The sequence below is a fragment of the Hyperoodon ampullatus genome, assembly GCF_949752795.1.
Source record: "Hyperoodon ampullatus genome assembly, chromosome: 8".
NCBI classification, from domain to species: domain Eukaryota; kingdom Metazoa; phylum Chordata; class Mammalia; order Artiodactyla; family Ziphiidae; genus Hyperoodon; species Hyperoodon ampullatus.
In genome coordinates this window covers 809,621-1,090,993 of record NC_136921.1, presented here as the reverse complement: position 1 = coordinate 1,090,993, position 281,373 = coordinate 809,621, and the positions used below count along the sequence as shown (strand labels likewise).

Sequence of the window (281,373 nt, the reverse complement as noted above, 5' to 3'; positions counted from 1 at the left end):
GCTTGTGGCTGTGTCCCTCCGATCTCATGGCCTCTGTTGTGTGTCTGTATCTGTGTCCAAATCTCCCTCTCCTTGTAAGGACACCTGTCATCGGATGGGGGCCTGCTGTGACCAGGATGACCTTGTCTTACCTGGATCACATCTGCAGAGACCTATCATAAGGTCACATTCATGGGTACCAGGGGTCAGGACCAGTACATACAGTTTGGGGGGCACAGTGCAACCCACAACACCTGAGAGCACTGAGATCTACGTGGAAGGGGCCAGTTCCCCTGGCACCAGTGTTGGGAACGCGGGCTGCAGCGAAGGCACGTGGAGGTGGGACTGACCCCGCAGAGCCGCACGGAGTCCTGCCCTGAGCATCAAGTCCTCGCAGACAACCCGCCTTCTGGCTTGGATTCCACAGTCGCCTCAGAGAAGAGAGTGAGGCCGTCCCGGCATGGGGGGAGCTCTCAGCTTGGTGGGGGCCTTAAAAAAATCCCTGAGATTCTGACTCCTGAGGCCCAGAGGAATGTGATCCGGCCCCATGGCCCTGCAGTACCTGGCACCTGTGTGCCAGGCAGCCCCGGTCTCCCTGCTCACCGTGGCCCGTGATGCCAGCGCCTCCCCGATTTGTGGTCCAGGCGGGGTGAGCAGCTGCTCAGGCCGCACAGTGGAAACCATTCTAGACGCCCTGCCCGCCGCCACCGCCTCCAGGAAGGAGGCCAGGCCCTCGTCTCTGGGCCCAACGCAGAGTCTGCTCATAGCCCCTGCTTGGGGCTCCCAGAGTCCCGAGGACGGGGTCAGGGGAATTCTCTCTTCTGGGAACCCAGGGTGGACTCCAGGAGGGCAGTGCTGGACGCCGCCCCAGCCCCCCGCCACCCCCAACACTGAGGAAAACACGCCAGCCAGGCATGGGCCTGCCGACAGGTGGGGGCAACGAAGTACTAGAGGTGGCTCCCCCAGAATCACAGAAATTCTGACTTCTGAGGCCTTCCAGAGTTCAGGGGTCCTGCCCAGACTCCCGGGAGGCCACCCTCGGAGGTACCCCTATGCGCCTGTCCTCAGCTTGGAGGGGTCGGCAGGGGAGTGGGCAGCGCTTTGGGGAGGTCAGAGCCTGGATGGGAGAGTCTGGGGTGCTAGACACCCCTTTGCTTCCCAGACCTCGGCGGGCAGAGTGCCCTCAGCCCATGTGCAGCCCTGGAGGCACAGAGAGATGCGGGTGTGGGCAACGGGGGCAGCAGCGAGGGGCGGGGCTCAGAGGAGCACAGGGCCCAGGTCAGGGGCACCACCAGCAAAGGTGCTGGGCCAGCCCATCCAGCTGCGGGCCCTGGGCCAGCTCCCTCCCTCCCGGGGACCTGCATTCAGGGCCTCCGGAGGACCAGCCAGACAGGCCGTGCAGTCCCTGACAACAGAACGGAACGGGTCCCTGGGATCCCAAACACGAAGGGCGGGGCGACCTTTCACCTTACCTTGCAGCTAAACTGCAGTTTCCTGTTAATAGGAAAACAGTCAGAGAGGGTTCAGTGCCTGCACCGCGGTGATCCCCGGGAGGAAACGCCAGGCATGCGCATCCAGTCCGGCCTGAGTCTCGCCAAACTTTTCCGCAAAATCTTGTGTCCTGGGTTTTGACAATCCTCATCTCATGTTGGATTTTAAACTGACATTAAAGTTGATGCTAAATGTATCCTCCGACTGACAGCAAAGCCTGGATTGACTTCTGTGACGTTTGTGAGGCCAGTGTGTGTCATCTCCTTAGCTCTGTAGGTGGGACATACAAATAGCCACTTCCTGGGTTTTGGGGTGTGAGAGGGTGAGGCGTCCTGGGCGATCCTAGACCCAGGTTCTGCTGTGTTAAAAGCAATGTTTTAAGTCCAAATGTCAGTGGGAAATACTCAAAAGTATCTCTTTACCTCTTGGTAAACTCAGCAGGCTGGTACCCGGCTGTCCCTCTGCGGCACTGGCCATGGGAGCCGGAGGGCACTTGGGACGCAGCCTGGCCAAAGCTCCCACCTCACGGGGCAGGCGCGAGGCTCCGGGGTCCTCTCTGGTTTGTCACGACTGTCACATTATGAATGACACAGCGCCCCAGGGACCCATATGGGAAAGGGGCCGAAACCCCCATGAGGCCCTGAGAATCACAACACACAGAGCGGGCGCCTCAAGAGCCCCAGGAAAGCTTGGTTCTTCTGCGAGGGTGCTTGCTATTGTGGTCGATGTGTCATTCGTCACCACGTGGCCAGGGGCTTGTCTGCCTGCTCAGCGCCTGGAGAACAGGGGTGACTGGCTGCCGCAAGTTGCCCGTCCACCCTCATCGTAGTGCAGCTGAAGCACGTGAGCCGTACCTGTGGCAGTGCCCTGAGACTGCTCAGTCCTGATTCTCCGAGGCAGAGCTGGGTGATGCCCTCCGCTGGGCTCCTGGCCCCTCGCCACAGGTGCGGGCTTCCACACCAGGACCTGGTGTCCTCACCCAGGGCGCCCTGACCACAAGGAAGCAGCATCACGCTGGACCGGGGGTGGGTGGGGGGACGGCAATTAATCGATGGTGTCCAGAGCCTGGCCCTTATAGCACCTGCCAGGGCACAACTAAACAAATACCCAGGCACGTGGTGTCTCAGCAGGGGCTGCTCACTGGGACAGGCTCCCAGTGACCTTCTCCCAGCAGAGGCCCACCCCTACCACTCAGGTGGTGACCTGGCCATGGCGCCTTGGGCCCGGACACCCTGAGGCAAAGCTGCATTTCACACCAGGCAGCCCTGGGGGTCCTGCCGCTCTGGCTGAGGCTGCGGGTTTCAGGCCGTCTGGGATCTGGCGGGCTGTCTGTGAAAATGTGGGTGGTGGGCCTCTGACGGCCTCCTCTGGCCCAGGATGTCAGGACAGGCTGGCTTTAGCCGTAGGTTTGAAACAGAGCATCCGTGGAGACTCCCAGCTGGTAGATAGGACGAGAAGCCCATCGGTACCAGCACACAAGGTCACTGTCTGCCCAGAGGGCCAAGAGGACAGATGGCACCCGCCTGCCTTCACAACACGCCTCTGGGGTGCGGCAGGTTGCAGACCCTCAGGCAAAAGCAGTCATTTGTGCATTTCACATCAACTGTGGGAAACCAGAAGTGAAATTTAAAAACCAGACTCAGTGTGGCATGGTGTAGCAGGCATCAGCCCGTGGGCTCCACCATTGACTGGGAGACTAAGACACTCCTGGGTCTATGGGGAGCTGGGCCTAGGAGGCCCGCCGTGGGCAGGCACCAGGAACTGGTCTGGACATCATTCCCCCAGGTCCCCACGGCTGCTGGTTCAAGACCCCACAGGGTGGCCTGGGGTGAGCCGGCTGGTCCTTCCGGAGCTACAAGACGCAGTTTCCGGGCGATGCTGTGCTGACCTTGGCCTCAAGACCAGGAACTGCTTAGCCCACCTGGCCAGGTGGCCCTTGTCTCCAGGGCTCCGGGAGACAGAGGTCGGTTACCTGCCGCGCTGCTCGCTGGCGTCAATGGCTCGCGGCTCCCAATCTGCTCTCGGACTGAGGAGACGCCTCTCTGGATTGCAACACTCCCCTCCTGGTTACGTTGACCCAGGACGTCTTTCTGTTTTGGAACACAGAACACACACCTCCCTCATTTCCCTGGGCTGCCCCCACCCGTCCACCGGCCAGGCCGGGTCGGCCAACCCCGGGCCCAGGCTTCTCCTGCCACGACGTGCCGCGCTGGGCACCCCGCAGGGCTGCACGAGGTGGGGTCCTGCCCGAGGCCTACACAGACAGGGCGGCCCGTGCAGCCTGTGGCGTGGCGGAAGGACGTCTGAGGAACTCCAGGCAGGCTGGCTCCCCGGACGGGAGGCTTGGCCACAGCTCTGAGAGGGGGCCAGAGGGGCTGAGCCAAGACAGGGACGAGCCTTCCAGGCAGAGGGAACAGCACGTGCAAAGGCACAGAGACATTTGTTAGGCTGGAGCGAAGGTGGCCGTGTACCTGGCGGGAGGCCCCGGTGATGCACTGGTCCAGGTGGTGCAGCGCCCAGGTGGGCCGAGGGCGGGCCGAGCAGGACTGGGCTCCGTGACTGAGGGAAGGAGCCCAGGGACCGTGGGGCTGCAGACAAGGTGGCCAGGGCAGGAGCAGAGTTGAGGGGTCTGTCCTGCGGGCCGGGCGGTCCTCCCAGCAGGCAGGGGACCCCCAGGGTGGACACAGCTGTGGGGCTGGCATCCCCTCCAGCAGGAGAAGGTTCCTCAGCTGTGGCAGGTCAGCACCAGGGCTGGGCAGGGCTGACACACCTGTGACCCCAGAGGCCCACTGCCGCACGGGCGTTACCAGGCCAGTACGGGGCCCCAGCCACCATGGCCGGGCCAGACCTGAGGCCGCTGGCCCCAGCAGGGGTCTGCACAGGCCCTCCTCACACAGGCCTCCTCCTCTGTGCCCAGGTCCCTACAGCTCCTTCTGCCTAGCAGGCCCTCACCACCCCTCCCACCCTGGGGTGGGCCCGCCTCTCCCTTCTCCAAGGCCCAGCTCCAAAGCCCCCCACGAACTTTGCCCAGCAGCCCCCTGGGGTTGTCCCCTCCTCCAGGCTCTCAGGCCCTTCAGGCCTCTCCTCTCAGCTCCCAGGAGGCTGTCACAGACCCCAGGTCCTCTGCCCCACCCACCGGCCGCCGGTAGGGGCTTCTGCTTCTCTTCTTGCTGACTCTGCATCAGTTGGAGCTGCCAGACTGGGTCCTGGCCCAGAGGGACCGCTTGGTAAGGAAGACGTCGGGGCAGTGGGGAAAGGAGGGAAGGAAGGAGTGAGGGAGGGGGCGCCCACTGGGCCTCCCTGTGCAGGACAGGGCCAGGCTAGCGGTAGCATGGCAGGCCTGCCCTGGGCCAACAGGGACACGTCTGGGCCCCCTTCCCTGAGTTTCTTTCTGCCCACCACTCGGGGCCTGTCCCCTTTGCCTGTTCCTCCCAGATGGACAGAGCGCCCTGACCCAGCAGGGCTGTGAGGGTCCCCAGGTGCTCAGGCCATGCCTGTCCATCCTGGCTAAAGCTTGTGGAGTCCCTGCCGCCCCAGGACGCCAGACGAACCCAGCCCAAGCAACGAGTGCTGAATGCAGGAGCTCTGCTGAGCTGAGGGGCAAGTCCCCATGGGAGAGGTCGTGTGCAGGCGCTTGTCGACCACGGAGGCTCCGTGCAAGCCCGGACGCCTCCCTGGTTACTGAGGCCCAGGCATCAGATCCCTAAACACAAGACGGGAAGTCCTGGCAAGCTCCAACCCGGCCCCTTGAGAGCTGTCAGAAGCAAGAGCTACTCAGAGAGCATCCAGTCCAGTGCCTCCCTGGCCTGGTCACCTACAACGCAGGGCCCCTTCGATGTCCCAGGACGCCAGCGGCTCTGCTGGGCTGCCGCCCTGGGCTGGGCCTGGCTCCTCCTGCAGGGAGTCTTGGTTGCATTTATTCGACCCACGTGCTGACTCAGAAGCTGCGGAGGCTCCCCGTTGAGCACCCCTTGGTTACGTGTGTGGAGACCAATCATCGGGGCCCTCAGGTGTAGACGGGCAGAGGAAATACTTATTACAAAAGGATCAAGAATGGACATGTCCTCAGTGTGTGCATATGTGTGTTTATACACGTGGAGCATATATTTTCTAAAGTGAGTCTTTCCAGGCGCTAAGCCAGAGTCAGCAAACTGTGGCCCTGGGCCAAATCTGGCCCACCGCTTCTTTTGTAAAAAAAGTTTTATTAGCACACAGCCACACCCTTGTAACCACCTTCTCACCACCACAGCAGGGCTGAGTAGTTTTAACACAGCCTGTAGGTCTGCCAAGCCTGAAATGTTGGCGCTCTGGTCCCATAAGAAAAACGCTGGGACCCCCTGAGCCCAGCCAGGTGTACCAGGCTGGGCATCCTTCGGGGACAGAGCGGGAGAGGCGGCTGGAGAGCAGAGGGCAGCTTGCCAAGACCTGTTTTTCACTGACTGGACTTTGCTGGCTCCTCCTCTCCCACCGAGGGTTCAACACCCCTGCTGCCAAGCCTTCACGTGCAGGACGAACATTGATAACGGCCTGGGAACAACGACACAGCAAAAGGCAGCAGGTGCAGCAGAAGCCCATCGACCAGGCTCGCCTCCTGGACACCCCCGCGTCCTCCGGTGCCCGTCGTCCAGTGCAGGGCCTGCTGGGAAATGTTCCGGGCACTGACCGCGGCCAGTGCGGCCCTGGGGCACAAAGCGGCAGGTTGGGTGAGGACCATGGCCTCCCACCCACTGCTGGTGGCCCCCCCAGAAGCCCTGAGTAAGCCCCTATCCCTCCCCAGCCGGCTTCTGCTGGGGCCCGGCCCCTCTAACCTGACCCCCCGTGTCATGGCGGCTGGGGGGCGGCAGACAATAGGACACATGCACGAGGAGATGTTCCAGGTAGGCCACTGAGACACAGCGGTCAGCGCCCTGAGTGGCCTCCTCCCTGGGGTGGGAGAAGGGGAGGCGGTGACCTGCACGTCCACTGCCCCCAGATCATGGACGAGATAAAGCAAGGCATCCAGTACGTGTTCCAGACCCGGAACCCCCTCACGCTGGCCATCAGCGGCTCGGGGCACTGCGCGCTGGAGGCCGCCCTGTTCAACCTCCTGGAGCCGGGGGACTCCTTCCTGGTCGGGGTCAACGGCGTCTGGGGGCAGCGGGCCCAGGACATCGGGGGGCGCATCGGTAAGAGACGGTGTGGGCGTGGGGTCCCGCCCTTCACTCCTTCCTTCCCCAAAGGCCTCCCTCCTCTGGCACGAAGCCTGGAAGCCCCCCTCTCCAGGTACCAACCTCGGGCCCTGAGCACTTATCCCCCTTGGAGGCCCTTCACCTGCCTGCCAGCCCGCTGTCTCCTCGAAGTGGGCGTCGGGATGCTCGAGGGGCCCCTATCCCCCTGATCTCCTGGAGTTTGGGGAACAGCTATTTCCGGAGCCCGTGGTGGGGACGGCACTGCAGGGACTCCTCTGGTCTCAGCACGAACCCAGAGCATCCCCGCAGCTGTCTGAGGTCCCCAGGGGCCACCTCCACTCTGTCACAGGACAAGGTTTCAGAAGCTGACATCCCCCCCTCAAAATCTCAGAAACAGCTCTGTTTCTAGAGCTTCAAAATACGGAGGTATGGACAGGGTTTCCACTTTCAGAGTAAAATTTACTAAAGGGAGAAACAGAAGTCGAAAGCCCGAGGGTGCATTGGGTTTAATGATTGACCGTGGGTTTGGAAACATCACAGAGCCCCTGCCTGGTCAGCTCCGCACATGGCCACACTCGGTCCAGGTTAATGGACAACCCTGACAGCTCGAGGGCATCCTGACCCCTCACCGGGGCCCCTCCAGTGCACATGCTGGTTTTCAAGGGGAGCCCGGGTCGGCAGGGTCCAGGACCCTGAGCGGACCTCGGCCACCCTCCTGGCCTGGGCAAGCCCCTCCCCTGCCTCCACCACACACCTCAGGCCCCTGAGGCTCGGAGGGTCCTAGGGCCTCCCTGCCTCCTGCATATGGCACTGGGCGCCTGCTGTGCACAGGGGTGCAGGGCTTCAAGTGACAGAGCAGGACAAGGGCCTGCCTCCCTGGAACCCCGAGGCCCCGGAGGGGGCAAAGCCTGCTGCTGCTTCCCGCACCCACTCAATCCTTCACCCAGACATCCACCAAATGCACAGCCCCTCTGAAGCCACCCTCTGCTGGGAAGCACCCATCTGCTCAGCCCTGCACAGATGCTTCTCTACTTCCTGTGTGGAGAGGGCTGCAAAGGACCGGGATGCCCCGGCCTGGCTGGGCTCAGGGAAGGTGGGCTGGGGAGGGGACAGTGGAGCTGAGGGACTCGCTCTCATTCACGGCACCCCGGAACCTGGATTCACCGAGCACACTCCACCTTCCCCCTCCAGCAGCGGCTGGGGGCAGGCGTGGGCGGCCCTCACAGCTCCCACCTGCTCAGCCCGGCCTCTGTCCCCAGCACTGGCTCCCCCCAGTGTGCGGGGGCTGCTCACCTCTCACTCTGCCCCCAGGAGCCCGCGTACACCCCATGATCAAGGACCCTGGAGGCCACTTCACGCTGCAGGAGGTGGAGGAGGTACGGGGGGTGCGCCGGCCCGGGGAGGGGGCCGGTCAGCTGGTGGGGCAGGAGTGGTTGAGGGGCGTCCAGCTCCCGCTGCCCAGGTCTGCACTGTCCCTGGGGAGGGAATGTGGGCGGGGGCCCACCGGGCGGAGGCCCCTTCCCCGCACTGGCTCTGCCCACGGCTGCAACCTCTGTGCTCTCAGGCCCTGGCCCAGCACAAGCCCGTGCTGCTGTTCCTGACCCAGGGGGAGTCATCCAGTGGCGTGCTGCAGCCCCTCGATGGCTATGGGGAGCTCTGCCACAGGTGAGCCTGTCCCCTCCGGTGGGCCTGTTCCAGGGTGGCAGTGCTGCGGGCAGAGCCAAGCACAGCTCAGACCCAGTCTGAGGACGGGGTGGGAGTGTGGTGGGCTGCCGGCCGGTCCTCCCAGCCTCTGCCGTGTGATGGGGGTGCAGGTCCTCGGGGGTCCTCCTGGCCCTGGGCCGAGGCTGGATGGACCCTCCCATCTGAGAGCAGGGTCAGGTGTCCCCCCAGCAGCACTGCCTTCCTGGCCCCATGACTAGGGAGGGCTCAAGCTGACCCTGCAGCCTTGGTGCCAGGGCCTGCACCCCTTGCCCCGAGGTCCCAGAGCCTCAAAGCAGTGCCGTCCTCCACTGCCTTCCGCCAGGTTGCCCCGCCCCTGCACGGGCTGCCCAGGGCCTTGGGTGGGGTCAGGTGGGATTCCCTCCCAGGACCAGCAGTCGTGCTCTGGACAGCTGACCACAGGATGGAAGGAGAGAAGCTCCAACGACAGGCAGGGTCACCCCGGCAGGGCTGCCATCCTCCACGGGGGCCTCGGGCCCACTGGGCACAGCCCAGCCAGGACCGCCTGTCGCCTGGAGTCTTGTCCAGTGAATCGAGCTCACAGATGTCACCTGGGCTATGACTCCCATAGGTCCGCGTGGGATACTCTCTGTGCCTTTTTTAAAGAAAATGTGGAGGTGGAGGAAAGTCAGAGGTTTCAGCTCAGGCTGTTTCTGGACTCTGTCCTCCCCATGCTCTAGACTTCTGCCCTGTGGGCTGTCAGCAGAAGAGATGCAGCCTTGTGCTAGGCTGGTCCCTGGACCCCACATGGCCCTTGAGCCTGAGCAGTCAGAGCACCCAGCCAGCCCTCAGGACACAGACTGCCTGGCTGGCCTCACGAGTACCTGCGTCCGGCCACCTGGGGCCCCCAGGGTGATGCTCGCCGTGCTGGGGGCTCACCCTGGTGCAGACACAGAGCTGGTCCTGGGGGGCTGAGAGCCCCGGACGAGGCACCCTGTGGGAGGTGGGAGACTCCCCCTGCTTCCCCGGTGGCCCTTCTAAAGGCTCTTAAGGCCCCTCCAGAAACCCCACCTCGGGACAGAGTCTGAAGCCCCTCCTGCTCTCTGCCGCCCCTCCCCCCAGGTACCAGTGCCTGCTGCTGGTGGACTCGGTGGCATCCCTGGGCGGGGTCCCCATCTACATGGACCAGCAGGGTAAGGGAGTGCCCCCTGCCCAGCCACCGGTGGCCCGAAGCATCAGAAGCCCTGGCTGGGAGGTGTCCCGTGCCAGGGCCTGTGTGTGCGTCAGCCGCACACCGGATTAGGCGCTGGTCTCCACAAGGCGTGGGAGAAGCTCCAGCTCCTCACGGGGCAGGACACGCTCCATAAACTGACCACACCCCGTGTTTCTGCTGGGCCATTGGGCCGGGACCGGGGGGCAGGCGGGAGGAAGGGACCCTCCAGGGGAGGCATTTGGAGAGGCACTCAGAGCCTTGGGTGGGGGTGGGTGGGGGCAGTGCCAGGGCCCCTGCTGATCAGGGCGGAGACCCCCCCCCAACGCGTGCCACACGCCGGGAGCACTGCTGACATTGCCACCTGCAGGCCAGGCCGGGGAAGCCTTCCGGGCCCAGCATCTCCTCAGGGAGGAAAGCTTGGATCCACTCTGGGTGGTGCTGCGTCCACGCTGCCCGCCCCACTTGGCCTGGCCCGCTTCTCGCTCTGCAGATCGCTCTCCTCCACGGGATCCAGTGCTGAAGGGGGAGCCTTCTGGGCTGACCCCAAACCACTGCTCTGAAAGTGGGCCCTGGGGATGGGCGCAGGGGGGCAGTGCTGTCCCTGGGATGCCCACCCTGGGCCTCCAGGCTGGCCGCCCCCGCCGTGGAGGGAGAAGCCGGGCAAGGAGGCTCCAGCCTGAGGCCCAGGCCGTGGAGCAGCAGGGCCGGGCTCAGGACCTCTGGCCTTCACTGCCCCATCCTGGCCTCCACGGGACCTTGTGGGTCAGCAGACGTCAACCCTAAAGGGTCCCTCGTGTTGCTGCTCTTGAGTATTCATCGCTTGTGTGAAAACACCCACTTCACCCCTTTCCTCTCGGGAGAACTTTGGGTCCGCCCAGTTTTAGGCTTTAGGAATGAACTGTAAAGAACATTCCGGGTCCACCCGTCCGTGCACCTGGGCACGCAGTTCCCTCGGGTCCCCAGCCTCAGGGAGTCAGAGACGGGTGCAGGGCTTGGATTTGAACCCTGGTCCTTTGTCCTTCCAGCTTTGGGCTTGACCACCGCCCTCTGCTGCTGCCCCATAATTTGAAACTCCCCTCGGGCTGTGTGGGAGCCCGGGGGACGGGCCCTGCGGGACGTGAAGGAAAAGCCCGTGTGCTGCTCCACCCTCCGCCGCCCCCCACTCCCTCCCAGCGCTTGACCCCAGATGTGTGGGTTTTCCACACCAAGCAGATGCTAACGGGGTGCCCTCCAGTTAGCTCAGCCCACCTGCAATAGCGTCAGACACCACAGGGTGAGGGTCTAGTCCTCCAACACCGTCCCTCCCATTTCCGACACCAGTTGCATGGTGGGTCCCAGGTTCCCGCAACTTCTGCTGGACTCTCAGGACCTCGGCTGGGCAGCACCCCCATGACCCCTTCCCCACGTGGGGCTCGGCCCCTGAGCACGCGCCCCTCCCCTCCACAGGCATCGATGTCTTATACTCGGGCTCCCAGAAAGTCCTGAACGCCCCTGCAGGCACCTCGCTCATCTCCTTCAGTGACAAGGCCAAGTGAGTGAGCCCCGCCCCCAGCCAGGGCTGGACGGGCAGCAAGGCCAGACGGCCCCGAGGAGGGAGGGACCGAGCAAGGGAGGGGACGGCTCCTCGGGCCATGGTCTCCCCCTAGCCTGGACAGGTGCCCGCCCTGGACAGGTGAGCCCAATCTCTGGGCTCCCTGAGGGCCATGCGTGTGGCCGAGTGGCCTGGCCAGGCTGGCCTCCAGAAGGTGCTCCTCGTGGACCCGGGGCTTGTGTATGGGCTGCAGGGCCCAGCGTTCCAGCAGGTCCCTGGCCTCAAGTCAAGGATGGGGGGCAGTGCCAGCCCGCTGCTGCCCCCACCCTGGCTCAGCATCCAGGAGCCGATGCAAGAGCTGCTCCCCGGGCTAGGCACAGACGCCCTTCGCCCGCTGCAGCCTCAACAGCCCCCATGTCCCCGGTGTCCAGACCCTGAACCAGGCCTGGGTGGGCTGGGGGAGGGGACTGAGGACCGGCCCCAGCAGGCCGTTACCGTGAGCTGCACCCAGGTGACGGAAGAGAGAGGATGTGAGGTGAGATCTGGAGTTCTTTGTGGGTGTGTGCAGTCTGAGAGGCCTGGAGGCAGGTCAATGAGGCATCTGGGTCTGGGTCCGGAGGTCAGACCGCGGCCCCGGTCTGTTCACGTCCACCTGGAGCTGTTGGAGAACACCTGTATTTAACGTTTCAAGATCAGCCAGCATCGCCTGGGACCTGAGGGCAGAGGAGCCCACGAGGGTGCAGGGGTTGGAGAGAGCAGGGGGAAGGAAAGGAGAGAACAGGACGGGCCGGGTGGGGAGGAGAGGCCTGCCAGGGCAGCCTGGGGTTACCTGGCCCGGGGACGCGGCTCTTCCCAGGCTGCCCCAGAGGCCCCTCTGGCAGACCCCAGCTTCACAGTTTCTTCCCCAAGGCTGAACTTGCTTCTAGGAGAGGTGAGGCCTCATCTTTAGACCCCCAGCCTCAGTCTCCCCTCTGTCATTTTCTTATGGGTGTACAATTTTTATTTTAATTACGTTTAAATTTCACCATTAAACACTGAACATAAGTATATGCTGACCCTATGTTCAGATTTTTGAAACAAAGATAAATGGACAGATAAGGGAAGTGTGCAATAAATGTTGTACCATATATCAAACAATTAGAGAAAATCTCAGGGGTGATATAACTATGTGCCTTTATCCATTAGGTATACATTTAGCACAGGGACCAGCCAGGTAACTGGAGGACTGAACAGAGAGGCCCTTGACTTCAGACTTGAGACAAACCAAGGGTTCTGCCCGTGTATAAAAACCATTGAATTCGGGCGGAGCAGTGGCAAACAAGGATAGGTATTAAGGAAAGGGCTCCTGCCAGCTGGGATCGTGGGGCCAGTCTGCAGTGAATGGGGCTGCCTGGAGCCTGGGAATGTTGCAGCTCAAGTCCGGGCCTGTAGGTTAGAACAGCAGTCTGGAGACTCCACGCTTAGTGCATTCTTCAAATTTTCCAGGTTTTCCAACAAGTTCCCAGGACGCTTTCCTCATATAGGGTCCCCCCTGTCATTCTTATGTGTTTGAACTCACCACGCAGCAGACCCTCTGGTCCCCCTTTCTCTAACCTGAGCAATGAGTTGGGGTGACTCCATGGGAATCAGCCCGGCCCGAGTGACAGGCACACACCCTCGAGGCAGAGGCACAGCTGGGCCCCAGGGGCCTGAATACAGACACAGGGGTCCTGGGGGCCCCACCCATCTGGCTCACTTCTGAGTAACGGGAGGCAGGGGGCATTCAGGCTGATTCTCCTCCCCAGAAATAAGATCTACACTCGGAAGACCAAGCCCTTCTCCTTCTACCTGGACATCAAGTGGCTGGCCAACTTCTGGGGCTGTGACGACAAGCCCAGGATGTGAGAGAGGGGGCGGGGCTGGGCGGGGAGGGAAGGGTGGGGGAGGGGGAGGGAAGTGCTGAGGGATGGGGGGCCTCCACCCTCATGCCCTCACACCCCAGCTGGAGCCCCAGGATTCACCAGTGCCAGGCCTTCAATGCCCCCAACAGGGTCCCCCCATTCCTCCCAGGCCCCCCAGGCATGGTCCCCACCCCCCTTTCCATGGGGCCCTCCCCTCCCAGAAGTCCCAGCGCATCTGCAGGCACTTTGGACCTGGCCTGACACATCTTCCCAACCCTGGGCCTTGCTTTACCCATCTCTCAGAGGGACGGTGGGGGGCCAGGGGCCTCTCTGTGAGGTGGCTTTGACCTTAACCCGAGGCCCCTTACGTGACACACGTAGACAGGGACACCAGGAACTGTGCCCTATGCAGCGGGCACAGTGGGGCACCGGGGCCACAGGTGGGAGCCAGCGCCTGGTCTCCAGCCCAGTCAGCCTCTCCCCGCAGCCTGGCCAGTGCCCTGCTCTGAGCCAGGCTCTCCCCAGATCTGACTGCAGGTCTGTAGCCCCCAAGCTGGACCGTGCTCCCCTGGGTGGGGGCCGACCCGTCGTCAGAGAGCCTGGGCCAGCTGGGGCTGGGAGAGACACAGTCACTGCCCTGGCCCCGCCCAGTGACCTGGCCACCCCCTCCTGTCTTCCAGATACCATCACACCACCCCCGTCATCAGCTTGTACAGCCTGAGAGAGAGCCTGGCCCATCTAGCAGAGCAGGTGAGCGGAGGGGCAGCTGAGTGGCTTGGAGCTGGGTCCCGGCAGGTGCTGAGGCTGGCGAGCCGCTGGGCGCCCCCGCCCCAAGATTCCCTCAAGCCTATTGGGGGCAGGGGGTGAGAAGCATGCTAAGACTCGGAGAACTGCTGGTGGGTTTGCTGAGGGGCCTGCAGAAGGAAGAGGTGCTGGGGGCCTTGCTGGAGAGTAGCCCTGAGTGGGGAGGGGGATAGGCTCTGGGCAGGCGGCGGGGGGGCGGCGGGGGAGAGCCGGCTGCCAGCTGAGGGTAGAGGCCCCAGAGGACAGAGTCCTGAGGGTAGATGCGGCGAAAGGGCAGGTGTGGACCCCCTTCCAAGCCCTCAGTTCTTAGTGAAGCGCTCAGCGCGGGCCTGGCTGAGCAGATGACCCAGGTGGGAGGAAGAGAATGCGGGCGGCCAAGAAGTGGAGCCAGAGGGCAGGGGGCGTGGAGTGAGACCACCGTCAGAAGGCTGTGCCCTCAGCCACTACCCACTCCAGGGTGTGGGCAGGAGCCACGTGGGGACAGCTGGGTGTGACCACGACCAGGGTGGTGCCTTGGCCCAGTGCAAGGTCCACACTCTCGGGACCCAAGAGGCCAAGTGTGGCCCAGGCCAGGAAACACAACCCCAGGACGGCCCCCAGGGGCCCTGCCAGCTGCCGGTCCAGAGGCCGGGAGAGACCTGGGCCAAGGCCTGCCTCCAGCGAGGCTGCAGTGCTGCGCTGGCCACGTTTGCCCTCTGCGTCCACTCACGTCACCACCGCCCCAGGGCTCGAGGTGTCCCATGGGCTGGGTTGTCGCCAGCACTGGGCTGGCGTGCGCAGCCGAGAGAGAGGCCGGGAGCTGACGCTTGCAGGGGAGGGGGATTGGGCCACGGCTGGGGCTGGCTGTGAGCTGTGCAGGCAGGAGAGGCTGGACCCCCGTGGAGTAGGGACTGTGGGCTCAGCGGCTGGGAGGGCAGGAGACAGCGTGCAGCCCAGAAGCCTTTCTGCCCCCTGCCAGCCCCCCACCTCTGGCCAGGTCATCCCCACCCCTCCCAGGGGCCTGGAGGATCCAACAACCGGCTGGGCCGCCACATTCCCCTCCCAGACCCAGACCATTTCCACCTCCCTGAGGTAGCCCAGGCCCGGCCCCTGGGGCAGAGTCAGGACCCTGAACCTGGGGCTCCAGGGGGCTCCCGAGGCGCTCAGGGTCCAGGCCAGGAGAGGAGCCCCTCCCCCAGGCAAAGTTGCCCCCCCCCCCGGTTGATGCCAGCCGGTTTCTCCCTCTCTGCCCACCGAGGAGGGTTCCCAGCCCACCCTGCCCACCCCACTGCCCTCTCCCCACCCAGGGCCTGGAGAACAGCTGGCAGCAGCACCGCGAGGCCTCAGAGTACCTGCACAGGCGCCTGCAGGGGCTGGGCCTGCAGCTCTTCGTGAAGGATCCGGTGAGGAGGGCAGGGGGCAGAGGGCATCAGATGGCAGTGGGGGGAGGGTGAGCTCCTGTCCAGCCCCCTTTATGGATATGGCAGTTCTGGTGGGGGCAGGGACGGTCCTGGGGATGGGGGGGCAGTCCCCGTCATTGTCACGGTTTCCTGGCCTCCGGATCTTAGGACATTTAGTTGGATGCCTCCACCTCCCCCAGAGCCTCTCCACCTGGAATAGTTATGGGTGATCCCTGAGCTGGAGGACGCCCATCGGCCTCCAGAATGCCAGCCAGACACCATCCTGGAGGGGCTGGGGGTAGGGGGTCAGCTGAATAAGCCAGCGCATGGCCTGTCAGAGAACAGACACAGGGAGGGGTCCCTGGGGGCTGGAAGCCCTGCCCTGAGCACCAGCCGGTGGGCGTGGCTCCTGGGGCGGTGGTGACTTCACTCTCCTGGGGCCCTTTCTCCATCCCCCATATGCACCCCTGCCCACCCCTTTGGAGCCTGCGGCCAGGGCTGGCCAGGCCAGGGCAGGTGGAGCTGGCTGTGATGTCATGAGGTGACTGAGCCCGGCCTGTCCTGCAGGCAATCCGACTGCCCACCGTCACCACCGTGGCCGCACCTGCGGGCTACGCCTGGAGAGACCTTGTCAGCTACGTCATGGACCACTTCAACATCGAGATCACGGGCGGCCTTGGGCCCTCGGTGGGGAAGGTAAGGGGCGCCTGCTGTTCTGAGTGCCCCACATCCAGGCCGAGCTCAGCGGTCATCTGAGGACCCAGGACAGCAGGGCATCAGGAAGGGAACACCTTTCTCTGAACCCCAGGGACTGTACTGGGAGTGACCTAGGCCAAGTGTACCCTCCTGCCCCCTTCCTCCTGCACAGGGGGGCACCAGCTGGCTCTGCCCTGACCTCAGTCACAGCAGACAGGGCCCCAGACAGAGGCTGACATCTGCGCCCCGCCCCCGCCCTAGGTGCTGCGGATCGGCCTGCTGGGCTGTAACGCCTCCCGGGAGAACGTGGACCGCGTGATCGGGGCCCTGCAGGAGGCCCTGCAGCGCTGCCCCCGGAACAAGTTGTGACCCGGCTGCCTGTCCCACGCTCACGCAGTCGACTGGGGGTGGGAGCCCAGGGGCAAGCAGACTCTGCAAGGGGGACAGGCCCCGGGGACAGGACAGCTGCTGACCCAGCCCAGGTGAAGGGGGGAGGGGCCGGGCCGGGCAGCTGCCCCCGCCTCCAGGGGCCCGTCCCCTCCGAGTGGAGCTTCCTGGATGTGGGCCATTTGGACCCTCAGCGCCTCCCCAGTGAGCGGCCGTCCCCATAGGTCACTGGCCTGTGAATGTTCAATAAAGAAGCAGCTGGTCATCTGTCCTCACTGTGTGGGGCTGGGCTGCAGAGGAGTCTGGCAGGAAGGCCCCCCGCTCCCTGACTGCACCTTTGTTGCGGGGAACTCAGGGAGTGGATCCTCGCCTGGGCCTCCCCAGGGCTGGAGGACGGGGTGTGTGACCGTCAGCTGGGCCGGGGGCCCTGACACTGCACACTCTGGGCCCAGATCTTGAACCTGCAAAACACATCCTCACGTACAACCTCCACGGAAGGCCCGCAGGGTTGCGGGACTAGGGCACCAAGATGCCCAAGAGCAAACAGCCAGGACTTGAGCCTTGATGACTCAAGGGCACACCACGGGCACGCAGGCCACTGCAGGCGCTGAGTGTCTGGGAGTTTGCAGCCCTGGGGCCACTCTGCCCTCGAATGTGCAGCCGAGGGCGGACCCCAGCCCCCAGCCCCCTCCCCCTGACCCCCTGTCCCTTCGCCCCTGCCCCTCACTGGCCTCTGCCTGTGCCAGGCTCCCTCGCCTCTCCTTCCTGGGAAGGATCAGGCCAGGCCAGAGCAGCGTGTGCTGCAGGTATAGTCACAGCCACGTCCACACTCCCAGGTCCTCACCCGTCCTAAGAACCTCCAGGATGCAGGTCATTTCTCCCTCTGGTCGAGATGGGCACCCACACCCCATGCAGCCCTGTGTCTTTGTGGAGGGCTGGGGCTGGCCTGGCTCCACCCCGTCGCTCACCCAGCTGGGGGCTGGGCACAGCTTTGGGCACTGGGGTGGAGCTCTGAGCAAACCCGAGGCCCGCTGCCCCATGGTGCTCACAGCCGCTGGGAGAGATGGCACTCATAGGGTGACCCAGACACTGTCACAGGGTAGCTGTGATCAGCACAGGAGCTGAGAGGCCGGAGAGTCTGAAATCCCATTTTTAAAGGCCTATTTGTTCGTGTGTTTCTTTCATGGTCTGTGCTGTTTGGATCCTCCCTAGGAAACCTCTGCCTACCTTGAGGTCTTGAAGGTCTGTTCCCATGTTTTCTTCTAGAAACTTTGTGGTGTCAGGTTTTATGTTGAGGTTTATGACCCACCTCACATTGATTTTGTGCGTGGAGTCGAGAAGGGGGCAAGGTTCATTTTTATCCAGACTGATACCCAGTCTTTCCAATGTTTGTTAAATGGACTTTCCTTCCCATCTAGTTGACATGGCCCCTTTGCCAGCTGACCGTAGGTGCAGGTCTCCTGCTGCCTCTGTTCCCTTTCGTTGCTCAATTTATCCGCCCTTATGTCCACACCACACTGTCTTAAGTACACCAGCTTTATACAGAGTTTTGAAATCAAGTAGTGCGCGTCCTCCAGTTTCATTCTCCCTTTTAAAGATTGTATTTCCTATTGTAGATCTTTTGAATTTGCATATAAATTTTAGTCATCTTGTCTATTTCCTCAGAATCGTTTACTGGAATTTGGTGGGAATTGCACTAAATCTGTATATCAAGTTAAGGACAATGGAGACTATTAAAATATTGCAAATTCTTGTTCATGAACATTAATTTAGGTCTTTTAAAATTAAACTTAGCTGTGTTTCCAGTTTTCAGTGTAGAGGTCTTACACATCTTTTATTTGATGTATTCCTAGGTATTTGGGGTTTTGTTTGATATATAAATTTGTTTATTTTTGGCTGCATTGGGTCCTCGCTGCTGCGCGTGGGCTTTCCCCAGCTGCGGTGAGAGGGGGCCACTCCTCATCGTGGTGCGCAGGCTTCTCAGTGCGGTGGCCTCTCCTGTTGCGGAGCACAGGCTCTAGGTGAGCAGGCTTCATGTCTCGGGGCTCACGGGCTCAGTAGTTGGAGCTCGCGGGCTCAGTTGCTCCATGGCATGTGGGACCTTCCCGGACCAGGGCTCGAGCCCGTGTCCCCTGTGTTGGCAGGTGGACTCTTAAGCACTGCACCACCAGGGAAGCCCTGTGTTTGGTATTTTTGATGCTACTGTAAATGGTATTTTTAAAATTTCATTTCCAATAGTGATTCTTAATATATAGCTTTATAGCTAACTCTTCTCTATAAGCAAACCTAGTAGTTTCTTTGTAGATTCCTTGCGAATTTCTATGCAATCAAGCCGTCTGTGAATAACAACATTTTCACTCCTTCTTTTCCAGTATTCATATCTTTTCATCATTTTTTCCTGCCTCGTTGCACAGGTGAGGACCCTGTACCAGGTGGCTCCCGATGGGCAGCTCGGAGCACACGGTCCGCTGGGGTCTTGCAGGCAGGGCCTTGTTCTCTGCCAGGGCTGCACGTCATGGCAGACGCTGTGCTGAGCAGTGAGGCTGCAGATGACGTGGTCCCGCTCCACCACCTCCACGACCATGTTAGGGTTTCCGGAGATGCCACGCGCTGCCCACTCTCCCAGGGTCCCACCAGCACCTGCACCTGCACCTGCTGGAGAGCCCAGCTGGGCTCTGACCCCAGTCGGAACCCACAGCCTTCCGAGTCACTTACCCTCCGCGCTTTGGAATGAATATGTCTAACAAGGCATCCAGCGAATTGCTAGCTAATGCTCCCCAGGTCTTCTTCGCAGGATGTAATCAAAACGGTGAGCCAGAGTGACGTTCTACAGGATGTCCCAATGATAAAGGTCCATCAGTCTTATGCTGTGACACAGAGCACGGGGATGAACCTGGGGCAAGATCGTGAACTTACATTGTTGCCTCTTCCAAGTGAATGCAAATTGTTCCTGATCCTCCTCTCTAAAGGGGGTTGAAGAGAATGCATTTCCCAGATCAGTAGTCACATAGCACGTCCCAGAGGCTGTGCTGTCTGTTCTACTAAAGAAACCACAAAGTACAGCACCTGGGTTGCAGGGTACGACTTGGTTCAGTTTATGTAATCCACTGCCAGTCACCACAATCCCACTGAGTTTTTAATTTATTTTTTAAGACACATTTTTAGAGCAGGTTTAGGTTCTTAGCAAAATAGAGAGGAAGGGTCAGAAATTTCCCATACACCCCCTACCCCTACCGGTATGTAGTCTTCCCCACTGTCAACACCCCCGACCAGCATGGTATATTTGCTGTAATTAATGAGCCTACACTGACATGTCATAATCATCTAAGGTTTAGAGTTTACATTAGGATTCACTCTGGGTGGTGTACATTCTATGGGTCTGGACAAATGTATAATGACATGTGTCCACCATTATAGTATCATACAGAGTATTTTCACTGCCCTAAAAACCCCCTGTGCCCCATGCATTCATCCCTACCGCTACCGCAAACCCTGGCAATCACTGATCTTTTTGTTGTCTCCATAGTTCTGCCTTTTCCAGAATGTCATAGAGCTGGGAGCGTACAGTATGTAGCCTTTTTCAGGTTGGTTTCTTTCACTTAATAATATGCATTTAAGCTTCCTCCATGTATTTTCGTGGCTTGATAGCTCATTTCTTTTTGAGTCTGAATAATATTCCATTGCCTGGATGGACCACAGTTTATTTATCCACTCGCCTACTGAAGGACATCTCCATTGCTTCCAGGTTTGGGCAACTATGAGTAAAGTTGCTAGAAACATCTGCATGCAGGTTTTTGTGTAGATGTAAGTTTTCAGCTGCTTTGGTTAAATACTAAGGGGTGTGATTGCTAGATCATATGGTGAGAGTATGTTTAGTTTTACAAGAAACCACCACATTGTCTTCCAAAATGGCTGTACCATTTTGCATTCCCAGAAGCAACGAATGTGAATTCCTGTTGCTCCACATCCTCGCCAGCATTTGGTGTTGTCAGAGTTCTGGATTTTGGTCATGCTAATAGGTGTATAGTGGTATCTCGTTTTAACTTAACATTTAGCATTTTCCATCTGCATATTTTCTTTGCTGAGGAGTCTGTTAAGGCCATGGGCCCATTTTTTTGATCAGGTTGTTTCTTTTCTTATTGTTGAGTTTTAAGAGTTCTTTGCATATTTCAGATAACAGTCCTTTATCAGATGTGTGTTTTGCAAATTTTTTCTCCCATTATGTGGCTTGTCTTCTCATTCTCTTGATATTGTCTTTCACAGAGTGAAGGTTTTTAATTTCAGTGACATCCAACTTATCCACTGCTATTTTCATGCCTTTGGCGTTGTATCAAAAAGTCAATACCATACCCAAGGTTATTTGGGTTTTCTCCCATGTTACCTTCTAGGAGATTTATAGTTTTATGCTTTACATTTTGCTGTCTGATCTATTTTGAGCTCATTTTTGTTAAGGGTGTAAAGTCTGTGTCTAGACTCATTTTTTTCATGTGGATGTCCAGTGATTCCAGCACCATTTGTGGAAGAGACCACCTTGGCTCCATTGCATTGCCTTTGCTCCTCTGTCAAAGATCAGTTGACTACATATATGGGTCTCTTTCTGGGCTCTCTATTCTGTTCCATTGATGTATTTGTCTAGTCTCTTGCCGTCTTGATTACTGTAGCTTTATAGTAAATCTTGAAGTCTGATAGAGTCGGTCCTCCGACTTTGTTCTTCTACTTTAATATTGTGTTGCCTTCTGGGTCTTTTTTCTTTCCATATAAACATTACATCAATTTGTTGATATCCACAAAATAAATTGCTGGGATTGGGATTGCATTCAATCTATAGACCAAGTTGGGAAGAACTGACATCTTGACAATACTGAGTCTTCTATCCATGAAGATGAAACATCTCTCCATTTATTATTATCTTCTTTGATTTTGTTCATCAGAGTTATGTAGTTTTTCTCTAATAGATTTTGTATATATTTTGTTGGATTTATATCTAAGCGTTTCATTTTTGACCCATCTGTTGCTGAGGTCATCCTGGTGGGTCACAGTCTTTGAAGGTGGCTCTAAGCCCTGACACTGCACTGTCACACAGTATGTTTTGCTGGACAATTTTGGCCATGGGAGTAGGTGGTTTTAAAGACTTCCCCTTGGCCTTTCCTACCACTGTGGCTCTTACTCCTGTTAAGTACAGCCATCCATCCTGATATACCTCAAACAGCAAGGAAATGACCACAGGGTGGGCCTGGACACTTTGTACCCATTACAAATCAGATTGGACCAAGATAATGTCTTCTGCAACCTCCCCTGACTCATGGCAGGGGGTGGGGGGGTGGGGGGTATCATGGCATTTTTTTGTCTCCTTGTATGAGTGTCAACTCTGGTCCTGAGTCCCACAACCTTCAGAGAAACTCGCATGTCCTCTCCGTGGCCACAGGTCTTTCTGGAGGAGGTTCAGGGAAGTGGCTGCTACATGGACTTGCTCAGGGTTTGCAGGCCCCTTCTCAGGACCCCGGGGTGTGGGCTGTGGCTCAGAATCCGAGGAGTAACGTCACTGAGAGGCAAAGAGAGTGAAGAGTAGAAAATGCCTGCTGGCTGGGACACATGGAGGGTGAGCAGTTCTGCAGGGTGAGAGGCTGCAGGCTGTCTGCAGTGAGGTGATGAGAGAATGCAGGTGGGAAATAGGGCAGAGAGAAGAGATGGAGGGGCTGGCATCAGATGCCAGGAGAAGCCACCTGACTTCATGTGACAGCATCAGTAGCGGCTGGTGGTGCGGCTGCAGATGTTTCCTTCATGAACTAGAAGGTGAGGATTTGGGGGTGAGGCAGGGGGTCATTCACAGAGAGTGGAGGAGGGTTGAATTGCCTGTCTACATATAAGCTTTTTCTAATTTTATGTTTCCAGGAAAAATAATCTCCCTGCAGATACACAAAAAGCAGTAGGTACCATCTACACTGTGTACAAGCAACGCACTGATGTATTCAAGATCAGATACCGAGAGTTCATCACGCGGATCAGGGTACTACGCAGGTGGGGACCAGCTCCAGTCTCACGCAGGTTCTTGGTTTTCAGAGTCTTGATGACATCGTATGGACGGATCAACAACCGCCACGTGAAGTACGTGGCACCTCCATCCCAGGACCTCTGGAGACCCACTGTCCAGCACTCCCAGACTCCCACAGGGCCTTCCCTGGACAGGCTCAGGTGGTCCCAGGGGACAAAGGCCCTCCGCCCTCCCCCCACGCACTCTAGGTGAAGCCCATTCCCTTCTCCAAATGTTCCAGGAGCCTTCATGGGGCAGTGTAGCCAGAAGGAGGGCGTTGAGACAGGCACTCAGCTCAGCAGTTCTCGGCACCCTGGGTCTCGGTCTTCAGGAAGATGCTCTGCATGGCCGAGATCTGGTCCTCATCTTGGATGTTGAAGACCTGGAACTGTGGGTGGGGCAGGACAGAGGGGTCACAGTGACATCTGGGGGCCGTGACGGGGCCCCAGGCCCAGCGTGGGACTTCACGCACTCCCTGGCTTCTGGGCTTTCCGCCTCTGGGTCTTTGCCTGCGCAGCCCTCCCTGCAGGTGGACCTGCCCGGGGCCCTCTCCTCTGGCCCTTCCCTGGCTGGGCCTGACACAGAGGAAGCCCCATCAGGTGCTGGTTGAGAGCTCAGCGTGCATCACCCCTCCCGCTACCACCACCCCAGCCCCATGTGCCCTGGAAGGAGGGTGGGAGTTGGCCCTGGGGGTCAGGAGCTAGAGGGGGCTCTATGGGGTGGGAGAGAGGAGGCCTAGCCCAGTTGGTTGAATCTTGGCACTCAAGGAGGGACAGCTGGCAGACAGCACCTGAACACCCAGTGGGCATGGCCGCAGCGGGGCCCCAGGCTGGGCAGGTGGGGCTCTGAGCACTGGGCCAGTGTGGGTCTGCGGAGGGTTCGGGCGGAAAAAGGGGCAAGCGCAGGCGACCCTGGTTCCCAGAGACGGGCCCTGGCGCTCGGGGCCACCGGGGGTTGGGGCTTGGCTTATATCTGACCCCAGCAGGCACATCTTCCCCGACAGATGCTCTCGCTGCGCTGTCCCAAGGACTGACCTGACCCACCTTCCTCGGCTCCTGACCGGGGGTCGTGGAGCGGGCCTCCACCCGCACCCACGTGTGAGCCGGCCCGGCCCTGCCCTCCCCCCACCTTGTCCAGCAGGACGTTGAAGTAGGCAGTGACCCAGTAGGCGGGGTCACTGGCGGGCAGCTGCAGGAGCGCCTTGACCCCACTGCCAATTCGCGGCGGGGGGCTGCGGCCCAGGTGGGTGACGCGGACGTGCAGGGAGGCCTCAGGCTGGCTGGCGAAGCGCTCCACGCGCTGGGAGAGGGCACTGAGGTCCAGGCCGGAGTCCTGCAGCAGGTTCCACTCGGGGTAGAGGAAGTGGAGCAGGTTCCTGGTGGCCAGACAGCAGAGCAGCACCACGAGCTGGCGGTACACGGCGCCCTGCAGCTCCGCCCAGTCCTCGGGTGCCAGGAAGAGCATGCGGCCCATAGCATCACCATCTGCGGCGGGATGGTCGGCTCAGGCCCCGCCCACCCTCCCACCTGGCCACCTGCAGCCCACCACCCTCACCAAGGCCGTCCCCCTCCACCCTGCACCCCACCCTGGAAGCCCCCTGCCCACCCCCACCGGTCCCAGCTCGAGTCCCAGCCACTCCCTGCCTGCTGCCCCCGCCCTGGCGCCTCTCTTCTCCCCAGGGTCCCACACCAGCCTCCCAGGATGCCTCTCAGGAGATTCTGAGGCTCCTACCCACCCTCTGGGCTTTTCCCATGTGCCCCACCCTTCATCGAACTCCTACTGATGCCCTGCAGCCCTACACAAAGAGCGCTATCCTGTGGCATCGTCCCAGCCCTAGTCTGTGTGCCCAGGATGCCTGGGCCCAGAATACTTCTGAAGCCACCAGGATGGACTTACCTGCCCCACCCTGCACCAGTACCTTCTCTTCCCCCAACCCTGAGCCCCCAGCTGGGGTCCCTTCCTGTCACAAGGTGCCCTGCTGCACCCTCTCTTTCCACACCCCTGTCACCCCTCATTCACTGAGGGACTCAGGAGGCACAGTGTGTGCCACCCCACGGGACCCCCTCAGCAGCTGGCACCCCCTCGGGGTGGCAATGAAGGCCTGAGAGGGGTGGGGGGTAGGGCACACGGGGACTCACTGCAGAGCCGTCTTCCCTGCAGGCTCTCACCCACCGCTCACTCTCAGCAAAGACCCCAGACTCCCAGGCTCAGCTGCTTCCCCTTCACGGCCATGCAGGGTGGGGTGGATCAGGCCCGGATGGCAGGGGCATGGGGACAGAGGGGCTTCCAGGCCTGACACCAGCTGGCCGGAGTGCCCACTCTATGCAGCCCAACCCCATGGAGTCTGATTGGAGATCTGCACCCAGGCCCAGGATGGCCTCCGTGGATACTGGCCCCAGGATGGGGAGGCTGGCCTGAGGTGCCCCAGAGCCCTGAGCCCAATGGCCACACTCATGAGCTGCAGTCTCACTTCCTGGGAACCCGGAGGAGGCCTCGGAGACCTCTGACACAGAGCTCAGTCCAGGCTGTCCACCGGTTGAGCCGGCAGGAGGGTCCAACCCGGGTGCCCCTGGCCTTGGCCCCTGGTTACGGACACGGGTCTGGTGGAGGCCGAGCAGGTACAGGGCACCGCCAAGCCCCCCACACGTACCTTCAGGTGGCCGAGGGTCAGGCCCAGGCCCTTGCCGCCTTCTTGCCAGCTCTCGTGGTTGACCCGGTCCAGGATGGAGAGGCCATCCAGGTGATGGCCCTGGAGGGAGCCCAGCACAGCCAGCAGCCTAGTGAGCAGGTAGTCAGCGGAGAGCTGGAGCCCAGACAGACACATGTTCGGTCAGCACTGGGGCCTTGGCCAGGCAGCCAGGCGGCTGCATCCCCAGATCATCCCCAGAAAAGACAGCGCCCACCCTGACCCCTGTGGCCTTGCCAGGATCGAAACTTCTGAGCCCCGCGAGACGGCCCAGACCACGACAGGGGATGGCCTGCTGCACCCGGCCCACCCCCATGTGCTTTTTGGAAAGTACACTTGATGAGGCAGCAAGTGTGAGAAGCCCACTTCCCACGTCGTTGCTGAGGCCCCAGAGCACGGAGGGAGGCAGGGTGCCCCCAGGCATGCCCAGCCCTCTTGGTGTGGACTGGGAGGTGCCACTGGGACCGGCCCGGGGTGAAGCAGTAGCTCCTGGTCCGCGGGCAGAGGCCTGGGTGGAGCCACCCGGCCTGGCAGGGTGACATCACTCCAGGCCCCGTTTGAGAAGCCCAGCTGCCCCACCCCCGGCAGCTGCACACTCGGAATCTGGCCCTCCAGCAGGACTCGGAGCTCAGGCACTGCACACCAGCGGCACTTGCTGAGTGGACCAAAGGGACAGAACCTGAGGACAGTGCCCTGCGGGCTCCGCTCTCTGAGGGTCTCAATACTGGACGCTCATGGGTGGCGGAGACTGAGTCTGTGGCGGATGGGGCACAGGAAAGGCCATTCTCCATTTACTTGTGAAAGTGACGGCCCAGCTCACCCCTTCCCTTTCCTCTGTGGGCAGAGGTCCGCCTGGACAGGCCCCTACTCTGTGCAGAGGTGGCTCAGCTGGGGAGCCCTGGGGGCGGGGCTTGCAGGCTCTCTGCTGGGACTCCCCGAGGGCAGAAAACCACAGAAGGGCACAACCAGCTTGACCAACGTCATCTGCTTCCAAGAATCAACTCGACTGTAAGAGCAAAACCCCTGCGACCACAACCGTGTCACATTCCTAACCGTGTCACCCCAGGCATGAGAGCTGGCGGGTGAGTTACCCTGGACAAACCACAGTGACCCTGCATGCCAGCTGCTGGTATCAGGTCTGGAGGGGACTCCGTCCCCAGCCCTTGGTTCGAGGTGTCCAGGGGAGCTCAGCCTCTGCCCCAGGCCCCCCGCCACCTCCCCTCACCGACGCGGACGCGGGAGCTCCCCTTCCCTGCAGGCAGGCTACTGCGGAGGAGACCGGGGACCCGAGGAGGGGCTGCTGGGGCTCCAGGGCTGGGCAGGGGAGGGGCATCTGCAGCTAGACACCCCAGGTGGGGCCTCAGGGCCGGGACACACATCTGGGAAGAGCAGTCCGGATGGAGGACGCTAGCAAAGCCCCAGTGATAATTCCTCTCCTTAGACTCTGGCCACCCTCGCTGCGTGGGGACCCCTCCCAGCTGCCCCAGGAACCCCTGTGGCCCTGGACAAGTCCCCTGACCCCTCTGCCGCTTTCCCACCTGAACTGAAGGCACTGGGCTGGGTGGTGAAGGGTCCCGTCCCGGGCAGCCCTCTGTACTTCCAAGTCCCTCCTCGCTGCCTGACAGACAGCCCCCCTCCCGGGGCACAGAGGGCACATCTCCCCGCTCCCCGCAGCTCCGAGAGCGGTGAAGCTGGCAGCAGGGAGCGGGCATTCTGGTCGGATGCCAAATTCCCTGAGACCCCAGTGATAGCAGCGCTGTACAGTTGCCAAGGCAGAGGCGGGAGGGGGACCCCGCAGGTCCTCCTGCCGGGAGTGCGGGGAGCAGCGGGACGACGGCCCCTCCCTGCCGGCTCCCGAGGACCCCACAGCCCCAGGAGGTGCGTCCTGCCTCCCGTGCTCAACGCTGGCCAGAACCAGGGCCACCGCTTAGCGGATGATCCTTTCCAGGCCGCCTTCGGGGAAGCCGGGCACCAGCCGGGCCTGCTCCAGAGCGGGCACCCTGAGCTTCCTCTGCACCATGGGCACCACGTTGAAGCAGATCGTTCTCCAGCCGCTGGACACCAGCAGGGACGGGCTGAGCTGCTCTTCCCTCAGGCTGTCCGCATTCAGAGAGCCTGCAATGAGCCACCCGCCATGCCAGCCCCTCTGCCATGCCAGCCTCCACGTGCTCAGTCCACGGCCCTCCTGCCCGCTCAGCCATGCCGCCCTCCCCCCACCTGAAGCCTGCGGCTCCTCTGGCCCACCCCACCCCTCACCCCACCCGTCACCCCACGCCTCACCCGCACCCAGGCCTGCAACCTTCTGGAACCTGAGCCAGGCACAGGGCTGACGGAGCCCCCAAGTCCCTGCACGGCTGGGGGTTTTTTGTTTTTTTAAAAAAATTATTTATTTTGGCTGCGTTGGGTCTTTGTTGCTGCATGCGGGCTTTCTCTAGTTGCAGCGAGCAGGGGCTACTCTTCGTTGTGGTGCGTGGGCTTCTCACTGCAATGGCTTCTCTTGTTGCAGAGCACGGGCTCTAGGCGCGCGGGCTTCAGTAGTTGTGGCACGCGGGCTCAGTAGTTGTGGTGCACGGACTTACTTGCTCTGCGACACGTGGGATCTTCCCAGACCAGGGCTCAACCCCGTGTCCCCTGCATTGGCAGGCGGATTCCCAACCGCTGCACCCCCAGGGAAGCCCTGCACGGCTGTCACGCGGGCTGCATCGTGTCCCCCAGAATTCCTGTGCAGAAGCCCCAACCCCCAGCACCTCGGGCTGTGACTGTATTTGGACACAAGGCCCCTCGAGAGGGGGTTAAGGTGCGCTGAGGCCGCGAGAGTGGGCCTGACCCCGTGAGACTGTCCTTACAGAACAGACGGTGGGGATCTGCACGCACGGAAAAGCCCACCCGAGGACGCGGTCAGAGGGCAGATCTCTAAGCCCAGGAGGGCCCTTCGGGAAACCAGCCCCCTGACACCTTGACCTTGCACCTCTGGCCTCCAGAACTTTGAGGAAATACGTTTCTGTCGTTTAAGCCACCCAGGGTCTGGTATTTGCCCCGTGGCCCCCGTGCTAGCACGGTGGGGATGCTGTTTGGCTCTGCAGCCCAGGTGAGACAGCGGCACCTGCCCCGAGGTTTCCCTTGGCGGGTGCCCAGGTCAGCAGCATCCTCACCCTCCGTCGCCCCACCCCCTGAGGCTGCGCCTCCCCAGGCCTGCCCGTGCCCGCCCGCTGCTCCACGCCTGGGCCCAGGGGCCCTGGCCGCCCAGGCTGCCTCTCCTCGCGGCAGCCCTCTCTGCGGGAGGAGGGGCATGGCTCAGGAGGAGCAGCTCTGCGGGGGCAGGGTCGCGCTGACATTGGTCCCCAGGCACTGCCCCATGGCTGGGTGCGAGAGCCCTCGCCTGCCTGACCCCGGGGTGGGGCGGCCCCACAGGGAGGGGCTGGGTGCTTCCCGCAGGTCCTCCCTCCAGGGCCCCCAAGGCCCCAGGCAGCTCTGAGACCCGCAGCTCTGAGACCCGCGGCTCTCTGCTGGAGAAAGTTTTCTAGCCCTTCCCTCTAAGTGGCTGCTTTCTGAGGCCGCACCCACTGCCTCCACGCACCCCAGGGCCTCCTCAGGCCCCTGGAAGCGTCTCGGGGGGCGCCCTTGTTGCCCCAGCACCTCTTTCCTGGGCCCGTGCCCAGTGGGTCGTAGAAGGCCCTCTGCAGAGGACAACCCTGGCTGCTGGGCCACCTTGCCCAGCGGAGTTTGGAAGTCAGGTCCCACCCTCCCAGTGAGGGTCCTCTGGGCATAGGGGGCAGCCTCTGTGGGCACTTGAGCTCCAGAGGCCGGGAGGGTCGGGCTGAGGCTGGACTTCTCCTGATCAGAACTGCTTTCTCCTTCCCGCCCCTTCCTGTTTCTTGAGGTGCCCCCGAGAGCCCCGGTGTGGTCCATGCACGAGAGCCCCCATCTCAGGCCCGGCCCGTGGCACACCTCGTAAGAAGGGCCATCGAGGTGAGGGTCAGGGCCAGGCCCCAGGGCTGAACGCACAGTGTCCCTGCAGGCCTAGGTTGGGAGGAGCTGGCTGGGTTTGCCCTTATCCAGGAGGGGGCCCTGGATTCCACTGGACACCCCAGACCTTGCTCGAGAACTTTCTCCTTCTGCTACCATGGACAACATGTTCTAGCTGATGTCCTTCCCACTCCCTCCCCCCTCCCCGGACTCAGACCCCATGGGGCCCAGCCCAGCACCCACTCCCCTACGAAGAGGCCCCAGACCACCCAGGAGGGGCTCTTCCATGGGGTGGTGGGGCTGGGGAGATGAAGGCCCTCTGGCATGACCAGGGTCCTCTGGTCTCCTACGTCAGATATCCCTTCCCCCAAACAAATGAACACCACCGAGAGAGGAGGGTGCGCTGAGCGGGCGTCTCTCAGGGGGCCGGAGGGGCACCTACACGAGGCCCTGACTAACAGTGGCCCCCTGCCCTCCCCAGCACTGCCCAGAGAGGGTGGCTGGGACAGAGGTCAGGGGGCCAACCAGCTGGGGCTTGAATGGCATGTCATCACATCCCAAAGGGAGTCCCCAACATGTGCCTTAGAGATCAGTCTCCGCAACTAGTGAGCCTGGGCGCCGGTTCCCCACCATCCTACAGCCTGCGCTGCCTGCCCTGGGCCACCCACCGCCCTGGGGGTCCTGCAGGGAGGAGCCCGCCCCCGGTACTCAGGCCCCTTCTCAACAGTCTCCTGCAGGGCGGCTCCTGGGCCACCTCCTGGGACTTGGCCCCCAGCGGGTCCTGGCCCTGCCACACTTGGGCCACTCCGTTCCCCACAGAGGGCTCAGTCCCACCATCAGTTAAGGGAAGAAAGGGGCTCAGTGATCCCCGGCCCCTCCCACTTCAATGTCTGAGGCACTTGTCATGGAAAGCCACCATGGGCAGTTTCATTTACTTATCTACCTTTGGTCACACGTTTTATTCACAAAAAGGTGGCTCGGAAGGCAGCCGGCCACACCTGCCACTGTCCCAGCCACTCCCCACCTCAGCCCCCCTGGTCTCTCCAGTTCCCAGGGTGGCGGCAGCCTGTCACCTGGGGTGCTGCTTCCCTTTTAAGGCAAGTGTCAGGAAGCAGTGCCTGGAATTTCCCTGTGGGCCCAGAGAAGTTAGGCCTGGGTGTGGCTTCCAGCAGGAAGAGGATGACGGGACCTAGGGGATGGGAAGGAGGAGCCTGGCCTCTCAGACTGAGAGCTCACCCCAACCGGTGGGTCTGTCTCCAGGCCTGGAGGTGACAGGGCCAGGAGGGACGGGAGAAGAGAGAAAGACCCCTGCTGAGCTGCCTGCGGTCACTGTAAGACTCAGAGGATGACCAGATAGGCTGTCGGTGGGGCCGGGCTCAGGAGTTCCCAGTGACGGGCTGCGGCCGCCCCACAAGGGCACTTTCATCATCAGCCCCCAGAGGGTGGTCACTTGCCCCAGGTCACCAGGCAGGTCTGGGGAGGGGCCGGGGTTGGCAGCCACCCCTTCTGGGGTTGGGGTCCCTCACATTAGCCTGCAGACAGATGCCAGGCTTCCCCAGAACCCACGGGAAGCACCCTGGGGAAAGGTTAGTCCTCCGGGCCCAGGTAGCTGAGGTCCCTACACCAAGTGGGCCCAAGCCTGGATGTGCAGCCAGACGAGAGCTCCAGGGCAGGTCACTGTCCCTCAGGCGGGCTGACCATCCCCACTTGCTGACCTCACGGCAGATGTGAGGGCCAGACGTATACCAGGTGGCAGCCACCATTGCCACATGCCTGTCCCCTCCCAAGGGAAGCAGGACATTCTGTTTTGGTTCCCAGCCCTGCCACCTTTGCCCTGACCCTCAGGAGGATGGGCTTCATCACCCAGGGTCCCCGCCCTGCTGGACCCGGCACAGGCTGGCCCGTTCTTCCAACGCCCTCGAGGTCCAGGCAGCCCCTGCTGGAAGGAAGCCCATAACTTCTGGGCCTGCCAGGAGCACTGCCCACGCCGGCACTCGCCACCCACCAGATCACATGAACAAGGCAACCAGGGAAGAGACTGAGGCCAGAGCCCTGGCTCACTTGAAAGTTTCCGGCCGCGGAACCTGCTCAGGGCCAAGACGCCAATTGGCAACTGAGCCATACGTTGAAACAGACCTGTGCACATGTGCACATACGCTCACACACGAACACATATACTCACATGTGTGCACACGCACACGTGTACGCACACATGCGTTCACTATCCTGCAGTCACACGCACAAGCACACTGAGGAATCACACGCCTGTGCACACAAACATGCGTGCAGAGTGATCCGGCCTGTACCTGACGTGATGAGGCCGTGGTGCTTGCAGTGCACGATGGCCACCACCAGAAGGTCCTTGGGGACCTGCAGGACCTTGCTGGGCATGATGTGGCCACGGCACTTGGCGCTGCCCTGCGGGGGGTGTTGAAGACATCGTCTGTCATCCACCGCTCCAGGCCGGGCCCTTCCCCGGGGACGCCCGGGCGGCAGCACCCAGGCCGGCCCTGCTCAGCAGCCCTCCCCTCCTCAGTCACAAGGGCCTCTGTCCACCCACTGGGGCACCTCCATGAGGGGCGCAGGGCAAACTAGAAGGCCTCCAGGTCCCCGGAGTAGTCCACGAGGAGGCGGGGGTCCAGGGCATGCACCTGTTCTAGCACCGAGAGCAGCACGTCCTCGGCGCGCTGGAAGTCCTGCGCCCGGGGTGCCCCCCGCGAGCGGGTGGCCTGCAGGTAGTGGTGCCACAGGGGCACCTGCACAGCCATGGCTGCGGCCAGGGCTGAGGGCGCAGCCTGCACAGACCGCTCTGAGGCCAGCTTTGCAGACAGGCTGGGAAGAGGCGCCTGCCCAGGTGAGCAGCAGGTACGCAGGTGGGGCCATGGCTGCCCACGAGTGACTGGCAGGCGGGCGGGATGCAGCGGGTTAAATAGCTGAACTGGGCCCAGGCCTCTGAAGTGAGGGTGAGTCAGGCACCAACAACTAGGAATGTCACAGGAGCGTTGGGCAGGGGGCAGGGCCTGGCTCCTCCCTTGTCTCACGCAGACCCCACCTTAGGCCCAAGGCACATTCAGGCTCAGGACTTCGCCCCTCCTGGGCCTGGCCTCCCCCCTGCTGTGCTGTCCCTGGTGCCCCCCTTTCCACCCTCAGCCCGGTAGCTGCAGCCACGGGGTCTCTGTGACGTTGGGGCCTCCCCCCAAAACTGGGTGGGACGTGTGGCATCCCCACTGCTCAGATGAGAAACGTAAGGCAGGGCCAGGGCTGGGGCTGTTTCCATAGCAACCTGGATATCCCCTCAGGCACCTGTGCCCTCTTAAAGCAGCAGCCTCAGACGACTTGGTGCCTCCCAAGTGCCTGTGTGAATCCTGCCCCCCCACTCAGGGTGTGTGTCCAGCCCCTGGCCCCCAGCCCCAGGCCCTCGGACCCTGGAGGTGCCCACCTCCCACCCTGCCTGCCCTTCAGCCTGAGAGGAGCTGTCACCACCTGAGCCTGGAGCTGGAACGAGCCAGGCTCCGGGGAAAGTCTCCTTGGGACTGCCCGGCCCGGCTGGGAAGCCTCGCCCTGCTGTCCCCTCCAGCACCTGCCCAGCCGTCTGCCTCGGCCCCTCTGTCTCTATGGGACTCTGACCTGCAGGGAGGGGGCACTGCTGCAGAGGAACTGGGGCCCCTCCTTCCTGACCCTCGGGCACAGGTGAGGGACAATCCAGGTGGTGAGGGGTTTGCCCCCGGGAGGACACAGGTGGCGGTCCTGCCCTGGGTGCCCTCCAGAGCAGCCTCCCAGTTGGCCGGCGTCAGGCGGAGGAGAGGACCCTGGCCTCGGCATGGCCTCGCCCCGCCCTGTCCCCTCAGTTCCCGGCCCATTTGGGCCGCATCCCACGTCGCCCACTGTCCCCCATTACTGGACTTTAGACTCGTGCACAGTGATGCCCCTGGGGCTGGAGCCCCTGAATTCCCAGTGATTTCCTGGGAAAGCATTTCCCCCGGGTTACAGGACGTGAGCCCTGGCAGCCAGGATCTGCCCCTGCTCTTGGTCCCCGTGGCTCAGGGGCTGTCCTCCTGACCACCCATCACCACCCCGCGGGCCTGCTTCTCAGCACGGCAGCCTCCCTCTCTTCCCTGGTTCGGGGGAGGGGGAGGGTGTGGAGGTTGCTACCGGCTAGGAGGGGCCCGGGGGCGGAGGGGAGGCAGGCTGCCCCTGGGGAGGCGGCCACCCAGCCTGCTGCCTTTTCTCACAGGGACCCAGCTCTCAGTGTGCGCCCAGCTCTGACGTAAACACGCAGGGAAGCTGCAGGACTAGGTGTGGAAGGAGGTGATGGGACAATCGACCCCAAGGTTGATGGAGAAGCCTGGGGAGGCACTCCGGTCGGTTCCTGCACAACATGCAAGATGCACGTGTGGTGTCGGGGGGCAGGGGGCGCAGGCAGGGGTTGTGAGGATCAGTCTGTCCAATGGGGGCTGCAGGCAGGGGAGCCCTGAGGAGGTGAGCTGTCCAGGCGTTTGTGAACACCCAGGCCACCCAAAGAGAAGCAGACATGTGGCCGACCAGCACGGTCACCGGGAAGGTAACCCGCCCACCAAGTGGGGAGCAGACAGCTGAACCATGAAGCTTTCCAAGGCGGAAGGAAGCCAGGGGTGGCCACAGCCCAGGACGGGGCGGGCAGGAGTCTATGGGGAGAGGAGGGCCCCAAGGGCCTCGGCACAGGGGTGGGGAGGAGGGGGGGTGAGAAAGGGGCTCAGGGCCGACGTTGTCTCAGGCCCAGGGAGCAGCCACACGCACACACAGGGTGACCCAGCTCTGTCGCACCGGCCCAGTCAGTTAGCCCAGGGCCAGACTGGAGTCACCCCAACCCTCCCCTAGAATGTGGCATCTATTGCACAGCCCGGACCGAAGAAGCTACTAGGGCTCATTGAAGCTGCCAGGTGGGGGAGAAGAATTTGATCCCCAGGTGCTGCAGACAGATTTGAGTTGCTTTTCTTTTTGATATGTTTTTATTGTGACGAAAAACATAACATAAAATTTACCATCTTAACAATTTTTAAGTGTAAATTCAGTGACATTAAAAATATTCACAGGCTTCCCCGGTGGCACAGTGGTTGAGAGTCCGCCTGCCGATGCAGGGGACACGAGTTCGTGCCCCGGTCCGGGAAGATCCCACATGCTGCGGAGCAGCTGGGCCCACGAGCCATGGCTGCTGAGCCTGCGCGTCCGGAGCCTGTGCTCCGCAACGGGAGAGGCCACAACAGTGAGAGGCCCGCATACCGCAAAAAAAAAAAAAAAAAAAAATTCACATCGTGCCACCAAGATCACCATCCATCTCCAGAACTCTTCTTCTTCCCAAACTGACACTCGGTCCCCTTTAAACACTCCCTCCCCATCCTCCTCCCCCAGCCCCTGGTAAACCCCATTCTACTTTCTATCTCTATGAATTTGACTGCTTTAAGGACCGCATAAAAGTGCGATGATCATAGAGCGTTTGTCTTTTTGTGGCTGGCTTATTTCACTTAGCACAGTGTCTTCAAGGTTCATGCGTGCTGTAGCCAATGTCAGTACTTCACCCCTTCTGGCTAAATAATGTTCCATTGTGTGCACAGGCCACATTTTGCTTATCCACGCGTCTATCAATGAACACTTGGCTGTTGTGAAGAACACTGCTATGAACACGAGGGTACAAAATCTCTTTGAGACCCTGCTGTCAACTCTTTGGGGTTTATACTCAGAAGTGGAATTGCTGGATCACGTGGTAATTCTATGTTTAATTTTCTGAGGACGCATCATACTATTTTCTATAGTGGCTGCACCATTTTTTATTCCCACCAACAATGCACAAGGATTTTGATTTCTCCACATCCTTGCCAATACTTGTTATTTTCTGGGACTTTTTGTTTGTTTGTTTGGTTGGTTGGTTGTTTTCTTTTTGGCCATGCTGCACTGCCTGTGGGATCTTAGTTCCCCAACCAGGGATCGAACCTGGGCCCTCGGCAGTGAGAGCATGGAGTCCTAACCACTGGACCACCAGGGAAGTCCCTTCTGGGGTTTTTTGATAGTGGCCATTCTAAGGGGTGTGAGGTGATATCTCATTGTGGTTTTGATTTTCATTTCCATAACGATTAGTGATGTTGAGCATCTTTTGGACTTATTGGCATTTATATGTCTTCTTTAGAGAGATTTTGATTCAAGGCCTTTGCCCATTTTAAAATCGAGTTGTTTGGAGTTTGCTGTTGTTGAGTTGTAGGAGTTCTTTATATATTCTGGACATTAATTCTGATATCAGACATATGATTTGCAAATATTTTCTCCCATTCTGAGGGTTGTCTTTTCACTCTCTTGATGGCTTCTTTGATGCACAGAAGTTTTCAATTTATCCAGTTTATTATTTTTGGTTTTGTTGTTGCCTGTGCTTTTGGTATCATATCCAAGAAATCATTGCCAAATCCAAGGCCATGAAGACTTTCCCCTATGTCTCAGCTCTGACGATGAGGACTTTCGTGGCAGGGTTTTAATGCCCCGATAGCACCACACCTTCCAGGTGCCCCGGCAGAGGCACCCTCCCCCGGGCTCCTGTCTTCACCGTGATGCAGAGCCTGGTGCTCCGCTGTACCCACCCCACGAGAGCAGGTGCCGGGGGACAGTGTCCATGCGTCACCCCCGCACCCCTTCCCCAGGACAGTCCCCCAGAGCCCGCCCATGGCAGCAGTCTCGGGCAGCCCTTCCAGTGGATGAATACAGGCTGGGTTCTGCTCCTGGTGGCCTCCCAGGACTTATCCCCTGTCTGGGATGAGTCCTGAGACTTATCCCCCACCCCAAAACACCAGGACTGATGGGCCCCCTCATGGTCTCCGGGCAGTGGACTGGATGCCGAGAGAGGCCCCCAGAGCTGGACAGAGAGGGCAGGCGATGAGATATCGCTCCCACAGCACACATGCCCAGGGGCCCACTTGGGGTGACCCCAAGAGGCTGAGCGGCAGCGTCCCTAACCATGAGCCTCCCAGAGGCACCTCTGACCCCAGTACCACGTTACAGGGCCTCCGCCGCCGTCTCATGGCCAGACCTCAGGCGTGGACAGATGACCGGGAGGCACAGACACACAGATGGCAACCAGCAGCCTGGGGCCAGCGGGCAGGGGGACAGTCAGCCTTGTCACCAGTCAGCAGTTCTGGGCAGTGCCCGAGGCTGCGCCCCAGCCAGTGGGCAGAACAGGGCTGCATTTTGGTGCCACAGCAGAATTTTCAGGCTACTTCTGTCCAGCACCTGCAGAGGACACACCCCAAAGAGGCGGTGGACCCGGGTCAGCTGAGCCACATCAGCCAGTAGGAGACCCTCTTCTCAGGAGCTGTCGCCGGCCGTCCCACCAAACTGGCCGCCAGGAGAGACGTCTGCTGGGGGCACGGGAGGTGAGGGGGCCCGGGGCACAGAGTCACAGAGGAGCCTAGACAGGCACAAACGCCAGTCAGATCCCAGGGCCGATTACAGCGAGACCTGCGGCCCGGAGGCCGCGGGGCTGGGACAGAGGGGCCCGCTCCTTCCCGGCCTCCCACCCTCTTCCCAGGCTGCCCTGCATGTGACCCGTCTTCAGAGGACACGTCAGGGTCCCCCGTCGTGTCCGCAGCAGGCCCGGCAGCATCCACCCCGGCTCCATCTGTCAGGCCGTCCAAGGGCCGGAGTGGCCTGAGCATGGGGAAGTCCACGCTTTCCTGAGAGTTTCGAGGTCCCTTCCTCTTGGGGAGGGTCTGGCTCAGGGGTGGCAAATTCTGGTGCCCCCAGGGCCAGCTAGGGACAGAAAGAGGTGAGGCCAGCCTGGCCCTGCTTCAGCTTCCCCACTCCTCACTCAGCCCCCTGGGGCCCCCTGTCCACACGTGGGCCCGGCACGGCCAGGACTGTGGACTGTCCTGAGGGAGTTTGTGGGTGACCTGTCACTGTAAACTCAGTAGGGGCTGAGGAGAACCCAGTGAGGTTCCTGCTTCAAGGAGGGAATGGTGACAAAACGTAGCAATGGCCCGATGGTGAGGGACCTTCCTGTGCACAGACGAGGGGTGGCCACGTGCTGGGCAGGGGCCAGTGGGTGAGGCCACAGCACGGCCCTCGCTGCCTGCGGGCCCTGGGCACCTTCTCCAAGCCCCAGGGGGAGGCGCTGGGTCCAGGGCACCGGCCAGCAGAGCCCATGAGGAGGGGGGTCAGGGCAGCCACAGTCCTCCCTGAGCCCACCCTGCCCGCAGGCCCATCCCACTGGGGCCCCCCAAATGGGGAGCATCTCCATCACAACTTCTCTCATTCCAGAGCATTCCCCGGGGGCTGTGCCCGGGCCCAGGGCTGAGCCCTTCCTTGAGGGCTCTCTAGCCCTCTGATGGCCCAGGACGAGAAGCTGCAAGCACGGACGCCGGGCTGTGAAGCCCTGGGTGGTGTGTAAGGGGCCCATGTGAGCTTAGGGGGGCGGGGGCATGGGAGCCAGAGAAGGGGTCTTGGAGGAGACGGTGCTGGGGTGGGAGAGGGTAAGGCCAGAGGGCACAGGGCTCCTCTGCTCGGCCTCGAGTGTTCAAGGGGGCAGAACAGGCCGAGGCGGGTGTCCAGGTGGGGAGGGGTGGGGCACAGGCTGGACAACCCCACCCGCCAGAGGGGCACCACCTTCCCTCGTGTCCGGCCGATGCAGTCTTATTTGGATTCGTCTGAGTGACCTTCACAGGGGTTCACACCGACCTCTGCAGCCTTTCATCCCCCCACTGTCCAAGCACCCTCCTTTGAGCCCCCCAGGTAGGAACTCTCCCCAGAGGGCAGGGTCACACTCTCCAAGCCCCTGAGCCCAGCTCCCTGGGGGCAGATGAGGCCCAGCCTCCGGGCAGCAGGAAGTGCCGAGCCTGTCCTTTCCCCAGCCCCCTCCCCAGCTCCCCAGGTGCTCAGTCCTTGGGGCCCACAGGGGTCCAGGGCTCAAGGAGCTAGAGGCAGCCTTGGGTGCCAGGCAGGTGCCCCAGCCATGGCGGTCAGAATCTGGACCTCTGCTTGGCGCCTTTGGAAACCGGAAGTCACCACTAATCCAGAGGGGCCATGGTCAGAGGATGGCCTTGTCTCCCTTCCCCCAGAACTGTCCAGTGAGCCCCGCAGCAGCCCCGGATGCCCAGCAGGGCTGTGTCCGGCCAAGAGCCCATCCTGTCCCTGAGTAGGGCACGCTCGTGGCTATCGTGGGGAGGGGGTGGGGGCAGCCAGAGGACACCAGGAGGAGGAGACAGAGGGCACGCGTTGCTCGGGGGGAGCTTCCCTTAAGCAACGGCACCGCCGTCGTGAAGTTTGGTTCTGAGGAAGTGGCCTGGGCCCCGTCAGTCTCGGCCCTGGCAGCCCTAGGGACAGATATGCTGACCCACTAAGTGTCCACCCTCACTGCTGGTCCCTTCTGGCCTTGCCCAGCAGGCCACCTCTATCTCCTGAGCTGCCTCAGAAGAGCCCAGGTCTCTGGGAGTCTGGGGACCACCCCCGTCCCCGGGGCCCCGAACTGGCCTCCTTTCATTCGAGGGGCTGTCACTCCCAGCTGCCAGGCCCACCTCCAGAGGCTGCCCGTTTCCAAGAGGGACTCCTGTCGGCATTAGCCCGGCTGGGAAAGGTCCAGATTTGAAGGAGGATCCCCTGAGGGGAGCGACTGGGGAGGGAACACTAGGGTGCCAGACTCACTGCAGAGGCCCAGGCTGGGGAGGACAGAGCTCTGGGCCTGCGGGGACAGCCCCGATCCCCCGCTTCACCTCACCCATCACCACCCCCAACGGGTCAGCTGCTGCCAGTGCTCTGTGTGGCTCCGGGGAGGTTCAGGTGAGGGGGAGTGAACTTCCCGTGGCAAGTGTGAAGCGCACGACCCGTGGGGCAGGTCACCCCGACGGGGCTCCAGAGGGAAATCAGATTCCAGAAGGCGTATCCAAGGATGAGTTAGGAAGACGAGGGTCTCCTCTGGTCCTTGGGCAGGTGACCTCCACTCCGCAGGCTCAGTCTGCTCACCTGTTACATGGCATTGCACTACTGAACTCAAGTTCCTTTGCAAATGCTCGGAAAAGAGTCATAGTTTATGATTCTCAATCAGGAAGGACCCGTGGTCTGCACACCTCCTCTACCTGGTGTGTGGCCACCAAGCACACTACTCCTCCTGGGGCAACTGCCCAGTGGAGGGCTGAGGGCCCTTCCCTGCAGGGCTGGGGGCCTGGGGGAGAGGCCAGTCGCCCGGGTGTGGTCGCTCAGGTGGAGAGCTTCACCCAGGGCCTCTCCAGGTCTCCTGGGGAACAGCTTCTGGACAACAGCGTTCCCAGTAGTCCCCATGGCAATGGGGCCTGCCCTCCTGTTTCCAGGGAAAACGAGCCCTCAGCGTCGTGGTTGCCGCAGTAACGCCTATGGGCTCAGTCAGCCACGCTGTCCCGCCAACCCAGAGAGGGCAGCTGGGCACCCAGGACAGAGGAGCCAGGTGCTGCCCAGGTGCAGGGTCGGTGCACAGAAGGAGGTCCTGGCCCGGCCAGGGTCCCAGGAGGAAACTCACCGGCAGCAGAGTCCCTGCTTTCCCTTGGGTCCTGTGCCCCAGCCCACGATGAGTTCCACCTCCAGTGAGCCTGGCAACGGGGACTCTGCTGAGCAGTCCCGGCTGGGGCTGGAGGCTGTGATCCAGGTCAGTGGTGTGGCTGCCCTCCGGCACCCTCCTGGGAGCAGGCCCCAAGGGCACCTTGGGAGGGAAAGGACCCTGCACAGAGAGGCCCCACCTCCCCGGCTCCAAGGGTCACTTTCCACGTGTTCACGTGGTCAGCATGAGCACCACACGAGCACACGCACACACACACAGGCACCCTAACACACAGGTGCACACATACACACATAGATGCACACATGTGCAGACTCTGCTCGGGACAGGAGCCTGGGGAGAGACTGAACTGGGGGCCGGAGACCTGCGCCCCAGGGCCAGCCTCCCTGCTCCGTGCTGTGTGGGCTCGGGCTATCAGCCCCCCTCTCTGGGCCTCAGGCTTGCTGCCTGCACACTAGGGGTGGGGCATGGAGGACCCTCCCACCCCGACCTTCTGGGGTCTAGTTCACTACTGCCTTGGGGCCAAGTGTGGGAATCAGCGGGGGCTTCCCTGGAGAGGCGTGCGCCCATGAGGGTGGTCCATGCCCAGTGTCTGTTCTGTGAGCTCCAGAAGTGCTGGTTCCGTTTTCCTTCATAGCACCCACCTGCATAACAAAAACAACAGCAACAGCGATAACGACTGGGAATTACCCCACGCCCCCTCCTCTTCACTCCCTACTTCCAGCCTGGTTCCCCGGTGCCTGGTGCCCGGCCCTGCCACCCCACCCCCTTAAGTGCCGCCCGCCGGCCATCACAGCCAGACAATCCCTACCCTGATTCACCCCTCAGGGATCCCAGCGAACCCCTGGGAACCAGCTGACTCAGAGTTGTTTATTAACCCAGTTATTAGACCCTCAAAACTGTGCTGCGTGAGGGGGGGTGACATGGCCCTGTGCAGACAGGCAGGTCGCCGCAGAAGAGTAATTGCCCACAGTTGTCCCCGTAATTAAACAACACGGCGGAGCCGCCACACGTGCGCGCACACACACACACACACAGGTGCCCACACAGGACAGAACACGACAAGGGCAGGATATTTGAATCAGATGATGCAGCCAGCAAGGCTGACAAGATGGCTCTTGGTGGGGTGACTTTCTCTGTCCAGCTCCTGTGAGGCCCAGCTCTGCGAGGTCCTGGGTGCCGGTGACCATGAGGGCCGGTGGGGGGTCAGGGGAGGGAGGGCCACTTGCACACCAGTTTCCAAGCCAGGTACCCCATCAGCCTGTGAGGATTCTACCACCCCTTTGGGTTCCAGGAAAATAGAGACTCGAGAGTTGAAGCAAGTTGCTATGGTTACGGGCTGGTTTGAGGGAGAAACACAGGATGGTGCCGACATCTGGCAGTGGGTATCGGTGCTTGGCAAAAGTGGCTGCCCCCCAAATCCCGCTGCCCGTGGGAAACCGTCATCTGAAAGCCACGGGGAGCCCTGGCTGAGGTCCGCTCTGCCTGCCCAGCCAACACCTGTTGTCTTCACCACAGTGATGGAGATCGCGGTGCAACTACTCCAGGGCTGAGCAGGCAGGCAGGCGCCTCAAGATGCCCAGATAGGCCCGTCCGGAGGGGGAGGAGGGGGGATCCTCCAGCCCCTCCAGCTACAGATGGGGAAACCGAGGAGTCTGGGCAAGGCGTGGCTTGAGGATGGGGGCTCCTGAGGGACCAGACCTGAAGGCGCTGCCCTGCCCAGAGGAGCTCCTGACACCCTGCTTGCTGCAGCCGGAGCTGCTGCCCCTGTTGACCCTGGCCCTGGCCCACCCTCAGAGCTGGATTCTCTGAGGGTCTGGACGCAGAGGCGGTGGAGAAGGCCGATGGGCAGGAAGATTTGTAATTCTGGACCCAGTTCCTCTAGAAGCTTCAGGAATTTTCAGACTCTTTCTTTTGGGTTAGGTTTTGATTAATGGTGTTTTTCTAAGAACTTGTCTATAAGTTTTCAAATTTATTGCCAAAAGTCGTTCCCAGTATCCTCTTACTGTCTTCTTGAAGCCTGAGGATCTGAAGCAGGTAACCACCTGCCCCTGAGTGTTGAGGGGTCTGAGACCCAGGGGTCACCCAGGACCCAGTCTGAGGAAGTCCCTGGCAGGCTGGAATGAGTTGGTCACCCCGAATTGACGCGTCCTTCCTCATTGCTGATACTGGTCACTGTGGATCCTCTTTACGGTATTTTTGTCTTCTGTTTCATTGATTTATATATTTTTTATTCCTTTGCTTTTCAGTTCTTCGGGTTGTTGTTCTTCTAATTTTTTTGAGATGCATGCTTAGCTCATTGATTTGCAGCCTTCTTTGTTTAAAAAAATTTTTTTTACTTAAAAAATTGTGGTAAATTATATATACATAAAAGTTACCATTTTCACCATTTTTAAGTGTACAGCTCAATGGCATTAAGTACATTCGCATTGTGCAGCAATAGCCATCATCCAACTCCGGAACTTTCTCATCTTCCCAAACTGACACTCTGTCCCCGCTGAACACTCACTCCCCCTCCCCCTCCCCCAGCCCCGGCACCCGCCATCCTACTTTCTATCTCTATGAATCTAACTCCTCCAGGGACCTCATATGAGTGGAATCATACGATATTTGCCTTTTTGTGTCTGGCTTATTTCACTTAGTATGATGTCCTAAAGGGTCATCCATGTGGTAGCCTGTGTCAGAAGGTCCTTCCTTTCTAAGGCTGAATAATATTCCATAGTACGGATGGGCCACATTTTGTTAATCCATTCATATGTTCATGGATAGTTGGGTTGTTTCCACCTCTGGCTGTTGTTAATAGTGCTGCAAATATCTGTTCAAATCCCTGCTTTCACTTCTTTTGGGTGTATACTTGGAAGTGGGACTGCTGGATCCTACGGTAATCCCATGTTTAATTTGAGAAACCTCCATATACTGTTTTCCATAGTGGTGGCATCATTTTACATTCCCACTTTCTTCTTTAATGTATGCATTTCCTTCTAAACAGGGCTTTAGCTGCATCCCATAAATTCTGATATAATACGTTTCATTATTACCCAGTTCAAACTGTTTTCTAATTTCCACTGTGGTTTCTTATTTTATCCCTGGATTATCTAAAGGTATAAATACCTTAGTTTTCAAACATACAGAGATTTCCAAGTTTTTCTTTACATCTAGTTTAACTATCCTGTGCTCAGAGGTTTTGCTTTTGAGTGTCGTAAAGTGGAAAAGCTGATTAGCGTCCGCACGCACGGAGGCAGTCGGGAGGCAAACAGACGCCTGGATCTGGTTTCAGGGAAGAGCTCCATGCTGGAACTAGACGTCCGGGGCTGTTGGCATGTGGGTCACTGGGTGAGATCCCAAGGGGAGACTGTACCCAGGAAACGGAGCGGGCACACCCCCACACCTAAAGATGGGGGAGGCGAGAAGGAACCAGCCAAGGGGACCAAGATGGGGAGGCCGAGGAGGTGAGAGTGACTGGGAGAGGGCAATGTCTGGAAACCTCGTGAGGGGAGAGTTTCAGGGAGGAGGAAAGATCGTCAGCACCAAGCGCTGCTAGTAGGTCAAGCAAAGAGGAGACGGTGGACCACGGCATTCAACGACGCGGAGGCCGTGGGTGACATTGACCACGAGGGTACCCCATGGGACATGTAGGGGCAATACATTTTTTTAAGGCGAGGATAAATTATGACAGTTTGTGTCGACAAGAATGGTCTGAGAGAGAGAAAAATAACTGATACGTAAGCAATAAGGAAGGACTGCTGGAACAATATCCTTAGTACAAGAGAGAAGATGGTAGGGGATGAGGTGGGGTGGGTGGGATGGGATAGGACAGGATGGGGGGGATGGGGGGTGGGATGAGTAGATTTATGGATTAAAGCAGAGGCCAGCAAACTTTTCTGGAGGGGGCCAGATGACTGATACTTTAGGCTTTGCAAATCATAAAGCTTCTGTAGCAACTATTCAGCTCTGACATTGGAGCATGAAGAGGGTCACAGACAGTGTGTGAGCAAATGGATGTGGCTATTTTCCAAGAAAGCTTTACTTATGAACAAGCGGCAGGCCTGGATTTAGCCTACCGATAGAGTCTGCCGAGCTCAGGATGAGCGGACGAAGGAATAAAGGGACGTTCGGGTGCGTAGGGGAAGGGACTGTCGTACAGATGGTGGTAGATAGTTGAGTGGGTGGGTGGGAGTGGTGGACGGGTGGTAGGTTGGAGAATGGATGGAAAGTGTGGGGATGAGAGCAGATCCCCATATTCTAGAAACTGGCCTTTGAGATGAAAAATCACTGGAGTTTCTTTTTTACTTTTGGTTGAAGTATTGCATGCATACAAAAACGTGCAGACATCCTAAGTGTGCAGCTTAACTGAGCCCGTCGTGTGACTAGCACCCTCCCCAGTAGAGCATTATCAGAATGCCAGAAGCCCCCTCCCCCAACATAGATTAGTCTTGCCCATTTGGGAACTTTATAGAAATGGAGCCATATACGTGTGTGTGTATAAACACGCACTCTTTGTACTACACCACGTTTGTGAAATTCACCCGGAATGCAGCACGTCGTTATAGTTTGCTGTACACTCCAGTGTGTGAATATGGTGCGTTTTGTGTTCATTTTATAGCTAATGGCCATTTGAGTGGTTTCATGAACAGCCCCGTCACGAACATTCTGCTACGTATCTTTGGGGGCCATATGTATATGTTTCTGTTGGGTGCACACCAGCCATAGAAGTGCTGGGTCACAGGTTTGCATACATCCAGCTTCAGTGAATATTGCCAACAGATTTCCAAAGTGGCTGTATGGATTTACAGTGTGTGAGGGGCTGGCTGCTACACATCCTGGCCAACACTTGGCATTTCCTGTCATTTTGCTATTTAGCCATTATGGTGAATGTACAGTGGTATTGCTTTATGGTTTTAATTATCATTTACCCGACGACTAATGAAACTGAGCACATTTCCCTGTGTTTATTGGCCCTCCAGACATCTTCCTTTGTGAAGTGTCTGCTCTACAATGTGCCCGTTTTTCTCTTGGGGTGCCTTCTCTTCTTATTATTGATTTGGATTTGATTGCATAATCTGGAAACAAGTCCTTTATTAAATACATGTATTGCAAATATCTCCTGTGGGTGGCCTTTTCACTCCTGTAATGGTGCCTTTGAGGAATGGTTCATAACTGTAATATGGCACAATCTGTTCATTTTCCACCTTAGGTTAGTGCTGCTTGTGTGCTATTTAAGAAACACACTTTGCCTACTGCAAGGCCACAAAGAGGTTCTTCTATGTTTTCTCTTAAAAGTTTATTGTGTTACTTTCACAGTTAAATCTGCAATCCGTTCAGAATTGACCTCTGTGTATGGTGTGAGGTAGAGACCACCATGCATTTCCTTCTGTATGAATAACCAGTGGACCTAGCCCCAGACTGAAAATCCCATCATCTCCCCACTGCACTGTGTGTCACCTTTGTCACTCACCAGTGTGTGCATGTGTCTGTGCACGTGTGTCTGCATGTGCATGTGTGCATATGTACTTCCAGAGTTCGTGACCACTTCCGCTGGTCAGTTGGTCCTTATACCAATGTTACCCTGTCTTCGTCACTGTGGATCTGTGACGTGTCGTTACGTCTGGGAGCATAAGCTTTCTTCACTATTTCCTACATACTTTTGACTCTTCCATATGAATTTTAGAATCAGTTTGTTAATTTCTACAAACTAAAAACCCTGCTGGGATTTGGATTGGGATTTTATTGAATCTGCAGATTAATTTGAGGAGGACTGACGTCTTTACAATATTGTCTTCCATTTACGTTTTTGCTAATTTTACTCAATGTAGTTCTCAACGGAGCGGTCTTGCACATATTTTGTTATCACAGTGGCTCCTAGGTATTTGATGTGTTGGGAAGCTGTTACCATTTTTAAAATGATAATAGCTGAGAAACCGGCTCTGTTTTGAGGGTCGCTCCATTCCCAGGCAGCTACAGAATGCTCTGTCGCTGATCTTCCAAACTCAGAGCACCCACCCCCAGCCCAGGACGCCCTGCCACTCACCTCTCCCTGAGTGTCGGTCCATCTACCGCACTGCTTCCGTGGCTCTCTGACGTCTTCAGAAGTAGGAGCTTCACAGTCTAACTGGCTGTTCTAGTAACTGCAGAGGGAGTGCTGGCTCCCTGGGCCCTCTGTGTCCCACGTCCTCCCCTCCCCCCTCACCTTCTCCACCCACGGGTTTTGTAGAGGTGTTTATGGTTTAAGGTTCCAAAGTGGGGAGGTCTGAGGGGGAAAGGAGGGGCCCCGGGGAGAGGGAGGAGGTTCCGTCAGGAGGCCCGGGAGGGCTGGCACAGTCATGAAGTCGCAGCTGCCCCCTGCGCAGAAAGGAGAGCACTGTGGTGTTCAGGTTTGGAGCTGGCCCTGCCACTGACTATCTGCCTCAGGGTCCCCCTCTGTACGAGGGTGAGACAGGTGGTCTGGGGGGCTCCCCAGAGCCTGGGTGAGTGAGGGCCCACCCTTGGGACAGGAGCCGGGATGGTTTGAGAGTGCCAGGGTGTGGCCAAGCCCTGTGTGGACGGCAGCCAGGGTCACTGCTCATCAGATGGGACGTGTCTCCCTTCCTCGTTCAGAAGCGAAGATGGGGCGCCACCATCCTCACGGGGATGTTAAGTCACCTCTCCCGCCTCGTGGCTCCCGTGCACCCTCCTCCCCCAGCCCTGCACAGGCTGGACACCCATCCCGCTGCCTCTGCCTCCTCCGGTCCCTCCACCTGGACGTCTGAGCTCTGGCCCCTCTGGCTGCTGGACTCTTATTTATCCGTCAAGGCCCAGCTCAACTGCCACCTCCTCCCGGAAGCCTGTGTGGGCACAGAGGACACGGCAGCAAACAAGACCGACAGGATGCTGCCGTTCTGTCATCCCTTGACAGGAGTCATTTTTCAGGTGGTGACTCATACCTTGGACTTGGTTTCCAGGCCCTCTGGTAGTGACCTGTGTCTCAGCCTGCTTGTGTACCAAGCGCCGATGGTGCCGGGGTGGGGACGCAGAGATGAATGAGAAATTGTCCCCGCATCCCCAGTGCCTGCTTTCCTGTCTGGCCCAGATCGTCCCTTTATTGTTAGCTGAGGCCCAAACTACCACCCACAGAAGCCTGACCCGGCTCCTGGGGTGATGCCCAGGGCCCCAGAGGGCTCAACGGACACACAGAGATCTGAAACTGGGCGGTGCTGAGATACAGCATGGTGGGGGCCAGGGGTTACCCCAGGCACAGAGAAGCTCTTTTTCCTAAGGAAATGGAGCCTGGCAGGCGGCCACCCAGGCCCAGGGCCCTCTCTGCAGCCGGCCAAGCCACGGAAGGACGGCAAGCAGACGTCCGGTGGCTGGACTTGGCTGGAGGCCCTGTCCTCAGATGTGTTCTTCAAGCTGTGCCCGCGCCTGGCGAGGGCCAAAGCCTGGGGCCCTGCAGGAGTGCTGGGGAGGGTCTGAGGGGCAAAGGCAGAGGAGGAAGCGAGGGTTGGGCCGCCCCCCGTTCCTCTGCCTTCAGGGAGGGGACCCAAGGCCAGCGTGCCTGCGGAGTCCTGATCTCGGGCCACTGGGAAGGTGCTGGGGGCCCACGGGCGGGGGCCCAGTCCTAACACTGCCGCCGTGACTGCAAGACCCTGAGCCTCCCTTGCAGCCGAGATGACAGATATAAAACGGGTGCTGGGAAGCCCTGAGAGGTGACACCCTTCTCACATCTCCATGAGCAAGGGAGCCTCTGCCTTCCGGCCGCCCCCAGGAGCCCCAGCCTCCCTCCTCGAGCGCCGGGCAGGCACAGTTCCTGCAGCGCCCCTTGCGGCCACACGGTGGCACTGTTGGAGCTCCGCCACCCCAGACCCAGGCTGCTGGCCGGGGGTGCCCACCCCCGCCCGCCCCCGACTCTGCCGAGGGGCCCAGGATTCTGACTCGCTCACGCTGCTGGCTGAGTTGAGGTCCCCCGCTGGACACCCGCTCTCGCAGGGTGACTTTAAACGGGGCTTCTGGCGCCCCTCCCTGCCTTGCCACGGGGCTCATCTGGACCCACCCCAGGCCACCCAGGGGTCTCCCTCACTGGGCTCTGGATGTGGGGCAGCCTCATCTTCCTTCCAGAAGTCGCTGGGCTCCTCTCCCTGGGGACCTGTGCCTGAGCAGCCTGCGGATTCAGAGGGGCCACTCGGGGGTCCGATGCTGGTCACCAGTGAGGGAAAGAGTGAGATTGTTCCGTGTGGTTTCCGTTTCTGTCTTACGGCTCCACCCGCCCTTCCCAGCCACCTCATGTCCTCACCTGTGAGGGTTAGGCCGGGGTCCCCAGAGCCGCAGCCCTCGGGTCCCTGGGACGCCCCATTTTCAAAGATGAGAACACACGGCTCAGGACAGCAGGTGGCATGCCTGGGGTCAGGCAGTGCACCGGCAGTGGCAGAGCAGGGGCCCCAGCCCACCTCTCCCAGAGGGGAGCCCTGAGTCCTCGGAGCGGAGACCCTCCCCGTCCACACGGCCACACAGGGAAGGCGGCGGCGATGAAAGAGGGCGTGGCCACCCCCCTGGGCCGCACACACAGGCCCCCCTCTAGGGCTCACCGGGGGTGTCACTCAGGGGCTGTGACCTCCCTGCGGTCCTTAGCAGCCGGTTGAGCTGACGGGGAGGAGGACGCTGGGACAGAAAGGAGGAGGGGACATGGTCAGGCTCAACTGTGAGTCTGAGGTCTTTTGGGGAGCTGATGCCCAGCCCTGGTGTCCCCTCTGACCAGCTGAGACTGTGAGGGGGGAGGGGGCTTCTAGAAGTCTCCCAGTGCACTGCCCGGTCACAGGCAGACAGCACCCCCCCAAAGCTGGGCCGAAAACCGACCCAGAGCCGTCCCTGGCCCACAGGGCTGCAGGTGGCATCGCGGGGTCCCGGGAGGCCGTGGGGGGAACCAAGCCCCAAGGCTAGAGGTTGGTGCAGGCCCAGTGACCCGCCCTGGGTGAAGGTCCCTCCCGCTGCGGGCCCCTCCCCGCCCCCCGTTACTGGGGGGGGAGTGGGGGGGCAGGAGGTGGGGCGGGGTGGGAGGGGGCAGCCCCGGGGCCTCCGTGCAACCCCGCCGTGCCGCCCCCGCTGCCTCCCTCGGCTCCAGCTGGGCCACGGCCCGTCGCAGGCACCCGGCCACAGCTGGAACCCATTACGCCCCCAGCTCCTCTTGGGACGTCTCGGCTAATAAGTGACCCTCTGTAAATGTTAGGAATGAGTCAAGTTTGTGCCGCTGCTGCTTTCCCGTTAGCGGGTGGTGCCGCGGACGCCCGGGGGGGCGGGGAGGGCGGTGTGGAGGGCGGAGGGGCAGGGGCCTTCCTGGCCTAGCAGGAGGCTTCCTGGACTTGACAGTCCCGCGGGCCTCAGGTGGCTCTCACCTCCCCGTTGGACCTTGGTTTCCCTGAGTGCAAAGGGGGTTCAGGGCGGATGATGGCTGAGCCCCTACCAGCGGCATGTCCTCCCCGGAGGACAGGAGGGGCCTTGGTGGTCTTGGCGCCCCCTTCCCGGCTCTGCCCAGAAGGGGCAGCAGGCACCTCCTCCCCTCCCCTCGAGGGAGGCTGCTCACCGCCCAGCCCAAGTCATGCTGAAGGGGGGTCCGCTGGGAGTGCAGTCAAGGTGCCTCCCCAAGACCTCCCAGGGGACTCAAATTCCTACACGCAGGTGAAGGAGGACTGCGGTCCAGGTGAACCAGAGCCAGGGCTCTCAGTCCCTGTGGCGGGCAGTGGAATTCAGTCCCGAGAGTTTGCTCAGTGTCTGCCCAGCACCGAGCTCCTGTTGGGATGGGAACGTGGCTTCACCAGGCGTCATGCAAGAGGCCGGGTCTCGGGGTGGCCCTGGCCACGCTGGTGCTGAGGGAGGGGCAGGCCTCGTGTCCAGGCAGACGTGAGCAGAAGAGACCAGGCTGGGGTCTCAGGAGGAGGGGACGGGCTGAGATTGTACCAGGGCAGTGGGGTGGCGGGAGCAGGGGTGCACCCAGAAGCCCTCCATCCCTACCAGCCCAGGCCTGAGGGTCAGAGCCAGGTGGAGGGGTCTAGGCCTCGAGAGGGTCTTCAGGGAGAGCTGGGAGGATCAGAGGAGGACAGGCAGGTAGGAGGCTGTGCGGTGGTCACTCACCAGGGCCCTGGGCTGGGAGGGAGATCTGGGGAGTCTCGGGGTGGGGGGTCTTGGGAAGCCAGGGGTGGGGAGGGGCTGGGCACATGGTGATGAGTTTGAGAAGTCTGGGACCTTCGGGGGTGATGGGAGGACCCTGGTTTGTCGCCCTAGAGAGTCACTGGAGGGGACATCCATCTCCAGGACCCCCTGGGAAGCGTCTGGTTACCCTCTACTATTTCACTCACTGCCTGAAAACTCATAACGCAAATGCAGCAGGGCCGGTGGGCAGCTGTGGATTGTCCTGAGTCCTGGGCCATCTTGCCTCGTTGCCCGCTCATGTCCAGATGTTCATGCTGGTTTAGAATTGCCTGCCTCGGCCTGCAGCGTTCACAAGTTCCCCCCACGGTCAGCACCACAATAGACCTGGCAACAAAGGCCCCACCCTGGCCCTGGGCTCTGGAGGGCAGCCCAGGCCCTCCCCCAGCTGTGCCATCCTTGTGGAGCCACGAGTGCCCAGGGCCGAGGCAAAGTGCCAGCTGGAGCCCAAGACCCCAAGACCAGTCTCTGGGTACCCAAGACCCAGGGTCTCCTACCCACGTCCGGGACTATTCGGACCTCTGCCACAGCCGGTCAGCTGCTCTAGACGGCTAGGAAGGAGGGCCGTCCCCACGATCCTCCCACTGCCCCTCCCTCGGCTCCCACCCTGCCCCGTACCAGGGCCCACGCGTGCCCCACCCAGTGGACGAGGAAGCCCCACATGGATGGCCATGTCCTAAAGGGGGGTGTGTGGGTGGGCCTTGTACCAGCTGTCCCTCTGCTGTCGTCAGCCCCTCCTGCCGTGCGGTTCTGGGCCTGCTGGGTGGGGTTCAGACCCCTCCCTGCCAACCCCACTTTGAAAACTGGGAGGCTGCCTGCTCCAGGAGGGCCAGAGGCAAGAGCCTGCCTCCCAGCGTCCCCGGAGAGGTCCACCACGACGGTCAGTGCAGCCCCCGCAGAGGCGGAGCAGGGCTGGAGGGTGGGACGAGGTGGTGCCCTAGGCTCGGAGCTCTCCGGACCGGCTCTGCTTTCCTCACCTGTGCTCAGAGCAGCGCCAGGGTGGACAGGGCACCCTCCCACCTTAAAAGGTGGGGAAACCAAGTCATGGGCCTTGGGTGACCTCAGCCTCGCCCAGTCCTCTCCAGGGCACTTTGCCACCGTATGGGAGCCCCGTGGCAGCCCCCACTAACTCCAGTGGGTTCACGTGGGGCTCTGGCAGCTGTCCAGGGACCTGCCAGCCTCAGACATCTCTGAGCGGGTGTTTTTCAGAGGCTGGAGGACACCGTCCTGAGCCCCGTGGCCAGCAGAGAAGACCGGGCGCTGACCGTGCATGGGGGAGGCGGGCAGGCCTCACCCATCCCCGTGCCTGCCCGCATCCGAGAGATTGTGGCTGGCAGCCTGGGCGAGGAGCCGCCCCAAGGTGAGAGGGGCACCAGGGGCGCTGCAGAGCCGTCAGAGTCTAGCTGCAGGGAGCCAAGCCCCTCACTGTCCCCTGACCGGGCTGGCCCCTCCCGGCCCATCATCTTCCCCTGTGCTAGGGCGAGAACCACACCTTCCCACGGCACCGTCCACGGGGGTCAGAAGCCGATCCCCACGGCGCGCTCACCACTAGGCCACAGGGACCATGCCCACCTGGCCCTGCGTTGGTTCGTCACACATTTGTGCCCGCCAGTCTTGACTTACTCCATGTTCATTTTCATGAGATGAGTGAAACCCTAACGGTTGACACTCGGGAAGCGTGGATGCTGGGCAGCCCCGCCCCCAAGAGCTGTGCTCCCCCAGACCCCGGGCCCCCTCGCGGTGCCCTCTCGCTGTCTGCCATGGCTGCGTGCGCGGCTGGGTCCCTGCACGGAGACCACCCGGCCAGTAGGGCAGCCTGGCCCCAGAGTGTGCCCCGACCCCCTCGTGCGGGGCTCCCGAGACCCCTTTCTGAAATAAGGGGCTCTCCAGCCTCCTAGAGAAACTGGGGACCTCACTGCGTGTGTTAAGGAAAAAGAAAGCCCACTGTGTGGTTAGAACAGCAACTTACTGCTTGGGGGTGAGATCTGGTTACCCTGAGTCAGCAGTTCTCACTGCCCGATGGAGGTGTGGGATCCCCAGCGTCTAGGCCACCCCGCATACTCCGCTGTAACTGGTTTGGGGCTCGCCCTAGGCACGGGTCTGTACCGAGGTGAAACGTGATGTCCACGACAGGAGAGGAAGGGAGGCCCCAGATCGGGGTCCCCCGGATCAGTCCCAGCAGATCGGCAGACCGGTGGCGGGGACAGGGAGCCGGGCTGGGGGCTGGCCTGGCCACAGGCTGACCTGCTGCTGTGTCTGCAGCGGTGCGGGAGCCGCCAGCTGCCTCGGCCCACGTGCAGGAGGAGCTGTCCCGGCTGGAGGAGCTGCCAGCCCAGGCGGGGGCCGAGCGGGACGAGCTGGCCGGCCGGTACCACGCGGTCAGCGAGCGGGTGAGTGTGTGCAGGGACGCGTGGCAGCCAGGCCCGGGGTGACCGGTGGATCCGTCAGCGCGTCTCAGGACGTGGAATGACAGTGGTCAGCCACGGCACAGCCGGACCCCGGGTGGTGGCTAGAGAAGCTGAGGCTGGAGGGGACCCGTGAGAGCGGGACAGGTGCCCGGGGCTCCCCGGCCCCAGGGTCCTCCAGGACTCCCCCCGAGCTTAGGCACTGACTTGTGCCCCACCTGCCAGAAGCCCTGGAGGCAGCTGGGGCAGTCCTGACCCCTCGGCCCCAGCGTCCAGCCCAGCGTGAGCACGTGGCAGCAGCTGCCCAGGGGAGGAGGGGTGAGCCCAAAGGAACCGCCTGGGGGCCTGCCGAGGAACTGGCCCCGCCCCCAGCCCCCACCCCCGACAGCCGAGGGCGGACAGACCCCGGACATGCCCTCGGCCCCGGTCCTCTGTCCTCAGTGCCCTGGGCAGCCGCGGTGCCCTCCAGGGTGACTGGCTGCAGCAAGAGGCCGTTTGGTCATGACCTGTGGGGCTGGGAGGTCCTCCCGGTGGACAGATGGGGAAACCGAGGCAGAAAGGTGATGAAACTTGCTAGGCCAGAGCCTCTGTCCCATGTCTGCCACTCCAAGACATGATGGCCTCTGAGGCAGGACTGGGCTGGGGTGCCCGGCCCACAGGGTGGCGCACTGGGAGCCCCCATGTCTGCAGAGTCCCCCTGGTCTACGTGGCAGGGCAGATGACTCCACTTTCCAGATGAGGAAACTGAGGCTCAGAGCTAGTCCGAGTTGTCCAGGGTCACACTGCCATTGCTGGGGCTGAGACCTGACTCAGGTCTTTCTCCGGCATGACCAGTGACCAGTGGCGAATGCCCGAGGGCCCTGGGTCAGCCTCGTCTCCTCGAGGGTTCCGAGGGCTTCCTGGGATAGCCGGTGTCCCCAGCCCCACAGAGGGAGGGGCTCTCTGCCCCCACCCCGAACTGTCACACCTGTTCTCATCACCAGCCCCACCCCCGGGCAGGACTGGGAAGGCCCTCCTCATCCCCGGCAGGACCAGGAGCACTGCGGCGGCGATGTCTCCCGCCCACCCTGGGCCCTGCGCAGGGCGGGGACGGGGGCGGGGATCTTCCTAGCACAGGGTGGGGACATGTTGGGAACAAGAGGGCCTGTGGGAATAGAAGCCGCAGAAATCCTGCGGCTGATCAGGAAACCTCGTGAGTCAGTGAGCTCTGAACTCACAGGCCCGCGCCGGCTCCGGCAGGCGGCTCAGCACCCCTTGTGAGGGCCACAGAGGGGCCCAGCCTCCCCAGGTTCCCCCAAGCAGATGGGCGGGGCGGATGGTGGTAGTGGGGGGCCGCGTGACTGTTCCGTGGGCGCCTCCATCCCGGCTAGACTCCCAGCCCCCGCCCAGCCCCCTCGGCTCAGCTGGACCCCCGGCCCCTCCTCTCCAATCCCACTGGTAGCTGCGGGGGGCACTCACCTCCCTGTACTCAGGCCCCATGTCATGCCACAGGGGTGCCCTTCAGCTCTCCTGACCTTCCTGCCTCAGCCCCCCACCAGCCGGCCTCCTCGGGTCGGGGCCCCCAGCACTGCCTTTTCCCCTCAGAGCCCCGGGTCCCCGTCTGCTCAGGCTCCAGCAGGCTCGGGGGCCGGCCTGGCCCCATGTGGGGGGCTCCCCGCCCTGCCAGGCCCACTTACTGGGGGTGTGGTACCCACCCACCCGCTGGATGAGGGGCTGGGAGCAGATGGAGGGTTGAGCACAGGCCGGAGGGCAGCTGCAGGGGTGGGACCCCACGCTCACTCACTCCCATGGGAGTGACCCCAGGCCTGCTCTGCACCTCAGCCGTCCTGCCCCTTATGTGGCCGGACCAGAGCCTGGGCCCCCCACTCCGCCGGCCGTGGGCACATGGCACAGGGCCGTGGCACGGACGGCTGCCTGCCTGACCCGTCTTAGCAGGCCCAGCTCGACCCCAGCTCGACCCCAGCCCTTATCCCAGCCTGGCCCCGCCCCCACTAGGGACCCAAGGGGAACCCTCTCACCCATCCCTGGGAGGGTTTTGTGCCAAAGCTGCCCAGCCCGCTGGGCTTGGAAGTGTCCAGCCAGGTGGGTTAATGCCCCTCTCCAGCTGCAGGCCCGGCTGGAGGCCACCGAGGCTCAGCTGCGGAGGTCAGAGCAGGAACACAGCGTCGACCTGGAGGAAGCCCTCGGCCGGCTAGAGGCTGCTGAGCAGAGGTGAGGCTGGGCAGGCTGGGCAGGCGGGGCAGGCGGGGCGGTGGGGCAGAGGGAGCTCGGCCGTCACCGCAAGGCAGCGGACGCCACTGTGCTGAGGAGCTGTTGGCACCTCTTCCCAGGTGACTCCAGGGCGGGGCAGCACCGGGAGGAGCAGCACGGGGTGGGGGGGAGCACGGGGAGGAGGACCACCCCCAGGGCCTCAGGCGAGAGTGCAGGTCCCGCAGGTCATGGGGCCTCCCTGGCCCTGTGCTCCCTCGTGTGTCACCCCCAGGCCCCCAACACCTGCTGAGGCTGGGGCTCCGGCCTGTACTACAGGCAGGTCTCCTGAGCTGCTCATGGCCCTCGGCTGGCCTGGCCAATCCCGGGGGGCCCAGGGGTTCTCCCCCTCAGTCCCACTCTTCTTCACACTCCGGCCCTGACTCCCAGGCCCCTTTGGCTTCAAGCCAAATATCATGATCGGGCTCTCTTGCGCACCGTTGGTAAGTGTGTGTCATACCCCAGCCCTCCGGAGGTAGCCCCAAGCCCCAGGACACGGCCCCGGAAGGGAAGGGCATCTCTCCACGTTCCCTGCAGGGAGGCCAGCGGGAGGGCTGAGCCTCCACTCCACGGCCTGCTCCGTCTCCAGACCTGGGGGAGGTTAAGCCATTTGTGGAAGACTCCCCGGCCTTGGTTCATCCTCAGGGACTCTGGAAAAGGAACAAAAGTGCTGAGAAGCATTTTGAAAACCAGTTTTGGAGAAGGGGGGTGGAGGGTGTTGGTAAATAAGCCAAGAGGAGGCTGATGCCCACAGAGCAGAGAGGCGCAGAGGAAGTCCCTGTGGCCTCGCAGCTGGCCGGGAGGTACGGGCTCCAGAGGGTTCGGGGTCCCCGACTGCAGCCACATGCAGACCTGCCCTGGGTGGAGAGAGACCCCACGGTCACAGAGGGGCTGCCCCCTCCATGGGGCAGGCCTGATTCCCTCTCCTCCCGCCCTGCCCGGCAGGGTACCCTCCGAGCCCTGGTACCGTCGGCCAGGCTCCCAAGCCCTAACCCTCTTGCTGGTCTCGGGGTCCACCCCCACACCCTGGAGTTAGGAGCTAGCCACAGCTGTGTGGCAGAGCCAGGGGAGCTCAGAGGGGGAGGAGGTGGGGAGAACAAGCGAGTCAGGGCAGGAGGGGGCGTGCCGGGGTGGCCCCCAGGGGCTGGCCCCCGTTTGCGGGGCCACTGAGGACCAGTGCAGGTGGTCAGTGCCTCTTAGGGGCAGTCTGGGGGCTGCACAGTCGAGCTGGTGTCGTCTGGGCCCAGGAGGTTCGGGGCCCGGCTGTCTGAGCACGTCTGTACGGAGGGGCCACCTGCCCATGGCCATGCCGCTCCGTCCCTGCCCGTCCAGGAGCACCGGCCTCTCCCAGGTGAACACCCTCCTGTGGGAACAGCTAGGACACATGAAGAAAGCCAACGACAGACTGGCCGAGGAGCTGGCCGGGACGACGGGCAGCGTGCTCCGTCTGCGGGCTGAGCTGGAGCTGCGGGAGAGGCGGCGCTGGACCCAGAGAGAGGTGCTCCCCGGCTCTCGCCCGTGGGCAGGGGGGATGCCTTGTCTGATGCCCATGGCCGGGGTCGGGGTGGGTGGCAGGAACCGGGAAAGGGCGAGCTGGCTTCTGCCATGGCCCCTCCTGGGGGCAAGGCCCCTGGCCTCCTGCCACACCATGTCCCCCACTCGGCTTGGCCACATTAGTCTGCGGGGTGGGGGACACTGTGTGGGAAGACCCCCGCTTTGAGAGAAGGACCCCTGGCTGGGCTTGGAAAGTAGAGTGAGGGCCGAGCCCTGGCTCTGGCGTGGCCGTGCTGCTCTAGAGAGAAGAGTCTCCGCAGGCCCGACTCGTGGTCAGACTCAGGAGCCCGGGCCGCACCACAGCCCCCCACTCCCTGGCCAGCCCAGCAGGGCCCATGCAGCCTCCTCTGAAACCCACAGCCCTGGGGTGCAGGGTCAGGACACGGGGCTCCAGGCCTCAGCCTTGCTGGGGGGAGATGCTGTGTTGACCATCCCGGGCTGGTCACCGGGGGCAGGACGTCCAGCTTGAGGTAGGGGACATACTTGAGACGGGTCACCCCACGCCTCTGCCTGTCCACATCTTCCCCACTGAGCTTGCGACCTCTGCTCCGATCGTCCCTGGATGTCCCCACGGACCTCCCAGCGTCTGCCGCGGGCCGCATGGGCAGGATTTCTCCCCAGACGTGGCAGGAGCAGAGGCCGAGCTGGTCCTGGGTGCCTGGGCCTCAGGCTGACCCTGCCCAGGTGTCCCTCGGACAAGCCCATCTCAGAGGGGCCATCTCGGCACTTCCCACACGGATCGGGCGGAGTGGGAGGCCCAACCCCACTGTGCGGACAGAGCCCCTCCTGCTGGACAGCTGTTCCGGTCAGAAGCCGAGGGGCCCCTCCTGCTGCAGCCACCCCTGCACGGGGACGGGAGGGTATCAGGGGCGCCAAGAGGGAATGCGTTTGTCATCACAGGGTGGTTGTCAATGGCCGGGCTCCCGCGTGGGGTTGGGGAGACATGGGAGACACATCACGCCCCCGCCTTGGCCGCTAGGGAAATAAATGCCCTGGAGACGGGCCTCGGGTCCAGTTTGGCACTGGTTTATCGAGGGTCTTTATTCCTCCTTGGCCTTGAAAACGACTCTCGCTGGCTGGCGGCTCTTCCTCTCAGCGCCTTAAAGACACCCTTCTGCTGGCCCGCCACGGAGGGCATCGTCTTCTTGCTCTGGCCGCTATGAGCTCTTGCTCTTGCTGTGACTTTGCGTGCTGCCGGCTTCCTGTGCTGTGCCGAAGGCGTGCAGATTTCTGTTTGTTTATCTGGCTTAGGACTCCCCAGGATGCTGCTCTTCCTTGTCCTTGGGAAGCAGCTCCTCCTTCAGTGCCACCCAAGCCCCTCTCTCCTCTGTCCTCTCCCGCCCCGTGGACCTCACCCATCCCCGTGCTCCCTCCCACGCTCTTAACCTCCCAGACTTTCCCTCATGCCATCCCCCTGGTCTATGTGGTAGATAATTTTTTCGAATCTACCCTCCTGGTCATCAATTTTCTCTTCTGGTGTCCAACGTCTGTTAAACCTGCCTATTAGGCTTAAATTCTAAACGTTGTATTTTTCATCTTTAAAAATTCTGACTTTTATTCTGGATATTTTCCAGATATCTTACTCTTAACTGGTATTTTCAAGCCTCTCGTGTGTTTGTTGATGCATATTAGAAAACAGTTATTTTGTAGTCTGTGTCTGATGTTCTAATATCTGAACCTCTTCAAGGTGTGAGTCTATTGTTTCTGCTAGGTCTTGGTCATGGTGCTGTGTTTCCTTGTGTCTTTGGTGGTTTTTAAAAAAATTTTTTTAACTAAGAGCTGTGTGTTATCCTTGGGACTCTGAAAATTCTTTGAAACCTGGAATGAATGTGGTGTGTTCCAGAAAGGATTGTCATTTGCTTAGGACAGGTTCTTAGGGGCTCTGACGACCTTTGGGCCACATTGAAGTAAATTTTCAGCTTTATTTTTTTTTTTAAGCCACCCAGGTTTTGTGAATCCAGGCTGAAAACTGCACCAAGGCTAACTTGTGGTTCCAAAACCACAGGGATATTTTTTCCTTACGGTCTTGGTCCCTCCAGGCCACTGTAGCAGAAATACCCCAGCCTGGGGGCTTGTCCACAAACATGTACTTCTCACAGCTCTGGAGCCTGGAAGTCCAAGATCAAAGTGCCAGGCCCTTCAGCGGCTGGTGAAGACCACTTCCTGGGTCACAGAACGATACCTTCTGGCTATAAGCTCACATGGCAGAAGGGACTGGACCCTCGTGGGGCCTCTGTTATAAGGACACTAACACCAATCCTGAAGGTGTAACTGGAAAGCCCCGCCTCCAGACACCATCACATTGGGGATGAGGTTTCAACATGTGAATTGTGGGGGACACTGCACCTCTTTACAGTGCCCTGCAGGCAGGTGTGTGTGTGCTTGCGTGCATGTGTGTGTGCATGTGTGCTTGTGTGTGTGCGCTTGTTCACCGTCCACGGCACCTCCTTACAGCACCCTGCAAGCAGCTGTGTACGTGTGCGTTTGCGTGTGTGTGTGTGCGCGCGTGTGTGCTGATTCGCCCATCTCTAGCACACCTTACTTGGAGTGCAGCTTGGGGAATCACTTCCACATGTGAGCAGACTCCCCCTTGGGTGGACCTTAAGCTTTCCTCTCTGTCCCCAGAGCCCCTGTGGTCAAGGAAACATGTTCAAGTTACTGTTTGGCAAGTCCCTCTCGAGTCCCTGAGTTTACTGGTTCCAGGCTTGCGTGTCCCTTACCATACCGGCCGCCCAGCCTTGCATTCAAGAAGTTGTAAAGTCCGGCATCTCAAGTATTGCACTGTCTTGTGGGCAGGCGGGACAGGTGTCCGCTCGTCCGTGTTAGCAGGAGGGATGTCTAATCCCTGCTCTTTGATGATCACAGTCGGCGGGTGGGGTGCACGTATACACAAGGTGCTGGCACCAGGCGCAAATGGCGTTCCCTACACAAGGTGCACAGCAGGGTGTTACTGGGCTCGATGGGGGGCACCTCAGATGGGGGCTCAGGGGAGGGCGATCAGCAAAGGCTTCGTGAAGTAGCAGGTGAGTGTGTGGGTCCTGAGCTGGAGGACCCGCAGGACGTGAAAGTGCTTTGTCTGAAGCAACATTGAAAAGCTGCGGGCGGAGCTGTAACAGGCAGGAGGGGCCGTGGGAGCCCTGGAAAGCACTGGGCGTGGTGGTGAGCCCTCGGGGGGTCCCTGGAGGTCAGTGTTCAGGACACAGCCCAGTGCAGGGGCTGGGAAGGTGGTGGGGAGACTCAGGACTTTCTGGGCTCCGGCTTAGTTCCCTGCAAGCCTGGCGCCACTGACCGCCCGTGACTCCATCGCACTCCTGCCCCCAGCTCTCCACCCCATCCCCCCCACCACCACCCCACCCCGTTCACAGCCCAGCGGTGGGCTCTCCCTGCACCTTACAACCTTGTTCACTCCGCCTGTTCTCAGGGTGGCTCCCCCACCCCTACCACTGCATGGGCTCCTACTGGCAGAGGCTTCTGCCTCCCTGCCACCTTGAAGGGCCAGGCCCCACTCCCGACGTCCTAGGGGCCCTCCGAGAGTAAGCGCTGCCCTCTAGGTCCTGGAGGAGAAGGAAAGGCCTGTTTCCTTGTGTCGTTCTCCCCACCCCCCAGCTGGAGGGTGGGAGCGGAGTGCTGCCCACGGCCCCGTGGGGGGACCAGGCTGCGTGGGTCCTGGTTCTGGAGCTGGGAGTGGTCATCTCCCCAGGTCCTCTGGGGAGGGGAGCAAAGCACTGCCCCCCGGGGACGGGGCGAGTTGCATTGCTGAGGAAGGTAAGCCAGTGGGGTAGGTGCCGCATGCAGGAGGGTAGCGATGAGGGTCTGCTCTCCGCCCCCTGGAGCCGGAGGAGCGGATTGTGGGGCAGGTGAATGTGGCCACAGGGCTCTCCTCACCCCTCGGCGCCTGGCCTCCGCCTGCAGTGGATGCAAACCTCCTGCTTTCAGACCCAGCGTACTCGCGCGGTGGCGCACCAGGATGTCCTCCTCCTGCAGAGACAGGTCACGGCCCTCCGTGGACACCTGGCTGAGCTGCGTGCAGCCACCGAGAGGTGCGTGCCAGCCACCCTGCCCACCCAGAGCCAGGCGTGGGCTCCATCAGGGTCAGGGAGAAGGGCACCTGATGCTGGGCCCAGGCATCGGGCCCGCCACGCTCCTCCCACGGGTGGCCCGATGGGAGTGGTGGAGACGGCAGGAGAGGTGGGCAGTGGAGGAGATGGACGGATGGACAGAGAGAGGCAGGCCAGCTAGGGAGATGCGGCGTGAGGGGGCGGCTCCACGCGCATGGACTCTGGCTTCCCTCCGGCCCTTGCCGAGAGCCTCGAACGGTCTACCCTGGGCCCTTGAGGCTCAGAGGGTGGAAGTGCTGCTCAAGGTGGACAACCTGTCCTGTCCGGCCTGGCCCAGCTCCTGCTCACCCCTGCCCCGCTGAGATGCCACCCGGCAGGGCCTCTCCTGAGGATGGCATGGGAGGGGTCTTCGGCAGGCCTATCATCACCAGACCCCGCCTCTGCCACCCAGCGTGGAGCCTCCAGGCCGAGCCACAGACACAGCCCCGAGGCTCAGCGGAGCTGCCCTTGTCTCCCAGGGGCCTCGCTGACATGCGAGTGGACACGGCCAGGACGGCCCAGCGCCTGCACATGGCCTGCCTGAACCTCGGCTCCAACCTGCAGCTGACGGCCAGCCGCACAGCCAGCGCCCTGAAGCAGCAGCTGCAGGACAAGGTGCGGGAGATGCTGCAGCTGCAGGGTCGCTGGGACGCCGAGAAGGTGGCACTCCAGGCCAGGTGGGTGCAGGAGGTCAGGGGTGGGGGGCGGGGGCGGGTCGCCGTGCCCACCCATCTGCCCAGCGGCCGCGGGTCTGGGACCTTGCTCAGGTGCAGTTGTAACTCCTGATTTCACCCCACGCCCTGACACCGGGGCACTTCTCCTGGTGCCGCCCACGGCTCATAATCGCCATCTACTTCCAAAGGCAGGCGGGCCCAGACCTCCTTACCCACCACCCCCTGGAGGCAGAGCCAGCGCCCTGCGACTGGGTGCGTCTCTGTGAACACTGCCCTGGGTGCCCTCGGACCGCTTCCCCGTGGCTGCTTCCAGAAGTGGAATTTTCAGGCCTAAAAGGCCTATCCTTCCAGGGGTGGGCGCTTGTTTTGAGGGCCCCCAGAGGAGCCAGGGTCCACTCCCAGTTATTGTGGGAGGTTCTGGACACGGAACTCACGTGTGGCGCTCGAAGGTCTCGTGAGGGCAGCTTCTGCAGGAAACAGGAGGCAGCTCCTAACGCTGCCACGGGCTTCTGTTCCACGGGACCGGGGGCTCACGTGGTCACAAACGCCCTCGGGGCCAGCTGAGTCCAACACACCCCAGCCGCCCCGGAGGAGAGCCACGGAGGGCCCGGGGGTATGGGCAGTCCAGCACAGCCCGAGGGTTCAGTGCCCGGGGCCTGAGCAGGGTGCTCTGGGCCCACGGGAAGGGAGGCCCGGGTGCTGGGGGGCAGCCAGGGGTCTTTGAGAAGAAGGTGGTTCCCGGGAAGGAAAGACAATAACACCATTAGACTTATAGTGGCAGAGGGACCCGCCGGGACAAAAGCCCAGAGGTGAGCACGGCCCCTGCCACACCCCAAGGACAGAGCAGGGCCTTGGGAAGCCACGCTGTGGGGCTAGAGAGCTGAGTCAGGGTCAGAGCTGCACTCGGGCTCTGCGCTTTACCCTGAGACAGTGGGAGCCACTGCAGGCTCTAGAGCAGAAGAGAGGTGTCTGACTGGAGTGGGACTAAGGCTCACGCAGGCAGAGGTGGCCGAAGCCAGCAGGCAGGCCACCCCCCAGGAGGAGGAAGACGGGGCCGGGGGGTTCCAGGGCCCGCCGGTGCCCCGGCCTCTGTTCTCTGCGCTGACGACCCCACTCCGACTTCTCTCCAGACTCTGGGAGCAGACGTTGCTGGTGGGGAAGCTCACAGAGCAGAATGCGGACAAGGAGGAAACCATCTCCTCCCTCAGAACGGAGGTTCAGGAACTGGTGCGTGGGACTGGGAGAGGGGTGGCTCGCGGTGGGGGAATCCGGGCCCCGCTGAGCAGCCTCCCCCGCCAGCTGGAGTCCCATCGCAGGGGAGACCGGCCGGCCCCGGGACACTTGAGGGCTGAGGTCGAATCCCTGCAGCTCACCTTGGGCAGCGTCACAAAGGTGAGGGCCCGTCTCGGGTCCTTCCCACGTGGAGCAGCGGAGGGGCTGCAGGGCCCTGGTGGTTTGAGCAGGCCCGGGAGGTGGTCTGGAAGGACCCGTTCGACCTCAGCCCTGAGCTCTCTCCCCTCCACCCCTTCCTCCCTGCGCCCTGAAGGTGGCGCAGGCAGACGCGGGGTGCCCGGAGCCAGCCTGGAGTGGCAGCACCAAAGGCCAGGAGGCGCAGGGACAACCAAGGAGCCCCCCACGGGCCGCGTCCCCCCCACGGGCCTGCTCCCCGGCCGCCCTGGACCCTGCGCTGCGGGCTGTGCAGGTGGCCATTGAGAGGCAGCGGCAGCGGGAGCAGGTGGGCGGCCACAGAGGCAACGCTGTGCCCCATCCCCACCGGAGCAAAGCCACAAAGCCCGCCAGGCTGAGAAGGGCAGTTACAGGGCCGGCCTGGGTCCCAGCGGGCGCCTGCTCCTGAGCCCCACACCCCGGGGAGGGTCTCCGGTCTGAAGTGCATCCTTTCTCGGGCAGTCGGGAGCCCCGCTGGCTTCTGTGGTCGAAGGCCTGGCCAGGCCACGGGGCTCACGCCACGCTCCCCCTCGCGGGCAGGAGCTGTGCTGGCAGCTGGAGTCCTCCGAGGCAGCAGCCGCCGGGCTCCACGAGCAGCTGTCCGAGAGCCAGCAGGAGCTGCAGGCCTCGCGGAGGCTCCTGCAGCAGCAGGCCCGGGAGCGCCAGGACCTCCTGGGCGAGCTGGGGGCACAGCGCTGCCGGGAGTCCAGCGAGCTCCCGGGAAGGTGAGGCTGGCGGGCTGGGCTCACCTTCTCCACGATGCCCCCCACAGGAGAAGTGAGGGCCATCTCCCGGACAGGAGGTACTCCCAGCCCAAAGGCTGCCTCCTCGCCCCTTCACCCCCCAGCCCCTGCCTGCACTGAGCACAGCCCCTCTTCCCTCGTCTGGGCCCGTCTGGGCTGTGTCTCCCCAGGACTCACCTTCCCTAAGCCCAGGCTGAGCACATGCCTGCCCCTTGGCCTGCATCCCAGGCTCCCAGCTGCCCGGCCCATTTCCACATTCCCCTCCTGGGAGCAGGCTCTGCTCTCTCCCACCTCCCCGCTGGCTGCCAGGACTCCTCCGGCGGTCTTACCCAGCCTTCACAGGTGGTCCATAAAACCCCAACTCCCGCCCCATCCACTGGGGTGGCCCCCGCGTGCCCTCTTGGCCTGTCCTGCGGATCTGGTGTTCCGTGGTGCAGTCGGCCGTGAGGCTGTCTGGATTCTTCTGTGCACGTCTTACTGCACTGGGGCTGGTGGGGGTGAAGGACCTGGAAAGAGAATCCCCCAGGATTTCTAGTCCTGAGTGAGAGGCTCGGTGGGCCTTCCCAAATCCACACACTGCCCGAGTCAGGAGATGGGGCGGGGAGTGGGCTGGCGGCCCAGGAAGGCTTCCTGCGGGAGGCAGCGATGCAGGGGCAGACAGGACCACCGCCTGTGCTTCCCCTTGCTCACCCCCGGGGGTTGGGACTGCAGGTCCCTCAGGGCTGCCCCTTCTCCGGGTGTCCTGACAGTGCACTCGGGTCTGAGACAGGAGGTCCAAAGGAAAAACTAATCCCAGTCCCACTCTTGAGAAACGCACGAGAGACGGGCAAAGAGATGGGAGCAGGCGGGTTCAGCTTGGCACAGGGGCCCGGGAGCGGAGGAGCCAGGGGTGGCCCCCGGGGGGCGGAAGGGCCTTCCCGGGGGAGACAGGAGCAGGAGTGGGGCGCAGAGCAAGGCAGGCGGGGCCACCTCACCACGCCAAGGAGCAGAGGTCACGGGGGGCCGCGGGGGAGCCGTTGGCAGGGGCGCCGCCCTCACAGCCGTGGCTTTGGCAGGGCTGGTCTGGCCGCAGCGTCCTGGGGCCGGGGGAGGTGGGGGGAGGGGCAGGCTGGAGCGGCCCCTCAGCACGGGGGGGGGGGGGGGGGGGAGGGGCTGAATCCCAGGGACATTTGGGAAATGGGGCCTCAGGAGTCGGTGCTTCAGAGCACGGCCAGGGGAGAGCTGCTGAGACTGCAGCTCTGGCTGGTGGGTGACCGGCAGAGGGGACCCGGCCGGGGCCGGGGGGTGGGGGTCAGCGGCGAGCACAGCTTTGACAAGGCTCGGCCGTCAGGGGAGGTCAGCACTGCAAGCAGACCTGGAGCTGTGGGGTTCCCGGCGGGCAGGCGCCCCTCCTCCCCGCTGGGCTCTGCAGGTGCGGAGGCCGAGGGCAGGGACACCCCAGGTGCAGGGCCCTCCAGGGCTTTAGGGGCCCCCACAGGGCCACCAGGAGACAGGCAAGCCCGCAGGTGGCCGCCCCAGGGGACACGGCAGCCAGGGGCCGAGCCGTGGGGGTCTTCTCGTCCCTCCCCACTCCTCCCTGAGCCCCGGCCCCGAGTGGCCTCCACGGCCCCCGCCCCATCTACCCTTCCGGTACTCGGCCGAGGCGCGAATGCGCCCAGTGAGGGTCCCGCGGCTCCCCTCCCCGGCTGCACGCCCGGGACCCCCGGCTTCTCCTCCCCTGCTCCCAGAGAGGAGGCAGCTCTGGAGGAGGCGGTGGAGGAGCTGAGGGGGACCGGGGGTGTTTCCGACAAGGAGCTCGGGGCTGCAGAGAAGCCTCCGGCGGGGGGCGGGGCAGAAGGCGGAGCTGGTGAAGCAGGGCCTGCGGGGCTGGAGGGAGCTGGGGGGCAGGGGGGCCGCGCTGCCACCAGCGGGCTGTCCTGTCCCCCCTGGGCCCTGGCGTCCTCAGCTGCTGATGGGACCTCTTCTTCACCAGCCTCATCTCAGGGGTCGGGGTGCCTAGCAAGACAGCAGGCCCTGCCCATGGCGGCCGGCCCCCGCCGCCACCCAGACACCCACTCCAAGTCCGGCCCAGCGCCACCCTGGGGCAAATCCACCACCCTGGGCCCAGCCGAGATGGGTGCCCCAGCGTGTGTGTGCACGTGCTCCTCACCCAGGCGTGTCGGCCAGGCCTCCGCTGACAATGCCACCCCCAGCCAGAAACCGCTCAGCAGTTCCTGGCCTGCAGGGCGAGCCACGCTCCTCTGGGCCCCCTGGGCTTGGAGGGAGCTGCCCTGCCTGCTGGGCCCCCATCTTGCCCTGAGGCGACCTAGCGCCCTCTGCCCTCTGGTTTCTGGGTCTCAGTCAAGGGCGCCTGGAGCAGCTGGAGGAGAAGGTCCCGGGGCTCAAGAAGGAGCTGGTGTGGGCCCAGGAGGTGCTGAACACAGCGCGCCTGCAGAGGGACGTCCTGGAGAGCGAGGGGGAGGGTCTGCGCAGCGCCCTGGCCCGGGTACGGCTTCCGCTCCTCTCTCCCCACTGCCTGGGCCCTCAGGCCATGCCCAGAGCCCCCAAACTCAGCGGTGGCCTCCTGGGTCCCTGGCCAGTGGGCACCGACCGGCCCACCTTCCCTGAGCGCTGGGCACAGCTTCTCTCAGGGTGCCCCCTCCCTCAGTCGCCCTGTCACCTCTCCTGGCTGCAGCCTTGTACCCGGGGGCCACCGTCTGCCCCAGAGGCCTCACCACCGTGGGCCCCCTTCCACCAGACCCCACCCAGAGCGCCGGCTCGCACACCTCCGTGATGCGGGGCTCACTCCCTCCCCGGTGCTAACAGCTCTGCCCAGGGGAAGCTCTGCCCATGAACCTGAAAGTCCCTCCCTGGCTTCCCCGCTGGGGTGCCCTCTGCCCTCCCGCCACCCCCCCAGGCCGAGTCCAGCAAAACCAACCTGGAACTGCTCGTGCGCCAGCTCAAGGCGGAGGGGGCGGAGCAGAGGCATTCCCTGGCTGACATGGCTGCCCTGATGGCGGGGCTGGCTCAGGACAAAGGCTCCCGGAGCCACCTGGTCCTGCAGGTGAGACGAGGGCCCAGGGGGATGGGCCCTGCCTGAGCCTCGCTTCCCCAGCGCGGCTGTGAGTCCCCGCCCCCGCCCTGCTCCCCCGAGCTCAGGGCCCTCCCGTCACCCATCCTCTCCCCACCTTCTCCCCTCCTGGACCTGGGGGCTGAGGGCGTGGGGGCCGGGCCTGAACGTGGACCCCTCCCTGCCCCTCTGGCGGCAGCTGGAACAAGAGCGGGCGGGTGCCCGAGCGCAGCTGGCGCAGGCAGAGCAGCAGCTGGAGCTCGTGCGGGCCGAGCGGAGGGGCCTGCAGCAGGCCTGCCATCGCCTGGAGGAGCGGCTACAGAGGCTGGAGGCGCAGGCGGCCTGGCTCCGGCAAGAGCGGGCCCAGCTGCAGGAGCAGGTGGGCCAGGTGAGGGGTCCGCGGGGCCCCGGGCCCCCAGCCCTGCCCAGCAGGGCCACCGCTGCCTCCGGGGCGGCCGGGCACACGGCACCTTTGGAAGTCACGCTGGTTCAGGGTGTATGTCAGCACCAGCGCTTTCTAACTGCAATGCTGCCTGACGTCGTGGCTGATTCGAAGCCGTCTTCCCAGTGCTGGGAGGCGGGAAACGGGGGAGGGACACACAAAGAAGGACCTTTGCATCAGGCCTGTCCCCAACATCCGGGGGCTGGGTTCTCCCCTGGTCGGAGGCCTCGGGCCCACTGATGCTCACACACTCGGGGGGAAAGTCTTCACTGCTCCTCCGTTGTCTTGTTTCTCTCCTTCCTGGACCACACCCACACAAAAGGCTGCCCCATCACTCACTAGCTCATGCATTCCTGCGTTCATTCCCAAATCTGCTGACGTGGATCTTCCATGGAGGAGGTCAGACTCGCTGGGACGAGACACTGCAGCACCTTTGCTTTCTCCTGACATCAGCCTTGTCGGTCCACATGGAAACCCTGCCTCTGCAGCGTCTCCGGCCCCCAGTGGCATTCAGACTTCATGGTCTGTCACCTTTGGGGCTCAGTCCAGCCTCTTTCTGTTTCTCAGACTCTGTCTTATCCTTTTTGCGGTCATCTTTTCCTCCTTTTTTAGTCAAAGAGTGACTACACTCAGTAAGCCAGCGCACAGTTTTTGACAGTTGTAAGCACCTGTGTAGCCACCACCACAGTCAGTATGCAGAGTGTCTCCACCAGCCCAGCAGGCTCCCTCCTGTCACGGCCACCCAGGCGGCCTCTGCCCTGACCTGTTTTAGACCTTGTTGTAAATGGAGCCATGGGGCATAGACTCTTTTGAGCCTAGCTTCTCTCCCTCAGCACGACGTCTTTGAGAGTCATCCCTGTTCTTAGGTGTATCAAGAGCTCCTTCTTTTTGACTGCATAGTAATATTCCATCATACGGATAAACCACATCTGCTTACCCATTCACCCGCTGCTGGGCTTCTGGGTTCTTTCCATTTGGGGAGTGGACAAGACTGCTATGAGCATTCGTGGTCAAGTCACTATGGATATTCTCATTTCTCTTGAGTAAATACATAGGAGTGCAATTGTGGAGTCACTGGGTAGGTGTGTGTTGAACTTTATGAGAACCTGGCAAGCAGTCTTCCACAGTGGTGGTATCACTTTACTCACCAGCAGCGTGGGAGGCTTCCAGCCGCTCCTCTGCCTCATCAACATTTGGCATCATCCGTCTTTATTTTTTAGCTATTCTGTGTGTGTGAAGTTACACGCCACTGTGGTTTTAATTGGCATTTTCTGACAACAAATGGCATTAAGCACATCTTCATGTGCTTTTACTGAATATTCATATACCTTATTTTGTCAACTATCTATTCAAGTCTGTTGCCTATTTTTATTGGGTTTTCATATTTTGGTTATGGATATATAGGAGTTCATATATCTTGGATAAAAGTAGGTTGCCAGACAGATGTACTCACATTTCTGTGACTCGCCTATACATTTTCTTAATGGTATTTTTGATGGACAGAAAAGTTTAACTTTGGCAAAATTCAGTTCACCAAGTTTAAAAAAAATTTATGGTTAATGTTTTCTAGGTGCTGTCTGAGAAATTTTTGCCTAGCTCAAGGACGAGACAATATCCTACTCTGTTTTCATCTAGCTCTTAGGTCTATGATCCATTTCAAGTTGATTTTTCTGTACAGCAGTGGCTCTCAAAGTGTGTTCCTCAGACCAGCAGCATCAGTATCACTTGAAAACTTGTTTAAAATGCAAATTCTCAGCTGCCCTCCCCAAACCTACTGAATCTGAAACTCTGTGGGTGGGGCCCAGAAATCTGGATTTTAATGATCCCTCCCAGTGATTCTGATGCACATTAAGGTGTGAGAACCACAGGTGTGTGGTATGAAATAGGAACTGAAGTCCATTATTTTTCACACTAATATCCAGTTGTTCCAGCACCAATTTTTGAAAAGACTTTCCTTTCCTCCTTGAATTATCTTGGCAACTTGTTGAAAATAAATCGATCATACATGTGCATATATGTGCCTAGATCATATTGTTGATCTGTGCAAACTGATCTATTTGTTCATCCTTTCACGAAAACTGCACTGTCTTCATTCCTGTAGCTTTTTAATGTCTTGAAATTAAGTAATGTGAGTATTCCCGTCTTATCCTTCTTTTCAAGATTGTTTGGCTGTTCTCAAACCTTTGCATATTCATATACATTTTAGAATTAGATTGTCAATTTCTATACCCAAAAAAGCCTGGTAGAACCTTGATTGGGATTGTGTTGAATTTATAGGTCAATTTGAGAAGACTGGACATCTTAACGGCATCTAGTTGTCCACCCATGAACATGGTATATCTCTCCATTTTTTTCTTTACTTAATTCCTCTCAGCTGTGTTTTGTAGTTTTCAGTGTAGAGGTCTTGCACATCTTTGATTAAATTAATTCCTAGTTTTGATATTGTGCCTTGCTGTTTTAATTCCATTTTCCTATGTCCATTACTAGTATATAGAAATACAATCTCATAGATTAACTTTCAATCATGCAACCTTGACAAATTCACTGGTAAGCACCAGGGTTTTACATGTACGTAATCATGTTATCTGTGAATAACAACAGTTTTACTTCCTTTCTGATCTCAGTGACTTTTATCTCATCTTCTCTTAATTCAGTGGCTAAAGACCTACAGAACAAAATTGAAAAGAAGTAGTAAGAGTGGCCATCCTTCTACCAAACTCAACCACAGGGAAAGAATTCAATATTTCACCATGAAGTGTGATGTTATCCATAGGCTTTTCATAGATGCCTCTTATCAGATTGAGGAAGCTCTCTTTTATTCCTAGCATGCTGAGATTTTTTTTAAAATTATGAATGGGTTTTGAATTCTGTTAAATGTGTTTCCTGAATGAATTAAGATGATCATGCCATCATTCTTATTCTGTTAATACAGCTAATTATATTGGTTTATTTTTTTAATGTTAAAACAACCTTGCATACCTGAGATAAACAATTTCATAATGTTTTGTTAAGGATTTTTACATCCATATTCATGAGGAACATTAGTCTATAATTTTTTTTCTCATAATGTTTTTGTCAGATTTGGAATGTGGGTTATGCTGGCCTCACAAAATAAGTTGGGAAGTGTTCCCTCCTCTTCTATTTCCTGAAAGTGTTTTAAAATTTCTGTTTCTTCCTTAAATGTTGGTAGAATTCACTAGTGAAGTCATTTAAGTCTGGAGTTTTCTTTGTGAGAAAAGTTGTGATAAAATTTAAATTATTTATTAGATATAGGGTTATTCAGATTTCCTACTGGGTCTTGTGGCTGTTTCTTCTGCATCCTAATAATTTTGCCTGTTGTGTTTTTATTATCATTCAGTTCAAACTATTTTCTCATTCTCTGTGTGATTTCTTCTTTGACCCATGGATTATTTAGACATATATTACCTAATTTCCAAATTTGGGAATTTTCTAAGTATCTAATTGTTATCAACATCTAATATAATTCCAATAAGGTCAGAAAACATACTCCATATTATTTGAACAGATTTAAATGTATTGAAGCATGCTTTATGGCCCAGCATATTATCTATTTTGTTGAACATTCCATGTTCATGTAAAAAGAATGTGTATTATGCCATTGTTGAGTGTAGTGTCTATAAATATCAATTAAGTCAAGTTGCTTGATACTGTTGTTTAAGTCTTCTGTGTACTTATGGAGTTTATTTGTTTGTTTTATTTGTTTGATTTTTTTGTCTACTTGTTCTATTAATGACATTTAAATCTCTATGATTGTGGAATTGTCTATTTCTACCTTTAGTTCTGTCTACTTTTGCTTCATATATTTTGAATTCCTATTTTTAGGAGCATACAAATTAGTATTTTATGTCATCATGCTGAACTGACTTTTTATCTTTATAAAATGTCCCCTCTTATCCTTGGTAACATTTGTTTTCTTGATATCTAATTTTCCTGTTATTGATACAGTCACACCAACTTTCTTTACTTACTGTTTCCATGTTATATCCTTTCCATACATTAACCTTCATTTCGTCTATGTCTGTATATTTAAAGTGGGTCGGGTCTTGCTTCTGTATTTACTCTGACAATCTCTACCTTTCAACTGGAGTGTTTACATCGTTTACATGTAAGGTAACTGTTGATATGCTTGGTTCAAGTCCACCATCTAGGTGTTTGCTTTCTATTTATCTCTTTTTTTTGTAAATTTTTACATTTTGCCTTTCTGGATTTCTTTTGGGTTAGCTGTATATTTATTTAGTATTCCATTTTATGTTCTCTATTAATTTTTTTTAGCTATACTTCTTCTTGTTATTATTTTAGTGATTACTTTAAAATTATGATATGCACAGTCTATATTAAAATAACATTATACTATTTCACAAACAATGTAAGATCGTGACAACAATATATTCCATTTATCCCTACCATCCTTAGGGCTTATTGCCATATATTTTATTTATACATATGTTGTTATAAACTCTATAATACATTATTAATATTTCTGCTTCAAATGGTCAGTTCAACCACACACACACACACACACACACACACTCTTCAGCTATCTAGTGAAATTCTCCATCTTCTGGATATGTTCTTGAACACATTAATTATAATATTTTTCAGGTCTTTGTCTGATAACTCCAACATCTGGACCCTAAATTGGGTCTATTCCTATTGTCTTTTATCTCTTAGTTTTCAGTCCTTTGGCCTTATCTCCTGGTGCTTAATAACTTTTTATTGAGTGACAGATTTTGAGGTTTTTTAGAGCTAATTTGAGGCTCTGGGTGATATAAACTTCTTCCAAAGGGAATTTGCTTTTCATTTTAGGATATCAGAGTCAGAGCAGATCACCTTTATCCAGTCTTGGATTTAGCTGTTTTGTAACTGGTTTCAGTCTTTTTTGAAGAGTGAGCTACCTCGGGGTGTTGACCTCACGGTATAATACAGCTCTCCTGTGCTCCTAACTAGGGCCCCCACCCTGAACTCCAAGTTTTGTTGTCTCAGTTCTGAGATTGCCAAAAGTTCTTCCTGATATTCCAGATGCTCCGCTGCACTTTCTGTTCAGATTCAAACGAACTTTTTGGCCAACCCAATACATATTCTTTTTTAAAATCTTTTCACAGAAACTTTACTAAGATATATCTAGGTGACATTTTCTTTGTTTTTATCCTTTTGGAAGATTGTGGCTCATTTTAAATTGGTGGCTTGATGTATTTTATTAGATTTGGGAAATTCTTGTCCAATATCTCTTCAAATATTCTCTCTCCTCTCCCTCTGTAATTCTAATTACACATATGTTGGATCTTTTTGCCTTGTCCTATACATCTATTACACTCTTATCTATATTTTCCGTCCTTTTTTCTCCTCATGACTCAATCTAGTACATTCTTTTGTCTGTCTTCCAGATTATTAGTCTTCTATCCTATCTAACCTGCCATTGAACCCATCTATTAATTTTGGTTATTGTATTTTCAAATTATATTATTGATATTAAGTGTACAGTTCTATTGTGAAATTCTACATTTCACCATCCATCTTCTTGAAACATGTTAATCGCAACTATTTTAAAGTCTGTGTTTGATAACTCCAACATCTGATAGCCAGGGGGACAGGGAGGCAGTGTGTCTATTTTATGTTCTTGCATGTGATTTTATGCCGTCTGATTCTGTCTCTGATATGCCCAGTCTGATATGTTGATTAAATGCCAAGTATCATACATAAAAATTATAGAAATAATTTGAGGATCTTGATGATGCTATTCTTCTTCTAAGGAGGATTTACTTTTGATTCTGGCAGGTAGTGAAGGTAGACGATCACCATAATCTAGGATTGAGGTGATTCAAACCTGAGCTTCATTTTTTTGAGGGAGAGTCTATTCTGATTCACCACCATTACTAGGATGAAGCCCTCCTGCGAATACAACTAGAAACCTGGGATGTTTATCAGGACCCTTCCGCTTTGATATCTGTAAACTCGAGTTTTTGTAGTCCTAAGGTCACAGTACTGCCAGAAGCTCTCCCTGGCTTCTCAATTCCTCAGCCCAGACTTTTAATTCCCCAGCCCACATGCTCTGAGGAGAGAAGAGATGCTGAGTGGTGGGCTCACTCCTGTGCTTCCCTTTCCTCCAAGATCTTGGCTCCTTCAGTCCCAGCTGCCTTGACAGCTCTCTGAGGCCTTATACAGATTCCTGTGATAGGTTTTGTCTAGATTTTTATGACGTTCTTGGTGGAGGTGTTAGTCTGCAACAATCTGTTCCTCTGTCACCTTCTTTGCATTTCTGTGCCATGTCTCCTGCCCCCAGAAACTTGTGGCCCAACAGAGGTTACCATTTAGATTGGCAGCTGGGTCCCACCTGGGGGTGCTCAGTTCAATAACTTCTCCATCATGGTGACAGGAGTGGAGGTCCCTCTGCTGTGAAAACACACATGCACCAGGGGTCCAATATGTCTCATAGCCACCCTGCTCCTCCACTCTTTCCTCCATGCCGTTCTGCATGAAACCACTTTTTCTGAAGTCCTTTTTTTCCCTTGAGAGGCCCCTCCTCACACTTCCACTCTCTCTGCTGGACTTTCCCCTCCCCCTCCCCTAGGTCACATGCAAGAAACAGGCCCTGGAGGAGCAGCTGGCCCAGAGCCTGCAAGACCAGGAGGCCCACATGGACGCTCTCCAGAGGGCCCTGCAGGAGAAGGAGGCTTTGTCTGAAGAACAGGCCCAGCTGCTGGCCAAGCAGGGGGCCCTGGAGAGGCAGAGCCAGCTCACAGCTGAGGAGGCAGCTGACCTCAGGTACCTGGGCTCAGCAGGGAATGTTCATGTGGCCTTGACCTCAGGGAGCCTGTGGTGTGGCAGGGATGGGCAGTCACTCAGCAACTGCAAGGCAGGGCAGGTATGCCTACATGGGAGAGAGGCTGTAAGGGAGGGGCAAACAGTGCCCGTGGGGTCAGAGAGCACCTAGAAGAGGTGAATGCAGCGAGAGCCTTCCTAGGACAGTTTTCCTGAGATAGATGGCTGCACTGGCCCATCTCAGACCAGCAGAAGAAAAGGTGTGGAATGTCCTGCTCATGGATCTGAGCAGTTCAGGGTACACACTGCTTCAGGCAAGGCTGGATCCAGGCGCTCCTGTGGTGCCCTCAACAGCCTGCCTTTCCCCCATCAGCGTGGCTCAACTCTAAGGAGACTTCATTCCTGGGCAGGCTCGGGGTGAGAGCTGGCAAGATGGCCAGTGGCCACGCCCAGCTCCTCCTCCAGCAGACACAGAGCACCCTTCTCCCCACGAGGCCTGAGAGCCACTGCCCACAGCTGTCTTGAGCCGCTTGACATCCTTGAGGAGATCCTGGGCGTCGCAGGGCTCCGACATGCAGGCTGGGGCCCCATGACTACCCCTGGAGCCAAGGTGGTGGCAGCCCCAGGCTGGGGGTGGGGGTGAACCTTGAAGACCATCGGGGCCACTTCCAGGAGACCTGGAACAGACACTGTAGGCGAGAACAGGGTGCCCTGCCAGCTGTTGCCTGGTGAGCTGAGCTGGCCTGTGGCCCCTAAGGACATCCAAAAGCTGGTGGCTTTCTGCACCTTGTGCCCTTCTCAGGAACATCGAAGTCTTTTTGTAGAAAGAGTTCGTCCTGAAATTCCAGAACTGGGGGCCATGAGGAAACTTAGAGACCCAGGTCCTCGAGCTTCTTCACAGAAGACCTCTCCTCCCAAGGAAAGCGTGGGCACAAATTGGAGCAGGAAGCCCAATGAAGTCTCCTCCTGGTGGCTGGCAGCAGAGGGTCCCAAGACCCCATTCCTGGCCCTGTCCCAGGCCCCACCAGTGCTCAGAGGACAGGGGAGGGGGCCTCTTCCCTCCCGCCAGCATTTGCTGCCCAGATCATGGGCCCTGGTCAGGGGACCCTCCCCCAGCCTCAGCACTGGGCCCAGGGCCTCTGTGCATGGAGGCCCTGCAGCTCCCAGACGGAGTCCCACACCCATTAAACAGCACTTCGCAGGGACCAGTCTGAGCTTCTGGTGACAGGGCGGCACGGGACATGGCTTGCTTCTCCTGATGACCGAGGAGCCCAGGTTTCAAGGTCCTCCGGCCCCCAGTCCCAGGCCCTGACAAGGCTGCAGTGCCGCGGACCTCTTTTAGTTCTCAGGCTCCAGCGAGATGGACTGGGGTCCCGACCTGTACCCCACGCACCCTTGCTGGTGGTGCCGGGCCTCCTTCCAGGAAGTGAGATGCTCCCAGGCTCTGGTGGAGGGACAGACTGGACACATCCTTAGAGTGTCCGGGACTGGCACAGGTCACTCCCCTCAGAGGGGACCGGGTGGGCACAGAAAGCTGGGGAGAGCCGTCCAGACTTGGAGAGTGGGGAACATGTGGGGTGCTTAAGAGGGTAGGGACTGGAGGGGGGACGGGATATCAGAGGAGTGAGGTTCCTGGGCTCTGCAGACACCAGGGCGCCCCAGAAGGTGCTGACAACACCCCAGTCTGACACTGGCGGCAGCCGTGTGCAGGGGGCCCGAGGGAGACTGTGGCGGGGCCGGGACGGACTGAGCAAGGTCTCCCATGGCCCGTGGTCCTCCCTGATCCACCGAGCCGTTTGGGGCTGTGCATCGGCTGTCTGTGTCTTCATTTGGGTATCTGTGTTGAGTGTTTGTGGTGTGTCCTCGTTGGTTGGTTGGTTGTTTTTTTCACCGTACATCACCCAGCACTGGACAGAGCACACGCTCCTTGGCTGGCTGGTGACTGATGGATTCGCTGTCAGAGATGCAGCCCATGTCATCACCCTCCCTAGAAGCGGGCGCCGCTGTGAGTCACCTTGTTCACCCCAGGCACTTTCTGAAGGGCTGCGTCTGTGCCCAGACGCAGAGGCGGCTTCTTCATGCGGGGGAATCTGTGCTGCGCGAGTTCCACTCTGGAGGCTGCTTCTCAGAGTGACTCTTTAAGAGAATGTCTTCATTGTCTTAGCAGCTGACGAGGTGCCCCGTAGTTTCTGAAACATTCCAGCATTTCATGGCATTGAAGCTGAGTCTGATTGATGCCCTGTGTGAAGCTACAGGGAACATCCCTGCGCTGCTCCATTGGTTCATGTGTATTTCTGAAGAACTGACCCCTAGAAGTGGGATTGCTGGCCCAAAGATATACACGCTTTACGTTCTGAAATTTCCCAGTCCCCCCTCCACCAGAGAAAGTCATCCTCACACCCTTGCCAACACTAGATATGATGGTTATTTTAAGCTCTTGCTAATGTGACACGTAATCGATAACCATAATAGTTGTGATTTGAACCCCCTTGAGGACTAGTGAGTTTCTTATGTTTATTCACCATTTGTGTTTTCTTTGTGAATAACAGTCATTGTTCTCATTTTTCTGTAGGATCAGACGCTTTCTGTCACTGATTGGTAGGAGCTCTTTTATGTGATGGATATTCACCCTTTGCATGTTTAGTGCAAATATTTTCTCCAAGTCTGTCCCTTGTCTTTTGACTTGGTTTGTGGAATCTTTTCTGCACAAAAAATTCCGTCTCCCTCTCTTTCAGTGTATTCAGATCTGTTGGCCTCCTTATTTTTGTCTTCTGGCTTTTGTGTCTTGCTTAAGATTATAAAATACCCTTCTGGATTATTTTTCTACTATTTTTACAGTTCTGAGTTGCTTAGTTGTTATCTATTTGTTTTGTTTTTGCATTTTAGCTTTCTGGAACATTTTTTATGAAGGGTCCAATTTGTTCTTAGAGATTTAAGATGAATGAGCTGTCCTCTGTTTGCTTTCTGATTTATTATTCCAGCCTTGACGGACACCATCCTAGCAAATGGGCTCCACGCTGTCCCTCGTTGGCAGGATCCTCCGCCAGCGTGAGTGACTCGCCTGTTGTTTGATGACTCTCTGCAGGGCCGAGAGAGACTCCCTGAAGAACAGCCTCTTTGAGGCCCAACAGCTGGCGTCACAGCTGGCGTCACAGCAGGAGCAGCTGGAGGGAGAGGCCCAGAGTGCGCGGCTGGCCCGGCAGGCCCTGCAAGGTGCTCCGCAGATGGGCCCCCTCTGCTCCTGTCCCCAGATCAGCCCCAGAAGGACCCCTTAGATGAGCTCGTCCCCTGATGCGCAGCTCCCACTCCCTGGCCCCCAAAGGGGCCCAAACACAGCCTAGAGCTCATGTGTCTGAATGACTTGTGCCACTACTCTCTGTGATGGTTGGGCGCTGCTGCCAGCGCTGGCCCGAGGCTCAGAATAGGCTGTGGCCACAGGGTCAGCGTGGCAGCCCCCGGTCCCACCCCCTGTGTTCCTGTCCCTGCTCAGCCCACCCTGCAGCATGCGGGCTGCCCAGCGCGGGCTGGGATCAGGACACGTGCCTGCAGTGGTGCCTGGGGGGCTCTGTCCCGCTGGCTTGGGCTGTATCCTCAGAGCTGGGGGCTGCCACTCCACAGGGGCTTACAGGGCAGCAGGGTGTTCGGAGGATGAGGTGGGGGTGAGGGAGGGCCCCACGGCGGGTGTCGGATGCGCCTGTCCCTTCACAGTGCAAATGGAGCAGCTGAAGAGCACCTGGGAGGTCCAGGAGACGAAGCTGCAGGGGGACGTGGGGCGGCTCTTGCAGCAGGTGGTACAGCAGGAGCAGGACACGCAGTTGGCCCTGGAGAGCCAGGCGCTGGCCCACCTCGAGGATCTAGCCCGGCTCCAGAGGGAGAAGGTCTGCCTCCCTGGGACCAGCCCCCAGCTGCCCGGTCGCTTCTCGGGAGTCTACCGTGTCCCCAGGGACGGCAGGCACTTGGGGAGGGGCCCAGGAGACCAGCCAGGTGGCAGGGGTGCCCAGGCCACACTGAGGTTGGGCCGGAGGACCCTTGACAGTGCGCGTGGGCAGCCGGGGCCCTGTCCCTCACGGAAGAGGCGCCCACAGGCATCGGCTGACCTGGCCGCGCTCTGAGGGCCCGTACCTGGACGGAGCTCTGTCCCCCTCCGAGGTGTCCCACTGGTCACAGGCCCAGAGGCCTCAAGTAACACGTCCTTACACACTTTGCATGTCAGGGTGCCTGGTGCTCTGTGGAGGCTCAGGAAAGGTTTCTGAGCTGTGACTTGAGTGGGGGGGCTAGCCGCTGGAGCCCAGAGAGCCCTTTGCAGCGCATGTCACTGCGTGTGAGGTGTCGGCGTGAGGCTGGCTGGACTGGACAGTCCCTGGGCACCTGTCCTGCCCTGACGTCCCATGAACCCAGTCTCACTCAGGAACACAGGCGCCTGCTGGTCTTACGAGTCCTGACCTGTGAGTCTTCACAGCCTGTCCCTTTTCTTCGGCCCAGGAGACCCTGAGTCTGTCTCTGACAGAGGAGAAGGAAGTGGCAGCACGCAGGCTGGAACAGGAGAAGGAGCTGGTGGCAAAAAGTGCAGCCAAGAGGCAGGCTCTGAAGGAGGAAATTCAGAGCCTGAAGCATGAGCGGGATGAGAGTCTCCTTCAGCTGGAACATGAGATGCAGCAGGTGATGGGCGGACCACGAGGCAGTGGGGAGTTCTCATGTCTGCTCCCTGTGCCTTCTGCGACCCAGCAAGAGGGTGTGGGGGCAACCTTTCCACGTCACTGTTATTGCAGCTTTGATCTTCCACAGCAGCCCTGGTGGACAGACATTCACCCACCTACCATCCACCCATCCATCCATCCACCTATCCATCCATCCACCCAACCACCCATCCACCCATCCATCCATCCATCCATCCATCCATCCATCCACCAGTCCAACCATTTGTTCATCCATCCATATACCCATTCATCTATCCACCCGTCCATTCATCTGTCCATCCAACCATGCACCCATCCAACCATCTGTCCATCTATACATCCATCCATCTACCCATCCAACCATCTGTCCATCCATCCACATAACCACTCATCCATCCATCCATCCATCCATCCACCTGTCCATCCATCCATCCATCCATCCATCCATCCATCCATCCATCCATCCAACCATTCATCCATCTGCCCACTAAACTACCTGCCCATTTATACATCCATGCAATTCACTGTCCCTCCACTCCCTTGTCCATCATCCATCCGTTCACTTGAATATCCATCCTTTATTCACACACCCAGCTGTCTACCCACATACATAGCCATCTATTAACATACCCAATTGGCCATTCACACACCTGGCCATAAATCTAGCCATCAACTTGCTTAAACATCCATCCAACTATCCATCCACACAACTATCCATTGACTCACCTGACCATCCATCTATTCAACCACTCACTCAACCAGTCATCCATCCATTCACTTAAAGATCCTTCTCTCTGTCCACACACTCAGCTGCCCATCCATATCCACTGATTATCCATGTGTCTGATTATCCCTCCATCCGTCTGATCAGCCAGCCAGCCAGCTATCAGTGTGTCCATCCATCAGCCACCCACCCGACCAGCCTCCCATTCCATAGGCTGTTGGAATTCAGACACTGGGCAGGTAAAAGCTACCCTCTGAGTCCAGGCTGTTCCAGTATTCCGTGCCACCCTGAAGCATGCACTGTTGAGTGAATGGAACAGACAAGTAAACACATTCATGTGGGTTGTCACACTGTGACAGGACTCTCAGATGTTGGTACAAGCTACAGATTGCGGGAGAAGAGTTACAGTAGCAGGAATAACCAAGGTTTACTGTCAGACTCTGCATCTCTAGTTTGATTCTCACAATGCTGAGAGGTGCACGCTCTTATCGGCTCCCTTTGACTGGTGGGAAACAGAGATTCACAGACGTTGAATAACTTGCCCAGGGTGGCACGGTACACCTGCTGGGCAGTGGGGACCGTGTCCTTGGCCACTCCGCTCTCCTGCTTCCTGAAAGTGAGGATGGCATGTCGAGGGTGGGGCTTGAAGGAGGGTCAGGAGGCTGTGGTAGAGGAAGAGCATCATACGAATGTCCGGGGAGGGCAGAGCCCCGGTTTCAACTGTTCACTAGGGTGACTCACAGAACTCCAGGAAGCATTACACTTGCAATTAGTTTTATTGTAAAGGACACAGGCCAGGACGAGCCCAGTGGAGAGACACAGGGACGGGCTCTCTCTCCACAGAGCCAGGGCAGGTCACCCACTGAAACATTAGGGTGTTTACCAGCCGGTAAGCTCCAGGGTTTTATTGGGGTTTCCTTGTGTGGGTGTGATGGACTAAACTCAGGGTCCAGCCCCCTCCCAGAGGCTGGGTGGTCAGGCTGATCTCAGCGGCTCACTGCCCCAGGGCTCTGACCACCGTGTTAGCACAAGCTCAGGTGTGGCCCCAGGGTCCACAAATAACAGACAACCCTCACCTGTGAAATTCCGGGAGTTTAGAGGCTCCCCCAGCACCCAGGGCAAAAAGTAGACACACTCTTTGTTACAAACCTCCTCCCAGAGACTGCCGTGCACAGGCCAGCAAGTGGGAATACACACTCTTACGCCCGCCTCTGTAGCACAAGGAGGAAGAGGACACACAATGTTCTGGGCCTTTCTCTTCTCAGGATCAGCAGATCTGGGGTCTTTGCACACTGTGTTCAGAGCTCGATGGCTGCATGACGCCCCGACGTGTGCAGGGACCCCCCTTTGTTCTGTTGGCCTCCCTTCGGTGGGAGTCTTGTTGCCATTATAAATAACATTATAAATACTCATCGGAGACCCCGAGCGTAGGTCATGCACGTCTCCAGGCTGCCCTCCCCAGTGGGCCTGGCATGGAGAGGATGTGCATTTGTGACTGACGGGCATTGCCAAATCTCTGCCACCCCACAGCCTGATGACAGAGCAGGGGTCCCTCCCACCTCGGGGCTGGTGGGTGAAATGCAGCATCTCTGGGGGCTCACACGCACTCCTCACCCTCAGTGACGCGGAGCACTCGGGGAGGCTAGGGACCCCTAGCGGTTCCTGCTCTGTGCCCGGAGCGGGTGGAGGGCTCCAGGGAGGAGGTGGCCCGTGAAGCCCCCTGACCTGCGTTGGGAAAGAGCAGGTATTGGACAGATGCAGGTGGGAGGGGAAGGGCACCCTCGGTGGGGTAGGGTAGCTGCCTGAGTGCGGGCTGGGAAGCTGGACCCACCCCCTCAGGATGCAACTGCCTCTGAGGGGCTCCTCCTCCCAGAACCTACGTCCTGGCAGGGCCGTGGCACCCAGAATTCTGCTGAGCCTCTCCTCAGAGCCCCCCAGCCCTCTCACGAGCACCCCGCCCCTGTCGCCCAGGCCCTGTCTCTGAGAGAAGCGGAGGCCAGCCAGCTGAGGGAGGAGCTGTCCAGGGCCACGTGGGAGCTGGAGCTGGTGCAGCAGGAGGCCCAGGGCCGGCAGGAGCGAGCCGAGGTGAGCCCGCACCCCAGCCGGAACGAGACACCTGGCCTGGCCGCCTGCACAGCCCAGCGGGGGCGGCAGATCCCCAGAGGCGCCCCCTGCCTGCCTGGTCCCAGGGATGCATCCCCTCCACCCAACCCACCCGAGCCTCCGTTTCCCCCAGGGATCTCCAGATCCCCTGCTGGGAGGGAACAGTGTCTCTGCGGGAAGCAAAGGCGATGGGTTGGGACAGGGGTGGGGGGCAGCAGGCCAGTCACCCTCGTGCCACTGGGCAGAAGCCAGAGAGGGGAGGGCCTGGCACCAGCAACAGAGGGGGCAGACCCAGGCTTATGCCCGCCAGCCCCCCAGACCCTGGCCTTCCCTGTCTGACTTCAGCTGCCTGTGGCACAACATAGCTGTAGGAGACTCCGAGGGCCTCTTGGGGCTGACTTTCTGGAGAGGCCCCTCCCAAAGGAGAAACCCAGCGGGTAGGCCGGCATTGTAACTGAGGCTAACGCTCACCGGAAAGGATCCCATAGGGAATCCCCAGCAGAGCCGGAGGGAGGCATCCACCAAGGGGCCAGAAGAGACCCCAGCAGGTAGCCGCTCACCCTGGGCCAGTGGACAGAGGCCCACACGTGCATAGAGGCCACTGTGGGCAGCCAGCTGGAGTCACCTGGGGCTCCTCACTCCTCTTCAGGAGCCCACGTCTGGGAGAGACAGGGCAGGCCAGAGCAACTAAGACTCCGGGGAGTAGGGGTGGCAACGCTGGGGTCCTGTGCCCACCCCACGGGCGGGGCTGGGCACCGCTGCGGTCACTGGCAGGGTAGCCTCGGCCTGTTTACGGAGTGGTGCCAGGCCCTGGGTGGGTGACACAGAGGCCAGGGCCCTGCTGCTCACGGGGGAGGGGGCCGGGGGGATGGCTCACGGGGAGGTCGGGGGACGCAGTCCCCCGCGGGTCGTGGGGGTGGTCGAGGGCAGGGCCGGACCCTGCTGCTCAGGACTCCAGCCGCACCCAGTCGGCTCAGCTGGGCCAGCGCCATGTCTCCTCTGCCCCCTGCCTTTGTCCTTCCAGCCTGCCCACCTTCATTTTTCACCCCAGTCCCTGGTGTGTCCCCAGCCCCAAGGGTGCGGGGTTACATGCTCCCCTGGTGTTGCATTAATGATTCAGTGAGTCCATGAACGACTGAGTGGGTGGAGCGCAGGCTGCAGGGCTGGGTGGCGACCCTCTGACCCCACAAGCGGGGCCGTGCTCAGTGACCGCACGGGGACCTGGACGAGGGCAGGACGCCCAGATGGCAGGCCTGGGGAGGCCAGGCAGTTTGTTTCCGCCTAGCGGGCAGCGGGGGGAGGGGCGCTGGGCAAGGGAAGGAGTGTTGCAATTGGGAGTTGGCTGCCAGGGTGTTTCCTCACCCCCTCCTGATGCAGCGACCTGGACCCCGGGGCACCAGCAGAGCAGTCCGGGCAGCTCCTGGCACCCGGGAAGGTGTTGCCTAAGAGCCTCTCTCCCTGGAGCCCCCGCCCTGCTCTGTCCAACCCCGGAGGCCGGACGGCCCCTCCATGGGCACAGCCGCGAGGGGCGCGGGAGCCCCATGGGGCTGGGGCCTCCTTTCCCCGACCACCCCTAGCTGCTCCCTCGGCCCACCCTGTGGTCAGGGGGCCAGGAAAGACCCCAAGACCCGGGAGCGGAGGCCCCGGCTTGCAGAGGGGCCTCTCTGGGAGTCTTCCCTAGCGCCGGCTCTGAGTCTCCTGCTGGATGGGCTGGGGGGTGGGCTGGGGGGCCTGCCCGCCAGCTGGGCTCTTCCGGGAGCTCATTAAGGGTTCTTTTGCCACCTCGGCTTGGAAAACGGAAATTAAAACCCACTGAGAGGGGAGGGTCGGGAGAAAGGCCAGCCAAGAAACACCAGTTGTGGGGTGACCTACGAGCAAGCCCCCCGTAGGTGGAGGGGCTCCCGGCTTTGCCCTGCAGTTCATGACCCCGAAGAGGCAGTCCTTCCACTCGCACCCCACCTTGGCCACACCAAGCACTCACTGCAGCCTCGCTAGGGCTGTCCTGGGGGCACAGCCAGACCTGGCCGTCCAAGGTGACACTTCTCAGTGGAGATGGACAGCAGGGGCCAGGAACAGAGGTGGCACCAGCGAGGTTCCTTCCCCGAGAACAGGAGGCTTGGCCTGATAGAGCCCCAGCCTGCCAGATCCCTCAGGCAGTGGCCTGTGAATTGGGGAGGTGGGGGAAGGGTGTCTCCCGGAGACCCAGTGGGGGGCAGCAGGGCACCAGGCCTCCCTGGAGCACAAAGCCAGCTCTGTCCCTTGCCCTGCGGAGGAAACTGCCCCTGGGGGCCCAGACCACCCTGGGCCGGGTGGCGGGGGTGTGTCCTGGCCAGGAGGCTGGGCTGGGCCTCGGGCTCAGGGTAAGCAGGTGGTGTCCTCGTTCATGGACAGGGGGGGTTCGAGCACCGCCATGGCCAAGCCTGTGGCCCAGAGGTCCCCCTGCTCCAGGTGCCCCTCGGTTGGCACTAGAGGAGCGTCTTGGGTGCTGTGGCCACAGGAAAGCAGATTCAGGCCAAGCTGAGTCCCGCCCGAATGGACATCCAAGTTCGGAGCGTAGCCGCGTGTCCGAACAGGGACGACCCCTGCCCAGGGGGTGCAGGCAGAGCCCCCGACCCCTCCCGGGCGTGTCATGGGCACTCACACACTTAGAGCCTGGGGGCGTCCCCCAATCCACCCGCCTCCTTGAAAGTTCAGGGGGCAGAGTCAGCCCTTCCCATGGGAAGCTCCCCGCCCCGCACCGGGGCCTCTGCCCCGCCCCCCTCACCACTGAGACCCTCAGGAACCGGCACTGGTGGCATTGACCGTGGTCATCCAGAGCCCCAGGCCCACCTTATGTGGCCCGAGCGGGCTGCCCGCCTGGCCCAGGACCGCGTGTGGCTGCCCGTGGGGGCCTGAGCCTACCGCCAGGCGCGCTTGACACTGCGGCTGGTTTGCTGCTCCCCCCAGGCCACCATCAGCGCCACGACCGCAGACCTGAAGGCCCTGCAGGCCCACTTTGAGGATGCCGTCTCGGCCCATCAGAGGGAGGCCAGGGCTCTGGGCAAGAGGCTCCGGGAGATGGCCGCCCAGCGGAGCAGCGCCTGGAGAGAGGTGAGGCAGGGCGAGAAGGGGGGGCCCCTGCGAGGAGGGTGTGACCTGAGGGGTAGGAGGGCACCTGCATCCAGGACCCACCTTCCAGCAAGCCGTGGGGAGAGCCCAGGCGAGACGCTGCTGAGCGGGTGCGGCCCGCACACAGCGTGAGGCCTGGATGCCACCAGACCGGGCCCTGGGGGGGCGAGGCCTCCCTGGGCAGGGGGAGACACGCAGAGTGAGTGGGGTGTCCCGGGGCAGCCACGCGCGGGCGCCGCCAGGGCCCAGAGGCTGGTGCAGGGCCCCCAGAGCCCTGTGAGGTGTGCCGGGGTGGGGGTCAGGCTGCGCCTGGGCGAGCGGAGCTCGGCGGGCAGGCTGGGGAGGTGTTTCTGAAGGGGGTTTGATGGGACGTGGGGATGCCGGGAGGGGGCGGGCAGGCGGGCACAGGGATTGGGGCGGGGGTAGGGGCCCCGGGGCCCGGCGACCTCACGCACTCCCCGGGCCGGGCGCCAAGGCTGGCAGGCGGGCGGGGGAGCGGCCAGCAGAGTGAGGAGAGGGGCCGGGCCCTCCCCCAGCCCCCCGAGCCGGGCCAGGAGAGGACGAGAGCGTGATTGAACATGACAGCCTGTTTACTTTGGCCCCCAAAGAGAAAGGTCTCCTTTCAACAGATTTCGAAGTCAGGCCCGGTCAGCGACCACACGGGGAAGCAGAATGAGATTTTAACACTGGGGGCGGCAGGGGGAGGAGCCGGGGAGGGGGGGCACGTTTGTGCTGGTGGGTGAAGGGAGAGAGCAATGCCTCGTGGGAAGTTCAAGTTCCCCGATCGGCCGCCCCAGAAAGGAGAGGGGCCCCAGAATGGGGACGGGGTGACGGGGAGGCTGGGGCGGGTGGGGGGGCAAGGGGAACCATGGCAGAGAGACGGAGCCCAGGGGACCCTCCCAGGCGCCAGGCTGGCCCGGAGTCGCCATGGAGACCATAGCACTTTCACAGCCTGTAAACGGGAGGAACGTCCAGGCCTCTCCCAGCCGTGCCTGAGGTCCACACGCGCGTGCGTGCGTGCGTGTGTGTATCACGCGCAATACATACACCGCCTGTGCACATGGAGACCACACCCCCGTGCACACACGTGCACACACATGCACTCATGCGTGGACACAGCACTCACACACGCAAACACATATGGGCACCACATATGTGCAACAAGCAGCACATGTGACTCCGAGTGTACTCACACGTATGAGCATGACACATGCGTGTGAACGGACATGTGGGCACGCATGTCTGCACATAGGTGTGTGCAGACGCACACACCACACACGCATGCTGTGTGCATACACACGTGTGTGCTTGCACATGCACGCACACACGTGAACACGCACACACAAGCCAGGGCCCCTCAGCAGCCCCTCCCCTGCTTTCCCTCCTCCATGCAGAGCCCTCGGGTCACCTCCCTGCAGGAGATTTCAAAAGAGTCTGTTTATACAATTTCTAGTAAAGAAATAATTATTATAATCACATTAAGAGATTTGGCTGTAAAATTCCTGTAAAAGGGCCGGTTGTTCTCATGAGGCGGGGGGCGGGGCGGGGGGGCTCCCCCGCGTTTGTTTTGCTTGTTTTCATCTCCTCGGCCCTGGGAAATGAAAACAGCTTCTTTTATGACGGATAGGCCCTTTTGCTGGTCCTTGACCTTCGGGGTGGATTTCTGCTGAGCTCGGCGGAAAATGCTCTGCACAGTTGTGGCTCCCACATGTGGGGGGCGGGAGGGGAGCGGAGGGGGGCCCTTCCCAAAAACAGAACAACAATAACAGCCAGCGGACGCGGGAGCCAGGCCGGCCAGGGGCCTGGACAGTGTCCCGCTGAAACAGCCAGCAAAGTGGGGCTCGCTCTGGCAAACCAGCGCCTGGACATGTCTCTGTTTTTGTGGCTTCCCCCGCCGGCTTCCTCCACCTCCTCCTCTGGGGCACGCCTTCTCCAGAGTGCGCCGGTGGTGGTCGGTGGGGAGACCAGGGGTCCCAGCCGAGCCCCAGAGCCCGCACGTCGGGCTGAGCTGCCCCTTCCCGGGGGTCTGCACTCCCTCCAGCACCTCCCACCAGAGGGTGAGCCCCGGGTGCCCTGAGGCAGCTCGTGTCCCAGAGCGCTTAGGAACCCTGACCGCCACCGACGCTTCAGCTCGGCTCTCGGCCCCACAAAACCACGGAGCCCTCAGGCCCTGCCCGGAAGCCAGGGGGTGAGGAGGGCCCCGGAGCAGGGGATGACACAGGTTCTGGCTCCAGCGCGGTGGGAGTCCCCCTCTGGACCCGGAGCAGATCTGGCAGGGGACGAGGACACACCTGCAGCCTCTTCCCCCTCCTCGGGTCAGCTCACAGAGGTGCGGAGTGGCCTGAGGCAGGGTCTGGGCTGCTGGGCCCTGAGGTCCCCACTGGCTCCACAGCCTTCCCACCCTGGGGCCTCTGCTGCCCTCACCCCTGGGGTTTAGGAGGCCCTCGATTCTGTGGCGGGCACCTTGAACCGTGCTCCTGTGACAGTGACAGCCCGGTCCGAGCGGCCCTGCTGCGGCCAGAGGACGCTGAGGGCGCCGTCGCCCAGAGACCTGGCCTCCCGACTCCCTCCCTCACCGAGAGGGAGCCGAGGCCTGAGGCAGTAGACGTGCCCACGGCCTTGCAGGGCTCAGGAGCCTGGGCTGCTGAGGCTGCTCTCCACACCAGGGTGGGCGGTGGCCCGGGGGCCACACCCTTATTGAAGGGAGGAGCCGGCCCGAGGGACACAGGTGGGGACAGTGCCGATGTGTGGGTGAAGCTGTGTCCCACACAGGCCCTGCTGACCGGTGACCAACGTCCCCAGGGTCCAGGGAGGGAGCACAGGGCAGCACCAGGGTCAGGAAGGGCCAGGGTGTCTCCTGCCAGGGCTCTGGGATGGGCCCCCGTGAGCCGTCCTGCAGCCTCAGTGGCGTGGGCAAAGCCAGGCTGCCTGCTTCTCCTTCGAGCACTTGACGACCCGGGGCCGGGGTCGGGGGGGCACTGGCGCTGCCAGAGCAGAGCCGGAGGCCACAGCTGACCCTGGCCCGTGGCCCCCAGCTGGCCCCTAGAGACACACACTCCTCCCCAGGCCGAGAGGCTGCGGGCACAGCTGGACGAGGCCCAGGAGGGGCTGGCCGCCCTGCACCGGGAGCTGCAGGGCAGCGAGGAGAGCCGGGAGAGGCTGCACAGGGAGGCCCGGGACGCCTGCCAGGCACTGGAGGACGAGGCCCGAGAGAAGAACATGCTGCGGGTCACCCTCCACAGAGTCGAGCAGGAGAAGGCCAGGTAGGGCAGCCGCCCCACAGAGCAGCCCTGGTCCTATTGAGCTGGGCCAGATGATGGTGAAGTGGACACACCAAGCGGACCCAGGGTGCCAGCTGCCCGTCCAAAGGGTCTACGGTGCTGGCACAGGAGGTGGAGGCTGGGACGCCGCCAGGCCTGTCCTCACCCTCAGGAAGTTCCGTTCAGCAGGCAAGACAGGCCCCAGGTGGCCAGAAGGAGACGGCCCAGGGCTGGGGAGCAGAGGGAGGCCAAGGACCTGGTCAGTGGCTCCGGGATGCCTACCAGAGGCAGGACAGACTGGCCGGGGCTGCGGCCCTCCCCGGGGAGCAGCAGATGTGCCGGGGGTGCTGGACACTGGGTCTCTGGGAGCGTGGCTAGAGGGAGGGGAGTGGGGAGAGGGGCTGAGACACGGCAAGGGGCCCGGCCAGCTGGGCAGTCGGACCCGGACAGAGGTGTGCCCCAGGAGGCTGGGCTTCGGGACACTCGAATCGGATGTGGGCAGTGTCTGGCTGGAGTGAGGCGGGTGGCCTGCCGGGTGGCCAGGACCATCACCTCGGGGGATGCCGGAGCCCCCGGGGAGCTCCCCGGCCCAAGGTTGTGACCCTCTGCTCAGCTTTCAGCGTTCCAAGGAGGAGAAGGCACAGAAGGTGCTGGTCCTGGAGGAGGCCCGGGCAGCGGCTCAAAAGGAGGCCAGCGAGCTGCGGGCCCTTCTGCAGGGGGCAGAGCAGGCACGGGCAGATGCCCGCCGGCAGCTCCAGGAGCTACGCAGACAGGTGAGGGGCCGCCCTGGAGCCCATACCCCTCCAGGAGCGTCCCCCCCACTCCCCAGACTTGGAGCCACAGCAGAAGGGCCCTGCTTAGACTCACAGGGCCTGGGTTGGGTCTGCCTGTGGGGCACAAGGACAAGCCCCACACCTACTGGCTTAAAACAATCATTCGGACGCCCGTGGACTCTGAGGGCCAGGAGGGCAGCCAGGGCGCCACGCCGAGGAGACTCCACTCCACAGAGGGACCGATGGTGGGGCTCTCCCAGCACGTCTTCTCAGGTGTCCGGTGGCTGATGCTGGCTGTCGGGGGGACGGGGTGGGCAGCTCCCGTGGCCCCGAGTGGCCTGGGTTCTTCCCATCACAGCCGCCTCAGGGCTCAGGGTGAACAGATGGGTACTGCTTCACCCTTTAGCCTTGGCGTCCGAGGTCACGGCCACTTAACACTGACCACCTTGGTCTCAGCCCACCCAGGAGGGCCCTAGACCGCCCTTCAAAGTGTGCACACCCAGTTTTGCCAGACTTCTGCAGACAAATTTGTTGGTGAACTGTCTACTGTAGGGACGGGCACAGGCACCCTTCCTCGCTCGAATGGCCTCTGCACCGGCATTTTTCACGTCTCTGGGCTCCACAGAGTGTCCTGGCCCCAGAGACGAGACAACAGGAGGGGGTGTGGAGTGGCCGAGAGAGTCAGCTCCAAGGGCCTGGTCCTGGTCTTGCGGGGGGCATGGCACAGACCCTAGGCTGGAACTGGACTTGGCCTTAGCCTCCCTGAGTGCAGTCTGCTGCCCGGGAGGGAGGCTCCCTCCCGGGCCATGTGAGCAGAGGCAGAGGTCAGGGAGGCCCCCCCAGCACCCCCTGCCCTCCTGGCACGGAGGCCCAGGCGACCCCATCAGTGTAGACCCCACACACCCAGGTGATGTCACTGGAGGCCGAGAACCAGAGGAAGAGCCAGGAGCTGTGCCGGATGCAGGTCCGGGGCGCACAGGGTGCGCAGCAGCAGCAGCAGAGCCAGCAGGGGGCGCTGGAGCTGCAGAGGCTGGCGGCCAAGGCACAGGCAGCCAGAGAGGGCTTGCAGAGGGAGGTAGGAGCCCAGCAGCGCCCAGGGCTTCCCGTCTGGCAGGCGCGGGGCCTCAAGCTGGGGGACTGGCTGTCTCCACCCCAGCCTGGGCACTTCCTGAGGGGCTGTGGTGTCTCCGTTTATCCCCCATTCACTCATGAGTATTCAGAGGGCACCTTGCCTGAGTCCACGGAGGGACCATCCCAGGGGATGGGGGCACAAGTCAGGCCGCGAACAGGGTCTGCCTGGGGCTTGCCCCACGGAGGCCAAGGAGGGGACAGCCTGGGGCCATCGCCCCATCTGGCCAGGGTTGTGTGGCTGCCAGTGGGCTCTAATCCTGCCAGGACCTGCTCCATTGTTCTGGGGTGTCCCTCCCCACCTGGGCTCAGGTGTCCCCATAGTCCGACAGGGGGTGGGAAGCAGGTCCAGGGCCCCCTAGCTGTGACATGCTGAGGAGAGGGTAAGACCAAGAGGGCTGGGGAGTCTTCAGAGGGCAGGTGGGTCTGGAGCCCCCGAGTCCCTCCCCCAGGTCCTGAGGCTGCAGCAGACGCTGGCGGAGGCGGAAGCGGAAGCCAGGGCCGAGGCCCGGGTGAAGCAGCTGGAGGAGCACCTCTGCGAGAGCTGGGGCGCCGAGCGGGCCCTCCGGGCCGAGCTGCACGGTGTCACCAGGAAGCTGCAGCAGGCCAGCGGCACGGCCGATGGCCTCCAGGCTCGCCTGGATAGGGCCTGCCAGCGGGTCGGCAGCCTGCAGCAGGAGGTGGCCCAGGCTGAGGGCGCCCGGCAGGAGGTGGAGGCCCAGCTGGGCCGGCTGTGGTCCACGCTCCGCCTGGGCCTGGGGCTCCGGGGACAGAGCCCCGTGGCCTCCCCCGAGCGGCCCAGCTCCCCTGCCAAAGGTCAGTGTCCTTCGTGGCTTCAGGCAGGCTCCTGTCCCAGCTGGGTCACCCTCCTGGGGCATTCCCCGCCCCCTAGGGCTCCTGATCCTTGGGTCCGGGTTAGGGTTAGGAACGCAAAGGAGGAATGTCTGGGAGCAGAGCCAGCAGGAGAGAAGCGGGGGCCTGAGCCCTGAGCCTCTCCCCAGGCTCCCCGTGGCCGGGGACGGCAGAGAGAAAGGCGGACAGGGCACCTGCGTGTCTGTCACCGCATCCCTGCCACGCTCTCTCAGGCATCACTGTCTTGCAGGCTCAGAGGGCACCCAGGGTTCCCCTGGGCGGCGGAGTGCCAGCGCCCCCGGCCGGTCCCGCTCGCCGCTCCGATGGCCCTCGCCTGCCCCGGGAGATCGCAGCACAGAGGGGGCCGTGGCCTCGGTGAGGGACGACCTGGGGGACTTGGTGCAGAAGCAGCGGGATGCCCGGCGGGAGCGGGAAGGGGGGCGGGGAGGACCCGTCCTGGAGGCTCCAGGAGGCGGCGAGGAGACGCTCGCTCGGTCTGCTGTCCTTCTGTCTGTCCGTCCTGGATCCACTGAGACCCTGGCAGGACCCTGAGGGATAAACACCAATAAATACCGGCATCCCTCGAAACCCAGCTGCCCCATTGTCCAGGGCTGCCTTCCGTCCTCAGACCAGGCAGCAGTGCCTGTCCTCTGAAGAACCAACCCAGGGGCTGGCCCGGTCCCCCCTAGAGTGCCCCAGTGACCCCACCCTGCTGCCCCAGGGATCCCGCAGGGCAGTCCATGAGCTGCCCCCGCCAGATTCTCCAGACTCGAAGGGGTGAGGGTGGGAAAAGACAGACTGACAGTGACCGGGCCCTGGCCCGGGGTCCTCCACGGACACCTGTTGCCCTTCCACCGCCCACCCCCGCCCCGCCCGACCAGTGCCAGCCCCGGCGACGGGCTCCAGCCCCACACAGGCCCAGATCCCGGTGGGGGGCCGTCCCTGCAGGTCACCCTGACCCCACCTACCGGCCGGCTCCTGTGCCCCTGCAGGCCCTGTTGCCCCGCTCTGTGTCCATCCCGCACAGCTGGACACGGGAGCCTAGCCGCCGCTCCGGCCCTCGGTGCCCCCCTCCCCGCACCCGCAGGCCAGCCCAGCTATCCACCGCCCTGTCCCACCCGAGCAGCCATGAGCTGCCCCACCCGACCCTCTAGCCCAGTATTTGGCCCTTCACCAACCCACGCCCACCAGCTGCCCCTTGACCTTGGTTCTCCCGCCCAGGATGCCTGGCGCTGCCAGGCGGGGAGGCTGAGCAGCCGGCTGAGCAAGGCCGAGAGCGAGCGTGCCCGAGCCCAGAGCCACGCGGGGCAGCTGCAGAGGGCGCTGGCCGAGGCAGAGGGAGGTAGCCGTCCTTCCCCACCCTGCCCTGGGCACCACTGCAAGGGCGCCCAGAGCCCACCTCCTGGCACCATGAGGGTCCGTCCCAGGAGCTGCTCGGGCTCAGGCCACGGGGCCAGACCCTGGAACCAGTGCGCCCCCCACCCCGAGGTGCCCCAGCACCTGGCAGCTGGTGGGTCTTTCTCAGCCGTGGCTTCCCCGTCACAAGGCAGTAAAGTCCAGAGGCCTCCAAGGCCCGCCCCGACCTGGCCCCCAGCTCCTCCGCCACGCCGGCCTCCTGCAGTCCCACCTCTGGGCATCTGCACTGGCTGTGCCTGCCGCCCGGGCCCTCTTCCCCCACCGGGTCCTCGGCCCACGTCAGCTCCTCAGAGGGAGGCCCCCTGCCCTGCTGGTCACCCCACCTCCTTTCTGTCCCCCTTCCCCCACTCCTGGGTCTGCCCAGGAGGCAGGCCCGGGCCTGGCACGGAGTCCAAGGGAGGGATGTCCGGGAGCAAAGCCAGCAGGAGAGAAGGAAGGGGGGGAGGGGCCTGGAGTCCAGGCAGAGGGAGCTGGCACCCCAGACCTGCCCCCGGGGACCTTGACTTTGAGGCAGGACGGGAAGGGCAGGGAATTTTCAGAGGGGGACCTCTCCAGCCCCTACCATCTAGGTGCTGGTCACTTAAACTCACCAAGCCTCAGTTTTCCAGCCTGTGCAATGGGAGGGGCCATCCCCGGGAGGCAGCCCCACAGAACTTGGGAGCCAGGTGAGCTGCCCCGCTTGCCCCCCAGGCCGGCGCCAGGCGGAGGGTGAGCTGAGCGGCTCACAGGCTGCGCGGGCCCTGCAGGAGGAGGTGCCCCCGAGGCGCGGAAGAGCAGAGGCTCCAGGTGGGCGCACCTCACACCCCGGGGCAGGGGGCGGGGTGGGGAGGAAGGCTTCTGGGGGAGGGCGTGTTCCAGGTCCCCGTGGGCAGCGGCACTGGCTGCACAGGTGGCCCCCGGTCATCGGGCCCCCACAGAGCTCGTCAGGGCCACCCTGGCAGAGCCGTCTTTGCAGTGGTCCCAGCCTTTATTTTACAGATTTGCAGACACTGAGTCCTGAGCAGGGAGCGGCTTGGCCCTGGTGGCACAGTCGGCGAGGGGCCGAGTCGGGCGCAGACCCCCGGCCTCCCAGGTCTGTGCTTTTGGCGGCAGGCATAGGGTGGCACTGGCCTAGCTTTGGAACTCTCCAGATGTGTGGGGTCATATTTCTGCCGCCGCGGAACCGCATTTTCTTCTATGACACTCACACATGGAAGGAGGTTGCACAGGGTGGACTTGGGTAAATATGCCACGTGCTGGCCTTTGGGGTGTGAAGGCGGCCACCGGGGTGAAGTTTTCAGGTGAGGATCTGGGCCTGGGGTGGGGGCCAGGCCTGGGTGGACGGGGGCTGGCCCGGACCCCCCTCACTGCACCCCACCCAGGCCCACAAGTCCAAGGAGCCCTGGACTGTGCTAAGATCACTCGGCAGGACAGCGCCAGGGCTTAGCTGGGTCTGGGCCGCTGCGGCTGCTTGAGGGCCTCAGGGCATCAAGAACAGCGCACCTGGCTCAGGGGGTACAGGCCCCAGAAGTGGTCACCCCCAGGTGTCAGGGAATCCGGCCCCCCGGCCCCATGCTGAAAAGACGAGGGTGACAGAGACAGCAGAGTGGAGGGGCTGAGGAGGACAGGGGTTCGGGTCCAGGCCACCCCCTCCCAGTGCCTTGCGAGGAGGGACCTGGAGAGATGGCCTTGCAGGTCAGCACAGCAGTGAGCCGGGCGAGACCTGTAGGGCCCCAGGGGCAGCCGGCAGGCAGGCCTCCCCTCAGAGGGCAGGTGCGGACGCCAAGCCTGCGCTGACTTGCTCCATGCAGGGCTCAGCTTGGAGCCTGGTGGCAGGGGCCTGGGTCCCAGGTGCCCGCTAGGCCAGGAGCCTCTGAGGAGGGGCCTCCTGCAGGCGATGGGCAGAGAGCAGAGGAGGAGCTCAGCCTGGAAAACATTGGTGAGCTGAGAGGAGATTTCTGTTTCAAAGGCCCCAGTGGCTGCAGCTGCTGCAGAGAGGCTCGGAGGGCTCAGTCCCAGGGCCCAGGTGCCTTGCTGGGGGCTTGGGAGATGCCCAGGAAGTGTGGGGTCTGAGGAAGCAGGGGAGGCGGGGCCAGGCTGTGTTCCATTTTACACGTATGTCCACATGTATTTGTTCCATGCACATTTGAAAATAGTGTTTCCTGTTTGCAGGTTACACGTTTTGAAGTATACCTCTTAAACCAACCTTTACATCATTCAAATATTCCACCTTGATTCTGTCTCCTGGATTTATCGAAGCTAAGAATCACGTGTGGAATTTTCCCAAGACAGTTTTTTGGGGCAAGGTCTCCTTTTATCTCTAAGGGTCTGTAACTTCTAGATCTCTCTGACATGCTCTCTCTAACGTTTGCTTACTGGTCTGAAGGCCTCTGTGCCCTGCTCCGTGCTATTTGTCTTGAATTCTACTCTGCCCGACGCTGGCAGTGTCCCCACCATCTCCTGACCCTGGCCTCTGCACTTTGCTCTGTAGGTTTTCGGCCATCGTGTCATCAGCCTGGCTTTGGTTACAATCCGACTTTAGAGTCTTTCCCTTTCACAGGAGAATTTGCCCCACTGACAAGTTTTGTGAGAACTTATGCTCTGCTTTTCTTCCATCGCCGACGAGACACCTGCCCCTTTAATGACTCCTCACGACTTCCTTTTTGTCCTTTCACTGTGGGGTCATCTGCCCGCCCCTTCCCTCCAGTGTCTGCATCCTGGTGTCATCCCTTGTCCGGTCTCTTGGTCACCGCTGGGGGGGGGGGGATTGTTACAACAATTGAGGCATTGTCCCCTAATATTCGGTGTTAAGTGTGAAGAGGATGTGTGTGTCACCTGAGCTCAGGGACCTCCCAGGCCGCCCCCAGCAGCAGGGTTCTGCACCTGTGCCCCAGCTCCGCTCTGCTCTGAGGGCTCCCCTCCTCCAGACCTGCCCCACCCCCTTCCTTCTCCTCAGCGCCCAGGCGGGGTCCCTGAAGAGCTGGACCCTGAGTCTGAACCCCACCCCACCCCCTGGCCGTGTCTGCCGAGACGGGGGCTTTAGGCTCACAGCAGCCCCCGCCGGCATTCTCCTTTCTGACAGCCCAGCTGCGAGTCACCGTGGACGGTTGACTTCACTCCACGTGTGAGCCCCTGTCCTTGGCCAGAAGTCCCGCTGGGCTCCCTCCGGGCTCCCACACTTGGGAGGCTGGGTCCACCCTCCTGAGGCTCCAGGAGGCGTCCCCTTGCAGCCGCGGGACTAGGTCCCGTTTCCCAGCTGTCTTCTGGACGCCTTCTCATAGGCTGCCCTGCCGCTGGCCGCCGCCCCGGCCTATGGCCCTATAAGGGACTAGGCCCACCCACCTGGGTACCCTCCCCTTGGGTGAACTCGGAGCCAATGGGCAGAGCCTTAAATACAGCTGCAAATCCCTTCGCCAATAACCTCACGTACTCGTGGGACAACACCAGCGGAAGGTCACGGGCCATCTCAGGATGCAGCCCTTCACAGCTGGGTTCTGTTAAACATGGCAGCTGGGCTCTTCATGAGCACAGATGGCTCCCTGAGTCAGGCTCACGTCCCACCTCTTCTGAGCGGGCCCTGTTTTTCCTTAGATTTCAGGCGCGTTGTTTGCCCTCTGACCTCAGTGTCAGACGGTGTCAAGAAATGTGAGGGTGTTTTAGGTTACTGGAGCTGCTCCTTCCGGAGTGGGAGCCAGAGGGCCCGTTGATCTTCGAAATGTTTGGCCTGCGCGTGGGGAGCCCGCTCCGCGTGAGGATCAAATCTACCTTCAGTTTATACGACTTCTTTCCACTTCGAAACCGTCTCTTCCCCTCCCCCCACTCCCTGCAACTCTCAGCCGCCCACCCTGCACTCTGGGCCCTGCCCTCCTCGCTGACCTCGAACTTCACCTTCTCATCACGTCTCCCACCAAGTCTGGGAGGACTTAGGGTCTCCGTGGGCTTAGCCGCTCTGCCTGCTCTCCCTGCCGCCCCACGGCCCCGGGCTGGCGCTGGTGTTTTCACCGCAGATGCGTCGCCCTCTGGCTCCCCCCTGGGCTCACTTCTCAAGAACATCAGTTACCGTTTTCTGACACGATTCCCCTTTCTTGCAATAACTCTGTTCTCTTTTTGATTCGAGACCCTCAGATCGGATTCCGTGGACCGACTGCTCTCCTGAATCACAGTTGACCGCGTGCGACTCATGTAGTGATTCTTCTTCCTCCTTTTGAGAAGGGGGTCTGGTCTTATTCCCAGTTGGGGGTACAGAGGAACCTATCAGGGGCTTCACGCGTCTCTGGCCAGATGTTTCAAGCCCCAAGGGAAGGCAGAGAGGAAGAGTCCAAGGGGAGACGTGGGGAGCAACAGCAGAGACAGCACTGAGTCCCCACCAGAACTTTTCTGTTCCAGGAATAGGCAGGGTGAGGGCCCCGACCTCAGGGCAGAGCTGCGGGGTTGTCCTCAGGCTCCTCCCCCTGGCACTTGCCTGCCAGGGGGGTGGGGGCCTTCCTGGTGCCTCACCCACTGTGACCCTCATCCCTGGAGGCCTCCCCTCCACACGCCCACTGTCCCCTCCAGCCCCAGCCTCTGAGGTACCCATGTGGGGTCTCCACACGGGGCGCAGACGGCTCTGCTGGATGTTGTTCACATATTCTCTACCCCTGTTCATTCTTCTGCTCGATCAAGTGTTTAGCAAAGTGTGTGTGCTACAATCTATCCATCGTTTGTCCAAGTGTTCTAAGAATTCTGGCAATTCGCAATCATCCTATTTGTAGGCCCCTTCCCTCCACGTGCTGCTCTCCATCTTCCGGGAACCCGCAAAGTCCCTGGTCTCCAGCTGAGGAAAGTCTTCTCCTATTTTTGTAACCTGTTGGTCATTGCAGTGGGCGCCCGGGAGGGGGTTCAGACACACCTCAGTCACCGGAGGCCCCGGGCACTCTCCACTCACAGCCAACCCAGGCGGCAGCGTTTCCAGCCCGCTGTGGGCTCAGGATACGTGGCCACACTGCCTGCCGCCCACTGCCTGCACCACGTCCAGGCCAGGCTGCAGGCAGCCAGCGTGAGCTAGAGCGAGGCTTGCATCTGACAACATCTTTCACTCTCATGGACTGGATTTTTCCCTCGTTTCACATAAGCCAATGTGTTTGTCAAGAGAAAGTTAATTAAAAACATATTTTTCTAATTAAATGGTAGGCTGTGCTATGCAAACAGTAAGATTCTTGTTTGAGAGCAGATCCCTCCCTGTTTCCAGGGCTACCCTGGGAATTCAATAGATCAACAATGCAGAACCGAGCCCCAAGGTTAGGACACGCGCGAACACAGCCCCCGGGGGGCCTGCAGGCAGCTGGTGGGGCCTGAGCCAGCGCAAGGCGCGGCGGGGGGCCTGGCGCCCGCCCACTGGGAGAGACCGCCCGAGGCTGTCCTCGGACTGGCGCCAGGTCACAGCCTCGATGGCTCAGAGGGGCTCACAGCGTCCACCAGCACCTCACACTCCCTCGCACACCTCCCCTCCTCTCCAGAGAGCTCACCCCCCAGGGCCCAAATCCAGCTTCAGTCCAGGTTCTAGAAGCAAAGTGGGGAGCCGCTCGGCCTTCTGGGCGCGCTGTGGCTGGAGTGCATTCCTGATACTTGCTCAAGAATGTCTGTGTTCCTTTAGGGCACCATACTTGTCAGATGTTTTTGTGTGTTAAGAGTATTTTATCTTCATAAAAGGAATTGGTGAGCTTTCCATCTCTTTCTACTACCTGGGATCATCAAATAGCCTCAGAGTTAAGCCTTCTTGAAAGGTTACGTTGAACTTACCTGCACATGCCCTGCCCCTCCTGTCATCTTAAGTAATACATTTTCACTTCCTATCCCAGCTTTTCCCTCGCTGTCTCTTTGAGTTTTTCTATCTCTTCTGGGGTCAGTTTTTGACATTTGCAAGTCACCCATCTCATATGTTTAAATGCGTTGCCAGGAACACGCTCTTATATTTGGTAGCCATTTGTTATTTTTACACCTGTAGTTAGATCTTATTTATATCTATAGTTAGATCTGTTTCTGTCCCTGATGTTGGAGATTTTTATTTGTCTCTCTTTAACTTGCCAACAGTTCATCTGTTTTATTGGTCTTTTCAAAGAATCAACTTTTATCTCTTTTCTCCTTTTCATCTAGTTTATTCGTTTCAGCTTTTATCCCTATTAACATACTCTTTTTTGTTGTTGTAATATTTCTGATTTCTTCAATTGCATAAGTGATGTAGTTATGTTTGGGCTTACTCTTTCAATAGTAAAAGCATTCAGTGTTATTGTGTTTTCCCTCATTGTGGTTTGGTATGTGCCCCCATAGGTTTTTGTTGTTGTTGTTTTATTTATTTTTGGCTGCATTGGGTCTTCGTTGCTGCGCTCGGGCTTTTCTCTAGTTGCGGCAAGCGGGGGCTACTCTTTGTTGCGGTGTGCGGACTTCTCACTGTGGTGGCTCCTCTTGTGGCAAAGCACGGGCTCTTGGTGCATGGGCTTCAGTAGTTGTGGCAGGTGGGCTCAGTAGTTGTGGCTCGCGGGCTCTAGAATGCAGGCTCAGTAGTTGTGGCACACGGGCTTAGTTGCTCCACAGCATGTGGGATCTTCCCAGACCAGGGCTCAAACCCGTGTCCCCTGCATTGGCAGATGGATTCTTAACCACTGCACCATCAGGGAAGCCCCCCCAAAGGTTTTTAATATGAATTCTTTTCCTTTCTTACCAATTCTCTAGGAGTTCCCGTTTTTATTTCTTCTTTAATTCAAAGGTTATTTAGAAGAATAACTAAATGTTTGTGCCTCTTCTTGTTGCTGTGTCTCGTCTTACTGGAGAGAGGGCTGGCTTTGGGGCAGTTATAATCTTTTGATCAGCTTCTGGATGGATCTTTGCTTATGTTCCTGGTTTGTCGGTTGTTTCTTGGTTGTCGGTTGTTTGCTTTCTTGGTTCGGTTTTGTCTATTTGTTTGTGGTATGTTTGGAGGGAAACTGGACAAGCTGATTGCAGAGTTTACAGGGAAGAATAGATGTTTGAGATTTTCTAAGAAAATTTTGAAATAGTAATACTGACTGTAACAGCAGCGTGGTCAAAGCAGCAGGGGTTGGCACAAAGGTGGACAAAGAGGCAAGCAGGACAGGGCAGAGTCCAGAAGTTTCCAGCTATCCCTAACCGGCACCAGACCCCAGCCTCCTGTCTGGGCCACTGAGGCCCACTGTGTGAAGTAAGGGGCTTGGGCCCCCTTATATTTGAGCACTTCCCAGCGCTAGTTCTGTCCTGTGACCGGCCCGAGGGCTCGCGAGGCTCCCAGAGGGCAGGGCCAGGTGGCCGTGCACTGCTGCCCAGCGCTCACCCACACTGGACACTTGCCAGCCGATGAACAAATCGATCCATTGTCGCCAGTGGATGAAAAGGCTGAGGACCCGAACTCCGAAGGATGCGCTTGGGTTGGCGGCAGGTTCTGCTCTTGTGCAACAGGCAGGGTGCAGAACGTTACCTCTGCCTGCTGTGCTAGTGCCTGAGGCATTTCTAGCCTCTACAGACCCCCATTTTACAGCAGCTCCCATGGAGGGGGGAGGGGAGAGGCAGTCCTCACAGGTCCTCTCCCGCCCGTCCTTCTCTTGCTTCCGATGAAAACGCTGTGAGATCGCATCACACCTGTCCGCAGAGGGGGAAACCAAGGCTGGGGGCTGGTCCAAGGGCACGTGCCAAGCCCCGCCTCCTTCCCCAGGCCCGGGGTGGAACCGCAGCAGCCCGCGGTCAAGCCTTGTGCCCTGAGGCAGCTGAACCCCCGCGCTGAGCGCAGGCTTGTGACGTGTGCACGGCCAGCCGCCCCCCATTCAGGATCAAGGCTCAGAACCAAAGCAAGCCAGCAATGAGACTGACTCAGTGGGGCAAAAGGAGATGTTCATAAAGGGTGCCCCGTTCAATTATTATGGTTCATTTGAATTCCATAAACGTTGAGTCACTACAAGAGGAGCACAATGCTTCACATGAGTGGTTTGGAGCCTCTTTAAAATACCATGAAATATTTAAGCCATATTTGAAGGAAACTTCTGCTTTTCTACTGGAAAATGTGTACAAACAGAAAACTATAATTTCCAAAATTGTAAAGGGTGAAACCTCAATTTTAGGTACAAGCATTGCCCTCTTTCCTTTCCTTTAACTTTCTAAACTGACAGACCAAAAAAAGTTCCTACAGGGTCACAGCACCTGTCCTGGCCTCACCCAGCCTGGGACGGGGGATGCCCGGTTGCTTCCCCTCCTTGTCTGAGCCAGTCCTCCTCTTGTATTTAGTGAAAACGCAGTGGGAGATGGATGCAAAGCCCCCTTAGACACACGGCTCCCAGGACACAACTGCTGCGTCCTCGTGAATGACGCGTGTTTGCTGGCCGAGACCCGGAAACTTGAGGGCTGAGCCTGGGTGGGTCCTCGGGGGTCCCTGTGCTTTCAGGCGTTCCCGCTCTGGCTCTAGACCCAGTCTCCCTCTTCCTAAACAAGCACCTCTTGCCCGCCACAACCCACACCCCCTCCCCTCTCTGCTGGCCCCATCTCCCCTCCCCCAGCCAGGTTTCTGGAAGGGCTGCCCCTCCCAGACCATCAGCACCGCAACCTCCCGGGACACACACAGACACAGAGATCACCAGCAACTTTGGTCCCTTCCAAAGGGTGCTTTTGGGGTCCATGTCTACCCGAGCCTCTGGACCTTTCCGAACAGGGGCCCGACCTCTCCCTCTGATCTCCGCCAGCTCTCTGGTCCTCCCTGGGCCCCGCCTCCTCTTCTCTCTGCTCTGAAGTCCACTTGGCCTGGACCCCTTCTCTCCCCCTCCTCCCCTCCCCCTCCTCCCCTCCCCCTCCTCCCCTCCCCCTGGCCTTCGGTGCCAGGGCCTCCATAGCCACTTGGTCCTGTGACACTGCCCCCGGCGCAGTGACCCCCAGGAGACCCCTCAACGTGCTCCCACACCCGCCTTCCCATCCCAGCAAGTGGGCTCTGGACACCCCGCGCCCAGTCCAAGCCTGGGAGCCCTCGGGGCACTGTCTGCCCCTCACCCGCCACGCAGCCCTCAGGCTACCTCTCCATTCCGTGGCACGTTCTTCCACTTCTTGGCCTCTTGAGCCCAAGCCGCCGCAGGCTCCGTGTGGACAATCCCGGGGCCCCCAGCTTGCCTTCCTCCGCCCTCCCGCTCAGCCCCCGCAATGGGTGGACGCGGCTCCGGATTTCCCAGGCTGCTCTGTTCCAAAGGTCACCACCACCTCCCCCCACCAGACACTCGCGGGCAGGACGGCATCCGTGCGCTCCCGAGAGTCCCCAGGCCCCACTGCGCGCCAGCTCCAGCCCGGGGACACCACAGGCGCCGTCCTCGTGAAGGCTCAGAGAGGAGGGGTGACAGGGAGGCGGCCCCGCAGTGGGGGAGGCGGGTGGCCGGGCTGCGAGGCCAGGAAGGCGGCGGGCAGCACTCCGGGCTCAGGCAGCAGGGGTGGGGAGGCCTGAGTCACGGGGGTACGAGGTGGGCACAGAGGAAGAAGGCTGCAGGTGGAGGGTGTGGGGGCTGAGCCCCACCCGCCCCGGGAGGTTGGGAGGACTTGGGGGGACTGTCGCGGTCTTTCTTCCAAGGGCTGGAAGCAGGGCAGGGGAAATGGATGTGTCTTCTGAGCCACTCTGACCACAGCGGAGAACCCACCTTTGCCCACGCCGCCGGGCCAACAAGGCCTGCTTCTAGGACCCCTCCCACCCTGCCCGTGGTTACATCGGAAACTGCCCGATCCGTGCACACGGCACTCAACCTGTTCTTGCTTCTTTACTTCCCAGCCCCTGCACGTGGTCTGGGCAGACGCCAGGTACCACAGCCTCACCTACAGCACACCCCCGGCCGTGCTTCCAGACGGCCTGTGCCACCCTCCCCCAGAAGCACCTGGACACGCGGCACCAGGCCCTGGACGAGAGCAGGAGGCACAGGCAGGGCCTGGCCCAGAGGGGGCGCTGCTAGAGGAGAAGGTCGCCCCCCTGGAGCGCAGGCGCAGGAGGCCCTGCGCCAGGTGAGGGGCCCAGGGGGCAGGGCCCTGCCTTCCCTTTAGGAATCGCTCCCTCCGTGTAAAGGGAAGTCCAGGGAGACGCTGGAGGCAGGTGTCAGGCCTGGAGTCACCCAGACGCGTCCAACCCCCAGCTGACAGAGGGGAAACCGAGGCAGGAGGGGCACGCAGGGAGTCAGAGCCCCAAGGCCTCTCCCGGGTTTCCTGCTCCACTGCGGGCGCCCCTACGACAGAGGGTGGACTGTGGACACGCAGCTCCGGGAAAAATAATCAACCGAGCTGGGGGCTCAGCCTCAGGCCGGAGCGACAGGCCCACGCGCGGCCTCTGCCCGGCCCACGTGCGGCGGCGGCGGCGGCGGCGGCGGCGGCGGCGGCGGCGGCGGCGGCGGCGGCGGCGGCGGCGGCGGCGGCGGCGGCGGCGGCGGCGGCGGCGGCGGCGGCGCAGGGAGCGGGCCGCGGGCGCAGCGCGCGGAGAGGCGTGTCCTGCGGGAGGAGAGGCCGCGCTGCGCCCCGGGCGGCCCGCCTGCAGGGGGAGCTCGCGGTGCACCGGGCCCAGGTACCCGGATCCGGTGGATGGTCCCGGAAGAGGTGGGTGGGGTGGAAGGGTGGTCCCTGGAGAGGTGGGGGTGGGGAGGCGGGGAATGAGGAGGGCCTTGCGGGCGTCCAGGCAGGGGCTGGGGGGCCAGGGAGGCACGGGCTTGGATGGGCTTCTGTGTCTCAACCTGCCAGTGGGGAGTATGCCCGCCCTGGGCCTGTCCACCCGCCTCCAAGCTCAGGGTCAGCCTGGAGTTGGCAGGTCACCCTGTGGACCTCCACAGCCCTCTGGTGATGTTACGCCAACTCTGCCTCTGCTCTCCTCGGGGGAGGACCACAGGTCATGGCAAACACACACAGGCACACACACACACCCGCGGCGTTGTTCCCAGTGTTTGAGCACCAGTCCTGCCTGGAGCTGTGTGGCATTGGCACACTGCCCGCCTCTGGAGCCCAGATTCCCCTGTCCGTGGTGGAGATGGCCAAGGCTCAGGGGGTGCCCTGCAGATGGGGGCAATGGGAGGGTAGGTGTAGGCCCGCACAACAGAGACCAGGAAGAGCGCCGGAAGCCCTGTCTCGTCACCCTTTCAGACCCAACACGGGCTGGGGTGCAAGACAGGGAACCAACCAAAGAGGCTGAATGAATGCAGGACAGGACAGGGCATGGGCCGGCCCAGAGGCGGGCAGAAAGGATGAGAAAGGCTGGGAGGCCCAGGGCCCGCTGGCCAGTGACTCTGACAGCTGAACTGTCCCCAGGAGTGAACGGACCATCTCCACTTATGAAACGGGCCAAAGTGGAGGTATTTGGGTTGAAATCAAGGGTTGGGATCACCAGAGAATCTTCCTGGGGCCCAGGTTAACTGATGGGGAAACTGAGGCTAGTGAAAGGAAATGGCGTTCTTGGAACCAGGCAGAATGTCACCCAGGCCCCAACCCCAGCTATGGCTCTGTGGACCCACCCAGCAGGCCTGCTGTGTGCAGGGACCTCCCAGGTCACGTGGCCTGAGAGGCAGCCCCCTTGACCTGGATGTCCTGCCTCTGCCCTGTAGGAACAGGCACAGCCCATCCAGCTGACCCCGGCGGAGGGCGCGGCTGGGCTTTGGGCCTGGGATTCTGATGCCCTCTCAGCAGCCCCAGGGGTGGGCAGAACAGGGAGTCCAGAGGGAAGACAGACCATCGGGCAGTAGGTGGAAAGCCTGCGCTGGGCTGGTGACCAGGCACCCGAGGCACCTGTCCCTTCAGGCTCAGTGTCCCCACCTGAGCCGGGGGGAAGCAGGAGTCCTGGCAGTGGGGAGAGCTAGGGGCTCAGTCCTGGACCCCAGAGCAGGGCAGCCTTCCCAAGGCCTCTCTGGGGCGAGGGCATGGTTGGGTCCTGCTGCCCGGGCGGCCTGGCAGGTGGTGGCCGGAGGCTGTGTGAGTACACCCGGGCAGAGGTCTCGCTGCCTGTCCCCTGGTGCTGGGAGCTGGACTCATGTGCAGGCACAGGGACACGGCCCTGCCGGCAGGGCACGGATGACCCGATACAGCTGCTGTCCCTCACCCGCAACACTGGCCCTGGGCGGAGGTGTGGGCGGACCCCGCCAGCCTGGGCTCACCTGTGTAAAGGGAACTGGGCCAAGAAGGGAGGGTTCGTCCCTCACGGCAAGTCCAGGCGGCAGTGTCCAGCCAGGGCTTCTCAGAGGGAGGTGGAGGGTCCGTGTTACAGGGCTCAGCCCATGGACTTTGCAGGGGCCACCTCAGGCCCAGTGGATCCCTGAGCTTGTCACTGTGCCATCTGCCTGCCAGGTCCTGCGCAGAATGGCTCTGTGCGGGGGCAGGGTTTGTCTGGGCAGTGCAGCCCAGGGCAGGAGGGCCCGGGCACCACAGGGGCCAGGCTTGGCCTCGCCAGCACACAGTCGTGGCCGCTGGGACGAGTGGTGAGGTGACAGTGCCCAGGGCTCTCAGGCTTGGAAGGACAAAGATGCCGGCAGGGGGCTGCGTGTGGACACCAGCAAGGAGTGAAAAGGACAGGCTCAGGGCCGAGAAGAGGCAGAGGCCACCGGCCACCGCAGGGGCAGGAAAGAGTGTCTCACCGTGTCAGGAGCAACGTGCAGAACTAGGAACAGTGCGGTCCCCACAGGGGGTGACGGCGGCCCCCCCAACGCGGAGGGCAGGCTCCAGAGCAGACTGACCAACGCACCCCGAGGGAGGACAGCGAGGCCCCGCCCGGTGAGGAGCTGCCAGGCCTGGAGCCTCCACAGGAGAGCGGCCACCCGGGTCACGTGTCCCCAAGCACATGGGGACACCTGTCCAGCTAGGTGGACTCGGGGACAGGACGGCTTTCCAGAGGGAAGTGGCCGGGTCAGTGGGGTGGCCATGGAAGGCAGGGACCCCGGGGACAGAAATGGGGTCAGGACGGAGGCACAGAGGCCAGCAGATCAGGACAGTCACTGAGAGACAGCGGCCAGCTTGTCCACACAAGGCCACCTGCCCTCTCACAAAGAAGGGTTGTCCAGTCGGGCATGGTCACCAGGACCCTGCAGCTTCTCCCGAAGGGCAGGCCCAGTGCCAAGCTGGGGAAGCCGAGGGCTCCCGTGGCCGCTTGGGGTAGGGGGCCTGGGGGCTGGGAGGCCGAGATGGCACTGCCCCGGGCAGCAGAGCCAACCGTGGGTCCCTGGAGCCCAGATGGGGGAGGGGAGGAACAGCTAATGAGTTCCAGGAGGTCAGCTGTGAGGGGCCCGAAAACCCATAAACCCTTTATTGGTGTCTCAGGAGGGGAAACTCTGCGGCCGTTTATTTACTTTGGATTTCACTTTTCTCTTCTCTTTTTAACATGCACGTCCAGGAGTGTAACTGGATTTTTAAAGAAACAGGACTTCCTTCCTCAGTGGAGGGGCGCCCTTTGTTTTCCTCAGTCCTGAAGAAGAAAGGATCCCCTACTTCTGTAACACTCTGGCCACTGCCCCTGTCACTTTGTGCTCAAGACCGATCCTCCATGTCCCAGGGCCCCCCGAGAGACCAGGCCCTGTCCAACCTGAGGGCGAGTGGGCAGGTCGAGAGGGCTCCGAAGCGAGGACAGGCCTGGGCCTCCAGCGGCTGGGGCTGGCCCTCTGACCGATGCCCCACCCGGCCCAGAGCCGGGGAAGTGGAGAGGTCTGGTTTGGGGCCCAGATTCCCATCCTGCCCCAGTGGCTGACGGGCCAGGCCTGCCCTGAGTGTCAGTTCCTTCCTCCAAAGGGACCATCCACAAGGGGGCAAAAAGGAGCCCCCAAACCTTCCTGCGAAGAATGTTTGTTCCATTGGTCACCCAGCATTCATCTCCAGTTCTTCCCCCTAATCCTGTGCCTGCGTGGTGAGGATGGGGGCCAGGAAGGGGGCTGTGCTCAAGCAGCGGGCAGTTCCAAGGAAGACGGACTGTGGGGACAGGGACGCAGAGGACACAGGCTGGCTGGGACCTGGTCAGGGAGTGGTTGGGGCCTGTGAGCCGGCTGCAGGTGCTGAGGTGCAGCGGTGCCAGGATGCAGCGAGCAGAGGCTCCCTGAGGCTGGGAGCAGCGCTGCAGGGGCCTGGAGGTACCAGGAGATGCAGCTGGTCCAAAGCAGGACAGCAACGTGACTGGGGGTCCCCCCTCACTCTCACAGCAGCCCCACACGCTGGACGGCCCAGGCCACTGGGCATCCTGGCCAGGGAGCTCCCTCCCCGACCCAGCCAGCTCTCAGGGGCTCCAGAGCCCTTCCCGGGGGGCACCCCCACGTGCTCTCCAGGGACAAGGCTGGCCTGAGCTCACACCCCTGCCAGAGACCGTGGCAGGTTCTGCTCTTGCAGACAGCTGAGGAGGGAAGGGGACAACACGAGGGCAGGGGCCGAGAAGGAGCCGCTGGAACATACCTGCCTGCACCAGGAGGCAGACAGGGCCCTGAGGCAAAACCAGCTGGGCTCCATGCACCCCAGTCTTGGGAGTGGGCCGGGGCCCGGGGCTGGGGGTGTCCAGGTGAGCGTGGGTCCCAGTGCTTCTGTCTCATATGCGTGCGCTTGGACACGCATATATACACGCCCAGATGGGAAGGGCAGGCTGGACCACTCCTACACAGAACAGGTGCGGAGACGCAGCCCCAGACAACAAAGGGGTCCACCAGGGCGACACCTCAGGTCTCAGGGCTCCATGGGCCCCGTGGGAGTGGGGGGACCATCAGGGGACCGTGAGCCAGTGCATGGACCAGAAGAGGGAGGAGTGTGGGAAACACAGGGCCAGGCAGGCCTACAGGCAGGTCCAGGGGCTGCTCCTGTGTGTTCTGGGGTATCCCCCTTTCACAACTGGACAGACCCTCTATCGCAAGACAAGGAATTGGCAAGGGGGGTGGGGGCAAGAATCAGCCTGCGATGCCTCTGGGACCCCCGGTCCAGCCAAGAGGAAACTAGCATGCCATTAAAACAGATGTAAGGCTCACCTTGCCGGCCAGCGGGTGGGGCTCCGGAGCAGACAAGGCCCGGGGGCCGAATGTGTTTACGAAACCCTCTGCTCACCTTCCGGTCCTGGCCAGGCCCCGGGCCCCAGCAGAGGGCAGCCGGGCCAACTGGCGGTCCCCAGGGGAGGGCTGGACGTGCCTGCCCCGGGACTCTGCACAGCCCTGGGTGGGCAGGCCACAGTGAGGTGCCTGGGGTCTTCCCTAGGTCCAGAGGCGGAGCTGGAGCAGGCCTATGCCCAGCGGCTCCAGAAGCTGGCCACCCAGCACCAGCGAGACCTGGCGATGGAGGCCGAGCGGCTGCACGGGGCCCATGTACAGGCTGCACAGGCCCTGGCGTCCCGAGAGAGGACCCACCGGCAGCGGGTGAAGGTGCTGGAGAAGCAGGTGGGCGGGGACCCAGTGTCCGGCGGGGGTGCAGAGGGAGGGGAGGGTCCCTGCGCCCGCCTGGCCCCAGCCCGAGGTCCTCCAGCAGCGCTACTGCCCAGTGGGCTCCAGGCCATTCCCAGGGGACCCCACACTACCCTCCGTCACTCCCACACTACCCTCCGTCACTCCCACACCTCACTGAGGGGCGGAGGGGGATTCCGGGGCGGGTCACCACACTCTCCGTGCCGCCATCGCCCCCCCATAAAGAGGGGTGAGGACAGTCCCTCAGCCGGTGGTTGCTGAGTGTGAAATGTCCAGGTAGTGCCTGGCGCATGGCAGTCCTAGTGGCGGTGGCCCCTGCACTGCCCTCCAGAGTCAGGGATGGGGGCAGCAGCGCACGGGGGGACGGGGCAGTAACAAAGCAGGACAGAGCCTTGAGCGTGTGCCTGTGCTGACCACACCCCCGAACACACATGCATGTGCACACACAGACCCACACAGACACACACGTGCATGTGTGCGCACACAGATACGTGCATGCAGACACGCACGCAGACACACACACGTGCATGCGCGCACACCCACACCCACACAGACACACACGTGCACGCGCACATACACAGACATGCCAGCCGGGACTGCCCCGCGGGCTCCGAGCTCTCTGCCTCAGGGGAGCTGCTCAATGAGGGAACAGAGGAGGGAACTGAGACCCAGAGACATAAAGTGACGGCCCCCTGACACCCTGAGTTAGTGTCCCTGACCCTCCAAGCCACGTTTGCTCACTTTATAAGCCCAGGAGCATGATTTCCTCATCATTCTGAGTGAGTTCATGGCTGAGTGGAAGGAGGCCCACCCGCTGTGAGTGGTGGTCACCCCAGTCCCTAAGAGCCCACGGGTGGGTGACCCTGATCAGAGGTGGGACACTGCACGCCCCGTCTGGCCTCTGGTGAGTCTGTCTGCCGGGGTTTCTCTCCACGCACACCGCCCGCCTTGGGAGCCGTGGACCGCGGCCTCCAAGCCCTTCCGGTCACGGAGCTCAGCCACGGGGCACGCACGCCCGCCCGCCTGAGCTCCTGCCCTGTCCCCAGGTGGCCAGCCTGAAGGAGCCGCGGGACCAGGAAGTGCAGCAGCGGCGATGAGCCCGCCTCGGCCAGGCCTTCCGGGCCAAGAAGTGAGCCCGGCTCCCGACCCCTGGGTGGCCCGGCTGCCACTGCCCCGACCAGCGCGGCAGCAGAACCGCTGCTGGGGAAGCGACGCCTCGTGCTGCTCAGCCGGGGGGCCGAGCTCGAGGGGCACCGGGCCGGGGAAGCCACCACCCGCGCCAGGAGTCAGTGGGCACCCTCTGATCCCCTGACCACAGAGCTCCCCCAGCCCTTGGGACCCCCGCCTCCGGCTGGCGTGGCCCGAGCTCCAGGGCCGCTGCTCTCCGACGCGCCCCTCCCCGGCCGCACGGAGCCTCCCGCGGCCGGCATCGGCCCTGGCACCGCTGTGGATGTGCTGACCCGGCCAGACCCCGGCGGCCAGGCCCCAGCAGGCCAGCTTCCGCAGCCACGGGCTGCATTCCGTGCCCTCAGCTCTGTAAACATGGGGAAACACGTGGAAAACATTTCCACCAACTGGAGCCAAAAACATAATGTCCCGCAGGGCCCAGCTACCACATCCCTGCACACAGAGGCGGCCGGACCTCCGTATACAGGAACTGCAGGGCCGTCACAGTGGCAGGTGGCTGCAAGTGACTCAGAGTCCAGTCCCCACCCCACCCCCGTGCTCCCCGCCACCGCCCCCCCCTTCCCGGTGACTCACTGCCCCTGAGAGGCATCAGGGTGTAAACGTTAAAGTTGTTAGAGAACCACCCACTTTCCCAGCCTATAAACTCTGGGAAAATTCCTGCGGGAATCCAGCCCTGGTTGCCACGGAGACCGAGGCAGCCATCTTAGGCTGATGCCTGGTTCACCTGTTAGCATTTTCTCTCTTTTCCCCCATGAACACTGGTCAGAGTGATTTGTTTCCTCTCCAAATGGCCTCTTTTGTTTTGTAAGTGACGTGTTTACAACATCTGCGGGGCACCAGCCAGCCCAGGAAATTCCTGCGTCCACAGGTGCTAGCTGCCACCCCCCACAAGCACCTCCTCCTCCAGGACTCATGGGGGTGAGAAGGGCCAAAGCTCCTGGAGCCCACCCATTCCAGTCACGATCCCACACTTAAAACAGGCTGTCCTGTCAGGCCTTCCTTTCTGACTGAACCTAGTAACAGAGTTGCCATATGTTGTGAACTGCACAAAAAATCGGTTTCATTCTGCCTGTCAGCTCTGCCTGATTATTGGTGGCTGTGTTGAGAAGGATTCTGAAGTTCAGCCCAGACTCAGAGGGGAAGAACATGGTGACCCATTAACAACGCTGCTCTGGGCAAAGGAGGCGTTAGCGGTGGTGTTCCCACCCAGTTATTCACCAGCTTTCAGCGCCCCATTGGAGCACATAGCAACGCAGCGGCTGCCCCCACCATTGGAGAGCCTGGTACAGACAGGAAGGGTAGGGCCGTGAGACACACACAGCTCTGATGCTCAGGGCCTGGCATTTAGTAGGCAAGTCCCTTCCCTTCCTCCCTGACCCGGCGACCCCGCAACCCGGTGGGCAGCTCCCTCGTGGAAGAAGGACCTGAGGGTTGGCGGGTGGGGAGGAAGCACGCGGAAGCTGGAGATTGACACTTGGAAAGTGTCAACACTTGCCTCTCTGTGGTGGCCACTGGCGTCTCAGCGTCACACCTTTGGGACTGAATCTTCCAGCACAGAGGAGGTGCCTAGTAAATGTGCACAGATGAAAGAGGAATACACCCCAAATGCAAAAGGGGTCAGAAAGACTTCTCAACATTGACATGAGAGCCACGCACTATTTGACCAATGTTCTTGCTGGCGATTTCTGGACCCTCCTTGCCCAGACTGCTCCCAGGAGATGTAAGATTTTTTATATTTCAATGAAAGTTCAATCAATGTAGGAGACGCTGTTTTTACTTGTTCAACATAAAGTTGTATACTTAGGAAAAAGAATTTTTCTGATGGAGATAAACTGCTGTTTTCTTAAACATTTCCAATGGTGAGCATGTGGCTTCCGTGTGAGAGTCTTATGGTCGCCCACACCCACATGTGGACAGCTGTGTACCCTGAACCAGGGCCCCTCATCTCTGCCGCAGTGAACCAGCTGCACCAAGGCCCCATCCATCCTTATGGTGTAGTGACCACACCGGGTGGGCCTCCGCAGGAGCCAGATCCTACCTGCCCCTCCAGGCCCTGTTACCTCCTGACCTCATTCCCGGAGCAGGTAGGGGTCTCCCTGAGGTTTCACCTACGTGGAAGCCCCAGGTGCTCGGGGCGGGCGGGAAGGAGAGAGGGGGAGGGGGGTGCAGCCAGCCTCCACCACCAGCAGCCCTGCTGGAGCCCCCATCCCAGCCCTGCGGGGACCCGCCGGCCAGGCCAGGTTTGGTGGGGGAGACACTCCCTACCTTGGCCGGCACGGGGTCCTGGGGCTTCCCCATGTCGGCTCCGGGGCTCCCCATCTAAACTGCATACACACTCAGGCCCTAAATTAAAATGTCACAGGCCTGTTGGGGAGTCTCGGGTTTCCTGGCCGCGGAACACGAGCCTGCTTGATAAAACGATTTTGGTTTTGATAAATGTGGACTTTCTCTGGCCAAGACAAAGGCACCCTTGAGTCTGGAGGGGAACCTGAAACAGCACATTGCTGAAAAGTATTTCCTGATAATATTTTTAGCACCTGGAAAAAAAATTTTTTTTCGCCTGTGGAGTTGTGTGTGTGTGTGTTTGAATGTAATGCCCAGCATGGTGAGGCCTCCTGTTAACCCCCAGTCTCCCAAATGGGACTGCAAATGGCCCAGGGAGAGGGCCGTGGAGGGTCAGCAGGCCTGTGCCTGGAAACGCACAGCCTCGCTGGGGGTCGCGACCCAAGGTCTGCCTGCTGAGCACCCCTGTGTGCCCAGGGCGTGGGCCCCTGGGGCAGCCCTGCCCCCTACAGGCCCCCAGGTGGACCCAAAACTTAGCCCAGAAGAGAGCCTTTACTAGGGTCCCCTGAGGCATGTGCTCAGGAGGTCAGCAGTGCCCCGGAGGGACCTCCTCAGCCTAGGTGGCCTACCCAGAGGACGAAAGTGCAGCTGGGGGGAGGACGGGGCGTGTGCCCCCTCCCACCCCCTGCAGGAGGTGGGCCAGTCTAGGAGGGGGTCAGAGGTTAGCCTGGACAACCCACTGCCCCCCCACCCCCCCCCACCATGGCTTGGTGCAAGCTGGGAAGTCCTGCCCCTTCTTCCTGTCAGGGAGGGGCCACCTGCCCGCCCCCCTGAGGAAACAAACAGGAGAGGGATTTCCCCTGGGCCCCAAACCCACGGCACAGACGGCAGAGGGCTGCCAGGTTCCCACAGAAAACCCACAGATGGAAAAGCACGTCCTCCTGGGCTCCCACCAAGGTGACCAGCCTGCTGGCAGCTCTGCCCTCCAGGCTGCACTGTGGGAGGCCGTGTCCTGACCCCACTCGGACTTTGCCAGCGAGGCTCTCGGACCCTCCCTGTCCAAGGAGGGCGAGGCTGCCACACCCCTCCTCCGACCTTGGCCATGATTTGACCTCTGTGCTGCAGCCTGGCTCAGAGCTTCCCCCCACCTCCGCACTCAGCATCTGAGCCAGAGGGGTGCCAGGCTTGGCTTGTCCTCACGAATCAGCCCCCACCAGCACCCGAGAGCAGAGAGGGTGGAGAGCCCCGGGGGTCGGGCCCTGCTCTGGGCCTAGGGACCAGAGGTGGCCAGATGCTGGCCCCCTGTGGAGGACAAACAGAGTCTGAGGGCAAGTTCCTGCGGCAAGAGAAGGGCTGCGATGGCCACAGGCTGGAGACACAGAATCTGAGTTGTGGGCACTCGAGGGCCTGCTCCCACCCACGGGGCATCTGTCCACTTGCCCCCAGACCAGTGTGGACCAGCCTCCCCGACGGAAGGCTGCTTTACCCGGGAGTTAGCCCCAGACTTCTCTTGCTGTGAGGTTTCCTTAGGCCCCCAAATCATCTCCCCCAGCATTTCTCCTGATGTGGCCATGCAGGGCAGAAACTTTGCTTAATGCCCTGAAGTAGCCCAGGCCAGAGTCCTCCTCACAACCAGACGGCAAGCCTCAGAGCTGGGTGGGCAGCATGAGGCTGGCCTCTGGCCACTTCCAGGAGGGTTCATCCGAGCACCGCTCCATCAGGGTGGCCCCCGACCGACGACACGCTGGCAGGAGGGTGACCTGGTCCCCTGGGGGACAGGGGCCTGAAAGGACACCCAGGAGGCCTGCTCCCAGGCCCAACAACTCACGCAGGCCTGAGGGTCTGTCCTGAAACTGCTTTGTGGACAAGGCACCTCCTCTGGGCCGGCCCCACACGGGCGGCTGGGGACCCACGGAGGAGGAGGAGGATGGCCCCGGCCGCAGGGCATGCCCGCAAAGCCCTCTCCTCGCCGGCCAGGCCACCTCCGGGGGGCGCGGGCCGTGGGCTGAGCCTCCCGCCCCGCTTGGCGCTTTAAGAGCCGCCTAATTTGCATGGCCCGGCCCGGCCCCGCCCAGGCCCGAGTGACCGCCCGGTTGGATATTTAAATCGCGGCCGCAGGGGCGGGTCCGGCTCCGAACGCGGTCCCGCCCGGCGCCTTCCTCCGCGAGAGGCGACCGGAGCGCGGCCCGGCCGAGCGGGAGCGGAACTCCGAAGTCTACCCACGGCGCGGCCGCGCTCCCCGCACGCCCGGCCGGCCGGCCCTGCGGGCCACTCCCGACCGCGGCCTCGGCCCTGCCCCGCGGTGACCGCAAGCCCCGCTCCGTCCCCCTGCGGCCCCTCCTCGTCTCCTGTCCGTCCCCGCTGTGTCTTCGCTGTGTCCCCCGCTCCGTCCTTCTCTGTCCCCGTTCCGCCCCGCTGTGTCTCCCGCTCCGTCCCCACCCGCCGACCCCCGGCGATGCCGCGCGGCGCCACCTGGACGCTGCTCTTGGCCGCGGCCCTGGGGCTCGGGGCGCGTGGCGTGCGCGGCGCGGTGGCCCTCGCCGACTTCTACCCGTTCGGCGCGGAGCGCGGCGACGCCGTCACCCCCAAGCAGGACGACGGCGGCTCCGGGCTGCGGCCGCTCTCCGTGCTCTTTCCGTTCTTCGGCGCCGAGCACTCCGGCCTCTACGTGAGTAACCCGAGCCCGCGGGGGGCGCCAGGGAGGGTGCTGCGCCCCGGCCGCTGCCCGCCGCCCCGAGTCCCGCCGCCGCCGCCAGCAACTTGGCACCGTGGCGGCCAGAGGTGGAATGAGGACAGCGCTTCCTCCCTCCGGCGGCCAAGGCCGGACAGCGGCCCGCGGGAGCGGCGGGCGGGGTTGGGGGGCCCGAGCTGCGGCCCGGCCACCTTGGCGAGTGGAACGGGGCGCGCCCGGCCCTGGCCCCTGCCCCTGCCGGACCGCCTGGGGCTTGGGCTGCGGGCACTGAGCCGTCTGCCCCTGCTGGGCCCAGCGCAGCGGGGTGAGGGGAGGCCCGCCCCGTCCCGGTTCCTTCACAGACAGCAGTGTGACAGCAGGCGGCTGCTTCCTGGGTCCTCAGTTTCCCGAGTGGGGCTCCTGGCCCCTTCAGTTCCTCACTTGGCCTGCCAAGGTCTCAGCCCCTCTCAGGGCCACACGGGCCCCGCCCCCAGTTGACACCTGAGGCCCACTTGCTGGAGGCTGGGACGCGCCCAGACTTTCAGGGGTGCTGTGGGAGACTCAGCAAGCTGGTCCTCTTTGAGCCGCCCTTTCCCTCTCCCTCTCCTCCTGAGCCTGGGGGCTGGCCACTCAGGCCCAGACCTTCAAACAGGACTCCCAGAGGGAGCTCAGGAGAGTGGGGACAGTTCAGGCTGAAGGACAGCAGAACCGCTCCCGGGGGGACCCGGGGCCACTGAGGGAATGCAATGTCGCGCCTCATTGCTGCATCGAGCATTTACTGGGGGGCACCGTGCGCTGTCCCCTGAATCCCACCTAGAAAAGTGCTGGCACCCTGTACCTCCAACACCATCGCCCCGCCCTCTGTCACTTCCAGCACCACTTCCACCTCCCCCCTCCACTGCCCATCAGCACCACTGCCTGCACTGCCAGCTCCCCCATCAGCCCTGTCACCTCCCCCATCAACACTGCCTCTCTCCACTCGACCCCAGCGCGGCTGCCAGCATCACTAGCTACCCTCCCACCACAGCCGTTCCACCGCCAGAGGTGGGAGGGGCGGCCGTTCTCTCTGGAGGTGCCACCCAGTGCACGTTTCTCTGGGCCAGGACTTGGACAGAGGGGCAGGACTGACTTCCGGAAGTATGGGGCTGGGGGCAGAGCTGTGCTCAGGGTCTTCGAGAGCCAGGGAGGCCCGTACATCCTAGAAGGGGGAAAATTCATGTTGGCACCATCTTAACAGAGCGCTCTGTCCAGATGCTCCTTGAGCGTTCGGGCCAGGCTCAACCTCCTCACTCCAAGTCACAGGTGAAAATATTATTAAAACGGCTGACCCTCTTAACAGCCTCACCAAAAACATCTACCCCTGCCAAAGCAACTGGGAGACGTGGTTCTAAAGTGGAGAGATGTGCTAGCAAAACAAACGGTTTCATCCGAAACCAGCACGTGGTTCCTCGCAAAACCTGCGTCTCCATAAGAGCTCTTTCCTGAAAAAAGCTATTGTCTGACAAACACCTGCCCATGGGGACTTAGTGAGCCCACTTCACCTCTCTTTGCTCAGTAGGAAAGACTGTGGAAATCCTGAGGGCCCAGGACACCTTGCCTGAAATAATGGCCAGGGCTCTGTGGTCGAGGAGGGAGCGGGGCGGAGGGTCAGGCATGAGGCCAGTTAGAGAAGAGAAGGCATTTATTCCGAAGCAAGGGGGTCAGACCGGTGCCTCCCAGCCCGCCCAGCTGAGAGGATGCTTCCCTGCATGCCCCTGTCTCTGACCCTCGTCCAGCCGGGCACGGCGTCAGCCAGCCCCGAGCCCAGGTGCCCGCATCCGGCCGAGTGAGGACCCTCCAGGGCTGGACACCCCGCCCCGGCCTCTGCACCCTAGTCCCCGGCCTGATGCCTGGCAAAGAGCAGGCTTGTGGAGTGAATGGACACACGGGTGAGTGAATGAAGGCCTCGCCGTGACCCTGCGTGAAGATCAGTGCTTTCTGATCAGAATCGACCCTGGCAAGGACTCAGTCCTGCCGCGTGCGGGGTGGCCCCCTTTCTAGAAAGCCCCATCGTTTTGCTGCTTTCTCACGCCGTAGCAGCCATATGTGGTAACTTGTAAGGCTCTGAAAATTGTTGAGAGTCCCTTCTGAACACAAACCAGGCCGGCCCTGCTGGTGGGCATGGAGCGCGGCAGCTGAGAGGGAACTTTCTTACAGGGGAAAAAAGCTGAACAAGTCACAGGTAGAGACGGCAGCTGTGCTGTGGCCTGCAGGCCCGGCCGAGGTGCAGCGTCCGCTCAGGGCGGCCATGGGGACTGAGAGGCCGTGAGCCTGGCCAGCGGTGGTGAGGAGCCCCCGTTTCCCCCCAGAAGCCCCCAGGTGCAGCCCCCGCCAAGAGTGGGGCCTGGGGGCTGCAGAGGCAGATCCTGGTTTCTTTGGCACCTGGACCCCCGACTGGCCACCTCAGGGAGCGCCTCTGCTCCGTCCTCGGGGGAGGCGTGCCAGGTGGGCGGTGTCTGCGAAGGTGCCGGGCACCCTGAGAGGGCCCACACGTCTGTTACGAGGGTGCAGTGGCCGAGACATGGGTGCGGGGTCTGCCGGCTGCGTCTCCAAGGCTGAGCTGCCGGGGGTGATGCACAGGGTGTTACCCGCCTTGGTGTGCCTTCCATCCGTCCCCCGCAGAGCCTCTTCCAGCCCCTGCTGGCCCCTCACGCACAGTGCTGACACCCTTGACCTCTGAATCTTGGGGACTCTTCCTTGTCCCGGTCTTTTGGAGCACCTTGGGGCCAGTCACGGAGAGCCCTGAGTGGGAAACGGGAAGGGTGTGGGCCCGGGGTGGGCAGTGGCGCCTCCGAGCCCGGGGCAAGACGTGTTGACAGTTGATTTGACCTGAGCCGTGGCCAGCAGCCCCCCTCTCTAGTGTCCCAGGCAAGGCTGGCTCCACACCTGGTGTCGGCTCATCCTCTGGCATCCCCACCAGGGGCACAGTCCCCGCCCAGCCTCTCCCAGACTGCCCGCCCAGGGGAGGTCTGCAGGCGGCCTGGGACCGGTGGCTGGTCGCTTCCTCCGAGAGCCCCGGCTTCCCCACCTGTGCAGCCCGTGGCACATTTCCAACCAAGACAGTCAGCTGGCTGGCCACCAGCTCCGAGCCATCTGGAAAACCCACCCTGACCCACAGGACAAAACCAGTGAGACGGAGGCAGGCCTGGCAGTGGAGCTCGGCTTTTCTGACCTGAGGAAGCCCCCGCAGAAATGCATGAGCCCCCTGGCTGGGAGGAGAGGCTGCAGCCCCCAAGGGGCAGACGGGGTCCAGGGCAGGCTCCTCCCCATGCTCCCTTCCTGCTGGTACCTGGGGAGGAGCGGGGCAGAAGCAAGGGGATCGGGAGGTGGAGGTGGAGGTGGGCAGGGCTCGAGGGAGGGCCCTGGGTGGCCTGGCAGCCCCACACCGGGGGAGAGCGCCGGGGTGAGATCCAGGCTGGCCCCTCGGCCTGGACCTCCCGGCGGCCCGACGGAGGGCGGGCAGTGCAGTCCTCCCCTGCCCAGGGAGGAAAGTGGGCCTCAGATGCAGGCCCAGGGGCCTCGGGACTCGTGCATCCCGCTGCCTCCTTGCTATTCCACCCCGGCTGTAGTGCGGCCCAGACAGACGTCCTGCTTCCTCGGCCACGCTGGGAGCTCCCCTGAGACCCCCCCCTCATTCCCACATGGTCAGAGCAGGCAGCTGGGCCTGCAGCCCTGCCTTGGAAATGCTCCCACTTCCCAGAGCGGCCACCCCGCTGGCCTGGGCGCGTGCGGCACCTCCTCGTGGGCCTCCGGCTCCTGGCCCTGCCCCTCCAGCCTGTCCGTGGGGCGGCCGAGGGAGCCTTGCCCAGTGCGAGTGAAACCTTGCCTTTCTCTCCTGCCCTTACCCAGTCCCCCTGGCCTTGGGGCTGGGCCCCGTGTACCTGTGCCCCCTCGTCCCCCGCCAGTCCCCCTGGCCCTGGGGCTGGGCCCCGTGTACCCGTGCCCCCCCGTCCCCCGCCAGCCCCCCTGGCCCTGGGGCTGGGCCCCGTGTACCTGTGCCCCCTCGTCCCCCGCCAGTCCCCCTGGCCCTGGGGCTGGGCCCTGTGTACCCGTGCCCCCCCGTCCCCTGCCAGCCCCCCTGGCCCTGGGGCTGGGCCCCATGTACCTGTGCCCCCCCGTCCCCCGCCAGTCCCCCTGGCCCTGGGGCTGGGCCCTGTGTACCTGTGCCCCCCCGTCCCCTGCCAGCCCCCCTGGCCCTGGGGCTGGGCCCCATGTACCTGTGCCCCTCCATCCCCCGCCAGCCCCCCCAGCTCCCTCTGCTCCAGATACAGAACAGGTCACCCTCAGCCACTGTGCTTGCTGCCAGCTCGGAGCCCCTCCCAGGACAGGCAGGTCTCCTCCCCTGAACAGGCCCCACTCCCCCAGCCTGGTCCCTGCACTCCCCGCATGTTGTTTACCTCGGTTGTTTACCGTGCACGGGGCGTGTGCCCCGCAAGGCACATCAGTACACGGTCCTGGCACCCACGTGTGTTTGACTGTATTTGGACATCGTGATGACGGATGTGGACGTAGGTGTGTAGGTGCGTCTGCCCACTGAGGGAAATGCAAGCAGCGACACCTCAACGGCCATGAGCAGTCCTTGGGCTCAGATCCTGGTTCCCAAACACCAGTCACCACTAAAAGGAACTGGGGCTCTTTGGAGATTATATGGCCACGGCAGGAAAAGAAGAAAATGAGCTTGGAAAAGCTTGTGCCAGAAAGTAATAGAGTGATCAAAGAATGATCGGGATGTGGCAAAAGGACACAGAGGCCATCCGAAAGGGGCTCTCGCTGGCCATGGCTGGACAAGTGAAGCATTAAATTACTGGTAGTAACAGATTTCAATCCCTTAAGGAAAGGGGAGCCAGTGAGTTCACGCCGATACGAGTATAAATACATGATTAAATGTATAAACGAGGGAGAAAGTGGTACCGATCGCGCTGCCTCGGTGCTGAGTGTCCTGCTCTGGGTAACCGTGTGTGTTCTCAGTAGAGAATGTCCTTGCTTAGGGGAATACACACCAGAGGGCTCAGTGGGTAAAGGGTCATCACTTCTGCAAGGTACTCTCAAGTGGTTCAGGAAACATCTATGTAGAAGGGGAGAGAGCATGATGAAGCAAATGGGGCAGAATCCTAGAATTTGGTGAATGTGGATCAAAAGTATGAGGAGTGCCTTGCAATTTTTCTGTAAGTTTGACATTCTGTCAAAACATAACGTAACCTCTAGGGAATGCCTTCTGGCGGGAACACCCGGAGCCCCGGGCACACACCTGGCCACCCTCACTGGGAAGCCAGCCTGGCCGGCTGGGAAGGACTCAGGTGTCCCCCTTCTCAGCTCTCAGAGGCTGTGTGAAGCTAGAAATGACCAGCTCACCACAGTGTGCCTCCAGGACAACCCATCATTCACTCACCATTGACTTATTTGCTAATTCATTTAGTCATACATTCATCCCAAAACCTTGATGGAGCCCTAGCTCTGAGTCAAGGAGTGGACATGCACCCGCAGCAGTGTTTTATTTTTAGTCTTAAAATGTTGTCTCTTTTGTTCACGGTGCTCTCCCAGCCTCTGGAAGAGAGCTGGCTTGTAGAAGCAGCTCCGTAAACGTCAGCTGTTCATCCTCTCATTGTTAGGATAATACGCCCATAATTCCGTCTTCCCAAAACAAGCACTCTAAACATTTTGGCGACATCCTTCCTGATGTGTTTTCAAGTGCATTTGGGGCCGCCATTTCATACAAATTTCCATTTTGCATATTTCGTTCAATGTTATACCGTGAGCATTTTCCAGTGCCTTAAATTTGCTGTGAAAAATGTGCTTTTTGGTGACAGTATAATATTCCATCCTATGGCTATACCATAATTCTTTTAAGCAGTCACAACTTGTGGACTGTGTGGGTGGCTTCAGTGTCTCCCGGGATGCTCTGGTGCACATCCATCCTACACACATCTTTGTCCAGGCAGGTCTTTTGTTCTTTCAGTTCCTCACAATAAGTTCCTCCAAGGGGGCTGGCTGGGTCCCGAGGAATGTGCTTTTCAGGGCTGTCTCCCTACTGCCCCCTGCTGCCCAGAGGGCGTCCTTATTTACAACCTCCTCTGCTGGGGGAAGGGGGCCTCAGCTGACCTGAGTCAGCCTGGAGGGCACAGCTTCCGGCCTGCCAGCAGCTTCCAGGCCACACAGGGTACCTGTGGTCCAGTCGATGGGGTGGGGACAGTGGGCAGGCCCAGGGACAAAACAAGCTGGAGGAGCCTGGGCCCCAGTGGACACTGCTCCCATGGCTCTGAAACCAGGTGGCTGGAGGGGGCTGCCCAGCTCGTTCCCTCCCCGCCACTCCCCCCCACCCCGTACCTCCCCACAGGGGGTCCAGCCTCAGAGCCTCAACAGCCATAAACTGGCTGTTTACACACTGGGGCAAGTCCTTCATTAAATGCCTGCTGTGTGCGAAGCATTACCCTGCTCCCCAGCCCGAGGACTCGGCTCGGGCAGGAGTCTGAGTGCTGGGGGCTGAGTCCAGGGTGGGAGGAGTGGGCACCATGTCTGGGTACAGGTCCCAGGACCACGCTGTCCTCCAGGCGGGTCCAGGGGGCTGGTCAAGGGCCAGACACAGCCCCCTCGGGCCCTCACACATCCTGCAGCGAATATTTCCCGCCACCTGCTCTGGGCAGAGGGGCTGTCGGGCACAGGCAGCTCTGGAGGCTTGCTGCGGATGGGGCCTGGGGTAGGGCTGGCGTCCCGGGGGAGTGGCCACCGGCCCCAGAGTGAGAGTGGCAGGGTGAGAGGCCTAGGTGTGGGAGCAGAGGCACACCGTGCCTGCACTTGGAAGTGGCAGCCAGGGGCGGTGGCTGCAGGGTGACGGGACCCGACGTGGCCCCAGAGCTCAGGGCAGCAAGGTCAGGCTGTGCTGGGCCCGGGGGAGGGGGGTGTGGGTGCCCAAGCGCAGGGCATGTCCAGGGGCCTCTGGGGACTTGGGATCTGGTCCTAGGGGGGCACCTGGCCCAGGTGTGCCAGAGGTGAGGCAGGAGGTGCCATCTACACAGGGAAGGAAGGGAAGGGCCGTGAGGACAGCTGGAGGGACAGGACACGGGAGGGGCAGGTGCCTGGACCCCCCTCCCACTGGAGAGGCAGCCCCTTTTGGAGTGGGGTGGGGCTCAAGGGCCTGGGCTCTGGGCCATAGGCAGGACCACAAGGCCCAGCAGGGACGAGAGGGTGGCCACGGGGAGGCCCTGGACAGCTGACGGCAGGGGGCAGGGGAGGGAGGTAGCAGAGAGTGCGGCCCCAGGGCCTGCACCCCGAGGGCCCGGCCTGGGAGGGGGAAGGGCCGTCCCCCCAGCTCTGCGGGGATCCCTCCTCCCCCGCTGGGCGCTGAAGCCAGCCCACTGCCCTGCCCGCAGGCTGCGCCCTGGCTGCCCAGCAGTGCCCCTTCCCCCGGTCCTCTGTCGCCCTCCTGCAGCCAGGCGAGGCCACCTGGCACCCCAGGTGCTCAGACGAGGGCCAGCCTCCCCTCCTCGCCAGGTCTGGGTGTCCAGGGCCCCACCTTGCCCGGGGGCCCAGGGTGCTGCCAACGGCCGCCCTGCGAGCAGGACCCCAGCCCCGAGCTGTGCTTGTGGAAGGAATCCTGGTTCCCCAGAAAGCTGCCAGGAAATAAAAGACATGCCTACATTTTTCAAAACAAGCTTATAAAAGGCCTCAGAGCTTTATTGTTTTATTTCTGGCAGAAACGTCAAAGCAGGAACCAAGGCCCCACCCTTTCGGATCTGATGTTTGCAGAGCTGGGGTGCTGTGACCGTGGGGTCCCCAGCTCCCCTCCAGGCTTGCCCGCCTGGCCCAGAGCAGTCCCTCGCCCAGCGAGGGTGGCACCAGCCAGCCCCAAGCTGCCCAGTTCAGGGACCAGCCAGACACACGTCACACGCTTTCGGCTGCAAGTGGCCTCCGAGAGACTCTCCAGGACATTTCCGCTCTCTCCCAGTTTTATCCAAGTCGGAAATGCCACCAGGCCATCTCTGCGCTTTCTCCTGGCCCAGCAGAGGGAGGGCCGGCCCCTCTTGTGAGAAAGGCCTGGGTGCCTTTCCCTCTGCGGGCCACACGCACCCCCAGGTCAAGGGCAGGCTTCCTCCACGCCCCGCGGGCCCCCTTCCCGCTGCTGTGGCCTTGGGGCCTCCCCAGGGGACCAGCCCAGGCCCACCTGGCTGGCCTCAGGTCCTGAGCGGCAGCGGGGCAGTACATTGCAGGCCCCGGACCCAGCTGACGGCCGGGTCCACGTCAGGTTTCTGATACGTCAGTGGCTGAAGAGCACGCTGGTGCCAGGCAGGGGGTCGGGGTCAAGTCCTTTCTCCTGTTTCCCGCCGTGTTGCCTGTTCTACAGCGTGCTGTTGCAAGTAGAAAAATAATAATAGTAAGACTGATATTCTGTGGAAGTAGCATTCTCTGGCCCTGAAGAAGGAGAGGGACCCCGGTGGGGGGGGGTGCCGTGCCGCTCCCTGCGCCGCCAGCCCCCGCCCGCCCCCCCCGGAGGTTCAGACGTTCTCCCCTGGAGGAAGGCAGTCCAAGCACGCCCCTGCCCAGGTGGCCCCGCCCCGTGGGGAGGGCAGCAGCCATCTGGCGGAGGCCGAGCGCTGGCGGGCAGGCCGGAGGCCTCTGCACACACTGCACACACCTGAGCACCGGACTTCAAAGGCAGGAAGGAAACTGGGCGGAGCGCCTGCGGGAGCCACGGGAGCCAGGCCAGCCGAGGAAGACAGACGGGGTGCAGGATGCAGGGAGGGCGGGGCGGGCGGTCCCACCTGGCAGGTGGCCACGGCCCCAGGGACCCTCACTCCAGCCTGCAGCGCCCCCCCCATCCAACTGAGACTCCTCATCCTTGACTCTGTTTTCCTAAACGCGGGCAGAAAAGGGGACCCAAAGTAAGTGTGCAGCGAAAGAGCAGATGTGATGCCAGCCCCGAGGCATGGCGGCCCCAAGTTAAGGCCCGTGGTTGCCGCTCCACCTGCATCAGCCCACACCGTGCAGCCCTGACAAGGCTGCTTGCACCCGCCTCCTTCCCTCCAAGTTGTTCCGGTTCTTCCATCCATGTTTTGTCCATGATCACTGTGGTCCAATTACATAGATCGTCTTCAAGTTGTTTGTTTCACTGTGGTGGACATTTGGAGCTGTTTCTACTTTTAGACCATTCGTACTGTGCTATCTGGGAACATTCTGGAACGTGCGTCCCGGTGCACGTGGGCACTGGCGTGGAGGGTGGGCCCTAGGGGTGGGGCTGTCGGGCATGGGCCGCACCCGCCGCCAGCTCGTTAGGTACAGAGGCCACGGGTCTTCCCGCTGCAGGACACGCTTGCCAACCCGGTGGTTGTGGATAGGTGTGAAAACGAGGTTCTGCCGTTCTTTTTTGTTCGTGAGGCTGAGCACATCTTGTTCGCTTACCGTTGGATTTCCTCATTTGTAAGCCCCCTGTTAAGTCTTTCCTCTTTTCTACTCAGTTCCCTTTTTTCTTGTTACTTTATGGGAGTTGTGTACATACACCAGGTCACAAGTGTTGAGAACATCTTTTCCCTTTTCTCTGTCCCTTACTTCACACTCTTCGGTGCACCTTTGGGTGAATAGGTACTCTTGAGTTTAACGCAGTAAATGTACCTGTCTTCATTTTTATGGTCAGAGGTTTTCTGTGCCTTATTTTTTTTTTAACATTTTATTTATTTATTTGGCTGCGTTGGGTCTTAGTTGCGGCACGTGGGATCTTCCGTTGCCGTGCGCGGGCTCCCTAGTTGTGGCGCGTGGGCTCAGTTGCCCACGGCATGTGGGATCTTAGTTCCCTGACCGGGGGTGGAACCTGCGTCCCCTGCGTTGGAAGGTGGATTCTTCATCACTGGACCGCCGGGGCGGGGACATCCGGTGCCTTATTTTAAAAATCACCTCGAAGTCTTTAATACGTTCTCCATGGCCCCCCACAACAGCATCTCTGCTGTGCAGCTTGGTTGCCACACCTCCGTGCCTGCGCATGTGGAGCTGGGCATGAGGTAGGCCCCCCAGCCCGCCCCCCCGCCGAGTGTGCGCCTGGGCCATCTCCCGGCCCTCCTCCTGCCCGTCTGTCTAATCACTGTTCCTTGCGAGAGCCCAGTGTCTGCTACAGCATCCATCCTGGACCAGCAAGGTCTTTTCTTCTCCAGGAAGTCTTGGTCCTTCTTGGCTTTGCCTTTTCATATAAAATTTACAGTTGGCTTACCAGGTTACACACACACATAGACACACGTCTGCCGGGATTTTTACTGGGATTGAGTGGAGTATGATGAAGACTGATGCGAGAACTGATACCTTTACCTGGGTTGACTCACTTGGCCCAGGAACAGAGCACGTTCCTGTGTTTATTTAGATTGTCTCTGACATTCTCTAATAAATCTAACATCTTTTGTTAGATTTATTCTTAAGGACTTGCTATTTTCTATACTGTTGCAAATGGTGTCTTTTCTTCATTTCTTTTCTAAGTACTTACTGCTGTTAATGTAGAATCACAATTGAGTTCTTACCTTTTCTAATTTTATATGTAACAACCAGGCCAAGCCTCTTAATTCTACTGCATCATCTGGATTCTTTTGGATTTTTCTACATTCACGTTCATAGCATTTGCACCTGACGATAGTTGTGTTTCTCCCTTTCTAACCATTTTGCATCTTGATTCATTTTTTGCCTTGCTGTGCTGGTTGGATACATTGCATGTTAGCAGGACCCAAAAAGAAAGTGTTCCATGTTTCACGATTAAACATGATGCTTCTTCCTGTTTGTTTTCAAGATGCCCTTTTTCAGATTAGAACGTCCCCTCGTATTCCTGTTCCTGTTCTCATATTCGGGGAACTTTTATCACATGTGGATGATGGCTCTTAGTAAATGCCTCCTCTATACCTATAAAGATGATTATATGATTCTCACCTTTAATCTGTTAAATTGGTCACTTAAATTAATTGGATTTCTATTGTAAAGCCACACTTGTATTCCTAACAGAAATCCAAGTTGGTAATGATTAATTATTTATCCAGTTTATATATTGCTGGATTCAGTTTGCTAACAATGCATTAAGATTTGAGCAGTTTTATATGTGAGATTGGGCTCTTATTGCCCATCCATGTTAAATTTTAGTGTCAGGGTTATGCTAGCCTCAGAAAATGTGTTCTTCTGTCTAGAAGAGTTCGTGTATCTCTGGATTATTCCTTGGATGTTTGGTAGAACTCACTGGTGCTGCCATCTGGCCCTAGAGTTTTCTTGGTGGGAAAATTGTGATCACTAATTGAATTTCCTTATGATTATAAAAAAATAGATTTTCTATTTCTTCTCACATTTGGTAAGTTGTGTTTTTCTGGGGGAAAAATCCATTTTATATACAACTTCAAGGTGATCAACATAAAACCACTGAGGTCTGGGATTTGATGGTACCCTCCTTACACACCAGCGGTCAGCCTGTCACTGCTTCTCAGAAGCTGGCCAAGGCCCGAGGCTCCCAGGTCGGGAACAAAGGCCATTAGGACTCATGGTGCAGGGAGAAGCACACCATGTGGTTTGCCTTGGTGTCCCTGGCTCTCCTCACGGCGTCATGAGGCCACACGGAGGGGCCCAGGCAGATGGAACCCAGACTGTGGGTTTGCGTCATAGCCAGGAAGCCCTGGGCTCGGGGAAGCCATCTCTCCTATGGCGAGCCTGCCTTTGTCCGCAAGGGAGAGGACGCTTTGTCTCTCGAAGCCGATCTCTGCAAACACAACCCCAAGACCCGGCCCAAGCAGGGAGCAGACGAGCAAAGCGCACAGAGGCCTCCCCCACGGCCCACCTCCCCGCCCCACCTGTTCTGGGCCAAGCTCCAATTTTCACACGAGTCTGCCATTCCGTCAGCCACTCTGATTAATCGGACCAGCAGAGGCCAGGACCAAATCTGGGTGATTTGCTGCCCACAGGACTCCAGGCAGCAAGATGGGGTTCTGCCCCAGGTCCCAGGTGCAGCCGGCTGTGCAGGATCCCAGAGAGGCCAGGAGTAGTCCAAGGCCAGGCCACCGTCCATCCTGACCCACGAACGCCTGCAGACCGCCTGCTGATCTTAGACGCCATCACCAGTGATTACAGAAGCCGTAAATTGGCCCAGAAAGCAACTCCCATTAGGGTGACAAACTCACCCTGCTTTTGCCCAAACCTTCCCAGTTCTACACTGAAAATCTGGTATGCTGGGAATCCCCCAGTCACAGGCAGCCTGCGAGGGCTGAGCCCCTGCCCCCCCATGGAGAGACATCCTGTGATCCCTCTCCCCACATGCAGACGTGTGACCTGAGGGGACGCAGGCCTCTCAGTTTAGGATCTGTTCAACTTGATTTGGATTGCCTGTCCCACCGGTTTGGTTAAGGCCTAAGGGCCGTGTCTCTGACCATTTGTGGTCTCAGTCATCACACACAACAGAACCCGAGGCTGAGTATGAATTCGTGTCATGAGACAAACAAGGTTGTGCCATCGTGAATTTACCTGCAGGGAGGGCGGGGCCCACACCTGGGCGCAGGCACAGTAGAGCAATTTGTGACCCGAGTGTCCTGTGGTTTTCCCATTTTCATAGCTCGCAGACAGGGATGCAAACCCAGAGCAGGTCAGGTGGGCAGCTGCACTGCTGCCTGACTCAGGTGGGCCGTGAGGGCTTTGCCAGGCGCTGGATCTAGGGGCAAAAAGCAGTCACCTACCCCCGGCACCTCCGGGGGCTGAGGTGGTCCCTGCCCAGGTGCGGGCTGAATGCTCTCAATCCTCAGCCACAAAGCCAGTGTGCCCGTCTGGTCCCATTAATCACCTCCTCCCCTAGCCACCCTCTGCTCACACCCAGACCTTTCACCAGGAGGGCTCAGGTGCAAAAGCAACAGGCATTTGTGTAACAGGTGCAGACACCATTACATCCCCCACAGGGGCCCCCATGGACCACCGCAGATGACAACACGCAGTGTCCTCAACCAAGTGACCGTGTCTCCAGGACCTGGAACTCTTGTCATCCAACAGAAAGTGAAATTCGAATCCCGCAGCCCCTGTAGGGGGGCTGCTCCGGGGGGGGCGCACCTACCAGGCTGGGCAGGGCTGCTGTCAGGGAGAGGGATGCATCACGGTGCCAGGAACGGTTCGGGCAAGTCCCTGTTTTCAAAGGAGGGCTGCGTAACCCTGTACCCACACCCCCCCTTAGTCCTGGCCACCATCCAGAGGGCAGCCAAGGGGAGCTGAACCCTTCCTGGGGCCACGTTTGGTGAGCAAACAGCCCGGCCAGGGTGCGAGGACCCGGGCAGGCGAGGCCGCAGGGGCAGAAGCCTTTCGGGGTGATTTTGAGGAGGCTGGTCCAGGGCTCGTGACACCAGGTGCCCTCAGAGGATGGGGAGCACGGAACGCTCATCGGACGCCTGACTATAACCACTGCGGGGGCCTTTGAGACCCCAGCCCATCGCTGCCAGACACAAATGGTGCAGGGAGTCGACGGTGGCAGTGCTGTGGCCAGAGTGGGCTGATGAGGCTGGAAGGGCAGCACCGTGACGGCAAAGTGTCAACAGCAGTGAGACCCCCATGGAGGGCCTGGGAGGGGTCGGAGGTGGCTCACGAGGCCAGCTTCTGTGGACACAGGCCTGGAGTGTGGCAGTGGATTTTGTACCCCTAACGCAGAGCCCTTTCTTTCGCTGGGTCATGGTGGTGGCTGCATTGCCATCTCTGGTACGAGGAGGGACACAGGGGCATCGCCGTCAGTCCCATCAGAGAACAGCCCCACCTTGGGCACCTGCCCGAGGGACCCGGACCATGCAGCCATCAGCTGCAGTCTGTGCCCAAAGATGGGCATCCTTAGTTGGCCGGGCTGGGCTCCGTCGGGTGGCAGCGCCGGCTTTTTCTGCGGAGGGTCCGGTTGTGAACCTCTGCGCATCGTGGCCGTGAGAGCTCGGAGCAAAGGCGTGGGCGCACCTGGGTTCCCGCAAAGCGCGGCCCACGGAACCCCTCCCAGGCTCGTCTGCGTGACCTGGGAGCTGCGAGTGTGGTTTGTGTTTTTAAAGGGCTGTGAAAACAAAAACAAAGGGGGCAAAGAGGCATATGAGGAGACCGTATATGGTCCACGGCGTGAAAAGTGTTTACGATCGGGCCCTTCAGCCGGCAGTCTGCTGACCCTCAAGCCGACCCTTAGCAGCCCCCGCAGGTCAGTACAAACCTGGCGCGTCCCTCAGAGCTCCTTCCGCGGCCGGGGGGGGGGGGGCGGGGGAGCCGGTGCTTCCAGTTCTGCCCACGCGCAGACTGACCCGGCGCCGCTTCCGGAGTGGGCGCTGGAGCCGGACAGCTGCTGCCCCCCAGTGGACACCACGGGGCCCAGCTTAGCTGGGCCATCGGCGAACCAGGCAGGCTCTTAGGGCCCCGCTGGGACCCGAGGTCCCGGTAGGCCAGGGCTGCGCTCCGGGTGCCGGGTGCCGGGGCGGAAGCTGAGCCCCCACAAGCAGCTGCTGTTGTTTCACGTAAAACCGAGACGGCTCGTGGCACAGGGACCTCTCCCTTTGGCCACCCACCCTTCTGGGCCCTTCCCTTGCTAGTGGTCAAGTTCAAGTCTGCGCGCCCCAGTGGGGATATTGGGCAGAGAGTCACAGGCCCCGCAGATCACACTCAGCTCCTACGAGCTCTCCCGGGGAGCGGGCAGCGCCCCAATTTGTAAACAGGGTGCAGTGGGCCCTGCCTCGGGCAGGGGGCGCTGCTGGGCAAGGACAGGCCTCCGGGCTCCGGCTCCGCTTGGCTCCTGGACGCCAAGTCCTTTCTGCTGCAGGGCCTGCGGGCGCGGTCTGTGCTGCCCTGCCCCCTCCACGTGCAGGGCCCCTGGAAGGAGAGCCGAGCCACTTCCCGGACGGACGTGCAGGCAGTGATCACTCGTTCAGACACAGAGGCCACGTGGCCCAGATCCACCCACAGGGTCCCTGAAGTTTCCCGTCCCCACTGCAAACCCGTCTAAACCCCAGGAGTCGAATTGGGGCATCTTGTCTTCCTACGGGAGCGCAGGAGAGTGGAGGGGCCGCCGGCAGAGCGGAGGCCAGCTCCCTCTTTAGCCTTCAGCCCCTCTTTCCCGCACCCCTGCACTCCTGGGCCCTCCCTGCTCCCAGAGGCCCAAGGTCAGGAGCGCCTACCTGCCACCTTCCTCCTGCCTTCCATCCTTTTTTTTCCTTTTTGTTTCTCTTCTTTCTTTCTCTTCCGTCTTCATCACTGAGGTATAATTCACATACTGTGCAGTTCACCCTCTTACAATTCAATGGCTTTTCATATATTTACAGAACTGTACATCCATCACCACAATCACCCTTGGAACATTTTCCTCACCCCAAAAGAAATCCTTCGCCCCTGAGTGACCATCCTCCAACTTCCCAGCACACCCCTGACCTAGGCAATCCCTAAACTACTTTGTTTCTATGGATTTACCTATTCTGCATGTTTCATATAAGTGGAATCATACAGTGTTTTGTGACTGGCATCTTTCACTTAAAATGATGTTTTTAAAGTTCACTCGTGTTGTGGCCTGTGTCAGTATATCATTTCTTTTTGCCAAAAATATTCCATCTATTTTTATAATTGATCCACTCCTCAGTTGATGCAGACGAGGATTGCTTCCTCCCTGTGGCTATCATGAATAATGTCATGGACATCTGTGTACAATACACCCTTTAGTGTGGACATGTTCTCAGTTCTCCTGGGTGTATATGGATATATATCTAGGCATGGAATTGCTGGTGCATATAGCTATTCTATGTTTGACCATGTGAGGAGCTGGCACTGTCTGTTTTCCGGAGTGGCTACACACTTTGCATTCCACCAACGGTGTGTGAGGGTTCCCGTTTCTTCACACCCTCACAAACATTTGTTATTTATTTCTCCCACGATGGTCATCCTAGTGGGTATGAAGTGGTATCTCACTGTGGTTTTGATTTTCATCTCCCTGACAGAGATGCTCAGCATCTTTTCATGTGGTTATTGGCCATTTGTATATCTTCTTTGGAGAAGTACCTATTCAAGTCCTTTGCACTTTTTTTATTGGGTTGTCTTTTTCTAAAGACTATTTTTTACAGCAGTTTTAAGTTCGCAGCAAAATTGAGAGGAAGGCACAGAGAGTTCCCGTATCTTCCCACCCCCACTCACGCACAGCCTCCCTGTTAGTCATCATCCTCCACCAGAAGGTACATTTGTCACAATTGATGAACCTACATCTACACGACATCATCATCCCCCAAAGTCCACAGTTTACATTGAGGTTCACTCTTGGTGTTGTACATTCGGTGGGTCTGCACAAACGTTTAGTGACGTGCACCCATCACGGTAGTATCATCTCCGTGCTCCACCTGTTCAACCCTCCCCCAAGCCCTAGCAAACTACTGATCTTTTTACCGTCTCCATAGTTTTACCTTTTCTAGAATGTTATATAGTTGGAATCATATAGTATATGGCCTTTTTAGATGGACATTTTTCATTTAATATGCATGTAAGTTTCATCTATATTTTTTCATGGCTTGATAGCTCATTTCTTTTTAGCACTGAGTAATACTCCACTGTCTGGATGTACCACAGTTTACATATCCACTCACCTACTAAAGGACATCTCAGTTGCTTCCACGTTTTGGCAATTATGAATGAAGCTCCTCTAAATACCTGTGTGCAGGAATTTGTATGGACATAAGTTTTCAACTCCTTTGGCTAAATACTAAGGAGCACAACTGCTGGATCTTATGGTAAGACTATGTTTAGTTTTGCAAGAAACTGCCACACTATGTTCCACAGTGGCTGTACCGTATGCATCCCCACCAGCAGTGAGTGAGAGTTCCTGTTGCTCCACATCTTCACCAGTATTTGGTGTTATCAGTGTTCCAGATTTGGCCATGCTAATGGGTGTATAGTGCTATCCCATTATTGTTTAAATTTGCGTTTCCCTGATAACCTATGATGTGGAGCATCTTTTCATATGCTTATTTTCCATCTGCATATCTTCTTTGGTGAGGTGTCTGTTAAGGCCTTTGGCCCAATTTTTGACAAGGTTGGTTGTTTTCTTATCGCTGAGTGTTAAAAGTTCTTTGTATACTTTGAATAACAGTCTTTATCATATTTGCAAACATTTTCCCCAAGTCTGTGGCCTTTCTTCTCATTCTCTTGATATTATCTTTCACAGAGCAGAGGTTTTTATCTCCTTTTCTTACTGCATTAGCTAGAACTTCTAGTACAATGCTGAAGATGGCGGTGAGAGGGACATCCTTGCCTTTTACCTTATCTTAGTGGGAAAGCATCTAGTTTCTCACCATTAAGTATGATGTTACCTGTAGGTGTTGTGTTTTTTTTTAACATCTTTATTGGAGTATAATTGCTTTACAATGGTGTGTTAGTTTCTGCTTTATAACAAAGTGAATCAGCTATACATATACATATATCCCCATATCTCTTCCCTCTTGCATCTCCCTCCCTCCCACCCTCCCTATCCCACCCCTCTAGGTGGTCACAAAGCACCGAGCTGATCTCCCTGTGCTATGCGGCTGCTTCCTACTAGCTATCTATTTTATGTTTGGTAGTGTATATATGCCCATGCCACTCTCTCACTTTGTCCCAGCTTACCCTTCCCCCTCCCCATGTCCTTAAAGTCCATTCTCTAGTAGGTCTGCTTCTTTATTCCTGTCCTGCCCCTGGGTTCTTCAGAACTACCTGTACGTTTTTTGTAGATATTCCTTATCCCCCTCTGTTCCTAGATTACTGAAAGTCTTTATCATGAGTGGGCGTTGGGTTTTGTCAAATGCTTTTTATGCATCTATTGACATGATCATGTGATTTTTCTTTTTTAGCCTCTTGATGTGATGGATTACATCAATTGGTTGTTGAATGTTGAACCAGGCTTCCATATCTGAGATAAATCCCACTTGGTTGTGGTATACAATTCTTTTTATACGTTGTTGGATTTGATTTGCTAATAATTTGTTGAGGATTTTTGTATCTATGTTCATGAGCACTATTGGTCTGTAGTTTTCTTTTCTGGTAATGTCTTTGTCTGGTTTTGGTATTAGGGTAATGCTGGCCTCATGGAATGAGTTAGGAAGTATTCCCTCTGCTTCTATCCTCTGAAAGAGATTGTAGAGAATTGGTATAACTTCTTCTTAAGTGTGGTAGAATTCACCAGTGAACCTGTCTGGCCTGGTGCTTTCTGTTTTGGAAGATTATTAATTATTGATTCAGTTTCTTTAATAGATATAGGCCTATTCAGATCGTCTATTTCTTCTTGTGTGAGTTTTGGCATATTGTGTTTTTCAAGGAATCAGTCCATTTTATCTAGGTTATCAAATTTATGGTCATAGATTTTTTCATATTATCTCTTTATTATCCTTTTAATGACCATGGTATCTGTACTGATGTTCCCTTTTACATTTCTGATGTCAGTAATTTGTGTCCTCTTTTTGTCATAGATAGCCTCGCTATTAATTTTATTGATCTTTTCAAAGAGCCAGCTTTTGTTTTGTTGTTTTTTTTATTGATTACCTATTTTCAATTTCATTAATTTTTTTCTTGAATTCTTATTATTTCTTTTATTCCACTTACTTTGCATTTACTCTGCTCTTCTTTACTAGTTTCCTAAGGTGGAAACTTAGATTATTGATTTTAGATTTTTCTTCTTTTCTAATATATGCATTCAGTGCTACAAATTTCCCTCTAGGTAGTGCTTTCACTGCATCCACAATTTTGGATAAGTTGTCCTTTAATTTTCATTTAGTTCAAATATTTTTTAATTTCTCTTGACATTCCTCTTTGGCCCACGTGTTATTTAGAAGTGTGTTGTGTAACCACTCTGTAATTGGGGATTTTCCAGTTATCTTTGCTGGTTACCATCTGTCACCTAGTTACCATCTGTCACCTAGTTACCGTCTGTCGCCACACCAAGTTTTTACAATATTATTGACTATATACTCCAGGCTGATTTCTAGTGTGGTCTGAGAGCAAATATTGTATGATTTCTATGCTTTTTAATTTCTTAAGGTGCGTTCTATGGCCCAGAATGTGGTCTGTCTTGGTGAATGTTCCTTGTGAGCTTGAGAAGAATGTGTTTTCGGCTGTTGTTGGGTGAGGTGGTATTTCGATTATATCTAGCTGTTAGATGGTGTTGTTGAGTTTGGTTATGTCCTTTTTGATTTTCTGCCTCCTGGATCTGTCCATTTCTGGTAGAGGACTATTGACGTCTCCAACTGCAATGGTGGACTTGTCCATTTCTGCTTGTAGCTCTGTCAGCTGTTGCCTCGTGTAGTTCAATGCTGTGTTGGGTGTATACACATTAAGGATTGTCTTGACTTCTTGGAGAACTGATCCCTTTTCCATTATGAAATGACCTTCTTTGTCCTTGATAACTATCCTTGGTTTGACGTCAGCTCTGTCTGAAATTAATATAGCAACTCTTGCTTTCTTTTGATTAGTGTTAGCATGATATATTTTCCCCCATCCATTTACCTTTCATCTATATGCATCTTTATATATTTAAAGTGAGTTTCTTGTAGGCAACTTATAGGTGGGTCTTGTTTTTTGATCCACTCTGACAATCTCTGTCTTTCATTGGTGCATTTAGACTATTGATGTTCAAAGTGATTACTGATATGGTTGGATTAACATCTACAATACTTGCGACTGTTTTCTATTTGTTACCTTTGCTCCTTGTTCCTACTTTTGTCTTCCACTCTTTTCTGGCTTTTGGGTTTTTTTAGTTGAATTATGATTGACCTAGTTACCATCTGTCACCACACCAAGTTATTACAATATTATTGACTATATACCCCATGCTGTACATTTCATCCCTGTGACGCATTATTTTGCAGCTGAAGTTTGTACCTCCTCTTAGTCTCCCTCACCTGTTTCACTCATTGTCCCACCCCTCCTCCCCTCTGGCAACCACCTATTTGTTCCCTGTGAGTCTGTTTCTGATTTGTTATGTTTGTTCATTTGTTTGTTTTTTAGATTCCACATATAAGTGAAATCATACAGTATTTGTCTTTCTCTGACTTATTTCACTTAGCATAATACCCTCTAGGTCCATCCATGTTGTCACAAATGGCAAGATTTCATTCTTTTTATGGCTGAGTAATATTCCATTATATATATATATATATATATATGTATATATATATACATACATATATACACACACACACACACATACATATACATATATATCCCACTTCTTCTTTATCCATTCATCTATCAATGGACACTAAGTTTGCTTCCATATCTTGCCTATTGTAAATACTGCAGCTGTGAACATAAGGGTGTATATATCTTTTCAAATTAGTGTTTTTGTTTTCTTTGGAAAAATATCCAGAAGTGGAATTGCTGGTAATTCTATTTTTAATTTTTTGAGTAACCTCCATACTGTTCTCCACAGTAGCCACACCAATTTACATTCCCACCAACAGTGCACAAGGGTTCCCTTTTCTCCACATCCTCACCAACATTTTTTATTTGTGTTTTTGACAATAGCCATTCTGATGTGTGTGAGGTGATACCTCATTGTGGTTTTAATTTGAGTTTCTTTGATGATGTGAAGTTGAACATCTTTTCATGTGTCTGTTGGCCATCTGTATGTCTTCTTTGGAGAAAAATCTATTCAGGTTCTCTGCCCATTTTTTTTTTTTTTTTTTTTTTTTTTTTTTTTGCGGTATGCGGGCCTCTCACTGCTGTGGCCTCTCCCATTGCGGAGCACAGGCTCCGGACACGCAGGCTCAGCGGCCATGGCTCACGGGCCCAGCCGCTCCGCGGCATGTGGGATCTTCGTGGACCGGGGCACGAACCCACGTCCCCTGCATCGGCAGGCGGACTCTCAACCACTGCGCCAGGGAAGCCCTCTCTGCCCATTTTTAATCTTTTTTGTTTGTTTGAGTTTTTTTAATGTTGAGTTGTATGAGATCTTTGTATATTTAGGATACTAACCCCTTGTTGGATATATAATTTGCAAATATCTTCTCCCATTTAGTAAGCTGCCTTTTCATTCTGTTGATAGTTTCTTTTCGCTGTGCAAAAGCTTTTTAGTTTAAGTCCCATTTGTTTATTTTTTGCTTTTGTTTCCCTTGCCTGAGAAGACAGATCCAAAAAAAAAATTTCTAAGACTGACGTCAAAAAGTGCACTGCCTATGTTTTCTTCCAGGAGTTTTATGGTTTCAGGTCTTTTTTTTTTTTGGCTGTGTTGGGTCTTCATTGCTGCACGTGGGCTTTCTCTAGTTGCAGCGAGCAGGGGCTACTCTTTGTTGCAGTGCAAGGGATTCTCATTGCGGTGGCTTCTCTTGTTGTGGAGCATGGGCTCTAGGAGCTTGGGCTTCAGTAGTTGTGGCATGCAGGCTCAGTAGTTGTGGCTTAGGAGCTCCAGAGTGCAGGCTCAGTAGTTGTGGCACATGGGCTTAGCTGCTCCGTGGCTTGTGGGATCTTCCCGGACCAGGGCTCGGACCCGTGTCCCCTGCATTGGCAGGCGGATTCTTTTTTTTTTTTTTTTTTTTTTGCGGTATGCGGGCCTCTCACTGTTGTTGCCTCTCCCGTTGCGGAGCACAGGCTCAGCGGCCATGGCTCACGGGCCCAGCTGCTCCACGGCATGTGGGATCTTCCCGGACTGGGGCACGAACCCATGTCCCCTGCATCGGCAGGCGGACTCTCAACAACTGCACCACCAGGGAAGCCCTGGCAGGCAGATTCTTAACCATTATGCCACCAGGGAAGTCCCTCAGGTCTTATATTTAAGTCTTTTTTATATAATTTTTATTGGAGTATAGTTGATTTACAATGTTGTGTTAGTTTCAGGTGTACAGCAAAGTGAATCAGCTATACATATACATATATCCACTCTTTTTAGATTCTTTTCCCATATAGGTCATTACAGAGTATTGAGTAGAGTTCCCTGTGCTGTGCAGTAGGTCCTTATTAGTTATCTATTTTATATATAGTAGCATGTATATATCAATCCCAATCTCCCCGTTTATCCCTCCCCCCCATTTAAGTCTGTAGTTCATTTTGAGTTTATTATTTTATATGGTGTGAGAAAGTAGTCCAGTTTGATTCTTTTGCATATATCTGTCCAGTTTTCCTAACACCATTTCTTGAAGAAGCTGTCTTTCCCCCATAGTATATTCTTGCCTCCTCTGTTGTATATTAACTGACCATATGTAAGCGAATTTATTTATGGTCTCTCCATTCTGTTCCATTGACCTATGTGTATGTTTTTGTGCCAGTGCCATACTATTTGATTACTATAGCTTTGTAGTATAATTTGAAATCAGGGAGTGTGATACCTCTAGCTTTGTTCTTCTTTCTCAAGATTGTTTTGGCTATTCACAGTCTTATGTGTTTCCATACAAATTTTAGAATTATGTGATCTAGTTCTGTGGAAAATGCCCTTGGTATTTTGATAGGGATTGCATTGAATCTGTAGACTCCCTTAGGTTGTTTAGTCATTTTAACAATATCAATCCTTCCAATCCATAAGCACAGTATATCTTTCCATTTGTGTCATCTTCAGTTTCTTTCATCAATGTCTTATAGTTTTATAATATATATATATCATATATATATATCATATATATATGTGTGTGTGTGCACACATATGCATATATAATATGATTGAAAGCATTGTTGGTATTATTATTTTGGACAAACTGTTATCTGTTAGATCAGTTAGGAATAAGAAAAATAAAAGTTTTATTTTACCTTTATTACTTTATTCCTTCTTTTATGCTCTTCCTTTCTTAATGAAGATCCAGATTTCTCATCTGTATCATTTTCCTTCTCTCTAAAGAACTTCTTTTAACATACCTTGAAAAGCATGTCTACTGGCAATAAATTTCCTCAATTTTTGTTTGTCTGAGAAAGCCCTTATTTCTCCTTCACTAAGGATTATCTTCACTGAGGATAATTTTGCAGGGTACAGAATTCTAGTTTGGTTGGTTTTTTCTCTCAACATTTTAAATATTTCATTCCACTCTCTTCTTGCTTGCACTGTTTCTGAGGAATAGTCAGGTATAATTCTTATCTTTGCTCCTCTGTAGGTAAGGTGTTTTTTCCCTCTGGCTTCTTTCAAGATTTTTTCTTTATCTTTGACTTTTCCATGATTTGAAAATGATATGCCTAGGGGATTTGAGCACCTCTCCTTCTTGGTATTCTCTGAGCTTCCTAGATCTGTGGTTTGTGGTCTAATATTAATTTGAGGAAATTCTCAGTTATTACTGTTTCAAATATTTCTTCTCTTCCTTTCTCTCTTTCTTCTCCTTCTGGAATTCTCACTACATGTATGTTGCTCCTTTTATATTTGTCCAGCAGTCCTTGGATAATTTATTCTGTGTTTTTTTTTCTTTCAGTCTTTATTCTCTTTGCTTTTCAGTTTTGAAGGTTTCTGTTGAAATATCCTCAAGATCAGAGATTCTTTCCTCAGCTGTAGCCAGTCTACTAATAAGCCCATCAGAGTCATTCTTTACTTCTTTTACAGTGCTTTTTATATCTAGCATTTCTTTTTGTTGTTTCATAGGGTTTCCATCTCTGATTACATTGCCCATCTGTTCTTGCATGTCGTCTTCTTTATCATTAGATCTTTTAGCATATTACTCAGAGTTGTTTTAAATTCCCAGTCTGATAATTCCAACCTCCTGTCATGTCTGGTTCTGATATTTGCTGTGTCTCTTCAAACTGTGTCTCCTACCTTTTATTCTGCCTTGTAATTTTTTCTTGGGTAAAAGGAACTGCTATAAATTTGCTTCTAAGTTCTGCTTTCACCATACCTTCACATGTTGTTGCTACATAACGCTTTTGTTATCTTTCGGTCCAAAGTTATTTATATTTCTTAATTTCCATATGCATAGGAATTTTCTACCTTTTGGGGGTTATGATTTTCAGTGTAATTGCACTGTGGCCAGAGAACAAACTCTATACTTTTTGCAGTCATTTGAAATGTGTTGACACTCGCTATGTGGTCAGTATATGGTAAGTTTTAATGTTATATTTGTGTTATATATTAGGTCAGTTATTATTTACATTGTTCAAATTTTCTATATTCTGACAGATTATTTTTGTCTGCCTCGTATATATTTTACTAGCAAAGATGTGTTGAAATGTCCCACCATGATTATGAATTGACCTATTTTTTTAAATTTAATTTTATTTATTTTTTTATACAGCAGGTTCTTATTAGTTATCCATTTTATACATATTAGTGTATATATGTCAGTCCCAATCTCCCAATTCATCACATGAATTGACCTATTTTCTTTTGTCAGTTTTTCATCTATATATGTTGAGGCTTTCTTATTAGGTATATAAAAATACAAAATTGTTATATTTCTTTATTATTATGAAATAACCCCATTTATCTCTAACAGTACTTACTACCTTATGGTCTAGTTTCCCTGAAAACAATATAACTATACTGGGTTTCCTTTGCTTAGCATTTGAATGGTATTATATATAGTATTTTAATGTTTTATTTATTGATTAATTTATAGTATATATTTTAACTGGAACATCATATCCATTTAATGAATTATTGATGTACTTGTGTTTCAGTCTACTATCTTCTTGTGCTATTTGTTCCACCTGCTTTATATTTCCCTCTTTTCTCCTTTCTTGCCGTCTTTTATGTCAAATATTTTAATCATCCCATCTTATCCCCCCATCAGTTAGGACTATCTACACTATTTCTATTCTTTCAGTGATTATCCTAGACAATACAATATGTGCTTTTAATTATCAATGTTCACTAATAAGTTTATTAATGCCATTGTCCTTCTCTTGGAAAATACAGTGACCTTGAATCACATTAACATGATTTATACTCTCCCAACTTACAGGCTATTATTGTCATGGATTTTAATTCTATATATTTTTAAGCACAGTTCCACAAAGCATTATTTATGTGGTCAATGTTCATTTAGATTTATTCTCAAACCTTCTGCTTTAGTCTGCTTGGGTTGCTATAACAAAAATGCAATAGACCAGGTGGTTTAAACAACAACAACAAAAAAAGATGTTTACTTCTCACAGTTCTGAAGCCTGGGAAGTCCAAGACCAAGGGGTCAGCAGATCTAGAGTATGGTGAAGAACCACTCCCTGATTCATAGATGGCCATCTTCTCGCTGTGTTCTCACATGTCAGAAGAAGCGAGAGAGCTCCCTGCAGTCTCATTTTTAAGGTCACTAAACTCATTCATGAGGGCTCCACCCTCATGAGCTAATCACCTCCCAAAGGCTCCACTTCCAAATACCATCACATTGAGGAGTAGGTTTCAATGTATGCATTGAGGGGAGGGGGCACAAACATTCAGCCCATAACAACTTCTTTCTCCTTCTTTTTTTAAAAAATGTTTATTTATATATTTTCTTATTAGTCATCCATTTTATACCCATCAGTGTATACATGTCAACCCCAATCTCCCACTTCATCACACCACCACCCCCACCCCCCGCCGCTTACCCCCTTGGTGTCCATACATTTGTTCTCTACATCTGTGTCTCAATTTCTGCCCTGCAAACTGGATCATCTGTACCATTTTCTAGGTTCCACATATATGTGTTAATATATGATATTTGTTTTTCTCTTTCTGACTTACTTCAGTGTGTATGACAGTCTCTAGATGCATACATGTCTCTAAAAATGACCCAATTTCATTCCTTTTTATGGTTGAGTAATATTCCATTGTATATATGGACCACATCTTCTTTATCCATTCGTCTGTCGATGGGCATTTAGGTTGCTTCCCTGACCTGGCAATTGTAAATAGTGCTGCAAGGAACATTGGGGTGCATGTCTTTTTGAATTATGGTTTTCTCTGGGTATATGCCCATTAGTGGGATTGCTGGGTCATATGGTAGTTCTATTTTTAGTTTTTTAAGGAACCTCCATACTGTTCTCCATAGTGGCTGTATCAATTTACGTTCCCACCAACAGTGCAAGAGGGTTCCCTTTTCTCCACGCCCTCTCCAGCATTTGTTGTTTGTAGATTTTCTGATGATGCCCATTCTAACTGGTGTGAGGTGATACCTCATTGTAGTTTTCATTTGCATTTCTCTAATAATTAGTGATGTTGAGCAGCTTTTCACGTGCTTCTTGTGCTTTTTGGAGAAATGTCTATTTAGGTCTTCTGCCCATTTTTGGATTGGGGTGTTTGTTTTTTTAATATTGAGCTGCATGAGCTGTTTGTATATTTTGGAGATTAATCCTTTGGCCAATGATTCATTTGCAAATATTTTCTCCCATTCTGAGGGTTGTCTTTTCGTCTTGTTTATTTATTTATTTATTTTATTTATTTATTTTTTTATATATATATATATTTTTTTTTTTTTTTGGCGGTACGCGGGCCTCTCACCGCTGTGGCCCCTCCCGCCGCGGAGCACAGGCTCCAGACGCGCATGCTCAGCGGCCATGGCTCACGGGCCCAGCCGCACCGCGGCATGTGGGATCCTCCCGGACCATGGCACGAACCCGCGTCCCCTGCATCGGCAGGCGGACTCTCAACCACTGCGCCACCAGGGAAGCCCCTCGTCTTGTTTATGGTTTCCTTTGCTGTGCAAAAGCTTTGAAGTTTCATTAGGTCCCATTTGTTTATTTTTGTTTTTATTTCCATTACTCTAGGAGGTAGATCAAAAAATATCTTGCTGTGATTTATGTCAAAGAGTGTTCTTCCTATGTTTTCCTCTAAGAGGTTTTTTTTTTTTTTTTTTTTTAATGTGGTACGCGGGCCTCTCACTGTTGTGGCCTCTCCCATTGCGGAGCACAGGCTCCGGACGCGCAGGCTCAGCGGCCATGGCTCACGGGCCCAGCCGCTCCGCAGCATGTGGGATCCCCCCGGACCAGGGCACGAACCTGTGTCCCCTGCATTGGCAGGCAGACTCTCAACCACTGTGCCACCAGGGAAGCCCTCCTCTAAGAGTTTTATAGTGCCCGGTCTTACATTTAGGTGTCTACTCCATTTTGAGTTTATTTTTGTGTATGGTGTTAGGGAGTGTTCTAATTTCATTCTTTTACATGTAGCTGCCCAGTTTTCCCAGCACCACTTATTGAAGAGACTGTCTTTTCTCCATTGTATATCCTTGCCTCCTTTGTCATAGATTAGTTAACCATAGGTGCGTGGGTTTATCTCTGGGCTTTCTATCCTGTTCCATTGATCTATATTTCTGTTTTTGTGCCAGTACCATATTGTCTTGATTACTGTAGCTTTGTAGTATAGTCTGAAGTCAGGGAGTCTGATTCCTTCAGGTCCGTTTTTTTCCCTCAAGACTGCTTTGGCTATTCGGGGTCTTTTGTGTCTCCACACAAATTTTAAGATTTTTTGTTCTAGTTCTATAAAAAATGCCATTGGTAATTTGATAGGGATTGCATTGAATCTGTAGATTGCTTTGGGTAATATAGTCAGTTTCACAATATTGATTCTTCCAATCCAAGAACATGGTATATCTCTCCATCTGTTGGTATCATCTTTAATTTCTTTCATCAGTGTCTTACAGTTTTCTGCATACAGGTCTTTTGCCTCCCTAGGTAGGTTTATTCCTAGGTATTTTATTCTTTTTGTTGCAGTGGTAAATGGGAGTGTTTCCTTAATTTCTCTTTCAGATTTTTGATCATTCATGTATAAGAATGCAAGAGATTTCTGTGCATTGATTTTGTATCCTGCAACTTTACCAAATTCATTGATTAGCTCTAGTAGTTTTCTGGTGGCATCGTTAGGATTCTCTATGTATAGTATCATGTCATCTGCAAACAGTGACAGTTTTACTTCTTCATTTCCAATTTGTATTCCTTTTATTTCTTTTTCTTCTCTGATTGCCATGGCTAGGACTTCCAAAACTATGTTGAATAATAGTGGTGAGAGTGGACATCCTTGTCTTTTTCCTGATCTTAGAGGAAATGCTTTCAGTTTTTCACCATTGAGAATGATGTTTGCTGTGGGTTTGTCGTATATGGCCTTTATTATGTTGAAGTAGGTTCCCTCTATGCCCACTTTCTGGAGAGTTTTTATCATAAATGGGTGTTGAATTTTGTCAAAAGCTTTTTATGCATCTATTGAGATGATCATATGGTTTTTCTTCTTCAATTTGTTAATATGGTGTATCACATTGATTGATTTGCGTATATTGAAGAATCCTTGCATCTCTGGGATAAATCCCACTTGATCATGGTGTATGATCCTTTTAATGTGTTGTTGGATTCTGTTTGCTAGTATTTTGTTGAGGATTTTTGCATCTATATTCATCAGTGATGTTGGTCTGTAATTTTCTTTTTATGTGGTATCTTTGTCTGGTTTTGGTATCAGGGTGATGGTGGCCTCATAACAACTTCTTTGTCCTTTTATCCTTTTTGCATCTCTGACTTTAAATTTCCTTTTACTTGAATTTCTTTTAGTGTGGGTCAGCTAGAAGACCACACCAGTCCCATTCCCATTAAAATTTCTTTTAGTAGGGGTCTGCTATTTATTTATTTATTTATTTATTTAGGTATGAATGTATGTATTATTTGTATGGATTATCTCTATTTGGCCTTCAGCAGTAATGGATATTGTATCTCAGTATAAAACTTTATGTTGGCATTTTATATATCTGTCAGCATATTGAATATATAATTCCACTGTTTTCTGGCTCCCATTGTTGCTTATGAGAAGTCAGCTGTCAGTTTACCTGTAATGCCCTTAATGGTAATTTATCTGTTTTCTCCTTTTAAGATTGTCTCCCTGTCATTGACTTTCTGCATTTCCAGCATTTGTTTTCTATAGCTTTGTTTTTGTTTTTTCCAGGTAGGGAATCACTGGGATTATTGAATATACAATCTGATGTCTTTTATCAGTTCTGGAAATTTCCCAACTATTGCATTTGTATCTCTTTGCCTTCTGTTGCTCCATATCATACATTTGGCCATCTTACTGCATCCCATATTCCTGATCTTTTCTTCATTTTCCACCTTTTTGTCTCTGTTCTAAATTGCAGATCATTCCTTCTGACCTGTCTTCTAGTTCCAGTTCACTCACTCTTTCTTTAGTTCCATCAAACCTGCTCTTAAATGTCTAATTTAAACAGAAATTATCTTAATTTCTGTTATTTGGTTTTAGTGCTAGAATTTCTGCTTAGTTCTTTTAAATGGATTTTTAAAAAATAATTTCCAATCCTGATGATTTTTTAATAAAATTTTGTATTGTGGAAAATATACATAATATAAAATTGACCATCTTAACCATGTTTATGTGTAAGTTCAGTGTCATTAAGGACATTCATATTGTGTAACCATCACCACCATCCATCTCCAGGACTCTTTTCATCTTGCAAAACTGAAAGTCTATATCCATTAAACACTACTTCCCCCATTCCCCTTCCCCTTGGCAACCACTATTCTACTTTCTGTCTTTATGATTTTTGACTACTCCAGGTACCTCATATAAGTGAAATCACACAGCATGTGTCCCTTTGTGACTGGCTATTTCACTTTGCATAACGTCTTCAAGGTTCATCCATGTTGTAGCATGTGTCAGAATTTCCTTCCTTTTTAAATAATGTTCCATTATATACATATATCACATTTTGCTTATTCATTCATGCCTTGATGGAACTTTGGTTGTTTCCACCTTTCAGCTGTTGTGAATAATGCTGCTATTAACATAGGTATACAAATATCTTTTCAAGACCCTGCTTTTAATTCTTTTTGGTATTGTTGTGGATTAAATTGTGTCCCCTCAAAATTTATATGCTGAAGTCCTAACCCCAAATGTGATTGTATTTGGAGATAGGATCTTTAGGGAGGTAATTGAGGTTAAATGAGGTCATGGGGTGGGGCCCTAATCCAATAAGAAGATGAAGAGACACCAGAAAGCTCTCTCCTTCCTCGTGTGCACACAGAGGAAAGGCCCTGTGAGGACAGAGCAAGAAGGCAGCCATCTACACACCAGGAAGAGAGGCCTCACTAGAAACCAACCCTAGTGGCTCCTTGATATTGGACTTCTAGCCTCCAGAACTGTGGGTAAATACATTTCTGTTGTTTAAGTCACTTAGTCTGTGGCATTTTGTTATGGCAGCTCTATCAGACTAGTACAGATATATACCCAGAAGTAGAATTACTGGATCATGTGGTAATTCTATTTGCAGTTTTTTTGAGAAACTGCCTGCCTACTGTTTTCCACAGTGGCTGCACCATTTTACATTCCCAGCAACAGTGCCCATGGGTTCCAGTTTTTCTACATCCTCACCAATGCTTGTAATTTTCTGGCGGCTTTTTAAAAAAATAGTAGCCATCCTAATGGGTGTAACATGGTGGCTCACTGTGGCTTTGATTTGCATTTCTAATGATTAGTGGCATTGAGTATATTTTCATGGGCTTGGTCATTTGTATGTCTTCTTTGGAAAAATGTTTATTCGAGCCCTTTTCCCATTTTTTTAATCAGATTGTTTGGCTTTTTGTTGTTGTTGAGTTGTAGGAGTTTACTATATATTCTGGCTATTAATCCCTTATTAAATATATGATTTGCAAATATTTTCTCCCATGTGTGGATGACCTTTTTACTCTGCTGAAGGTGTCTTTTGATGCACAAAAGGTTTTCATTTGGATGAACTCCAGCTTGTCTATATTTTATTCTGTTGCCTGTGACTTTGGTGTCATTGCCAAAGCCAGTGTTGTGAAGCTTTTGCCCTATGTTTTCCTATGAGTTTTATGTTTTTAGCTCTTATATTTAGGCCCTTGATCCATTTCAGTTAATTTTTGTAAATGGTGTTAGGTAAGGGTCTGACTTTATTCTTTCACGTGTGGATATCCAGTTTTCCCAACACCATTTGTTGAAAAGACTGTCCTTTCTCCATTGAATGGTCTTAGCACCCTTATTAAAAATCATCTGACCATATATGCAAGGGTTTCTTTCTGGGCTCTCTGTTCTATTCCATTGATCTATCTGTCTATCTTTGTGCCAGTGCCACACTGTTTTGATTACTGATGGTACATCTTGCTCCAGGGAGGGTTTTTCTTTACTCCTGCCTGGAACCTAAGGGTGCTCCCTGTCAGGAACCACCTTAATCTAAGTTCCAGGCTCAAAGTGCCTGGATGGCCCAGGTGAAGGGAAGGTGGAGTGTACATCTGCATAAGGACCACTTACTTTGGGTTCACCCTGATTATGAGGGGGGCCTTAGAGGTCCCAGCTTAATGTGGGGGTTTTCAGGTTCCTCGCCTTGAGCTAGCCCCGAGTTTTGGCATTTATCTGTTTACCTCCATGAGGCTACAAAAATTACAGGTCTGTCGTACAGCTGTTGCTTTTACATCTGCAGATGCACTCACTCAGGGGGAAAGGAGCTTTGAGTACTGGGCTCACCTCCAGTCTCTTCTTGTCCAAGATTTGGAATTGAAATATGCTCCCTTGTTCACTCTTTGGTGCCTTTAAGAAGAGAGGTGTATTGGGCATCCCTGGTGGCGCAGTGGTTAAGAATCCACCTGCCAATGCAGGGGACACGGGTTCGAGCCCTGGTCCAGGAAGATCCCACATGCCGCGGAGCAACTAAGCCCTTGTGCCACAACTACTGAGCCTGCGCTCTAGAGCCCGTGAGCCACAACTACTGAAGCCCATGTGTCACAACTACTGAAGCCCGCATGCCTAGAGCCCATGCTCCACAACAAGAGAAGCAACTGCAATGAGAAGCCCGCACACCGCAACAAAGAGTAGCCCCCACTCTCAGCAACTAGAGAAAACCTGCATGCAGCAGCAAAGACCCAATGCAGCCAAAAATTAAATAAATGAATAAATAAATAATCTTATGAAAAAAGAAGAAGAGAGGTGTATTTATCTTCCTTTTTGGTTGGTATAGATTACAGAGCCTGCCCTCACCCGAAGGGTCATTTCTAAAAGCACGGTCTGACCACAGTCTTCCCAGGATAAATCGTGATGGTCTAGAGCCGACTCTGTGATCATTAGTCCACTCAACCCTGCCCAGCACCCCGTGAGGCCAGAATGAGTGTCTGCCCCATCCTACAGGTGAAAAGCCAGAGCACAGAGAGGCAAAGCCTAACTTGCCTGGTGGCTGCATAGCTAGAGAGTGGCAGGATCAATGCTAGAACCTGTTGTGTCTGACCACAAAGATGCCGCTCCACCTCCTGTGCTCAGGGGCCTTCTGGGGCTCCACTACCTGGAGTCCTGAGCACAGGTGCCTCACCTGGCCATCGAGGCCCTCCCAGCCTCCCCTGTCCACAGTGGTCCCAGCCCATCCCCACCCCTGCTCGGCAAGCATGCCTCCTGCTCACCCTTCCAGACCTGGCTCAGAGGCTGGGACTGCCCTGCCCTCCTGCGGCCCCTGATGGGAGTCGGACCAAGGAGCTGGGGCCACTGGGAAGGTCTGAGCCCCCTACCGCCCAAAGCCAGGGCCCACACTGGGGGATCCCCACCCCACGCTGGCAGCCCTGGGCCAGGCACTCTGCAGGGCACCGTGTACAGCAAATAGGTCAGAGCCTGTGCCCTGAGCCACGGCCTGTCAGGGAGGGGTTGGAACAGGCCCAGGGATCCCAAATCAGGGACCAGGAACTGCCAGGCCATCCTGAAAATACCCTGCCCAAGGCTGGCTCAGCCTCAGAGGGTGCCCAGGGGGTGAGGCTGGGGAGGCCCCCAGCTGGCCCCTCTCTGGCTTTCTGCCCCGACAGGTGAACAACAACGGGATCATCTCCTTCCTGAAGGAGGTTTCTCAGTTCACCCCAGTGGCCTTTCCCATCGCCAAGGACCGCTGCGTGGTGGCGGCCTTCTGGGCGGACGTGGACAACCGGCGTGCAGGCGACGTGTACTACCGGGAGGCCACCGACGCAGCCACGCTGCGCAGGGCCACAGAGGATGTCAGGCGCTACTTCCCCGAGCTCCCAGGCTTCTCTGCCACCTGGGTGTTCATAGCCACCTGGTACCGCGTGACCTTCTTCGGAGGCAGCTCCTCTTCCCCCGTGAGTGTTCTGTCCTGGGGAAGGGAGGACATCCACCTGGGGCCCAGGGTCTCCCTCCAGGGCCCCCTGCCTCGCTGAGTGGGCCAGACATAATCCCTGGGCTTCGTGCCCAGGGGGGACAGCTGGACTCAGGGGCGAAGCCACCTGCCCAAGGTCACAGGGCCAGGCTGGAGGGGGGATGGAGCCTGGGCCTCCTGGAAACCACCCGCGTCCAGGGAAACACCAGGTGCCCAACACAGTCCTTCACTCACTCGGGGGACGCAGATGGTCTGTGTTAGAAGGTTTCCATTCGGAACGGTTCAGTACTCAAAGGGTTAAATGGGAAGTTTATTCCGTTTCATACATTATTCCTTGATGACGCCAAACGGCCACAGCGCTAAGTCCAGAATAACTGACCACTTTACCCAGCGTGGTCAGTGTGGTGGGCGGATCCCCAGTGAGGGCGGCATAGCCCCTCCGGCAACAGATGCGTGACCGGCACCTCCCGCGGCCAGGCCCATGATGGGTGCTGGGTCAGAACCGCATGGGACAGAGGGCGGCTCTCTAGAGAAAAGCACTGGGGAGCGGGCGGCCTTTCAGGACGGTATGCCCACACATTTAGTACACGTTCCTTTAGGGGCACGTCTGGGGCAGGAGTGTTCTGGGCTCTGGGGAGGCGGCCCCAGGCAGAGAGCACAGGACATGACTCTCCCGTGGGACACACTCTAGCAGGGGGGACACCAGCGACCACGTAACAGGGATGCCACGCCAGCAGGACGTGGGCTCTCCCTGATGCTGTGCAAGCCTGGGGGCCCGGCTCGGCCACATGGGGGAATTTTGGAGCTGGCGGGACTGGAGCACTCAGCACAGCAGTTAGGGTGGGTGTGACCACGCTGGGCTGAGGAGGAGAGAGAAGCCTCAAGGGCGGTGCCCGGTCTCCCATCGCAGGCACGGGGTGGGAGGGGTGGGGACAGGTGGCAGACGGGCTCCGTCCTAGATGTGCTGAGCAGAGCCTGGAGTCCCCAGCCGCGGCGGCTCAGGTGGGGACGGGGCGGGGAGGGATGTGCAGGTGGTGATGCTTACAAACCCTCCAGCCTCCAAGAGGCAAAAGAGAAGCAAGCTGGTTGTCAGGTACCTTGCGAGAGTAACTGTCACTGCTGTGGGTTTTAACAGGAGTATGACAGCAAATCAGGAAAGATGGGGTTTTTCTGTAAACATTACTACAAAGAAATTTCACGACTGAACTTTTGTTCACACATAGCCCACTAACATTTTGTATGTTTTGTTTGTTTTTTCTTATTGCCAATTTGTAAGAAAAATGTCTTTTTAACAAAAAGTAGAGAAAAAGAATCTACAGCCCCACCAGCAGGAGATAACTCCCGTTCAACATGTCCTATTGTGAATCAACCCACACGTTAAAAAATAAATAGAACCACCTGGAACGTGCTGTTTTGTGTTTCTTTCACTCAACAGTATTGTGGGCACCTTCCTCATTCTTATATGTTCTTCTACATCATTTTTTATGTTATAATTTCACCTCTGCAGAGTCATTTTACCTGTTACCTCTCCACCTGGGAGGAAGGAGGCGCCCAGGGCCCCTCCTGAGCAGAGAGAGGAAACCTTAACATTCTCTTTTCAAACCAGGGGATTTCAGTTCCAAAATGATTATCTTGTGAGACAGGGAACTGGGATTCTGAGTTTGGGGTGGAAACCAGTCTGGGAGGTGGGAGATGGGGAAGCCCTCCCCTGGGGGCACCTGCAGGGGCAGGTCGATCAACAGAAAGTGATGGTTAAGCTTCGGGCATGTCCTCGTCCTCCTCAAACGTCTGGGCCTCATAGCTCGCAAAGCCCCTCCACTGGCCTTGCTGACCAACCATGGTCCTGCCCTCCTCAGACCTTCCCACTGCTCAGGCCTTCCAGCCCTCACGCCCTCCTTGTCCTCTGAGTCCTAGCACCTGAGCTTGCCTTCCTGCAGGAGAGCGCTCGGTTTCCCTGCTGTCATCTTTCAGCGTGGGACTCCCCCATGTGAGATGCCTGCGTGCCAGCCTGGCGTGGCGGCACTTGCACTCCGGTGGGCCTGCCGCCTCCATCACGGGGTGCCCCGAGGGGCGCTGCATAGCCCCCAGTGGTTTGTGAAGTCATCCTGGCATGAGTTGCTAGAAGGGAGATTGCTGCCTGTGGAAGTCTGATGTCCCCTCAAAAATGTGCCCACTCATAGTTGCCTAAGCCACATTCAGAAGTGCCTGTAGCCCTGCACCCCAGCCAAACGCACTATTATTTTCCTGCCTGCCAACTCTACAGGCAAGAAAGGAATGCCCTTGGTTTTTTCAGCTTTACACATCTTTTGATTCTAGTAACGGGGAATCATTGGCTAGTTGTATTCTATCGTGATGTTTCTGTTCACACCCTTTGCCAATTTTTCTGTAATCTTTTTGTTCCTTTTCTTATTGATCCGTGGAAGTTCTACTTGAATTAAAGACATCACCAGTTTTTCTGCTGTGTATGTTATAAACACACTTTTCACTTCACTCTTTGCCATTCAGCTTGATCTCATGACACGTTTTTATATCCAGAAGTTCTTGTAGTCAAACGTATAAATCTCCTTTTTGGTTTCTGCAGTTTTAACAAATGTCAGGCTTAAAAGTCCTTCCCTAGACGTTCTACATATGTGCCTACATTTTCCTCTAGGCCAGTGACAGCCTCATTTACAACCTTACTCGATTCGGGATTTATTTTCATAAGAGATATAAAGCTCCAATTTCATTGCTTTTCAGAGTTTCCTATTTGTCCCACGATCATTTCTTAAACAATCTCACCCTTTGCCCATTCTGAAATAGCACCTCTTATGTATACACTGCCCACTAATATTTTCATGGAGGATTCCATGAAAACCAAAAAACTTAACGATTAAAAACTGCCTTTCCTTCTTTTCCCTTTTTATCTTTCCCCCTTTTACTTTTTTGTTCATCTCACATGAGATGAGTTTGTGGATTTGGCCAGGTAGTCACGAACCCTCTGTGCCCCCAGACCCACAGAGGAAACTGTCTGCTCCTGGCGTCCGTGGCCTCCACAGCCCCTCAGTGGGCTTCACTCGCTCACCAGGCATCAGATAATACTGGGGGGGCAGGCACTGGGGACACAGCGGAGGATGGAGGCCGAGGTCATCGAGGCCTCCCTGTGGCTGACCATCTCGCTGGGGAAACAGAGGAGGGACCAGTGGGCGACAGCAGTGTGGGCAGGGCGGGGTCTTTGGGTGGAGACGGGGGCGCAGGCCCCGCTCAGGCCCCTCCTTGGCAGGTCAACACGTTCCAGACTGTGCTCATCACCGACGGCAAGCTCTCCTTCACCATCTTCAACTACGAGTCCATCACGTGGACCACGGGCACGCACGCCAGCAGCGGGGGAGACGCCGCTGGTCTGGGGGGCATCGCGGCCCAGGTAGGGGCCCCTGCTCCCCACGGCTGGGACTGTCACGAGCTGATAAGGCAGGTGGATGCCCCCCGCCCCACCCCGCCCAGTGCTGTGCAGAGGCCTCTCCCAGCCCAGAACCACAGAAACAGTCTCGGGCCAAAGCACCTTTGTCCTGACCCACACAGCCAGCCCTACAGGGCCAGCTGCAGCTGGGACAGAGTTCTGTGTGCGCTGTGGCCTGGGGTGGCCTGGCCCGTGGCCTGAGGGACAGTGGCCAGCAGAAAATCCCAGGTGCGGAGGGCGGTCAAGTGCGAGCCCCCGGGGCCTGGGAGTGCCCCTCCCCCCGCTCCAGGCTCTCTACTTTCTCCTGAGGTCACACTGGCCCTGGGTCCTAGGGGAGGCCCAGGAGAGGGCGGGAAGGGGTGGGGGGAGGGCTGCCAGGGCCCAACCTGGTCAGCGGCGGGAGGAACTGCTGGTTAGGGCGGGGCGGGGCTGGGAGGCGGGGACAGCACGCGGGACGGCGAGGATGCTCCTGAGTCTTCAGTGCTGCGCAGCTCACGAGGCTGCCCCCGCGGGAGGTGGGTCTCAGGGACGTTGGGGAGACCTGCGGACCCAGCCCGCACCTACCCCCACTCTCTCCCACCCGCCCCCAGGCCGGCTTCAATGCGGGCGATGGGCGGCGCTACTTCAGCATCCCCGGCTCACGCACAGCGGCCATGGCGGAGGTGGCGAGCACCACCAACGTGGGCGTGCCCGGGCGCTGGGCGTTCAGAATCGATGATGCCCAGGTGCGCGTGGGGGGCTGCGGCCATACAAGTAAGAGGACAGAGAGAGTGGCTGGGGTGGCGGAGGGGCATGGATTAGGGAGGCGGGATGGCGGGGGGGGAGGGGGAGCCCCGGGCTTCTTGGGGGCGCCCGGCCCCGCCCACCTCGGCTCCTCTCCCCTGGGCTCACCCCTGAGCCTCAGTCTCCCCCTGGGAGGCCTTCCTGCCTCTGCTGAGGAGAAGGGGTTTGCTGGAGAGCACGGTTTGAAGTGCGAAGGGGTGTAAAGGGGGGGAGCTGGGGTCACATTCCCACCCAGGGAATCCTGGGCATCCCTGCGTGGCCTCCCGCGTCCTCAGGACCACCTGGGAGGCAGGCCCTCTTTCCACCCATTTTGCTGCCTTGCTTCTTGGTGGGACTTCGTGCTTGTGTGACAACCTGGACATCTACCTGACAGGAGGGAGCTCCCTGACGCCCGGGGTCCTTCAGGCACAGAACACAGAGCAGACGGGAGCAGGGTCCACCCCGGGGGCGAGCACGAGGCCTGTGGAAGCAGCGGGACTGGCCACAGAGGATGTGCTCCCGGCTGTCCTGCTGTGTGGCTCTGGGTCACAGACCCTCCTGAAACCCCTGCTTACAAACGGAGTGGGGAGGGTGTCAAGTGACGGGCTCAGCCGCACCACTCCCCCGGCCAAGCCTGGAGCCAGTGAGGCCAGTGCTGGGACCTCCCCCAGAGATCGCCTCCCACCCCCATGGGGACCAAGGCCACCAAGAGGGGCTGATTCTCCTGAACACTGTCCCAGGGATGGACCAGCACAAGGCAGCCCCCCCAGACCTGCCAGGGGAGCAGGCGCGCACCCCGGTGGGGGGGCCAGGGAGGGCAGGTGTGTACCGCGCCCAGGACTGGATATGGGCCCTGGCGAGAGAGGCCCGGGGAGCCTGAGCCCACCCACTCACCAGTGTGAACGAGGGGGCGGCCCACAGGGCCAGGAGCCCGGGGGCTACTGATTTCGCCCCCCTCCGCCAGAGTGGCAACACCCGCCCGGGCTCGGAGCCGCGATGGTTCAGGTCACGGGGACACGACTCAGTCACCACACCTTTGCGTGGGCAGCAGAGAGGTTTGGCGCTTGCCAGCGGCCAGGGGCTTGGGTTATGGTTGAGGGGTAGAGTATGGGCGCAGGTGGGGACTGGTGTGAGCAGGTGTGCGTGCAGGTGTGGGTAGGTCCATGCTCCCCACAGAGGCTGCCGGCTGTGAGCCTGAGGACTGGGGTCCTCAGAGGAGGGTCCAGTCAGTCCCTCGGGGATGCCGTTCCCATGTGGTGGCGCTTCTCTCCCGCCCCAGGCTTCTGCAGGGAGCAGACGGAGGAGGCCCTGCTGGGCCCTCAAAGCTCTCACACACGGAGGCCCTGAGGGGCACGGGCCCGTGGGGTTGCAGGGGGACCGGCCCCCTCGTGTCCCTGCCCCACGCTGCAAGCCCAGGAGATGGAGCCCGTGCGCGTCCGTCTGGAGTCACCAGGGAGGGAGGGTGGGTTCACACCTTAGAGGCAGGGCGCCCACGCCTGGCGGTCCACCTTCTGAGAAGGGCTGGTCCTGACCCGGGCTCAGGCAGCCAGCCGCCACCCGCTGCGGGGCAGCCGGACTACGTGGCCTGAGTGCCGGGGTGGCTCGGCGAGTGGACCGGTGGGGGCAGGGACGGTCCTCAAAGGCACCCACAGCCTTGGTGGTGCCCGGGACCCGAGAGCCCTTCCGGGAGTGCCCCTCTCTCCCTCCCTCCCTGGACACCAGCCAGCTCTTCCCGGGGCCTCCTAGTAACACGAGGCCTCCTAGTAACACGAGGCCTCCTAGTAACACGAGGCCTGAAACCCTGGGACGCTCCGGCACCTGCCCACGTGTGCTCATTCACGGCGGGTTTCGGTGGCCTTGCCTCTGCGGAGGGTGGGCCCCATGAGCTGAGCCCTGCGGGCGGCCTGTGCTCGAGGTAACAGAGACCCAGCAGCAGCGGACCTCGCAGCGCCTCCCCCGAGAGGGGCCCCCGGGGCCAGGCTGACGGCCCTGCCCTCCCTGTGTCCGCAGCCTCCGTGTGCCTGACTCTGCGCCCCTGCCTCAATGGCGGCAAGTGCATCGACGACTGCGTCACGGGCAACCCCTCCTACACCTGCTCCTGCCTCTCGGGCTTCACGGGGAGGAGGTGCCACCTGGGTGAGTTTCTGCTGGGACCGCCCACCTGGAGGAACCCGGCAGCACAGCCAACGGCCCCAAGAGCCCGAGGCCTCGGGCCTCTGTCCCCGTGGTGTGGGTGGCATCCGGGAGGCGCCGCTGGGGGAGCCAGACACAGCGGCTCTGAGATGGTGAGCACGTGGGCGGGCTCTGCAGCCGCGCCGCCCCGGGCCACGGCAGGTCCTCCCCAGCGGCGCCTCCACTGAGTCCTCCCCGTTTTCCAGATGTGAACGAGTGTGCTTCCCACCCGTGTCAGAACGGCGGGACCTGCACGCACGGCGTCAACAGCTTCATCTGCCAGTGCCCAGCCGGCTTCGGGGGACCCACCTGTGAGACAGGTGAGAGGAACCAGGGGCTGCAGGGCCATGGGGATGGTCCTGCCCGACCAGGGAGTGGTGGCTAGCCTGGTGGGGGCATCAGGTCAGCGTGCCGCAGGGGGCCTGGCCCCAGGGAGGCCCGGGGGTAGGGGGTGCAGGAGCCCAGACTCCAGAGGAGAGGCCCCGCCCTGTGGGCGTGACAGGAGCACTGACCACAGCACACAGCCAAGGGTGAGGCCTTGGGACAGGGCAGGGCCTGGTTCCGGACCCGTCTCACCATAGGCCTGCACCCCTGAAACCCTGAACCCCAGCTGCTCCTGGCAGGAGTGCAGGCTGTTGCTCTCCATCCCGGGGGTCGCACGGCCTAGACGTGGGTTGGGGTCTTTCTCAAGACCCCCTTGTTGCTTCCAAACTGCAGCCACACGCGCGTCTGCCACCCCACTTCTGAGCGCGGCTCTTTGGAAGCAGTGCTTTCTGATCAGACCTCTACTCCCTGCCCTTCATGCAGCACCTCTTTGGGGACCCCTCACCCTGGGCCCTTCACCCACCTGGTAAAGGAAGGTGGATGCCCCACTCCCACCCCCGTGTCACTGTGGGAAGCCGCTAGGGGAGCCCAACAAACGGAGCCCCTTAAAATCAAAGCACGATGACGCCTGATCCCCATCCGGCTCAGCCAGACACACTGTCCCCTACATACGCTTACTGATGTGTAACTGTTATTTAGAAAAACATATAACACATAGTTAAATCGAGTGTGTACAAGTAACAACCGCACCAATGTCTCAATCTAGAAAAACCATTTCTAATGGAGACTTATGGCCACAGGGAATGTTTTAAAGCCCTTAACTCTGGTGTGTGTACACATGTCCGGGCCGGGTGGGACCCTGGAAGGGCTTGGGGCCAGAGCCAGGAGCCGTGAGCCTTGGCCTCCTCATGGCCACCACGGCAACACCCATGGGTACCAGCCCCCAGTCCCCCACGAGGCTCTCTGGTCTCAGGACCCACCTCGGCCCCCAGAGCCCATGACAGCAGGGATGCTGGGCAGACTCCAGCAGGGACGTGGGTACCGCTCGGCCCGAGTCTCCCCTCCCCCACCCGTGCCCATCCCTGCTCTCTGGTGGAGTCAGGGTCCCAGAGACGGGGGTCACCGTGTGCCGTCAGCCACCAAAGCACCTCCACATCTCCCAGGGTTCAGGCCTGCTTCCTCCCACTGCCCCCCACCCTGACTCCAGGGTGGGTCACCCGCTCTGGGGATCCCGTCTGGTTCCTGTATTGAGTCCTTTTTGGAATGAGCTGTCAGCAGGACAGGCGACATAGCTGGGGGAAGGCAGTGTCCCCCACACCTGCTGCCAGCAGCCACCAGGTGAGGCCAGCATCCTGGGTGAGGGGCAGGTCAGAGCACCGACAACGGCGGGCTCCCGCCTGCTCACTCCCACCTGACTGGGGGCCGAGGGCCTTTGCAGGACTGTCCTTGCAGCAAGAAGCGTCGCCTCGCCCACCTTGGACCCTCAGCCCCGGACCACTCAGGCCCCTCCTGCGCCCCCTCAGGGCTCCGTCACAGGCTGTGCCCCCCCGCCCAGCTGGGAGGAATCTCTCAGCCCCAGAGCCCTGTCCTGTGATGACAGCTCTGTCACAGTCATCTTAGCAGGGGCACTGCCCAGGAGGGCGGGAGCTGGGTCCCATTCACCCCCATGTCCCCCGCCAGGCACAGGCACACCCTCCCTCCTCACCAGGTCTGCTGAAATAAACCCCATTCAGACAAGCTTTCAGTGCCCGTGGGTTGGGACTGCCCTGGTCCCCCAGGGCCCGATGCCCTCCAGAGATGGCCAGATCCACCCGTGCTGCAGCCCGAGATGTCAGCAGTGGGGCTCAGCAGGAGCCCCTGGGCCCACCACAGCTGGGGATCCAATGGCCTTCCACCACTTTGTGCTTGTAGCACAGTCTCCATGCGATGCCAAAGAGTGTGAGAACGGCGGCTGGTGCCAGGCGGAGGGCGTCTCCGCGGTGTGCGTGTGCGCAGCCGGCTACACGGGTGCAGCCTGCGAGACGGGTGAGTGTGCCCTCGGGTGGGAGCAGGGGTGCAGGGTGCCAGGTGCTCAAAGGCTGGCACAGAGCCGAGCACCCACCTCTGCCGCCCCCAGATGTGGACGACTGCGGCTCTGACCCCTGCCTGAACGGAGGGTCGTGTGTCGACCTGGTGGGGAATTTCACCTGCCTTTGTTCAGAGCCCTTCGAGGGACCTCGCTGCGAGACAGGTAACGGCCACGTGCCCGAAGCCCCCCACCGGTGACAGCAGTCAGCTGCCCCCTCCCCCAGACCCCCCACCTCGCTAGGGAACAAGCCGGGGGCGTCGCAAAGAAAGCTGATCTCTCCTACAAGTGATGGAGCCTGCTAGCTTCTGTTCTATTGCATACTGTTTGAAATGCTGGTTAGGACTCGGTAGGTCAGTTAAAAGACCCACAGAGTAAATTCAGGGCTTTAGCACCTGACACCGCCTTACCTCCCACGGCTTTGGTCCCCCAGCTGACAACAGCTGTGCTTGTGTCTCCCCGGTGGGGGGGGCACTCAACACAAACTCATCGGATTTGCTGCGAGTCTCAAAACCTAAGAAGGAAATTACGTTCTACCCATGAGTGAGACGCAGGTGGATGCTGTGCCCTCCGTTGGTCTTTGGTTGGATGGCCACACGCAGGGTGGGCTGTGTCCTGAGGCGATGGTGAAGCTTCACGGTGCAGAGGGCAAGAGGGTGACAACCTTGCCTGTTGACTGAAATCATCGTGATGTGTCACACGATTGCCTAGGTTGTTATTTAAGTATCAGTGTATTTCACTAAACTCATGTCAGAAAACAGATAAGTGATTTCAAAAGAGTTTGCAAAGAAACCATGTTCTGTACGAAGAATAATGCAAATGAAAGCAAACAATAAGAAACAACTGACTTGTCTACCCCAGTACAAGCTCATTAGCCACATCACACAGCAGGAAGCTGGCCAAAAGTTGGAGATTATAAAAAAGAGTATCTAGCCTTCTGCTTATGGCCAACAAGGATTAACTGCTCTGGGAACTTCCCTCTTAACTGTCAACAATGAGAAAACAGGCAAAATATATGAAACAACTGTTTTCAGCCACTGGACAACAGAAAGTAGAGGGCTGTCATCCCTGAGAGAAGGGAATGAAATGGGGTGAGCCCTACAATTGCCCCAAGGCTGCCTCGGAGCCGTTTCCAGGCTGCCACGCCGGGGCGGGGCCAGGGACGGATCCAGACTCCAGCAGTTCCTCTGAGTCTCTGAGTCAAGGAGACAGAGATTCAAATTCAGTGGCTGGAATTTGGGGGGATAATACCAGCAAGGACAGAGCAACTGAGAGGGGAAGGGGGTAAGGGGAGAGAGCACGAGATCGGCTCTGGAGATCTGCAGGGGGACCCGTTGAATGTGGGTCAGATGAAATCTACTGGGCTGGGGAAGAACCCCTGGGAGTGGTGAGTCAGACAATTCCTGGAACTCAAACCCGCCTCCCCACAAGCTGGAGTGGAGTGAGCTCTTCATAGGCAGGGCCAGTGCTGAGTAGAGTCCCCAGTGGTGTCACCTTAGTACTGGGGATAAATAAATGCTAAGCTAATGGCTAATCTGATCTGTCCCAAGAAATCTTAAAAGAAAGTTTGAAAGGATCAAACTGAGCCCAAGTAATTTCACTGTATGCCAGAATACAATCCTCCACTCTTTAAAGGAATAATAACAGAATCCAAGACCCCAAAATACCCAACCAAAAGTTACTAGGCATACAAAGGATTGAGAATATATGAGCCACAGCCAGAAGTCAAATAGATCAATAGAAACAGTGGCCAGAGATGACAGAATCAGCAAGTACAAATGTTCAGTTGTCCATCATGAACATGCACCATATGTTCAAGACTGTTGAGGGAAAACGACATAATGAGAAGTAGAAGATATAAAAAAAAAAAGAAGCTTCTAGAGATGAAAAATATAATATCTGAATTTAAAAAATACACTGGATGGATTTGGGCTTCCCTGGTGGTGCAGTGGTTGAGAGTCCGCCTGCCGATGCAGGGGACACGGGTTCGTGCCCCGGTCCGGGAAGATCCCACATGCCGCGGAGCAGCTGGGCCCGTGAGCTATGGCTGCTGAGCCTGCGCGTCCGGAGCCTGTGCTCCGCAATGGGAGAGGCCACAACAGTGAGAGGCCCGCGTACCACAAAAAAAAAAAAAAAAAAAATACACTGGATGGTGTTAACAGCAGATTAAGACACCACAGAAGGAAAGATCGATGACCTTGAAGAGAGAAATGGAAGCAATTCAGCATGCAGCCCAGAGAGAATAAGATGAAAGGACAGCACCTCCTCAGGGGCCCGTGCACAGACACCATGCTGTCTGGCAGGTGTGTACTTGGAGTGCCGGCAATGAGGGAGGGGGCTGAAGGGGGGCAGGAAAAGTCTGTGAAGAAACAACAGCCAAACAGTTTCTAAGTCCGATGAAAATGAAAACCAGACATCCAAGAAAAACATGAAGAAGACCATATGAAGCCACATCATGATCAAACTGCTGAAAACCAATGACAGAGAAAACCTTAAAAGTAGCCAGAGAGAAAAGACAGACTGCACAGAGAAACAAGAATGACAACAGCCTCCTCATCAGAGACAATGCAGGTCGGAAGACAGTGGGACAACACCCCTAAAGCATGAAAGAAATAAGCTGTCAACCTAGTGCTATATACCCAGCAAAACTCTTTCAAAAATTCAGGTGAAATAAAGATTTTTCAGACAACAAAAACAGAGAATTCATCACCAGCATATATGCATTACAAGAAATGTCTTTTCAACAGAAGAAAAATGGTCCCTGATGAATATCTGGATCTACACAAAGGAATGAAGAGTTCTAGAAATGGTAAATATATGGGTAAAAATAAAAGACTTTTCTTCTTACTTGTTAATCTTTTTAAAGATATTTTTAAAACAAAGAAATAGCAACATATTTGGGGTTTACAATATACATAGAAATAAAATGTATGACACCAATAGCTTAAAGCAGCCTGTGCAAGCTTTTTCTATAAAGGGCCAGATAGTAATATTTTTTTTGGCTTTATGAGTCATGTGATCACAGCTATTCAGCTCTACTAATGTAAGGCAAAAGCAGTGAGCCACAGACTGTGCATAAGTGAATGGGCATGGCCATGTTCCAATGATACTTTATTTTTTTAAATGGGTGGCAGGCAAGATTTGGCCTTTGAGCCTTTGTTTATCAAATTCTGGCATAAGGGATAGAAAGGGAGAAATGGAAGTATAATATCGTAAGGTCCTGACATATACGAAGTGGTATAATGCTGTTTGAAGGTCGACTGTGATAAGTTAAAGGTATACATTGTAAACCCTAGGGCAGCAAATAAAAAAATAATAATAATGAGTTATAGCCAATAAACCAATCATGGAGATGAAATGGAATCCTAAAAATACTCAATACAGAAGGTATGAAAAGAAGAAAAAGGAAGATAAAGAACACTGGCTGTAACTACCATTAAATATTCAAAGGTACAATTATGAAATACCAGATTTTAGCAGTGGAAAGGAATTCAGAATTCAGAGGATTTAATCCTTAAATAAATATTTAATGTTAACTGAGCAAATGAGTTATATTACTAGCTACTGCTAGTTAATAAATAAAAATAAAAGTGTGTAGGAAAACTTGAAAAATCTACAGTCATTGAAAAGAAAAAGGAATATAATTTTCTAACTCAAAATGAAAACACAACTTTATATCTTTAAGAATAAATGAAGGGCTTCCCTGGTGGCGCAGTGGTTGAGAGTCCGCCTGCTGATGCAGGGGACGCGGGTTCGTGCCCCGGTCCGGGATGATCCCACGTGCCGTGGAGCGGCTGGGCCCGTGAGCCATGGCCGCTGAGCCTGCGTGTCCAGAGCCTGTGCTCCACAGTGGGAGAGGCCACAACAGTGAGAGGCCCGCGTACCACAAAGAAAAAAAAAAAAAAAGAATAAATGAAGCCTAGTAGTTAAAGTTTAAATAAATTTTTAGTGGCATTTATGAAATTTTACATATGCTTTCTCACCTTATGATTTCACATAAACAAATGTTTTGTTCACCCAGAAAAAAAAAAAAAGACGAAAAAGGAACAAAGAATAAGTGGGACAAATAAGAAACAATAACAAGGTGATGGGTTTAATCCAGTCACATTGGCAATTACATTTAAATGTAAAAATCGTTAAAAACACAAAAGACAGAGATTGTCAAATCGAATTGAAAAGCAAGACCCAACCATATACTTTCTACAAGAAACCTGCTGCAAATAGGAAGACACAGATCATTTTAAAGTAGTGGGATGGGTCTCTCACACTGAGTGCAGCGACCAATCCTGGACTGAGTGCTGGGAGTAGCTCTGAGGACTCTGACGTAGCAGCGAGCGGGGTGGGGAGAAGCACAGGGGCGAGTCCTCATTATTTTCCTCTGGTGTCCCCCCGACCCCGCCACCTGGTCTCAGAGCAACCCCGAAACCAGAAGTGAGCATCAGCACTGACAGAGAAGCAGGACCCACAGAGGCAGCAGTGGGGGGAGCCTTCCTCTCCGGCTGGGGGAATTCTCGGCTTCACAAGTGTGGGCAAACTCCTGCTGTTTTTCCCTTTCTCTGTCCTCCAGCCACGTGACCCCAGACAGGAGTGCGGTCACAGGAAGTAAGTAGCAGAGTGGGGCCACTAAGCCCAGATTTCATGCCAGAGGACCAAAAGCATAGCCCCAGAGGACGAGATGTGCTGGGGAGGGCATGGAGGGGGTCTGGGGCGGCAGCCCCATCATGTTCTTTCTGAGCTCCTGGGCTCCCTCAAGTTGGGCATGTGTAATCTGATAAGCAAAAGACAAACAGCTCAGCGGAAACAATGGCCAAGAATGTAAGCAGGAAAGTCACACACACAAACAAACACCCACAAACAAGTGAAAAGCTCAGCCTCACTAATCAAGAAACTACAAAGTAAATAAAACATCTAATTTCAGGTTTTGCCCATTAGATTGGTAAAAATTTTGATAGTTGATGGTATCTGGAATTGGAAAGGCTGTGGGAAAATGAGTGTCCCATTCTCCCTGGGGAGTATTGATTATATTTTGCTTGAAATTTTTTATAATTTTTTTTGCAATTGTTCATATGTATTACATTTACAGTTAATTTTTAAACAATAAAATGATGGATACAAAAAAATTAAAAACGATACCATTTATTGAAAGACTTAGGTATAAATGTAATAAAGCATTTTCAGGGTTTAAATACTGAAAACTACAAAATGCTGATGAAAGAAATCAAAGAAGCTCTCAGTACATAGAGAGACACTATGTTCATGGATTAGAAGACTTAACATAGCAAATATGTCAGCTCTCCCCAGACTGACCTGTAGATTTAACATGATTCCAATCAAAATCTCAGCAGGGTTTTTGGTAGCTGCACACAAGCTGATTCTATAATTTATATGGAAAGGCAAAGGAATTAAGATAGCCAAAACAATTTCGAAAAAGAAGAATACATTTTAAGGAATCACACTACCTGGTATTAAGACTTATTATAAAGCTACAGTGATCAAGATTGTGTGGTGTTGGCAAAGGGATTGACACACCAATCAACAGAACAGGAAAGAGGATCCAGAAACAGACCCACACAAATATGGGTATTATTTTTTGAAAAGGTATAAAAGAGATTCAGCAGAAAAAGGATGATCTTTTCAACAAACGATGTTGGAACAATTAGACATCCTTATGCAGAAAATGAACTTCAACCTAAACACATCTTATACAAAGATTAACTCAAAACGAATCATAGACCTGAACAGAAAACAGAAAACTATAACGTTTTTAGAAGAAAACTAAAGATTTTTAGGTAGAAAAATCTTTGTGACTCATGGTTAAGCAAAGAGTGCTAAGACAAGACCGCAAAAGATGCTCTATCAAAAAAAAAATAGATAAATTGGACTTCATCAAAACTGAAAACTTTTCCTCTGTGAAAGACATGGTTAAGAGAATGAAAAGACAAGCTAAAGACTGAGAGAGGGACTTCCCAGGTGGTGCAGGGGTTAGGACTCGGCACTCCCAATGCAGAGGGCCCGGGTTCGATCCCTGGTTGGGGAACTAGATCCCACATGCACACCGCAACTAAGAAGTCCACGTGCCAAACCTAAAGATCCTGCATGCCTCAACTAAGACCCGGGGCAGCCTAAATAAATAAATAAGTAAGTAAGTAAATAAATAAATAATAATAAAAAGGCTCGGACACTTAACCAAAAAGGATACACAGAAGGCAAATAAACAGATGAACAAATCTGTTGTTGTCATTAACCACTGGTGAAACGCAAATTAAAGCCACAATGAGACACCACTGCGAGCCTATGATGATTGCGAAAATAAAAGACGCTGACCTGGTGAGGGTACAGAACAATGGGAACTCTCACCTATTTTTGGTGGGAATGCCGAACGGTTTGGCCACTCTGAAACAGTTTGATAGTTTTTTTATAAAGTTAAACATACACTTATAATTTGACCCAGCAATTGCACTCCTAGGTATTAACCCTAAACAAATGTCACACAGAACTCTGTACAGGAATGTCTGTAGCATGTCTATAGCCACCAAAAACCGGGAACCCAAACATCCTTCCAAGGGTGAATGGACACATGAACTGTGGTACCTGTCGACGCGGGACACAACTCGGTCATAAAAAGGGCTGACTACTGATGCTTATAACACCTGAGACAGTCCTGGAGGCATGACGCTGAGTGAAAGAAGCCAGTCTCCAAAGAGTACAGGTTGTTTGGTTCCACTTCTCTGGCATCCTTGAAAGGACAAAACTGCAGTGATGAACAGACCAGTAGTTCTAGGGGTTCAGGAGGGAGGGAGTCTGTGACCCTGCAGAGAGAAAACAAAGAGGTCTTTGGGATGATGGAATATCCCGTATCCTGTCCTGTATCCATATACACACATCTATACATGTGATAAAATTCTTAGGCGTGTCCCTCAAACACAAGTCATTTAACTGTATATTAATTTCAAAGATAAATTCTGAAAAAACATGAGGAAATTGAACATTTAAAAACAGGCTAAAAAGGCAAACACAAATCAGGAGAAGCTGGAGTGGCTGTATTCATATCATTCAGATTAAACTTTCGAGTAGGAAAGCAGCCAGAAATGAAGAGGGACCTTTTATAATGACCACAGGCCAGTTCATCAGAAAGACATAATAACTCTAAATATGCAACACCTAGTAACACAAATCGAAAAACCCAAAGCAACAGGTGCAGAACTACAAGGGGAAACAGATCCCCAGTCATAGGCGGGGGTTTCAGCAGAACTCCTGTCTCGGTGGCTCAGAGCATACAAGCATGGGGACCAGCAAGGATGCAGGGGCTGGGCAGCGCTGCCAGCCGACCCGGCCCGACTGACATTCACGGACACCCACGTTCCTTCCAGGGCTCACGGAGCCTTCACTATGACAGAACATCCTGTCGGCCATAAAATAAGGCTCAATAAATTGAAAAGGACTGTGTTCTCTGACCACAGCAAAATTAAACTAGAAATCGGCAGCAGAAAGATACCTTAAAGTTAAAAAATCCCAAATATTTAACTAACAGAGATGCTTGATGGGAAATGTTTGGAGGCTCTGGCCTCAGCTGGGCCCTTTGGTGCACACCGTGGGGCTCCCTCCTCACTCTGGCTTCTCATTCTGCTCCAGAGAAGGGGCTCGGGGGCTGAGGGGCCGCTAGAGACCAGTTTCTGGGCGCTCGGCACTGAGGACAGAGGTTGAGACGCCTCGTCCCCTGCCTGAGGCCCCGTCCTCGTCGTGCTCTCTGCGCGGCCTCGGGTGACCTCCGTCTTTCTTGCAGGAAGCCACCCGGTGCCCGACGCCTGCCTCTCGGCCCCCTGCCAGAACGGGGGCACCTGTGTGGATGCGGACCAGGGCTACGTATGCGAATGCCCCGAAGGCTTCATGGGCCTTGACTGCAGGGAGAGTGCGTGTGGGCCGGGCTGCCGGGGCCCCATGGGGTGTGCACGCAAACCCCCATGAGAGAGGCTGTGGGGAGCGGGGAGAGGGGCTACACGGCGGGGTTTACGGGACGGTGGTCAGGAGAGGGCACCCCGACATTGGAGGCTCCTCCCTCCCTCCCTCCGTGGCAGGAACCCCCAACTGTGAGTGCCGCAATGGTGGCAGGTGCCTGGGGGCTAACACCACCCTCTGCCAGTGCCCTCCGGGCTTCTTTGGGCTCCTCTGCGAATTTGGTAGGTGTCCAGGGCTGGGATGGGGGTGCCCTTCCTGCCTGGACCCTGAGAATCCCCACAACCACCGTGTACGTGGTGGCTTGGGCCTGGGCCCGGACCCGCATGGCAGGCCCCGGGGGGTGGGGTGGGGAGGCCACAAGGGTGCCCGAACCTGGTCACCCCGGCAGGGTCACCGGGCCTTGGGCAGCTCGGTCCTTCTCAAGGACACACTGTCTCCAGGGAGACACGCAGGGACGTGAGACGGGCTTTCCCCTTCCCTGCAGAAGTCACAGCCATGCCCTGCAACATGAACACACAATGCCCTGACGGCGGCTACTGCATGGAGTACGGCGGGAGCTACCTGTGCGTCTGCCACACCGACCACAACGTCAGCCACTGTGAGTGGGGTGGGTGCGGGCGCCAGCCTGCGAGGCTGGGGTCTGGCCCAGAAGCCGGGGTCGGGGGTGGGCGAGAAGGCAGTGGGCGCAGCAGGAGGGGGCCCTCGAGGGGACCTGGGGGTGGACGGCCTGGCCGTGCGCACGTGCCACGCCGCGCCTGCCTGAGCCCCGGGCTTAGGTGCTAGAACATTAACGTGCACCTGACGAGCACCTGCGGAGAAACAGGTTCACCCCACATATCTATTAGTGCGCGGATGACCAGTGTCTTAGGTAGTGAGTGACCACACGTGATGGTGGTGCTGGTGGTGACGATACCAAGACCCTTGTGGACCACAGCTCAGTCCCAGCTCACGTAAGAGTGAGGGTGAACTCTGGAAAAATCAGAAATACAAGAAATTCCAGGGAGGGCCTTAGAGCCCAGCGTGAGGAGTCAAGACCCTGGCCTTGGTTCCAGCCAGGACCTCAGGGTGATCGCCCTCTGTCCCCATAGCGCTGCCGTCCCCCTGCGACTCGGACCCCTGCTTCAATGGAGGCTCCTGTGACGCCCACGATGACTCCTACACGTGCGAGTGCCCGCGGGGCTTCCATGGCCGGCACTGCGAGAAAGGTGGGGCGCGGCGGCCCTCGAGGGGGCGGGGGGCTGGCGGGGCCCCCCTGCCACCTCCTGCTCATCACAGCGCTTTCCTCACGACGGGCTTCCTTTCCTGCTCAGTGTTTTTCCAAGTGGATTTTAGAATCACTGATTTTTTAAAAATTCACTAGGACTTTGTTAAATTGAGTGCAGTTGGAGAATGTCAACATTTTACAACATTTAGCCACTTAAGAACGTGAGTACTCTTCTGTAAATACACAGCAGGCATCACTGTGCTCATCAGCACCCACCCAGGGCCGTCTCTTCCATGCAGTCTGAAGCAACGCTCAGAACTCTTTTCAGTGACCCAAGCATCCCCTTGGTCAGAGCCCAGGGTGCCGGCCCCCTGACCCCGTGTGGCCCGGCCCATTCACCTGGGCTCGGCACTGGGCCACGTCCAGCCCTGCAGCCTTCCCGCTGCCCTCACTCGTCCAGAGAGCTGAAGCCTGGACCTTTACCCGCAAGCCTCTGCCGCTCCCACGGTGGCCCTGACGGCAGGTCCCCGGCACTCTGGCCACGGAGCCCCTGCGGCCTCCCCCACCCCTGTAGCAGGAGGAGGGCTTTCCGGAGAGTAGGCCTCATCCTCTGCAAGTACCGCTGAGGTCCGTCACCCTCGGCAAAGGCATCCTGGAGAGCGGACACGGAAGGACACGGGGTGGGGTGGCCGGAACTTGGGCCGGCAGCCTGGGAGGCCCCACAGGGTGCGGGGGGAGAAGCAGCCCCCTACTCCTGTCTCACATCCCCCGCCGAGCGTCGAGGAGGCCAAGCGTCTAAACTGGCTGGGCTGTGAAGGTGCGGCTCCTCCAGCCTGGGCGGGCGGCCGGGGCCCCACAAGTCCAAGGAGGTGCCCCCAGTAAAGGTACAGAAAACAGGAAAATCAGAACGGAGCCGCAGCGGGGCTCCCGGCCCGGTCCGTGGATGCCAGCTCCCCACCAGGCAGGAAGGCGGGCGCAGCACTGGCCGCGCTGCGGGGCCAGCTCTCCTGGCTCTCCAGCAGAGCCTGGGGCAGGGGAGAGAGGGCAGGCGGGCGGGCAGAGGGCCCCCGAGGCTGAGGCGCTGCACGTGGCTGGCTCGGCCCCTGCTGCAGCTGGACCTCGGGCTCCGCCGAGAGGCAGGCCTGGGCGCATGGGGCCCAGCGGTGCCTGAGGACGGAGGAGGATCGAGCGGGGCGTCATGGGCTCTGCGGGGCCAGGAAGCTGGCCCTGGTTTACCCGCCTCTCAGTCTCTGTCTATCCCTCCTCGCAGCCCGGCCACGCCTGTGCAGCTCGGGGCCCTGCAGGAACGGCGGCACGTGCAAGGAAGCGGGCGGCGAGTACCACTGCGACTGCCCCTACCGCTTCACCGGGAGGCACTGCGAGATCGGTGCGGCCCCGGCCGGTGGGGATCAGCCTGTAGAGAGTGGGGAGGAGCCAGGTCCCGACCCAGGACCCCCGACCCTGCCACCGTGCGTCTGCTTGTCAGGAGCATCCCCGCCAAGGCCCCAGCTCTGGGATGTCGAGGGATCAGGGAAAGGGCAGGGGTGGTGGACGCATGACCCCCGACCCCGCCCGATGGGTGCCTCCTGCTTCCAGGGAAGCCAGACTCATGCGCCTCTGGCCCCTGTCACAACGGCGGCACCTGCTTCCACTACATCGGCAAATACAAGTGTGACTGTCCCCCAGGCTTCTCGGGACGACACTGTGAGATAGGTAAGGGGGGCGGAGGCCAGCGGGCCAGGGCGCAGACAAGAAGACAGGCCCGGTGGGCAGGGATGGCCCGACCATGGAGGTGCGGGAGGCGGAGCTGGGGCGTGAGACGGGACGCTCCCCTGCAGCCCCGAGGCCTTTGGGGAGGACTCGGTGGTGGGTGACAAGGAACCCCTGCACCCTTGCAGCCCCCTCCCCCTGCTTCCGGAGCCCGTGCATGAATGGGGGTACCTGCGAGGCCCTGGGGACAGACTTCTCCTGCCACTGTCAAGCAGGGTACACAGGACGCCGGTGCCAGGCAGGTGAGAGGGCCGGGGTTCCTCCGCTCCCTGAAGGGCAGAGCAGGGCCCAGCAGAGGGCCGAGGGGAGGGATGGGAAAGAAGGAGAGGAAACCTCTGAGAAGCCCATTCTGGAAGGCCCGGCGCTTCCACCCTGGGATGGGCTGTGTGGGGAGTGAGGGCCCCGGGCCGTGCGCCCAGCGGAGCCAAGGCGGGGCCGGCAGGCACCCCACGGTGCAGGACGGGGCTGCCATGTCCTTGCAGAGGTGGACTGCGGCCCGCCTGAGGAGGTGACACACGCCACCCTGCGCTTCAACGGCACCCGGCTGGGCTCGGTGGCCCTGTACTCGTGTGACCAAGGCTACAGCCCGAGCACCTCCAACCACATCCGCGTCTGCCAGCCACAGGGCGTCTGGAGTGAGCCTCCCCAGTGCCACGGTGACCTGGGGGCCCTCTGGGGCGGGTGGGTGGGTGCGCAGGGCCAAGCCCTCTCCCCCGCCGGGCCGAGTGGAAGAGCACAGGGGCTGCCATTCTGACCCTGGTCTGCCCCTCCCCCCTTTGGTATCCTCTGTGCAAAGTGAGGCCAAAACCCTGTGGTGATGGTGGTGATGACCAGTGCCAGCTCCACTCTGTACCTTTGTCTAAGGGCTTCCCTGTTCTCAGAGCATCCCAGAGCACGGAGTCCAGCACCCACATGCCCACTCTGCAGAGGAAGCCGCCGAGGCCAAGAGGTAGCCCAAAGGCAGAGCCCTGAAGAGGCAGATCAGGGTTCAGGACTCACCTCCTGCTCCCAGCCCCACCCAGACCTGTGGAATCAGACCCTGCATTTGAACAAGGCCCCCACGAGCCCCCATAGCCCTCTGAGGGCTGTTGCTCTAGACAGCGTTGCCTCCCGGTCCCTACAGTGCGCCAGGGTGCACGGCCTGCAGGCGAGGCCCCCCGACCCATGCCCCTGGAGACAGGGGTGCTGCAGACACCACCGCAGGCATGTGGCATTAAGCCAAAGCATCCCAGACTTTGTTCATCAGAAAATCTGTGTGATGGTAACACATTTTTCATGAAAGAAAGGTGGTTTTTTTTGGTTTTTTTTTTTGCGGTACGCGGGCCTCTCACTGCTGTGGCCTCTCCCACCGCAGAGCACAGGCTCCGGACGCACAGGCCCAGTGGCCATGGCCCAAGGGCCCAGCCGCCCTGTGGCATGCGGGATCCTCCAGACTGGGGCACGAACCCGCATCCCCTGCATCAGCAGGCGGGCTCCCAACCACTGCGCCACCAGGGAAGCCCAAAAGAAAGGTCTTTAAACAAAGTAGCTTAGGGACAGTGACAGCATCCAGAGATGGGAGGGGCACATAACACATTTCTATCTCCCAAGTGCCCTGCAAGGCCCAGTCGGACCTGGGCAGCCCTATCGGGTGAAGAGTTCCAGAAAACAGGTGGAGACCACCTGGCCTCAAGCATCTTGCTTCACTCCCGTCCTTCCAAGCCCCCCAGGGCTGGTGGTGACTGTCCAGGAGGCCACCCCTGGCCCAGTGCCACTTCTCCTCAACATGCCATTGGATGAGGCGTGGGTACCACCAGGGAACGTGAGCTCATAAGCCAAGATGTCAAGACACCGAACATGTACGGCCACCTCTGAAACAACAGTAAAGTCCAGACAACATATACTATTGGGGGTAGAAGTATAGAAGATAAATAAGAATATAAAATAAGCATGACAAACATACAAAAGGAAACATGGCACTGGCCATAAAAAATGGATCAATATATAATCTTTTAAAAGAAAGCAGAAATAAGATGATTGAAAAACTATAATAGTTGAAGTAACAGACACAGCTTACAAATGGATACAGACGAAGACTTAAGTTAATGAGTGGACAGATGGTTGTGCAGGGCTGTACGAGAAAGAAGCAGGGAAACACTCAGAAATCAAAAGAAAACATAGGCACTGAGGAGGGTAGAGGTCCTGACGTTGAGATGACAGGAATCCAAGAATGAGGAGGAGATGTTGGAGCAACTGTGGAGTAATTCCCAGAATTACTGGTGAATGACCAGAGGCTTAAAGGGCCTGCAGGACATCAAACAGTAGAAAAGGGAAACATTAGACACATTATAATAAAAGTTAAGAAAATCAGAGAAAAACAGAAAAAAAGATCCTTAAAACATCCAGAGAGAAAAAAGGAACAAGAACCCACAAAGGAACAAGAATCAGATCGGCACCAGGCTTCTCAACAGCGGACATCAGGAGTGAGATAATAAAATGGTATTTTTAACATACTGAGGTGATCCATTCAGTTAGAATGGAGACAGTTCGAAAATACCATCAGTCTCAATGTAACATCAAGGAAACACCAGAGAACCCATAAGATCATACCTTTTAACCCATCAGAGGGCTGAGGATGCAAAGAAGTTTTCTCATAAGGAAACACCAGGCCCAAACAATGCTATGGGTAAATTCCACCGAACTGCCAAGAAACAGATTGTTGCAGCGTGATACAGCCTCTTCCAGGGAGTAGAAAAGAGTATGTGCCAACCCACTCTGTGAGGCCAGGATAACCTTAAACCAACACTAGTTATGGACAGTTGGAGAAAGTAAAATTAGGGGACAATAAACATATGAACACAGATGCAGAAATTTGACAGTCTGTAAAGACTATATACACCATTATCAAGTTGGGTTATTGCAAAAATAGTTTGATATTAGAAAAATCTGTTACAGTAAGCAACTGAAGGAGAAAAATCATGTAAGAATCTCAAAGAATGCATAATAATCATTTGATAAAATTCATACCTATTCATGAAACAAATTCTTACCAAATAAGGAATGAAAAAGTACTTCCTCATCCAGATAAAAATAACATGATACACACACCCTTCTAGTACCATGTGATGTAAAATAATATAGAACTTATTGGAAGGAAAACTTAGAAGAGAGAAATGGCAGAGCCCCCATAGCCCCCACGTGTTCATTACCCCACAGAGAGGTGTGCTTAGGCCAGGCATAGGTAGGCTGGACACACCATCTGAAGCACAACAGTTACACTCCACATATTCATAGAAGAAGGACACAGACCATCAGGAGAGCTATGGAACAATGGGTTCCTGGTCCTTGTCATACAGGGGAGGATCTGGAATTCAAAAGCTGTTCTTCTGTTGAACTGACGCAGACATGCTGAGCTACCAACAGGAGGAAGGAAATTAGCTTCTGAGGCAGTTTTACTATACCTCTCCTCAAACCTAGAATACACATTATCCTAAGTAGACAAACATTCCCCTTAAAATTCAGAACAAGACAAGGATGCCCATTATCACTAAGTCTAATCAATATTACACTGGCAGTACTAGTCCATGCAATAAAGTAAGAAAAAAATTAAAGTCATGAAAATGCTAAAGGAGGAAGTAAAAATGTCAGTATTTGCAGCTGATATTGTTGTCTTTAATCTACAGGAAAATTTCCAAAAGTGAGAGGAAATGTAACATGTTTAGTAGATACATGTATTATAACAAAATTCTTTGCATTTTTATTTATCAATAACAATTATAAAATATAATTATAAAAAAGACATGTGCAGAGAAAACCAATGAAACCAAAAGCTAATTCCTTGGAAAGGTCAATAAAAATAATAAACCTCTAGCTAGACTCATCAGGGAAAACAAAGAAAAGAAAAATTAGCAATATCAGAATGAAAGAGGAGACATCAGTAAAGATCGTACCAGCATTTAAAGGACAGGGAGATATTGTGAGCAACTTTAGGCCAATATATCTCGCAACTTAGAGAAAATGATGAATACTACCTTGAAAGACACAAATAACCGCAACTGACACAAGAATAAATAGAAAATGTGAATAGCCCCATAGCTAGGAAATAAATTTAAGTTGTAATTTAAAACTCTCCTGCAAAGAAAATGGCAAGACCGGACTGCCTCACTGAGTTCTATCAAACATTTAAGAAAGGAATAATACTATATACGGAGCTCTTTCAGAAAATGTAGGAGGAAGGAACACTTCTCAACTCATTTTATGAGACCAGTATTGCCTTTATACCAAAACCAGAGACATTACAAAAATGAAATTAAAGACTAATATTCCTCATGAGCAAAGCACAAAAATCCTAATAAAATATTACTAAAATCAAACCCAGTACTACATCAAAAGGATAATGCAACCTGACCAAGAAGGATCCATCTCAAGAGCACAGGTTGGTTTAACATTTGAAAATCAATAAATGTAATTCACCACATTAGGAGATAAAGGAAGAAACCATGTGATCATCTCAATAGATGCAGAAAAATCATTTGACAAAATTCAACTATTATTTTAAAAACTCTTAATAAACTAAGAGTAGAAAAAAAGTTCTTCAACCTGATAAAGGGCATCCATGAAAAAGTCAACAGCTAACAAAATACTTAATGGTGAAAAGACTTCCTGCTATAGTCAGTAATAAGGCAAAGGTGTCCCTTTCACCAGTTCCTTCCAACGTCTTGGAGGTCCTAGACGGTGCCACAGACAAGAAAAGGGAAAAAAGGCATGTCTATTGGGCAAGAAGAAGTAAAGATGACACAATCGTGCACATAGAAAATTCTAAGAGATTCTACAAAAGAAGCTATAGAACTAATAAGTGAATTCAGCTAGATCACAGGATACAAGGTCAATACACAGAACCAACTATATTTTCATATTCTAGCTGTGAAGACTTGGAAAATGAAGTGAAACAATATTATGTACAATAGCATCAAAAATGATAATTTTTATATGTGTGAAATGAATTATAAACATAAATGTAAAAGATAAAACTATAAACTTCTGAAAGAAAGCATATGAGAAAATCTTCATGACAACTGGAATAAAATGGTTATGTACTCGGGAAAATATTACATTGTTTCCCCACTTCTCACCATACACAACAATTAATTCCAGATGGATTAAGGACTTAAATGGATTTTTTTTAAGTATATGATTTTGTATAGAAAATATCTTTTTGGCCTTGGGGTAGGGAAAGATTCCTTAAGCCACGGAAAGCACTAACTATAAAAGGAAAAAATGGACAACTAGACTAGCTAAAAATTAGGAATTTAAATTCATTGGCCTTAAGAAGATCAAATATAATCTACAAACTGGGAGAAGATTATATATATATTATATATTATATATATATATACTATACATATAATATACATATTATATATATATAATATATATATATATATATATAAAATCAACCCAATAGGAAAATAGGTAAAACACATGAGTAGGCATTTCATGGAAGAGGAGGTACATAAAGCCAATGAAAAGAAACATTCTTTTCATTAGTGATCAGCAAAATGCAAATCAAAAGTACACTGAGATACTTTCAGTTGGCAAAACCTCAGAAGTCTAAAAAGCCCAAATATTGGTGAGAATGTAGAGCAACAGGATTTCTTATGAATTGCTGGAGGAAGTGTAAATTGATAGAAGCACTTTGAAGACAATTTAGTAATTTGCCTATCAAGTTGACCATTCATATAAGCTGTGTCCTAGCAGTTCTACTTCTAGGTATAAGTCTAGGGAAAACTCACACATCTACACCAGGAGATGTGAAAGACACAGCTTTTTTTTTTTTTTTTTTTTTTTTTTGCAATAGCAAGAAGTCTAAATCCAACCCAAATTCCTACTAAACAAGAAAGGATAAAGTATGGTATAATCACACTGAGGAATATTATACAGCAGTAAAAATGGCGACCCACAACAATGTGGAGACATTAATGTTGAGTGAGAAAAGAGTACGTACACCACAATGTCCTATTAATAAAGTTCATAAATAGCAAAATCAAAACCATATATTGTCTAAGGTATTCATAAAAATTTTTAAACTAATTTAAGGAAGAGATAAGCACAGAAATTCGGGTCACAGGGAGTTAGGAAGTGCACGTGACCAGATGAGCGGCCAACGTTCTAGCTCCCAGGTTGGGTGCCGGCCCCCAGGTGTCATTATGTCATTACCATTTATTTACTTATTTACATGTTAAGCATTAAAAGTAAACTCTTCTAAATTGAACACTTTTAATTCAGGGGCACAACTCCCAGTTTTTAAAAAGCCTGCGGTATTTTAAAATGAAGGACTCATCCGCAAATGTAGTGGTTCCATACGTGATTGTTATCTAATGAATTGGCAACATTGGGCCTGTCCCCCGAGCGCCACTGAGGGCAGCCCCAGGCACTTCCCAGACACCGGCCCGGCCCAAGTGCCCAGGTCCAAGGTGTCCCTCTGCTCCGAGGCAGCCCTGCCCAGATTCTGGCCTCTCCCAGCACCTGGGGGAGGTCGGAGACCTCTGTCCAGACCCTCACACCAGAGTTGATCTGTGTCCATCTTAGTGTGGCTTCGAGTCACCCCCTCTAACAACAGCAACACTGCTTTGTTCTTGGGGCCTCTCCTGGCACCTGGCACCCGGGCTCTCCTCTCCCAGAAATTGACGAGTGCCAATCCCAGCCGTGCCTGCATGGGGGCTCCTGCCAGGACCGCGTCGCTGGGTACCTGTGTGTCTGCAGCCCAGGGCATGAAGGAGCCCGCTGTGAGCTGGGTAAGACAGGTCCCGGCCCTCGCTGCAGGCTGGCAGCTCCGGCACCCCGGCCGTGGGCCTGGGGCACTGGCGTCCCCTGGCCGTGGTCACCTTGCTCCAGCTGCCCCTCTCCCTGGGCTGGTCTCTGGTTGGGCACTGCCTGCTCTCTCAGGTCCCTGCCAGCACTGATGTCCAGAAGGACAGCAGTTTATAAATATCCGCTTCTGCCTCCCCGGGGGGACTGAAAGCTCAGCTGAGAAAAGCTAGCCGCCTGCAGCCTCTGGCCTGGGGGCAGGGGGGCAGGTCACACCCCAGTGCTCCGCGCCAGAGGAGGGAGGGGAGGCCTGCCGGGTGCACCGCTGAGCAAGCCCTGCTCCCCGCACGCCTATGGGGGCCTCTGAGCCGCAAGACAGAGACACCGCCCCGGCGTGGCAGGGCAGGCCCAGGATGTCCAGTCGGGGCCCCTGCGAAGCCTAGGCAGTGAAGGCAGGAGCCGCCTGGGGGCAGGCTCTGTGGGCAGAGTGGAGGGCAGCGGTGAGGCTGAAGTCTCGGTGCACAGGAGACCCCGGGGGCGTGGGGTCACGCCGTCTGGTGTCCCGTCTCTGCAGAGACAGACGAGTGCCTGACGCAGCCCTGCAGAAACGGAGGCTCCTGCAGGGACCTCCCGGGGGCCTTTGTCTGCCAGTGCTCCCCAGGCTTCGTTGGAGTCCACTGCGAGACAGGTAGGGGCTGCGCTTGGGGGATCCCCACGCGCCAGGCCCTCAACCACACTCGCTAGGCCCCCAACACCCCGGAAAAACCTCTTGTCAACGAACGTAGACCCTGGGCCGCTCAGAGAGCAGGGGGATGGGGGCAGTCCCCGTGGCCCTGCCGGACAGGACCCCTGGGGGAGGCGCCCCAGGGGGGAGGAGGAGGGGAGGGGCCCGTCGCCAGCCCCTTCCGCCCGACGGCTTGCCCACTGCCCCCAGCCGCGTCCCCGCCCGGCCTCCCTCCCGCCTCCCCTTCCCTTCTTCCCGCTGTCCTCTCCTCCCTCCCCCAGACACCCCCCTGCCGCCCTGGCCGACTCTCTGGGTGTTCTCCAGAGGTGGACGCCTGCGACTCCAGGCCCTGCCAGCACGGAGGCCGCTGCGAGAACGGCGGCGGGGCCTACCTGTGTGTCTGCCCGGAGGGCTTCTTCGGCTACCACTGTGAGACAGGTGGGGCCCGGCCGCCCTGCCCTCCTCCGGGGTCCTTTCCTCTGCCCGCCCCCGCCTCCTGCACTCATCCTTCCCGGTGATCTCAGGTCCCCCCCAGCTCCATGTCCAGCCACAGGCCCCGCTGTCCCTGCACTGGCCAAGCTCAGGGCCGCCCCGGGGGCCAGGAACTCACGGTTCCTCCATCGGGATACTCTCCCTGATCAGCCTGAGCGGGGGCTCCTCGGGGACCAGGTCCCGGCTGGAATGTCCCTCCTGGATGAGGGCTTCCCTGACCACAGACCTGCAGGGGCCCCCACCCTATCACCCGTCTCCCTAGCACCATTTTTCCCCTTTGGAGCACTGTCCGGTCTCTGGGGCTGTCTGGGCAGTACTTCTCCCAACTTGCTGATGTGTATCCCCTCCCAAAATAGGCCTATCCCCGGGGTGGGGTGTGGCCTGACCTGGGCTGTTCGAGTGTCCCCAACCCCTAAGCTGGGCCTGGCTGGCACCACTCAGACCTAGTATAGTGTGGATGGGCTTCTGGGCTCCAGCGCCACCACAGGGCACAGGAGCCTGCCCGGGGACAAGCACAGTGCGGACCGCCTGTGGCCAGAGAGCCCCACTGCACAGGCCTGGGGCGGCGGAGGGCACTGCAGGCTCTGGCCTGTGAGCTTGGGTCCACACCTGCACACCAGCCCCAGTGCAGAGGGAGGCCAGGGAGGGGCCACTGCTCTCGGCTGCCCACTGCCCCCCAGGAGTGGTCACCCCCTGCCAGAGTGCCTTGGCTCGGGTCGGGGCAGCATGGCCAAGTTCAGAGTCAGAGGCCTTCCCTGCCTGGCCTCTCCACGGGGCCCCGGGAAGCCCTGCCCTCCCCCTCCGAGAGTGCCCGCACCCCCATATCCACCTCCCCAAAGTGCCGCCGTGATACCACCCACCTCCACCCCACAAGTGCATCAGTGCGGGAACAGCCCTGGGCCAGGACCAAGGCCCAGCTGGAGGGGGGCCTGGCGACGTGCACGCGCTCACGGCTGCCTCCCCCCTTGCAGTGAGCGACCCCTGTTTCTCCAGCCCCTGTGGGGGCCGCGGCTACTGCCTGGCCAGCAACGGGTCCCACAGCTGCACCTGTAAAGCGGGCTACACGGGCAAGGACTGTGCCAAAGGTGAGGCGGCCAGGGTGCCGACGTCAGGGGCAGACTCCCCTCCTCCCCAGGGCTGCACACACCCCATGGGATGGGCCAAAGGGCCGAACGGCCCCCAGGGCCGAGTGTCCAGGCGGCTGCTCTCCCAGGCTCTGCCTGGGAAGCCGGGAGGAGCAAACAGGCCGACGGGCGGCATCAGCGCAGTCACGTGTGCGCGCACATGGGAGGCCCTCCAGGGGCCCAAGGCGGGCTCACACCAGCAGTGGCCCACCTGTGCCCCGGGGTAGCCAGGCCCGAGAGCCAATGGGCCAGACACCTGCCTGGGGGCCGGGGCTTCCACGGCCGACAGCTGACCACCCCCCTTCCCTTGTTCTTGACTGAAACCCTGAAGAGCTCTTCCCACCAACGGCCCTCAAGGTGGAGCGAGTGGAGGAGAGCGGGGTCTCCATCTCCTGGCGCCCACCCGAAGGCCCAGCCGCCCGGCAGATGCTCGATGGCTACGCGGTCACCTACGCCTCTTCCGACGGCTCCTACCGCCGCACGGACTTCGTGGACCGGGGCCGCTCCTCGCACCAGCTCCGGGCCCTGGCGGCCGGCAGGGCTTACAACATCTCCATCTTCTCAGTCAAGCGCAACGCCAACAACAAGAACGACATCAGCAGGCCCGTGGTGCTGCTCGCCCGCACGCGTGAGTGTCTGCGGACCCTGCCTGCCCCCCTCGAGGGCCCCACCGGCCGCACGCCCCGGAGCCGGCTGGGGGCCGACCAGCCGATCCCCAACACTGGCGCCAGCGCTGCTGGGCAGGGCAGAGAAGGAACCTTCTCACAGAGGAGAGAAACAGATGCGGGACAGAGACGGAAAGGGGGGTTAGAGAGCGAGGCTGGGGGAGTGCGGCGGGGGCCCCCTGAGAAGGTCCTGGGGCTGATGAGCCAGCCCACACTGGGGTGGGGCCGAGGGGAGCCGGTCAGGCGTCCCGGGGGAGAGGATGGAGCCTCATTGCTGCAGGTCAAGAGAAGGGGCAGCGTGGGGCCGCAGGGAGGGCCCTCTGGGGGAGCTGCCCTGAATGGAAGTTGTGTGTAAGGGTGTCCAGAGAGGCTTGGGGCCCCAGCTGGCTTGTCTGCTCCTGGGGTCAACAGGGGAGGGGGAGAATCCCAGAACACACCCACAATGGTGGGATGGTGAGCGCTGGGCCAGGGGGTCAAGAGACTGGGGAAGGGGCGGCTGGAGGCTGGAGGGTGGAGCAAGAACTGGGAAGTGGACCCCTTCCCTGAGGTCACCAAGGACTCTTCCTGGCTTCTCCCCCGTCAGGCCCCTGGACCACCCAGACAGTGCAGGTAGTTACTGTCGGTGCCACCGAAACAGCCAGCCAGAGGGTCAGGAAGGGCCCACCTCGCCCCTGGCAGTCTGAAGGGGCCAAGACCGCCCAGAGGAGTGCCCATAGCAGCCCCTTTGAAGCTCCCCTAAGGCAGGGGCCTGGGGCGTGTCCACCCACCCCGACTCCGCACTGGGCTGGGGGACACATTCAGCTAGCCCAGGCTGGATGGCGCATCGCGAGGCCACCTCTCCTTGACCACCGCCCCCCAGTGCCCTTCCCGAGCCTCGTCTCTTGTCCTGGCCCCGCCCTACCCAGGGGTGAGGAGGTGCCACATGGCTGTGCCCCCATTGTCCCCAGGACCCCGCCCCGTCGAGGGCCTTGAGGTCACCAACGTGACTGCCAACGCCATCTCGGTGCGATGGGCTCTGCATAGGATCCGCCACGCCACCGTCAGCAGCGTCCGCGTGTCCATCCGCCACCCCAAGGCCCAGGAGAACGAGTCTACCGACGTGGACAAGGGTGTGGACAAGTTCACATTCAGGTGAGAGCGCGGCGGCCTTGCCCCACCCCGGCTCCCAGGCTCGCTCTTGCCGCCACCCTGTGCCCCCCACCTGCCCAGCCCCTGGGGGAGCAGGGGCGCTTGATTGGTCCTGGGTCTCACTCCTGCCTCGCCTCCTCATGGGGCCGCCAGACAGGTGTTTCAAAGTACCCCAAAAAAGCAGAGGCACTCTAAAAATCTGAGGACAGAACCTCCTGCACGGAGGCCAGCGAGACACTGGCCACCCAGAGGCCAGCCCAGAGTTCTTCCAGCCTGAGTCATGCAGACGCCTCTGAGAGGGGGAAACCGTGGCACCCCTGGGTCGCCTGACGTTTTTATCTCGTTCAGTAATATGTTCAAACCTTAAACTAGGCATATAAACTTCTTAGGCTTAATTATTACAAATTACATACAAACAAAACTACAAAAATAAAATTCAAATGAACGTCAGTCATTGAGAATGGCCGATGACTGAAATAAACACTTTAGCAACCCTGCAGGGAAGCCTCAGACCCCACGGCCTAGGCGCCCCGGCTCAGGGACCCCTGTGGGCTGCTCATCAACCAGAGAGGTTTCCAGCCCCTGGCCAGGAGGGCAGGCAGTGCTGGAGGGCAAGGGTGAGGAAGGAGGAGTGCTGGCAGCCTCCCAGGCAGGGGTCCCCTCCCAGTGGGGAGTAAACTCGGCTTCACTCCAGGACACGCCCACCACATTCCTGCGCAGCAGTCTGGGCAGGCTCGGCGGGAGCAGCCCTGCAGTGTCCAGCCCAGAGCAGCCACAGGCCACGGTCAGGGGGAGGGGCTCCGGAAGGTGAGGCCAGGCCAGGCGGGGCGCTCTGTCCACCGCATCCTCTGAACCACCCACTTTTTGCTACATTTCTGGTTTGCAGACTTCTCACAACCACTTTTTCTGTGCACGTCTGTCCTTTCTGTCTAAGCAGACGGCTGTCAGTGCTGGAGACTGACACTCCACTTTCTTTGTCTTTTAAGTATTGCTGTGACTCTCCTTGATTTACATCCTGCCCACTTCCCAAGAGTGGCAGGACAGAAACACAAATGGAGCCCAAGGTGGGCACTTTGTGGCTACGTCAGGGTCCCCAAGACCACGCCCACGTTCACTAGGGGGCCCCCAGGACTCAGCAGAGGCCGTGCTCACAGCTGGATTCAGGACAGAGAAAGGATGCAAAGAAACATCAGTAAAAGGAAGGGGCGCAGGAACAAGTCGGGGACCAGGCGTGAGCACACGACACACTTAGCTCCCCACCCCCAGCCGTGACGACCGTGAGGTGCTGTCTCCCCGGGGAGCCCGTCAGAGACACAGCGCCCGGGGCTCTTCCTGGGAGTGGTCGCGGGCACCTGTGCCTGGTGAAGGCTCCAGACTCCCAGGAGGCAGCGGCACCCGCACGACCTCGCTGGGCACAGACGTCCAGGGGCGGGGAGGCCCTCTGCTCCACGGGGGGGCTGGGCACCCTCCCGGGACCTCCCAGCCCGGGGCCCGCCTCGTGGGCGGGCGGGCCTGTCTGGTAACCCTTTTCCTCCAGTTGCCCTATTCTGGCCTCTCCTGTCTTAACACCAGCCTCGAACCTCACTGCAGCCACCCCGGCAGGCCTGTGACCTTCCCAGCCACTCCAATACTAGACAGACAGACCAGGCAGTAGCTTCCTACCCCAGGAGCACTCAGGTCTCAGGCCACAAATCTGGCCTTCGTGGAGGCTGCTTGGCCACCAGCACTGGGACGACCCACACCCCCGTCACACCTGCGCGGAGGAGCCTCAGTCTGGCAGCAGAGCCGTCCTGTTCCTCTCTCCCCGGCCTCCCCTCCCCACAGGGCCCTGCTTCCAGGAAGGAGATACACCATCTGGGTGACTGCCCTCAGTGGGCTTGGGGGGCAGGAGCATCCCACCGAGAGCCTGGCCTCGGCACCACTGCACGTGTGGACCCGTAAGTAGAGTGGTGAGGGCTCAGCTCGCGCGGGGCCTTCTGGAAACTCTCACCTCCCTCCGACCCCTCAGTCCTCTCCAAAGTGGCTGCAGCACCAGAAACCTGGCCCTGGCCACGTGTACCAGGTGTGCCCAGAGGCGCCCAGGATGGCGGCTGCAGGGGGCTGGGTGGCCCTCCTGCGGGGGACGACCTTCCTAGGCAGCCCTCTGCGTGGGTGTTCACATGCTGCCGGGCTCCTACGAGACCGGGGTCACTGAGCAAGGACAGGAGGAACAAGCAGCAAGGATGCCCACGCTGTCTGCCCCAGTGAGCTCCATGCTGTCACAGAGAGGACACCCGGCCCTCACCGCCCCTCCCTCCCCAACACGTGGGCTGTCCGGGCACAGGGGGCACAGTGAACAGGGGTGGGGAAAGGGGCAGGGGCTTGGTGAGCAGGGCAGGTTTGAGCAGGGCCTCGCCTGGTGGTGCAGGTGGACAGCACAGGCTCAAGTCCTTGCTCTGACCCTGAGTGCTGGGGCCCTGGCCCACCCTCTGCCTGTCTAGCCCCCTCCCCTATCTACATCCCAGGAGAAGGTGTGCATGGCCAGGCTCGAGGGATGGAAAGTGCCACCCGGGAGGGCACCCTGATGGACTGACCAGGCAGGGGGCCTCACCGGGGGCCAGCAGGTGGCATTCTGGGGGTGCCTCTTGGGGCAGGAGGAGGAGCTGCTGCAGGCCCTGAGCAGCTGCAAACACCCCTCCACGCCACCCTTTAGGACCACAGAGTTGTCTGTAACCACACAAGCTGGCTTCAAATGAAGCTTCAGCAATCTGTGCCAGATCTTTAAACCGTGTCCTGGGCAGAAGACCCTGTCACCCCCTATTCACTTCCCTCCCCTGCTCCGTGCTCGCCTAGGGCCTCTGCCGCCAGCCAACCTGACCGCCACCCGAGTCACGGCCACCTCTGCCCACGTAGTCTGGGATGCCCCCACTCCGGGCACCTCACTGGAGGCCTACGTCATCAACGTGACCACTAGCCAGAGCACCAAGAGCCGCTACGTCCCCAACGGGAGGCTGGTGTCCTATACAGTGCGGGACCTGATGCCCGGACGGCGGTACCAGCTGTCATTGACGGCCGTGCAGAGCGCCGGGGGCGGCCAGCTGCGCAGCGAGCCCGCTCACCTGTACATCATCACCTGTAAGTGCGGCACCTTGTCCAGGAGGCAGCTCTCCTGCTGCACCCCAGGACCCTCCTCTGGCCCAGGCCACACTGTCCCAGGGACAGACAGGCAGCCGAGAAACAGGGCTGTGTTGACACAGAATTGCATGCATGAAAATTGAGGGAGGATTTCCTGGACAGCTGGTGCTGGGTCAGTGAGCTAGCAGTGCAGAAGAATAAGCATCTCGCTCCTCACCTTGGCCGTCCGCCCGAGTGGACCCCAGATGGCTGAGCGGTAAATACAGGGCATCACCCTGAAAACAAGCGCCGAGAGTGGGCAGTGGCAGCGTGGAGGCGGCCCTGGGTAGCAGCCTGGCAGCCAGGCCTGACCCTTGAGGAGCTGCTGGACAGCAGCATGGGCAAGAGGGCAGGACAGCCTCAGCAAGGGGTGGGCTGGGAGAGGCAGGGAGGAAGGACAGAGTGGACGGACGGAGGGTGGGAGCAGCTGAGGAACGCAGAGGCTCAAGGCCACAGTGAGGACACGGGTCTGCTCCTGAGAGCACAGGAGGCCCGCTGGGTCCCGTGGGCGTCCCGCACAACCCCGCTTGCATGTCCAAGCTCACAAGGGGATGGTCTATCTGGATGGCGCTGCAGGGAGGTGGGCGGTGGCCTGGGCTCCCTCCCCTCCCAACCCACCAACTTGCCCTGGGGCCGTGGAGCGCACTTGCCGAGACATTCAGACCCAGCTCAGCCCCAGGCGCGCCTGCCAGTCAGACAGGGCAGGTCGGGGCCCCTCTGTGAGCCGGTGGGGGGCGGGGGTGGTCTCTCAGGTGAGGAGGGTACCCAGCCCTGGGGGTGGGGGCTGCTGAAGGCCACGGTTAGGTGACAAGGACCCACGGAGGAGCCATGCCCTCTCTCTCGGGGTGTGCAGGGCGTGGGCCTCAGATGAGGTGAGTCTGGACGGGGTCCGAGGCACGGCCCCACCTGCAGGCGGAGAGCCTGGGCCAGGGTGGGGGGCTAGGACCAGCGCCTGGACCACTCCCAGGCCGCATCCGCAGCTCCTCCTCCGGCGGGGAGCGGGGCTCGGGTGGGACGGGGACACACGGCCCTTCGGCTCTCACCTCGGAGCAGCGGGGCAGGACGGGGGCGCGGGGAGCCCCAGACCAGCCCGCGCGGCCACTCCGTCCTCCACCTGCCCGCAGCCGCGAGGGACGGCGCCGACAGACGCTGGCACCGGGAAGGACTCCCCCCGCGGGCGCTCAGAACCCGACCGGCCCCCGCGCGCCTGCCGGAGCTACGCCTGCTCAAGGACCCCGGCGCCCCCGCACCGCCGACCCAGGCCCCCAGGTGCCCGCCTCATCCGCCGCCCCCGAGATCCAGGGCCCAGAACCCTCCTGCTGACCTGCACTGACTCTCCCGCAGGTTCTCGGAGCTCGTGGACGGCAGAGGACGAGTGAGCGCCAACTTCCGCAGCTCTCCTGGCAGACGGGTCACCGTGAGATCACGTGAGTGCCAGGCCTCCCAGTGGACTGAGGGTCGAGGTCCCTGAAACCTGGGCTTCAAGACCACCTCCAGTGCCCCGCGCCGTCCCCAGCGGGGGACCTCGATGGGGTGGGAGGCTCTGGGCTCCAGGGCCAGCGCGAGGAGCCCACGCCACCCACAGGCTCCCACGGAGGCTTCCCGGTGTGGCTGTATGGGCTGAAGGGACAGGCCGCGGGCAGGCACGGGAGAGAAGACGGAAAAGAAACCTGTTAGGAGCCGGTCCGGGTCGGGACCCTGAGAGTTGTTTAGTGAGCGCGAGGTCCCGGGACCCGCAGCACGAGCCTCGCCAGGGGGCTCCAGAAGGGCCAAGAGCGTGGTCTGGCTGAGGGCAAATAAGAGGGGGAGGAGGGGGCGTTGTGGACCCCCAGGAAGCAGGAGAGGGAGGGAGAGGAGAGCAAGATGTGACCCTAAGAAGAACGACGCATCAGTCAGCTGCTTAGGCCTGTGGGCAAGGCAGGAGGTTTGGCCCTGTTGGGCCACTGGTGACCTTCGCCCACAGTTCCGGTGGGGCTGGCAGTCAAGCCGAGTCCCTGCTGAGGACTGGCAGGAGGGTCAGGGCTGGGCTCCGCCCGGAGAAAAGCTGATCCTACCCGAGGCAGCGCCAAGACCCACCCTGATCCCGCCACGCCAGGCCCTGCGCCCCAGGGAGAGAAGCCACTCAAGGAGGCGGCCCAGGGACAGTCCTGGGCGCGAGGCAGCAGGCTTCGTGGTCAGCACGCTGTGGCGTCCTGATCTCTCCTAGAACCCACGGCTCTGGTGCAGCTGGAGAACGCGGAGGAGGTCCCCGAGCAGGTCAGCCTGGCCCTCCAGCTCCCCGGACGCAGTGGTGACACAGGCATGGAAAGTAAGTCAGCAGGAGTGGATTTCAGGGCTGACCACCCTCAGGGGCCTGAAGGACCACAGTGAGGAGGGGCGAGGCACAGGGCCTGCCCAAGGGGCAGCTGAGCGCCCCGCCCTGGAAAGGGGGGACCAAACCACATCACGCAGGCAGACCAGAACGGGCCTGGGGGCTTCAGCCACCCAAACATTCAGAGTCCTCCCTGGAGAGATTGGCCCACCGCTGCCCCCTGCAGACGGCCCCTCCTCTCCCTCTGCGAGCAGCAGAGCCCTCCCCTGCCTCTCCCAGAGATGTACGGGGAGCAGGATGGCAGGAATGAGTGGAGGGGCAGCTGCTAGGCGGCTCCAGCTGGAGTATCGCCTGGGAGGCTGCTGCTACCCAGGCTCGGCAAGCAGGGCCTGAACTGTCCGCCAGTGAGGACCACAGCTGGGCAGCTCCAAGAGGCCATCTTCCTTCCTCAAACTCAGACCCTTGCTCTATCTTTCCTCCTGTTCTAACCCTCGGGGCCTTGTCCCTCTGGGGACAGTTCTAGGAGCCAGTGGCCCTTTCTCCTGAGTTACACCACAGGCTCAGACGGGGCTCACCCATCAGCCAGCCCCCAGAGAAGGCAGAGTACTCGGTAAAGGGAGAGTCAAGCGCCCAGGATGCGGCCTCACCTGCAGGCCCCCAGCGTACCCAAGGACACCTGGACACATCCAGGCACCTGCACCAGAGGGTGTGTTTGCCAGCAGTGGCTCCACGGCCCCACAGTCCAGCACCCCTCACTGTACGAGGCCTTGGTGAGCACCAGGAGGGGCAGTTTGCGGGTCAGACGCGGTCAGAGAACAAAGCCACTGACTAAGGTGTGGTCAGAGTGCACTCGTGTTGCTGGCGTTTTGTAAGTGAAAAAACAAACATTTTATCTGATGGTGTGTGTTATGTCAGCCCTTTTAAATATCAGATGTTTCATTTCACAAAACTCAGAAATTAGAGGGATGTGACTGACCTCTCCTGAGTCCCTTCTAAAGGAGAGATTCGAGGTGGCACCAGGCTGGCCCCAGATGTCACTGCCATCTGCAGCGTTTGCTAACATGAGGGACGAAGCCTTGAGAGAGTGTGAGATGATTTTAGGTGATAACAGGACAAGACATCTCTAATGGCCCCCAGGTGCACAAAATTAGTCGTGGTCTTTGGCTCCTGTCACACTCTCACGATCCGGCCAGGCTGGCCCCCTTTTACTTAGTGAGTCTGGTTGGTTAGCTTTTGCTAAAACAACAGCCTTCAGACCTGGAACCCACCCATGAACCAGAACACAAGCAGTAACCTGTGTCTTGCTGTTGTCCTCCCAGTGAACCACGAGCATGAATTCGTGCTGCCATCCCTCTGCTCCATCAGAGGCTGCATGGTAGGGAGGAGTGAGTTCACCGCCCTCATGGGTGTCCGAACAGCCACAGGCTTTCCTCACCGGGCAGCATTGGGCTGTGTGCCGCCCCCAGACCCGCGTTTTCGCCCAGCATCCTGTGCTCGTTCACTCTCACTCTCCAGCATCTAGTCCATCAGTGAACTCGCTCCAAGGGCACGTGGGCTGTGTCTGCTGTTGTCAGCAGTGCTGCTCTGTGTTCCTGTACACATCTCCTGGCACGTGTGCAGGCTCGGGATGTGTGAATGCCCAAGTGACAAGAGAATGAGAGTTGTCTTCTAAGTGGGGTATCAGTCTGGACACCTTCCAGCAGCAGTCAAGAGGTGCAGTGAGTTGACCCCCAGTCTCTCCAGAATCTGACCTTGTCAGGTTTCGCGATCCTGCCAGCAGGACGGGTGTGAAGAGCACTGTAATGACCTGATTTGTGTCTCTCGAGAACTGGCACGGTCAGCACCTCGTCGTGGCCCCCCTCCTCCATTCCGCTGCCTGGCTTCCTCAGGCCGAGCCTGACCACTTTAGAGGCTGCCTCTTTGGTAAGGCTCGCTGTCCCACAGGGCCGGTCCTCTCGCTGCCCGTCAGTGTCTTGGCTGTTCTTGACTCTCTGTATTTCTGTAAAAGTTTACAATCAGCTTGCCAAGGTCCACAAAGTACCTGTTGGAACTTTACATGGCCAAACTTCTGAGGCCCTATATGCCTGAAAATACACTTATTAGCCCTCACATTTGAGGGACAATTTAGCTAGGTATAAGATTCGAGGTTCAAAGTTCCTCTCCCATTCAGTTCTTCAAACATTTGTCCACTGTCATCAACTGTGCTGTCACTGGGTGTCAATCTTGTTCTTGTTTCCTTCTAGAATAATCTCCTTCTCTCTGGTAGCTCTTAGACTTTTCTTTCTCAAGGAAAGGACAATCCCCAGAAAGCCCCAGGCACCCCCAAGAGCACAGTTAATGCTCCTGATTTGGCATTTGCTCACCAAGCAACTCTCCAGGTCAGGGCCGCTCCTTCAAGCACCCAGGAGACACTCCTGGAGTATTCCCAAGATTTCTGCCATCCTGGGAACTTGGAGTGAACGTGGAAGCTGGTCAAATTCTTCCTGTTTCCCCCAATTTCTCACCCCAAGAGGGCTTTTGGACTCTGCTGGCCTTATCCCCTTGACACCCATACAAGTGGGGGCAGAACTTAAACCTCTCTACTCTGTAATTTATCCTTCATATAGGAGGAGCCCATTGCCCCCATCCCAGGGTGCAGCCCCATCCTTGTCCCCCACCTCCATTCAAAGCAGCCTTCTCTTTGTTTTTATTTACTCATGCGTGTGTTTGTGTGTGTGTGTGTGTGTGTCTGTCACGATAAACTCAGGATTCAGTGGAGACGGCTCTGTAAAATGAGGCTACAGACAGTGGCGCCCCGGTAAAACCCCCACTGCTGCATATAACTCTAGGCTTCGGGTCCCAGCTGCCCGAGCCTGGCACAAATGTCAGTCACAGTCTCTGCATGCTGGTGTCCCAAGTAGAGAGAGTAAGGATTGCTGATGTGGGCTCACAGGTTCTAAACACCCCTGTACACTTCCATGTTCTGTAAGGTTACCATAAAATGTCTCTGGACAATTGTTATGTACAGTGTCTAAAATTCGTATGGAATTGGAAGGGATCTGGAATAGCAAAAACCATCCTAAAAAAGTAGGAAGACTCACATACCCGTTTGTCAAAACTTAGTACAGGGCTTCCCTGGTGGCGCAGTGGTTGAGAGTCCGCCTGCTGATGCAGGGGACATGGGTTTGTGCCCCGGTCCGGGAGGATCCCACGTGCTGCGGAGCGGCTGGGCCCGTGAGCCATGGCCGCTGAGCCTGCGCGTCCAGAGCCTGTGCTCCGCAACGGGAGAGGCCACAACAGTGAGAGGCCCGTGTACCACAAAAAAAAAAAAAAAGAAAGAAAGAAAAACAAAAACTTAGTACAAAGCAATGGTAATCAAGTCAGTGCCAGATACTGGCACAAGGATAGACTTATAAATCAGTGGAATAGAATTAAGAGTCCAGAAATAAACCTATACATCTGTGGTCAACTGATTTCAACAGGGGTGCCAAGACCATTCAGTGGAGGAAAGAAGAGTCTTTTCAGCAAACGGTGCTGGCACAGCTGGATATCCACATACAAAAGAATGAAGTTGGACCCCCTACCTCACACCATACACAAAATTAATTAAAAATGGATCAAAGACCTAAATGTAAGAGCTAAAACTATAAAGTTACATGGGTAAATCTGTATTACATTGGATTTGACAAAGGATTTTTAAAAAATATTTACTTAATTTTGGCTGCATCAGGTCGTAGTTGTGGCATGCAGGATCTTTCGTTGTGGCACACAGGCTTCTCTCTAGTTGTGGCGCGCAGGCTCGAGAGACCGTGGGCTCAGTAGTTGCAGTGCATGGGCTTAATTGCCCTGCAGCATGTGAGATCTTAGTTCCCCAACCAGGGATCGAACCCACGTCCCCTGGAAGGCAGATTCTTAACCACTGGACCACCAGGGAAGTCCCAAAGGATTTTTAGATATGGCACCAAAAGCAAGAGCAACAAAAGGAAAAAAAAGGTTACGTTGGACTTCGTCAAAATTTAAAACTTTTTGTGCTTCAAAAGACATCATCAAGGAAGTGAAAAGACAACCCATAAAATGGGAGAAAATATTTGCAAATCATATATTTGAAAAGGGATCTGAATCTAAAATATATAAAGAACTCTTAAAGCTGAATAAGAGGAAGACAAATAACCCAATTAAGAAATAAGCAAAGAATCTGAATAGACATTTCTCCAAGGAAGATATACAAATGGCAACAAGCCCATGAGAAGAGGTTTGGTATCACTAGTCATCAGGGAAATGCTAATCAAAACCACAGTGAGATGCCTCTTCACATACACCAGGATGGCTAGAATTAAAAAGTCAAGATAGGGCCTCCCTGGTGGCGCAGTGGTTGAGAGTCCGCCTGCCGATGCAGGGGATACGGGTTCGTGCCCCGGTCTGGGAGGATCCCATATGCCGCGGAGCGGCTGGGCCCGTGAGCCATGGCTGCTGAGCCTGCGCATCCGGAGCCTGTGCTCCGCAACGGGAGAGGCCACAACAGTGAGAGGCCCGCATACCACACACACAAAAAAAAAAAAAGTCAAGATAACCACAAGCACTGATGAGGATGTGGAGAAACTGGAACCCTCAAACACTGCTGGTGGGAATGTAGAGTCATGCAGCTGCTTCAGTTCCTCAAAGAATTAAACGTGGAGTTACCATATGACCCAGCAATTCCACTCCTAGCTACACACCCAAGAGAAATGAAAACGTATGTCCACACAAGGACTTACACAAATGGTCACTGCAGCACTATTCACAATTGCTGAAAGGTGGAAACAACTGATGAATGGATGAACAAATGTGTTATATTCACACAATGGAAATTATTGGACCATAAAAAGGAATAAAATACTGATAAATGCTACAACACAGATGAACCTTGAAAACATTATGCTAAGTGAGAGAAGCCAGTCATAAAGAACACATAATCTGATTCCATTCATATGAAAGTCCAGAATAGGGAAACCTATAGTGATAGAAAGTAGATCAATGGTTGCTTTGAACTGGGAGTGGGGGGTGGAGGTATATGGGGTGAGAGCTAAAGGGTACTGGGTTTCTTTCTGAGGTGATAAGAACATTCTAAAATTGACCATGGGGATGGATGCACATATCTGTGGATATGCTGAAAGTCTATAAAGTGTACACTTCAAATGGCTGAACTGTATATAAAGTATATATCAATAAAGCTGTTTCCAAAACGTAATGTGCAGAACAGTGTTTTTGGTATCTCTTTTGTGTAGGAAAGTGGGGAAGGGAAATATGAATGTATATACCTATTTTCTTATATTTAAAAATAAATCAAACTAATAAAAATGATTAACTCTATAATTAAGCAAAGAACAAGAATGAAGAAGTAAAGGGAATGGAGAGGGAGGATAGGTATCTCTAAATGTACCTTTATAGATGTGACTTTAGAAATAAGAAAATGTTTTTTTAAATGACACCAAAAAAATAAGCAATGCCTAAAATTTGAAAACAAACTGAAATAAACTTATTAACCATGCCAATGGCATAACCACACAGGAAAAAAAAGCATCACTTCAAGTGATTTTTAAAACAGCATTCTAGGGACTTCCCTGGTGCTCCAGTGGGTAAGACTCCATGCTCCCAATGCAGGGGGCCCAGGTTCGATCCTTTGTTGGGGAATTAGATCCCACATGCATGCCGCAGCTAAGAAGTCTCCATGCCGCAACTAAGAAGTCCACGTGCTGCAACTAAAGATCCCACGTGCCGCAACTAAGACCCGGTGCAGCCAAAATAAATAAATAAAACAGCCTTCTGGCTATTAACGTCTAGTGGGATATAATCTAAGGATTAAAAGAATTGCCAAGAAATTTTAAGCTGTACTCAGTGATCTTAATGTCATTTCTAAACTATTACATGTACATTGTGGGATAAAGAAAATAATTATGTTAATGCCACAAAGATTTTCAGCATAAAGTGATACAATATAAAAATCAAAGAAGTTAAGTAAAACCCCTGATTTTATTTTTATTTAATTGTTCATTTGAACTGGAAATATTGGAATGAACTAATAATTTGTTCATTTTTATTTTTTAAATCTAATTTCCTAGTTCTGTCTCCTGAAAAGACCTGGAGCACTGACACCACAGTAACAGTGAGCACCTTGATCAGCCAGACTGTGGACTCTAGATACCATTCTCCACTAAAAGGAACCAGGGGGGGACTTCCCTGGTGGTCCAGTGGTTAAGACTCTGTGCTCCCAATGCAGGGGGCCCGGGTTCGCTCTCTGGTCAGGGAACTACATCCCACATGCCACAACTAAAAAAACATCCTGCATGCCGCAACTAAAGATCCTGGACACAGCAATGAAGATCCCACGTGCCACAACTAAGACCCAGAGCAGCCAAATAAATATTTTTTTAAATAAATAAATATAGACTGGGGTCTTCAGAGAAATGGCTGATTCCAAGGCTGAAGCAGAACATGGACAAAATAAGCCCAGGACATGGGAATTCCCTGGGAGTCCAGTGGTTAGAACTCTGCCCTTTCACTGCCAACCAAGGGCCCGGGTTCAATCCCTGGTTGGGGAACTAAGATTCCACAAACTGACTGCGTGGTGTGGCCTAAAAAAAAAAAAAAAAAAAAAAGAGCCTAGGACATACTTGTGAAAAAGCAAGCAGGCTTTCAAAAACAACTAGGATTGTGTCTAAAGGGCACAGGAGCCAACCTGAACGGGCTCCCACTGGCCAAAGATGGGATAATTTGAGCATGAAGAAAGCTAATGACAGCAACAGACGGAAACCCATCAAATATATACAAGTCCACAAGGTCATAACAATGGTCAAAAAGAAGGAACAATGTATTGGTCACCTTTAGAGCTTGCTGGGGGACCAACTCACTCTGCAGGTGTACAAATAAAGGACAAGAATGGAGCATTTACCTGGCCTTGCCTGTATGGACTGTATTTTAGGGTGACCAAGGGGTGGGTGAAGGAAAGCAGGTCTTCAGAGGGGACTCCCCAGCTAGTGGAGGCAGAGGGGTGACAGATCACATTAGACGTGACCCTAGTGAGAGATCAGGGATCTATATGACTTCTCAAGCCATCAGGTGCAGAGCCTAAGAGAACTTTACTCTGGATTAATCAGGCTGCCAACACTGAACCAGTGATCGATCCTTACATCATGAAAACCAAATGCGGAGACATCATATGTCTCCTGGTGTAGCCAAAGGGCACACAACCACCACCTGTGAAGCCAAAGCAAAGCAAAGACCATGTGAACCTGAATCCTATTAAGCCCCTTTCTCTTACTACCAGTTAACAGGAAACATGGGGAGGGGGTGAGTTAATGCCGTAAGTCAGACCCAGAGGATGGGAATTCCACGGGACAAATGACCTCATTTCCTCAGTAAATACAGAGGGGAAGAAGGTTAAATTTATAGATTAAAAGAGACTTGAGATACATCAAACTAAGGCAATGTGAATCTTTATGAATCTGAATTAGATGGGACCAACTGTAAGTGACATTTTAAAGATGATCAGGGAAATTTGAACACGGACTGCGGTTTCTTGTGATATTAAGGAACTACTGTTAATTTTGTAATAATAGTATTGTGCTTACGTGAAAATTTCTTAAGTCTTTATGTATTAGATACTTGCTGACATATTTACAGGTGAAATGGTTTCTGTGAACTGCTTTGAAATTCTCCAACTAGAGAAAGAAAGGCAGATGGAAAGCTGGAAATAGATTAAACAAGTTGGCAAAATGTTAATAAACCTCCCCCGACGAGGCGGCTGCCGAGGAGGGGGTAAGGGGGAAGGGCTGGATTAGATGTGGAGGGGGTACTGGAAGTGGTGGCGTATGCACGATTCTTATTCTTTTGTGTTTCTCAGTTTTTTAAGAGTTAAAAATGAAAACAGCTATCTTGCAAAGCTTTAAAAAAAAAAAAAAAAGGACAGTGGACTCCAAGGGGGGAGGGACAGGTCTTCCCCTCCCAGGCAGCACCACTGACCAACCTGCCTCTAGCTCCCAGAGTGCAAAAGGCAGACAGCGGCCCAAGGGGCACAGACGCCAGCACAGAGTCCTGCACAGAGGCTGCCTGGGGCTGGGACTTGGGGACACACGGGTGGCTCAGGGACAAGCACTGGAGGATGAGGAGGGCTCTCAAGGGTTGGCCTCTGTGTTCCGAGTAGAAGAAACCCTGTGCAGTGGGGCAAAGTCAGCAGAAACGTGGGGCAGGGGCCACAGGCCAGGGCACAGCGGGGAGTCTCTCCCAAAGGCGACCAGAGTGCAGCCATGATCTAAGCTGTAAGCCGAGGCTCCTCTGCCTTGTGACGGCTCAGCACCGAGAGCCCTCCCTCTCTGCCTCGAGGTAATGGGGTGAGGGCTGAGCACACTGAGGCCAGTCTTCTCGCCTCTGCTCTCTGACCACCCCTAGGGCCCACTGGTGTTGGGGACAGCAACCTGGGAATGCTATCAGGCCTTCCCGTGGGGGCCCAAGACTAACCGCTCGTGGCTGTTCACAGATGCCCCTGGGAACTGTTCAGAAAACCCCTGTCAGAACGGAGGCACCTGTGTGCCTGGTGAGGATGCCCACAGCTGTGACTGCAGCCCAGGGTTCAAAGGCAGACACTGTGAGCTTGGTAAGTTTGGGGCCACTCCCCTTGCCTGCTGGGGTCACTGGGGCTGGGGCCTGGCCTCGAGATGCTTGTGATGGCAGGCTCTGATGGGACCACTGGCCCCAGGGTGGGTTTGCCACAAGGACCTCCAGCCATGAGGTGCCGGGACAGGGGCCTGGCCACGGTGCCCCAGACCTCCAAGTGTCCAGGTAGGGAGGCTGGCAGGCAGTGAGCCGCCAGGCCTCCCACTGCCCCGAAGCACCAGGGTGAAAGGTGCTGCCCAGATAACTGGAGGGTATGGGACAGTCACAGGGACACAGTGACAGCTGCTCCACAGGGAGAGGAGGGAGGAGGGGGCTCTTCTCGCCTGGGGACCAAACAAGGTGGTGGGAGGGAAAAGGGCCACGGGCCTGCCTCAGACTCTTCTGGGCTGAGGACGAGAGGCTCGTGGACAGAAGTTCCCACGCCAGCCACACAGCCCTGAGGCCTGCCAGACCCAGAGACTCCGACCAGCCCTGAGGGAAACCAGCCTGCAGGCTCCCAGGACCCCAACTCAGAGCAGCACCCACAGTCGCTGAGCAGCCCCGGGGACAGGGCCCCCAGCCCAGCAAGTGGCTGGGGCAGAGCCCCGGACCTACAGTGGCTGCAGGAAGAGGGCAACCGCGGCCTTGAGCTCCTTGTAAGCGACGGCCCTTTTCCTCTGTGCCAGCAGCCTGTAGAAAGGTGCCCCAGCCCTGCACACGGCTGTTCTCGGAGACAAAGTCCTTTCCGGTCTGGGAAGGAGGCGTCTGTCACCACGTGTAAGTCCCTCTCCTCCGCCTTCAGCATGTCTGTAGCGTGTTCCTGACCCCGAAATGCTTCCACCCTGTCCTCACAGGCCCCTGAGGTCTAGTAGTCACAGCACGGAAAGGGCTTGCTTTGACCCCCCACACCCTCCATGCGACAACTTAGGAAAGAGGCAAAAGGGTTGAAAAACTTGCCCAAGGCTGTGCAGCTGGGAGCAGAGCCACATGAGGCCGAGACGCGGGATCCCCTGCCCCTGCCCTCGGGCCCTCCTGCCCCACGCCCTGGAGCGGCATCGGCCTCCCTTCCCTGGATGGCAGGGCACGCGAGAGATGCCAGGAAGTGCCGCTCCTCTTCTCAGCGCAGGAGACCTCGAGTCTTGGTTCTGCCGTGAGTTCCTGACACGGCCCTGGGCAAGGCACTCATGCCTCAGTTTCCCCATCTGTACGACGGGCTGAGGAGGGAGTCTGCCGAGCCCACCTCTCAGGACCTTTCTTGCTAACACTCTGACTCCATGGGTCATACTTACAACCTGCTTCATCCACAAATACGGACGATCACCTCCCGTGTGCCAGGCGTGGTTCGAACACTCGGCACACATCAGCGAGCCGAACGGGCCAAAGTCTTGCCCTGGGAGTCCTGACATTCTAGCTGGGGGAGACACAGTACACAAGAAGCACGAGTTTGTCCTGCGCTGTTTTAAGTGGTGGCAGGTGCTAAAGGAGGATGGAAGAAAGGAATACGCGGGGCCAGGAGAGCCAGGGCCGGGGGCCAGGCGGGGGCGGCAGCAGCATTCGGCAGGGTGTCAGGGGAAGCCTCATGGAGAAGGTGACATGACCAGACATGGGCGGGCGGAGATATCTGAGGGAAGAATGGCCCCGTCAGAGTGTACCTGTTGCCAAGGCCCTGAAATCAGGAGCCTGCCTGCCCGTCTAAGGAGCAGCAAGGCCAGCAGGGCTGGAGCCGAGTGAGCGAGGGGGAGTGGAGGGTGGGCCTTGGAGACCCTTGGAAGGACCTGCATGTGTCCTCTGTGAAGTGGGGAGCTGCTGAAGGACACTGAGCTGAAGTGACACCTGACGTGTTTAAAGATCACTGGGATGGGATGTAGGAAGTCAAGACAGAAGGCTTGACTTAGCCTGGACATGAAGCCAGCGTGACACGCAGCAGGGACACACCAGAGGCACTGAGCTCACTGGGACTTGGGAATCCAGGTTTACAGGCCCCTGAATTTGGACTTTGTGGAATGGCACTCCGGAGCCCCTGCACCTGCGTCTTCCGAGTGTGTTAGTTACACCAGTGCCTGGGGCGACCTCCAAGTACCTGACTGGGAGAGCCCTGCACTTGCCCATAGCTTTCCACCCAGTGCTTTCAACCTATTGCATCTGAAAGGGACTACCTTGTATTTAGCATTTGCGAGGGTCTTGCCATACATCCAGTCTGACATCTCTGGTTTTTATTGGAGTGTTTAGACCATTTACATGTTAATAAAATGACTGATGTGATTGGGTTTAAATCTAACATATTGTTTTCTATCTGTCCCATCTTATCTTTGTTACTTTCTCTTTTCCTGCCTACTTTTGGATTGTTTTTTAGGATTCTATTTTACCCGTACTGTTGGCTCACTGATATACTTCTTTGGTTTATTGTCTTCAGTGGCTGCTCTGGGATTTAAAATATGCATCTTCAACTGATCACAATATACCTTGAATTACAACACAACTTCAGTATCATGGAAGACATGCAACAGCAAGCTTCTACTTCCCCTATCACTGCCAGACGTTTTACTTCCACATATGCTATGAACCACACAGTGTGTTACTTTTGCTCTCAACAGACAATTATCTTTTTTTAAAATGTTGAGAGTATAAAGTCTTTTGTAGTGACTTACACGTCTACCATTTCCAGTGCTCTTCATGCCTTCGTGCAGATCTAAGATTCCATCTGGTACCATTTACCTTGGCCTAAAGAGCTCACTGTAACATTTCTTATAGGGCAGGTCTGCTGGTGATGAATTCTCTTTGCTTCTGTTTGTCTGAAAAGGCTTTTATTTCACCTTCATTTTCAAAAGACACATTTGCTGAACACAGAAGTTTTGGTTGATAATTTGGTTGATAATTTCAAATTTCAGCACTTCAAAGAGGTCATTCCTTTGTCTTCTGGCTTGCAGTTTCAGATGGGAAAACTTCAGTCACTCTTATTCTTGTTCCTCTATATGTAACATGGTCCCCATCACCTGTGGCTTGCTTTTACGTTTTCTCTTTGTTACTGTTTTTTGGAAATTTTAATTATGATGTGCTTTGGTAGGTTATGTACATATGTTTTTACTCTCTGGAGTTCGTTAAGCTTCACCTCTGTGGTTTTAGCTTTCATCAAATTTGGAAATTTTTAATTACTTCTTCAAACACTTTTTCTATGTATCCATTTCTCTCCTTCTTCTGGGACTCCAATTAAGCACGTATTAGATTGATATTGTCCCACAGGTCACTGAGGCTCTTTTCCTTTTTTTCACCCCTTTTTCTCTTTACTTTGTTTTGGATAGATTCTATTGCTATGCCTTCAATTTCACTGATCTTTTCTTCTGCAGTGTCTAAACTACCATTAATCCCATTCAGCAAAATTTTCATTTCAGATATTGTGGTTTTTTGTTTTTTTTGTTTTGGCTGTGTTGGGTCTTCGTTGTTGCACACAGGCTATCTCTAGTTGCAGTGAGCGGGGCTACTCTTTGTTGCGGTGCACGGGCTTCTCACTGCGGTGGCTTCTCTTGTCACGGAGCACGGGCTCTAGGCGTGAGGGCTTCAGTAATTGTGGCACATGGGCTCAGTAGTTGTGGCTCGTGGGCTCTAGAGCACAGGCTCAGTAGCTGTGGCACATGGGCTTAGCTGCTCCACAGCATGTAGGATCTTCCCAGACCAGGGATTGAACCTGTGTCCCCTGCATTGGCAGGCAGATTCTTAACCACTGCGCCACCAGGGAAGTCCCAGATATTGTGTTTTTATCATCTCCAGAAGTTCCATCTAGTTCTTTGAGCCTCCACTTCTCTCATTATGTTTATATTTTCCATTACATCACTGAACGTGTACAGCAAATTTATAACAGATGTCTGCTATTTCAGTCATTGCTCTCATTTCTGGGTGTTTTTCTATTCAATTTTTTTTTCCTGTTGATGGGTCACATTTTCTTGACTCTTTGTATGACTGATACTCTTGTAATTTTTTTGTTGGGATGTTAGACATTATAAACTTTATGGTACAGACTGTTGGAATTTTCTTTTTGGCATTCTTTTCAAGAATGTTTGTTTTTGTTTTATTTTTGTTTTTAATTTTTTTACTGAAGTGAAGTTGATTTACAATATTGCATTAGTTCCACGTGCACAGCATAGTGATTCAGTTTTTTGGTTTTTTGGTTTGGTTTTTTGTTTTGCAGATTATATTCCACTACAGGTTATTACAAGATATTGGGTATAATTTCCTGTACTATACAGTAAATCCCTGTTGCTTATCTATTTTATGTATAGTAGTTTGTATCTGTTAATCCCATACTCCTAATTTATGCCTCCCCCTGCCACCTCTCCCCTTTGGTAACCGTAAGTTTTCTATGTCTGTGAGTCTGTTTCTGTTTGGTATGTAGATCCATTTGTATTGTTTTTTAGATTCCACATATAAATGATATCATATAGTATTTGTCTTTCTCTCACACTTCACTAAGCATAATATTCCCTAGGTCCATCCATGTTGCTGCAAATGGGGATATTTCATTCTTTTTTATGGCTGAGTAATATTCCATTGTATATATATGTACCACAACCTCTTAAGCCAGCCATCTGTCAATGGGCACTTGGGTTGTTTCCAAGTCTTGGCTATTATAAATAGTGCTGCTATGAACATTGGGGTGCATGTATCTTTTTGAATTATGTTTTCCTTTTTTCCGGATATATACCCAGGAGTGGGATTGCTAGATCACATGGTAACTATTTTTAGTATTTTAAGGAACCTCCATACTGTTCTCCAAAGTGGCTGCACCAATTTACATTCCCACCAACAGTGTATGAAGGTTCCCTTTTTTCCAAACCCTCTCCAGCACTTATTATTGGTAGACTTTTTGATGATAGCAATTCTGATTGGTGTGAGGTGATACCTCATTGTGGTTCTGATTTGCATTTCTCTAATAATTAGTGATGTTGAGCATGTTTTCATGTGCCTGTTAGCCATCCGTATGTCCTCTTTGGGAAAATGTTTATGTCTTCTGCCCATTTTTAGATTGGGTTGTTTGTCTTTTTGTTGTTGAGTTGTATGAGCTGTTTGTATGTTTTGGAAATTAAGCCCTTGTTGGTCACATTGTTTGCAAATGTTTTCTCCCATTCCGTAGGTTGTCTTTTTGTTTTGTTGATAGTTTCCTTTGCTGTGCAAAAACTTTTAAGTTTGACTAGGTCCCATTTGTTTATTTTTGCTTTTATTTCTTTTGCCTTGGGAGACTAAGAAAATACTGCTACAATTTATGTGAAAGATCGTTTTGCCTATGTCCTCTTCTAGGGGTTTTATGGTGTCCCATCTTACGTTTAGGTTTAGACCTTTCTGAGTTTATTTTTGTATGTAGTGTGAGGGAATGTTCTAATTTCACTGATTTACATATAACTGTCCAGCTTTCCCAACACCACTTGTTAAAGAGACTGTCTTTTCGCCATTGTATATTCTTGCCTCCTTTTTCATAGACTAACTGACCATAGGTGTATGGGTTTATTTCTGGGCTATCTATTCTGTTCCATTAATCTATATGTCTGTTTTTGTGCCAATACTACACTGTTTTGATTACCATAGTTTTGTAGTACAGTTTGAAGTCTGGAAAGGTTATACCTCCAGCTTTGTTCATTTTTCTCAGGATTGCTTGGCAATTTGTGGTCTTTGTGGTTCCATATAAACTTCAGGACTATTTGTTCTAGTTCTGTGACAAATGTCATAGCTGTGTTGATAAGGATTGCATTAAATCTGTAGATTGCTTTGGATAGTATAGCCATTTTAATATTAATTCTTCCAATCCAAGAGCACGGGATATCTTTCCATGTCTTTGAATCATCTTCAGTTCCCTTAATCAATGTTTTAGTTTTCAGCATATAGGTATTTCACCTCCTTGGTTAAGTTTATTCCTAGGGCTTTTTTAAAACGTGATTTTAAGCAGGATTTTTTTTTTTTTTTACTTTCTTTCTGGTATTTCATTATTAGTGTAAAGAAGTGCAACAGATTTCTGTATATTAATCTTGCATCCTGCGACCTTGCTGAATTTATTTACTAGTTCTAACAGTTTTTGTGTGGCAACTTCAGTGTTCTCTATATAGAGTATCATGCTATCTGCAAATAGTGACAGTTTTACCTCTTCCGTTCCAATTTAAATACCTTTTACTTCTTTTTCTTATCTGATTGCTGTGCCTAGGATTTCCAATACTACATTGAATAGAAGTGGTGAAAGTGGGCATCCTTGTCCTGTTCCTTTGTTTTACTTTTGGGTTTTGTTTTTTTGCAAGGCAGTTTAGATGGATCCTTTTGAGGCCTGTTTTAGGGTGGCTTTAGCATAGCCTTTATTCTGGGGTTAATTCTGCCCCACTTTTAAGGCAAGGCCTTTCTTTCTCCTTTCTGGGGTTTCTATTTCTCTGGAACAGCCTACTATTAACCAAGATCTCTCCACTCTGGCTCTGGGAACTGTCCAGCGCCTCAGTAGTTCCTCGTTGCCCATCTTTATTCACCCTATGCAGCACACATAGCTTAATTTTCAAGAGGACCATCCCCTCCAGATTTCTGGAGCTCTTCCTCTGCATAGCTCCCTCCTCTCTGTACTCTGACCCACAAATTTCAGCTTCCTCTGCCTCCCCAACTCCAATCTCTGTTTTGCCCACTCAGTGTAACCACTGCTTGGATTCTCCCTAACCCACAACACAGTCCAAAAAGTGCCTCCAGGCTGAATTCCAGGACCATCACAGAGCTCATCTCGTTCCCCTTCTCTCTGGGTCACCGTCTTGCACTGTCTTTTTTCTAACATCTGAAAAGACTTACTTCCTGGATCTTGTCCAGTTCTCCAGTTGTTCACATGTGGAAGTTAATTCTAGATCCTCTTACTGCCTGATGGCTGGCAATGGAAGTCTTAGCTAAGGCTTTAGACCCTAAGGACTCTCCTAAGACTGAGCTCATGAGTTAGAGTTTTACCCACTGAACTCCCTAGATCTCTTTCAAACAGCTCTGATGTTTAAAAAGCTTTACCAAGAGTCAAACACTTTCTCATTCGTTATTCTCCATAAACATGTGACAGAGGCAGTATAAGCAATTCCCATCTCATACGAAACGGAGGCTTCAGTACCAGAGACGTGCTCAGAGTACACTAGTTAGTAAGTGGGAGGCAGGGCTAGGAGTCAGGTCTCCTGTTCCACACCGCCCGCATCTAATGCCTGCATCTCCAAGGCTTCTCAAACTTCTCCATCAACTGCCCATAAGAGTGCAGTCACATTATCTCAAGGCTTTGGAGCCAAGTAGCCTGTCTCAAGCAAGACATGTCTTTGAAATAGCACATTTAAAAAAATATATTTATTTACTTATTTTTTGGCTGCGTTGGGTCTTAGTTGGGGCACTCGGGATCTTTCGTTGTGTGCGCGGGCTCTTCATTGCAGTGCATAGGCTTTTTTCCAGTTGTGATGCATGGGCTCATTACTTGTGGCACGCGGGCTCGCCAGTTGTGGTGCGCAGGCTCCAGAGTGCATGGGCTCTGTAGTTGCAGCACGCGGGCTTAGTTGCCCTGCGGCATGTGGGATCTTAGTTCCCCGACCAGGGATCGAACCGGCATCCCCTGTGTTGCAAGGTGGATTCTTAACCACTGAACCACCAGGGAAGTCCCAGCACACTTTATCTCTTACTATATATCACTTTGTCAACACTCATCATAATGTACACTTAAAATGAGTGTATCTTATTTTATGTAAATCATACCTTGATAAAGTCATTTTTTTAAATTACATGATTTTTATGTTGGACATTTTAATACATCCACAGGAGGTAAAGTTTATCAGGAAAATAAGAGCCTTTCCTCAGACACCTGTACAGTTACCTGTAGGTTCGTGTAGCCTAGGTAAAGGGGCTGGGCAACATTCTGCTCAGTTTCCAGCTTCACAGAGCTTTCTTGTGATGCAGGTATAAAAGAGTCTACAAAGTGCATCCAGACACCTGTTTCAAAGAGAGCTGTGAGAGCACGCGCACCAGGACCCCAGACAGGTGCGTCCCAGGGAGGAGGCCCGTGCTGTGCCCTGCAGGTGGCCACAGGGTAACAGGGCCAGGGTGGCCCTGGTGACTGGGGCTGTGGGATGCCACAGGGCCATGGCTGAGCCAGGTTGCCAAGACGTGCAGTCTGGCTATGCTAAGGAACTGTGTGCCCAATGTGTACATGTGAGCACACACAGATGGGTATAGCTGGACATGGTGGATGCTGGTAGGGGTCACAGAGTGGCTGCTGGGGAGCTTACATGGTGGGTGCTAGGAAGGTCACAGGGCAGGTGCTGGAGGGAGGTTGAGTGGTGGTGCTGGGCAGGGGGGTCACTCTGGTTATGCACGTTCACACAGCATCTGGCACTAGTATTGGGAAGTGTTACTGACAGGTCCAATTATATAAATACAGTAAATCTCTATTTACTTTTTATTCACTCTCTCCCAGGTTCTTTCCCCAAAGGGTTCAAGGTAGTCACAGAATTATTATATAATGCACTGCCAGAGTACAGACAGCAGAGTCCAAACCTCAGTCACATTCTCCATAGACCAGTCACCACATGCACTGGGTCTTGCGTTTTTGAGTCAAGGAAAAACCCACCCTGCTGCCTTACCCGAGCGCATCACCTGTCTCCCATCACCCATCCTCCGCACCCCCTTTCACTCTCCATAACTCACACCCAGCCAGGCAGCCTTCCTCATCACTCCATGACTCCCACCCCAAGCCAGGTGGGCACACACAGACTCAAACGCTCATCTGTGTGTCAGCGTCTCACTACCACGCTCCCCAAACTGGAACACATGTGACCTACAGACAAGACAGGATCACAGCAGGCAGCCTGGGCCGAGGAAGCTGCAGAGTTACAGGGACACAGTTTTCTTTTTAATAAACCACATTTCTCTAATTATTTCAGGAAACAAAGTAACAGTCCTACACTGAAGAAATCTTAAGGTACGTTCCCACAGCCAGCAGAGCTGCTGGGAAGCCTGAGGGACATCCCCCCAGCACTCGGCCCTCGGGAGGGCTGCTGTCTCCTTGTGGAGCTCTGAGAAGAAAGCTCAGTGTGTGCTCTGTGTCATAAACTCAGACCAGAAGGCTTCAGAACTTCCTAAGGGGGTTAAAATGGGTGAGAAAAGTAATACTTAAGGAAGGGCTCCCCAATAGACATAAACTTGGTCTGATACATCGAATCCCACTCTATCTCAATGGGCAGAGAAACCCCTTCCCCAGTCATCAGCAATGGCAATGGAGGGGGCGGGTGAGCTCTTAGAGAGGCCGAAGACCACCTGCACCCAGAGGGAGGTGGGACTGACAGGGGCTGCTGGGAGGGCAGGCGAGGGGGGACAGTGGGAGGGGCCTGGGACGCCAGAAGGCAGAGGAATTCTAGGAGTGCTTTCCAGACCCTGTAAATGGCAGTCCATTGAGAAAGGGTGTGCGGCCTTGATCACATGACTTTGGGTAAGTCCTGAGACTCTCTCACTGGGAGAGTGCCAATGAACACAGGCATCCTAAGCATTCAGAAACCCTGAAAGCAAAGAAACTTTCTAACGCTATTCTTGTTTAATCCAGCATTTCCCAACCTCTTGTGGCAAGTCAGCCCCATGTGACTCCCACCCCCTCACACGCACACTCTGTGGAAACCTTCATGATAATTTGGAAGATACTAGGCTAAGCCACAGAGACCCATCCACAGCCCGACACAATTTCTTATCAACATGACGCACTGGGAATGAAAGAGGTATTCTGGCTGACCCAGGACAGCTCACCACTCGAGCTCCATAAAGGAGCCTAGAAGCCCATCTTCCTGGTGGTGTAGGAGAGGAGTGAGACTCCTGGGTACCAAGCAGCTTCACAAACAGGCTACATTTTTTTATATGGCTGAGGAGATGAAGAAGAAATGTTACTCAGAGACCTTTATAAACCACCAGAAGCAAAAGAGCTTCGCAGGTATAGGCTGACACTAAAGCAGAATGTTCACCAACCAAGCAGGGAAAGCAGAGGCTGGGACCCAAAGGTTGGGCAGCAGCACGTGAGCGAGAATGTGTGACCTCAGGCAGGTGTTCAGTTCCCATTAAAAGTCTCTGCGTTCAGGTCCCACCTACTCAAAGGCATCACTCCCCCCCACCCCCACGTACCCAAAACATGCACTCCAAGGCTTGCAAGCATTTCACCACCCACAGATACAAGTGGGGTGTGAAACATTTATATTGCAATAAGTCATCTGAAAGATTTTATGTGTATATATATATGTATATATATATATATATATATATTTTTTTTTTTTTTTTTTTTTTTTTTTTTTTTGCGGTACGCGGGCCTCTCACTGCTGTGGCCTCTCCTGTTGCAGAGCACAGGCTCTGGACGCGCAGGCTCAGCGGCCATGGCTCACGGGCCTGGCCGCTCTGTGGCACGTGGGATCTTCCCGGAATGGGGCACGATCCCGTGTCCCCTGCATCGGCAGGTAGACTCTCAACCACTGCACCACCAGGGAAGCCCAATATATATATTTTTAAACTCATTCAATGAATCCATTTCTATAAAAACACATCAGAAACCCTCAACTGTTAAATTATCAAATACTGGCTTTTAGGATACCCATTCTTCAGACAATGGAGAAAACACAAGCAGGAAACATTCTCTCTCTCTCACACACACACACACACACACACACACACACGAACAAAGTGCAAGAATTCATTTCAGTCGAGAGAGACCAGGGACAGCCCATGCCTTCAGAGAAAAGATCCAAGGCGTCACCAAATGAAGGGGGTTGCAGCCTGCAGATTTCAAATTTAAGCTGCAATACTGCCCACATGTCCCCACCACTGGGGGGTATAGTCAGTCCTCCACGAGCCTGCCCCCCAGCACCCACTGCCATGTCACAGGGTACAAACTTCACAGTTCTGATGTGGCAAGCTCTTCAGGTACTCCGGGGGCAGCAACCTGGGAGCCGCCACTGTAAAGAGGAATGGGTACCACCATCATCCTCCTCACGACCCGGTCTGTTTTCTCTTCTAAGGATCAGGATGTTCTTGTTATGCTCCATCAACCTCACGAATTTCTAAAGCCCAGGAAGACGAGGTCTAAAATTGGATTGAAAACAAGGTCCTGGCTGGAGTCGGTGCCCTGAGCGGCTTCTCTCCTCTGGCCTCTGGAAGACAGCCAGGCCAGGCAAGCACCAGCCACCTCCTTGCCCAGCCACAACCAGGGAGACCTCCGGGACAGAACCCACATCTGACATAGCCCAAGCTGCGGTCTTCTAGGGGGCAGTCTGTGCCACAGTGAATGCGCACCCACGGCACACACGTTAGCCCTGGATGGCAAGGCTGTCCACCAGGAATGCTTTTGCAACCTTCAGAAACCAGTTCTCAGATTCCGAAGTCAGAGAAAGAATTCTCCCTTTGAGAGCTAGCAACAAAATTGAGGAACTGCTCTCAACAGCATCTAAAGCAGAGACGGTGGGGCTGGGAGGAAGGGGCAGAGATGAGGCCACACTGGAAGCGCTTCGCCCAGCTCTCCTCTGCCAGCAGATTATTTATGCTGACCATTTGCAGGCTAGTGCTCCATCATACGGACCAGCTGACTTTGAGAGAGAAAATGCTAACACTAAGGTGGAGTTTAGACACTTTTACCTACAACCTTTTCTGTAAAGGTCAGACAGTATTCTTGGCTTTGAGGACCCTACGGTCTCTGTGGCAATGACTCAGCTCTGCAGTTGTAGCACAAATGCAGCCAACAGACATGTGACTGACCAGGCGTGGCTGGGTTCCAATAAAACTTTTTTTACAAAAACAGGCAGGGTCGAGTTGGCCCACACACCACACTGGGTTAACCCCTGGTCTTTGAGGTCATAGGCTTTGGCCTATCCCCTGGATGACAAGTCCCACCAAGGCACCAAAGACCTCAAGGGTTTCATGGAAACCTCAAGGGTTTCAAACCCCACTTGGAAAGCCAAGGCAGCACTTCTACCAAGTACAGCAAGGGCTCCTCCCACAAGCCTGAATGTGATGCTGGTTAAGGTTTCTCTTAGTCCAGGACTCAAGTAACGCTGTGTGGGGCTATCAGGTAGTAAGCACCGTGTTCCACGCACTCCTCCTTCACACACACAGCGCCACGCCATCCTGCCACCCCTGCTCTCTAGCACGCTTCCGAGCAGCACTCGCTTCTCCCTGCGAATGAGCTGAAAACCAAACAAGCTTACCCCACCTCTAGTGTGCTGATCGTTTTAGCAGCTGACCCAAACTGGAACTCAAGCGCCCGTGCATCTTCCACTGATTCTGCCCCGAGTCAGCATCACAGCCACAGAAAGGGGCTCTTCCTTTCATCTTTCATAAAAAAAATTTTTTTACAGAGTTATATTTTAGGCTTTTTATTTTTATTAAAGTTTTGTGTGCATATGTCTGTGTATTATGCATTCTGTCATTTTCAGCAAGGAGGAATAGTCATTTCGAGAAGTCTCTACTGTACTCCAGAAGGTCCCCAGTCTCCAAGGCCCACCTGGAGAAGATGGCTGAGTGCAGTCCAGGGGCTCTGACACTGGGAGAATCGAGAGAAAACCACATACATAAACATGTACTGCTGACCTGTGCTGTGGCACTGGGACCTGTCACTGTGCATCTGTGTAAGCTACGGCGTCACGAGCAAACAGCAAGATCAAGTGATATCACTGGAAAGAAGACGAAACCCTCTACTGCCATGTTAATAACCTCAAGCCCCTCAGCCACGAGGCAAATGTAACGTGGTCCAGTCTTTAGCTTAGAAGCCCTTGTTTCTACAAGAAACAGTCTACTGAATCCTGAGCTTGGTGCTGTGTTTTCTTATGATTAACCCATTTTGGTGTTTTATAAGTTAAACATCTGGTAAAAGACTTCCTGATGCTAAAGGAATTATAATTCATCCTTGAAACATTACAAATGAGCCACTGCTTTTTTCCACACGGCTCCTTCTTAAAACTCTAACGTCTTCCTTGGAGACACTCAAGGTCCACCCCAAAAAAGGAATCAAAAAATTGCCAGGGGCATACACATTTCTGTGTCGAAATGAAAGGAGCAATCCTGAGTTGCCGAGTTAGCCTTGTGCTAATCAAAACTTGGATCAACTAACCACGTAATTGAGCTTAGATTTAAGATTCTGTTAGTCCCAACTGGGGAGCACAAGAGCAACACCCTAGGTTCCAGGGATGGTGCCGGCCACCCAGAGGCCACAAAACACAAGAGTAAATGAAAAATGAAATCTCTTTACGTTCAAATAATTCTGCCCATGGCTAAGACAGTAAAGACAAAACTTCCCTTTCCCCTTGCACAAGGACTGACACGGGTGCAAATGAGGAAAGCTACGTGGCACCCTGCTGCTCACCCACCAGCCACACCAACAGGCAAGGGCTCCACCCGCTGTCAGCCAACCTCCAGCACCTTCCCTGGACTGGAACTCCTGCCACTGGCCAACGACTGCCACCGATGTTGGACTCCCGTGTGGAAGGACTCACTGAGCTACTGTTCTTTTGCAAAAAAAATGTCTTTCTCTTTGCAGTCAGGCTCGAATATGAGCCTGGAGAAAGCAAAAGCATCTACACCTCAGTAAATGCAGCTCAATCTACCCACAATAAAACGCAGCTCAAATCTACCAACAGAATCCCAATACAGAGGAGAAAGGAACTCTCTTAAAAAATCAGCTATTTACTTTACTTTTAAATAAAAGAGAAACAAATGTAAGCCCATTTAAAATCCTAAGTCCTCACGAATCAACACAGTCGCATTTTGCTAAATGAGGCCTTAGAGCAGTGTCTGAGCCTTGGCACCACTGATCTTTGGGCCGGCTCACCCTGTCGTGGGCCTGTCCTGTGACTGTAGGATGTTTAGCAGCAGCCCTGGCCTCGACCCACTAGACCCCAACTGCACACACTCCTGGTCCTAACAACCAGATGGGAAATGTCCCCAGATGTTGCTAGGTGTTCCCTGGTGTCAAGATCACCCCCAGATGAGAACCACTACCTGACAGGATTTACATGGTCTCTGCGAGAAAAGCAAGGCCAAGCACCAGGAGTCTCATGTGTAGCTGTTAAAATGCTGTAAAGACCTGAGTTTTGGGCACATCACACCAAAAATGTCTTCTGCGGCATCAATCCTGTGCCAGCTCCCCCCGGGAATCTCCAGAACCTTCTAGGAATCACCCATCTTCCCACCCCTCGCAGAGCTCACGCCATCAGGGCTGTACCTCTACCTCAGAGATGACCCCTGGCTTACATCCAAGTCCATTCCCCAACCCCAACTCTTCAAGTCACTCCTCAGACCCACTGGCCTCCCCAAGGGGCCTTCCACCACCTCTGGTGTCACAGAGAGCTCCCTGAAATGAAACCAAGCCCAGACCTGTGGCCCTGGCTCCAGGTCAGAACTCCATGGACGCCAGAGACGTCAGGCCTGGATGCAACCCCCTGGGCCTGAGCTGGCGTGAAAGCAAACTCCGCCAGCGGTCAGTCAGGGCCTGCTCTTCACAAAGATGCAAAAAGTGCCCCCACGCGTTGCTGGCGTTAAGAAGCTGTGCAGAACAAAACCATACATCACTAATCAACTTCCTTTTACTCTGCTGTACAATGACTGCAATTACAAAACCATAAGCTATTTTTGAACTAAAAACCTGAGTATTTTTGTGGAAAACCTGCTCCTTGTTTTCATAAAATAAAGTGCTGTGATATACTAAAAGCTCGCTGTCTTCTCAGAACTCTGTCTTTGTCACAAGAAGGATGTAAAATGACTCCTGAACCAGAAGAAACATCCCCCACTGTCACGGGACTGTCACCAACACAGATGGGAGAGAAAAAGTAAGACCAAATGTCGATGTGTCGAGCCCCCCCAATTTTAGAGGCTCAAAGTCAGCCTTTTATTCAGGATGGAACAGGGTCCTCCCCCCAGAACCTGACGGCAGATCAAACCAATGCATCTGCTTCTTAGTCTACTTCTCAGGTGATGTCCAATTAATTTTTCATCAAAAGACCAGTTTGAGAATGAAAAATAACCTGAGATGATCCAAGTGAAGTTCCCCAAAGCTCTGGGAAACTACAATACCCTCCGATCCGTCTCGGCTCTTCACTCCAGTCCGTCCGTCATGGCTCTCCCTCCTCCTCCAGGCTTCCGGCGTCAGCCATTCGGCCCTCAGGCTCCTCCTCCTCCCGGGCCAAGAGTTCCTTAAACACCCCAAACTCCTCAGCAGAAGAACAGGCTGTCTTGGCCAGAAACTCAGCTTCTGAAACCCTGAGGATGTCCTTGAGTAAAGGGTTGGGGACCAGCGTCTGCCCCTTCTTGTCGGGGGTCTGGTACCGGCCCAGGCGCTCCAGGAACACATGCCTCTCCTTGGTCTTGGTCATGGAGTACTGCAGAAAGTCGGTCTTCACCACGTCCACATGTTTAATCCCCATCCTGAAATAGGCATACTGGAGACACAGCGTGGTTAGGAAGTGCAGCTGCACAGAGCTTCGTAAGCTCCTAAGGCACAGCGAACTGACTGTCCAAAGGCGCTCGGAGACCTGCCTCGCTAGCAAGGGCAAGACACTATGATCCCGACACCTGCGTGATGGCTCTTAAAGCATTTTCAAATTCGTATCGAGAAAAATGCAGCAGAAAATAAAGGGCAGGAGGGAGAAATTAAGTTCTGTTCTTCTTCATGGGGTAAGGAAAACTATGAGTATGGAAAAAATAGGCAAAAAATTCAGAAAACATCTAGGATTTGACCTAAGCCATCATAATTGTTACCAAAAAATTAGGACACCCTTCACAATTACGTTTCTAAGATCAACATGCAAAATAGGTTCTAAAGATAGGAAGGTTCTAGCTATTTTTAAATTAAGTATTCTAAGCAGAGGCCTCATTAGGATTCTAAGAATAGGCCTGGGTCATCCGTTATTAATGGCAGAAAAGTTGCAAAAGAGGTTTTTTTACCTGTAGTAAAGAAGTGAAAGAACCAAAACCGAACTCTCTTTGGCTGGTGCAAGCAAAGAGGGTCTAAGCCTTTCACCTCATCCACTCGCCCCGGCGAGTCAGCTAACCCTGACTACACTCGAAAATTTGCTGTTACTAATCACGCCATCAGTCATTCTCACCTGGAATTTGTATTCCAGTTCACCAGGGTCCTCCCGAAGAACACAGGGGCATCTGTGCAAAATCTCGGTGACTTGCTTTACCGTGAAAAGGCACTTCTCCTTGAGAACCTCGACAGTGATCTCAATGTCCTGCTGACGCATGGTGAAAATTTCAGGGCAACGGTAAAGCACCCTCTTTAATTTCCCTGAAGAATGTAAAAACGGGCAAGTACATAAGTTTAGGATATTCCAGAAGCCCAAGGGGCCAACCACACCCAACTCAAGCCAGCATGTAAAAAACAAACAAGGATCCTCTCCTCCACAGAAGGAGCGCCAGCTTCAGATACGTCTTCCCAGAAGCGTCGTGGAAACGGGATGGGCCAGAATGACACACCTCCCCACTGACTCCCTCTCACTTCTCAGACTCACCAACCTTCCCTCCTGGTATCAAGAGGCCTCTTTCTGGCCTCACAGCTGAAAGGCACCTACTTCATATTCTAGGTCTCCTCTTGCCCTTCTCACCTAGAAAAGACTTTCACAGGGATTTACTGGAAAGCTCAGACAGTAAGATGGGATAGTAGCTTCCCCCATGTCAGGGCTTTGGGTTCACGTTTCCTTCTATAATAAAATAGTCCTTGAAATATTCGCAACCAACATTCTTAAGATCTAGGAGCCTGAACTCAATGAAAAGGTGTTCCACAATAATAATTAATGTAGTAATAACAAGAATCATGATGCACGACCACAGAGACTGATGACCTCCTGGTTGGTGGTGACCATATATTTTATCCACACTGAGGTGCTTCCGAGTGACAGAGTCCCTATTAGTAACTGCATTAAGGTAACTGGTATAAACTGAGACTCTCCCAGGCAAATTAGGGCATATGGTCTTCCTACAGGTAACTGAGTAAAATTTAGTACCTAGAAACTTAGAACCAGTTATTTAAACTGTTAATTAAAATCTTCCTAACAGGTGAGTCAGTCAGTGTCTTGATAAAACGTGTCAGGAATGAATTTCAGGAATTTAGTCTTCATCTTTGCAGCTTAAGGCCACGCTGAGCTTATTAATGTATTGATATAACCGCTGCATGTAAGATGCTAAGTTTAGCTTTTTAGATTATACTGCGATAGGTAATCTGTTAAGAGAAACACACACCACTATCTTCTGCTCATCTTCTAGAGAAGGAGGCCATGAAGATCCTCTGAAATCTGAATTCCCAAACCTTTTCTCCCCTTCCCCCACCCCCGACAATATTTTACCAGCAAGAGTCAAGAATAAACAAAAGAGTGGCATTCCTCTGGTCAAAGCGAGCAGGGGTCCTAGGAGTTGCTCACGCCCCGCCGCCCCGCCCCACTCCAGAAGGCCCGTAAAGAAATCCAGTGAACTTCTAGGGCTCCCGGGGTGCGAATCCTGTGGGGGTGGGGATGGTGGCTCTTTTTGCCTTCACTCCACCAGTGTCCCAGGAATCTGGGCAGATCTCACATTCCACAGTAAATCGAGACACCTGACTGGAATCCAAGCCTCTACAGGGAACTTTGTCAGTCTCTCTGGCTTCCCATCACACAGACACAAAGCACTAAGCCCACCCCAAGTCAGCTTGAGCATCAAAGGGCACATACCTGAACATAAACCAACACCATGTGCCCAGCGCCATTCTAGATGCCAGAGCCCCTACAGTGAACACGCCAGACACGAGCCTGGGTCGGTCACTCAGTCCCCCCTCCCTCCTGCAATGCCCTCTGCGGAGCTCATTCTGCTTCATCACCTCCAAGCCGAATCACACGTTCCTCTCAAGGGCCTTTCCCCCAGAAACCTCCCCGAACCCACCTCACCAGGCTATTCGCTCCCCATCTCTGACTCCTCAGCTCTCTCTATACAATCTACACCTTCTCATACCTTCTCCAAGCCCCAGCTTTCGCAGGTAACTGGAGCGCTTCTTCATTTGCATGATAGGCAGTTTCAGTAACTGAGGACTTTTCTTTAAGGCCACACACACAGGCTCTGGATTCAGACCCAGGAGTATTAATTCTGAAATGATGTCCAGCAACTGCTGAGGGTGGGCACCTGGCTGTATACTGAGCAGTTCATTAACATGGACATCACTGAAGCCCATGTCCAGGAGGGAACTGACGATCTCTCGCTCCACAGCCGTCCTCTGCTTCTCAAGGAGGCACTGAATCAGCCCCGTCCTGTGCTCTGGTTCTTGCGCGCACTTCTGGGGTTCAACAAAGGGTGAATCCCCGAGCCCCCCCCCGCTGGAGACCGTTGTCAGTTTACGCAGCAAAAAAGCAGTCGTCCTCTTCTGTTCTCCAAGCTGAGTAGTCTGCCTAGCAATAAGGGACCAGGTGAGGGGGATCAGGCGGTGCCAATCCAAGACCTGTAAGACACAGCCCCCAAAGGGAATTAATTCCTCACCACTCCCACGTAATGGACACCTCGGGATTTTTGAGGCAGGGTATTTAGTGCCTTGGTCCTACACAAATATAACTTTTTATAAGCAACCCACAAAGTCATACCTGAACTTTAAAAGCCTACAGAGAAGGACGTTCATGTACAGAGAACAGAGAACTGCAGGAGCACAGAGATGAGCTGTTGCTGCTATAACTGAGGAGACAGGGACGAGGAGGCACAGGGGAGAACTATTTCAAGGCCACCAGGTAAAGTATGGGGGGACGGGTTTCCTCCACCTTTTCAGTGCCTGGGGGGTGCCTGCAAATTTAACTGAAAGATTAACAGGCAGAAAAAAAAACAGTTTATTTATATACATATGGTGGCTCACAAGCGCTGGTTCCCTAAATGGCTACAGTTAGGGGCTAACTTGAGCAAATGGGCGGTGGGCTCCTAAGCGAACAAATGGGAGCCCAGGAAGTCTGTGATAATGTTTATGTAGATACACGTGGTCTTCCCTCTCTTTTTTTCCTTCATGGCCGTAAAGCTCCCCAGGAGAAAGGATCTGTGGCGCCCTCGCTCCCAGAAGATTCTGCTTTTAGCGCGATAAGGGCCGCTCCAAGAAGACTTCTTTCTGTAGCTGCTGAATCTCAAATGTCTTTAACTTAAAGTAATTTCCATGCCAACTCTGGGGGTCCAAGTTGGTACCCACACCTGAAAAATCTGGACCTCACACGAGCCTCCAGATTCACGTACTTAAATTCATTCCACAAAAGAAATCCTGGTAGCCTGCAGGCAAACTACAGAGAATTCCCGTTGACTTCAGAAGTCTCCAGGGTTCAGGTTGGCGCGAAACGGACGAGGCCCACATCCCCAGGCACTCAACCGCCCTTCACGGCCCGTCCCAAAGCCTCCCCAGCGCCCTCGGCCGCCGCGCCCCCGCCAGCCAGTCCAGTCCACCCGCTCGCTGCTCCCGCCTCCCGCTCTCGCCCTGTCTGGAGTCCACTCGCGGGGTCGGCCCAGCGCCGGCGGGGGGAAAGTGGGATAAAGCCGCACTGACGGAGCAGAGAGCACTGCAGATCAGGGTGCGGCACCAGGTCGGCGTGCGCCGGCCTCTAAGACCCGCCAGGAGCCCCTGCTCGCGGTTCCCACTCACCTGCCAACCCAACGCAGCCATAGCGCGAAGGCAGCGGCAGGGCCGCTGACGCCGGAAGCAGCCGTCTCCCGGGTCCGTCGCTTCCGCCCTCCGGGTCCGTTGCTTCCGCCCTCCGGGTCCGTCGCTTCCGCCCTCCCCCTCGCCAGCGCGAAGGCGCGGGAAGCAGTTCCGCCCAGCCCTTGTCCGCAGGTGTCCAGCGCTGGGCCGGTTTCTGGGGCCTGGCGCCGCTCGCCGCTTGCCGCCCGCCGCTTGCCGCCCGCCGGCACCGTGGGCGCGGAGACCGCGGCTTCTCTCCTTGGTGCCTACGCTGCCCGGGTTTCCGCTTTCTAGAGCACTTGGCTAGCGCAACAATGAACAGCTCTTTCCCCATACGTTCGCTTATTACCTTAAAATTCCTCTTAAGAGTGGAGGTGAGAGGAAACTGTAACCTCGCTCAAACCGGCCACCGCCCCGCGGTCCAGCAGTAACCTCCCCGGAGAAAGCAGGGTCCTTCCCAAAGCAGGTTCACGTTGAGGTAGAGACCGGGCGGTCTGAGTACAAGGGAGCCGGTCCCAGATAAAGTTATTTGGTGTGGAATCTGCATTCAATATGAATATTAGTGACAAGTTGAAATGGTAGTGGAGCGGTTCAGGCATGCAAAATGGAGTCTGGCGGCCATGGAGGACCTGGTCTCAAGCCACTCTCTGCACCGCTGAGAACGTGAGTTTGAACTGTTCCAGACCCAAGGACACCCCCAGCCTATTCAGTACAGCACCTGCCAGCTGCAACCTTCTGGTCTCAAGGTCTCCCCTTATAACCGTGCAACCATTTCAGACCCCAACCAATCCTTATTTGACAAGCACCCTTACTTCTTGTGAGCTCCAATTATAATTCTTGATAAACACCCCCCCACACACGCATACACACACACACATATTCTAGAGGTTTAAAGTATCCAATGGAACTCCAGAAGTCTTTACAGTTTAAAAAGAAAAGGGGGGGGCAGGGGTCCTCCCAGCTTAGAGGTCTGGTTTCCTCTTGGGATGAAATCCAGTGATGTTTCAGCCTAACTTGCCTTCATTCTTAAATTTCGGACATAGACCTGTAACAGTTCAAGTATAGAGACTAACCATCTTTCAAAAGGGGATAGTGGTGGAAAAGAAAAACAAGGTGTGCTTTCTCAGCTGCCTAAATTCCACCAATTGTAAGCCCAAGCCTTAGTGTATAAGCATTTCTTCTTGCTTTATCTACCTGTTTCTGAACTGAGAAAAAGGACTTGATTCTTGCATGGATACAATTTATAGAGCTCTGGGCCAGGCACCAGACTGGATGCTAAAAATCTTTCTACAGAAGGATTATGCCAAAGAAGAGGGAGGGTGTAAACTTTTCTATCTGGACTCTCTGCAGAGAGCACTCTCAGAGTGTTCAGACTTTCTGCTGCCATCAGATCAGATGAGTTTTAATTATTTTTTCTTATAGAGAAGTTAACAGTTCTTGGAGACCTAGAACTTTGCATTCTCGGCCCATTGCACACCTGTCTGAAAAAACATTCTGTAACTTCTTTTGTGTTATAAGCATCATAAAAACTACATAGGAAAACATTTGTTTTTTTTTTCCCCACTCTTGAAGAGTTCTTTGAACATCACGAGACTCATTTGATTCTGAAAAGTAAATGTCATTAACGTACTACACACTTTAAAAATTCACTTCTAAAAGCCCTGCCTTTACTGTCCCTGACGGATGGAGGAAGGGCCCTCGTCAGTCTCTTGAGATGTCACGGAAACTCGGGCAGCACTTCCTAAAGGAAGGGGAAGGCAATATCCTGCATCCCAGTAGTTGAGACTCAAATTAACTGTCATCGGAGCATCCGAAAATATCACGACAGTTGCATGCTTCCTAAATGAACACTAGAAACCGAACACAGGATCATACTAGAGGCAGGCTGGCCCCTGAGCATCTTCCCGAGAGCTCCAGGCAGGAGCCTTGGCACCTGCGGAAAGTGATAACGTGGGAAAAAGGCATGGGTTGGGGTAGCGGGGGGGTGGGGGGGCGGGTTTTGGTTTTGGTTTTGGTTTCTTCCTGCTATTTGAGCAGGGGAAAAATGAAAGGTTTCTCTCTGACGCCAACCACTCCCTCCCCTCTAACACAGATGCAAAATAGAGGCTGGATTTCCTGTGCCTGAGCTAGCTGACTCTGTTTCAGAGGCGGATGGACTGGAGCCTAGACGGGAAGGGCCTTCTGAGTGTGTGAGCACTGCACTGGGGCCTGAACGGGGGTGGGAGAGAGACAGTTGGGGCTGGACGCCCCCCACATAGTCACGGAGAGAGCCTGGACTGGCTGGGGAGTGCTGGGAGGGTGTCGTGGGTGGACAGCAGAGCACAGACAGATGGTGGGCCGGCCCTGGTGAGCTTGTGCACAAGGAGAAGGGCAATGCCTGAAACACCACACCCTCTAGTCTCCTTAGACCAAGCAAGCTGCAGAGCCCTGGGCTCACCCATAGGAGGGACCCCCAAACTGACCAAGGCTGAACCTCTCTCCAGCTGTGGCAAGTGGAGATGCACAAATGGAAAAATAAAGTAATGAAGTACTCCCCATACCAGCACTGTAGAAGAATCCACATGGTCCAAGTCAGGGTAATTGTTTACTAACAAAGTTGCTTTAATTTGGAAAACGTTCAAGGAAATAAATTAATGAAATAGTCTGGTCATTTGGTGAACAGGTTCTACACATTCCACATATCAGAGGAGCATATACCAAGTCCGGAAGCAGAAACACAGGCACATATACAAAAGTAGAAAGAGGGTTAAAAACCTTTTGTAGGCCCTTTGGAATTTCACAAATTAGAAGCCTTTTAATAGTAAAAAATAGTACAAAACTCAATTGAACACTAGAATGTTTTTTCAAGTCCATGAAAAAGAATGAATTCCAAGTCTATTTTATAACCCTAAAACAATATAGTATCCCTGGCTTTTGTTCTAACATTTATCAAGCTTGCATATGAGGTTTTAGACGGTGTACTGGGCCTAATTCTTGAGAACTTACTTCCTCTGAATGGAAGGGGCCTGAATATACCATGACTTCCTGAGTGAAGGAGAACGGCAGAGAGCTGGGTTTCCGGCGGTTAGGGGCCTGCCCGTGCACATGAAGCCCTGCACAGCTCCGGGGCCCAAGCCACTGCACTTGGGCTCCTGCCCTCCAGCTCCAGACTGCCCGTGGACAGAACTCCGCTCTCTAAAGAAAGAAAAAGATACTGTGTCAACTGCCAACAGCAAGATTCTAAAATACTTTGCTTCTCTTTGGAGAAATTCTTAGGAGCAAAAGACATCAGGGGAACCCTTCAGAACCCAACTGGCAATGTTCTAGACTCCCTGGACCCTGCTGTGGTGCCGCGGGGATTCTACGTCCAGAGCCACAGACAATGTCTGCCCACTCTGAGCAGCGGGGACCAGACACACGGGGCTGCCGCTCCCAGCTGTGGGCCCCCGGGGTCCCCCAGACCATCGCACTCCTCGTCTGGGCCTTATCCTCCCTTTCGGCCTGCTCAGACCACCGCCAGCTGCACTTCACAAACTCTCTGCCGCAGCCCTCAATCCTGTCTGTGGGTTCCTCCTTGTCAGGGGTTCCCGTGGGCATGCACCCACCTCCCAAAGCCCCTGGTGGTGTTCAGGGACCTCTGGAGTCTGTCTCACAGGCGACAAGCCAGCTCTGGGCCCTGACGTTCATGTCCAGGGCAGCACAGAGGAAGGAACCTTGCCCTCCCCCAAGGCCCGGGAAGCAGCCTGGGAACCGCCTCAGCCCCGAGGGGCACGGGCCTCGCCTCTCACCTGGCTTGTTTAGTCGACACACCCCTTCCCAAGTGTAGTCAGCCAGGTTCACAGGCTGCGTCACCCAGGGGTCTGTCACCAGCTTCTCCAAGGTGGTGCGCTGCTCAGGGACAGGCTGTAGCAGCCCAGACATGAGGTTCATGAGATCTGGGGACAGAAAGGCGTGTGGCCAGAAGACTGATGGAGGGCCCAGGCTGGGGGCAGGTGGAGCGCATTTCACAACTGCAGGTCCTGGGTCTGATGGGACAGGAGGTGGCTCTGGATCCCCACTTCTAACTAACACTCCGGGGGTTCTGGAACGTGAGGTCCCAGCTATGCTTCAGGAGGGGCTGTGGGAGATGTTCGTTGCCTCTGAAAGGAAAGCTTGGAGCTCGAGATCCCACCTTGCTCACCACACCAAGTGTGGCAGGTCCCAACCTGGGCCTGCTCTAAGGGACTCTGGGGGTGCAGAGCTGTGGACATAGGGATCACATGACAGGACGGAGGTGGGAGGTGGCCGGCAGCGGAGCCCCAGCTCAGTCCCCACAGGAAGGCAGCACGAGCTCTGAGAAGAGCCCCGAGCCTTCAGTCCGGATCTGGGTCCCATTTCCTTTTAGTGTCACCTCAGCCAGGGCCACTCCAAGCCTCACTGTCCCAAGTGAGTATCCCGAGAGCCTAGTGAGAGAGCCTGCGGAGCAGCCTCCGTGGGCAGAGCTGCAAGAGCCGTGGTACCACAGAATCCAGAACGTTAGCAAAGCTCTACAAATCTTCTTCTAGGCTGCTCTGGACTGAACTGTGTGCCCCCTACCCAGATTCACAGTGTGATGGTACTAGGAGGCGGGGCCTTTGGGAGGTGACGAGGGCTAGACGAGGTCATGAGGAGGGGCCCCCCGCGACAGCATCGGTGCTCTTATCAGGAGAGACACGAGAGGGCCGGCTCTCTCCCTCTCTCTGCCACGTGGGGACACAGGAAAAGGCAGCTGTCTGCAAGCCAGGAACAGGGCTCCCACCAGGAACCGCATCTGCCAGCACTTTGATCTCGGGCTCTCAGCCTCCAGACTGAGAAATAAATGTCTGTGCTTTAAGCCCCCAGTCTGCGGTGTCCTGTCGTGGAAGCCCGAGCGGGCTGAGACACAGGCTTCTAACCTAAGCAAAGAACCCAAGGCAAAGACTTGATTCATGAGGACACTTATCTCCTCACTGCCTGTAATGATGAATGATTACTCTGGCATCACAGAATGTCACTATGTCACTAATGTCTGAGAGACCTCAGAACCCCGTGGTCCAGCTCCCAGGAGCACCTCCAGGTATGGGCTGTGAGGGTCCCATTCCAGGCCTACCGCCCGGCGGTCCTCACTGCAGATGCAAACCGCCACTCATGGCCCTGGGGGAGCCAGCTCACGGGAGCTCGAGGTGGGACAGAAACCCCCAGGTTCCACACGAGCGGCCGGGGGGCCAAGTCCATCCTTTGCCCTCCCCCACAGGTGACCTTACAGTCACTGCCACGGCCACGCTCAGAGACTGCTAGTGTGTGCGCATCCTTCAGAAGAGGTCCCTATGGTCCAAAGGGAAACTCTCCTAAAAATAAAGTTGTGATGTTTGAAAGTCATATTCAAATCGTCCTTACGTTCAGATCAAAGTCCGAGAAGAATGGAAAAGAGAGAGAGCTGGGCTATCGGCACGGAGCCGGGTGCGCTGCTCTCGCAGACAGGAAGCCGGTGCAACGCCGGCGCCTGTCCGCCCGCCACTGCGCGAGCTCACCTTTCGACACCAGGTACGGGGGGTTTATCGCGGCCTCCAAGGTCTCCTCCAGCTCGCAGAAGGGGTTCTCCTCGAAGATCAGCGTGTACAGTGCGACGCCCATCGACCACATCTCCAGCTCTGGACCCTTGTAACTGCAGGAAGGAGAGAAAGCACTTGGGGCGCTGGGCCGGCCCCGCATGTGAGCCCGGCACCCGCACAAGTCACCCGAGAGCGGCTTCCAGGGAGACGCGCCACACTCCTCGACTGCGTCCTCAGCGCCGGCACGTCCGCCCCCAGCCGGGCGCCGGCCACGTGGCGCGGAGGGAGAGGAAAAGCAAAGCCCCACTCGGCAGCTGAGAGACAGTCAGGAGATGGCACGGGGGCAGAGCAGAGTGCCTCCCCAGGGTCTTCCTGGAGGAGGTGGAGAGAAGGCCCGGGAGTGCAGGCAGAGTGCCAGGCGCCAGGCCCGCAGGAACTCGGCTCACTAGGGGCCCTGGGGAGCCACAGGCAGCTTCAGAAAGACGTGAAGCATGCTCAAGGCGAGACTGGCATGGGTGAGCATCCTTAAGGATGAGGTAAGGCAGCGGCGCAGGACAGAGGAGAGTGAGTGAGAAGGGCATGGAGAGAGGGAGTGCAGGCAGCCGGCCGGCTGGAGGAGCAGGCTTCAGGGAGGCAGCTCCCTGGGGTGCTCTTTGTTATTGCCTGTGGTTATAAACACCCTCATCCCAGCCACCATTTCCTGGGCACTTGTGAGATGCTGGCGCTCTGCAAGGCATGTACATGGTTTAACCCTCATCCTCACAGCAAACCAGAAAAATACATATCACCTTGGTTCCACATAGAAGAGGTGAGGCCACTGCTGGGCGGGCACGGGAGCCAGGCTGACAGCCCCCACGCACCAGCCCCCGTGCTGCCCACCGCAGTTGGTCCCTCGGGTCTGGAGCTCAGGCGGGGGGCACAGTCTGGCCCTGAGAGACTTGGGCAGCAGCGTCTTTGCAGCAGAACAGGAATGTAGACAAGGTGGCTGAGAGGAACTGGTGAGAAGAGGGCCCAGGACAGAGCCCTCTGCCTTCCAGGGGGCCACAGAGAGCCTGGGGACATCAGGAGATGGGAAACCAGTGGGCAGTAGGGGCAGGGGGCTGGGCCCCAGACGAGAAGAGGGGCCAGGAGGGGAGGGGCCACGAGGACAGACCTCAGGGAAGTGAGGGGATGAGACAATGCTACAGCCAGAAAATCAGATTTGGCAGTTTTTGTTTTGTGCCATTTATGTTTTGGAAAAAGAGATTTTAAGAATTTTGGAGGCTAAAGAGAAAAATCCAATAGACTAGAACAGGGGTCAGCAAACTTTTGCTATAAAGCGCCAAACAGTAAATATTTCAGGCTGGGGCCACGTGGCCTCTGTCCACCAGGGCAGCACAAAAGCAGCCACAGACACTACGTGAGCTGACAGGACTGTAGTTATGAAAACAGGTGGGGGCCGGATCTGCCGCCCCTGGAGTAGAAGGACATGAAAACAAGAGGGAGGAAGCGGGGTCCCTGAGGACGGGATGTAGAACCAGGCAGTGAAGGACCCCACGACGCTCTGGCATCTGTCCCTCTAACCACAAGCCCTCCTGGAGAGACATGTCCTAACCACAACGCTCCAAAGTACGTGTAGGTGGTACAGGATAATACCTGTGGTCCGGATCTGACTGGATTTCATTTCACATGTGTACAGACACACTTCGTTTACATATGGACAAGACAGAAATCCATGCATACGCAGGGGAAACACTGAGCACCGTTTCCACGCAAGCCCACGAGCACCTGAGCTACGTCGGTGTCCTTTCCTCTCCCGAGTTCCCTGAGACCAGGCCCTGCCCAGGCCGGGCCCCTCCAGCTCACAGGCTTCTGGGGCACAGAGATGTAAACGCGGCCCACACCCCTGCTTCTCCTCTCAGCCAGAGCAGGAGGCTTGGCGCGCCCCGAGCTGACGCATGCCGGGCCAGCCAGCGACAGCACCTCTGGCCAGGAGTGGACCCAGCTTCAGCCTGGACCCTCTGCATTAGTACTTTTTCTGTTGCTTGATTTCTTACATGGCCAGCCCAGCAATACATTATTGGACTAGATTACTAGTTCTGTCATCAAAATAAATAAACCAACTAAAAAAAATCCTCTTCATTCATTTGAAGAGTCCCAAGTTTGGGGACTCTTTTTATCTTTCTCTTAACTTTTTTTTCTTTTTTTTCCTTTTTTAAAAAATGTATTTATCTTTGGCTGCATTGGGTCTTCATTGCTGCACGCGGGCTTTCTCTAGTTGCATTGAGCCGGGGCTACTCTTCACTGGGGTGCATGGGCTTCTCATTGCGGTGGCTTCTCTTGTTGCGGAGCACGGGCTCTAGGCACGTGAGCTTCAGTAGTTGTGGCTCGTGGGCTCTAGAGCGCAGGTTCAGTAGTTGTGGCGCACATGCTTAGTTGTTCCGTGGCATGTGGGATCTTCCCGGACCAGGGCTTGAACCTGTGTGTCCCCTGCATTGGCAGGCGTATTCCTAACCACTGCACCACCAGGGAAGCCCTCTCTTAGCTTTTCATTATATGAAACTCCAAACATAAAAGTTGAGGAAATAATATACTGAACCTCTGTCTCCATCCCCCAGCTTCCCTGACCCACCTCACTTTGCCTGCCTGCCTGCCCACTTATTTCCCAAACATACTTTATCACTTAACACCCTCGTCAAAGAGGCACAAACTGAAACCATTTTTTTCCCTAAAACCCCACCAACCGCAGGTCTGATGGCAGGTGTGACAACAGGCTGCAGCTCCCACGATACGTACGGGTTTCCCATGAGGACTTCGGGTGCGCAGTACTCCACTGTCCCACAGAAGGTATAGAACAGCTTGCCCCTCTCCAGGAAGGCTGCTGAGCCGAAGTCTATGAGCTTGATTGTAAAATCCTCAGCGATCACGATGTTCTCATCCTTGATGTCCCGATGAATGATGCTCTTGGAGCGCAGGTATCCCACTGCTGACACCAGCTGAAATCAGGAGGCCACAGGGGGCTTTTTAAAAGGCAATTCAAGTAGAACATGAATTTAAATTAAAGATTAAGAAGAAAAAAAGAAAAGAACAACAACAAAGAAAAAAAGAGTTCTCTAACTCATCACAAACTGGTGACAGGAAAGACTCTGGAGGCTGCAGATTGCACACGGCTGAGCCAGAGGAAAAGCAGCTCCAGGCAGCATGCTCACTGTGGCTGGCACAATCATGCCCACAAGGCAGCAACGCAGATCTAGGATTCTTTTCTTTAATTTCATTATTTATTATTATTATTATTTTGTGATAAGGACACCTAAGATACGATCTACCTCCTTGGCAAATTTTAAAGTATACCATGCAACATTGTTAGCTATAGGGACCATGCTGTACAGCAGACCTCTAGGACTTACTCATCCTGCAAAACTGAAACTTTGTATTCTTTCACTGACACCCCCATTCCTCCCTCCCCCAGATAAATATGTGAGTTTTAAGTTCTCTGTCTGTGTGCTACCAACGAAACCTCCTCAGCAGATACAGAACGACCATCTTGGGAGGAAAGACAGACAGACCACAGCAGAAGCTACAAAGACACATGGTGGGCACCTTAATGAGTGTGGGCTGATTGCATGGGAGGTGGCCCTAGAGAAGGCCTGACTCTACCACCTTTGGTTCACAGTGAGGGCCAGTGTTCTGCCCAGAGTTCACATGGAAATTCAGGAGAAGAGCTGGGGACAGAAGCCAAGTCTCCAAACTCCTACTTCAAGGCTCTGGCAGCTCCTCAAAGAGCAGCACTGAGTGTCAGCCATATGTTCCCCAACATGTGTGGAATTCTCAACCATGTGAATTTAAAGTAACTCCCCAGGAAATGGGCTGCATTTCAACAAGCCAAGTACATTAGTCTCCTCTGTGAAAGGGTAAAGTTACTAGAATATACTGCTGTCTGCCTGCACTGCACATTTGGTGACAGAGATCAACAAAAGTAGCACCTCAGTTAAGTTTAAGTAAGATTAGTACAATTTCTGACCCCATTCATAATTTGGACACCAACTGTACCAATCAACACAGTGATTTCGGGACTTCCCTGGTGGCACAATGGTTAAGAATCCGCCTGCCAATGCAGGGGACACGGGATCGAGCCCTGGTCCGGGAAGATCCCACATGCCACGGAGCAACTAAGCCCTTGCGCCACAACTACTCTGCCCACGCGCCACAACTCCTGAAGCCCACGCGCCTAGAGCCCATGCTCTGCAACGAGAAGCCACCGCAATGAGAAGCCCGCACACTGCAACAAAGAGCAGCCCCCGCTCGCCGCAACTAGAGGAAGCCTGCGCTCAGCAACGAAGACCCAACGCAGCCAAAAATTTTAAATAAATAAATAAATAAAAAACATAGTGATTTCATGGATGTAGTCAGTCATTTACATCATTAGAGACAACTTTATATTTACAGATGAATATCTTTGAGTCAGAAGCAACAGTTCATGGCAGACAAACTAAGCTGAATTAATTAACTTTAAATAAATAAATGAATGTATATTTATATACACATGCATGCAAACATATACATACCTGCACATTTATATAAAGAAGCATGCATGTGCACATGTACACACATACACACGTGTGCATATATACACATGCATGTCTATACTTATACATTCACATATATATATACACTTTTACATGTATATGTACATGCATATACATACACACATGCACATGTACATATCAGGTTCCAGTTGGGAAACAGAAAGCACACATTAATCTGAACATGGAAGGCTTCATCAAGGTTTATTAACTACAAAGGGGTAAAGAACCTGAACGGGAGTAGCTGCTCTTCCTGCAGGCCCCCTGCAAGATCCCAGCTGCACAGGAGAGCAGTTCACCAAGCAGACCCACAGAACCAGAACTGAGAGGCAATACGCTAATACCTGGCACTGTACATACATACGTTTATATGTAATAATATAGTTCTGTAGAGTTGTGAATCCATGTTTACATATAACAACACTTATTATGTATATAGATTTACAAAGGGGCTATAGATACTTCTTGCAAAAGCTAAAAAGTATTGAACACTAGAATTACCTGTATCAGTAGCCCCAAATTAACAACGGTCAGGTAGCAGCTATTGATAAGTGACTCCTAATGTTATGTCATACTGACACTCTGTTTGCCATGAAGATTTCAGAAACAAATCTTTGCCATGAAGTACAGTAGATGCATAAATAACCTTCCAAAGTAGCAAGTGGGGAGAGGTGACATTCTTCGGGCAGAACGATGATGACCGAAACTTACAAGCAGGTGCCTCAGAAATTTAATTTCACAAATCCAATAACTTCTGGGGGCTTATAGCTTTGAGGAAGAAATGTCAATTCATGGAAGCTGCCATTAGAAATCAAGTCAGCTCCAGGAAACGAAGAGCAAATCTGTGAATTGGTCACAGCCCCCTCCCAGGTATCTCTCCATCTTTTCCAGGGAGCTAGGAATCGTCTGGAAAGGAACTACCACAATATTAAAACTAAAACAAGAATGGCTGTCCCCCCCTCCCCACCCTGCCACCCAATTTCTCTCTCTCATAGGACACCTTTCCACTTCCCTGGTCACGCTCCCATTCCAAAAACTAACAACTGGACTAACATCAGTACACAGATAGACACACAAGAGATCAAGACAAACAGTCACTGTAAAATGAGACTGCCAGAACCGCAACCTTTGTGGACTGATTAGCTGGACAGCTACGTTTATTAAGCACTTCCTGTGTGCAGGACTCGTGTGTGCTGCACAAGGGCCTTAGAGGCACTCTCTGATTTAATCCCAACAGCCTCATGACGCTGGCACTAGTATGATCTCTACGTACAAATGAGCAATGATTTCCCATTGGTGAACAAGGATTCAGATCAAATGCACAATCTCAGAACCCAGTCTGCTAGCTTTGTTGGTCCATTTTTGAGATTGGTGTGGCTATTGTAGGGATATAAGTAAACCTGAATCATCAAACCCACGTCTGCTGTCATTGCAGGATAGTACCTGGCCTCATTCTTCCTTCCCCACCTTACTCTCTCTGCTTCATCCATAGAATTCTCTTCTCAAAATACATATCCTACTCAATAAAATCCAAAAACCGAAGGCCAGATCCAGCTCACAGAGAGAACGGAGTGTGTATCACTGATCCCTGCAGCCCTGGGCCCAGGCAGCCAAGCCCACACTCTCCCCCGGGCGGCTCTGGCCTGCTCTCACCTGTCGGAAGATGTAGCTCGCCAGGGGCTCATCAAGGCTGGGATGGCAGTCGATGAATGCAAAGAGGTCCAGGCCGGAGCCATGCTTCTCCATCACCAGCTGAAAGAACCCTTGGTTTTCAAATACATCCAGTACCTGGAAAGACACAAAGCTGGGTCTGGACCTGCCGGGGTACCTTCAAGACAACGAACTCGAGAACTGATGTGACAACAGCTCTCCACCTTGATGATGTTGGCGTGCTCCACCCTGGACAGGATGGCAATCTCTAAGGTGACTTTCCCAAGTTTGGGATCCTCAATCCAACAATCCTCCAGAACCTTCTCCTTCTTAATAAACTTCACCACCACCTGCGAGGAAAACAGAGAGGAGGTGACTGCAGCCCTGCCCGCCACGCCTCTAGCAGCCCGGTGAGCCCACTGCTCTACCTCCACCCTAGCCCCACACCCAGCCCCGCTGAGCCCCAGGGACATGAAAGAAGAAGCCTAACAACAACCCTCCAGCGCGAGCAGACAGAGAAGCAAGTCAGCAGCCGACCGGAAGTGCTGACTGGACCAGCCCGATCTAGAAAGTGGGCGGACGGGGGTGACGGCGGAGCTGCAGAAAGACAGGTGCTCCCCAGAGCACCGCGTGCCACCCCAATTTCTCAACCAAGTACTGAATGTCCTGGCTGAGAAAATGAAACAAGAGGCCTGAGAGCTAGAAAAAATGAACAAAACCCGTCATTCACGTTGATCCTGAGAACTAAGCAGAGAGTTCAGCAAGACAGATGGACACAGGATAAATACAGAGAAAACGGTGTTAGTCCATTAATGATAGTCCACTGGAGTGTGGAATAGAAAAACAACACACCGTTAGTAAAGGAAACCAACACTCTAAGTCAGTGAATGACAACCCTGCCCCTCAACAAAACACCTGCTCCTAGGTGGGTGCTGGGCATGTGGTGAGCAGTGACCACGGGCCGGGCCTGCTCTGCACTTCAGCAGGAGACCCCAAACCAGACGACAGAGAGCCCCGCCCTCACGGAGATCAGCATCTGCCGGGAAGCAGACGATACACAAGATGCGCCGCGGGTCAGGAAAAGCGAGGGCCGAGAAGGAGCAGCTGAACCGGGAAGTGCCGGGTGGCGGGGCCAGGGAGGGCTTCCTGAGGCAGCGGCTTCTGACAGGGGCCGGGGGAAGGCACTGCAGGCAGAGGGAAGATGGGGGAAGGTTCTGCGCATGGTGAGCAGGCGGCACGAGGGGCACCGACGGCACACAGGGCCAGGGCAGGAGCAGGGAGACCACTCAGGAGCTTCTGCAATATCCAATCACGCCACAATAATCTGGAGAAAAAAGGTGGTGGCTTGGGTGCCAGCATGTGCATGGTGACAAGTGGACAAACTCTGAAGATGCTTCAAGGGGGAGTGTCACCACGATTTAACAGGTCAGATGAGAGACGCAAGGGAAAGCAAGAAGATGAGGGTGGAAGCAAGGCTGACGGCACAGGGAGGATGATGGGGTCAGGCGGGGCCGGAGCGGTGCAGACGGCAGGGCTCGCGTTCGCGTGCTCGCAGGGAGCCGCCTGCTGCCCGTCCGGCTGCAGGTTCAGGGAGACAAGAAGGAAGGCGGCCTCCACGGCCTCCACACACACCTAACGTGAGCTGCAGGGGGAAGAATAACGGAACAAGAGAAGAGAATCCTCTTATGGTAAAGAAAGCTCTAGACATCCAGACTGAAGTCTTACCAAGTGTCAAGCAAGAATAAAGAACACACACACACACACACACACACACACACACACACAGAAATACATCCTGGTGAACTTTCTGAATTCTGAAGATTAAAAAAAAAACAAAAACAGAAAGGATAAAAATCAAGTTGCTGGCAGCAAAATTCACTTCAAAGTAATGGTAGATGACAATAGACACCATTGTGTGTCTAAAACGTTCTGAGAGGAAAAAGGCACGTCTCCACTAAAATATGAGGGAAAAAAACACACCTTAATACATGCAAGGATTCCGAATGGAACACCCATGCATCCTTCCTAGGAAAATTAGTAACAAATGTATGCCAGCAAATGAAACATGAACACAGGAAAGAGAAGAAACTGGATATAAAAACACTGGAGGTTTAACAAAAGCAGGACAAGACTTGTACACTGAAAACTATAAAACATTGTTGAGAAATGAACACAACATTGTTAATCAACTATACTCCAATATAAAATAAAACTTTTTAAAAAATAAATGAAATAAAATTTTAAAAACATTGTTGAAAGAAATTAAAGATCTGAATAAACGGACAGACATCCCATGTTCGTGGATCAGAAGAATTGATACTGTTAAGATGGAAACACCCTGCAAATCGATCTGCACTCTGTCCTGAGAACTGGACCCAAACCCTTCAAAGTATACTTTCTGATTGACTGCTTTACTTAATAATGTGTTGGCCTAATAACATTCAAATTGACATCCCTGTTTTCTGAAAGACAAAATTACTCATGTGGCTTCTTCTTCCTTAGGTATAAAGGTCTAAAGAAACCCACAGAGCCTTTTGGATTCCTGATCCAAACCAAGAGTGAGAAGATCTGCCCCAAATAAATTAAAGATGACAATAGAAACTTAAGAACGAGACTGCTTAGAAACACGTGACACCCAGAGCAGCATGTGTTTAAACCTCTAGAAGGTGGCCGAGTGCACTCAGACAACTCAACACTGCACAAGCTTTTATTATTAAGTAACAGCTTAGAAAACACACATTCAATCTAATAAGCTAGAAAAATAGCAAAATTAACTCGTAGAAAGTACAAGAAAAGAAATTTAAAGAAAACAAAGCAAATATTTGATTAAAAAATAGGCAATTCTTTGGCAAGTCTAGCAAAGGGAAGAGAGAGTGAAGACAAGAATGAGGACAGCCAAGGGGATGAGACTCGCCACAGAAACCCCTGAAGATGTGACGTCACAGGTGCTGGTCACCACCGGTGTCCCCAACTCTGCAGGCCCCACAAAACTGACAGAGAAAAAAGAAAAAACACTTACGTATGAATATAAATGAAAAAATCCCAAATAAAAATATTAGCAAGACAAAGTCAGCAACGCGTTAAAAGAATGTTATAACACAATTGAGGAGGGAGTCTACGAATGGAAGTTGACTGTTGTTATTCATATATTAATAAAGGATACAAAGATACGATCATCACAGTAGATGCTGAAAAGACATTTGATAGAACTCAACGCTCATTCTTTAAAAAAAAAATTTAGTGAACTGAAAATAAAATGAAGTATCCTCAAACAAAAGGTATCCATCAAAAACTAAAAGGAGCCATTGGAATTGACAGAGGACCACCCCGAGGTCGGGAAGCGTACCTGTTACTCCACACGGCTCTGCGGGTCCTAGCCAAGGTGACAGCAGGAAGGAAAAGAGGCGATGAGATGTAAGTAATAGAGAAAGAGACAGGACTGCCACTGCCGGCAGAGGAAGAAAATTCAAAGGATCCACTGAAAAATCACTAAAACCAACAAGACTTTGATACAGATCCTTGAGGTACCAACCCAAGCACGGAGCTTTGGTAAATTCCAGAAGTGACTAGAAGCCGCCGTGGTGAAGGGGTCCCACACTGGCCCTCCCAGGAATCGGCACGCTGGGCCCGGGGACACCTGGGCAGTCTGCGGGGTTCCCCGGGACAAGCAGTACGGCAACCGCGCCAGCTCCCCCGACTCACGAAACGCCCAGGCAACTACAAATCTAATCACAACGGGACTTGGGAGGGAGGGGCGGTGGCTCTAAGGCACATTACAGGATGAGGAGTGCGGCCGGGCAGGCGGCCCCTCAGCACGCAGACCCCAGCCCTGCAGGAGCCCAGTACCTCCTTATTGGCTTCCTGGTCCACCGCCGTCCACACGAAGCCGAAGGCCCCGCTGCCGATGGGGCTGAGCGTGCTGTACTTACGGGAGTACGCGCCCTCGCAGGCCGCCAGCCCCTCCAGCTCCACTGCCTTGGAGGGCTCCTCAATCCAGAGTTTGCTTGCGAGCGCCTGCGAACGCAAAGGCAGGTCCGAGGGACCACACGCAACGCACTGAAGGAGCTGGGCAGCGGCAGGCCGAGCGGCGACAGCGGCACCCACGCCCTGTGCTGCCCCTCCCTGCTCTTCCCAGGCCCACGGGGTCCCCGGCCCGAGACCCACTCTCCACGGGGTATGCCAGGGGCCTCGACATGTCGGTCCAGACTGGCACACACCTGGACCCCACCGTGCACACGGAGACGCACAGATTTGAAATCCCACATGTGGCTTGATACTCACACAGAGTGTCAGAAGACAGACCCTACACAGACCCTCTTCCCATCCCAGAGGGCACAGAGAGAGAGAGAGAGAGAGAGAGAGAGAGAGAGAGAGAGAGAAAGAGATGCTGATTAGGAGAGGCGGGCGGAAGGCAGGAGCTGACTGCAGTCACCAACCTCCCCCAGGCTGGCTCCAGTCAGCTCGCAGGTGGAGTGGGTGGAGTGGGCGGAGCCGGGCAGGAGCAGGCAGGTCCGCAGGGCCGAGTCCAGGTGGCCGTGCAGGAGGTCCTTCACCAGCCAGCAGCAGAACAGGGTGGACGAGCCCTGGAGCTCCACCCGCTTCACTTCAAACTGCACACCTGAGGACGGAAGGGGAGACCAAACACCCCCGCTGCTGTCACCACAGCAGTGTCATGTCCCCCAGAACGGGATAAAGCCAACAGACAGTGCCTGGGGGAGGGGCGGACCGGAGAAGGGCAAAGCTGAGGCTGGCGGCCCCATCACCTCCCGCTGGCGCGGGGTCAGCAGCCCAGCATGTCCTCGGGGGCAGCCGGAGGCCAGGGGACTCAGGAGAGACCCGCCACCAGCCGCCGATTTGGACGAGCCTGGAAAACCTGCCCCCAACACCCTCCACAGGAGTCTGGCTCGGGAGCCACACGTACACACACGTGCCACCTAACTGTACACATCACCGTGCACACTGCCGTGGCACGCGTGTGCATTGACACAGCCTCCTGGGAATACAGCAAATCAAAGGTAGCTATCAGGGAGGTTTACAGGTCATTTTATTTTCTTCTTTTTGTTTATATTTTCTAATATTTCTGCAAATAACACATATTACTTATGTAACTCTTTTAAGTTTGGGAAAAAACCCTGGTAACCAACACTACAAAATCAGCAATGAGGAAACAACTGGCTGAAATATGGCACCGTTAGGAAATTAGGAAAAGAAAAAGGGACAAGTGAAGGGGTCTGATGGCCACACCCTCAGAATGGAGATTCTGAGACCAGAGCAGCCTGAACCCCGACAGCACACGGAAAACCACCACCAGCCCCTCAGCCACACCTGGCTCCTGGTGTGGCCCCCAGGAGCCCACCCCCTGCTGCACCGCACAGAAGGCCTGGGCCCCCGGGCTGCGCCCTCCCGGCACACGCACCTGTAATCCTCACTTTAAAGAGGTAAACTCTAACCTCGGTTCTTTATTTAATATGACACCTCATTCCTGCCAAAACGATTCTGGGGGTGAAGCCCCATCAGACGCCAGGATAAGGAAGTCCCCCTGACCCCGCTGCACCGTGCTCTCAGGGCAGCAGGGCAACGGCGGGCCCACCCCGCCCCCCACCTGCACGTACCCAGCTGCGAGCCGTCTCGGTGGTAACAGCTCCCCGCGTAGGCACCCTCCTGGATCCCGTGCTGCAGGTCGGCGGCCCTGAGATGCGCAGGGCCGTCTGCTCTCACGGGCGTGGAGGTGACCTGGAGGCTCAGCCTGGGTGCCTCTAACGGGGACGCATCCATGGGGCCAGCTCCAGACACAGGAGGGACGCAGTCTGGGCTCTCTCGGCCATTCAGGTCATAGTGTTCGGAGGACAGCAAGCAAGTCTGCAATGGTTCTGCTCCATCCAGCCCCAGACAGCTCTCACGGAACCGCTGGCCTTCCCCCAGACTGAAGTAGGTGCCGGTCAGCAGTAACAGGTCCCGGCCGTCCAGGACTTCTGACCTCTGCCTGCGTAAACCGCTCACGTCCACATCAGAGACCCCCAGCGAAGGGGAGTGGGTCCCCCGGAGCTCAGACGTAGCGCAGGAGCAGTTCGAAGAAGTTCGGTCTGTCCATTCGCTGAAAACGAGTTCCTTGAGGTTCCAGGAAAACGAATTCTCGCCAGCCTCCCGGGCCTCCATGGCCTCCGGGGCACCGGGCAGGTCAGTGGCAAGGGCGTAGCGGGCCGAGGAGCTGCCCGAGCGGCTGCCGTGCGGGTCTGTGCCTCCCAGGTCACGCGAGGATGCAGGGGCGGAGGGTGGGGGCTGTTCTGCGGGGACCAGCTTGGCGCAGGAGACACCCCAAGGCCCCGTGAAGCTCGGTGCAGACAGCTGCTCCTTAATCAAGCACGTCCCCAGCCACGGCTCATCCAAAGAAGGCGTCGAGAGCAAGGGCTGCACTGTCCCCAAGGGGCTGGGGGCCGAGTCCGGGCTTCTCCACTGAGCGCTCCACTCTCCCTCGAATCCAGGGCTGCACACCGGGAGGTCCTGCCCTGCCGTCTGACCCACAGCGTGGGGCCTGGCCTTGGTGGCATCAGCCCCATGGTCTGAATCGCTGGTACCACTCGAGCCCCTCCGTCCCAGCTGTGTCTCCTGATACAGGCCACCCCTTCCAGCACCACTGGTCCCATCTGTACTTGGCACTGGTGTTTCAGAATCTTCATGGGAAGCACATGGTTTTGTGTCCACTGGGTCAGACCTGTTTCCTCCCAGAAGGTCCTGCCTGAGGCTCTCTGCTGTTGCCAGCCGCTCTTTCTCTAAGACAGTGCTCTGCTGGTCCTCTGGCGACGACCGTCGGCCAGAGGCTGACGGGCATCCCCCTGGGATGTTTCGCTGGCCCTCGGGCAGTGACTGTTCCTGGGCTGGTGGGCTTCCCTCTGGGATATTTTGCTGGTCCTGGGGTGACAGCTGTTGTCCATGGGCTGGTGGGCTTCCTTCTGGCATGTTTTGCCGGTCCTTGGACAATGACTGTTCGCTGTGGGCTGGCTGGCTTCCTTCTGGGATGCTGTCCACCCTGGGGATTGTTATACGGATGACATAGTCACTTAGGAACCACAGAAGAGTCAAAAAAAAGAGATCGCGGGGTCCCCCCCTTGATTAGAGACCCGCACCATGCATTTAACACCATAAACTTACGACAGAAAAAACTTTGATAACAAAATTAAAAAATGAAGAACCAACTCACATATTCTCCAGATAAATCCACACTTAGCAATGATTTATCCAAGAATGGCACTGAGTGCCTAGGACCCTCTGCTCAAGGCTGTGGTCAGCAATCTCACTTTGCGGTGAGTGGGACCCCGACAGCCGTGCAGCCAGCCTCTTCCTGCCCGCAAGGTGGAGGTGTGGGAAGAAAGGAGAGGCATTGGACACTGCACGCGGTAAACCACAATGGCTACAAACACCATTGGATCTCACAGCTCAGAGAGGGCAGGGCACGAGGGGCAGGAGGCTGGAAGAGCCGCGCCCCCAGGGTCCTGAGAGCTGGAGCACAAAGCCCCCAGCACACTCAGCACGGGTGGACCACTGAGGAAGAGGCCGCCACGGCCCACCAGGCAATCTGCATCTAGACTCCCCTCTGCCGGCCCCGCCGCCAGCACCCACTCAGCAGGCGGTGCTGAGCGCCGGCCCCGTGTCAGCCCAAGGTCGGCCGCCAGCACCAAGGCCAACAGAAAGTGGCAGTGCCCGGCCTGGCTGGGGAGGCATGCGGCGACCTGTAAATGTTACACCAGGGGCTCATAAAGAGGTGGGGAGAGGAAGGACGCCAATCAAGGACGGGCCCCACAGAGGAGGCCGCTGTGAGTGGAGTTCTGAGGGACAGCTAAGGGGGCGAGGGCCTGCAGAGACCAGGCAAGAACGACCCGTTGCCGCTACGCCACCTCTATCTACCACCACCATCCACCCGGGCCAAGAGGCCAGCCCTGGGCCCGTCTCCAGGGAGCCGCATGGCCTCTGCGATGTCAGCAGGTGAGGCGACGAGTGAAGGAAGGAGGAAGACGGTAACTGGCCTGTGAAGGACGCAGATCAAACACTTGGAACCGCGAGATCAGAAACGTCCAGCGAAGAGGAAATGCAGGAACCGGCCCATCTAGTGGAAGCTCCTCGTTGCCCACCCGCGTCCCAGAAAATTAAGTCCACGCACCGCGCTGAGGATCACTCAGCACATGAGCCACCGCTGAGACACACCTGCCCTGACGCAGGCCGGGCACCTGGCGCCCACACCAGCGGGTGCTCCTGGGCCCAGGCCCCACCATGCGCCCCCAGGCAGCACAGAATCCTCCCTCCTCACCGTGTGTGTGTGTGCGCGCGCGTGTGTGCGCATGCACACGCACAGACACAGCAAGGAGAGCCCGCAGTCACGCTGCTCCAGCCACCAAAAGTTAAATAGGAAAAGGCCAGGAAGTTGAAGCACATGACAGGAGCCGTGTTCGCAAACCATGGTGCCACCTGTGAGGTGGCGGTTCTGAGGCAGCGCTGCAGAGAAAGGTCTCCGAGACACACACACCGCGTGTCCAGGCACGTGCACACATTTAGGACAACGTGTGCATGGCAGCCTACCTGTGCCTGTGTAACACACACTTCCATCTAAGCACACGGGGAAAGGGGTCTGCAAGATCACTGCTGGCAGTGGTTCTCTCTGGGGGTCCTGGGAGAGAGTCACAGGGACTTTTGCTCTTTACCATTATTCTTCTGTACTTAGAAAAACATACACATTCACGTAGTATGTATTTAAAACATAATTTCAAGAAGACTAGAAAACAGCGTGTATGTGTGAGTGAATAAATCTCACACAATGGTGAACAAAAGATGCCAGAGATAAGGGAGTGCATTCGGTGAACTTCAAGAACAGGCACCTCTGACCTGCGTCCTGACCCCAGGGCCGTGAGGGACGCCGAGTGGCATGGGAGCAGTGCCTCCCAGGGTGAGAGGAGAAAGGTCCAGAGAGGTTGGCGCATTACTGTATGCTATGCTTCAAAGAGATTGTTTTAAAAAGAGAAACTCATTGAAAACAAACCAGAATGCTATGCACAACAGGACTGTGATAACTGAGCAAGTGGATGTTCTATTTCTACTTTCCTAAATTTTCCGCATTGTACCTCGTCTCCTCTAAATAGAATACTTTGTTATTTAAAAATGCATAGCAAACAGATTCAAATTATTTTCAGAATTAGAAAATTATGCTGGAATCAGCTCCCCGGAACCTCCCTGAACGCCTTCTTATCCATAAAATGGGGCCCGTCTCACGAAGCCTGCGGGGACCTGGCCTGGTGACACAGGAGAAGCAGTGCCATCCCGAGGGGCAGCAGCAGGTGTCACCTCCATCAATCCCAAGGACTGAACACTTCCCCAGGGTGCCTCCCCCCTGCCCCTCACACACCCGCCCCTCCCCCAGAGGACTTACCCCAGAGTGGGCAGCGCCGGGAGGGAGGAGGCGAGGCGGCCCCTGGCGTCCGCAGGAACCTGGGCCCTGGGCGAGGCGGCCTGGCTCTCCACTGGCTTTGGGGTCTCGGTGTTCACCCTTAGATCTGGCAGCAACAGCAAAAAAAAAAAAAGAGTGTTTTCCATTCGCTGGCTCATCCTGCTGAAATCCACCTCCTCGGCCCGTGTGACTGGTGAGCAGGGGACGAGGGGGCCTAACCTGACCTCAGACACACCACCAGCCCCACGTCCACAGCACGTCTCGGATCTGACCGCCCCTCACTACCCCACAGGCACCGGGTCCAGGCCTACAGCCACCCTGGGCTCTCCCTGCTCCGCCCTGGGCCCCACACCCACCGACCCCGGAGTCAAACCTGCCCCTCATCTGCCGACAGCCCCCGAGGGCTCTGCTCTGACGCCGGGTAAAAACCAAAGGCCCGGCGGCCGGGCCCTGCTTCCCTCCCCAGGGCCTGGGGGCCTGGCCCTCTGGCCACCCCCCCACGCCTGGCTCTGCTCCCTTTCCCAGAAGGCCGCCCCTGCCTCATTCCGGCTCACAGACCCCAAGACGGCACACCCTTCCCCGCTGTGCCCTTCCGTTGAGCGCTGGTCACCTCCTACGGCTCATGTGCCACCTGCCTCCACCTGCCTGCCTACACCAGGGCCCGGGACATCACAGGTTACTGGGGTCAGAGGAGTGAGACTGTCCTTGCCACACAGCAGCCTGCACGGGGGAGGCTCTTAGAAAGGGTCCCGGGCCCTGGCTGACAGGCGCAGGCGGGCTGGCACCACGAGCAAGAGCACGCGTCCCCACGCACCCAGAAACACGCACACGAGTGCATCCTGGAGACAATGACGGCGACAGAGCTTCTGTGACCCCACCCCCCATTTTCTACAAAGAAGATGAACTATACACACACACACACACCAGGAAGAATTTGGAAATCTGGAAAAAGAGGAAAGGGAATGCATCAGTGATACAGAAAAAAACTTGAAAAAAAGGAGTCTTTGCAGACAGAAAAACCCAGATACAATGAAGGAAACCCCATTTTAAGAAAAGTGGTCACAGACTTCCCTGGTGTCACGGTGGTTAAGAATCTGCCTGCCAGTGCAGGTTCGATCTCTGGACTGGGAAGATCCCACATGCCGTGGAGCCACTAAGCCCATGTGCCACAACTCCTGAGCCTGTGCTCTAGAGCCCGTGAGCCACAACTACTGAAGCCCACCCGCCTAGAGCCTGTGCTCCGCAACAAGAGAAGCCACCACAATGAGAAGCCCGCACACCACAACCAAGAGTAGCCCCTGCCCGCCACAACTAGAGAAAGCCCACGCGCAGCAATGAAGACCCTATGCAGCCAAAAATAAATAAATAATAAATAAATAGATAAAAGAAAAGTGGTCAAAGAGAGTCAGTGGCCTAACAAAGCATCTTTTAAAACCTGGACACCGTCTGACAATAAAGGTCCACATTCCAGTTGGACGCCGTGCAGCCGCGTCCCCCTAGGTGGCCACATGAACCCACTAACATGTCTACTCAAACACCACGTCCTCCCACGGACGCGCCCGCAGGTGATAACGCCAAACGGGTGCGGAGCTGGGACGGCCCCCGAGGCAGGGCCGGGGCAGCTCCTCCTTGAGCCTGCTTGGGGAAGGCGGGTGCCCCGGAGGCTGCTGGTCCCCTGCTTCCCGGAGCTCCAAAGCCAGAGCGGGAGCCGCGCACCGCCCTCTCACGCACAGCGCCTGCAACGTCACGCGGTGGGGCCCGGGCCACTTGTTGGAATCATGTTAAATGTTCAAAGTACTGGAAATAAACAAATCCCGCTGGGACTGTTTACTCAGGGATTCATCTGATACGCTGCATCAATCCGGTCTTCAGGCACTTACGTAAAGCTACATCACTCACACAAGACCGCCAACTAGCGGCCGGTGTCGCGGACGCAGGCACGCGGTGACTCACCTGGGGACCTCTCGCGCTAACACATCTGTGAGACACGCACACAAGTGTCCCATCCCCTGGGAACATGGAAGGCCCACAAGAGACAGAGAGAAACATCAAACCCACACAAACACTGTCCCCATGACGGCCATCCCATCACCCAGGGAGGCCAGGGGTGGGGACTGGGCGGCCGCAGGTGCACCTGGGAGGAGGCGGCCAGCTCTCACCCTCGGCTGTGTGCTGGGCTTCCCCAGTGGTCTCCCCAGGCCCACTGTGGCTGCCAGCGTCCAGGCGGTTGGCCAGGTCTGGCAGCAGAAAGGAACTGTCACGGGCAAGGTCCATGTAGTGGTAGAAACCAGGAATCAGGAAAGTGATGTTCTAGAAAACGAAAGGACATTTCAGAACCTGGCGAGAATCCTCATGACCCACTGAACCATCCCTCCGTCCCGTCGGGGCAGAGAATGAAGACAACGCCAGCAAGTCTCTGGACAAGGTTAGGCAACACCCTGGTCAAACTCCTTCTGGCAGACCCAAAGCCCCTAATGCTCAACATGGAAATCAAAACTTGCTTCCCATTCTCTTAGCACACCCTGACGAGACTGTGCCCACACACTCCCTGGAAGGACCCGGCGCCGCCAGTGTTCCTGTGGGGAGCCCTTGTCCAAGAGTTATTCTAACTGCTTTTTCATTAACTTCAACTGAACTAAGTTTGACTTAATTTAACTAAAATTTATCTTACTTGATTCTTAGTATTTCTATTAAAGAACAGAAAGGGACCTGTTTTGGGAGCCTCAAAAGAAGTTAAAGCTCTGGCTGGCTGGACGGGGTGCAGGGTTGGCTCCAGAAAGAGTGACAAGAGGGGACGGCTGCCTGTGGGGAACAAGGTGCTCAGTGGAAGGCTGTGGGGAACGCCGGGCCTGCACCCACATCTAGGAGCCAGTCCAGCCAGGTGCAGGGCCTGGGGCCAGGGGCAAGGGTGTCATTCAGGTGTCAAGAGCAACACATCATGCAGCAGCCTCTCCTTCCTGCATGAACCACCCCCCCAGTCGAGTGGGGGCCCGTGCCCCCTCCTCAGAAGTCCTAGAGGACTGCTGAGACCACCCACGGAAAGCCACTCCGAGGAAGCCTGAGATGCTCGCCTGCCCTCAGAGCCAGCCCAATCCAAGGAAGAAGGTTCTAGAAACACCTTCCTCCCACCCTGACTCACAACGGACCCCAGGATGGTCAGAGGAGGTGTGGACAAACCTCGGCCCGTGGGTGTGGAGCGAATCCGCACAGCTGTGACACACACCCTCATCCAATAACACAGACCCGATCTTGCTTGGGACAGGCTTTGGGGTGAGAGAGCCCCTTCCCTCTCCTGGGGGGGGCACATGGCACCCAAAGGCTTTGGGGGTAGCCCAGGGGGGGTCATCAAGTATTCCCTGTGGGGTCCAGATAAATGGGCACGGGGGGGAACAGGGCCATGAGCAGAGGCCTCCCTCTCTGGGCCCGAGTTCCCGCGGGGAAAGCTGGCGAGCTGGGCTAGAGGATGCAGAAGCACAGGCCTATGACAGGCCAAGACTGGCTTCCCCAAGGCGGGGTGGGGGAGAAGCACCTTGCCCAGCAGCTCATCCTTTCCATAACCAAACAGCATCAGAGCAAAGCTGTGGTTGATGCCGTAGATGGTCCCGTCCGGCAGGAGGGTGATGAGCCCACTGATGGTGGAGAATACCCAGATGGATGCCGAGTAGCCCCCGTCAGGGGCCGCCTTGCCGTCTGCTGCCTCCTCGTTGCCGGGTTTAGAGTTCAGCTTTAAGCTCAGAGGAAAGGTGGTGCCATCCTTGGCTCTTCCAACAGACCTCTGAGTCTTGAGATTCTGAAAGAAAGACACACCACTGAGCTGACCACAGCACCTCCTATGGCCCAAGGCTTGAGCCTTTGCTGCTTTAGATTTACGTCCACCCATGCCCATTGGCGGGTGCCCCTCAAACACCTAACTCTCCACACTGCTCTTCCTTCCACTATCTCCCCGCACCACCCCTCTCTGCCCCAGGGAACGCAGAGCCCCGACCAGGAGCTGCGGCCGGGCCGGGGGACCCGAGTCCAGAACAGCCCGAGTGCAGAGCACACAGGGTCCATCAAGCAACGCGCCAGCCCTGCGGGAGGGAGCACCAGCAAGTTCCTCCCTGCTATCCACCCTGGACCACTGGTGCCCCCCAGTGCCCACCTCTGTAGGCGGCCCCAGCCCCTCACCCCCACCCTCTGTCGTCCAGCCTGGGGGGCAGTGGCTTCCCGTAGTTGCTGATCTCTGGGCGGCTTGTCCATCCCCCCTGCCTCCTTAGCTCCTCCGTCACCCATGCAACCAAGTCCTCGCATCACGTTTCTCTGCTCAAATACTCGGGCGTATCCGGTCTCCCAAGCCAATCTTGACTGTGCAGCCTCTAACCAGAGGCTTTCTGAGTCAGCTCCTTTCCTGGTCCCGAGACGGCAAGCTGGCCCAGGCCTCATGTCTACCCCTCACTCCATAGCACCTGCCCCCTTCTCAGGGTCCACCCGCAAGACACAAGACCTGCAGAGGCCCGAGGCCTGAACGGGGGGGAGCTCCCACTGCATCAGCACAGCGCCCTGACCAGGGGCAGAACTCAAGACCCCAGGCTCTCCGTGGTAAGGGTGCAGGCCAGGCCCCAGGGAGCCCTGAGGAAAGAGGGGGCAGGGTGTCTGTCTCCACTTGCTGCTGGGGGTGTCAGGTGGCTCCAGCGTGGGGCTGCTGGGAGGGTGCTTCCCATTCTGGCACACACCTCTTGTGGCCACGTGCCTGGGGTGGGCAGAGGTTTGCTTATGTTCAGTTAAGCATAAGAGGCTGCCAAATAGTCCCCTAAAGTGGTCGTACCTACTGATGCTCCAGAGCTTTGGGGTCCAAGTGGACCCACTGCTTTAGAACAGAATAAAGGACATAAAGAGAATAAGGTACAGGGGGAGAGGTTTCCAATTGAGCTGGAAAGCCTAAAAACAGCAAAGCACCACCTCAGAGGGCTCAGTTCTTAGCCTAAGGCCAGTGGGAGAGCCAGGGAGTGCCTACAGGTGTCCCGAAAGAATCTCCTATTTCTTGCAGCAGCAGAGACAACTTCAGCCCCAAATCGACCATCCGGCTGACCCTGCCGGTCGCTGGGATGTGACATCAGGTGAATTCCCAGCAACGTGATTGCTTGTGTGAAGGCTGCGTGCTAGCTGGTAAATGGAGCACCTGGGAACTGGGAGGACCCAGATGATAAGAGAACCTTCGGCCCCAAACCTCCACTGCCCCCAAAGCTGCCGACTGACCCGCCTCCGTCTGACCTGCAGTCCTGCCTTGGGGGGAGACCTGCCACCCGCCAATTCCCCCTGCTCCTCTCAGCCCCCAGACCTCTCAATAAAGGGACCCCAGCAGGAGCTCCAGGGAGAGGACCGAGGGGCAGGAGCAGTCAGGCAGGGGGCCACGGAGGCTCTGAGCCTTGGTCAAGACTGCAGAGCCCAGACATCTCTAAGTGGAAGCTGTCCCGTTGTGTCCATGCACGGGCCACTCCTACTCTCATGAAGCCCGGCCTCCATCTGCAGGTCAGGGATTTGGGTCTAAGAACTTGATGGTCATCAGATAAAGAGACTCCAGCGGCCACGGGGCCCCAGCCACGACCAGGCAGTGCAGGTGGCCAGGGGTCCTACCTTGGGGATGTCCTCGCCGGGCGGAGGGAGCTGCACAGAAGGGATAAGGTCTGTGATGCGCTGCCCGACCACTTCCTCCGCAGATGTGAATCCATGCAGGTGGGCAAAGAGACCGTCACAGGACGTCACGGTTCCCTTGGAGGAAAAGTCAGCATTTTAAACCTTGTAATCAAAGTTTCTTGCGCGCTTCAGCTTTAAACCTCACTGAACTTCTGTGTCTTCAAGCTGAAGGCAAGGCTATCAGTGCTACCTCTCCCCCACAACCCGACCCCCACAAAGTGCCGCGGGCACAAAGAACGCCAGCCTCCTCCTCCTGCCGGGCGGCCCGAGACCCGCGTTTCTCCAGGCGTCCGCGGGAGCCCATACGGCAACCACACCCACACCTGCCTCTGAGCGCCGTCTGCGCCTCAGCCACCACTCGGACGGATGTACGTGTATCGCTTTATTGAAGTGTTGAAACAATCCTGTGAGTGTCAGGATTATATCCCAATTTTACAGGTGAGGGAACAGGGTCACAGGGAGACTGGGTTCCCTGCCCAAGTGCACACAGTTAGTCAGGGGGCTGCCGGGTCCAACCCCCCCAGAACCCCATGCCCTCTTTCTGCCCAAAGGCCCCGGTGGGGAGGCGACATGCAGCTGAGAAACACAGACTCACGTTGCTCTGGAAAGCCACCCAGGCCGAGACCCTCTCCACGGGCTCCAGCACGACCACACAGCAGAGGCTGTGCTCCTGCTTCACCCTCTTCATCCACACGGAGACTGGGATCTGCTCCCCACTGCGGCTCACGATGTCCACCTGGGGGCAGAGGGGCTCAGACCTGGCCAGAAACGGGCACGTGGGCATCCCTGGCCGCTGCTCACCTGCCTCACATTTCGGAAATTAACTGAAGTACAAACAAGGCTTCTGACACGTAACCTTACAGTCTCCGAGTGAATGAATGATCTATCGAAGAGTAGGTTTTTTCCATCCGCAGCCTCGCGGTAACAAAGCAGGGGAAAGAGCGGAGTCTGTAATTTCTTAAAGAACAGACACCAATACATGCGGAACGTCTGAATTTTCTTCTAGGTAGTCGTCTCGTGGACAGGTAATTTTCTGGATGTAGTTGGTCCTAACTTGTTTTGGTGCCTGAGGCTCAGGGCTCAGCATCTAACATGCAGGTCAGCCCATCAACGTCCGGCTTGGACACACACAGGGAGGCTCAAAGCTCCAGGGAAACCCTGCAGCCGTGCCAGCCCCTCCAAGACCACCAAACAAGCAGGGCGTGGAGATGTGGATGGGAGACAACAGAACCGTGCGACTCCTCGAGAACCTGGTGTGGGCCCTGCAGGCTTGCAAGGCGGTCAAGGCTCCTCCTGATGCAGGAGGACCGGGGACACGCCAGGTAGGCAGCAGTACCGTCTCTGTTCCGACACGGCCTCCCCCCGCCGCCCCAGTCGCTCCCCATGCCAAGGTTGAGGGCAGGACGGCGCCGGCAGCGACCACCGGCAATCGAGAGGCCCACACTCACCACCGTGCCGAACACGACAGCGGCGCGGCCGTCGGCCTCCACGTGCTCCTCACTGAGGGCCCGCGCCACGTCGGAATCCGGCTTCAGGAAGAACTGTGTGAGCTTCTGGCCAATCAGGTCGTGGCTGCTGTACCCCAGAAGCCGGCAGGCTCTGTCGCTGGCCACCAGGATCTGAGGTCGCAGAGAGGAGGGCACCCGCGTCACCAGCAGCTCCTCTGGCTCCCGGACAGCCGAGGGGAAGGCAGCGAGGAGGTGGTGCAGGGACGGCCCAGCGACCTGTCCTTCCCGCCACGTCCCGCGGCCGTCGAGCTCCCAGCAGAGCCGCCCCGGGTCCTCCGGTGTCTCAGCCGCATGGAAACAAGAATGACCACCGGCCAGTGCAGCAGCGGCACTGAGACTGAAACCACCCACCCTTCACCCGCCGAGATGGACACACCACGTCGTGAAGACCAGGCGGGAGAGACGGGGACACACACCCCACGGCCTGCCTGCCTGACAGTCTCAGCTCTTTGCACACAAACGTGCATGATGCAAACACATTTAATTCAAACACTGAATATCCAGGCCTATTTTAGTTGAGCCAGTGCTTGAGCAGAAGCATGAATAGGTAATGCGCTGCCTCCCTTTCCTTGAATCTCTGCCTTGATGACAGAATTCAATACGTTTCGACTGACTGACACTGAGGAAGGGTCTCCAAAGTCCTCACTCTTTTGCTACTATGTAGGTAGAACCAGCCCCTTTTCTCATTGCACCCGAAACACTCAAGTGCCTCTGTTTGAGGTTATAAGTTGAAGACACAGACCCCCAACTCACGGCTGGGTCACAAACCGAAGCACATACCTCTGTGGTCTTGGCGTCCACGGTGAACATGGCCTTGCTGGGGTTGCACACAGGGGCCGGGAGCGGAGGTGTGGACCACCCTGAGGACCAGCCCCGCAGCAGGGAGCAGCAGGACGTGCTGCCCAGGGACCCTGCCAGGTCCGCCTGCGCAGGCGCAGCCAGGCAGTGCGATTTGCTTGTGCAAATATTTTGGGCAGCCAGTGACGACAGACAGTAGGAGCTCCATCTGTCTTCTGGAAAGCAAAGGAAGGGACACTTTAAACCTTGCGTGGCTGAAACACACAAAACACACAGTCCCCACCTCTAGCTCCTGCAAAAGGATCCAAGGATGAAATTGACCTGCAGGGTTGATTCACACTGTCAATGTGCATCTGAACATTCCCCAGGGGCCGCCTAGACAACCACCACACAGAAGCACAAAGGACCTCAACACTGTGCAAACAACCCTCTGAAGTCCCTTCCCACCCGCCCCTCCCAGGGGCACTGCTCCCGTGTCCATTGGTCCAAGACCCCCAGTCCCTCCAGCTGCTACCCCTCATCCGTCCCTGTGAAGTCTCCCAGACCCCAGAGCTCCCTGCTGTCTCACCACCTGCGCTGGGTCTCCCTCCTCCTTCACCCACAGGCTCACTCCCCACCGCGGCTCCAGAAAGTCAGTTCTCGGCAACATCGCCAGCGGCTCCTGAGTCCCAGCCGTCAATTCCCAGGCCTCACCCCACCCTCCCCATGCCTCAGCAGCGCTGGGCCAGGAGGGCCGCTCCCCTCCTCCCAAACTGCCTGCCCTGCACAGGGCACCCTCTGCCCTCCACCTTCTCACCTCTCACCACTGCAGGACCCCAGGCTCAGCCTCAGAACCTCCAACCACCCCTGGTGGCTTTACATACACTTCGCATAGACGTGTGCTGATGGCCCCCCACTCACACCCGCAGCCCCAACCCTCCCCTGGGCTCCAGCTGCCGGCTCCCCCTCTTTCCCAGCTCAGTGTCAACTCCATCCTTCCAGCAGCTCAGAAACCAAACAAGCGAACATGACTCTTCCCTGCTCTCCGCTCTGGGCCCCTCAGAGAGGACGCCTGACTTTCCCAGTCCGTGGGCCCCCCCGACCATCCTTTGAGGCTAGAAACCACACGGTCATCTGCCCTGGGCCTCCTCTTCCCAGACAGCCGGTGCCGAGCCCAATCCAACCACCCTCGGGCCTCAGGACAAGCACTGAGACGCCCGCTCTGCCTCTTCTTCCCACCTCTCCCCAGCCAGCGCCCCCGGCTGGAGCCCTCGCTTCCGGGGCAACTGCCCGCCTCCCAGACCAGCGAGGCCACTGCCACAGCATCTGCCTCCTGAGCACAGCTGGCCCCTCCAGATCCTCCTCCCCTCTCCCCGAGACCAGACCCGCCCCCGGCTTCCCCTGCAGCCCTTTCCCCAGCTCCAGCCGCCTCCCCATTGCCCTAACAGGCTTCCCCACAGTCCGGACCTCCCAACCCCCAACAAGCACCCGCTGGCCCCCAGGTACCCCCTCTGATGATGAGCCGCCAAGGCAGAGCAGCGCCTTCCTTCTGGCTGGGTCTGGGCCCCGCAGCCACCAGCTGATGCAGAGAAATAAGGAAGGGGGGGGCAGTGGCACCTCCCACTTCTTGGCCAACCCCGGGCACTGCCACCCGCAAGCGGTCAGTCAGCATGCGCTGAACCCAGCGAATAAAACTGAGTCTGGCTCACGCAGCCCACCCGGCCCAGCCCGGCCGTCTCACACACCCCAGAGCAAGAAACCCCGACCCTGGACCGCAGGCCAATTCCAACCGCCGCCTGAAAAGGAGTTTCCTGCACAAGAATCACAGCAGAACAAACGTGACAGGAGAGGGTCCTACCGGCACCGCCTGAAACGAAGGCCTTTTCTCTGCAGGAGCAGAGCCCCTGAGTGGAGACCGGCGTGGCCCCCACTTTCACACGCAAGGCGGACGCCCCTGGCGATGAGAAGGGCTGCTTACCAGACAGCGCCATCCTGCTCTGGCAGAGCTTCGACAGCCTGTTCCTTCTGCTCGGCTGTCTGTGGGCCAAGGACCAGGACTTGCTGGGCTCCGAGGCGGTCTGCGCGGCAGGGCCCTCTGGCGGCGCTGGCAGGGAGAGGCTCCCGCCCTGGCCCCGGCGGTCCTCTTCTGAGGCCATGGAGCCTCTGTCCTCCATCGGGAGCTGGCGGGCCAGCGGGACAGTCGTCCACCGGAAAATGAAGTGAACGGATCAGCGTCTGCAAGGCAACAACAAAGGCAGTTTAGCCAACGAGTTCTTCACAAGGCTGAGCTCAGCTCAGCCCCAAAAGGCTCACAGGCACCCAAGAGCCATCCTGGGTCAGAGCCTACGAAGCAAGGATAGTCGGACGGAGAGAAGTGCATGGGAAGGGATGAGAAAGAGAGAAGGAAAGGGGGGAAAACCAGAACAGAGCGGGAAGGAGCCGTGAAGGACACTTTGCACCACAGTACAGATCCACTGCCAGGAGGCCCAGGCCAGGGGCCGTGATGAACGAGGAGGCCAGGGCCAGGGCGACGTGCCCCTAGAGTCTACACCCCACTTCTGGATCGCCTTCTGGGCATGCAGAACCCAGAGCTCCTGGCCAGAGGGCCTGGAGCCCACTCCCCAGACCTGCACCAGCCTCTTCCCCTCATCAGTCCTCCCATATTACAGCACCCACCAACCCAAGGACAGGCCGAGGAGCAGCCCCGCTCCAACGATAAGAAGGCAGAGGGAGACCAAGCTTCAACAGCAGGCCTCCCTACACAGGATGCCCTCCCTACACAGGATGGACCTGGCAGCTGTCCCTTCCCACGCCACCACATTACAACAAAGAACTCTAAGGAAGCCCAACCCACCCATCCCACCCTGGCTTCAAAGTCATCATAAAGATTCATCAGGGTAGGAGGGCAGTGCCTTTCACAGTGAACAGTTTGTGGGCTGATTTATCATTTTGCATACAGTGACAGCAATGTGGGGTCTCTGGTACGCTCATGCCCCAGGTCCCTCAGATGTTAACATTAGGGCCTGGCAATGCCCACCTAGGCTGCGCGCTGAGCTCGGTGGTATGGGGGGCCCCCTAGACAGAGGGAAAACTGGAGGTCCCACTAAGACCTGTGTGGAAGGATGATGACATCAAAACACACCATAGAGCTACATAAACAAAGGTCATTGCAGGTAGAGGAACAAAAATAGACACTAGAACATAATCAATTTCAGAAACGGACCGAAGGGACACTGGAACACAGTGAAGATCAGTAGGGCAGCATGTTCCCCAGCTCGGTGAGGCCCTGGACAGGCACCTGACCTTCCAGTTTCAGTTTCCTCATATGTAAAATGTGATTAACAATAATCCACACCTCATAATACTCTTGTGAGGATTCAGAGAACTAAGTTGGGGCTGGCACACTGTAAGTGCTTAATAACTGTGATCTGCTAGTTTTAAATGGAATTAGAATAATTAGTTTGGGGCAAATTGCATCCCTATGACTTTCCATGTGCAAAAATTAGTTCCAGATGAATTAAAGACAAAAGTTCTAGAAAAAACATAAGACTAAGAATATAGTGGACTGGATAACTCTTTGTGGCCCTTGCATTTTAGAACAACTAAGTCTCACCAAGAATATGGTTGCCATGGCATCTGTGAGCTACCTGAAAGTAGGAGAAACTTCCAAAAGGTAAAAATACACATGAGCTGAAACCAGAACTGGGAGAGTGAGTCACCTCAACAGACAAGAGAGTTACCCTTAGACTCCTAAAAGAAGCCAGGGACCCTTGAAGAGGGGCAGTGTGGCCCTAATTCAGTAGCACCCCCAAGATCCTGGCAAAAGCAATCTTCTCAGAAACAAAGCATCCTAAATAGAGGCCTGAGATTTTCCAAAGATTAAGATTAACCAAATATGCTCTCTTTCAAATAAACAGATAAGAAAACAAAATACCATGAGTGAAAGTCTGCAGAAAAATCAAACAACAAAGTCAGATACACAAGAAGATTAGATGGTAGAAATAACTGCAAATGTGTTTAAAACTATAAAAGATGGAGTCTTTTGCTCACGAAAGTGAGCAAACAAGTGTTTCTCAAAATAACTAGGAAGATATTGAAAGAATCAAACCAGCTTTCCAGAAATTAATTTTTTTTTAAATCAGTAGAGCTTATGTTCAGTAGAACTGGAAGGTTATAGGAAACAGAGATTTTGCTCTTAGAGGTTGTGCACAGACTCTCACACACTCTGAAATCCAGCACAGAGGCAGTGGTTTCAAAGGAGCCTGGGTCAACCCACTTGTTGATCTTAGAGAGCCTCCTGGAAAGGCAGGGGGCAGCTGCAGTTCACCCTGGGGACTGGGACACTGGCTGGAGCCACTTCTGTGATCATGGTCCACAGTGCTGACCCCAGGGCTGGCGGGCACCATTCTGGAATCCACCCTCTAGCCTAGGAGCACCAGGTGCTCTGTCCATCCCACCAGCGTGCCCACAGCAACTTCACGTGGCTGGGCCTCACAAGCAGCTGGGCTGGGGCCCAGTTCCACACAGCAGCACACCCACAGCGGTGGGCCCCACCACAAAAGAAGGGCGCACGCGGCCCACATAGGGAGCACCCCTGAAGCATCTGGCTCTGGTGGCCAGAGGGGAGTGTGCTGCTGAGTCCCACAGGACACCTCTCACATAAGGCCACTTCTCCAAGGTTGGGAGACATAACCAACCTACCTAAAACAAAGAAATAAAGATTAGCAAAATGAAGAGACAGAGGAATATATTCCTCAGAGAAAGGACTAAATGGATATGAGTAATCCACCTGATAAAAGACTCCAAGGTAATGATCATAAAGGTGCCCACAGGATCCAGGAGGAGAATGGATGAACACAGTGAGAGCTTCAACAGAGAGTGAGAAAATATACAGGAGGACCAATCAGAACTCAAGAATACAATAAATGAAAAAATACACTAGAAGGAATCAACAGTAGATTAGATGACAGAGGAACAGATCAGCGATCTGGAAGACAGAGTAGTAGAAATCACCCAAGCTGAACAGAAAAAATAAAAAAGAATTAATAAAAATGAGAATAGATTCAGGGACCTCTGGAACAACTACAAGCATACTAACATTCAAATTAGAGGGGTTCCAGAAAGAGAAGGGAGAGAGAAAGGGCAGAGAACTTATTTGAAAAAATAATAGCAGAAAAATTCCTCAACCTGGGAAAGGAAACAGACATCCAGGTCCAGGAAGCATAGAAAACCCCAAGAAAGATGAACACAAAGAGGTAGACACCAAGACACACTGTAATTAAAACGTCAAAAGTTAAAGATAAATAGAAAATCTTAAAAGCAGCAAGAGAGAAACCATTGGTTACATACAAAGGAATTCCCAGAAGACCATCAGCTGACTTTTCAGCAGAAATTCTGCAGGTCAGAAGGGAGTGGCACCATATATTCAAAGTGATGGAAGGAAAAAACCTACAACCGAGAATATTCTACTTGGCAAGGCTAACATTCAGATTTTAAGGAGAGATGAGGAGTTTTACAGACAAGCAAAAACTAAGCAAGTTCAGCATCACTAAACCAGCCTTGCAGAAATGTTAAAGGGACTTCCCTAAGCAGAAAAAAAAGGCCACAACTAGACTTTTTTTTTTTTTTTTTTTTTTTTTGCGGTAGGCGGGCCTCTCACTGTTGTGGCCTCTCCCCTTGCGGAGCACAGGCTCCGGACGCGCAGGCTCAGCGGCCATGGCTCACGGGCCATGGCTCACGGGCCCAGCCGCTCCGCGGCATGTGGGATCTTCCCAGACCGGGGCACGAACCCGTGTCCCCTGCATCAGCAGGCAGACTCTCAACCACTGTGCCACCAGGGAAGCCCTAGACATTTTTAAACTGTGAAAGAAAAAAATCCCAGTGGTAAAGGCAAACATAGAAAAGGCAGTGGATCAACCACTTATAAAGCTAGTAGAAAGGTTGAAAGACAAAAGTAGTAAAGTCACCTATACCTATAATAAGTAGTTAAGGGATACACAAAATAAAAAGATGTGAAATATGACATCAGTAACATAAAATGTGGGATGGGGAGGCAGTAAAATGTAGGGCTTTTAGAATGCACTTGAACTTAATCAACTGTCAACTTAAAATAATCACATATACATATAGGTTGTTATATATGAATCTCATGACAATCACAAACAAAAAACCCTATAATACATAAACAAAAAGAAAGAAATAGAAACATAACACTAAAGATAGTCACAAAAATCACAAGGTAAGAGAGCAAGAGGAAAGAAACAGAGAAGAACTACAAAAACAATCAGAAAACAATTAACAAAATGGCAATAAGTACATACCTATGAATAATTATTTTAAATGTAAATGGACCAAATGCTCCAATCAAAAAAACATAAAGTGGCTGAATGAATGAAAAAACAAGATCCATATATATGCTGCCTACAAGAGACTCACTCCAGATCTAAAGACACTCACAGACAGAAAGTGAAGGAGCAAGAAAAAGGTACTTCATGCAAATGGAAATAAAAGAAAGTTAGGTAGAAATACTTATATCAGATAAAATAAACTTTAAAACAAAGACTGTAACAAGAGGCAAAGAAGCGCATTACAAAATGATAAAGTGACTCAATCCAACAGGAAGATATAACACTTGTAAATATATATACACCCAACCTAGGAGTACCTAAATACATAAAGCAAATATTAACAGACATAAAGGGAGATAAATAGGCGGTAACATAATAAGAGTAGAGGACTTTAACACCCCAGTCACATCAGTGGACAGATCATCCAGACAGAAAATCAATAAGGAAACACTGGCCTTAAATGACACATTAGAGCAGACTGACTTAATAGACATATAGAGAAACTTCATCCAAAAACAGCACAATACACATTCTTTTCAAGTGCACATGGAACATTCTCCAGGAAAGATCACATGAAAGGCCACAAACACACCTCAGTAAATTTAAGAAGACTGAAATCATATCAAGCATCTTTTCTGACCACAACATCATGAAATGAAAAATGAATTACAAGAAAAAAATGGAAAAACACAAACATGTGGAGGCTAAACAGGCTACTTAACAAACAATGGATCAATAAAGAAATCAAAGAGGAAATGAAAGAAAAAAAAAAAAAAAACCTCAAGACAAATGAAAACAGAAATGCAATGAGCCAAAATCTATGGGACACAGCAAAAGCAGTTCCAAGAGGGAAGATTATAGTAATTCAGGTTTACCTCAAAAAACAAGAAAAATCTTAAACAATCTAACATTACACCTAAAGGAAATAAAATAAGAAGAACAAAGCCCAAAGTTAGTAGAAGGAAAGAAATAATAAAGATCAGAGTGGAAACAGAGATAAAAAATTAACAAGATCAATGAAACTAAGAGCTGGTTCTTTCAAAAGATTAAACAAAACTTATAAACCTTTAGCCAGATTCATCAAGGAAAAAAAAAGGGAGGGTACAGATAAATAAAATCAGAAATGAAAGAGGAGTTACAACTGACACCACAGAAATACAAAGGACCATAAGAGATTACTATAAAAAGTTATACACCAACAAATTGGACAATCTAGAAGAAAGGGATAAATTCCTAGAAGCATACAATGTTCCAAGTGACTGAATCAGGAAGAAATAGAAAATCTGTACAGACTGATTACTGGTAGTGAAACTGCATCAGTAATCAGAACACTCCCAACAAACAAAACTCCAGGGCCAGATGGTTTCACAGGTGAATTCTACCAAGAAGAGTCAATACCTATCTTCTTCAAACTATTCCAAAAAATTGAAAAGCAAGAATCACTCCCAAATTCATTCTACAAGGCCAGCATTACCCTGATACCAAAACCAGACAAAGACACTACAAAAACAACCACAGGCCAATATCCCTGACAAACACAGATGCAAAAATCCTCAACAAAATACCAGCAAACTGAATTCAACAATACATTGAAAGGATCATACACCATGAGCAGGTGAGATTTATCCCAGAGATGCAAGGGTGGTTCAGTATCTGCAGCTCAATCAACATGATACACCACATTAACAAGACAAAAGATAAAAACCCTACAATCATCTTAATAGATGCAGAAAAAACATTTGACAAAATCCAATTTCCATTTATGACAAAAAATTTTAACAAAGTGGGTATACTGGGAATATACCTCAACATAATAAAGGTCATATATGACAAAACCACACCTAACATACTCAATGGTGAAAAGCTGAAAGCTTTTCATCTAAGATTGGGAAGAAGACAAGGATGCCTACTCTCACCACTTTTATTCAACATAGTATTAGAAGTCCAAGCCTAAGCAATCAGACAAGAAGAAAAAACAAAAGGTATTCAAACTGGAAAGGAAGAAGTAAAATTGTCACTATTTGCAGATGACATGACACTATATATTAAAAACCTTAAAGATCCCACCAAAAAACTATTAAAACTAACAAGTGAATTCAGTAAGGTTACAGGATACAAAATTATATAGACATACATATATATATACACACATATGATCGAATATTACTCAGCCAAAAAAAGAATGAAATCTTGCCATTTGCAACAACATGGAAGGATCTAGATGTTATTATGCTAAGCAAAATAAGCCAGAGAAAGACAAATACCATATGATTTCACTTATATGGGGCTCTAAAAAACAAAAAACAAAACAAATGTAGAAACAAAACAGAAAGACTCATAAGTACAGAAAAAAAACCTGGTGGTGGCCAGAAGGGAGGTAGCTGGGGGGATTAGTGAAATAGGTGAGGAAGATTAAGAGCTACAAACTCCCAGTTACACAATAAATAAATCACAGGGATGTAATGTAGGGAATATAGTCAACAGTATTGTAATAATTTTGTATGATGACAGATGGTTACTAAGCTTATTGTGGAGATCATTTCCTAAAGTATATAAATGTCAAACCACTATGTTGTACACCTGAAACCAATACTGTATGTCAACTATATTTCAATTTTAAAAAAGGAAAAGAAAAAAAATGGGCAATAGATAGAAACAAGAATTTCACAAGAGAAAATCCTATAAACCTATGACAAGAAGCTTAACTTTATTAGCATAATCATGACAATTTTACACCTACTAAATCAGCAAAAATTAAGAATCTAAAAATTCTAATACCAAATGTTGATAAAGATGTGGATCAATGGGAAGGCTAACAAATTAATATAATCTCTTTAGAAAACAATTTAAGTCAAACATTCTCCTTCTCTGACAGTACTTTCCACTCTTAGATTTACATTCTATAGATATTCTTACACATGGGTAGCAAGTCACACTCAAGAACGTTCAGGGCTGCATGGTTCATAACGGCAAAAGAAAAAAGAAAAGAAAAAACCTAAACATTTAGCAATTAGAAAATAGATTTAAAATTCTGGTATATTCATGCTATGAATTATAGTAGTGAAAACAAATTCTATACACACAAGGATAAATGTTAGCAATATAAGTGAAAAAAATCAAGTTATGAAAGACTATTGGCAATAGGATTCCCTTTCTATCACACCCCCCTCATCTAAATATATTGTTTAGGGGTACACAGTTATGTGACAAACCCAAACTTCAGGCAGGAGATGTCCTATGAGGGTCCAGCAGCAAGCTGCAATGAGGGAGGGCACAATGGCACAGGGTCTCCCAGTTCCTAATTTGGGTGGTGAGTTTAAACATGTTCACTTTACTGTTTTGATTTGTGACTAATATTGCAAATGAATCAACTAGTATATACTGGAAAATTGAGATGTTTTACACGTATATGTCTATATCCTGCACAGGACCCTAAAAAGCAATAGCTGGCTATGAACCAAATGGTGAGTAGGAAGCAAGAAAGAAGCAAAATAATAAACTTATTAGAATGTGTTGCTCTCCTTCAAGTAGCAACATTTAAATGTCACAGGTTGATATTTCCTTCTTTAAGCATCTCAATGCACTAATTATTCTGCAATAACTAACAACAACATGATCATATTTCAGTTTTCCACTTCTATAACCAGCCTATAGACAAAACCCAGAAGACTTGATTAGGACTTCAGACTACACAGTAAGTGCTATAAAACTTTACTTTGTAAAAAAAAGTAATAAAACTCTTCAGAATACATTGTAAATATTATAAAAGTTTACTTTGTATAATAAAACTGACAAGAAACAGGGAGAGGAAGGAAGGAAATGTGGAGAGAGGAGGAGAGAACAAAATGCTTTGTCCCTCCTGAGGGAAGTAAATGGTGTCTAAAGTTGATAAATCAAGAAGTGGACACAGAAAAGACAATCCCTTTTCCCTTGGTGCCTCCTGTGCTGTTTGCAGTCTGCCGAGCAGTTCAGCATTGCACAGCACATTCAGGCCACAGCCCCAGGCTGGCCCCTGAGAGCACAGACCCTAGCTTCACACAGCCTTAGATCTCTTCCTTTTTTACAAGTTCAGTTTTGACTCAGGCCTAATCCAGGACTAGGTTTTTAGAATAGGTGTTGTTTTTTTGCTGTGTGTGTGTGTTTTCTTTTTTGGGGGGGGGTATTATTTTGTTGTTTTGTAGCCACTCTGAGCAGAAGATGTAGGAAGCCGGACCCAGAGAGTACCTGATGGTGCTTCAGAGCAATCCTACTCCCGTTGCTAGTTTTGATTCCAGAAGGTGTGAGTGACACTCCCCACCCCCCACCAAACAGGAGGAGAGGTTTGCAGGGAGCTTCTGGAATTGTACTCCTTGCTCTTATGGGTGAACTTCCGGAGGCCACCGACCTTCTCCCACTAGAACAAACGCAAGGAAGCAAAGAGCTCCAACTGCTCCCACTACTGCTATACAAGTGAGAGCAGAACCAGCCTCAGGATGAAGCTAACACGGTGGCGAGCAGAGCTGAAAATGGCAAGAGGTCATTTCGAGCCACTGGATGAACCTACCGTAAAACATGCCTTCCTCTGGACTTTAGGCTTGGGGGCCAATAATTTCACTCACCGTCAGACCCATTTTGAGACTATCTCTCTGTTTCTTGCATCAAGGCATCCTACAGAGTATCCAGGATGATGGCTGCTGTGAGGGAGGGTGTAAGCAAAGGGCACCTCTCAGACCTGAAAGGTCCTCAAAGGCATGCTGGAGGAGGCACCAGCAGGGCCGAGCCCAGCAAAGTAGAGTGAAGAAGCCTCCCAGGCAGAACCACAGTAAGGGAAAGATTCCCACAGAGCCCTTGGGGAGGAGTTCAGCGCACAGGAGAGTCGGTGGAGATGGGCCTGGAGAAGCTGGTTGGGATTCCCAGGGCCTCCTATGCTGGCCCAAGCAGTACGGATCTTATTTAGAGGTCTATGCTTGGAAGTAACCTGACCAGTGGGGGAGGAGGGGGGAGTTACAGTCATCCAGGCAAAACATTATGAGGTCTTAACTTAAAGCAACACCAGAAAGACGGAGAGGGGAAGCCACAAGAGAAATTAGACACAGAATTGATATAGGTTTACTGGGCGAGATGTGGAAGGTAAGGGGATAAAAGTCGTCAAGACCGCATCCCAAGGCCACGGCGCTTGTCTAGGAAAAGAAACACTGGTGAGGAGGTTAAAGATAAAGCCCAGGCGTGTAGTGGGGACGTCGGGAAGCAAGGACATGGCGCTACAGCCCAAGGCTCGCCCCACAAACGTCTACTGAGAAGCTCCTACGTGCCGGGCACCGTGAGCCGAGAGCGAGATGCGGTCTCCCTCCTCCTAGCCCCCTTCCAGTAGGGGGACAAGGCGCACACAGTCCCTCTAGGGGCGAGGACGGAGCGCCAGGTGGGGCCAGGCCGAGGCCAAGACCCCGAGGCGCGCAGAGAGACGGGCACGGGCGCGGACGGGGGCAAACGGCCGCAGGGCGGCAAGCGGACCACCACCCGGCAGGGCCGCACGGGGGGAACGCGGGCGGCGCGGGGGGGCGGGCCGGCTCCCCCTGTGCAGGTAGCTCACCTGAGACCGCAGAGGGTCACGCGCCGACCTCCCATCACCCGCCGACCTCCCATCACCCGCCGGGAGGGAGCCCATCCGCGCCTCTATCCCCACCGACCAATGGCAGAGCGACGGATACCGATTGACAGTACCCACGGGCCAACCGCTAGCGACTGTGGGCGGGGACGCAGCGAGCCCGGGAGGAGACGCCCGCGCTAACGGTTGCCGGGGACGCACCGGAGTCTGTCTACGGCGCCTCGGAGGAGCCAAAAGAGACAGGGCCTCCACCAGCACGGTCCAAGGACGCCGTTTCCTCTGGTCTCAGGAAGGGTGAGCAGCGCGGAGCTCGCCCCTCGGAGACCTCGACCTGAAGGCGGGGAGCGCAGGGCGGCTCCCTCACGGCCCACGATGCCCGCGGAGCCGGGGGCCGACGGGGGCTGCGGCGCCCTCAATGGCCGGGTCGGCGTCCCGGGCCCCGACCGGCTCTCCCGGCACCTCGGGCGGACCCGCTAGCGGACAGGCCCCGGGCCCGGAACGAGCGCGGGCGCCCTGAGCTAAGCGTTGACTGGAAGTGGCCCATTCACACGGGCTCAGTCCGCGCGGCGACGCCGGGACAATGTCGGCACATTGTGTAGACGCAGACGCTGAGGCCCGGAGGGGCCGGGGATGCGCTCGATTGGCCCGCACTTTGCAGCCCCACGCAGGGACCCGCCCCGCCGTGTCCGGTCACCAGCCCACGAGCCCAGAGCGGCTCCCAGACTCCTCTCCGCTGTCCTGCAGGCTCGGCTCCGTGCGTGCGGCCCCGACTATCCCTGCCCTCATCCTGCTCCCCGCCTCCAAAGCCTCCCGTGCGCTAATTACCTGTCAGCCGGGTGGTGTGGCTGGCGGCGCGGGGGCTGAGGGCGGGCGCGGCCTCGAGGAAAGACTACAACTCCCATGAGGCTCTGGGGTCGCGCAAGTGTCTGTGATTCCATTGGCTGGGAAAGCTCTGAGCTGTGAGCCTTCATTGGCTGAGGGGCCTGAGGCGATAGATACCGGAAAGGGGAAGAGCAGCCAATATGGCGGCGGAGCGCGGCGCGGGCCAGCCACAGTCGCAGGAGATGATGGAGGGTGAGTGGCCACGCGGGGCGGCGACCGAAGGGCCCAGCGGGCGGGGGGCGACGACCCGTACCGGCCTTGCCTGGGAGAAACGGGGCGGCCCACCTGCGGCCGGGGCTCGGACCCCGCCGCGCGCGCCCCCTGACATCTGCCAGCCGGCAGGGCGGGGGTGGTCCCGGACCCGGGACCCCGTGCTGAGGCGGTAGCGGCCGGGAAGGCGCGGGCGGCCCGGGAGGTGCCGGACCTAGGGCCGGGGCCAGCGGCGGGGCGAGCCGGGCGCGTGGGTGGGGACTGAGGGCGCGGTGGTCCCACTGCCCCGGCGTCCGCCAGCTGGTGGGAGCCTCGCACCGAGTTCCTCAGCCAGCCCCGCGAAGCCCCCGGTCCCGGGGCAGCTGACGAGGAAACAAGGCGCGGGGCTCCCTGGGACTCGCCCGAGTCGGGTCATTGGTGAACGTGGCGGGGGTGGAGAAGGGTCCTCTCGAAAGTGAATGAATGGGTCGTGGGGAAGAAGTGACCAGGAGCCAAGAGCTGAGTTACAAATAGACGGTTTCCTGTTTTCAAAGCGATCATAGTTCCAAAAAGACTAAATCAAACTCTTCCGCTTTGTTGAAAAACAGTATATGCATGTTATGTGTGCATATAGTTACATACATACGCTTACCGCAATTGGAGAGCCAGTCATGTCTTCGAGTGCTTCTGTACTTTTCGATCCGCTGGTCTCATGAGCGCTCCGGAAGAGCAGCCACTGTCTCCAGTGTCAAGTGCTAGGGAAGCGGGGGCGGCGAAAGAAGAGTAGGCATGTTTGTGAGTGATGGCTGCACAACCAACGCCAGCTCTGAGCTGAATCGTGAAAGATAACTATAAATCAGCCAGGTTGGAGATAGGCTGAGGGAAAGAGCAAAGGTCATTTCAGGTGAAGGAAACCACACAAAGGCAAAGGGGTGTGAAGGAATGTGACCTGTTTGGAGGAGAGTTCAACCAAGAGTGGCACAGTCATACTGAACGAGGGAGAGTGCCGGTGAGGCTGGCAGGAAAGGTCGTGGAGGGCCTTGGTGGAGGGGAGAAGCACATGAAGGGTCTTGGACTTTCAGACCGTTAGGTCTTTTTAAGCAGGGAAACGCCTCTTCTTATCCCCCTCTTCCCACCCTCCCACCTATTCCCACTTTCTCTTTAGCTGTTTCCGTGTCTTGGTAAATGGCAAGTAGGAAACCCAGGCAATTCCTTCTCTCCGGCTGCCACCCATCCAGTTAATCAACAAGCTCTGCTGCCCCTGCTTCCTTAATATCTCCAAATCTTTAATACCTCTCCCATTCCCACTGCCGATACCTTGAGCCAGTCCATAGTCCCCGGTGCCACATAGTCACCTCATGTGCTGATCTGCTGTCCCATGCCCCTGTCCCTTGGGAGCGAGTCCCAAGTTTCACTTTGGCTGCCCTTCATTAGCTAAGCCCCTCCCACCCTGGGCTCCGCTGCACCAGACCATTGCCCAGTAGAACTTGCTGTCCCTTAGCCTTGACCACCTGTGCCTGGTAACAGCTAATTTATTACATGTCTACGTACGTGTCATGCACATGTTTTTGTGCCTAACAGCAACTCTGAGATGCAGGTACTATACTAGCTCCTTCTACAGGTGAGGAGACTGAGGCTTGGAAAAGAAAATAACATGCCAAAGCTGTGTCTGTAGAGACAAGATGCAAACTCAGGAAGAGTCAGTGGCATTCCAGAAATTTTTGGAGTCAAAGATCAGATTTGGATTTTAGAATAAGATCAGATTCTCTAGCAATGGAGAATAGATTAAACAGCCAGACAAGCCACTGAGAGACCAGTTAGGAGGCCAGGCAGGAGCCGAGGCCACAGGTAATGAGTAGCTGATCCAAGGCAGTTGCCAGGGCAGGGAAGAAGGAATGGGTTTGGAGGTTTTAGAGGTGGATTTCATCAGGACTTATCCAGCAGTCCTTTCCTGGGTGCTGCTTTGCTAGGCCCAGCAGGAGATACAAAGGTGAAATAGCTGTCTTCCCCTCAAAGAGCATACCCCTTTGTAAATAAGCTGTAGTGGGAGATACAAAGGTGAAATAGCTGCCTTCCCCTCAAAGAGCATATACCCCTTTGTAAATAAGCTGTAGTGGAGAAAAGAGAATACTTTCAGTGTGGTTGATGATTCCAAGTAATCCATTAGTGCTCCAGGTCTTCCACAGATTTCCAAAAGAGTTGCAAAAAAAGTTAGGAAAAAGGGAAATTATTTGACAGTCTTGCCAAAGAATTTTTACCAGTCTGCCACATTTAATCATTGCCTGATTTGCTAATTCAAAAAATATTTATTTACCAGCCTTTCAAAACTGTGCGCTGGTGTCACGGTGCCCTGACATTCAGCATCAGTGACTTCATGGGGCATTTAGCACTACTGGCTGTCTTCTCCTTTTTCTAAAGCTCCCCGCTGCCCACAGTCTGATTTGAGTTAGTCTTGATTTCTTTCAGAACGAGGGCCTGTGAACTGGGCTGGTTTTCTTGGCCAAATGGATAGTGGAGCATGGATGAAGGTATGTGGTGGGAGGGTCACATGGTCCCCTCTACGTGGACATCCAGGCCAAAAGGGAGCCAGACAGGAGGTGCTTCTCTGTGTGTTACCGCTAGGGCGTTTAATCACAAACCACCCAGGCCTTCCAGAACACCTGGTAATTCTTCATGAGTTCCTTGAGGGCAGGAATAGTATGTCACTCACTTTTGTACCCCTGTGGCCTCCCTGCTGTGCCCCGTTCCCATCCACCACAGTTCCCCCCTCCACTGGATGCCTCAGGTGGTACCCGGGACATCCATGGAGAACACTCAAATGCTTGTTGAACTGAGTTCAACAAACATTTTTGAATGAAGTCTCTTTGACTTCCAACTGGATGTCAATCTGTTATATGTTCCTCAAAGGGCCCCCTAACATGGGTGTGAGTTCTTACGGATGTGTGTGGGTTCAGTTGACAGGCGGGTGGAATCGGAAGAGTCGGGCGATGAAGAAGGGAAGAAGCAGAGCGGCGGGATGGTGGCCGAGCTCAGTGCGCACAGCCTGAAGGACGGAGAGGAGCGGGGGGAAGAGGATCCAGAAGGTACCAGGCCGAGTTAAGAACCGTAAACTAACTAAGCGGGAGGAGGATGGGGCTCGGTGGCACGTGATGGGCCCCCGGGTGGCGCCCGGGCGTTTGTCTGGCTGACTCTGGAGGCCCTCGGTGGGTGGCCAGGGGCGGTGGGCGTAGGCACTGGGAGTAGGGTGCCCTCTGAGGTGCTCCCTGAGCCACCTACACACTTACGGCCCTTGCAGGCAGGATGAACTTTTCCCTAATTCCATTGAAGGCAAATACTGATGATATTGATACTAATGTGTCATCTGAAACAGAACCAGAAGATTGTTTTATTAACCACGTGTTCAGAAAGTGAGATTTGAAATGAACAGTTTGGCTAAGCGTGCTCTCTTTTCCTACCGTGGACGGAAACTAATTGTCTCAGTCATTTCTGAGTCCTGCTCCACCAAACTTATAGGCCTGAGGATCAACTTCTAAATTGGTTTAATGATTAACAACAACAAAAGGAATTCAGAGATGAGAAAAGTAAGTTCTCAGCCTGTAATGGTGGGTTTTCACCCTCCCAAACTATGATCTGAGCCTTTTTTTGTATTTTCTTTGCTTGGTTAGAAAATCAGTTTACATTCAGAGGAGTGAGAGAAACCATACAAACAGACAAAAAGATGTCCAAGATACATTATTAGGTGAAAAAAGCAAATTTTTTACAAATGGTATGCATGTTAAAATCCTATCTTTATTTTTAAAATGATAATAATAGTATGTAGTTTTACTTAAGAGAGAAAACACATCAAACTGTTGGCCCGGGGGGCGCCGGGGGACGGTCTCTCTAAACAGCAGGTTTGAGAGGGTCTTGTACCTTCTGCATTTTCTAGATTTATACACAGTGTATGGGTATTTAAAGTATTAATAGTCATGCATTACCGTTATGGTAATGAAAACAAAACGAATTTTTAAAATAACATCGTGCTCTGTGCCAGTAAAGATGATTGGTAACTATGGCAACCTAATTTTAAGGCAAAAGGAGATTACCACAAAAGTACCCGTCACATTACTTTGGAACTTCAGAGTCGATATTCTGGAAGTGATGTGGGTGGAATAAGTACACGGGAGTGATAGGTGAAAGCTCTTGTTGCTGACTCAGTCACAGGAGGGCCAAGCGGTGGGAGTGTCACGTGCCCTCACATCTGAATGCCTGGCATGTTGACCGAGCCCTGTCATGGGCTCTCCCCTGGCTCATGAGCACAGGCTCACTGCGACTCGCCCAAGGGTACGTGGCTACAAAGTGGAGCCCCTGGACTGGACCCCGACTTGTCTAGATCCGGTGTTCTTTCTTCCAGGCTACTAGCTTGTTAAAAGTCCTGGGAAGGTGCATTTTTATGGGTCCTTAGAGAAACCAGGACTTGCTCCCGCCTGTACTTGCTTAGATCTTAAGTTCAAGTAAAACAAATTCAAACGTGACAACTGGTACCATTCACTTATTTTCTATAAGTTGTTTTAAAACTTAAAACATACAGGATAGGTTTGGAAAGATGGCTGGTAACTTTGTTTCAAAGGTTAAGCTGCCATTTTGAGCACTGCCCTGTGCTGGATGTATTACAAACAGAACCCTTTAAGCCTTGTGACCATGTGTCCTGGACACCCTGCCTTTGTTGTAGTATGCGTCTTTCGTTGCAGCTTCCTGAGTTCAGGCCGTTGGCTGTGCTGACTTTTGTAGGGGGATCGTTTGGGCATATCTCTTGGTTTTGCCCAGCTCCTTTTATTTAATTTTTGGGTTGGTTGACATCTTGTAAAGCTATGGCTGAACTAGAGTAAATGACATGTTTTTTTAACTAGCCATTGTCGGTGGTTATGGAAAAGGCTGTGCGGTGAATTCAGCCAGTGTGGCGCCAGGACGTCTTTGTCAGGCTGGGCCTGCATTGGGCGTGCCTCTCCGAGGCCTCCAGTCCAGCCTGCAAGCCGCCCCATGCTGGGGGGCGCTGGGGGCGTGAGGCCGGGGCTGTGAGCCTGCTCAGCCGCAGGAGCAGACGCAGTGTTGCCGTCGGGGAGAGGCAGCTGAAGGACGCAGGCCAAACGGTAGCGGTGACCAGTGGTCCCCGGGGGCACAGGCCAGACAGCAGTCACCGCCGAGGAGCCGCTGCCCCCGAGGAGGAGCCTCTCCAAGGCAGGCGGCCCAGTTTCTTCAACAACAAATTGCAAGAACAAACGGAGACTTTATAGAAATGCCCTCCAGTTACAGTGTGTGGCCTCATTCAGATCCTAATGCACGCAGGCTGGGGAGAGCGTTTAACCCTTTTAGACGATGTGCTGCAGTAGGCCCAGAGCCCAGCGCGGGAGCAGCGGCCGCCCTCCTCAGGCCCCCGGACGGAAGGCCCGCTCTCTAGGGTGGACTGGCTCCTCGTCCTGCCCGGCAAGAGGGGCATGGAAATTGCTCAGTGAGGCTCTTCGATCTTGTCTGTTGAGCTGAGCTTCATTTTGTTTCACTCTGTGCGGACAGACGTGTTTGTAGATGCTGGGCCACTTTCCGAAGCAATAAAAGGCACATCTTAGAACATCTGATGTGCCCAGCATGATCTATATTCAAATGACCTGATTTCTTGTCACAGACAAGAAGGGAAAGACTGGGAGGCAGGCTGCCACCAGGTACGCAGCTTCAGGCATCACCAGGAGGTGGCGGTGGGCAGCTTCCCGGCCCCTGGCTGGGGTCACGTGAGGCTTGGTCACCATTCCCCCTCCCCCGGCTTTTCTGACAACAGCGTCAGACTGCATTTCCCTTCCTGGGAAGTTGTGCGGCACAGATGGAAGTTTGGAGGCGTTTGCTGAGTTCAGGAAACTGAGGATCTTGAAGGGTGACCATTGTCAGACAGCTCTTAGCTCCGCCACGTCATCCATGCCCTCCGGGTGTTGCCTGCTGGTTTCTCCTCTGCGTTCAAGTTGGCTCTGTGCTCCAGGCAGCCCGATCCAGCTCTCCGCGGACGCCAGGGCTGCGTCCTCCTGGAGACTGGGGGCTCTGAATGGGCTTTTCTTCTTGTTGTTACAGAAGGACAAGAGCTGCCTGTGGATATGGAAACCATTAACCTGGACAGAAATGCAGAGGTAATGCCACCTGCTCACCCCAACCTCAGGGGGCATGGTGACGGAGCATTCTGACCGTCAGGGTATCTTTTACGAGGGTACCAGATTAGCGAGTGATTTCCCTGGAAGGAGTTGTCTGAGCCTGTCTCCGTTGGCTCAGAGACCCTGTGTTCTTACTGTTTTTAATACCAGTGATTGACCTGCCATTTCTATTTAACCAAATGAAATGCCTTTGACTCATAAATTATATGGGTCAGATGATTACATTGTACGTGGCGGGGTCCCGCCATCCCCAGCCTCTGAGAAGCACTGCACATTAATGATCCGGGAAGGGCGGAGCCAGCCGCTGTGTCTAGGCGGCCCGTGGGGCCTCCCCTGAACCCGCAGCCGGCCGTCAGTGGGGACGCGGGACTCAGAGCATGGGCTTGTGCTCTGTGCTAAGGGGGCAAAGGGGTGAGAGTAGGTTTCGCATCCCACCCGCTTGGAGGGTCAGTTTTACATCAAGCCGCTACCCGTGGTAGCTGAACCGAGGAGCGTTTTGCAGCTCGCCTCTGAGTCCCCGCCCCCTGTCTGCGCAGACTCCGTGTAACACTTCTCCCATTCTCCCCTCACCCTCGCCTCCACCCGCCGCCCAGCCTCCTCGTGGCTCCAATTCCAGGAAGCATGTCTTCAGGCGCTTGCCTGCAGCTGAGCTAGGTCTCATCTTGTTTCAGGACGTTGATTTGAATCATTATCGCATTGGAAAAATTGAAGGGTTCGAGGTGCTGAAGAAAGTGAAGGTGAGAGGAACTCCATCCTTGCAGGGGAGGTGACACTCCAGAGTCTGACCCGCCTGAAGGACATCGATAAACCCAGAACAGAGTCAGTTCTGCGCAAGTGACAGTCCTTGCAAAGGTGCCAGGCCGCACCAGGAGCTGCCGTCGGGCACCTTTCCTCCTGAGCCTGGCAGGGTTGCTAGGGCAGACGGCAGGCTGGGTGGCTCGCCCCAGGTTCAAATGGTGGCTCGGGCGTGCGGCCGCCTGCAGTGCCTCAGGTCGGAGCCCGCCTGCAGCCGCGCACACCCCAGCCTGTGCAGTCCTTAACTCGCTTCAGTCCAATCTGTTTTTCAGAATTGAGCCCCTGAGGGTTCCCTCTGCTGGGACACAGCACCCCCACTGCCCGCTGCCTCCCTCACTAAGTAGATCTGCTCGGTATGGGGCTTGCCTCCAGCCTCCCTTGGGTGTCTGCCCATCCTTTCCAAGGTCAGCAGCTTTCTAGAAAACGGAAAGGAAAACCGCATCCTCCCACCCGGAAGGCCTGTCCTGTAACAGCGGGCACTTCCTCCTGGCCTCCCTGTTGCCTATGTCAGCTGCCCTCTTTCTGTCCCCTAGACTCTCTGCCTCCGTCAAAATTTAATTAAATGCATTGAGAATCTAGAGGAGCTACAGAGTCTTCGAGAGCTGGATCTTTACGACAACCAAATCAAGAAGATTGAGAACCTGGAGGGACTGACAGAGCTGGAGTGAGTCGTGAAACCCAGGGAGACAACGGAGGGGCCCGTCCAGCCTCCCCAGAACCAGCCCTGGGCCCCAGCTCTCAGGCCCAGGGAGGCCACTTCTGCCCCAGGGTCCTGCCCTGCACCTGGCTCCAGGGGTGCGTTGGCTTGCCCACAGTCCCAGCCTGCAAATTAAACCTGTGGAGACTTTTGGCTGGTCTCTTCGGGGAGGACATGGTCTCTCCCCTCAACACCATCCTGTGAGCTCAGAGGCATCGGGAGCCTATAGGCTGCCTCCCAGCTCTCCCAGGCCTTCTTGGGCAGCCACAAGATTCCGCCCCCGCCCCCGGGTGAGGCACCGTCCCCCAGGTCGGGATGCTGCCTCTAAGTTAATTACATTCTAGTTCTGTGTGACCTGGCTCGTTAAAAAATAAATGTTTTGCCTATTCCCAGGATTCTAGATATTTCTTTTAATCTACTGAGAAACATTGAAGGAGTTGATAAGTTGACACGACTGAAAAAGCTCTTCTTGGTCAACAATAAAATCAATAAAATTGAGAACATAAGCAGCTTACATCAACTGCAGATGCTGGAGCTGGGGTCCAACCGCATCCGGGTAGGTGCGAGCGTGGCGGCAGCGTGGCCTGGACGGTATGGGTGCAGGGTGTGCGGTCGGCTGTATTTTTCATAAGAAAAAGTGCTGACTGGAAGTCAGTATTAATAAGAGCGTGTGCCCAGGTGCAGCGGCCTAGCCTTTCTTCTGCACATAGAGTTCACTTGCTCCCCATTCAAACCAGGATGTAATTCTTACCAAACCATCCATTAGGTTCTGCCCGAGGTGAGCTGATCAGCCCCAAACGCTTTGCTTTTGAATGTACTGCAGACTGAAAGTGTCCCAAGGCAGCAGAGGGGTGGCTTGCCGGTGCCTCGCCCCACACCAGGGCCGTAGGAAGGAGCATGCAGCCTGGTGCTCGGCTGGCCTGTCCTCCCCTGCTGAGCGGCTGGGGGCAGGGGTTTCCGAGCACTTCTTCCCCTCCCTCCGTGTCGCAAGTACCCCTCTGTCCAGCTTTTGGAAGCTCGTAGCACACTGGTCATCCCAGGTTGGCCCTCATGAGCTGGACAGGATGCAAACCAAGGAGAGTGGTTCTGGCAAAGGGCCTCTCATGAGGCTGGTGGTGATACGGCTGAAAATAGGAAAGCAGCACACTTAAAACTAGACAGTGGCCCAGATGTCAGCATTTTATCGAGTATTTCTCTATGGAATCTTCTGAGAGCAAGGTGGCTTGTCACAAGTTGATGCAGAGGCCATAGCAGTTAAGGCTGCCCTCCCTCTGAATCCTCATCCTCGTAGACTGCCCCCAGCCGCGTCTTGCTGTGAAGGGCCAGACGAGATGCTCAGTCTGCACTTGCTGGAGGCCCCCTGTGTTCCCGTGCGCACTGAAGGAGCCAGCAGTTAACCTGTTCTGGGAGAGCAGTGAACTCAGAGGAGGGGGCGGCCTGAGGCCTGCTCAGTGGGCGTTGATTAAACCGGCTGCTAGGGCTTCCCTGGTGGCGCAGTGGTTGAGAGTCCGCCTGCCGATGCAGGGGACACGGGTTCGTGCCCCAGTCTGGGAAGATCCCACATGCCGCAGAGCGGCTAGGCCCGTGAGCCATGGCTGCTGGGCCTGCGCGTCCAGAGCCTGTGCTCCGCAACGGGAGAGGCCACAGCAGTGAGAAGCCCACGTAATGCAAAAAAAAAAAAAAGAAAAAAAAGAAAAAAAAAACCGGCTGCTACCCGAGGTGCTGCGGGAGATCCGTCTCCAGCTGAATGGCGGAGCACCAGCATGGAGCAAGGAGAAGCAAGGAAACAGGTGGCAGAAACAGGAAGAGGGGCAGAGAGTCAGGGAACGGGGGCACCTGCTCCAGGAGTCCCGTAGGGCATCCCAAGGCCAGAGCTCCCAGCTTCTCTCTCCTGTGGAACGCATTTTAACAAACCCTACATAGAGTCACGTAATAATGTGGCAACTCAGAATTTTAGGACTGGAGGGACCTGAGAACTCCCGAGAGCTCCAGGGCTCGGTGGAAACTCGAGGTCCAGGAGTGAGCCCAAGTAAGGGGGGGCCTTGACGCCTCGCTCCCACCCCCACCTTTTCCGTGTTCTCATGTTGTGCTTTCACGTGAGGTTGCATGGGAAATTTTCCAGAGTGGAAAAGTACCTGCCCGATGCCCCGGGTAGCTCTCTCTCCTTGCCCAGAGATCTTTCTCTTCCCCAGGTAGCTAAGTGCTGCCCTGTCCTGATTTTCACAGGCAATTGAAAATATTGACACGTTAACCAACCTGGAGAGTTTGTTTCTGGGGAAAAACAAGATCGCTAAGCTTCAGAACCTGGACGCACTCACCAACCTGACAGTCCTCAGCATGCAGGTACTGACTGCCCTATGCCCCGCCCCTGCCACCCCCGTCCTGCAGGCCCAGGGCCCGGGCTTTGATGGGCTCTCTGTTTCACCGTCAGTGAGCAGTTGAGACATTATACCTCACTGACCCTAGACGTGCGTGACACACGCTGGACCGCAGTTTCATTCCCTGAGCATCACGCTCCTTTTCCTAATAAAAGTCCAAGTTGGTTTTTAGCCAAAGGGTCTCTTCAGAAGGTGGAGCTCGTTCCAGAACCTACAGTGCTGGGCTCCACGGTGGAAGCGACTCTCCCGCGTCCATGCAGAGGGCGTGCAGCCTGTCTTGGGGGTTGGGAAGCACGTGGCTGTGCCTCAGCTCCTGTTCCTTTTTGTCAGAAGCAGGCGAGTGGCACCAGGCCCTTGAGGCAGGATGTGGTGGGGTGCTCTGGGGACCGGACCTCAGTGTGGCAGGTCCCCTAAAACCACAGGTGCCTTTTGGAAAGCAGACGTTCCGCAGACTTACTTTAAGAAGAGGGCGTTAGGCTTTAATTTGAGTTATAGTAGATGCTGAAAGAAATGAGAACTGATTTTATTTTAAAATATTCAGTGATTCTGAAATTTTGAATTACTAAATTAATTGAGATAGACCTTCCCCAAGTAGATGAAGAAGTGAGTGCTTTGCATAAAAGGCTTTAACCCCGCGTATGAACTTTAGCCCAGTACAGCAGACCCAAGAGTTCGGTCATCCTTTTCTGTGTGTGTGAGTCCCATTCTCGCAGCTGTATCCAGATGCCCCGCCGTCAGGTGCCCACGGTAAGCAGCCCCACTTCCCAGGAGCCACGTGGCTTTGTGCGTCCTCGCTGCTCTGACTCTCCCTCTTGCAGGGCAACCGGCTGACCAAGATCGAGGGCCTGCAGAGCCTGGTGAACCTGCGGGAGCTCTATCTCAGCCACAACGGCATCGAGGTCATCGAGGGCCTGGACAACAACGTAAGCCCGCCGGCCGCCTGTGGGGCAGTGGGGTCGTGGGGTGCCCGACGGGCAGGCAGTACACACCAGCCTCCGGGTGGCTCTTGAGGGGACTCGCTGCCTCTGGAGGTCTGTCCTAGTGACCTTTCCATCCCTCCTCACGCTGGGAAACACAGACGCAGGCGGTCTCTGCTCAGCCCTGAGCGGGCACTGAGCTGAGCTGTGTGTCGCGGGGGTGGATTTACTGCATGGCCCTGTAGGCGTTGGGGAAGATTTTTTAAAAGCAAACCCCGGGGACTTCCCTGGCCGTCCAGTGGTTAGGACTCTGCGCTTCCGGTGCAGGGGGCGCAGGTTCAATCCCTGCTCGGGGAGCTAACATCCCACATGCCGCAGGGCACGGCCAAGAAAAAATTAAAGTTAAGAAAAAAGTAAACCCCGGCTGCTGCTAGGTGTCCCTGTCCCACGGAGGGCTAGTGGACATCAGCAGCCACCCTCTCTTCCCGCTCCGGGCCCCACTTCCCAGCCCACGGGACCAGCAGCGCCCCCTGGCCCGGATCCTGCACAGTCTCGCTCCCTCCCACCCGTCCCTCAGCAGCCCTGCCCGCCCAGCACAGGACAGCCTTAGGGGCGCTGGGCAGGGAGGGGTAGCACTGGCCCTGAGCCCCCAGGAAGCCCCTGCACCCCTCAGCTGCCTGCAGGCAAACCTGCTTTTCCTCAGTGCAGTATTCAAGACAAATAAAATACTTTTACTCATTCAATTTTACTGGGTTTTTTTTCCTGTTTTGTTGACTTGCCAGCAAGTGTAACCAGATTGGTCACTTCTGTTGTTGTAAACACAGCGTTTCAGTCTTCGTAAAGTCTCCCCTGGCCTTTGCGCCTCAGCCCCTGGGCCTAGCCGCCGTTAGTAATGTTTTCAGGGGAAATCCACGTTCTGAATTTCATTTCACCAACATCTACATACAAAATTTTGGAAAAGCTAGAATTTGCCTACAGTGAGTCCTGTCACCTTTCCCTGCCTTCCAATCAAACTGAGAGTTTACAGAGCTTGTGTGTAAACTGGGTGCACACTCGGCCGGTGCAGAATGGGACCCTGAGGCCAAGTTCTGAGAGGTGCAGCCATGCGGAGGCCATGCGATTGGAACCGGGCAGCGCCCCCTCTGCTCTTTGGCCTCCCCCCCGCCCCAGTCCCCACGGTCAGCAGAGGGTCCACGCAGGAGAGGGCGTGGCAGCGGTGTGACCCAAAAGAGCAGCAGGGTCCCAGGCACACAGGACGGGGCGAGAGCTTAGGACTGTCCCAGTAGGAGCGCTGCGCCTCGGTCTGGGGTCAGAACCTCAGCCTTCTGGGGCCTCTGCGACAAAACAGAAAAAAAAGCAGTTGTGGCTTTAAAGGTAATCATTGTAAGATTCTTATAATCAAATGAGACAGGCTTTCCTCTGAGATCTTTGTTCAACTAGAGAGCAAATATTCACCTATACTTTCTTCTAAACTTTCTCTCTTAATTTATCTGGAATTTACCTTTGTGGTGTGAGGTCAGGCAGTAAGTATCCTTTTCCCAAATGGCAGATCCACCATCTTGACACCACAGCTGAGTCCTCCCCCAGTGCTGCCTCTGTTTGCCCATCTGTGTGCTGGGTCGTCTTCCTGTGGGTCTAGCGGGAATGACTGCATTGTTGTAATCTCTCCTGTGCGTGCTCTCCCCACCCTGTCCCCTTCCTTTTTTTTTTTTAAGCAATTCTTACTGGTTTGCTTTTGAGTGAGCTTTCAAAACACTGTCCAGCTCCCCAGGAAAACACGAGGTAGTATTGAGCACATGCCGGAATCCTTGTGCCTGGAGGTTTGGGGCCAGTTCTGGCAGCCGGGTGCCCCTGGTGCTGAGCCCTTCTGCTGGGGCTGCACAAGGGTCACATCCTGCCGCGGGCCGCAGACGCTTTAGCTCAGCCAGTTCCTGTGCTCACACATCCCACGCCGCCTAGCACCGCAGAGCAGGGGGCAACGGGCCTGCCCTGGCCCCACCCTGCTGCCCATGGTGGCCCCCTTCTGCAGAGTTCTCCCGAGTCCCTGTTTGCTCTGAAAGTCGCCGAGCCCCGCAGGCAGGCGTCTCCTAGCCCGCTGTAGTCACCCAGCTATCTGAGCGGACACCAGGAGCCCAACAGAAGCCAGTGGAAGAGCTCCTCACCGCGTCTGTATCCAGATGGCGCAGGACACTGTGCCCAGCCCTCCAGGAGTCAGAGGCCAGGGCCTGAGTGCTTCTGGGTCGGCAGAGCTTCTGGCTGCCTGCTCGTGTGTGTGTTTGTGGGCTTTGTTTTTATTTTATTGAGACTTTATTTTTAACTTTCCCTTAAAACTTGGTATTTGGAGTTAGAATCCCAGGTACACAGTAGAAAACGTAAGAAGGCAACCCTCAATCAGAAACGAGCAGAGAGGAAGAGAATGTATTGTCGGGGGCCGTCAACCAACTTGTAATGTTTCCCTTTTGATTTTAGAAAAACTTGCCAATTGGTCTGGTTAAACATACTTCAGCAAACAGTGCAAGCTTTTAAAGACTTCATTTTCACTACAGTCTTATTCTGTGAAATCTTGAAACTCTGTGAACTTTAAAAAAAAATTCCTCGGGCTTAGCTGATGTGTGCTGGGAAGTAGGCGTCTGCTGGACATTTCTGGAATAGAGGGTCGAGCACAGCGTTGTATCCACGAGACAGTGTGATGCCTGCCCCACAGCGGGCGAGCCCCGGACGCTGTCCCCAGTGGGGCTGAGCTCCCTCTTTCTTCTCTCCCATCAGCTGTAAATTCCAGGCCAGTGTCCACCCGCTGTCCCTCAGTGCCCAGGCGTTCCTCTCTGCCCTTCCTCCTGTGCTGGAAGGAGGGCCCCTTCACCCCCGCCAAGCCCCAGGTTCCTCAGCCCTGAAAGAAGAAGGAAACACTGTTCTAAGGATCAGTTGGAATTGTATGTTTCCTTGGGTTGAGCAGTAAATAGATGCTGCTGCAACTGTTACCCCCTCTTCAGAGCCCCGGCCTCATGTTAGCTGCTCTTCCCGGGACCGGGCGTGTCGCTGGGGTCTTTGTGGACCAGGATCTGGGAGCCTGGGGCTTGGAATCTGAAGGAACTAGTTCCAGACCCCAATGGTGAGAGCGCAGTGAGGCAGTCGTGAGGGTTCTGTGTCCTTGGCCTGGTCTGGGGGTGGGCGGGGAGGCTACAGGAGGTGGGCAGTGCTGTCCCTCTGCTAGCACACTGCCATCCTGAGAGAGCAGCTCGCCTCATGGCTCTAGGCTCAGCGCCCAGCGCTGTGTGCATGGTCGCGCGCTCGTTGTTGATCTGAGGTAATCCAGAAAAAATTTTATTTCCTTATTTTAGAACAAACTCACGATGTTGGACATTGCATCAAATAGAGTCAAAAAGATTGAAAATATCAGCCATCTAACAGAGCTGCAGGAATTCTGGGTAAGTTTAATACACAAGGGGTTGATGACACTTCAGCTGAACTGGTCCTGCCGAATGAAATTCTGTTTGCTCCAGCCCTGGAGGCTGTGGCGTGGATTGGGACTGCGGGCAGGGCTGTAGGACTTTGGTACCCACGCAGGATCTTGGGCCCCGCCACACCCCAGATGTAGACCAAACCAAAGTGGGCATTTTAGAAGATTCTGGGTGATTACGATTCACATGAAAGTGTGAGAAGCCCTGCGCAGTATACGGTTAGACCCGAGGATTGCCACATGACTGAAGGGCTTCCAGACCCAGCCCAGGGGCCAGTGCACCCAGCGCAGAGGTATACTGGCACCATGGGAGGAGGTGTCGCATGGGCTTCTGTAGTCAGTCCTCCCGGAATGTGCCTTGTGTTTGCCTCATGGTGACAGTGTTGTCTCGGGAGCAGTGTCACCAAGCCCAGTGGAAGAGAAACAGGGCATAAGATGTCTTGAGACTCCTCTGAGGGGGTGGCAGGATGACCCCCAAGCTGAAGTCCTCAGTGTCAGGGTTCCACACGGGTGTCGTCCTGAAGCACGTTTGTTGCCTGGTGGCCCCTGCAGGCACCACCACACATTCCACCCGGTGACTGCCATGTGCAAGTGAGCGTCGTCTGGATGCGCTCAGTCTGATCCAAGATTCGTGCTGCGTCTAAGGCATGCTTCTTCCTTGTCTAGCCATCCTGCTGACCCTGCTTGTGTCCTGGGTGTTTTCCTTTCCTCATCTTAAAAGATCGTCCCGGTTTCCCTAGAGCACAGGTGGCCTGCTGTGAGCATGTCCCTTACCCCTTAGCGGTAGCACTGAGTCTTGGGCGTTGTCAGCACGTGATGCCAGAGCAAGTCTGGGAAGACCAGAACCAGCCTTTGAGAGGCTGGGGGAGCCGAGTGAGTCACCATGAGCCGGGGGTCTGGTGTGCAGCCCACCCCTGGAGGAAGGTGTGGCTAGTGGTAAGCCGGTTGCATTGGAGCGAAGGGATTTGGCTCCGAAGAGGCCAGGGAACCACACAGAGAAACCGCACAACCAGAGAGGGGTCCCGAGAGGGAGGGCTGGGGTTAGTCCAGCACCCAGGGCACCCAGCAGTAAGACAGCGCCAGGTGTGCAAGAAGGCAGACTGTGACCCATCACGAGTTGCTGGTGTGCCCCCACCCCCCGCAAGGTGCTGGTATTCACGCCGTGTGTAACCCCTCCCCGTGAGTGTGTGTTGGCCTTAGTGACTCATTTCCAGCCGACAGAATGCAGCAGAAAACAGGATTCCACCCCCGTGACGGGGTTGTGAAAAGACTGGCTTGTCTCCTAGGGGCTCCCCCTTGCTCTCTCTTGAACCCCAGCTTTGTATGAAGTAACAGACACCTTCTTTGATGCCAGCAACATACAAGGCACACGTCCCCTCTGTTGAAGTGATTCTGTTGTGTAAGAAATGTATCTTGGGAATTCTCCCACACCTCAGTTTTGTTTAAAATGTTATTGAATTTGAGGGGAAGTAAATGTAAATTTTCTATGTAAATATTAGCCCTCAAAAACCATTGTGATGGAAAGTGCATACATCCTATGAAGTTTGGGTCTTGAAAACCATGAGGTAGTCTGCTGGGGAATGTCAGCCAGGACAATGTTCTGTAGCAGAATTCCAGCCCGGGATTCAGGCAGGATCATCACCCGACGCTAAAACCGTGGACGAGCAGGGCGTTTGCACACGTGCCAAGTGTCGCCCCGCCGATAATTTGATGATTGCAAAGGGGAGACACGCTCCCCAGAGACATCTGGGCGCCACCAGTGTGTCCACAGCATCAGACTCATCCCCAGTAGTGGGACAGCCTCATGCCTCGTGTCCCTTGATGTGCTTCATCTATGAGGTGTGCTCGCCAGGAATGTTTAGTGTGATGTAACCAAGCATGTAGACCTAACTTCCAGTTGTCAGGAAGCAGAGGGTCCGGGAGAACGAGCTAGGTGACACCACGGGAAGCAGGCGGCTGAATCCAGAACGAGGGCCCTTCTACACGACAAGTAGCTGGGTGTCTTTAAAGGTCGACTTCATTTAACAGAAAAAAAAAATGAGAGAAGGAAGTGGGAAACATTCTAGATGGAAAAAACTAAAAATTGTACCTTCTGGGAGACTTTTAAGAAGACGGGCATACCTGGAAGGTCACACCCCACACCTTGTTCCTTTACATCTCAGTTGTGCAGAACTTGAAAAAAGAGTCATAAAAGCCATTTTTTCTTTTTCCCTCAATGAGGCTTCCAGAGATCCTGGAATTTCTGTGGAGACAATACAGGTGAATGGTTTTGAGTTCCATTTTGGAAAAATACAAAGATAAGAATTTCCAGGGACTTCCCTGGTGGTGCAGTGGTTAAGAATCTGCCTGCCAATGCAGGGGACACGGGTTCAAGCCCTGGTCCGGGAAGATGCCACATGCCTCGGAGCACCTAAGCCCACGCGCCATAACTACTGAGCCTGTGCTCTAGAGCCCGTGAGCCATAACTACTGAGCCCACGCGCCACAACTACTGAAGCCTGCGTGCCTAGAGCCCGTGCTTGTGCTCCACAACAAGAGAAGCCACCGCAATGAGAAGCCTGTGCACAACAGCGAAGAGTAGCCCCTGCTCGCCACAGCTAGAGAAAGCCTGCGCGCAGCAACAAAGGCCCAACGCAGCCAAAAATAAATAAATAAATATTTTAAAAAAGAAAAGAAAAGGGCTTCCCTGGTGGCGCAGTGATTGAGAGTCCGCCTGCCGATGCAGGGGACACGGGTTCGTTCTCCGGTCTGGGAAGATCCCACATGCTGCGGAGCGGCTGGGTCCGTGCGCCATGGCCGCTGAGCCTGCGCATCCGGAGCCTGTGCTCCGCAACGGGAGAGGCCACAGCAGTGAGAAGCCCGCATACCGCAAAAAAAAAAAAAAAGAAAAAGAAAAAAGAAAAGAAAGAATCTCTGAAAGTTACCTGTGTCAAAGACATCCTTTACAATGTGACATTGATGGTGAGTAAAACTCCCAGGTCCACATTCACTAAATCCTAGAGAAAACTGCCCTGTGGTTGGCTGTACTGTGGAATACCCTCAACTATAAGACCTGGGGTTTATAAAGATAGTAAGCGCACCACCGGGAACTGACGGGACGGTGGCATTGGAAATGCCAGGACGTGTGACACAGGAAGCGCACAGTGTGTGTCAGGCACAAACGACTCTATTGAGAAAGAAGAGGAGGAGATGGCGGCCCTGCCGGAGCATCAGCTGCCAGCGGAGTAGGAGGAGGTTTCTAAGATTCTGCTGTGAAAAGATCTTACTTCTAAGCAATGTAACATTGCTACTTTTATTAAATGAATGTACTGTTTGCACGTTTCAAGGTAAAAGTGCTTAAGGCATGCGTGTCTTTTTCGTGATTCTCCACTGCAGCGGCCTCTTTCTGGTAACCGAGCAGCTGCAGCCACTGCCACGGGGGATATTGCTTCCCTCTGGTTCTGATTTTGCACACTTTGCGTTGGCCACATGGGCAGCTCATGTTGTACAAGAGGAGTGTCGTAGACTAACGCTTAACAGAATACTGTTTAAGGCTTTATCCTGGGAGAGCTCCTCTCCCTTTGAGGTGGAGGCACCAGTGAGTCCTGCTCTGAGTTCCGGGTCCCCGTGACTCCGTGCTCAGAAGCAGGCTTCAGGCCCTCCACAAGGCCGGCCTCTGGGTTTTGGAAATCTGGCTTTCCCAAAGCACGTGGCACACTAGGCCCACGTGAAGTTCTGTGAAAATAGCGTTCCTTAAATAGGCGAGTCTGAGAAACCCTGCATTGTATACTCTCTGGGAGAATCTAGGAGAATCTCTGTGGGAGATTCATAATGTGCAGTGAGTTATTAAAGACAAGACTGGCTGTGACAGTGGAACTGGTGCCAGAGTAGCCCTCCCACCAGGAACAGACCCCAAGGCCCGAGGCTGCTCTGTTCAGGCAGTGCACAGCAGGCAGCAGCAGGCCGCAGGCCCTGAGAACGGGGATGGCACAGTGAGCCCGGGCTGCCCTGCCCTGCCTAGGAGCAGCTTCCCAAGCGGAACACTGCAGTTCTGTGGAGCTGAAGACGCAGAGGTCAAAGTTCATGGCAGCTGGACTCTTCAGGACAAGGTCGGAGAGAGGGGCCAGCTGTGCGGAGGAGGGCCCCGGAAGTCCACGTGGGGGTCGCCTGCCGGGCTGCGGCTGAGCGGTGGGCAGTCTGGGCACAAGAGCACCCCTCTCGCGGCTCGCCCACCAGCTCTGCCGGAGGAGAGCAGAGCTGGGGGGCGATGGAGCTCAAGCCCTGCCCAGGCGGGGGTCTCACCAGCACCCTTGACATCCAGCTGGACACCAAACGGGCCAGGCCTTAGGGGTAAGTACCACAGGCTCAGCTACGACGCCCTCCAGACCCACCCTAATAAAGCCGAGAAGCAAGCTGCAGCAATGTGTCCAGAGGAGGCCGCGTGCGGAGGTTGGTTCCCACCGGGTCAGAGGGGCCTGACTTCCTGGAGACCCGCCCTGAAGAAGTGTGGAACCAAGCCTGTGGCAGTCTCTACACCATCTTAGCCCCGATGTCCAGTGTTCAACCCAAAACTACTAGATGTACAATAGGAAAACGTGATCTGTGTTCAAGGAAGAGTCCTGAGAAGCCAAGCCTAGGTTTTCAGTCACCATTTGTGAACGTGGCCCTGGACCTGGAGGTGGCTTGCGGTCTCTTGGTCCTCACTCCCACCTCCAGGCTGCTCTCACCTTCCCCCCGAAGACCCCCAGCACACAGCCACTCTGCAGCGCGGCCGTCATCCTCTCCCTCCCTGGAGACCCCAGTGCTGTGGCGAAACTGGGCCCTTCTCTCAAGAGACTTAATCCAGTGCCTGGTCGGTGCTCGGACCCTCTGTGGTGTCCCCACCAAGTGGCCATGGATGGGACCCTCAAGGGCCTCGGCTTCTTCACCTCCCACACGTGGACAGATGTCACACCTCCTCTGAGTGGGGCTGCTGCCGTGTGACCTCGGCCACCCCGCCTCTGCCCTCGCAGGTTCCGAGGGAACAGGTCTGCCCCTCCCACTACCGTGTGCATGGCGGGCCCCGGGCCTGGTGTCTCTTGAAGCGTGATTTCTAGAACTGGGCGTGGCCGGAGCGAGGGGGTGAGGCCAGCAGGTGCGGGGCATGCACTCAGGGCAGCTTCCCCGCCCGCCACCTGTCAGCTCACGGGCAGCGACACGCTGGAGCCTCTGCCGTGCGCCTCGCTTCCCAGCGCTACAGTCAGTATGAGGTCAGCCACAGAAGCTGGCGGACACGACATGTCAGGGCTCTTCAGCCTTCCTGGGAGCCAGTTACTGAGCGTTTGCTGGCGCAGCACAGCCAGGAGCCGTGACGGTGATGTCCCCGCAGGTGCCGCCTGAGCCCCCTACCCTCACCCTTCACTCCGGCCATCCAGGGCACGTCTCACGTTCACAGAGGCAGTTCTCTGGTTTGTGTTCACTTGTCTGTCTGCCGTATTCTTTGGAAACTGAAGACTGATCTCTTGGAGCCCCAGCAGAAGGGCCACGACATCCACGTGACAGGTGTGGACCAAGCTGGGTGACAGGTGCTCCAACCCAGAGGCCCTACGTGCCCTCGCCTTGATGGTGGTTTGAAAAGTGAGAGGTCTCGCCACCCACCGACCCCAGCCCCGCAGGCCTCAGCAGAGCCGGGACGGGACCTCCTGACCTGCTCTGAGCCCGTCCTCCTGACGTGGCGCATCCTGGACGGGATCAGCCGTGGCACAGCATTTCCTCCACAGAGGCGGGCGGTGGGTGTCCCGGGGGTGCACGCCATCAAGGCCCCTCGTGCCGTGAGTGTCCGGCGAGCGACCTCTGGTCTGTTGGCTGTGTTGTCATCAGAGCGCATAGTTAGGCCTTGGGGACAATGGCCGAGGATGGTTTGTAGGAAATACAGCCAAACCGGCTGCAGCACTTTGCCTGGAGACGGGGTGGGGTGGGGTTGTGTTGCTCCGTCTTCCCTCTGCTGAACTGAACATGGACTTGCCCCTGTTGTGGCGCCGTGTCCAGGTTCATCCCGTGTGGGACACGGCCCAGCCAGGATGTGCCGTGATGGATGGAAGGCCCCGTGAGGTGCTGGTCACCCCTCTTCTGAGTGGGGGCCTCGTGCCCCACGTGGGGAGGCTGGGGGGCCAGGTCAGTGTGTCCTGAAGGGGGCGGGGCGGGGCTGTCTGTCTGAAGGGGGCGCGGTGCGGGGCTGCAGCCCTAAGGCTTCTCCGCTGTGCGCGTGTTCCCCCAGATGAACGACAACCTCCTGGACTGCTGGAGTGACCTGGACGAGCTCAAGGGCGCCAAGAGCCTGGAGACGGTGTACCTGGAGCGGAACCCCCTGCAGAAGGACCCCCAGTACCGGCGGAAGATCATGCTGGCCCTCCCCACCGTGCGGCAGATCGACGCCACCTTCGTCAGGTTCTGAAGCCCCTGGCCCCTCTCTTCCAAGAGCCTCCCAGCCACGGTTTTTTAGTCCACCCGTTGCTCCTAAAATCATCACTCTATCAACGGTCACAAACCCAATGGCAATAAAAAGGCCCTGAGTGAAAGCTGCCGTGTGCGCCACCTGGACGCCAGTGCTGTCACCTCCGGCCGGTCCGCGTTCCGAGTTAGTGGCCCACAGCCCCGTGCCACCCGTGGCGCTGCTTGTGACCCGTCTCCGTTTCCTCCTCTCAGAGGGAGGTCACAGCCCGCCTGAGAGGGTGAAACAGCAGGTCTGGGAGTGCGTGCCCGGGGGGCGTCCGGGCTGTCTAGGGCCCTCGGGCCTGTCAGCCCAGAGCTTTGTAGCCTCTTAGACCAGTGGATGCCAATTTTTTTTTATTTTATATATTAAAAAACAAACCTGCAGGCAAAGGATGACTCAGCCCTGTGTGCCGTGACCCCCAGCGCTCTCTTAAAGAGCAGTGGCCGCCCGCCAGGCCTTGCTGGCTGCCTCCCGGGCACGCCCGTTGGTCCCCCGCAGCCCTCGGGATAGGAGGGGGCCGCCTCCCGCGCACACTGTGCTGTGCTGCGGGCAGGTCTGAGCCCACCTGAGTCTCTCTGCAAGGACTGTCTCTAGAGAGCTGCCCTCGTGGCCACTCGAATACTGCTTCCCCTTCTTACCCCACCGTTGTGCTGGCTTGTTCTTTACAAACTTATATTGACACTCACCCTGAGTGCGACAAGGACCTTGTCATCTCTCGGGGCCCTGGATTTTCCCTTCTGCAGAGTGAGGACCAAATCTCAGGGTTCCCAGGATTCCTCCTTCCAAGACTCGAGCTGCGCTGTCCAGTGTGGGCCCCCTTGTGCCACACGTGGCTGCGTCAGTTCAAGTTTAAATTTGTTAAAATGAAATTAAAAATTCATGTCCTCCGCTGCACTTGCCACACCATAGCCACATCTCGCCAGGGGCAGCCCGTCTCCACGGTCACAGAAAGTCCTACTGGACAGTGCTGCTCTGGAGCCTGTCACAGAGCCTGGGCAGCCGCATGGGGGGCCAGGAGCTCAGGGGTGACCACCTGCTGGGGTGGCCTGAGGGTGAGGTCATGTCCAAGTCCTGACTCAAATCTTCGCCAGAATCGATTGTGTGACCTGCATCTGTGAGCGTCTCCCTGTTGAAGAGCGAACTCTTGGAAAGGAAAGCAGGGTTAGGTAGGACCTGGCCCCAGAGAGCCCTTGCGTTGCGACCCTAGAATTCTGCCCTTGGCCAGACACTAGCTGAGGACAAAAGAAAGGCATTTTAGAAACACAGGGTTTCAGGATTTGAGTGCCCTTGCCGGAAAGATAATGTGGAGGAGTCCACCCAAACGAGCAGTGAATCCGAATAAGGAACGGAGAAAGGGCAAGGTGGGGTTTAGCAGCAGTACCAAGACCAGCGGAATTCGGTTTAAAAGTACGTACTCGCCTGGTCGCTGAGCTCTCTCCTTTGTAAACGCTAGGACTGTTCCTGACAAGACACAAACTTGCCCCTGGGAAACCACAAGTGACCTGAACCGCATGGCTGTTTTTTTAAATCTGGAGGTAAGACCGTGGCAAGTGCAAGTAGAGACTGTGCAGGTTTTCACTTTGGTGTGGAAGAGAGGGAGGGAGAGCTTAGAGAGAGAGTTTGCGGGAAGGTGTAAGTTTAGAGCAGCCTCCCGTAGACAGATAAATTATCCAACATCCAACTCACAAGTAGGAAAAAACCCCAAAAAGCTTCAAGCAAAGAGGACACTGGAGAGAAAGGCCCAAGGAGGCGCCACAGATAGACGTGCAGATGGGGTCAGAGCCCGTCCGTCCCCGTCTCAGATGGGTCACAAATCCAAGTCAGCACCTGCTCTTTAATAGACACTTTCAAAATTATACAAAAAAAGTAGAAGGGATGGGAAAGCTGTGCTAGATCCAGCACAATCCTAATCAGAATGACATTTGATTTTTTAAGAACCTCCTTAAACTCAAATTTATATGTAAGAAAAAGATCCACATTGAACCTTGAAACTTTAAAAAAGTTTAGTCAACTTTGAAAATGAGTCAAGAGCAGTGATTTCCTTCCAGATTATTAAAAATCTGGGGGAAAAAAAAGCTACAAACCCACCGTAGAAACACTGCAAACTGTAGAAACACAGCCAGCCGCACAGACTCTCGGACGGGCTCGGTGCTGGTGAGGGCGCCCGTGGGTCCCTGGACGGGAGGCCTGTGTCCTGGGCGGGGCTGGCAGAGGAGCACAGTTTGTGGGAAAAGGGACATTGACCCAGCCTAACGTTGTACGCAGGCCAACCTGAGGATTAAAAGTCTCCATGTGAGGGGCTTCCCTGGTGGCGCAGTGGTTGAGAGTCTGCCTGCCGATGCAGGGGACACAGGTTCGTGCCCTGGTCCGTGAAGATCCCACGTGCCGCGGAGCGGCTGGGCCCGTGAGCCATGGCCGCTGAGCCTGTGCGTCTGGAGCCTGTGCTTCGCAACGGGAGAGGCCACAGCAGTGAGAGGCCCGCGTACCGGAAAAAAAAAAAAAAAAAACAGAAAAGTCTCCGTGTGAAAGTAGAATCACAAGCCAGTAGAAAAAACGGTGGGAAAATACATTTGTGAGCTGGGAGTGCAGAAAAGCTTCTTAATCCCCGAAGCACAGCCGTAAGACAAGGTTTTGATGGGTTAGTTTACATAAAGTAAAAATTCCTGTGGGGCAAAGAACACCATGAATAGACCACTGAGAGCAGACGGAGAGACGTGTGCTCAGAGTTTAGAACTGGCAAAGGGCCTAACGCTTAGATGTAAAGGACTCCTGCAAACCAGAGGAAGGAGGATCCAGGTAGAAACATGGGCCCAGGACAATCAGGCAGCTCAGAGAAGCCAAGGGCCAGCCAGCCAGGGCTGCCATCAGAGGTGTGCAAACCAGGGCAGGGAGCCGATCAGCTCACAATGCGGGGTTGCCATGGCGGGAAGAGGGGCACGGACTGGGGTGTCCACATCGGGAGTTGTCCCCTCCTGGCCGGCAGGGCACTGCACGCAGGCCCCAGGCGCAGTGGTGGCTGAGTCCAGGCTGGGCCTTCGGCTACGGTAAATGCTCCTCAGTGGGGAGGAGCCCACAGCGCCCTTGCTGGGAAACCACAGGAGGCCACAGCCACGTGGACTGCACGTCCATCACAGAGGGATGTGTCCGAGTAGGAGGATTCCCACAGACAGGGACGGAGTGGACAAGGGGATAAAGTGAGGCCTGAGTCCCTGCCGAGAGCACCCCGTGAACGGAGGGTGGTGAGGACCAGCCGCCTCACCGGGGCCTGCAGCGGCCCACCAGCTAAGACGAGGCACGGCCAGCAGGGTGACAATGCTGATGATAAGCCAAGGGAAGGAGGCAGCTTCCGTGGGGGATCTGTCCTTCGTCCCTCAGCAGGCACTCGGCACCTGCTCCGTGCCAGCCCCTCTCTTGGGCACTTGGGAGACATCGCGACAGAGGTTTTTAAATTCCTGCCCTTGTGAACAGTGGCTATAGATTAAACAATAACCGTAATAAGACAGTTACGTAGTTGGAAGGTGACCCGTGCTTTGGAAGAAAGCAGAGCGTTTTGGACAAGCTCACTGAGGAGTCATTTAACGGGAGGAGTGGGTGACCCTGGAGAGAAGACCAGCACTCGGGGAGGGGGCGGGGACCTGAGAGGGGGCAGCAGAGGTGGGGAGGGGGGCAGAGAGTGAAGCCGTAGCCAGAGCAGCCTGGAAGGAGGTGGGGTGAGGGCGAAGGAGCCCTGAAAACCCCCAGCTCTGGGCTTGGGGCACTTGGCAGGAAGAACCGGGGGGGATGGGGGGTCGGGGTAGGGCCCAGGGGGGCCGAAGGAGAGAGAGGGGACGGGGGGCAGGGGACAGGCGTGCAGACTCACTGGACCGGGGTGGAGGCTGCGGGGATGGAAGTGCCCTATGCAGCCAGAGACAAGCAGGCAGGATGGCGGCAGATGGCTGGTGAGCAGGCTGGGGGGCTGCCTGGAGGAGGATGCTCCCTTTGTGCAAGGAGAAGGATTGGGGGAAGCGGGGGAGGGTCCTGGGGGCAGGGAGCACGCTGTGCAAGCGAGGTAGCTCGTCCGGGCATAGGAAGCCTTGAACATCCGTGGTCCACCCCTCAGGCTCTGTGCAGAGCAGGCAAGTGTCAGGAGGACGGAGTCCTTCCCAGCTGGCAGTCACTACAGTGGGCACTCACCTCAGTGGTTTCATCCAGATCAGCAATGTGTCCACCCCCAAGGATGAGGTGCATTTGTTCCAAACCACCTGGATGGATCTCTTACCTTTGCAGACTGCCTCGTGGCCGGGGGTGGCCTGAGACTCGTGCTTAGCTGATGACACCTGCTTTCCCGAGAAGGGCAGGTGATAGTACCTTGAATGTGGACTCGGGGGCTGGACCTGCCACAGCAATCCTGCAGCCACAGGCAAGGGCTCTGGCCCTGACACCCCTGAGCCACTGAACCCACCCAGGTGCCAGTACCTCCCTACTTCTTATGAGGTGAGGAAGAAGACCTTTTTGGTTAAGCCACACAAAGGTCTGGTGTCAAAGCCACAAAGCCACAGTAGTTGGAGGCTTTACTTTTTTTAACTAATGTATTTCTGAATATTATATAAACATATATTAAAAGTTATGGTCAAATAAAGCTAGTATAGCAGCAGCTCCTGGGCCCGGGCCCTTCCTAGCACCTGGGACCCAGCAATACAGCTGTGCTAATTGTAGCTTGCTTGCTTAAATTTTTTTTTATAATATATTTTTATTTTTTATTAATAGACTTTTTTAGAAGTTTATTTTAATAAATTTATTTATTTTATTTATTTTTGGCTGCTTTGGGTCTTCGTTGCTGCTTGCGGGCTTTCTCTAGTTGCGGTGAGCAGGGGCTACTCTTCGTTGCGGAGCACGGGCTCTAGTCGTGCAGGCTCAGTAGCTGTGGCATGTGGGCTCAGTAGTTGTGGCATGTGGGCTCTAGAGCGCAGGCTCAGTAGGTGTGGCACACGGGCTTAGTTGCTGCACGGCGTGTGGGATCTTCCTGGACCAGGGCTCGAACCTGTGTCCCCTGCATTGGCAGGCGGATTCTTAACCACTGTGCCACCAGGGAAGCCCTAATTTTTTTTTTTTAACTGCGAAAGTAATGCAACTTGAAAAAATTTCAAACCATAATACATTGTATAAAGTGAAAAGTAAAGAATTATACACAGGGCGTGTGTTCCTTTGTATGCGCATGTGTCCCTCTGAGGGCTCCAGCTGAGCTGTGCACTTGCCTCCAGCAACCAGCTGCCACTGCTCTTCTTGAGCAGACAGTGCTGGGGCCACCAGACCTGCTGTGCCACCGAGAGCGGAGAGCCTGGGGCCCTGCGGGTTGGCCTCTTCCGGGACCGTCCTTCACAGCGGCAGCCAGAGGAGAGTGTCCAGCTGCCCAGGCTGGGGAGCTTGGCCAAGCCCTCCTGCTGCAAGCCCCGCAGGGTCAGCCTGAGGCTGCCCTCTGCCAGGATTCCTCCTCCTCGACTGTGTGCCTCCTGGTCCTGTCCTGGGGTGCCGGGGTCAGAGGCTCCAGCCAGGATAAGGGTCAGACTCAGGGAATTCCACAGGCAGACAAGGGCACGAGGGGAACGGCCATGGGGCCAGGGCCGTGAGGACAGGGTCCCTCCCAGCTCTCTGCCCTCAGGGCTGACCCAGACTTGGCTTCCAGACCAGGCTGGTGCTGGGAGGTTGGCCATGACCTCAGAGGCCTCTTCCGGAAGCCGCTGTACCAGGTGGGAGCCTGTTCTGCCATGCATGGGTCGCCAGAGGAAGGGGGGAGATGGACCCAGGGAGGCTGGGCAAACACCTGGCCCGTAAGGGCTCCACACACAGGCCCCCGGGCCTAGCGCGGCATCTGCTCCGGGCCCTGGCGGGTGAGAAGGGCCAGGTGCTCCGTGTGGCTTCGGGGAGGGCACCCCAGCCCTGGGGAACCGCGGTCTCCCACCTGTCCGCTGGACGCACCGCAGAGCAGCTCACTTCGGGGCCTTCGTGGGCGGGGCGGCCTCGGTCGGTCCCTGTCCGCCCGGCTCAGAGCGCGGACAAAGACCCCGCCCCAGCCCTCCCCCTCTCCACAGCAGGACGGCCGGCCCACTGGAAACTCCGAGGACTTTCACTGGCTCAGGGGCATCTGGGGCCTGGTGCGGGCTCCAGTCCGCTCCTCCAGGCCTCGGGTTCTCTGGGCTAAGTGGCAGCCGCCCCAGCTCCTGCGGCCCTCCCACCCTCGCACCCTCCCACCCTCGCACCCTCCCAGCCACCAGCAGCCCTCCCGGCCACAGGCCTCCCCTCTCTCTCTGCCCCACTCTGCCGACCCGGCAGCTGCAACATGGTGTCCGTCCTCCCCGCAGAGGGATCCAGAGGCCGGCAGGAAGGATGCAGGGTCAACATGGCCAGACGCTCCTCCCCTCTGGCCCAGGATCCCCCAGGAGGAGCTGCGGCCCTGTCTCTATTAAAGGGTTGTCTGTTCCCCCTGCAGGCGAGGAGGAGGTGGGGGGGTTCTGCACTCTGAGCCCACCCTCAGGCCTTCCCAGGCCCTGCCACGCGGAGGGGGAGGCGGGCACTCCCTGGGCAGGTGGACAGACAGACGGCCGCGGGGCCGGCCTCCCTGTGCTCCGTCTCTCCCTGGTCTGGAGTCCGGGCCCAATCTAGGGCGGCTTCCTCTGCTCCCAGGCCGGACCCAGCCCTGCTCCAAGCCCCGTCCTCCCCTCTGAAGTGTGGACTGTGCGGTGAGACGGGGACCGGGCCCCACGTGCCCCTCCTACCCCACCCGTCCCCACCCCGGCCCTGGCCCTGGCGGGATGCAAGAGCAGGATGCTGCACAGACGGGCCCGGGAAGAGGACAGTGCCGTCCTGATCGACGTGGCCCCCGGGGCAGAGAAGGGGGACTCTTACGGGAGCACAGCCAACGCCTCAGAGGTAACCCCTCCCCCTGCTCCCCTCCCCGGGTCCAGGCTCAGTCTGCTCTAGGTTTAGGAGGTGGACGCAGGGACCCGGGAGACAATGGCCCCAAGCCCTTGGTGGGGCGGATGCACGCCAACTGTGTCTTCCCTCCTGCATCCCCCAGCGACCCCCAAACCCTCACCTGCCCCAGCGAAGGGAAGAGGGAGGTGCCCTTAACCCTTGAGGGATGAGCAGAAACCCCTCAGGACAAGCTGGGCGGGGCCGGGTGGGGCCCTCAGCGACGGGGGAAGGAAGGGGACACAGAGCAACGCACCAGGGTGACGCGATCGCCTAAAAACAGAACTGTAAGCACAGCAGAGGTGGACAGTGTTGGGTCTGGGTAGAGATCGTGGGTGCTTGTTGGGTTGTGTCTGCTTCATTCTGCATTTGCCAATTTATCAGAACACAGAAGTGAGAGGGAGGGAATGCCCTCACCCCCCAGAGGGCGGAGATGGGCTTTAGAATTAGGGTCAGGGTCAGAGTGTGGGTGAGCTTCAGATGGGTTAGGTGAGGGTGAGGCTCAGAGCTCTGTACGGGTGAGGTTACTGATAGGGTAGGTTTTAGGTTAAGGTTAGAGTTAGGATCAAAATTAGTGACGAGGTTCGGGTTAGGCCACCCTGGGCCCAGGTGAGTACAGATGCTTTTGATAAAGTGTGCTGGGGTGAGAACACCCAGCCCCACCTTGTCTTAGGTTCCAGCCGACCCCCGGGGCCCAGGTCAGCCACTCTGTGAGGCCCCAAAGATCCTGAGGGCCTCAGCCCAGACTCGGGCTCACTCATGTTCAACCTTTGTCCCCTGGGTCAAACCTGGGGAAGAACACACCTCCTGGGGCCTGCAGGAGACTCCCTCCGGGCAGCCTGTTGTGGGCCTCCTTTGTCCATCTCTAGGGTTCCCACCCCTGTCCCTGGGGGGCCACAGACACCCCAAGTGAGGCTGTGGGGGAAGATTCCGTGTCCCAGACCCGGGAGTCCCCGCCAGGGACGTTCCTCTTCCCTGGTCCTCCGGGACCTCAAGCCTCCAGCTGCTGCCCTCCACCCCCGCCCCCGCGGCCTGAGAGTGGACACAGGTGCCTCCCTTCCTGCTGCCCCAAAACATAGCCTCCAGGGAAACACTCACCTGGAACATCTAGAAACGCAGAAGGATTCCACCCTCTGGGCGCCATGACGACCTCTGGCCTATCCGAAGGGCACTTAGGGGCCATCCAGCTCTTCTCCAGCCTCTGGAGGCCAGCACAGTGGGCGCCCCGGGTCCTGCCCGTGCTGCCCACAGCCCAGGTGCTCAGTGGCCCGTGGAAGCTCCCGGAGAGGCTGGAGAGGCCCGGCGCTGGCCTCAACCCCGGATGCACCTGTGCCGCGAGCCCCTCTGGCCACGTGGTCAGATGCTGCCATTCCTCCCGCTTCCTTCCAGCCAGCTGGACGCCAGGCAGCCACCGACAGGGTGGGAAGCCCCGCCAAGCCCTGGATCGGAGAGCCCCTCCCAGCACCTGCCAGCCGTGCCTATGTTGGTACTGGGGCTGGGGACACAGATGGGGCAGCGGGATGGCGGGGCCCAGGCCACCGTCCTCAGGAGCCAGGCCTCTCCTCCCTCGCCCAGCACCATCTCCA

The 281,373-nt window shown here is 55.8% G+C and overlaps 7 protein-coding genes across 10 annotated transcripts; 4 read left to right on the top strand and 3 right to left on the bottom strand.

The window, feature by feature from the left end:
* Nucleotides 1-6,116: 6,116 nt before the first annotated feature.
* On the top strand, nt 6,117-16,172 carry AGXT (alanine--glyoxylate aminotransferase; the record flags this gene model as incomplete). Its single annotated transcript, XM_079710413.1, has 11 exons — nt 6,117-6,347; nt 6,443-6,635; nt 7,950-8,014; nt 8,203-8,303; nt 9,423-9,493; nt 10,960-11,044; nt 12,829-12,924; nt 13,605-13,674; nt 15,015-15,110; nt 15,675-15,803; nt 16,065-16,172. 11 exons carry the CDS (start codon nt 6,117-6,119, stop codon nt 16,170-16,172), a joined length of 1,245 nt encoding a protein of 414 aa, XP_079566539.1.
* A 6,344-nt stretch (nt 16,173-22,516) lies between these two features.
* On the bottom strand, nt 22,517-31,704 carry MAB21L4 (mab-21 like 4; the record flags this gene model as incomplete). Its single annotated transcript, XM_079709940.1, is given in 10 exon segments — nt 22,517-22,609; nt 23,350-23,687; nt 23,690-23,705; nt 24,872-25,024; nt 26,796-26,834; nt 26,838-27,022; nt 31,180-31,297; nt 31,300-31,423; nt 31,425-31,467; nt 31,470-31,704. Coding segments are annotated over 10 exon segments (1,281 nt in total). The 5' UTR covers nt 31,642-31,704.
* Nucleotides 31,705-39,422: 7,718 nt separating this feature from the next.
* CROCC2 (ciliary rootlet coiled-coil, rootletin family member 2) lies at nt 39,423-107,558 on the top strand (the record flags this gene model as incomplete). The annotated part of the gene is given in 38 exon segments (XM_079709939.1): nt 39,423-39,500; nt 50,793-50,943; nt 51,846-51,973; nt 54,093-54,199; nt 55,568-55,733; nt 59,726-59,829; nt 60,366-60,563; nt 61,691-61,952; nt 62,107-62,295; nt 62,547-62,731; nt 63,913-64,875; nt 65,090-65,234; nt 65,646-65,792; nt 65,998-66,186; nt 72,830-73,023; nt 76,106-76,233; nt 76,729-76,898; nt 77,503-77,679; nt 80,392-80,505; nt 83,470-83,613; nt 86,698-86,894; nt 87,505-87,664; nt 88,572-88,739; nt 89,245-89,608; nt 89,895-90,076; nt 90,866-90,986; nt 91,751-91,846; nt 95,899-96,074; nt 100,197-100,485; nt 100,868-100,987; nt 100,990-101,022; nt 101,025-101,044; nt 102,622-102,711; nt 104,556-104,704; nt 105,377-105,542; nt 106,093-106,401; nt 107,472-107,519; nt 107,523-107,558. Coding segments are annotated over 38 exon segments (6,663 nt in total).
* Nucleotides 107,559-112,351: 4,793 nt separating this feature from the next.
* On the top strand, nt 112,352-199,140 carry SNED1 (sushi, nidogen and EGF like domains 1; the record flags this gene model as incomplete). The annotated part of the gene is made up of 31 exons (XM_079709709.1): nt 112,352-112,564; nt 145,211-145,498; nt 148,775-148,915; nt 149,542-149,704; nt 151,724-151,849; nt 152,092-152,205; nt 154,121-154,234; nt 154,326-154,439; nt 162,058-162,183; nt 162,350-162,451; nt 162,715-162,828; nt 163,319-163,435; nt 164,705-164,821; nt 165,031-165,147; nt 165,333-165,446; nt 165,687-165,860; nt 171,864-171,977; nt 172,565-172,678; nt 173,039-173,152; nt 174,178-174,291; nt 174,662-174,958; nt 175,943-176,126; nt 177,948-178,060; nt 178,956-179,237; nt 180,401-180,545; nt 180,621-180,703; nt 181,483-181,584; nt 190,079-190,195; nt 190,884-190,971; nt 198,121-198,201; nt 199,104-199,140. 31 exons carry the CDS (start codon nt 112,352-112,354, stop codon nt 199,138-199,140), a joined length of 4,239 nt encoding a protein of 1,412 aa, XP_079565835.1.
* Nucleotides 199,141-205,020: 5,880 nt separating this feature from the next.
* On the bottom strand, nt 205,021-209,827 carry MTERF4 (mitochondrial transcription termination factor 4; the record flags this gene model as incomplete). Its single annotated transcript, XM_079710403.1, has 4 exons — nt 205,021-205,616; nt 206,283-206,467; nt 208,159-208,639; nt 209,807-209,827. The coding sequence occupies 4 exons, from the start codon at nt 209,825-209,827 to the stop codon at nt 205,290-205,292; spliced, it is 1,014 nt and encodes a 337-aa protein (XP_079566529.1). The 3' UTR covers nt 205,021-205,289.
* Nucleotides 209,828-212,853: 3,026 nt separating this feature from the next.
* On the bottom strand, nt 212,854-241,165 carry PASK (PAS domain containing serine/threonine kinase). Its single transcript, XM_079709938.1, has 19 exons — nt 240,952-241,165; nt 238,977-239,209; nt 238,137-238,307; nt 237,284-237,424; nt 236,629-236,763; nt 234,545-234,805; nt 233,175-233,325; nt 230,998-231,121; nt 229,498-229,603; nt 229,014-229,309; nt 227,195-228,609; nt 226,019-226,200; nt 225,429-225,596; nt 221,807-221,932; nt 221,586-221,720; nt 218,146-218,345; nt 215,350-215,513; nt 213,610-213,846; nt 212,854-213,016 (listed from the first exon to the last, which is right to left on the bottom strand). Exons 1-19 carry the CDS (start codon nt 241,145-241,147, stop codon nt 212,907-212,909), a joined length of 4,551 nt encoding a protein of 1,516 aa, XP_079566064.1. The 5' UTR covers nt 241,148-241,165; the 3' UTR covers nt 212,854-212,906.
* A 10,728-nt stretch (nt 241,166-251,893) lies between these two features.
* PPP1R7 (protein phosphatase 1 regulatory subunit 7) lies at nt 251,894-272,927 on the top strand (the record flags this gene model as incomplete). 4 transcript variants are annotated; one of them, XM_079710011.1, is made up of 10 exons in its annotated part: nt 251,894-251,978; nt 254,930-255,058; nt 258,069-258,124; nt 258,817-258,882; nt 259,474-259,604; nt 260,031-260,193; nt 261,864-261,980; nt 262,834-262,938; nt 266,271-266,357; nt 272,624-272,927. In XM_079710011.1, the coding sequence occupies 10 exons, from the start codon at nt 251,927-251,929 to the stop codon at nt 272,798-272,800; spliced, it is 1,083 nt and encodes a 360-aa protein (XP_079566137.1). In that variant the 3' UTR covers nt 272,801-272,927. The 4 variants fall into 4 exon arrangements, with proteins under 4 accessions (XP_079566137.1, XP_079566135.1, XP_079566134.1 ...); XM_079710009.1 differs by having other exon boundaries at nt 251,927-251,978; nt 258,072-258,124; XM_079710008.1 differs by having other exon boundaries at nt 251,927-251,978; nt 254,930-255,070.
* Nucleotides 272,928-281,373: the final 8,446 nt, after the last annotated feature.

Excerpts from the sequence above, each read along its gene's own strand:
- PASK (XM_079709938.1), bottom strand. The coding sequence starts at position 241,147 with ATGGAGGACAGAGGCTCCATGGCCTCAGAAGAGGACCGCCGGGGCCAG. Across the intron at positions 238,308-238,976 it reads TGGACGCCAAGACCACAGAG|ATCCTGGTGGCCAGCGACAG; the intron begins GTATGTGCTTCG and ends CTGCGACCTCAG. Across the intron at positions 226,201-227,194 it reads CCGAGACGGCTCGCAGCTGG|GTGTGCAGTTTGAAGTGAAG; the intron begins GTACGTGCAGGT and ends TTCCGTCCTCAG.